Genomic DNA, 281,391 nt, shown 5'->3' with positions numbered 1-281,391 from the left:
TTTAGATACTAACAGCAAGAAGAAGGTTTTAGAACATTTTTAAATGCAGCACTTAGAAAAAGTAAATTAATTATTATTGCTTAAGGCATGTTGACAATAGAATTAAGGTAAGTCTAAATCTTCTAGAAGTTGGCAGGAATGAACAAATGACTAGAAACTCGCTGAAAAGTAAGTGAAAATAGGTAAAAGCCTTCAGTCAGAGTAAAGAGAGACACATTAACAGTATCAAAACTAATCAAAAGCTAGTAGAAGAATTTTATGGTATGCAAATTTTACCTCAGTATGTTTATGAAAACAGTCTCCCATGTGTCTGAGTAAGTACTCATGATTCACCTACCTTCAGTATTTACTGCTCTTCATGGACAAAATGTCTGGATCCAGTTCACTAGAGAAGACATGTACATGACTCACAGGCACATGAGAAAAAAAAAACCAAAACCTCCATTTCTCTTATCATTAGAGAAATGTAAGTTAAAATCACAGTGACACACCACTTCACACTTGTGAGAATAGCCAACATCAAAAAGTATGGAAACAACAAGCATTGACAAGGATGCAGAGGAAAAGGTGCTCTGGAGGGACACTGCCAGTGAGATCGCACACTGGTGGTATGTACAGCACAGTCCTGAAGCAAATAAAGATGGATCTGCCTTACAATCCAGTAATACCACTGCCAGGCATATATCCACATGAAAACATTAACTTGAAAGGATGTACATTCCCCTATGTTCAGAGCTGCACTACTTACAACAGCCAAAATATGGAGTTAATAAATGTCCACTGAGAGACTAAGTAAGAGCTTAAAGGATATGTTTCTTTGACCCCCCCACCCCCCCCTCTCCATATGTATATCCTTTCCCTCTCCACTCTCAATTTCTCTCTGTTCTATCAAGTAACAGAAAGGAAAAAAAAATAGAAAGACACTCTAAAATTAATAGTAAAATAAAAATGTGTTGGGCAGCGTCCTAGCTGAGCATTGCCCTTGAGTTCTCTCTCCCTCCCCCCTCCCGCTTCCACTATGTCACCCCCTTTCCTCTCTGTATCTCTGTATTCCTCTCTGTATTTCTCCTCTGTATTCAAAATTTTTAAAATAAAAATATTTATAAATAAAAAAATAAATAAGTAAGTAAAAAGGACTCGGGATATATACTCAGTCTATGCAATTTAAAATGATCATTCATGACAAAATGAATGAAACTGATGATTGTGCCAAATGAAAGAAATTTTTAAAAAGGTGAAAAAACAGCTATAAAATGGTTTCGCTCATATGAGGAACACAGATAACTAAAGCAAACAAATTTGAGGGGAAAAACAAAACAGTAGCTATCTCTTGGGCTTTGTGCAAACTCTGGTGGTTACCAGAGGGCGGGGGGAAGCAGAAGAGCTCTGGTGGTGGCACAGTGAGTCCCACACACATACAAGTATAGGTGCAAAACTGTACCCCTGAAGCCTTATAGTCTTACAAGCCAGTATTAAATCACTAGTAGTAAATTGTTTTAATTTTAATATTTATCGCTTTCGAATTTACACTAAATGAATGGAAATGAACATAAGATATAAACGAATAAAAATACTCATGAGACATTTTCCCATTCCTGAATTTCATGAAAGTGCAGTGCAAATACAATTTGTCAGTGATTATTCCCCAGCATGCTCTTTACAGATCTTGACTATCTAGCTCAGAGGTGGGTTATAGATTTTGCTTTACCCTGGGAACAATATACCATAGTAAGATTCAAGATGAGCGGAAGGGATAGTTTTCTTTCATAAAATGTGAAGAGTAAGATGTAAAAGGACTAAAATACAATTTCTACTACAGAGAAGCTCATGGGCAGATCAATTTTACAAACGAGGTATGAACAAACTGAGCAGCTGATAGAAATTACCTTCAAATTATTCATACACACGTATCACTTACAAAGTCAAAATTTACCCCCAGAGAGTGCCCACTCCAGTGGAAGAATAACTTTACAAAATATAAACTGTAGGAATGCAGAGACCTGGCATGGTGTTTTGGTTTTGGGTTTTTGTTGTCATTGTTTGTGTTGAGTATTTTCTGTTTACCTCCTGAGATGTACTCTCCACCCTCCTCTGTCCCACTTGGTGGACTCCATTTCTCTTGGGCTTTGGGATGGGCTCAGTATACAGGAAGCACCTGCAAAGGATCAAAGGAAGAAAGAGGAGTGAGTACTGGTCGCTGATTTCTGTGCATGTTCCTTCACACCGTATCCTCCTCCATGTATAGTCAACCTCTCTCCAGTTTCCAGTCCCGTCCTTATATAGTAGCAATATGATTAATATTGCCAATGTTTTTGTAAATACAATTCACATCTAATATAATCTGATGGGTTCTCTATTTCCTATAGACTTTGGAAATATTCGACAAATTTTGTTGAATGAATACATGAATCCCCACCTATTCAAGTTCTCCTCTTATCAGCAATGCCACAAGAGCTTCTTAACTGATCTCCTGGACTCTATTCTATTCCACCCATTTTCCACACTAAGCTAAGGGGATTTTTTAAAAGTACAGATCTGGGGTTAGAGAGGTTGCTAAGGGGGCCTGGGGAAGCACAGCAGGTTAATTTGCACATGGTGCAAATTTCTCTCTGTCCTATCCAGCAACAATGACAACAATAATAATAACAACAAGGGCAACAAAAGAGGGGGGAAAGGAGAGGCTGCTAAATGATAGGCAATGCCTTTCTTTCTTTTTTGTTTTATTTTATTTTGCCTTCAGGGTTATCCCTGGAGCTGTGTGCCAGCACTATGAATCCACTGCTCCTGGAAGCCACTTTTTTTTCCATTTTATTGGACATGAGAAAGAGAAATTGAGAAGAGAGGGGAAGCTAGAGAGAAGAGAAAGACAGATACCTGCAGACCTGCTTCAACACTTGGGAAGTGACTACCCTGCAGGTAGGGAGCCGAGAGCTCAAACCAGGATCTGCATGGGTCCTTGTGCTTCTTATTATGTTCACTTAACCCAGAGCGACATCGATATCGCTAGGCCCCCAACAATGCCTTTCTTTCAGGCATAAGGTTCTCAGATCACACCATATGAGAGCAACAAAGACAGAGTGAAATTCCACGGATGGTAGGAAGGTTCTCTCCCTCCCCCCCCCCCCGCTCATTATTTCCTAGTTAAGCTAAATAATGGCTTGCAAGATTGCAAGATTTCAAGGTCTAGTTCCATACAGTACCCACTACCAAAGTTCTGTACTCCCACTTTCCCAAAGATAGCCACCATATTTCTCACAAAGTCCTAGAGACAGTTGGTTTACTCCTGAGTTTTGTTTTGGTTTGGTTTTTGGAGGGGGTGTTTGTATATCTGTTTTGCCAGTTCATGTGTTCTCTAGATCCCACATATGAATGAAGCTATCCAGTAATTGTCATCTCTTTACTTTTTACACTAAGCATCCCCTCCAGTCTGATCCATTTTGTCCCAAAGGACACAATATTATCTTTTTTACTTCAGAGTAGCATTCCATAGAGGATATATCTCATAACTTGTTTAGTCAGTCATCTGTCAATTGGCATTTAAGCTGCTTCTTCTACTCTTTGGCTATTGTGAATCATACTGCTATAAACATAAGGATGTATATGTCACTTCAATCAGTGTTTTCATGTCCTTTGGATAGATGCCTAAGAGTGATATTGCTGGATCATAAGGTAATTCCAGTTTTTCTTTGTTTAAGGACAGTTTTCCAAAGAAGCTGCACCACCAGTAATGGGAGTTTCCACAACCTCTCCAAAGCTTATCATTTCCTGTTTTGTTAATGCAGGCCATTCTCATAGGTCTCAGATGTAGTTCTAATTTTCAGTTCTCTAATGATAAGTGGAGCATTTCTTCATATGTCTGTGGATCATGTGGATATCTTCTTTAGAAAACTGTTCAGTTCTTTGACCCACTTTTATATTAGATACACACACACACACACACACACACACACACACACACACATCAGGGGCCAGATGATGGTGCACCCGGTTAAGTGTACACATTACAGTGCACAAGAACCCAGGTTCAAGCCATCTTGATGGTCCGCATCTGCAGGGGGAAAGCTTCATGAGTGGTGAAGCAGGGATGCAGGTGTTTCTCTGTCTGTCTCCCTGTCTCTCCCTCCCTTCTCAATTACTGTCTCTAATAATAAATAAGTAAACAGCTTTTTAAAAAATAGAGTCAGAAATCAAGAGGGAAAATGGAGATAGAGAGGGAGAGAGACAGAGAGACACATCCAGCCCTACTTCACCACTCACAAAGCTTTCCTGGGGTCTTGAGCCTGGGTCCTTGTGCATTGTCATATGTGTGTTCAACCAGGCATACCATCACTCAGCCTCCTTTCTAAAATGTATACTTTTGTTATCTCTGTCTTGTCTGATTACAATACCCCCCTTTTACTGTTTAAGTCATAAGAAGACTGTAAAAAGAAAGAAAGAAAGAAAATTTGACCACAGAATTAGCTCAGTATTAAAGTTCATGCATAAACCTCTGCTTTTGATCTCCAGCACTGAATTTTAAAAAGATACAAAGTTAGTCTTGTCATTCTTCTACTTAAAAACACCCAAGTGGGGTTAAGTGCACGTGGCACAAAGCTAAAGATCCCAGTTTGAGCCGCCCGGCTCCCCACCTGCAGGGAAGTCGCTTCACAAGCAGTGAAGCAGTGAAGCAGGTCTGCAGGTGTCTATCTTTCTTTTCCCCTTTATGTCTTCCCCTCCTCTCTCCATTTCTCTCTGTCCTATCCAACAACGACGACAACAATAAAAACTACAATAATAAAACAAGGGCAATGAAAGGGAATAAAATAAATAAATAAATATTTTTAAAGAACACTGACATGACTATTTATTGTATTTTACAATGGACCTACAATGGTTAGAATGATTTGTGGCCATGCGCAATCTGACCTTTCACTCCAGCCTCCAGGCTTTCTGCATTCTATCAACACTTTTTCTCTCCAGCCACAACTTTCTCCATCCAGAAAGCCCCTGTGCTCTTCGCAAATCTTCAAATATGTCATTTCTCTCTCTTAAAACACTTCCTCTGGGAGTTGGGCTATAGCGCAGTGGGTTAAGCGCTGGTGGTGTAAAGCGCAAGGATCAGCATAAGGATCCCAGTTTGAGCCCCCAGCTCCCCACCTGCAGGGGAGTCACTTCACAAGCAGTGAAGCAGATCTTCAGGTGTCTTTCTTCCTCTCCCCCTCTCTGTCTTCCCCTCCTCTCTCCATTTCTCTCTGTCCTATCCAACAGCAATGACAATAAGAATAACTACAACAATAAAATAACAAGGGCAACAAAAGGGAATAAATAAATATTTTTAAAAGGTTAAAATAAAACACTTCCTCTGTTTCTTCATCTAGGTAACTAACTCCTATTACTCTTCAGGATACAACTATCAGAGAAACCTGCCCTGATCTAAAAAAAATCAGTTTGAACTTCTCCCATTGCAGTTTCCCACGTAAACCCATTTTGTCACTGTCTAAGATTGTAAACACACTTCTACATGTTTGCTTAATGTTTACGTCTTCACTAGACTATATGCCTTATATGGACAGCTATCCTGTGAGTCCCCAGTGCCTGGCCTAATGCTTGGTGTACATGAAATTTTCACATATGCTAATCAAATAAAGGGATGGGAAGGTGATTACTACTAAGATATTTTGGGATGCAAATGTAGTTTTCCTCTTTCTAACAACAGAGTGTTTGTTTTTTTTTTCAAAAGGAGGCTTTCTGAATTTCCTCATCTGCACAATACATCTAATGTCCTTAACTTGTGGGTTACAGGCATCAAGGGGTCCACGAACAAACTTCAGGGGATCCAAGAACCTGGATGTACACAGAGAGAAAAAATGCCTTTATTTTCACTGGCCTCTTACTTCTGTTTATTCTACCTTGTAAATGTATGGTACTTATTAAACCTACCAAAAAAATCTTATTGCTTAACGTACTATTCTAAAAGCACATTTTATAATGTCACCATATAGGAGAGTTTTTCAAATAGCATAATGTGTTCCCGTATAATTTGTTTCCTTTATAATCTATTTTACACATCTAAAAATACTACTGTTAAAAAACTTTTTTTTTAATCAATATTGTCAGTCTTGTCCAATTAGCACAAAAAAAGGTTAAAAACCTTTGGACTGATTATCAATATGGCTCCTTTCAAATGGGTCTAATGTGTAGCTACTGTTTCCTCTAATATGTCTATTGTTTAACTTTTATTTGGTTCTGGGGTACGGAGAGAATAAACGGAAGAACTACTTCCTCGTGTTGAAGAGAGAGGTCAGCTAAGGTCAAAGAACTCAAAGCAAAAATGAATCAGTGACAGCCTGGTGATGACGCACCTAGTTAAGTACACATAATACTAAGGACAAGGATCTGGGTTCGAGCCCCTGGCAGCAGGGACGCTTCACAAGCTGCAAAGCAGGTCTGCAGGTGTCTGACTTACTCTCTCCCTCTCTACCTCCCCCCTCCTCTCTCAATTTCTCTCTGCCTTATCCAATAAAATGAGAAACACGGCCACCAGGAGTAGTGGATTCCTAGTGGTAGCACTGACCCTCAGTGATAACCCTGGATGCAAAAAAAAAAGTAAATCAGATACTTCGTAAACAACATAGTCACTGATGTGTCTATGTTCTAGTTTATAAGGCAAAGTGAGTTGGAGAAGTTTTTTTAATTATTTAGACTCAGTAGCATCAGGTGACAGAGAAAGAGCTGTACTGTTCAGTGATACAGTTAAGAAGACATTGGATGCTGAACTGTGATGCAAATTAGCCAACAAAGTGATATGCCTAGTCACACAGTAAATTCTCTTTTCTTTTTTTTAATTTCTTTATTGGGAGATTAATGTTTTACATTCGACAGTAAATACAATAGTTTGTACACACATAACATTTCTCAGTTTTCCACATAACAATACAACCCCCACTAGGTCCTCTGTCATCATTTTTGGACCTGTACTCTCCCCCCACCCACCCCAGAGTCTTTTACTTTGGTGCGATACGCCAACTCCAGTTCAAGTTCCACTTGTGTTTTCTCTACACACAGTAAATTTTCAACAAACAGCTCTAAAATGAAGAAGAGGGAAAGTCTGTTATTCTAATTTATGGTAAAAGTCATCAACAGGATCAATAGACACAGTTAAAACAACAACAACAACAAAAAACCTTCTTGGGCTGATAATTCACCTGTGAGGATTTTTGCTTTGACATGCACATGACCCATGTTCAAGCCCAGCTCCCACTACATTAGAAGAAATTTCAATGCTGCGGTCTCAGTCTCTCCCGCCACCCCTCCTTCTCAAAAATACTGGCTGGAGTAGCATAGATCCAGCAATGAAAACCAAATTTAAAAAATAATAATCATCAAGCATTTTATGAAATAACTGTAATGAAACAATTAGGGTTGGGGAGCATAATATTATGTTGGGGGTGGAAGAAAGAAGAGATGGGATATAGGAGTCAGAGTCTTTCTCTGACCTTGAGGATCTTAGAATCTCAGCAGCAGGCAGTGGTCACAAATAAGACAAGGAAAAAGAAGCAAGGAGGAGAAAGGACACCACATCAACTAGTCACCATCTCCAGGAGGGAACATCACCATAGAGGGTTATACTGACTTTCACCCAAGTATACAGAAGACTTAAGTAACAGTTAGTTAAATCGCAGGGTTTTAAAATTGTGTGAAAAAAGTTAGTAATTAAAAACCAAAATATAAGAAAATTAAGATAGAAAAAAAAAAACATACTTTAAAGGCTAACAAGAAATGATACCCTGGCATTGCCAAAATAATAAAGGAAGTGCCAGGAAAATTACTGACTTGAATAGTGTGCTGCCCTGCCAAGTGTGTAAACCAGGCTTGTGCCCTACCCCCAATTAACAGAAGAAAGCTTCAGTGCTCTGGACTCCTTCACTCTGTGCTTTTCTGTCTCTACCCAAAAAAATATTAATAGTAATACACAATGTTTAATGCTATACATTTTCTTTTAATTTTTTTTCCACCAGGGTTACCTCTGGCGCTAGACGTCTGCACAACAAATTCACTGCTCCCAGTGACCATTTCCCCCCCTTTATTTTGTTGATAGAAATTGAGAAAGACACCAAAGTAAAAGACTCTTTGGAGGATGGAGGGGGGTGGGGTAGTTCAGGTCCTAAAACAGGATGGCAGAGGACCAAGTGGAGGTTGTATTGTTATGTGGAAAACTAGAAATGTTATGCATGTACAAACCATTGTATTTACTGTCGGCTATAAAACATTAATCCCCTAATAGAGAAATAATTAAAAAAAGAAAGAATGAATGAGAGAAATTGAGAAGGAAAAGGAAGAGAGAAAGAGATACCTGTAGCACTGCTTCACTGTTCATGAAGCTTTCCTCCTCCCCTGCAGGTGGGAAGATTCTATATGCATTTTCACCAAAAAGACAATCCTTCTTATGTAATAAATAGGTCAAGTAATGTCCATGTTCATTTTATCTTACTTTTACAAGCAAGAAAACCTTTAGCAATATAAAGCGTTTACCAGAGAGTTGTTTTTAAGGATGAGATTCTGCTCAATTTACCACTGGTCGATGACACTGTAGAATTTCAGGAGTGCCCTTAGATAGCCTTTTGAATTAGTGTTTCCCTTTGAGTAAATGCATAGGAATGGTACTGCTGGATCACATAGTCTTTTGCATTTTTATTTATTTAAGGAATCTCTAAAATGTTTTCCTTAGAGCTGCACCAAATTACATTCTGCCAATATTGTGCCAGACTTCCATTCTTGTTGCCATATATATGAGACTTATGTGTATCACGTATGTATATTTCTCATCAATGTAAGCTTCCCAACAGCTTTTACCAACCGAAATTAATGATAAACTTTCTGATGATAATATCTGAGTGAAATTTTCAACTGCACAAATAAAAACTATAAGTACTGATCCCAAAGGAGCAAGACAGAACAATATTTTAATTTTTATAATTTATTCAGAGGTGTGATTTGCAGGAAATCTCTATCAGTATAGCTATATGTTTAAGACCTTTCCTGATTATTTGTATATCTGTTTCTTTAAATACAAGAAACTCCTCAATATTAAAGTGAGCAAGAAGCACTCACTCCCAAATCATCTATAAACAAAGACAGAGACAAATCTAAGTAGGCACTCATTGAACCTGAATATGAAGAGGAGTTTCATTTCCCCTTGCCTTTTTTTTTTTTTTTTTTTTTGGCCTCCAAGGTTATCTCTGCGGTTTAGTGCTGACACTAAGAATCTACTGCTCCCAACAATAATGACAGCAATAACAGCAATAATAATAACAACAACAAGAATCTACTGCTCCTAGAGGCCATTTTCCCCATTTTATTGGATAAGAGAAATAGAAATCGAGATGGGGAAGATAAAGAGAGAGAGAAAGAGAAAGAAATAAAGGCCCTTGAGGACATACTTCACAGTTCATGAAGCATCAGCCCTGCAGGTGGGAGCTGGCAGTTCAAACCTGGGTCTTTGCACAGGTCTTTGCACTTAGTACTATGTGTGCTTAACCAGGTGCACCACTGCCTGGCCCCCAAGAGGAGTTTCATTTCCTAAGCCCTCTGCAAAAAAAAAAAAAAAAAAAGTGTACAAACTAAGCAAACAAAATAAATATTTTATTTCATAGTTCTGAAGGCTAGTAGTCTAAAATCAGTGTGTCAGTTGGGCCATGTATTGTCTGAAAGAAGTAGGAAAGAGTGTTCCAAATCTTGCTCTTCACACCCATAGTTTCATAAAATCCTCACAGATCCTTGACTTAAAACTGCAGAACTATGATCTCAAATGTCTTTATCATATGGTGACCCTGTGTGCTTCTCTCTTCATGTGATTGTCTTGAGTTAGTGTGTCAGACTCCACATGTTTTCTTCTCTTTTCTTTAAATTTATTTCTATAGCAAGGAGAGAGACCAGAGTATCACTCAACTCTGGCATGTGTAGTGTCAGAGGTTGAACTGGGGACCTGACTCATACAAGTCCTGTGATCCACTCAGGTTTATCAAACATGTTTTCTTTTTATAAAGACAGCACTTATCTTTTAGACATTCTTCTACTCCAGAACTTCATTAATCATGTCTGCAATGACCCTGTATCCAAATAAGGTCACATTTGGCGGTGTGGTGCCAGAACTTTGATGGGGTTGGGGAAGCATAGGTAGTACTTATCTTTTGGGGGAGATGGAAAGTGGCTCATCCAGTAAAGCACATTGATTTGCCTCTTGTTATTGTTTTATTTGATATCTTATCTATTATGGATAGAGAAAATTTGAGAGGGAAAAGGGAGATAGATGGGAAAGAGAGCAAGAGCTGCAGCCCTGTTTCACCACTCAGGAAGCTTCTATCATGAGAATGGGGACCAGGAGTTTGAACCCTGCTCCTAGCTCACTATAGTATGTGCATTCACCTAGGTGTGCCTAGCCCACTATTTACCATGCGGGAGCACTGTGTCTCATACCCCCAGCCACTGTATGGAAACACCACACAAAAGGGGAAGATTCCCAAGCAGTGAAGCAGTGCTGTGGTGTCTTTCCCCCTTCTGTCTCTGTCTCTGTCTCTGTCAGGCTCCTTCTCTCCCTCTCTGCTTTCTGCCCTGTATCTGGGGGTGTGGGCAGGGAGCCCTCTGGGAGTCATAGAATCAAGCATATACAAAGCCCTCTTGCAGCACTGGAACAAGAGATCTAATATGGGGAAGGGAGAACAAAACTCCACCCATAATAAGCAATGTTTTTAAAGTACTGTGAATTTTCAGAGTCCAACTTCCAAAACAGAAACTATTCTGTTGGGGTCAGGTGGGGGCAGAACACACACATTACAATAAACTATACTGTTAGTGTAGATTAAAATATAAATGTGCTGGGGGCCAGGCGGCAGCGCAGCAGGTTAAGTGCACATGGCGCAAAGCGCAAGGATCAGTGTAAGGATCCCTGTTGGAGGCCCAGGTTCCCCACCTGCAGGGGGGTCCTTTTAAGCGATAAAGCAGGTCTGCAGGTGTCTATCTTTCTCTCCCCCTCTGTCTTCCCCTACTCTATTTCTCTCTGTCCTATCCAACAATGACAACAATAACAACAACAACAATAACCACAACAACAGACAACAAAAGCAACAAAAGGAGAAAAATGGCCTCCAGGAGCAGTGGATTTGTAACGCAGGCACCGAGCCCAGCAATAACCCTGGAGGCACACACACACACACACAAAAAAAAAAACACATATAAATGTGCTGCTAAGTTTTCTTCCTTTAAAAAAATTAACTATCGCACCAAAGTAAAAGACTCTGGGGTGGGTGGGTAGGTGGGGAGAATACAGGTCCAAGAAGGATGACAGAGGACCTAGTGGGGGTTGTATTGTTATATGGGAAACTGGGGAATGTTATGCATGTACAAACTATCGTACTTACTGTTGAATGTAAAACATTAATTCCCCAATAAATAAATAATAAACTAGAAAGTGCTGATTTACTACATTCCTGAGTGCTATAATTATCATTAATTTTGTTCCCAGTTATCACTGGGGGTTCCTGCCTGCATCACTCCACATTTCCAGTGGTCATTTTTTTCCTTTTTTTTTTTCTCTCTCTCTCTTCTATTTTGAAAGAAGGTGAGAGACAGAGATCTGTAGCACTGGTATCACAAGTTTCCCCTCCCTTTCAAGTGGGGGTGAAGCTTGAATCCCGGTCCTTTTGGATGGTACCCTGTGCACTCTGCAGGTGAGCCACTGCCCAGTCTGTCCTTCAAAACTGTAGTATCATGTATGTGGGCGTACAGTTGTCACCAGGGTGAATACTGGGGCTGGGTGCTTCCACAACAAATCCACTGCTCCTGAGACCATTTTTTCTTCTTTTTATGTTATTTTTTTTATATGTAGTTATTTTCCTTTTTGTTGCTCCTGTCGTTATTGTTGCTGTAGTTATTATTGTTGTTATTGATGTTGTCGTTGTTATATAGGACAGAGAGAAATCGAGAGAGGAGGGGGAGAGAATGACACCTGCAGACCTGCTTCACCGCTTGTAAAACGACCCCCCTGCAGGTGGGGAGCAGGGGGCTTGAACTAGAATCCTTCCGCAGGTCCTTGGGCTTTGCGCCACATGCGTTTAACCCGCTGCGCTACTGCCCAACTCCCTCTTCTTTCTTTCTTGAAGTCTTTTTTCCCAGAGGGATGAACCTCTGGTTTCTGGTGAAACTGGGATTTAAACCTGAAGCTCTGTTGTTTCCAGCATGAGGGCCTTTGTGCAGAGCCACTACACTGGGTCAGCAGTCTGCTTGCTCTTCTCTCTCTCTCTCTCTCTCTCTCTCTCTCATTGGATAGTGAGAGGACAAGATAAAAGGGGAGACACCTGCAGGTGGAGACGAGGGCCATGGGGGTGGGGGGGTGTTGAATCCGGGTCCTTAATGAAGGCGATGTGAACGCTCAATCAAGGTGCTATAATTTATAATGGCAAAGACTGTACGCATTTCAATAAAAGAAATATTTCACTAACTGCATTTCTTAAACTGTCTCTTACACTTTGTGATCACTACGGTAGTTACTGGGGTGCACTGAAACTCTGGAGGTGGGAGCCCTGAAACCTCACAATTATATAAACCACTTTTCGATCACCGGCCATCCCAACTGTTTGTTTCACCACTTTTTTTTAACCAGAGCACTGCTCAGCTCTGGTTTATGACGGTGCAGGGGAACTGAACCTGGAATTTTGGAGCCTCAGGCATGAGGATCTCTTTTGCATAACCATTATGCTATTTTACCCTGCCCCCGCCCGTTTCACTTTTTTTTGTTTAAAAAGCCTGGCTTCGGTGTCCTTCCCCTACAGGGGGAAGAGAGCTGCTGGCTGGGACTGTTCCTCAGTCCCCTCCCTCGAGGTTCCAGACTGACTCCTACGGAAGAATCCAGACAGTCATGTTTCAGGGAGATGAGCATTTATTGGGAGAAAGTAAGGACAGAAAAGGAGAAGGGCGGGGCGGACAGCATGGCGGTTATGCACTCAAGCCTGCGGCTCCAAGTCCCAGGTTCAATCTCCCGCACTACCACACACCAAAACTGAACAGTGCGGGGGGGGGGGGTTTAAATAATAACAATAATAATTAAAAAGGAGAAGGTCAAGCCACATAAGCATGTAGACGCCGAGAGAGAAAGGAAGGCCCGGGGCCGCCCCAGCTTTACGGACCCCTGAGGGAGGGCAGTCTCCCGGCTCCGCCTCCACCTGCACAATCCGGGCTTTGCAGATGGGGGGGGGGGCGGACTCTGCGCTTCCTCCGGCCCTGGCAGGGGCAGGGGCAGGGGCGGGGCGGGGCGGGGCGGGGGCGCTGCTTCCCCTAAGCGGCCCTCCAGCGCCTCCCTCCCGGCCTCCTCTGAGAAGCGTGTGCAGGGCGGCGAGGCCCTCGCAGAGTCACCCACGGGCCAATCCTTCAGGACATGGCGACCCGGCGGAGGGATCCCGGGCCGCTTCCCTCGGGGATTCACTTTCCCAACAAGCTCCGCAGAGCCCGTCGCCAGAGGAAGACACCGCCCTGCAGAAGCCGCCAGCCAGTTCGTCGGACACTAGAGGGCGCCTGGCTCCCGGCGGACAGGGAGCGTCGCAGCTGCCCGAGCCCGGCCGGCCCACTCCCGCATGACGTCAACGCCGTCTCTCCGCCCGCCCCCAGGTGCCAACGAGGCAGCTCTCGCGCGCATGCGTAAACACGTCCGCCACGCTCCGAGCTAAGCGCATGCGTCCTCTCCACTCCGCCCTTCGGCCCAGACTCCAGTCGAGTTTCCAGTTGTGGCCTCACGGGGGCGGGAGACGCGGCCAACATGAGGTTGTCGGTGGCAGCCGCCATCTCCCATGGCCGCGTCTTCCGCCGCATGGGCCTCGGTCCCGAGTCCCGTATCCATCTGCTGCGGAACCTGCTGACGGGCCTGGTGCGCCATGAACGCATCGAGGCATCGTGGGCGCGCGTGGACGAATTAAGGGGCTACGCTGAGAAGGTGAGGGCGGGCCGGGGACACTAACGCTGGCACCCTCGGTGCTGCCCGAAGCCCGGATCCATCTCACCCCGAGGGGAGCCCTAGGCGCCGCAGACGGAAGCGCGATTAGGGCAGCGGGTTTGGGCGGAATGAGAGGGGCGCGTTGCTGAGCTTGAGTGAGCCGCGCGCCATCCGAGCCGGAAGCGGGGCGCCCGGTTTCCGGTCCCAAGTGACCTTACGTCCCGTGTGACTTCACAGCTCATTGACTACGGGAAGCTCGGAGACACCAACGAACGGGCCATGCGCATGGCGGATTTCTGGCTCACGGTGAGTGCGGTCCGGCGGCCTCCCTGGTCTGCTCTTGACGCCCGGAGGCAGGGGGGCGGGGAGGAAGCTTTGCACTCCGCGTGGAGCTGAGCTGCGCTCCGAGTGAACCCGCGGCCGCGGCTCCTCTGCGTAGCTGTGATTGGGCCGCTGGAGGGCGTGGGCAGGCCTGCGTGTGTGTGATTGGATGCTGCTTCGGGGAGGGCCTGCCTTCACTGCTCTCCGGGATGGGCTCCTCCCCTCTAGGAGAAAGATCTGATTCCCAAGCTGTTTCAAGTCCTGGCCCCTCGCTACAAAGATCAGAATGGGGGCTACACGAGAATGCTCAGGATCCCAAATTCAAGGGAGCAGGACCGGGCCAAGATGGCAGTGATCGAGTACAAGAGGAACTGCCTCCCACCCCTGCCCCTGCCCCAGAGAGACAGCAACCTCACGCTCCTGAACCAGCTGCTGAAGGGTCTGTGGCAGGACCAGCCAGCGCGCACCCGCAGCTCCCACACAGCTCCCACACCGGGCGCTTAGCCTGGAGCCAGATGACATCTGACCACCACCCACCCCATCAGTGCCCTTGACTTCAGGCCTTTGGAGCACTTTCAGTCTTCAAAAGAGCTGGCTTAGACTTGTAAAATAGACAAGTATTATAGTGGAGCCCGGGAACTTCAAAAAAAAAAGCCAGATGACTTTCACTTTGGACAATAGGTAAAATTCCTTGAATGAATACGTATAAACCTCTCTCTTTCCCCATCCCCCCTTCATTCTCTCCCCCCCTGTCCCAGGGATTTGTTAAGAATAAGAATTGGTACCCATATGTTCACGATACCTAGAAAAATAAATTCACTGAATATGTTTCTGCCTTAGATCTGACTTGTGTTTGGTTAATACACTTTTTTTTTAAGAGGTTTCTTACTTATTAAGAGACAAGTGCACTATCAGCTCTGGCATATGTACATAGTCCTGAGTTCAAACTTGAGATGCCACCTCCTTCACTGTGTATCACTAAGCTAATTTCTTAGCATCAGTTGTTTTTCTTAGTGCCAGTTTATGTGGGGAATGTATCCTATAACTCTACATTAGTCCCAAAATGCAGTTGAGTTTTGACATCTAGCATACAGTCTGAGTTCCTGGGATCTGCTAAGGAAAGGCCTTGGAGCTCCAGTGGCTCAATCGGTTAGCTTGCAGTACTTATATAGGAAAAGCCTTGAAGTGATCCTTCTAGAGTAATCTGGTGCTTCAGGAACTTCAGAGAACACTACAACCATACCTGCTTTACCTGCTTTTAAACTGCATTATGTATGACCCTCAATGCTCACCTCCTGCCCTGAATGGCCTCAGATGAATCACCATCTAAGGGGAGGCATTCAACAGAGGATGTTGGATTACAGGATAAACTTTTCCTCTATGGTGGGAGAGGGGTCAAGATAAAGGAGAGGGTTGAATTGAAAGGATTAGGGAGTTGAAACTGCTGAGAATTTCCTGGAAGTTTTTGTCAAATCTGGGAACTTGGAAAAAGGAAATCCGACTTCAAAACTGCCCATTCCTTAGAAGTCTGACTCATCTGGTACTCTTGAGAATAGTTGGAGCTACCATTCCTGGTCATACCATGTCCCTGCTAGCAAGACCTGACAGTTCTTACGTGCCTGGTACAGCAGTAAGAAGAGATGCATCCAGGGCTAGACCTTCAGAGAAGTGTATTAAGCCCACTGAAGCAGTCCACTACCTGAAATACTAAGAGGCATCATTAGCTAGAAGAGGGATAATAGCTCAGATATTCTGATGCTGTTACGCCACAGCTATCATTTTATGATAATTACCTCCCTCCAGGTTTCTCCATCTCTTTCCCTCTATACAATTTGTACCCTATACTATTGATAGAAAGCTCTGATAGTTTTTAGACAGACAAAATATTGTCTAAACTTTTAGATCTAAGTACTTCTCAAAAAAAAAAGTCGGGAGTCGTCCTGTAGCGCAGCGGGTTAAGCGCAGGTGGCGCAAAGCACAAGGACCTGCATAAGGATCCCGGTTCAAACCCTGGCTCCCCACCTGCAGGGGAGTCGCTTCACAGGTGGTGAAGCAGGTCTGCAGGTGTCTATCTCTCTCCTCCTCTCTGTCTTCCCCTCCTCTCTCCATTTCTCTCTGTCCTATCCAACAATGACAACAATAATAACTACAACAATAAAACAAGGGCAACAAAAGGGAATAAATAAAATAAATATTTTTAAAAAATTTTTTTAATCACCTGTCTTGTACATTGTAACACAAACATTCACCTCTGCTAGATATCTTGGCCTCATCCCCGACTCCTAGAGAAACTCTTAAGATTAAATATTGGCTAACAGATGGATAATGGCTGAACTCCTCCTATACCTCTGCCTTTCCTCTTATTCTTCAAAAGTATATGTCCCTTTGGACTTTTCCCTAAGAACTTATTAACTATCTGCTACTACTCAGCATTTTAGACACTCGGGATACAGTATCAAGTGTTCGTCATGTGGCAGGCACTAGACTGTGTACTAGTAACCTAGCAAAGAGAAGAAAACATCTTTGCCATAAAGATGGTCACAAACTATAAGGGTCACTCCCAATCAAAACTGCCTTAAGAGACTGATCCCTTTAGTTCAAGGTCCAAATGAGAGTAATGAAAATTTAGAACATTTATTAAAATGCTCATGGGTAACACTGAAAATATGTAACATATCTGCTTTACTGATCTGGCCAGTAAGTGTAAACTCATTTCAATTAGTGGACTATGCTTAGAAATCCATCTAAACACCTCATTCATAAATTCTAAGCCAACATAAGAGCCAAGATAAACTCACTTTCAAGGTTTTTTTTGTCTCCAACTTCCAAGCTTTACTATAAGGTTGACAGTTATGTGTACTCTTGAAAAGAAATCAAACTTAGTGTCTTGGTAACAGATCACTCACACAGTGTAAACCTAATGACCATAGAAAATACAAACTAAGGACTTTCCATACACTAATCTACTTAGTCAACTTAAGTCATGTTGATTTTTTTCCCCCCTTAAACAGAACACAGCTCAGCTATTAAATGGTGTTACTCATCTTGTAGGTATCAGAAATTGAACCTGGCACCTTTGGTGCCTCAGACAGGAAAGTTTGTTGTGTAAATTGCTGTGCTATCTCCCCTGCCCTAAAATATCTTGATCTTATTTCCATAATGTTTATCAAGCTGCAGTCACCTGTTAGCCTCCAGTGAAATGCAAGACTATTTTGGATTTCTGTAGCAGTTTACTAACTGGCCCTCTTCCACACTGGCCATGCTAATAGGATATGATAGACTAAATTTCAGCTTGGTCTCCAGTGGCTTCTTCTTTTCCATAAGAGTCCAAATTCTTTTTCCTCACTCTCTTTGGCCCTAGACATCTCCCCATTACTCTAGCTACTTCCTTGGCCTCAAGTTTTATCCTCCAGAAACCTGGATATCTTTCCTAAGCACAGGTCATTTACTACCTTTTATTCACTTAGTCTTCACCTCCCGGAGAATATACCTCTACCTAAATTATACTCTAAACTGACATTTCCTGGGTTGTTCTATGACCATCCCACTGCATCTGAGTTCATTTCTTTGTGAGCCCAGATGCCACTATAATATTTTCAGGATTCAGTGAATTTACCACATTATATTCCCAATGGTGGATTTGTTCCCAAACATCCACCCCAGTTAGTCTAAAGCATCCCTTTAGTGTTGATGGGTCCAGATTTGAACTGAACAATTAACTTGAGGCAGTGAGAATCCAGACCACACTGCTGGACAGAATGAAGGTAGCATGTTATTCTGAGTGACAGTGAGTAACTAGCTTTAGGATGGATCAGAATGATGAAAAGAAACTACATAGATTACAATGATTATTCCCATTCAAGCCTAACTTTTCTGTTAATAGCTACCAAAACTAATTAACATATTAATTTGTCATATTAGACTTTTAGTGCCTCAAATGTTTTACTATGACCAAAATACATAGTTATTTCCATCCACTTATAACTGAAACAAAAGCATCATTAAACATTTACCTTGACAAATATGAGGCATGCTAACATCTACTTTGCTAGTTTCATTTTCTTACATTGGCTCCAATTCACCGAATTCATTTCACAACTCTGGAGATTGCAAGTTGCTCTGGAAAGAACTGATGACAGCCACCATCACATTAACTTCACCATTTCCCCTTGCTGACATAACACGAGGCTTTCTACGGCCCAGTCTAAGCTGCCTCTTTAGCCTGCCCTGTCTCAGGTTTCCTTCTAGCTGACATTTAAATCTCTGCTCTGGTGGAGAAAGATCATATAGTGATTATGTAAAGAGACCATGCCTGATGCTCTAAAGCACCAGATTCAATGCCTCCACCACCATTAACCAAAGAGGAGCAATGTTTGGGGGGGGGGGGTCACTCAGAAGTCACTTTTGTTTTCATAACTTCTCCAAACTACAGTACTCTCCAAGGGGCTCATTCCCTTCCTTTGTATAGCTGACATTCTTGGGGCATAGAGCTATCAAAGGACTCATCATTTTATCACTGGGTGTATTTTAGTTACGGAGAGGTTCTAGTTAAATGAGGTGTCTTACCTGCATATGATACACTGATCTCAGCCTTACAGAACAACAGACATAGTATGCTATGCAATGACAATGCTCATCTACTGAGTATACCAAAGCAAACAAAATGAATTCCTTCCTCTCCAAAGATTAAGTGTTCCTAACTGTCAAGAGTGTAAATGTGTCTAATTCATTTTCCACACAATATATTCCAATTTCTCAAAATATTCTTAACCAACTTACAGAGTAGCAGCACCTATACATCTTCCAAGAATACATCTTTTGGTAAGTATTCACTGGATTCTTTAAGAAAAAATGTATGGGGAGTCAGGCGGTGGAGCAGCGGGTTAAGTACATGTGGCGCAAAGTGCAAGGACCGCTTTAAGGATCCCGGTTCGAGCCCCCGGCTCCCCACCTGCAGGAGAGTCACCTCACAAGCAGTGAAGCAGGTCTGCAGGTATCTTTCTTTCCCCCCTCTCTGTCTTCCCTTCCTCTCTCCATTTCTCTCTGTCCTATCCAACAACAAAATCAATAACAACAACAATAATAACCACAACAATGTTAAACAACAAGGGCAACAAAAGGAAAAATAAATGTTAAAAAATTAAAAAAAAAAAAAAAAAAGATGTGGGCTGGGCAGATAAAAATGACTATGCAATAAGACTCCCATGCTTGAGGTCCTGATACCCCAGGTTCAATCCCTAGCCCCACCATAAACTAGAGCTGAACAGTGCTCAGCTTAAAATTGTAAAAAACTAGGGATACCAGGAGGTGAAACCCAGAATGGTGAAGCAAGTCTGCAGCTGTCTCCCTCTCTATCTACCCCTCCCCTCTCAATTTCTTTCTGTTCTGTCAATTACAAAGAAAAAGAAAATGGCTGCCAGGAACAGTGGATTCATACTGCTGGCATCAAGTCTCAGTGATAACCCTAATGGCAATTTTTTAAAAAATTGTTAAAGTAAGGAGTAAATAGCATAATGGTTATGCAAAAGACTCAAGCCTGAGGTTCCAAAAAGTCCTACTTTATCCCACACCACCATAAACTAGAACTGAGCAGTACTCTGGTAAAAAAAAAAAAAAAAAAAAAAAAACCCTAAGCAATGTGACCAATACCGTCTTGGCATGTTACACTTCAGACTGTATCCAGGGACATCAGGCATGGAATGTCAACCCTTCAGCTTCATTACTCTGCTGAAACCTTTCCTAGCTCACAGGACTCCTTAATTCCATTTCTAGACTTCTTTTTTTTTTCTTAATATTTATTATTTATTCCCTTTTGTTGCCCTTGTTTTTCTTATTGTTGTAGTTATGATTGATGTTGTTGCTGGATAGGACAGAGAGAAATGGAGAGAGGATGGAAAGACAGAGAGGAGAGAGAAAGATAGACACCTGCAGACCTGCTTCACCGCTTATGGAGCAACTCCTGGGCAGGTGGGGAGCTGGGGGCTCGAACCGGTATCCTTATGGCCCATTTCTAGACTTCTTAGCAAAACCTCAAAACCTAGATATAGACCAAGGCCCATGAGATAGGGCATATGTGCATGTATCCATAAGTTAGGGAAAAATATATACCTTGATGCAAAAGTGCACAATAGTTTGTGTGAGTCAATAAATGAAGCGAGTAGACCTAAAAAGACACCTTAAAGTACTTAACAGTTTCTACTTAGACCTAGATACCCTCCTCACCTACCTCCTATTACACGTCCCTCAATCACTCCAAAACTAACCTTGTCAGACAAAGTAAGGACTACAAAAGCTGAGTAAGAGCAGAAGACTGGCAGAGTCTTCTAATGAAGACTAAAGAGTCATCATTAGGCACTACCAGGCCACCCTAGGCCCTAGTCGGGAGTCCTGGGATTCCCACACAGACATGATGGGCCTAGACCTCTAGCAGATCCCTCTTTCCACTGTCACTGATCATCTCCATCAGGAACAATATAATGGAGCCCTTTGGGGGGCCCTATAGGACCTTGCCTTCAATGTGGATCAACAATGGTAGGGAATGTTCCATTCTCCAAAGGGAGGTTGAACAACATACTCTACCTACTACCTGGGGAAGATGGGTCCTGAAATAAGTGCAGCCTGGTATATTCTTAGCCATGACCACACAATGTGAGCTCAGACCTACAGGGATGCAGAGGTTATATAGGCTCCTGTGTGGAACATGGGCCCCAGATCAAATTGATGGGGTTTACAGTTAACAATATTTATATACTTTTCCCATATTTGGGAGCTACTCTGCCCTGATCCAGCTTTCTGGCCCTTTTTCCAACTATGACACCATCTCCCCAGACAATAACCTAGGTCCACCTGCATATTAGATGACAGACTCAGGCAAAAACTAATAAAGTCATGGGCCCTTTGGAATATACCTAAAATAGACCTAATAGCTTTTTCCAAAATGGAGACCCCAAATCTTCATCTGCAATATTCTTGCCTTTAGGTTCATGATTAGTCAGCAATTTGTTCTGCTTTATATCTTAACTCTTTTTCAGACACCAGGTTCCAGATGATACCATGATGCCAACCTGACCATGCTGGAGCCCTGCCTCTCCAGACCCCTGCCCCACTAGGGAAAGAGAGAGACAGGCTGGGAGTATGGATTGACTTGCCAACACTCATGTTCAGCTGAGAAGCAGTTACAGAAGCCAGACCTTCCACCTTCTGCACCGCATACGATCCTTGGCCCATACTCCCAGAGGGATAAAGAACAGGGAATCTGGGAGTCGGGCAGTAGCGTAGCGGGTTAAGTGCATGTGGCGAGAAGCACAAGGACTGGGGTAAGGATTTCAGTTCGAGCCCCCTGGTTCCCCACCTGCAGGGGAGTCGCTTTACAAGCAGTGAAGCAGGTCTGCAGGTGTCTATCTTTCTCTCCCCCGTCTGTCTTCCCCTCCTCTCTCGATTTCTTTCTGTCCTATCTAACAATGATGACATCAATAACAACAACAATAATAAGTACTGCCGGGATAGCCTGAGGGTGCTTCTTCCCGAGCTAGTGCTCTCTGGGTTGGAGAGAACTCAACTGGAGCCGATCTAGGCTGCTGCGTGGGAGAGGGATCAGGAACTCGTGTTGCACTAACTTCACAGGAGATACACTCTGGAACCCTTGGAGCCGGAAAGCAATTTCCAAGTGTCTTTAATCAGAAGAGCAGCTGTTTTTATACTCTCCAAGTAGGGTGGAAACAGGATGTGACATAGAGAGGGTGGAGCGAAAGGTGACTGGTGGAAGATCAGGGCGCGAGGAATAACATCATTGCAAGACTGGCCAGCTCCTCATGGGGCGCGAGCGCTTCCACACTACGATCATCATCTCTGGCATTATGCTATTCCACTGCAGAATACTGTGCCCCAGTATGGTTCCGTAGCCCCCATGTCCACTTGGTCAATTCCAAATTATACTCCTCCATGAGGATAATTTCTGGAACCATCCGTTCCACCCCGGTTCCATGGCTGCCAGTTCTTAGCAACATCGCCCCGCCAGATATTCGTCGGGATGCGGCATCATCTAAGTTCATTTCCCACGTCTATGCTCGACCGGACCTGCCAATATACGCGGATATCTTCGCCCACCCTGTCCAACGCTTGACATCTCGTCACCCAATCTGGTCCCCTACGCCTACACTGAACTTGTCTGTTCCAGACTCTTGGAAACAGAGCTGGCAGTCAGCTGAGGTCAAGAACAAACACCTCATCAGAGACCCCTGCAAGCGTCAACCCGGCTTTGACCTAGCACGTTATGATCGGGCCCTCCTCAATCGCTATCGAACAGGCCATGGTCGGTGCGCCGCTATGTTCCATCGCTGGGGAGCCAGAGACGACTTGAACTGCCCCTGTGGCTCCAGACAGACTATGACCCACATAGTCAACGACTGCCACCTCTCCAGATTCAAAGGAGGTCTCGAAACTTTACATCAGGCTCAACCTGACGGTGTTGACTGGCTGCGGAAGAAGGGCAAACGCTAGAAGAAGAAGGAGGGTGTGACAAGGAGAGGATCAGGGTGTGACAAGGAGAGGGGGCGGAGCAGGTGAGAATTTTACCACTAAACCACTAATGCCCTGGAGGGAGTGTGGTGCTTTATGTAAATGTAAAAGTGATTTATGTAAATAGATCGCTGCTTTGAATGGGATCAAATTAATCTCATAAAGACATACTGGTGTTTAAGAAGGGGGGGGCTGGCATACTATCCAACAAGTACAACAGCAATAAAAAACAAGGGCAACAAAAGGGAAAATAAATTTTTAAAAATAAAAAAAGAATACGAAATAGGGACACTATCAAGGGAGGGGATTGCATATGGAGTTCTGGAGGTTGGAATTGTGTGGAATTGTACCCCTCCTATATTCCTGTCAATATTTCCATTTTATAAATAAAAATTTAAAATATATATACATAATTTTTCACTTTAGTAATTTATTTTTTCTTTTTTTAGATAGAGGGTGAGAAACAGACGTGGGTAGGTAATACCATAGATAAATAGACAGACACAGAAATGCAGCAGCACTGCCCTACCACTTGTGAAGCTACCCACCTGCAGGTGGGCACTGAAAGCTTGAATTTGGGTTTTGGCAGATGATAACGTGCACTCTACTGGGTGCACTATTGCTTGGTCCCTTAAACTTCATTATTATTATTTTTTTAAACCAGATCACTGCTCATCTCTAGCTTATGTTAGTTCAGAGGACTGAACCTGAAACCTCAGAGCCTCAGGCATGAGGGTGTCTTTGCTTAACCATTATGCTATCTCCTCCCACTCAAGTCCCTTTTTTAAAAAAAGAAAAGAACGAAAAGGGAGTCAGGCAGTAGCCCAGCAGATTAAGCTCAGCTGGCGTAAAGTGCAAAGGACCAGTGTGAGGACCCGGGGTTCGAACTCCTGGCTCCCCACGTGCAGGGGAGTCCCTTCACAGGTGATGAAGCAGGTCTGCAGGTGTCTTTCTCTCCCCCTCTCTGTCTTCCCCTCCTCTCTCCATTTCCCTCTGTCCTATCCAACAACAATAATAACTACAACAATAAAACAACAAGAGCAACTAAAAGGGAATAAATAAATATTTAAAAGAAAAAAAGAAAAGAGGGAGTCAGGTGGTAGTGCAACGGGTTAAGCGCAGGTGGCGCAAAGCTCAAGGGCCAGCGTAAGGATCCTGGTTCAAGCCCCTGGCTCCCCAACAGCAGGGGAGTCACTTCACAAGCAAGTCTGCAGGCGTCTTATCTTTCTCTCCCCCTTTCTGTCTTCCCCTCCTCTCTCCATTTCTCTCTGTCCTATCCAACAACAATGACAACAATAACTACAACAATAAAAAAGGGCAACAAAAGGGAATAAATAAATAAATATTAAAATTTTTGAAAAAAGAAAGAAAAGAAAAAGAAAAGCTTTTCCAGTGGTCCAATTTCTCACTGCATAGCCTTCATGGTAGCAATGACACACATATATTTCTCGGTAAACTTTGCTAGACAGTAAGTTCCTTGAGGGTAAAGGACATAACTGATTCACTCTTGTGCCACCAGCAGAGAGCATGAGATGAAACAGCATATTTAAATGTCTATTGACTGAATCAATGTGTTTTACTTTTAAACAAGTATTTATTTATTCTATTTTGTTGCCCTTGTATTGTTGTAGTTATTAATGTTGTTATTGATGTCACTGTTGTTGAATAGGACAGAGAGAAATGGAGAGGGGAGGGGAAGACAGAGAGGGAGGGAGAGAAAAGTAGACACCTGCAGACCTGCTTCAGTGTTTGTGAAGCGACTCCCTGCAGGTGGGGAGCTGGGGGCTGGAACCAGGAGCCTTACACAGGTCCTTGCACTTTGCGCCACCTAGCCACCTACGCTTAGCCCGATGCACTACCGCCCGACTCCCTCAATGTGTTTTACCAGGTTCTCTGCCCTCGCTTTGCATTTTGGTCTAACTCCTCCCTTCCCCGGTTTCCTCCTACTTCATCTGTGAACTTCCTGCAAAGCTGATTACCCATTGTTCACTATTGGGTAACTTCTGTGCCCTTAATCAAGGCTTTCCTCCCCATACCCTTAAGCTCATGAGGACATTGTAGCTCTCCTCTAATTCTCCAACATGAATTTTATAATTAAACTTGAGATGCCTTAATAAAATAAATACGGTGTTTAATGGTTCTAGGAAAAGAATTTAAACGTTTCTGACAAACTCTAGAATATATCTGTTTAATCTAAACATAATGGTTTTAGTTCTTACATACTAAATATTGCACATGCATAAATACATTTCTGCCGAGGCCAGGGGTAGTGCAGCTGGTAGAGCGCACAAGTTACAATGTGTGAGGACCCAGGTTCAAGCCCCTGGCCCTGCAGAAGGAAGCTTCATGAGTGCTAGAGCAAGCTGCAGGTACCTCTCTCTCCCCGCCCCTCCCTTCCATCTCTTGCTCAGTTTTTCTGTCTCTATCATAATTTAGAAAAGAAGAAAAAAAGGAAAACCACACTCCTACCGATACTAATACTCAAGAAATAAAGATGAGTCTTGTTGGCATTGTGGCTTCACATAAACCTTGGCACACTAGTGTGTAGACTGTCATAAAGCACACTATAAGAGTTAGTACTAGTTAGTCACTTCAAGAAGATGGAGATGCAAAGCTGTATGTAGGGAAGTCACTGGAATCTTAATGCCAGTATCCTGACTTAATTCCTTAGTACATTTCCTTAAGTTGGTCTCAGGCTTTCCTTTATTTTACTTCTTTTACCCCAGAAGGAATAAAGGAAAAATAGTTCTATTTTATATGTGATAATTTTGAGATGCCAAGGGACATCTGGAGTTTGGGAAAGAATTCTTTGCTAAGAGAACAGATTTGGGAGTTGACAGCAATTAACACTAAGGAAATGGATAGGGTGACTCAGTGGGTATGCAGATGGAAAGGACACTAATGTCAAATATTAGGGGACAAACAGGATACAGAATCTTTTTTAAAGAGGCTGAGAAGTTGCTTTTGAGAGAGTTTGAAAAAATTATCACAATAACTAGTAGAGTGCCTCCCTTGTGTATAGGAGGCACTCAATTTTCTTTTGTTGTTGTTTGTTTGTTTTGTTTTGTTTTTACCATACCAGTCCTTAGCTCTGGCTTTGGGGGTATGGAAAACTGAACCTGGGAATTTGGAGCCTCAGATATGAAAGTCTTTTTACATAACCATTATGCTATCTCCACCACCTTATCAAATTAATTTAGTGAGCATATTTTTTCTCCACTCAAAGCACGATGCTAGTTTAGAGACTACAGGGATGATTCCTCAAGAGCCTAAAAGGCCAACTGAAGAGACAGGTCATTAGCAAATAAAGTGCAGCAGAGTAAGGCAGGTACTATGAAAGCAGTACACAAGGAATACTGGAGTCTGACGAAAGACAGTCAAGGGGGCTGGGTAGTGGTGCACCCAGGTGAATGCACATTACCATGCACAAGGATCTGGATTCAACCTCTCGGTCCCCAGCTGTAGTGGGAAAGTTGCATGAGCAATGAAGCAGTGCTGCATTTCTTTTTCTCTATTCCTCTCTACCTCCCTTTCCCTCTCAATTTCTCTCTGTCGTATCAAATAAATAAAAAGAGAAAGAAATAAGTGAGTAAATGAAAGGAAGAAAAAGAAAGAAGGAAAGGAAGAAAGTCAATGAGGAACTTTTCAGAGGAGAAACGATGGTAGACCTGAATCCAGAAGAATGAGTAGGTATTCAAAACACAGGAGAGAAGTCAGCTGGGAGAGCTTTCCAGGCAGCAAGATCTGCAGGTATAAATGGACTGAATTATAAACAGTTTGGAGTGGCTGAGGAATTCCAGGGAAGTAATTTGGTACAGCTGGGATTTCATATTTGAGGAAGAAGTGGAGGAAATGAAGCAGGAAAGCCACGCAATATCAGGTTACAAAAGGCCCTGTAAGACATGATAAAGTGCTTGGATTTTATCCCAAAGACTAGGGGAGCTATTGAAAGAGTTTTGAATGGAAAAGAAAAGGGGGAAGATCAGAATTACTTTCCAGAACGATCATTCTTACATCAGACAGGAAGATGGGTTAGAGGGGCAAGACTAGAAGCAAGGAAGCCAAATATCAAGTTACTTAATGGACAAGGGGAGTTGAATATAAGGGAGTCTTCATTTGACAAGGCCAGTGGTGTAGGAGTGGAAAGAAGGTAACAAAGCAGACACTTAAAAAGGAGACAGAATAGACTTGGCACTGTGTGTGAATACAGGTAGAAGAGTTGAGGGCAGGTAGCAAGAGATAGCTCATTTGGTAGGACAGGCACCTGACCATGCAAAGAGGCCCCCAGGTCCAAGTTCTGGCACCACATGGGAGCACGATGGTTCCAGGGAACTCTGCCACTCCATGGATTGTAGAGAAGTGCTGTAGTGTCTTTTCCTCATTTTTATTTTATTTAGTTGTCATTGGATAGAGACAGAGATAAAGAGACAGGAGGGGAAAATAGAGAGGGAGAGAGACAGAGAAATACCTGAAGCCCAGGGAGTCGGGCGGTAGCAGAGCAGATTAAACGCAGGTGGTACAAAGCACAAGGACCGGCATTAAGGATCCCAGTTTGAGCCCCCGGCTCCCCACCTGCACAGGAGTCACTTCACAGGCGGTGAAACAGGTCTGCAGGTGTCTATCTTTCTCTCCCCCTCTATTTTCCCCTCCTCTCTCCATTTCTCTCTGTCCTATCCAACAAGGATGACATCAATAACAACAATAATAACTACAACAATAAAAAGGGCAACAAAAAGAGAATAAATATTTAAATAAATAAATCAAAAGAAATACCTGAAGCCCTGATTCACCACTCATGAAGCTTTCCTCCTGCAGGTGGGGACTGGGGGCTTGAACCTGTGTCTTTGCACACTATAGTATGAGTGCTTAACCAGGTGCACCACTGCCTGGCCCTGTGTCTTTTCCTCTCTGTGTCTCTTTTCCTCCCACTATGTCTCTGTCTGATTTGTTTTTTAAATATCAGCTTAAGATAAGTGGAATCCACTTGTGTAAGGCCCCTCCCTACATAACCATCCCCCAAAGATTCAAACATGACACTAAGTTTCTATTTGCACCACTGGGTGAAGGAATTCAATTCACAGAGATTGAGGATAGCAAGAGGAACAGATCTGAAAGTACTGTGATGAACTTTGTGGTGGATATATTCATATAGAAGAGCTATCTTATAAACAGTTCTTCTGGAGCTCAGAGGATATCTGTCAACTAGCAATACAGATGTGAGAGTCACACAATTCCATGTTTATGGAATTAAAGCACTAGATTAAGTGAGATTTCCCAAACAAAAAAATATATATAGTAAGAGAATGAGGAGACAGACTAAGATAGAGCCAGACATTCAAAGGCTACATGGAGAAAGAATTAGAGCTGTACTTGAAGGAGGTTGAAAGGACTACAGAAGCTAGATAAGGACAGGAGTTTGGCACACTTTAATGATGGCTCTTTTGGTCACTACCAGGCCACCCCATCATCTGGGGCCCTACTCAAGGAATCCTGGGATTCCCACACAGACATGATGAGCCTAGAGATCCCTCTCTCTACCATCGCTGGTCATCTCCATCAGGAACAGCATCATGGACCCTCTTGTGGGCCTCTACAGGAATTTACCCTCAATGTGGAACAACAATGGTAGGAACCGCCCCACTCTCCAAAGGGAGACTGAGTCAACATACTCTGCCCCTCAAGGAAGACAGGTGCTGCAATGAGTGATGCCTAGAATGTTTCTACCTATAACCACAGAATGTAAGCTCAGATCCACAGGGATGCAGAAGTTACATAGGATCCTGTGCTGAATATGGGCCCCAGATCATACTGATGGGGTTTACAGTTAATGGTATTTATATACTCTTTCCATATTTGGGAGCTACTCTCTTCCCAGATCCAGCTTCCTTTCTTTCTTTCTTTCTTTCTTTCTTTCTTTCTTTCTAAGATTTTATTTATTTATTCATGAGAAAGATAGGAGGAGAAAGAGAGAGAAAGAACCAGACATCACTCTGGTACATGTGCTGCCAGGGACTGAACTCGGGACTGCATGCTTGAGAGTCTAATACTTTATCTACTATACCACCTCCCGAACGACCTGACCCAGCATTCTATCCTGCTTCCAGCACTGACACCGTATCTCCAGACAAGACCTTTATCCCACCTGCATGTTAGCTGTCAAGCTCAGGCAAAAATTAGTAAAGTCATGGGCCCCTTGGGATAGGCCTAAAATAAACTTCCTGGCTTTTTTCCAAAATGGGAGGCCCCAAGTCTCATCTGCTATACTCTTACCTTTAGGTTCCTGATTATTAAACAGTTTGCTCTGCTTTATATCTTACTGCTTTTCAGCCACCAAGCTGCAGATGCTACCATGACGCCAACCTGGCTTCCCTGGGCAGACGACCTCACCAATGTGTCCTGGAATCCCACCTCTCCAGAGCCCTGTGCCACTAGGGAAAGAGAGAGACAGGCTGGGAGTATGGATCAACCTGCCAATGAGCATGTCCAGCAGAGAAGCAATTACAGAAGCCAGACCTTCCACCTTCTGCATCCCATTATGATCCTGGGTCCACACTCCCAGAGGGACGAAGAACAGGAAAGCTTCCAATGGATGGAATAGGATGAGGAACTCTGGTGGTGGGAACTATGCAAATTATACCCCTCTTACCCTACGTTCAATCATTACTAAAGCAATTAAAAAAAAAAGATGGGGGCCAGGCAGTAGCACACCAGGTTAAACACACATAGTATAGTACAAAGAGCAAGGGCTGGGAGTCAGGCGGTAGCACAGCGGGTTAAGCACATGTGGCGCAAAGCACAAGGACCGAAGTAAGGATCCCAGTTCAAGCCCCTGGATCCCTACCTGCAGGGGAGTCGCTTCACAAGCAGTGAAGCAGGTCTGCAGGTGTCTATCTTATATATAGATTCTCTTTTGTTGCCTTGTTTTATTGTTGTAGTTATTATTGTTGTTATTGATGTCGTCGTTGTTGGATAGGACGGAAAGAAATGGAGAGAGGAGGGGAAGACATAGGGGGGAGAGAAAGATAGACACCTGCAAAGGACCGGCATAAGGATCCCAGTTCGAGCCCCCGGCTTCCCACCTGCAGGGGAGTCGCTTCATAGGTGGACTTCAGACCTGCAGACTTGCTTCACCGCTTCCTGTCCAACAACAACGACATCAATAACAACAACAATAATAATAACTACAACAATTTAAAAAAAAAGATCAAGGGCTAGCATAAGGATCCCAGTTCAAACCTACGATCACTACCTGCAGGAGAGTCACTTCATAAGTGGTGAAGTAGGTCTGCAGCTGTCTCTCTTCCTCTCTACTTCCCCCTCCCCTCTCAATTTCTCTCTGTCCTATCCAAAAAAAAAAAAAAGAAAATTGAAAAAAAAAAAAAAAAGGCCACAGGAGCTGTGGATTCGTAGTGCAGTCGCTGAACACCAGTGATAACCCTGGAGGAAAATAAATAAATAAATGCTATAACTAGGACACTGGTATCTCAAAAATCCAGAACTGTGTCTCAAAGAGATTTATTGCTTCCCTCAGAAAACTATGATTTATGAGAAAGGTTTTTTTTTAATCTTTTTTTTATTTTTTTTAATTTTATTTATTTATTCCCTTTTGTTGCCCTTGTTTTTTGTTGTTGTTGTTGTTGTAGTTATTGTTGTTGTCGTTGTTGGATAGGACAGAGAGAAATGGAGAGAGGAGGGAAAGACAGAGAGGAGAGAAAGATAAGACACCTGCAGACCTGCTTCACCGCCTGTGAAGCGACTCCCCTGCAGGTGGGGAGCCGGGGTTTGAACCGGGATCCTTATGCCGGTCCTTGTGCTTTGCGCCACCTGCGCTTAACCCGCTGCGCTACAGCCCGACTCCCAATTTATGAGAAAGTTTTATATTCTCAGAATCTAATGTTGACCAGGCTCCAGAGTTTTGGATTAATGAATATTGTTGGTTAGTGGACTTGAAAATCAAGGTATTCACTGCTGACCTGTGAGTGAACAGTCTCTTTAAGAAGGGCAAAAGATGGGGCTGGATAATAGCAGACCCAGTTGAGTGCACATGTTACCAAGAGCAAAATCAGGGTTCAAGCCCTCAGCCCCCACCTGCAGAGGGAAGCTTCAGGAGCAGTAAAGCAGGTCTGCAGTTGTCTTTTGTTTTCTCTCCCTCCCTTATTTTTTCTCCCTATCAAATGGGGGGGAGGAAAAACTGTCCATTAGAAGCAGTGGATTTGTGGTACAGGCACCAAGTCTCAGCTATAACACTGGTGACCTTAAAAAGGGGATGAGGAGGAGCCAGGCAGTGGCGCACCTGATTAAGTACACACATTACAGTGCGCAAGGATGCAGGCAGGTTCAAGCTTCTGGTCCCCATCTGTGGGGGGAGAACTTCACCAGTGGTGAAGCAGGACTGCCAGTGTCTCTCCTTCTCTCTTCCTATCTCCCTCTCCCCTCTCAATTTCTTTCTGTCTCTACCCAATAATAAATAAATAAATAATGTTAAAGGGGTTGGGGCAGAAAATATAAAGACAACTAAAGAAGTTTGACAGTGCTACAAAGGGTAGATAGGACAGAGAAATGATAGTAACTTGAGAAGAAAACAGATTCAGAAAGTGAATTTTGAATATGAATGTATTCATTTTTGTGTCACCTAAATGTCCTGGTACCTCCCTAATTCAAAAACTGAAATCCTGATAACTGATGTGATGGAGCTAGACGGCTGAGCTCTCAGGAGGTGCTTAGGTCACAAGAGGGAGCCCTCATGAATGAAGCTTTGTTCTTTTGAAAAATAGCCCACTGGGTTGAGGAGACAGCATAATGTTTATGGGGAGACAGCATAATGGTTATGCAGAAAAATTTTCATTCCTCAGGCACCAAATGTCCCAAGTTTAATCCCCTGAGCCACCATAAACCAGAGCTGAGCATTGCCCTGGCAAAAAAAAAAAAAAAAATATATATATATATATATATATATATATACATATATATATATATATGTATATATATATATATATATTAAATTCTCATTTTAAAAAAAGCCAGGGGTAGGGAGTCTGGCAGTAGCGCAGTGGATTAAGTGCAAGTGGCACAAAGCACAAGGACCGCTGTAAGGATCCCAGCTCAAGCCCCCGGCTCCCCACCTGCAGGGAAGTCACTTTACAAGCAGGTCTGCAGGTGTCTATCTTTCTCTCCTCCTCTCTGTCTTCCCCTCCTCTCTCCATTTCTCTCTGTCCTATCCAACAACAACGATAATAATAACTACAACAATAAAACAAGGGCAACAGAAGGGAATAAATAAATAAATACTTTTTTTAAAAAGCCAGGGGTCAACAAGTTGAACACACAAGGATCTGAGTTCAAGTCCCTGGTATCCACGTGCGGGGGGAAGTTTCACAGGAGGGGAAGCAGAATTGTGGGTGTCTCTCTCTCTCCCCTTCTATTTCCCTTCCTCTCTCAATTTCTCTTTGTTCTATCAAAAGAATAAGAAAAGATTTTTTAAAATGGCCACTAGGAACAGTGGATTCATCATGCAGCCACCAAGCACCAGCAATAAAACTGGTGGCAATAAAAAATGAAAATAAAATTTTAAAAGCCAGAACTGAGCAGTGCTCTGGGTAAAATAATAATCAGTAAGTAAAAAATAAATAAGGTTCTTGAAAAAATAATAAGCCTAAATAAATGATAGCCCAGAGATCCCTTGCTCCTTCCACTTTGTGAGGACATGGTAAGATGGTGCCAGCTATGTACCAAGACTGGAGTACACCGTCATAGGTCTTGGATTTTTCCAGCCTCTATAACTACAAGAAATAGATTTCTGTTGTTTATAGCTACCCAGTTATGGTTTTCAATTACATCGGCTCAAACAATGTTATAATGAGTACTTTTCCAGGCCTTAGTGGTGTATGGGTACATACAGGTTATACATACTTGAGAACACATTTAGGTTGAGGGAAAAGTTCAAAGCATTTTTTGTGGGTAAAGGATGAGGAAGAAGAGCTATTTCATTGCCCATGTGGCTTCTCTGGTGCCTACACCTGTATGTGAAGTCCCTTCATATTTAGAACTCAGGGCTTCAGTTGTTCCATCTTCTCTTGATGGCTTGGTCTTAGCTGCTAAGGGAGGCCTAGAGCACATTTTGGCCTAACCCACAGGAAGTCAATTGGCAAGCTTACAGTTTCAGCCTTTGAGGAGAATCCATGTACAGTATATATAGCCCAGAGCAGACAGAATGAATCATTAAATCCAGTCTAAGAAAGACCTGACTGAATGGGTAAGAGCAGACAGAAAGTATTATGAATTCAAAACATAACCGAGGGGAAGAAAAAAAAAAAAAAGCTAAGAGAGACAGAAGCAAATACAGGAAGAGCAAAAGCCTTTTTGGAGGAGGTTAGATAGACATTGAAAGTCAGCTCTCACATACACACTTTTTAAAACACTTTTTAAGACTAGACCAGTCAAGCTAGACTGATAAAGGACTGAGGAAGACAGTCCTTTTTTTAAGGAAGACAGCTTCTGATAACTCACACATTCAACTCAGTTTTGGTCTGCAGTCTGGTGCACCATCCCAGAGCTGTTACCATCCCAAACATGGGATGTCCTGTCCAATTCTAGCCACACAGTGCTTGTTGGCCTCTCTTTCTGTAACTCAGTCAGCCAGCACACTATTAACAGACCTGCAACCATTTAGTGATAGAATTACTTTACCTGTGAAATCTGAACTTCTAGAACTGTGTGACTCTTAACCCAGTTTCTTCCCTCCCAATATCTCATCCCCTTGCAGAGAGATCCAAATTTCATCCTTTGGGAACTCAGGACCTTGGAACTCACTCTTGTTTCCCTGTATGCATCAGTTTTTTTCTTTCCAGTCCATCCTACAGGTTCTGGTGCTAGTTTTAACCTCTTGTTTTCCTCTCCCAACCACACTGCTAATCACCAGATTTCTCTACTACTGTGGATCAGCACAAAGAGCTATGACTACAGATGTAAAATTTCTCAAATATTTTTAGATGTTAAATGTGTAACTATATACCAATAATTCTGTTGAGGGACAAATGCAGGACACAGGGGGGTCCTGGGTTCGCACACATGGAACTGGGATGCATACTAACACATTTCTGTTTTCACTGGGTTTGCACACGTGGAACTGAGACTCACTTGGTGAAGGGTTCTTTTTTTTTTTTTTCTGCATTGTATAAAGAGGGAAGGAGTTTGCTTCATTGGGCCAATGAAAAGTGGGCCCTGGTGTGATGTAAGAAGTGTATAAAAGGAAGGGACATGGGGGCCAGAGGTAGCACAGCAGGTTAAGTGCACATGGCTCGAAGCACAAGGACCAACAGAGGATTCTGTTTAGAGCCCCCAGCTAACCACCTGCAGAGGGGTTGCTTCACAGGTGGTGAAGCAATTCTTGTAGGTATCTCTCTCTCCCCCTTTCTGTCTTCCCCTCCTCTCTTTTGATTTCTCTCTGTCCAAACCAACAACAACAACAATAACTACAAGGGCACAATAAGGGCAACAAAAATGGGAAAAATAGTCTCCCGGAGCAGTGGATTCATACTGCAGACACCAAGCCCCAGGGATAACTCTGGAGGCAAAAAAAAAAAAGGGGGGGAGGAGCTTGTACAGGTCTTGGTCTTGCCATTTTGGACCAGGTCCAGAGACCCTCGAGGAACCTGTTCCCCAAGCTTTTATTCAAACTTTACTTTTGCACAACTGTAATAAAAGACAAATTTAGAAACTATATATCTGTCATGCGTGTTCTCTTGAAATTCCTTTTGACCAAAGCCGCGTTGAACCCCAGGAGGAAATTTTTCCTCTTTCCCTTCTATAATTCTATTCCTTAATATAACCCCAAATTAAGTTCAAAAGTACATACTCAAAAGCTTTTATACAAATGTTCACAGGCAAATTCTTTATAATAATCAAAAAGTGGAAATAGGGACTGACGGTAGTGCAGTGGGTTAAGCACACATAGCGCAAAGCGCAAGGACCAGTGTAAGGATCCTGGTTCAAGCCTCCAGCTCTCCACCTGCAAGGGGGTCACTTTGCAAGCAGTGAAGCAAGTCTGCAGGTGTCTATCTTTCTCTCCTCCTCTCTTCTTCCCCTCCCCTCTCCATTTCTCTCTGTCCTGTCCAACAATAATTACAATAACAACCACAACAAGGGCAACAAAATGGGAAAAATGCCTCTAGGAGCAGTGGATTCGTAGTGCTGGCACTGAGTCCCAGCGATGATCCTGGAAGCAAAAAAAAAAAAATAGGGGAGATAGCATAATGGCTATGCAAAGAGACTCTCATGCCTAAGGCATGTAGATCCCATACCACATAAACCAGACTTGAGCAGTGCTCTGGTAAAAAAGAAGACAACAATTAAAAAAAAAAAAAACGAAAGAAAAAGAAAACGTGGAAATGATCAAAATGCCCATCAACTAATGACTTAGTAAGCAAAGTATGACATATTCATACAATGGAATGATGTTTGATGTATATTACAACACAGATGATCCTCAAAAACACACTAAGTGGGGAGCTGGGTGGTAGCGCAGCGGGTTAAACGCACATGGAGGAAAGCACAAGGATCTGCATCAGGATCCCGGGTTCGAGCCCCCAGCTCCCCACCTACAAGGAGTTCACTTCACAGGCAGTGAAGCAGGTCTGCAGGTGTCTATCTTTCTCTTCCCCTCTCTGTCTCTCCCTCCTCTCTCCATTTCTCTCTGTCCTATCCAACAACAGCAGCAATAACAACAACCATGATAAACAACAAAGGACAACAAAAGGGAAAAAAAAAAACACTAAGTGAATGAAGTCAGATACAAGGGTCACATATTCAATGATTCCACTTATACAAAATATCCTGAAGAGGCAAATCCACAGAAACAGAAGAGTATTTGTTGCCCGGGACTGAGGAGAGAAGAGAATAGGTAATAACTGCTCAAGCACGTAGAGTTTCTGAGAATGGCAAAGCAGGGCCTGTCTTGCTTTCCATTTCTATAAAAAATGACCACTGGGAGCAGTGGAGTCATTGTGTAGGCACTGAGCCCTAGTGATAATCTTAGTAGAAGAGGGGGGGAGGGGAGGAGGGAGGGAGAGGGAGTGTTCTGGGAGGTGGTACAGTGGATAAAGCATTGGATTCTCAAGCATGAGGTCCCAAATTAAATCCTGGGCAGCACATGTACCAGAGTGATGTCTGGTTCTTTCTCTCTCTTCCTATTTTTCTCATAAATAAGTAAATAAATTCTTTAAAGAGAGAGAGAAGAAGGATTCAATCTGTTAGAGCACCAGTTTGCATGCCTGAAACCCAGAAATTGCAAATTCAATCCCAGCACTCCCTTAATGCCACAGCTCTGATTCTCCCTCTCTTCCTCCTCTCCTAGTCTCTTTTTCATAATAACAAATAAATCTGTTTTAAAAAGATGACCCGTGGGAACAAGACCATCTTGCTGCAGCCACCCACTAACACTGGCTGTGAGGGCAAGGCCACAGGCTTTACTTCCCACATGGCCATCCTGGGCTCCCAGAACTTTGAGTCCGGCCGGCATTTCTGGGTAGTGAAAATCTCGGGCAAGGGCACCTGGGCCTTGGGAGTGTGGAGGGCCTCCTTCCCCAGACAGGCCCTACAGCCCCCGTCCCCACGTCTGGGCTGCTGCCACCTGGAGCAGCACGTTGACTCGGGCCCAGACTCCGCTCACAGCCACGCTGACCACGACTGGGACAGCGACAGCCTGCACATCGGGGTCTTCCTGGACTATGAGCTCGGCGAGCTCTCCCTCTACCACATGCAGCACAGAGCCCTCATCGCCACCATCCACGACACCTTCTCCGACAGCCTGCAGCCCTACTTCTCTGCTAGGCCCGAGTCCCCGACCCTCTCCATGAAGATTATCACCCAGAAAGCCTGAAGCCCATGGACGCTAAACTTTCTCTGACTCTACCCTTTTGTGTTCCTACAGTCTCTTGGACATCAAGCAAATGCAGAGAGCACTGTGATTCCAAACACCTTAAAACAGACACTTTCCTCCTGTGCTGCTGGTGGAAATGTACCTTCATCCAACCTCTGTGGAGAACCTTCTGGAGAACTCTCAGAAATCTAGAAATGGACCTACACACGCTATGATCCTGCAATTCCTCACCGGAGAACCCAACATACACTTCCAAAAACATCTATGTACACATCTGTTCTTAACAGCACAATCTGTAATAGAGAAAACCTCCAAACAACCCTTGTGGGGCTATGTGTAAGCTTGATAGAGCTTAGGGAGAACTCCCCCCATCCTTGGATTGGAGGTCTGAGAAGATACCCTCTTGTTAGTCTCTCTCAACCCAGGCGAGCAAAGGGGAGAAACCGTCTCTCAGACTAAGTTCTTCCCTTCTTGACTCTCAAGCCCACAGAAACCTCAATACTTCTCTCCATTAACTGCAGGCCACATGGCCGCCTACTTTAAGATTCACTTACTCACAGTTCACCTCACCTTCTGATCACAGAGGAGAACACACCTTATCACAAACTCTATCATACACTTTAGACCCCAGACAAGAGAAATTCCAATTTATATGGCCTTTTGATATCCATCTTCTCTCTGTCTCACCCTACTGGGTTAACCCCTATGCTTCTCTCAAATACCCTTGGATAATTAAGTTGCTTGTGTTATGGAGAATAACTGTCTTGTATCTCATCAATTCCTATCATACCAGCTTCCTACCATAGGGGCAAGCTGACCTTTAAGAAACCTGTAATTTCTGACATGTTTGAAATATGTAATTTGTTGGTTTTCTATTGAAACTTTTGCCCACCTGCTAATAAACGAGATCTGAGCATGAAAAAATGAAAAAAAAAAAAAAAAAGATGACCCAAAGGCCAGGCAGCATCAAGTAGAGCATACACATCACAGTGCACAAGCATCTAGGTTCAATCCCCTGGTCTCTTCCTACAGCAGGGAAACTTCACAAGTAGTGAAACAGGGTTGCAGGTGTCACACTCTCCCTCTCCATCTCCCCCTTCCCTCTTAATTTCTCTGTCTTGATCCAAAATAAATAAATAAAACATAAAAAATAAAGCATGTCCCTTGTAGCATATTAATTATATCTCAGTAGGGGCCGAGCAGTAGTGCAGCGGGTTAAGTGCACATGGCGTGAAGCACACTGACCAGCATAAGGATCCCAGTTCGAGCCCCCCGGTTCCCCACCTGCAAGGGGGATCACTTCACAAGCGGTTAAGCAGGTCTGCAGGTGTCTATCTTTCTCTCCCCCTCTGTCTTCCCCTCCTCTCCAATTTCTCTCTGCTCTATCCAACAACAACAATAATAATAACAACAACAATGGGAAAAAGATAGTCTCCATGAACAGTAGATTCATAGTGTAGGCACCACACCCCAGTGATAACCTTGGAGACAAAAATAAAATTAAAAAATAATAATAAAATAAAAATAAAGAATTCTAAAAAAAATTAGTTACCTAAATTATAAAATATATCTCAATAAAATTGTTATTTTTTTCTTTATTGGTAGATTAATGGTTTACAGTAAAATCCAATAGTTTGTACTTGTGTAACATTCCCAGTTTTCTACATAACAATTCAACCCCCACTAGGAACCTCCTCTGCCATCATGTTTCTGGACATGAAACCTCCCAGCCAGCGCAGAGTCTTTTGCTTTGGTGCAATATGTTATTTAATTTTAACAATCTGATTTTATTTATTTACTAATGTGAGACAGAGAGCCAGAACATTACTCAGGCATATGCAATGTTGGGATCAAAGTCAGGACCTCATGCTTGCAAGTCTCACACTGTACCCACTGCACCACCTCCTGGGCTGTTAAAATTATTATTTGAACAAATTAAAGTAAAAGCTGAACTATTTAAAAGTAGTGATTATATATCCAAGAATAACAGTCTTCTTAGGACAGCAATAGAACTGGCAAAAATTCTGCAAGTGATTCTTAGATATTACTATGGCAGGAGACCCATTTAATAATGGTCATCATTATATCTTAAAACAATGATCCTGAAAAAAAAAGATCCTGAATGAATGAGTTTGTATAAAGATTTATATAATTAGTATTATCACTTATTATAATAACTATTAGTATCACTTACCAACCAGCATGAAAAAGACAGTCTTTTTTTTTTTTTTTTTTGATACAGCCCATGTCTGTATCTATAAAAACTACAACATGCAGGAGGAGTCCAGCGGTAGTGCAGGGGGTTAGGCACATGTGGCACAATGAGCAAGGACTGGAGTTAAGGATCCTGGTTTAAGCCCCCAGCTCCCCACCTGCAGAAGAGTCACAAGCAGTGAAGCAGTGAAGCAGGTCTGCAGGTGTCTATCTTTCTCTCCCCCTCTGTCTTCCCCTCCTCTCTCCATTTCTCTCTGTCCTATCCAACAATGAAGACATCAATAACAACAATAACTACAACAATAAAACAATAAGGGCAACAAAAGGGAATAAATAAAAGAATATTTTAAAAAATATAAATAAATTTAAAAACTACAAAATGCACAAAAAGTGCTAAAGCTCACTTCTGCAGAGCCCTACCCTAGTAGGGAAAGATAGAGACAAGGCTGGGGTATGGATCAGCCAGTCACTGTCCATACCCAATGGAGCTGCATTTACAGAACCCAGAACTCCTTCCTTCTGCACACCTCCTCCCTGATTTTTTTGGTCCATACTCCCAGAGGGGGTAAATGTTAAGGAAAAATTATCAGAGGGCTCTGAACCTCTGAACTCAGAATCCATATGAACAGAAATAAATATAATCACTGAGAAGGAAGAGAATCTGGAAAACATCTGAGGAAACTAGACACCGTTTCTCTTATCAGAGAGGGAAGAAGAAAAAGGAAAAGAGCGCAAATTAGTGCTAGGTATAGGTATAGGTGTAGCTTAGAAAGGAAGTGAAGACAGGGCCACAGAAGTGAATAAAAATGGGGGGAAACACTCACACACTCACACACACTCACACACACACACACACACACACACACACACACACACTCACACACACACACACTCACACACACACACACACACACACACACACACTCCATATCTGTGACCTTGGGAGAACCATAGCAGTTTCTGTTGGAGGGGTGGGAAGCACAGAACTCTGGCAGTGGGAATGGTGTACAATTATACCCTATTATAATTCTGTAAATCATTATTAATTCACTAATAAAACTTAAATAAAAGTGTTAAAGAAAAATGCAAACTATTAAACTGGAAATATTTTTTAATTTTTTTTATTATCTTTATTTATTTATTGGATAGAAAAAGCCAGAAGTCGAGAGGAAGGGCGAGACAGAGAGAGAGACAGAGAGACACCCGCAGCTCTGCTTCATCACTTGCAAAGCTTTCCCCCTGCAGGTGGGGTCAGGGGGCTCAAACCTGAGTCCTTGAGCATTGTAATGTGTGCTCAACCAGGTGTGCTACCACCCAGCCCCTGAAAATATTTTTTAAAAAAGCACTTCCAGGAGTCGGGTGGTAGGTAGTGTTATGCCCAGACTCCAGGTCCCGACCCTGTAGAGAGGAAGCCAGAAACTTTAAGAGAACCCCCTCCCTATTCACCCCCTTGACAACAGGGACTTGCAGGCCCTCCCCTTGACCCCTTGAGTCCTCCACATACTCGCCAGTGGACTCATAGAGTTCTTGCCCCCGACCTGGGAACTGTAGCCCTCCCCCTACGAGCTCTAGGCCCCCCTGATGAGGATGGTAACCAGGTTATGCAGTATTGGCCCTTTTCCACTAGTGATCTTTACAATTGGAAACTGCAGAATCCTAAATTTTCTGAGAAACCCACCACTCTCATCGATTTATTAGACTCTGTGATTTTCACCATCAGCCTACTGGGGATGACTGCCAACAGCTGTTACAGATCCTTTTTTCTACAGAGGAAAGGGAACGTATCCTGACCGAGGCTCGGAAATTGGTTCCTGTCCAGGATGGTCATCCCATCAATCCATCCCTTGTAGACCAGGGTTTCCCCCTTGTCTGAACTGCTTGGAATTTCAACATGCCAGAAGGTAAGGAGAGGCTTGGAGTGTACCACCAAACTCTAATGGGAGGTCTCAGGGTGGTGGCTCGCCGACCCACCAATCCAAGGTGGGTTAGTAGTGTACAAGTGGGTACAAGGTGGGTTAGTAGTGGCCAAGGTTAGTAGTGTACAACAGGGTCAGAGTGAGTCACCAGCGGTGTTCTTAGAGAGAGTCATGGAAGCATATCTCATGTTTACTCCGTTAGATCCAGAGGCCCCTGAAAACAAATCAGCCATAATTATGGCTTTTGTTAATCAGGTGGCCCCTGATATCAGATGGAAACATGAAAAGATAGATAGGCTGGCAGACAAGTCGTTGCAGGAACTTTTGGCAGCAGCCGAAAGAGTCTTCAACAACCGAGAAACTCTGGAAGAAAAACAACTGCGAACTATGACAGCAGTAACTGAACGGAAGACCTGCAACCTCACTAAGATACTCATGACAGCCACTGCTGACCACTCATGGCAGAAGAACCCTGCCCCCAGGTACGAGAAAACTGGTAATGGGTCCCCGAAGGGAGGGAGAAAACTTACGTAGGATCATTGTGCATATTGCAAAGAGATGGACCATTGGGCCCGCGAGTGCTCCCCAAAACAGAAGAAGGACAGGAACGGGGACACAGCCAAGTAAAAGTTACTAGACATGGCAGGGGTCCTTGAGGTCGATGAATATTCAGAATAGGGTCATAGGGGTTTGAGCCCCCTCCCCGCAGGGTAACTTTGAAGATAGAGGGGAAACCAGTTGACTTTTTAGTTGACACTGGAGCACAGCACTCAGTGCTGACCAGGCCTTTAGGGAAAATATTGGGGGAAAAGATTTGGGTATGGGGGCAACTGGAATGTAACAATATACATGGAATACCCAAAGAACCATAGATCTTGAAAAGGGGCAAGTCTCATATTCCTTTATGTACATCCCTGACTGTCCCTATCCCCTCCTGGGGAGAGACCTCCTCACCAAATTAGGGGCCACCATAACCTTTCAACCCCAAGAAACTACAGTCTCAATGAATGGGCAGCCCATTTCGGTATTAACTTTGACCCTCGAAGATGAATACTGGCTCTTCCAGTCACCAATCATGACGACAAACGTGAGACTGTGGGTAAAAGAAATTCCCCTCGCATGGGCCAAGACGGGAGGAATGGGGTTGGCAAAACACAGACCTACAGTGTGGGTAGACCTTATACCAGAAGCAAAACCTGTGCAGGTCTGGCAATATCCTCTGCCCATCGAGGCCCACAAAGGCATAGCCCCACACTTAAAGAGACTTAAAGACTTGGGCATCCTGGTGCCTTGCCACTCACCTTGGAACACCCCACTCTTCCCGGTAAGAAAACCTAACTCTACTGATTACAGGCCAGTCCAAGACTTGAGAGAGGTTAACAAAAGGACCTAGGACATATACCCCATGGTGCCCAACCCATACACTCTTCTGAGTTCCCTTGAGCCAAACCAGACCTGGTATTCTGTCCTAGATCTAAAAGATGCCTTTTATAGCCTTCCACTAGCCCCAAAGGTTCAACCCATCTTCACTTTTGAGTGGCAAGATCCAGAAGAAAGCTTCAGTGGACAGCTGACCTGGACCAGGATGCCTCAGGGCTTTAAGAACTCTCCCACCATCTTTGATGAAGCCCTGCATGAAGACCTGAGTGAGTACCGGCGGGAACATCCCAACACCTAACTAACTCCTGCAGTATGTAGATGGTCTAGTGGTCACCGCAGAAACAGAAGAAGACTGCCGCAGCACTACCAGAGACCTCTTATGAGTCCCAGGCAATCTAGGATACTGAGCCTCAGCCACAAAGGGCCAGTTGTGCCAAAAAGAGGTGACGTACCTGGGGTGTGTTCTCAAAGATGGACAGAGGTGGCTCACAGAAGCCAGCAAAGAGACGGAATTAAAAATCGCCACTCCCACTAGCTGTCGAGCTGTGAAAGAGTTTCTGGGATCATCAGGCTTCTGTAGACTCTGGATCCCCAACTTTTCTGAGATCACTAGGCCCCTATATGAAGCCACCAGGAAGGGCAACCTTTTCAGTGGACTGAGATCCATCAGGACAAATTTGACCAGCTAAAGATTGCCTTGCTGTCTGCCCCAGCACTAGGATTGCCTGATGTGACCAAACCCTTCCAGCTCTACATAGACAAGAAAAGGAGGATAGCTAAGGGAGTCCTCACCCAGAAAATAGGTCCTTGGAACAGGCCGGTTGCCTATCTTTCAAAAAAATTAGACCTGGTGGCATCTGGATGGCCCCCGTGCCTCAGGATCATTGCCACCATGGCCACTCTGGCTAAACATGCCCAAAAGTTGACCCTGGGCAAAGGGCTGATCATAACTACACCCCATGCCATTGAAGGGGTCCTTAATCAACCCCCTGACAGATGGATCAGCAATGCTTGGTTGACCCATTACCAGAGCCTACTCTTAAATCCTCCTCGCATCCAGTTCCTACCAAGTGCTGCCCTCAACCCAGCTACCTTACTGCCTGACCCTGACTTGGACGCTCCTCTACATGAGTGTTTGGAGGTATTGAGCACCACCTCCAGCCTCAGGGAAGATCTGAAAGATTGCCCGCTCACCAGAGCTGATGACACCTGGTTCACAGATGGCAGCAGCTACATAAAGGACGGTCACCGAGTCACCGGAGCAGCAGTAACCACAGAACGGGAGATACTCTGCATGGCTGCCCTGCCAGCTGACACTTCAGCCCAGAAAGCCGAGCTAGTGGCCCTGACTAAGGCACTCACCTTGGGAAAAGGTAAGAAGATAAACATTTATACTGACAGCAGGTATGCCTTTGTCACAGCCCACATACATGGGGCCATTTACAGAGAGAGGGGAGTGTTGACGGCAGGGTGAAAGAACACAAAAAATCAACAAGAAATACTTGACCTATTACAAACCATATGGGCACCGGCTGAGGTAGCTATTATACACTGCCCTGGACATCAGAAAGGAGACTCCTCAGTGGCTCAGGGAAACCGGCTAGCCAACTTAACTGCAAAACAGGCAGCCCTAGAAAAGATTGATAATTTGGCTTTACATTTCCCAGATCCTGAAGACCCAAGCCTACCAGATACCCCTGAGTACTCGCCAGAAGACCTGGCTAAAATACAAAAATTGCGGGCAGCCTGAAAACACTTAGATTGGTGGGTCACCCCAGAACATGAACTGATCTTATTCCAGGCGGATGTAAAGCGGCTCGTGACCCATATTCATAAGACTACTCACCTGGGTAGACGAAAGATTGAAGAATTGATTCAAGAGGCAAGCTTAAAGATTTTCAATCAGAAAGAACTAATAGAAAAAGTGGTCTCCAGCTGTCCAACTTGCTGAGTCACTAGTGCCAGCAACCGACCAACCAGCACAGGATCTAGAGAAAGGGGGAGCAAGCCAGGAACGTATTGGGAATTAGATTTCACTGAAGTAAAGCCAGGAAAATATAAATATCGGTATCTTTTGGTTTTAGTAGATAGCTTTTCAGGATGGACTGAGGCCTTTCCTACCAGGAAAGAAACTGCTCAAACTGTGATTAAAATTGTGTTAGAAGAAATTTTTCCAAGGTATGGCATGACTGTTCAGTTAAGTTCTGACAACGGGCCGGCCTTCGCCGCACAGGTAACCCAGACTCTGTTAAGTGCTCTTGGGGCCAAATGGAAATTACATTGTGGCTATAGGCCACAGAGCTCAGGGCAAGTTGAGAGAATGAATAGGACCTTAAAAGAGACCTTAACTAAATTAATCCTGGAGACTGGCAGGGACTGGGTGTCTCTCCTCCCCTTTGCTCTATACTGTGCCTGTAATACCCCTTATGTCCTGAAGTTGACCCCCTTTGAGATCATGTTTGGAAGACCCTCACCCCTGATTCCAGCCCTTAGATCGGAATTAATTGCTGATTTTTCTGATCAGAACTTGCTAACCTCCCTCCAGACCCTAGCCCGAGTGCAACAGAAGGTGTGGCCCAGGCTGAGAGCTATCTATTAGGCCGCACCTCCCCCTACCCCTCATCCCTTCCAGCTGGGTGGCCAAGTCCTGACCAAGTGACACCACTGAGAAACGCTTGAGCCTTGGTGGAAAGGACCGTATTCGGTGATCCTAAGAACCCCAACCACCCTGAAGGTGGACGGGATTGGACCTTGGATACATCATTCCCATGCTCATGCTGCCAAACCAGAGGAGCAACAAAGTCGCTGGAGAGTCCTTCTGGGTGGAGAGAACCCGCTGAAGCTTAAGTTATGCTGCAACTCCTAATGCTGCTGTAGCTTCTTATACTAGTTCCCGCTGGGACAGTATCCCCGCACAACCCCCGAGAACAGACCTGGACTATTCTGAATACCGCCATTGGTGAAGTTGTAAACTCCACTGCCTCGGCCTCCCACCCCTCTGGTACCTGGTTTCCAGACTTGATCTTTGATTTGTGCAAGTTGGTGTCCAGGCTGCTGGAGGATGGGGCAGTGGTTGGTTAGGCTGCAGAGACATCAAATGACCTATCCCAGCTATTGCTGGAGAAAGGTACGCCCCTTCTTACTACTGTGTCTGCCTGGGTCACCTTAATACTAAAACCTGTGGGGGGCCTGGCGCTTACTTCTGTGGTAGCTGAAGCTGTGTCTCCACTGGATTCATTTATTGGAACCCCCCCACTAAGGGTGACCTTATCACCCTGACCCAATTGCAGGGCTCTAATAACGGGGGCAACTGGCCCAGTGGTAAACATTTGGCCATTGTTAAATTCACAAATCAGGGCAAAGTACAGAAAGGGACCCCGTGGTGGACTGGAAAAACCTGGGGATTGAGGTCTTATGTCTCTGGAGCAGACCCGGGGGTGCTCCTCACTATAAGGCTAACTGATCAACCCATACGCCAGGCACAGCAGGTGGCAGTGGGCCCAAACCCAATCTTGCACCAGCCCGACCTAGCACAACCCCATCAGTGACCACCTCACTACCTCCCCATCTCCATATCCTGAGCCCCCCCCCACCCCCCGGCAAGGCCGATCGTCAGCCTCTACTCAGGTTAGTCGAGACAGTTTTCAGTGTGCTTAACTCTACCCAAGAAAACCTGACGCAGGCTTGTTGGCTATGCCTTGGGACCAGACCACCTTTCTACAAGAGGGTGGTCATAGTAGGGAATATTTTAACAACTAAGGCATCCCAGTGTTTGGGCCACCCAAAGGGAAGAATCACCCTTCAACAGGTCACAGGCACTGGCTCTTGTCTGGTGGCAACTACCTTAAAGTTTCAGGACCCCCAAGGTCTCTGTAACCAGTCACAGATTGTCAACAATAGCACTTATTATAACACCTCCAAGGGATGGTGGGCCTGTTCTACGGGACTCATCTCTTGTGTATATGCAACGGTCCTCAATCAGGAAGGAGGCTATTGTATCATGGTAAGACTCTTCCCTAAGGTAACATACTGCGATGAATTCCAGATGGAACAGGTGCTTTACCAGAGCCATGTCCCAAAAGGGCGATAGGTGTGGCTGCTATTTTACTTTCATCCTTGATCAGGTTAGGAATTGCCAGAGCCACAGGGGTAGGAACATCAGCCCTAATCCTCCAAGACAGGAATTACCACACCTTACAGACTGCTATTGATGCAGACCTGACTGACCTTTCCAACCCCAACTCACAATTAGAAGAGTCCCTAAACTCATTAGCTGAGGTAGCCTTACAAAACATGTGTGGTATAGACTTAATGTACATGCAACAGGGAGGTCTCTGTGTAGCATTGGGAGAAGACTTGTTTCTATGCTAACCACTCTGGGGTTATCAGAGACTCCCTGTCCCTCCTCAGAAAGAGGCTTAGAGAGAGGGAACAGGCTGGGTAAAACTCACAAGGGTGGTATGAAAAGATCTTTAATTGGTCACCCTGGCTAACCACCCTCATATCTGGCTTGGTGGGTCCCCTGGCACTCCTCCTTTTGAGCCTCACCTTTGTTAACAAAACCATAGGGTAGGAAGGGTACAATTCCACACAATTCCCACCACCCAATCTCCATTTCCCATCCCCTCCCCTGATAGCTTTCCCATTCTCCATCCCTCTGGGAGCATGGACCCAGGGTCATTGTGGGTTGCAGAAGGTAGAAGGTCTGGCTTCTGTAATTGCTTCCCCGCTGAACATGGGCGTTGACTGGTCAGTCCATACTCCCAGTCTGCCTCTCTCTTTCCCTAGTAGGGTGGGTCTCTGGGGAAGCGGAGCTCCAGGACACATTGGTGGGGTCTTCAGTCTAGGGAAGTCTGGCCGGCATCCTAATGACATCTGGAACCTGGTGACTGAAAAGAGTTAACATACGAAGCCAAACAAATTGTTGAGCAATCATGGACCCAAAGCTTGGAATAGTGGAGAGGAAATGTTAGGGGGGTACTCACTGCAAACTCTAGTGCACTTCTGCTTTCAGGCATATATTTTGCAGTAGTTTATGGATACATGTGAACATATGCTCTCTCTCACAGAAACTGGTGTATATCTAGGTTTTGTGACTTTGTTAGAAAGTGAACCACCTGAGATGAAATTAGAGTATACTATGAAAGGAAAGGTCTCACCCAAGTAATGAAGTTGAAGGGTTGTCATTCCACACATGACGTCTCTGGACACAGTCTGAAGTGAAGCATGTTGAGGTGGCAATCGTTGCATTGGTTAGGTTGTGATTGGCAGATGCAATATTATTTGATATGGATTGGGAGAGGCATATGGGAAAGTGGGCCCTATCCAAGGGTTCCAGGACTGGGGGAAGTAGAGGCTCTATAGTGGAGATGTGAGGTTCCTGCTGTCTTAGGGTTCAAAAAGACAATCAATAGTTAATGTTATCATCACATTGTTTGGTAATTGGGTTAACTTTGAAAAGTCCTTTTGTTAGGGTTTGCTGTACAGTACCCAATATCTTGTATATAGCTGTGCTATTGGATGCTTCTGATCTACTTGGTCTAGGCTTTTGAGAGAGTCTACATATACATTGAAAAGATTCAGTTTGTGTTTTGAAAAACTTTGAGACATACAATTAATTTTCCCCCTCTCGTATTAATTAACTACTGATTTATATGACTACATTTTACTAGGAGTGTACATAAACACCATTCCCACCACCAAAAGACTGTGACCCATCCCTCCCACCCACTCCCACCCTCCACTGTCCCAGGAAGCTGCATGTCTACTACTCACCACAGGGCTTTTACTTTGGTGCCCTACTTACAATTTGGTCAGGTCCTGCTTTTAGTTTCCCTTTCAGATCTTCTAAGTCAGCTTCTGTTGATGAGTGGGATCATCCCATACTCATCTTTATCTTTCTGACTTAGCTCACTTAACATAATTCCTTCTAGCTCTGTCCAAGATGGGTCAGAGAAGGTGGGTTCATTGTTCTTGATAGCTGCATAGTATTCCATTGTGTATATATACCACAGCTTTCTCAGCCACTCATCTGTTGTTGGGCACCTGGGTTGCTTCCAGGTTTTAGCTATTATGAATTGTGCTGCTATGAACATAGGAGTACACACCTCTTTTTGGTTGGGTGTTATGGAGTCCTTGGGGTATAACCCCAGGAGAGGAATTACTGGATCATATGGAAGGTCCATGTCTAGCCTTCTGAGAGTTTTCCAGACTGCTCTCCACAGAGGCTGGACCAATTTACATTCCCACCAGCAATGTAAAAGGATTCCTCTGTCCCCACAACCTCTCCAGCATTTGTTGCTGCTGTCCTTTTTTGATGTATGCCATTCTTACAGGAGTGAGGTGGTATCTTAGTGTTGTCTTAATTTGCATTTCTCTGACAATCAGTGACCTAGAGCAGTTTTTCATGTTTGTTAGCCTTTTGGATCTCCTCTGAGGTGAATGTTTTGTTCATATCCTCTGCCCATTTTTGGATGGAGTAACCCCATCTTGTGTAATAAGTTAGATTGCCATTTTCTGTAAAAGCCGCAGCAAACAGTTAACTGCCAGGAAACTGTATACCTAAATCTCGCCCAACCGTCAGGAAACTGTATGTGAAAAACAATTTTGAACTCTGTAATCCCCTCTGTACTTCCCTAAAAAAAGTAGTATAAATACCCAAACTCCCCTTCTGCTCAGGGCCCACAAGCCACTATTGGGAAGTGTTTGTGGCCCAGGCTTAAGCTTGCATCAGTAAAGGCTCTTGTGTTTTGCATGTGAGTCTGGCTTCCTCTCTACAGGATTGGAACCTGGAGTCTGGGCATAACAAGTGCAGTGGGTTAAGCACAAGGACCAGCATAAGGATCCCGGTTTGAGCTCCCAGCTAGTCTAACAACTACAACATTAATAATAACTACAACAGGGAGTTGGGCGGTAGCACAGCGGATTAAGCACACATCGCACAAAGCGCAAGGATCAGTGTAAGAATCCCAGCTCAAGCCCCCGGCTTCCCACGTGCAAGAAAGTTGCTTCACAGGCAGTAGGTGAAGCAGGTCTGCAGGTGTCCATCTTTCTCTCCCCCTCTGTCTTCCCCTCCTCTCTCCACTTCTCTCTGTCCTATCTAACAATGACAACAAAAATAATAACTACAACAATGATAAAAAAAGGGCAACAAAAGGGAAAATAAATACAATTTTAAAAATACTACAACAATAAAAAAAAACAAGGGCAACAAAAGAGAAATAAATATAAAAAAGCACCTCCATGATTTTTTTTAAAAATTTATTTATTCATAGGAGAGAGAAAGAACCAGACATCACTCTGATACACGTCCTGCCGGGGACTGAACTCAGGACCTCATGACTGAAAATTCAGTGCTTTATCCACTGAGCCACCTCCTGGACCACCACTTCCATGATTATTTATAAAGTTTTTCACATTTGAGCCATTGCACAACACTTGTAGAGCCTAATATACAAGAAATTTTCATTCTCAAAAGTCCCAGATTCAAAGTAAGGAAAAACTTAGAATACAGTGAATTGTGGCCAGCTATGGCAAAATGACTTCACTGGAACATCTGTTAATAAATTAAACCAAATCTAAACTGAACAAACCTTCAGATTAGTCAACTAACACTTTGAAAAAATATCTGAAAGTAGTCAAAAGTTGCCTAACAATGCAATCTGTTGTAACCTTTATACATAATTTATAATTTATAAACAAACAAACAAAAAAACCCTTGCTAATTGAAAGAGTTGGTTAATTTCAACAAGCCCATCACTCTGTGACTGGTGTTCCATCCTCTCATCCCACAGGATAAGAGCCCCTCCTCTTTCCTCCACTAATCCTGCCACCTGCGTTCTAGATTCTAACCCCTTCTGCTTTCTCTGGCTCTTGCTCTGTGGGAGAGAATCAGGAGCTTCCTTTCTTCCTTCCCAGAATCTCTACAGGGAATTGAAGTCCTTCAGAGCCTGGAAAACACACTTGCTCTTGGAAGATCCCAATTCAAACAGTGCTGGACTCGGGCCACTTTTTAATACTCTTGCTCATTTTCTCCAGGGCTGGGCTCTACTGCAAAGCTGTAATGGCTGTGGCTTCTCGTACACATTTAAACAGAGGGCTGAGCTTTGGACCATTCTGAAATCAAGCAGACACAACCCTGTGCCTTTTTCTGCATTAAGAAACAACAACTGAACCTCAGAGTCACTAAAATTATCAGTTGTCCCCCAGGACCACTGATGAAAAGGCAGGTCTTCTGGGTCACCTTTCCTTTTCATTTGCTCCCCTCCCTCCAAGATTCTGACCTTCCTTTCCCCTAAGTAGATTACATTAACTTTTTTTTTTTTGCCCCCAGGGTTATTGCTGGGACTTGGTGCCTGCACCACGAATCCACTGCTCCTGGAGCCCATTTTTCCCCTTTTGTTGCCCTTGTTGTTCCATCATTGTTGTGGTTATTATTGTTGTTGTTGTTGTTGTTGCTGTCATTGGATAGGACAGAGAGAAATCGACAGAGGAGGGGAAGACAGAGAGGGAGAGAAAGATAGACACCTGCAGACCTGCTTCACTGCCAGGGGCTTGAGCTGGGATCCTTATGCCAGTCCTTGCACTTCGCGTAAGTTTTTTTTTTTATTGCCACCAGAGTTATTGCTGGGGCTCGGTGCCTACTCTATGCATCCACCACTCCCAGTGGTCATCTTTTCCTTCTTATTTGGCTTACTTGATAGGACAGAGATAAACTGAGATATGGAGGGAGAGGTAGAGAGGAAGAGAAAGAGCAAGAGCGTTACATGCAGGCCTACTTCCAGGCTCCTAAAGCTTCCCCCTGCAGGTGAGGAGGAGAGGGATCTTGAACCAGATCCTTGTGCGTGGTAATATGTGTACTCAGCCAGGCGGGCCACTGCCCAGCCCCATGACAGAACCTTATGACCTGAAGTCTTTACTATCAAGGGCCCACCTGCCAATCTTTCTATCCTGAAATTTTCATTCATGTTAACAGCCCTCGAAATATGCAAGCCTTTTCATCCCTCAGACCTCTACTTCCATGTAACAGAGTGAGGTTGGCTTAATGATTCACTTATGCACGTTCATCCATCTGTCTATGGAAGAAAGGGAAGGAATCTCCACTCCTGGGGTCCCACAGGGCATAAACACAGGCAAGTACTTCTCTACATACATACTGCTTTTTCTCTTTTTGTAGAGTTGATTCTTTATTTTTTCCTTTAAATATTTTTATTTTACTTTATTTATTCTGGATAGAGACAGAGAGGATTTGAGAAGGGAGGGGGATAGAGAGGGGAAGAGACAGAGAGACACTTGCAGACCTGCTTCACCGCTTGTGAAGCAACTCCCCTGCAGGTGGGGAGCCAGGGGCTCAAACCAAGATACTTATGCCGGTCCTTGCGCTTTGTGCCACGTGCATTTAACCCGCTGCACTACCGCCCAACTCCCTATATATATACTATTTTTATACAGACCTTAGTGTTGCCAGGAAGTGACTACATCTCATTAAAAAAAGAAACATTTGGGAGTCAGGCGATAGCACAGTGGGTTAAGCACAGGTGGCTCAAAGCGCAAGGACCAGCGTAAGGATCTCGGTTAGGGCCCCAGGCTCCTCACCTGCAGGGGAGTCACTTCACAAGCAGTGAAGCAGGTCTGCAGGTGTCTTTCTCTCCTCCTGTCTTCCCCTCCTCTCTCCATTTCTCTCTGTCCTATCCAACAATAACAACATCAATAATAACTACAACAATAAAACAACAAGGACAACAAAAGGGAATAAATAAATGAATATAAAAAAATTTTTTAAAGAAACTATTTATTAATGAGAGGGAAGAGAGAAATAGCACATCACTCTGGCATATGTGATACCAGGTACTGAACTTGGGACCTCGTGTCTAAGAGTCCAATCAATTCCTTATCTATACATTGTGTCACCTCCTGGGTCATGACTACACCTCTTTTTTTTTTTTTTTAAATATTTTGTTAACCTTTATTTATTTATTTTGAATAGAGACAGAGAGAAATTGTGAAGAAAGGGGGAAATAGAGTAGGAGAGAGACAGAGAGACACCTGCAGCCCTGCTTCACCACTTGTGAAGCTTTCCCCCTGCAGGTGGGGACCAGGGGCTTGAACCCGGATACTTGTGCACTGTAATGTGTGCACTTAACCAGGTGTGCTACCGCCTGACCCCTGACTACACCTCTTTTTCACTAAAAATTTTGTGGGGCTGAACAGTGAACTCACCAGGTAGGGTATGTGCTTTGTCCAATGCATGGTCCAGGTCTGAGCCCAAATTTCTTTCCATACAGAATGAGATCAATAGGCATGACTTCCCCAAACTCCTATCCTATTCACCTTCCTTCTCACTGTCATCAAACTCTCACCCAACACTTATCTCTGCCCCCACAAAAGAGTGATTTCAGTCTTGAAGGAGGAAGTAAACTTTTTTCTTGCTTAAAGACCACTTCCCTCTTGTAGTTATGGTTCATTCTTCATTTTGTTTTCTTTCTTCTGCAATCCTGCTCTGCTAGCAATGACCTCTCCTTACCGATGACTTAAACATGACCCTACTGCTTTTTTCCTTCCCTTTCCCCATCCTATCTTGTCCTTCCTGCCTCCTGGGAGCTCCCCTCTATTTCCTTAAAGCCCTCCCTGAGCAGTGGTCCTTGATTCTGCTGTCTTGGTCATATCATTTCTTTAATTCTGAAAAATCATCCCCATTATGTTAGTCATCCACGTAGTAAATACGGACTGAACTTGAATTCAGTACAACCACACTACACTCAAGCTAAAACAGTGAATGAATCCTGTGTGCCATTTAGTGGAATATAGAGAAATTAATGAATTATTTACACACATCAGAAATGTACAACAGGGACAAACCACTACACAGAAACCCTAGACACTATGAGAAACCACCAAACTGAGATTAGACCTACTTAGAGAAGTAAGGGGAAATGTGTGATGGAATGATGGAGCTTCAGGTGAGAACTGGAGGTTCAACAAGAGGTCAGTTAACTGAGGAAGGAACCAAAGTAGGCCTTGGGCAAAAAGAACACAATTATGCCAATTTTTTTGCATCACTAGGGTTCCATGCCCATACATGACTCCACCGCTCCTGGTAGCCACTTCTGTCTGTTTGTTCATTTGTAATTATAGAGACAGAGAGAGATGGGGTGAGAAACAGGAGTGGGGAAGATTCCTACAGCACAGCTCCACTGCCCATGAAGCATCCCCCTTGCATGTGGAGACCAGGGGCTTGAATTCAAGTCCTCACACATGGAGATGTGTATTCTACCATATGAAACCTTATTCTCCCTCTCCTTCTTTCTTTTTTTTTTTACAATCTTTTTTATTATCTTTAATAATATTTATCTTTATTGGATAGAGAGTCAGAAATTGAGAGGGGAGGTAAGATAGAGAGGGAGAGAGAAGGGGTTGGGCGGTAACACAGTGGGTTAAGTGCACGTGGCACAAAGCACAAGGACCGGCGTAAGGATTCCAGTTCGAGCCCCCGGCTCCCCATCTGCTGGGGAATCGCTTCACAGGTGGTGAAGCAGGTCTGCAGGTGTCTATCTTTCTCTCCCCCTCTCTCTCTGTCCTATCCAACAACAAGATCAATGGCAAAAATAACAATAAGAACAACAAGAGCAACAAGGGCAACAACAAGGAAAAAAAAATGGCCTAATTAAAAAAAGACAGAGGAAGGGAGAGAGACAGAGACACACCTGCAACACTGCTTCACACATGCAAAGCTTTCCCCCTTGCAGGTGGGGACTGGGGGCTCCAAACTGGATCCTTGTGCACTGTAACTAGTGCGCTAAACCAAGTGCACCACTGCACCAGCCCCTCCCTCTTCCGTTTTAGTGGAACTGGAACCTTTTCCATGTGCAATCTCATCACTGCAGGTCACTTTCTATTTAGAGAAAGAGAGCTTCCTCCCTCGCCATAGCACTTTCCATGCAAAGCCAGGGGTCAGATTTTGGCTGAACGCACAACAACACAGCCACCTTATCCAATGAGTTCTCTCTCTAGCCCAAAATGCCATCTGCTTAAGTGATTGTCTTCTCTGCTCTCAAGACTGAACAGGCTGAGCACCCAAGTTCAGCAATGCCATCTAGAGTCTATCTTCAATAGTTCTAAATCTGTTAATGTTCTTCTAAGGCCTGTGTAACTACTTTTTTCTTTTTAACTAAGTACATATATATAACATTAAAGTAATTTTACTACATCAGGAATCATAAGAAGAGATAAACTTTCCCCTAAAATTCCAAACAATACACCACATGTTGTATTATAATATACATCATATGTGCCTTCTCATTTTATTTTATTTTAGTTTTAACCAGAGCACTGATCAGCTCTTTTAGTGGTATGTAGGATTGAAAAAGGGAGTTTGCAGCCTCAGGCATGAGAGTTTTTTGCATAACCATCATGCTACCTAACACTCCCATACCCTCTCTCTCTCTTTTTTTTTTATAATTTTTAAAATTATTTATTCCCTTTTGTTGCTCTTGTAGTTTTATTATTGTAGTTATGATTGATGTCATCATTGTTGGATAGGACAGAGAGAAATGGAGAGAGGAAGGGAAGACAGAGGGGGAGAGAAAGACACCTGCAGACCTGCTTCACTGCTTGTGAAGCGACTCCCCTGCAAGTGGGGAGCCGGGGGCTCAAACCGGGATCCTTATGCCATCCTTGTGCTTTGTGCCACCTGCGCTTAACCCACTGCGCTACCGCTTGACTCCCTACCCTCTCTTTTTAAAAAATAATTTATTTTAGTAAAAGAGACATAGAGGGAAAGATTAGATAGACAGACAGACCAGAGCAGAGATTGGCTCTGGGTTATGGTGATACTGGGCACTGAACCTGGGACCTCAGAGTCTCAGGCATGAAAGTCTTACATAATCATTATGCCATCTCCCCAGCCCTGTACCCTCTCTTTTAAGGAGGTGGAGTTTAATCTTCCCTTCCTGCAAATGGAACTTAATAACTCATTTGTCTTTTTAAAAATTTTTATTTATTTATTTATTCCCTTTTGTTGCCCTTGTTGTTTTACTGTTGTAGTTATTATTGTTGTCATCATTGTTGGATAGGACAAAGGGAAATCGAGAGAGGAAGGGAAGACAGAGAGGGGAGAGAAAGATAGACACCTGCAGACCTGCTTCACTGCTTGTGAAGTGACTCCTCTGCAGGAGAGAGGCGAGGGCTTGAACCGGGATCCTTAGGCGGGTCCTTGCGCTTTGTGCCACCTGTGCTTATCCCACTGTGCTACCGCTCTACTCCCCATTTTTCTTTTTTTTTAAACATTTAAAAAAATTTTTTATTTATTGATTCATGAGAAATGATAGGAGAGAGAGAAAGAACCAGACATCACTCTGGTACATGTGCTGCCAGGGATTGAACTCAGGACCTCATGCTTGAGAGTCCAATGCCTTATCCACTGCACCACCTCCTGGACCACAGTAACTCATTTTTTAAAGACCAGAATATGGCAAGGAAAAAAGAAGTATTTGCCCAGTGGAAACTTAGCAGAGACAAACTTAACCAACTGATCCAAGTAAACACCACGAGGGATAATTCAATAGATAACACGTATCCAAACGCAATGTATAATGTGCTTCACCTCTGCACCACTCCCTCATTCCAATCTAACCATGAGGAAAGCTGAGAAGCATTCTGTGAATGTTTCACCAGTATTTGCAAAATTCTTCTTCTTCTAGCGTTTGCCCTTCTTCCGTAGCCAGTCAACAGCATCAGGTTGAGCCTGATGTAAAGTTTCGAGACCTCCTAATGATAAAGACCATCAAAAGCATGGAAAGACAAACTGCCACAGATCAGTGGAAACTTACTAAAAAGAATGCTAAATGCAATAGAGTATCCTGGACCAAATCCTGGGAAGTAGCAGAAAATAAAAGGGACAATAGGAATCTGGTGGAATATAAAAAGGGGGGGTAGTCACATATTAAGTGCACATATTACCAAGTGTAAGGATCTGGGTTCAAACCTCCACTTCCCACCTGCAGGGCGTCCGATTTATGAGCGATGAAACATGTCTGCAGGTGTCTGTCTACCTTTCTCTCCCTCTCTCTATTTCCCTGTCCTCTCACAATTTCTCTCTGTCCTAGCTGGTAAAAATTAGAAAAAGGAAGAAAAATGGCTGCCAGGGTCAGTGAATTCGTACTGCCAGCACGGAGCCCCAGCACTAACTCTCTTGGTAATACAAAAATAAATAAATTAGGGAGTTGGGTGGTAGCTCAGCGGGTTAACCACAGGTGGTGCAAAGCGCAAGGACCAGCATAAGGATCCTGGTTCGAGCCTCCAGCTCCCCACCTGCAGGGGAGTCACTTCACAAGCAGTGAAGTAGGTCTGCAAGTGTCTATCTTTCTCTCCCCCTCTCTGTCTTCCCCTCCTCTCTCCATTTCTCTCTGTCTTATCCAACAACGACTACAACAATAAAACAACAAGGGCAACAAAAGGAAATAAATAAATATTTAAAAATTAATTAATTAATAATAAAACAGGGGCTAGGCAGTGGCATACTCATGTTACAATGTGCAAGGGCCTGGGTTCAAACCCCCCACTTCCCTATCACTACACTAATTTAGATTCTCATAGTAAACTGAACAATGAAACTGAGTTCTACTCCTCCCCATTGATCCTTAGTATGTAGCCATAAAAATGTTTATTCATACAACCCAAGCATTTTACTTCTCTCATTCAATAAGCTAGCCAATGGCTCGTTAGTGACTGGACCCTTTGCATGGCATATAATATCCTCCATGATTTGGCCCCATTTGTCTTTCTTGCTTTCTCCTTTCATGCTAGCTCATGTGTCCTACACTTCAGAACCTATACACCACCCTCTATAGACAGCAACTATTTTCTGTCATGTCCTTGTGATTTTTTTTTTGGCATTTCCTGGGATTAAATTTTATTAGTAGTTATTTTTCACTCTTTTCCGCATTTTACCTGAGAACCAACCAGGTACCTTTCCATTCCCAGTTCATAGTGAGGGTGCCCCCCCAAGGAGAAATATAAACAGATGTACTGCTACTAGGTTACCCACCTGCTTGAATGAGCAGGGGGGGTCCTTGTGATTTTGAGTGTGGTGCTGCTAAGTTCTTTTTTAAGGTCTAAGTTCTTTTTCCAACTCCTTTCTCTGAAACACTCCTACCTATCTAGTTCCAGGGACCAGGCAGTGATGCATCTGGTAGAGTGCACACGGTACAATGCACAGGTACTTCAATTCAAGCCCCTGGCCCCCACCTGTAGGGGAACTTCATGAACAGTGAAGTAGAGAGAGAGTAGAGAGAGGGGGCCTCTCCCTCTCTCCCATCATATATATTTGGGACAGAGACAGAAATTGAGAGAGGAGGGATATCCCTTTCTCAATTTCTGTCTCTGTCCCAAATAAATTTTTAAAAATTTTAAGAGATCTAGTTCCTATGCCATCTTTATGACACCCAGTTGCTAACATTCAACCCCTTGAACTGATTAGCGATTCTTTTTATGCCCACAATGCCACAATCTCCCGTATCATTATGTTTCCCGTTGTCAATCTGTATATCTGTCTATACAACTTATTGTGAGTTTAGATGCTGTCATATCTAAACTATGCATCTTAAATATAAAGCTAACACAGAGTGGGTACTTACAATAAATGAAGGGAGCAAGAAAACACATCTAAATTTTGCAAAAGCCTTTGGTCTCCACATGTCTGTGTTCTCCCTCTGCTAGGGATCTCTCCCTCACTCAGGCAAACCTCTTTAAAGAACAGACGCTGTCCCAAGTCTTCAGCAGTTCACTGATCACTCCTTTACTGGATGCTGACTACTTTCCACCACTATCACTCCAGTGTCCTCAAGTCACCAGGTGGCCTCCCTCTGACCAAATCCAATGGATACTTTCCAGTCCTTTCCTCCCTGCCCCACTTTGTGCCCTTCAGCCTCAGTAAGTCGTCTCCTCCCTGGCCTGCTTTGTGGCTTCCTTTTGATCTTGTCCTTTGCTTCAGTGGTACCACACAGTTCTCTTGCTTTCTTTTCCCTCTTTGTTACTCCTTCTCACTTTCCCATATGGCTGTACTTCTCTCCTGAGTTTTTAATGTTGAAACATCTCAGGGTCTATTCTAGATCTCCTCTTCCCAATGTATGTGCTATTCCTGAGCAACCTTGTTCATTACCTTAACTTCACTTACCACTTACCACTAGCATTTAAGTCAGGCGAACCTAAGGCAATTCCTCATTTTCCCAATGAAGAAATCAAAAAGTTCTTCTGAACAGCCTGCAATTGATATGGATACTTTTAGAGATGAGGATGAAATATCAAAATCCAATTTCTTTTAAGTAATGAATTTTATCATAAATATACACACTTCCTAAGAATATACTGATTCATAAACATCACTGTTTTTCTAGTGTCATGATTCTGTAAACAGGTTTACATATACTCAACATGCATCTAACAAATGAATAACTGATTATCAGGGTTATTATATCAACAGTTTCATATGCTTTCCCAGAACAGATGACTTTCTCTTCAGTCTAAGTTAGTAGACAGGACACAGCACAATTTGAACCCATATTATGATGCAGTGATTTGGAAACTTTATCCCAGGTCACAAGTTCCATTTACACCATACTAGCACTGTTAGTTTGGGGCACGCATCCTGCAAGAGTATAGTTATGATCTCTAACATCACTGAACATGCTGTCTTCTAAAGTATGTTCACCCTATCCCCCAAAATAATTTTAATTATTTATTTTTTACTCAAACATAAAATTCACAGAGAAAAGGACACAGAATCATATGTGTTTGGCTCAGTGAACTGCCACAAAGCGAAACACCCTTATAATGTCACTTGGGTCAAGAAATAGAATAGATCCAGCATTCCAGAAACCCCTCCCAAGTCCTACTTTTTACAGCAATCATTGAAAGGCATATTTAGAGATGTCCAGCACATGCAGCTGTGACAGCATACCACTAGGAATAGTTACCAGATCTGGGTTAAAGTTCTTTGACTATGGATTCCGTGATGAGTGACCTATACAGGAATTCAAGGCCACATTGCTGAGGACATTTCAGGTTCATGGGTTTTGTCCAAATAGTACAAACAGTCAGCACCATGGCCTAGGAGGTAGTGCAGTTAGTGGATTGCCTGAATGACAAGCATGAGGTCAATCCTTGGCACCCTACATGCCAGAGTGATGCTGCAGTTCCCTCTCTACCCTCTGTGTCTCTGTCTCTCTCTTCTTTTCTTTGATTACTAAAGGAATAAATAAATTTTTTTTAAAAAAAAACAGTGTTTACTGAGCACTAGATATATGCCAGGTGCATATTATTGAATCCTCAGCTCCACATTGTGGAGAAGGAGGCAGAATTAGAGGTAGGCTCAGTAACTTTCCAATTGCCACACAGCTCACAAATGGCTGTCTGGACCCCAAGCCAAGCAGTCTGGCTCCAGAGTCCACAAACTTAGTCACCATACCATACTGCCCTATCCAGTGGTTTGTTGTTCAAAATAAAGTAAATGAGAGCAAACCCTGTAATATGAGAGACTTTATAAGGACTCAAATGTAAGGTTACTCCCTTTTTCCTGAGGGATGAGTTTGGAAAAACAAAAAAGCAAAAACCTCACCCTATATTCAAACTTATACGGTATTTGCAGATGAGTTCCAAATATTTATATCCACCCCAGACCACTCTTCTTCTATGCTGCAGATCTATCTACCCAACACTTCAAAGTCAGCAGCCCAAATCAAAAGTGATCTTCCTCTTCCTACACCAACCCCCTGCCAAGCTACTCCTGCTCCTTTTTCAAGCACAGTGAATGCTGCCACCATCCACCCAACTCATAAACCCAACGCTATCCAGGACTCCAGACTCTTCATCCCTCTTCCCTTTCAATATCGTTTATGTTTTAATTGAAATCTTGTTTGCCCAGAAGTTCCTGATTTCTTTGTATCATTTGCAGAAGTCCATAATACATGTGAATTCACAGCCTACTTACAGTTGTAAAAGACAGAGAGAGAGAGAGGAGGCAAAACTCTTCTATAGTTTTCTAAAACTCCTCTGATTTCACTTCCCATTTCTTTCCCAAGTTGGCGCCTTCCATGCACATCCCTGCCCAGTTTCCAAGTCACTTTCTTTCTCTAGGCTGTATCCTAGAGTTAGATTACCGTCCCCAAATCTACCTTCTAAGCTCAAGTCTTGAATTTGGGGTGACAGGAGAAGCCAGGTAAAGACAAGAAGGAGATGAAGAAGAGGAAAGGGAGAAAGAACACAAGATAAACAGAAGTAACTAGGAGGAGGAACTGGAGAAAGTAAAGAGGAAGAAGAGGATGGGGCTAGTGGGGCAAGAAGGTGAGAGGAAAGGGGGTGATGAGGGAGGGCATGGAAAAGAGAACAGAGGAGAGCAAAGACAGGGCGGGCAGAAGCGCACAGAGTAGAGCAGAGAAAGGAGATAGAGAGACATACTGACGAGGAGTCTGGGGACAGAGGACAGAGAGAAGGCATGGGGAGAAGAGGGTGCAGAGGAAGGAAAGGCTGGGAAGAAGCTGGGCGAAGGGGATGGGGAGAATGGGAGAAGAGAAGGGAGAGGAGAATGTTGGGAGGGAGAAGCAGGGGTGATGGGGGGGCAGAGGGTGGGAAAGAAGACGGAAGAGGACGTAAAGGAGAGGGGACTGGAAAGAGGCAGGGAGAAGGGGCTGGGAGCAGGGGGCGGTGACGGCGCCCGGAGGAGGGAAGGGAGAGGGGTTGCGGGCCGAGATCCGGCGCCAGGACTGGGGCCGGGAAGTCGAGGGGCGGGGGGACGGCTGCGGGGCGGGGGGCGGAGGCTCCAGGGCCCGGAGCGGGGGGCGGGGGCTCGGATTACCGCGCGGAGGGCGGGGGAGGGGCGGGGAGGGGGCGCGGGGCCGCGGCGGCGGAGCTCGCATCCTCCGCGGGCGGCAGTGCTGGAGGCTGTGGCGGCGGACCGATCGACCGACGGCTGGGGCGCGCGGACAGACAGCCGGCAGCCCGGGGCTGGTCGCGGGCCCGGAGCCCACGACGGTGGACGATGCACGGCCCCAGGCCCCGCGCGGGCGGGCGCTGCCCGGGAGGCTGCCCGTGGCTGGACGGCTCCCGGGACCGGACGAGGGAGCCTGCGCCCCGTGGAGGTCAGTGCCCGCCGGCCGCCTGCCCCGTCCGGCCGCTCCCGCCGGTGCCCGGTCTCCCCCGTGCGGCCGAGTCGGTGGCGGAGCCGGGGGCTTTGTTCTGAGCTGGAGACAATGGTGGGGGGGGGGGCGGGCCTGCGGGACGAGGCAGCGCGAGCGTGAGCGTGGGGGCAGGGCCTGGGGGCCTTTGTGTGCGGGTGTCAGCCGTCGAGGTGTGTGGCACGTGAGTGTGTGCCGGGGGCAAGGGGTGCGGGCAGGGTGTGTGCTCTCTTACCAGCGCACAGTCCCCAGTGTGAGGAATTGGGGTCACAGGGAGGTTGTGTGTCCTGTGTGCATCTGTCTGGCTGTGTATGTGCGTGTCACAACGATGGATCAGAATGAGTGTGTGTCCCAGTGAGAGAGTCCTTTGTGAGGCTGTGTGTGTATGTGTGTGTGTGTGTGTGTGTGTGTGTGTGTGTGTATGTGGGTGCCCGCGCGTGCGCGTGCTCGTGTTGCCTGCTTCTGTGGGAGCCATGTGTCAGAATGTGGAGGATGGGTGTGTGACAGAGACAAACTAAGGCAAAGAGACAAAGAAACGCAGGAAAGAGAAGTCAAGAGAAGCAGAGGAGAGGCAGGCCAAGGCTGAAGGGGCCATCCATCACCTACAGGAGTGTTCTGAGTTGGTGTCCAGGATGCCCAGATTGGAATTCTATGCAGGGGACTCAGGGAGGCTGACCAGGCCTGGTCCCACGCAGAGGGGGAGGGGGAGTGAGGTCCTGAAGCACAATGAACTCAGTGTGGCGTGGGCTGGGCCCACAGCCACAGGGTCATAGGCCAGAAAAATATTGTTGCTTATGTCAACTCCTCAGATATTCACAGGGGACACAGGCATAGTCCTACTCAGTCCACAGGGGACAGAGCCCTGGGCAACACACATCCATAAGAGATGCCTTCACAGCCAGTATGCACCTCAGAAGATGCTACTGAACCGACACCTTTGAGCCTACAAAGGTGCTTTCCAGACAACAGACACCCAGGACAGAAAAGATGCAGTCAACACACACTGCAGGCAGCCTTGTCAAGAGAGACACTGCTACTATTAGCACCTCTCAGGAGACATTGTCAGAGCAATACAGAAACACTGTCATAGCCAAGCTGTGACCCCTAGCTGCTGCTTGATTAGAGCTGCCTATACTTAGCAGGTGTCCAGAGACTTGATGGTAAAAAGAGGCTAAGCTGCAGTCGCTCGTACCACATAGCCACACACAATCCACAGGATACACACTTAAGTGCCATGCACACACCACAAAATGAACTGCCCCACCTGTTAAAATTAAAAAAAAAAAAAAAAAACTTCCCATTTACTTGTGCTTATTTCATTACTCTTTCTTATCCACAGACCTTCCAGGCTTTTCTGCTGGTTGGCCTGAAAACTTGGGGACTGACTCAGTCTTCCCTTCACTCTATACCCTGCATAGTTCTCAGTGTTTCTTCAATACCCAACATCACAGTTTCTGAGCTCCTTGCTCCTGTTACCTTCTCCCCTCCAGTGCCACTATGTAGGCTGGTGCATCTCTAAACTTCTAAACTCCTGTGCCCCATTCTCTGCCAACAGCCTCCAGTGTCCTTCCCTCTCTTGGATGCCCTCACTTCTATGACATTTACTCTTCATTTCAAAATGACCTGTTGCATTCCTTTAATCTGCCTGGATTTGTATGCTCCGTCTAGCTTATAAACTACGGGCCACCCCTTCAACCTCTCATGGTTACTTTTGGTTCCATTGTCCTTGACCCAACCTGCCCTATAATGTCCCAGCCCCAGACAGAATGATTTCTCACCCGCACTGAGTGGTGCTTCTATAAATCCCACCCTCGATTCATCCTTCCATAAATAAAAACAGATGGAATTTTTTCCTATTTTTCTTCACACCCTTCATCAACCTCATACCCCTTGTCCCACTGCTTTCAACGGATTAGTCGAACCTCCACTAGTCTGTTCTTTCAGTAGGCAAATGATACCCACCTGTTCTATACCAGGCATTGAAAAGGCCTGGCCCTACAAAGGTGAACAGAATGGGTCTGGTCCTTGCCCTAGAGTGTGAGCGCTGTAACAGGGCAGTACATTACAGAGAAATCTAATCAGTGAAGGGGGATCAGAAGAGGCACTCAGGAGAAAGTATTGCTTAAGCTTAAAGTTCACGGTTAGAGTGCCAAACCAAGCAAAGGAGAGGTGGTGGTAAGGTGGAGTGGGTGGAGAATATTTCAAACACGGCAAAGCCCACGTGCTAGAAAATACTGCATGCTTGAGGGGTAAAGCAATCCAGTAAGCCTGGCACTGACAGCATGGCGTGAGACAAGGTGAGCCTGAGCAAGGAAGGTGGACGGTTAGTTTATGTTGCTCTTGTAGGTCACACAAAAAAAACTTATCTAACCCAAGAATCATGGAAAATCGCCAAATCACTTGAAGTGGTGCAGCAGTATAATCCGATCTGACAGTGTTGTGGAGACTGCAGAGAGGAGTCTAAAAAAGGAAGTTGACTACTGTGGTAACCTACAAGGGGCTAAGACCAAACTGAGCTGAGTAAAGACTAGAGAGAAGAAAAAGGTCAGTTTCTTGGGGACTGGGCGGAAGTGCAGCGGGTTAAGCGCACATGGCACAAAGTGCAACGACCCTCCCGAGGATCCCAGTTCAAGTTCCTCCCAAGGCTCTCTCCACCTGCAGAGGGGTCACTTGACAAGTGGTGAAGCAGGTCTGTGGGTTTCTATCTTTTTCTCCCCCTCTCTGTCTTTCCCTCCTCTCTCCATTTCTCTCTGTCCTATCCAACAACGATAATAACAAGGATAAACAACAAGGGCAACAAAAGGGAAAAAATAGCCTCAAGGAGCAATGGATTTGTAGTGTGGGCACTGAGCACCAGCGATAACCCTGGAAACAAACAAACAAACAAAAAAGTCAAGTTCTTTCAGCAGTGGAATGGGGTCAGCATGGCTCAGTGTGGATGTTGAAGAAGAGGGAGGTATTCAGTAGATGACTTGGCCTACTTCCTCACTGGGAAAATTAGACCATTTCATTTGAGTTCCTAAGTTCCACCTTTCTACCTCAAATTGTACTTCAATCTTTTCTCCTTATTTCCCGCTATCATGAAGAGGTGTCCCTTCCCTGTGGTATGCATCTCTACCCTTCTGTCTCCATGGGGAGGGATCTCACAGACTGACCAATTCATGTTTCCACTCTCCCCCTCTATAGCCAATGTTTGTGAACACACTAAGAACATCCAGGGCTCCTGCTGTCCTTGATCCTACATCACCTAGTTATCTTCCACACAGAGCCAGCTGTGTGCGCATATGTATATGTCTGTGGATCTGAGGCTTCATGCCTGCATGGTTGTACTATTTGGGATTCCTTGGGCATTCAGAGAGACAGAGAGGGTGAAACCCTATAGCACTGAAGCTTCCTCCCATGTGTTGCGAGGTCTGAACTTGGGCCATGCATGGCAAGGAACACATACTACCCAGTAAGACGTCTCTCTGGCTTGAGCCACCATTTTATTCTCTCAATATTTAATGAGTTAATGTGCCCGACCAACCCTGCTGCTTTAAGATACTGTTTCTATATTCACCAAGTCTAAACCTCACTGGGGGAGGGAGACAGCAGACAAGGAAATGATTACACTGTGGTAGCAACTTCTGTATCTCCTCCCAGAACTATATATATATATATATATATATATATGTGTGTGTGTGTGTGTGTATATATATATATATATATATATATATATATATATATATATATATATACACTTTTTTGAGTGGGATAAATAGTTTACAGTTGACAATAAAAAAATACAGTAATTGGTACATATGTAACATTTCTTACTATTCCACATAACACCTAGGACCTCCTCTACCATCATGTTCTAGGCAGGACCTGACCCCTACCTGACCCCCCCCCAAAGTCCTTTACTTTGGTGCAGTACACCAAATCCAGTCCAAGTTCTGCTTTGTGTTTTCCCTTCTGTTCTTATTTTTCAACTTCTGTCCTTTAGTGGGAAAATCCCATATTCATCCTTTTCTTTCTGGCTTATCTCACTTAACATAGTTACTTCAAGCACCATCCAAGATGAGATGAAGAAGGTGAATTCACCATTCTTATTATCTGAGTAGTATTCCATTGTGTATATATACCACAACTTATTCAGCCACTCACCTGTTGTTCGACACCTAGGCTGCTTCAAGGTGTTGACTATTACAAATTGTGCTGCTATTTCTTTAGATGGGTATGCTTGGTTCCTCAGGATATATCCCCAAGAGAAGAACTGTAGGGTCATAGGGTAGGTCCACTTCTAGCCTTCTGAGAGTTCTCCAGACTGCTCTCCATAGGGGTTGGGCCAATTGACATTCCTACCAGCAAGGCAGGAGGTTCCATTGTTCCCACAACCTCTCTAGCATTTGTTGTTGCTATGCTGTGTGTATGACATTCTCACAGGAGTGAAGTGGTATCTCATTGTTGTCTTTATTTGCATTTTTCTGACAATCAATGACTTTGAACACTTTTTCGCTTGTTTTTTTGAGCTCTTGGATCTCTTCTTTGGTGAATATTTTGTTCATATCCTCTCTCTGTTTTTGGATAGGGTCATTTGTTTTTTGTTGCTTAGTTTTGTGAGCTCTTTATATATATATTGGTTATTAGCCTCTTGTCTTAGTTTAGGTGGTGGTTTCTTTTTGCTGTGCAGAAGTTTTTTAATTTGATGTAGTCAAGTTGGTTTATTTTTCCCAGAACGTCTAACTGTTCCTTCTAAGTCTGCTTTGGGGGCTCCTTTGTGCGTCCCTAAGTATTACCGTTCTTTCTATTTTTCCTTTCTATTATACTTAATAGGACAAAAAGAAATTGAGAGGGGAAGGAAGACAGAAAGGGAAAGTGATAAATAGACATTTGCAGGCTTGCTTCACCACTAGTGGAGTGCCATACTGCAGGTGGGAAGAGGAATTTCAAACCCGGGGCCTTGTTCATGGTAATATATGTGCTTAGCCAAGTGCACCTCCTCCTGGTTATTGTTACTGTTAAATGTTATTGTTCTTTAGGGTTGTGTATTGGACCTTCTCATCAGGTCACTGTGTGAACCAATCTGGATAAGCCATCTTATTCCTGTCCAGGACCTTGATTATCACCTTTATAAGCAGATAAAGTCTAAATACTTACTCCTCCAGACTTCTCTACCGACCTCTACACTTGCATTTCTGCTTCCTACCAGACCTCTACAGTTCACAAGTTCCTTACCCTGTGTAAGCCTGAACCTCCCATTCCTTCCTCCCCCAAACCACCATCATCACTCAGTTATCAAACTAGAAGTCCAGAAATTGGCTGCAGTGGATGGCGAAGCATCCAACTAATCCCCAGGTTCTATAACCTAGAAAGAGAGAATCAACTCTCCATCTTTCTGATATGCCATCTACTCCCTCCATAGTCTCTGCTGCTAAGCTCACCCATCTTTTCATATGAATTACCGTAGGGACCTCCTATCTTTTCTTTGTAGACTTCTACTCTTCCCCCTTACGATCCCTTCTCAGTGCAATAAGAAGAAGCTGTTTAAAGTGCAAATTCAGATCTGCCATTCCCTGTTCATCATTCTTCAGTGTCCTTCCACTGTTTTGATTAAAATCTACTGATCTGACCCCTCCCCAACAACTTCCAGCCTCACCTACCCATCCCATTTCCATAGCTCCCTCACATTGCCAGGTCCAGTCATACTGCATTCACTGTGTGTGTGTACACACACACACACACACACACACACAGAGCATTCTTTTTTTTAATGTTTTATTTATTTATTATTGTATAGAGACAGAGAGAAATTGAGAGGAGAAGATAAAGAGGGAGAGGGACAGAGAGACACCTGCAGCCCTGCTTCACCACTCGTAAAGCTTTCCCCCTGTAGTTGGGGACTAGGGGCTTGAACCTGGATCCTTGAGCACTGTAATATACTCGCTTAATCAAGTGTGCGCCTGGCCCCCACACACTGCATTCTTCCATGCCACCTCTGGTCCTTTGCATATTGTGTTCTCTAACTTCCTCTTAGATTATCTCTTAGATAATTATCTCTTAGATAATCCCACCGGTACTCTGATCTGGTCTCCAGCCTGCCTCTTCCCCATTCTGTCTTTCTACCTGGCATGAGACCTCCTGGGTGGCAAGATTGCATAATATTCATCTTCACATCACCCGCACCCCACTTCAAATACTTGGCAGTGATCAAAGGGATGAATAAGTGAGGCACCTCACAGCTTATCCCTTACCCATATTCACTCCTCACAGGACGAACATCTGGTCTCAGCTGCACACACAACTGAGGCACTCCTGCTGTTCCCACTGTTTCCCTTGAAGACATTTCCCCTCCCTCACAACTCCTCCTTCTCAGTTGATCCTTTCAGCTCTTTTCCTTCTTCTGACATGCCAGCGGGCCGTACTGCACTATAATGCTTCACTATCCACTGTACTGTCCCCGACCTCCTTCCCTGGAGGTGCCACAGGCTGCTCCTTCTTCTACTACTCCTCACAGCCACCAAACTGGCTCCTCCAAGCTCTTGTATCATGGTTCCTGCTCCTCCCCAAATCATATTCCCAGATACTTTCTTCCTCAAGTCTTTTCCCTGTCAGTGGTGACAGAAGCAAGATTGCACTCTTCCTTCGGGTGCCTAAAGCAAAAGCCCCTCCCAGGGGGTTATGTCTCAGATTCCTGTCTTTTTTCTGATTTCCCACTGCTGCCCCAACCTTCAGCTTATCCAGTGTTCAGGTATTTTCAACTTCTGCCTCTTGGGAAGGACTTCACAGTTCTGTGTCCCCCAAGCTCATTCACCTACCTTCCCTAGCCCGGCCCAGATCTCCCTACGTGGCATCAGGCAAGGTCTCCATATGTTCAGGTCCCTGCTTTATCTCCTAGCCTGTTGTCTGTCACATGTAACTCTTCAGAAGACTTTTTGAGAAAATATTTTAATGAATCATTTCACATGTATGTCCTGGGCCTTCTGCCCATGTTCCTTTGTCTCCTGGAGACTAAGTATTCTCTAGTCCATTCCCTGATCTCAGCACTTGAACTCATGCTCTCCCTGTCCCTCTACCTGGACTTACAGCTGTCTCATCAACGATCTCCTTAAACCTACTTTGTGCATGCCACCCAAACTCTTCTCCTAAAGCAGAACGTAGCTCATTCTTCTCTAGTCTGTTGTTTGGCCCATTATCAGAACATGCCAAGGCTTCACCAGGGAAGCAGTACAACATAAGAGAAAGCACTTACTTTGGAATCTGTCAGAGCTGTATGCCAGGTATCTTTCTTCTGCCTTCTCTGAGCTCCCTAGTTTCTTCATCTGTGGAAAAAAAAAAAGGCCCATATTTATTTTGTGACTGTCAAAGGGAACAATCATAGCCATCATTTACTAAGCCTTCAGTGTATGTCAGACACCCACTGAACAGAGTTTCTTGTAACATTCTTTATATAATATATATATATATTCCCCTTTTTGTTGCCCTTGTTTTTTTATTGTTCTTGTTATTGCTGTTGTTGTTGTTGGATAACACAGAGAGAAATGGAAAGAGAAGGGGAAGATAGAGAGAGGGAGAGAAAGACACCTGCACCTGCACCTGTGAAGCAGCTCCCCTGCAGGTGGGGAGCTGAGGGCGCTAACCAGGATCCTTATGCCCGTTCTTACGCTTTGCACTTGCACTTAACCCACTGCACTACTGACCGACTCCCTCTTGTAATATTCTTTAACATGTGTATCAGTCATATAAAAGATTAATCCCGGAGAGTCGGACCGTAGTGCAGCAGGTTAAGCGCACATGGTACAAAGTGCAAGGGCCGGTGTAAGGATCCCAGTTAGAGCCCCCAGCTCCCCACCTGCTGGGGAGTGGCTTCACAGGTGGTGAAGCAGGCCTACAGGTGTCTGTCTTTCTCTCCCCCTCTATGTCTTCCCTCCTCTCTCCATTTCTCTCTGACCTAACAACGACATCAACAACAATAATAACTACAACAACAATGAAAAACAAGAGCAACAAAAAGGGAAAATAAATAAACATAAAATTTTTTAAAATTAAAAGATTAATCCCGGGCTGGGGAGACAGCATAATGTTTATGCAAAAAGACTTTGGGAGGAAGTAGATAATATAATGGTTATGCAAAGAGACTCTCGTGCCTGAGGCTCTAAAGTTCCAGGTTCAGTCCCCAACACCATCATAAGCCAGAACTGATCAGTGCTCTGGTATTTAAAACAAACAAACAAACAAAAAAACTTTCATGCCTGAGGGTCCAAGGTCCCAGGTTTGATCTCCAGCACCAGCACCACCAAAAGCCAGAGTTGTGCAATGCACTGGTGTGTCTGTCTCTGTCTCTTTCCATCTCTCTCTGTATGTGTATGTATCTTTTTCTCTTTATATCTCTCTCATATAAAATGAATGTATAAATATTTTTAAAAGATTAATTCCTATCTACAGTAGAAGAAACTGAGGTCTAGAAAAGTTAAACCACATGGCCAAGGTTACATTGTAAGTGGAAGAGTTCAGGTTTGAATGCAAGTTTGTCTGACAGCAGAGTCCATCTCTTAACCACTGATAACTGTGCCACACACCATCCTCACTATAAACACTACTGTGTTATAACTGTCTCCATTTTTCTTTCTCTATGTTCTTACTTCATAAAAGATGTGTTTATTTTTTTCATGAGAGAGACTAGAGCACTGCTTAGATCTAGCAGATGGTAGTTCTGGGGATTGAACCTGGAACCTCTGGGATCTCAGGCATGCAAGTCTGGTGTGCAGGCTCCCTCGTACCTCTTCCTACTTTCTTAACAAGGAAATGGAAAACACTGGAAAATGGAAAATAAGTGACTTGCCCAAGGTCACACAGCTATTAACTAAAGTTGGGAAGGTGCTTTGGTTCCAGAAGCCATGTCTTTACACCACTTTGCCATCATGCCTCACTGAGCTATATTCTCTCTCTGGTCTAGTAATACAGTAAGCATGAGCTGATAAATGAATCTATCTGGTCCACATCTAGTCCACAGCTAGCTGTTAGTCAATTCATTCTCTTTAAGTTCCTACTTCAGTGACTTGCACCCTTATGATACTCTGGAAACTATTCTCCCCAGATCACAGGAGACCTTCTTATTACTAAAATTAGTAGTCATAGTTGGGGAAGTGGCATAGTGGATAATGCATTGGACTCTCAAGCATGAGGTCCTGAGTTAAATCCCCAGCAGCACATGTACCAAAGTGATGTCTGGCTCTTTTCTCCTCTTATCTTTCTCATTAGTAAATAAACAAAGTCCTTTAAAAAACAAAATGAAATTAATAGTCATATCTTGGCCTTTGTCTTACTCTCACACACTATAGCACTAAACACTATTAATCCCTTCTTTCTTGTTGACTTTTTTTTCTCTCATCTGTGATACTGTCTCCTTCTCTTTCTCTTCTAATAAAGGTCTCCTCAAACTCTTACTGTAATGGTTTCTCAGGCTTCTGCTGTATACTTTTTTCTCACTAATCACATTCTCTGTGATGAGTCACCACATCCACAGCTCTTAGCTATCCCTGGGTTTGTCCAAATCTGTATCTTTTTTTTTTTTTTTTTGCCACCAGGGTTATTGCCAGGGCTCAGTGCCTGCACCACAAATCCACTGCTCCTGGAGGCTATTTTTTTCCTTTTGTTACCCTGGTTGTTTCACTATTGTTGTGGTTATTATTATTATTATTTTAAATTTTATTTATTTTCCCTTTTGTTGCCCTTGTTTTTATTATTATCATTGCTGTTGTCGTCATTGTTGGATAGGACAGAGAGAAATGAAGAGAGGAGGGGAAGACAGAGAGGGGGAGAGAAAGATAGACACCTGCAGACCTGCTTCACTACCTGTGAAGGGACTCCCCTGCAGGTGGGGAGCCAGGGACTGGAACCAGGATCCTTATGCTGGTCCTTATGCTTTGCACCACGTGCCTTTAACCCGCTGTGCTACCACCAGACTCCCTGTTGTGGTTATTATTATCATTGTTACTGATGTCGTTGGATAGGACAGAGAGAAATGGTGAGGAAGGGAAGACAGAGAGGGGGAGAGAAAGACACCTGCAAACCTGCTTTACCACCTGTGAAACGACTTCCCTGCAAGGTGGGGAACCGGGGGCTCAAACCGGGATCCTTCTGCCTGTTAAATCTGTATCTTAGACTCTTTCCTAGACCTCAGACCTGAAAATCCATCTGTGCCTGGAACATCCCCATGTCCCAAGACACCCCAAAATGGCTTTTTCTCTATAGTGTCTTAATGATGCCTCTTTGGGTCCCCCCCATTTATTTATTTATTTATTTATTTATTTATTTATTTATTTATTTTTATACCAGAGCACTGCTCAGCCCTGACTTATGGTGATACTGGTGACTGAACCTGGAACCTTTGGAGCCTCAGGCACGAAAGCTTTTTGCATAATCACTATGCTTTCTCTCCAGCCCACGACCTCTCTTTGGTAATCAGACCAGAACCCTCCTTAAAAAGTCAGCAGCCAGGGGTCAGTTGGGAGGAGACACACTGGGTTAAGTGCACATAGTACAAAGTGCCAAAGACCAGCACACGGATCCCAGTTGGAGCCCCCGGCTCCCCACTTGCAGGGAGGTCGCTTCACAGGCTATGAAGCATGTCTGCAAGTGTCTTTCTCTCCCCCTCTGTCTCCCCCTTCTCTCTCAATTTCTCTCTGTCCTATCCAACAACAACAGTGGAAGAAAGATGGCCACCAGGAGCAGTGGATTTGTAGTGCTGAGCCTCAGTGATAACCCTGGAGGCAAAAAAAAAAAAAAAGTCAGTAGCCAAGGCTGGTGGTGCACTAGGTTGACAAGGACTCGGGTTCAAGCCCCCAGATGCCCCCTGCAGGGGGAAGTTTCACAAGTGGTGGACCAGTGCTGCAGATATCTTTCTCTGTCTCTCTTCCCCCTTCAATTTCTCTCTCCATATATATAAAGAGTCAGGAGTCAGGTGGTGGAGCGTGCACTTGAGCCCACACATTAGCATGTGGGCTCAAAGACCAGGGCTCAAGCTCCCACTCCCCACCTACAGGTAGGATGCTTCACAAGTGGTGAAGAAAACCTGCATGTGTCTATCTCTCTCCCTGTCTGTCTCCCCCTTCCATCTCAATTTCTTTCTGTCCTATTGAATAAAATAGGAAGGAAGGAAGGAAGGAAGGAAGGAAGGAAGGAAGGAAGGAAGGAAGGAAGGAAGGAAGGCAAAAAAAGGAAAAAACAGCCGTCGGAAACAGTAGATTGGTAGTGTCAGGACCAAGCTCCAGTGATAACCCTGGTGGAAATTAAAAATAAATAACTATAATGTACTGCACCAAAGTAAAGGACTCTTCAGGAGGGGCGGTGTCTTTCATGTCCTAGTGCAAGATGGCAGAGGAGGACCTAGGCTGGAGGTGAGAGTGCTTTCAAGAAAACTGATATTATCCACATGTACCAACAACTGTACTTACTTTAAACCATTACTCCCTCCAATAAAGTATTTAAAAATAAATAAAACAAGCCAAGTAAGGGCAGATCTACTAAAAACAAAAACAAACAAACAAACAAAAAAAAAACCACACACAGATATCTAAATTGTTTAGCGGACATGTGATTTTGAACTTTAGTTCTATTTTATTTGTTTGTTTGCTCTTCTCAGTCCCCAGATCACTACAGCTAATACTGACTCTAGATAATCAGAGTATTTAGCTACTGGGTATATTTATTGATTGTTCTCATATTTTTGTATGTGACTACCAATCAGAATTTATTTTCCATAAGGTCCATACAATATGCATTCTTTATTGAACGAATTTTAATTTGTATTAAAGAAAAAAAAGTCATAGCCAAGTCTTAGTGAAGTTCACATCCTGTCATCTTTCTTACTGGTTGCCTCTCTGTCCCACTACTATTTGCTGACTTGGGCAATTACTCCTGAACGCTCTCTTCTTCAGGACTCCAATGTCTCCTCCAAACTATCCCCTTAACTAACTCCCTGTAACATCTTCCCCTCTTCATCTTCCCCTTCTCCTTGAAGTCCAGGCAGCATGGAGTGAGTACATTCTCCTGGAATTAAACAGAGGCTGAGATAACCAAGAAAGCTGTTTCACTGTGGGCCTCAATTTTCTCAATGGAAGGTGGGACATTCTCCTCACAGGATTATGATGATTGAGATACTGTCTGTGAATTGCCTGGCACAGGGCCCGGCACACAATAGAAGCTCAGAAAATAGGCTTTTCCTCTGCCACCTCAGTTTACATCCGCCCCCAGCCTCTCCCTGGAGTATCTCCTAGGGGCCCCGTCATTGGGAGGGACAGAGCCAGGCCCCAGGCACATCCTTGGCCATCTCTCCCAGGATTTCCAGGGAAGCTAGTTTATCAGCTCTCCTCCCTTCCCCTCTTCCTCCAGCTCCAGCTGCAGCCCCCACCTCTGTCTACCTCCCCCATCTCCAGTCTAACTGTTCCTGGCGCTGAGTTACCTTCCTTTTCCCCTCTCCAGCTCACTCTTGCTCTCTGCCATGTCCCCCAATGAACTCTTGCCTCTGTTCCTTATTCTCTGCCTCATATTTCCACCTCCCTTTGTTCACAGAGGCTACTCTCTACTTCTTCCAAGATTCTGTGACAATCTGCCTTTCATAGCCCCCACCTCCTGTCTTTTGAGTCCCTGCTCCTCCCAGGCCATAAGACAGGAAGTTAAGGGAGGAGGCCTGGGTGGTACCAGCCCCCCAAGCGTGCACTCCCCTCTGCACCTTGGGCCACTCCTCTATACGGTCTTCCTTTCCTCCTCCCGCAATCCATCTCTTTTCTCTCCTGTTTTCCCCCCCTGTCCCCAGATCCTATAGAGGGGGGTGGGGTGGAGGGAGGAGAATTGACATCACATTTCAGGCCCCAATGAACAGTCTTGCCCCTCCCCCTCCTAATGAGAACCAGCTGTGGTTCCAGAGGCCCAGATGTGGGACTAAAGGGGGAGAGGAGGATGGAGCCAGAGGACAAAGTAACAGAAACGGGACAGTGTGGGGGCATATAGCAAGGCCAACCTGAGTGAGGAAAGAGAAGTGACCTGTCCTGGAGGAAGAAAAAGGACTGGTCTGGACAGACAGGACAGACAGGACAGACTGGGAAGAGAGACAAAATGGATGGCTTAAGTTAGATCTGGGGGAAGGAATGGGACAGACCTGGACAAGGAAAGAGACAGGAACAGGGAGGAGGAGCAAGTCCTGGGGAAGAAACAGTGAGAAACACTGGACAGATGGAGAGATGGTGCCGAGGAAAGCTGGAGGATGAGACAGTCTCTGGAGAGAGTCTGGAGTTCAAGTTTGGAACTGGAAGCCCTGTAGCAGGAAGTGATGAGGCACAGTCCAGACAGAGGCCCCAGGGACCAAGAGGTCACAGTTGCAGCCACAGAGCTGACCACGGCAGCATGTGTGAGAGCCTGCCTGCGTGTGGGTGGGTCTGCAAGTGTGCGTGTGTGTGCTTGCCCGTGGGAGTCTGCAGACATGAAGTGGCACTGTCTGTGTAAACAGGAGTATGTGTATGTGTGTTTCTGTGGGTATGAATGTGACTGTCTACATAAAGCCTGGGAGAAAATCTATATGTATTCCTGCATGTGTGTGTGATGGGGAGATTTCCATGTGAACACGTGCCTATCTGTGCATGTGAAAACAAGCTTCTCTGTACTTATGAGCAGGTGTGTGTGTGTTGGCTGTGTGTCTGTTAGAGGGGTCATCTGCATGTTTGTGTGTGTGTGAGTCCATGTTAAGTGTGCCTGTCTGTGCTGTGAGTCTGTGACTGCTATAAGGGCTGTCCTAAGCCCAAAGGTCAGTGAAGGTGATTAACATGCAGGTTGTAACACAGCTTCTATTTGCCCTGAGGGTAAACTCAGAATCCTCAGTGTAGCTATTGAGTCTCTGCTCTATTTCATACCCTCTTCCCTGACCACTATACACCTCACACACAGTGCCCCAAACTGACCTTTAAACTCTAGCCCTGTCTAGCCTCTCCACATGCTGCTCTTTTCCCCCCCTTTTTGTTGCCCTTATTGTTGTATCCTCATTGTGGTTATTATTACTATTGTTATTGTTGATGCCATTCGTTGTTGGATAGTACAGAGAGAAATGGGGAGAGGAGGGGGAGAGAAAGAGAGGCAGTGAAGCAACTCCCCAGCAGGTGGGGATCCTAGGGCTTGAACCGGGATCCTTATGCTGGCCCTCAGGCTTTGCGCCATGTGCGGTTATTTAACCCACTATACTACCGCCTGACCCCCCCCTCCCCCCCCCCCCCCCCCCCCCCCCCCGCTGCTAACTCTTTTAAATACTCTTCACTCCTCTCTGATTCCCTTTCTTTGTTTAGCTAACACCTACTCATTAACTAGGATTTGAATGCCACTTCCTCAGAGAAGACCTCCCTGATTCCCGGACTATATTTAGTCCCTTTTATCTACCCTCATCACTCCCTGGACTTCTTCACAGTTCTTATCAATTTATAACTGCTTGTTCAATGCTTGGACTGTAAGCACCAGGTGCCAGGACTGTCTCCTTTATTCAATTGCACCCAATGCCTCCACATAGTGGGCATTCAATCTTTTGTTGAGTGGAGAGGAGAGGAAACTGGAGCTAAGGAATCACATAAGAGTGTTTTGAGCCTGTTTAAATGCTGCTGGGAAGCTCCAGCAGAGAGATGGTTGATAGTTCAGGTGTGGTTACCATGCACGTTGTTACTCAGGTGAATATTAGTCCTGAGTGAGAACAGTGAGAAAGGATTAGCTGTGTTTTCAAGTCTGGAGATGGAAGGAAGGGAGTCTGGGGCATTCCAATCAGAACAATAGAAAGCAAAACAATCTGCTGAAGGGAGTAGGGACCTGCCAGAAAAAACTACAGGAGTCCTCAGGAGTCCTGAGCTGGGTACAGGGCAGCACAGGGCCTTGCTTAGGGCTAAGCAGGCCTGGGTCTGGCTGTAGTCTAGACCCTAGGACTATTGGTTTCCTGCCCCCCCTCCCCCGATTGTGACCTTTTTCTTTCTGTTCTCCTCCCAGGTCAGAGAGGCTGAGCTGGGGCCTGATCCCAAGTTGGACCTGATCCAAAGTCTGACATCAGGCTGGGCACAGACCCTGGCCTGGAGCTAGAGCCCAAACCACGAGTGGACTGCCCCTGTCATGCAGAAGGAGCCAGGCGTTGCGTCTTCCTGTGCTGCTGGCATGCTGAGCCCCCGGCCCCTCCCTGTGCTGCCACTGCTGCTGCTGCTGCTGGGGGTCGGGATGCCAGGTGCATGGGGCAAGGCTGGGAGTCTGGACCTGCAGATAGATGAGGAGCAGCCAGCAGGCACCGTAATCGGGGACATCAGTGCTGGGCTTCCGGCAGGCACATTACCACCTCCCATGTACTTCATCTCTGCCCAGGAGGGCAGCGGTGTGGGCACAGACCTGGCCATCGACGAGCACAGTGGGGTGGTCCGGACGGCCCGTGTCCTGGATCGAGAGCGGCGGGACCACTACCGCTTCACTGCAGTCACTCCTGACGGCACCACTGTGGAAGTGACTGTGCGAGTAGTTGACATCAACGACCATGTTCCTGCCTTCCCAAAGGCTCAGGCTACCCTGCAGATACCTGAGCACACAGCTCTGGGGACCCGCTATCCACTGGAGCCTGCTCAGGACGCAGACGCCGGCCGCCTAGGAACCCAGGGCTATGCACTGTCTGGTGATGGGGCTGGGGAGACCTTCCGGCTAGAGACGCGTCCTGGTCCGGATGGGACCCCAGTGCCTGAGTTAGTAGTGGCTGGGGAGCTGGACCGAGAGAACCGCTCACACTACATGTTGCAACTAGAGGCCTATGATGGTGGTTCGCCCCCCAGGCGGGCCCAGGCCCTACTGGATGTGAGCCTGCTGGATATCAATGACCATGCCCCCACTTTCAATCAGAGCCGCTATCACGCTGTAGTGTCTGAAAGCCTTCCTCCTGGGAGTCCTGTCGTGCAGCTGTATGCATCTGATGCCGATGCTGGTGCCAATGGGGCTGTGACATATGAGATCAACCGGAGGCAGAGTGAGGGTGATGGACCTTTTTCCATCGACGCCCACACCGGGCTGCTGCGGCTAGAGCGGCCCCTGGACTTCGAGCAACGACGGGTTCATGAGCTGGTTGTGCAGGCCCGTGATAGCGGGGCTCACCCTGAGCTGGGCTCGGCCTTTGTAACTGTGCACGTTCGAGATGCCAATGACAACCAGCCCTCTATGACTGTCATCTTCCTGAGTGCTGATGGCTCCCCTCGAGTGTCCGAGGCTGCCCCACCTGGCCAGCTAGTGGCTCGCATCTCTGTGTCAGACCCAGATGATGGTGATTTTGCCCATGTCAATGTCTCTCTGGAGGGTGGAGAGGGTCACTTTGCCCTGAGCACCCAAGACAGTGTCATCTATCTGGTGTGTGTGGCTCGGCGGCTGGATCGGGAGGAGCGAGATGCCTATAACTTGCGGGTCACTGCCACAGACTCAGGCTCGCCCCCTCTGCGGGCAGAGGCTGCCTTTGTGCTGCATGTCACTGATGTCAATGACAACGCACCTGCCTTTGATCGCCAGCTTTACCGACCTGAGCCCTTGCCTGAGGTTGCACTGCCTGGCAGCTTTGTGGTCCGAGTGGTGGCCAGGGATCCTGATCAAGGCACTAATGGTCAAGTCACCTACAGCCTGGCCCCTAGCGCCCACACTCGCTGGTTCTCCATTGACCCCACCTCAGGCATCATCACCACAGCTGGCTCGCTGGACTACGAGGTAGAACCTCAGCCACAGCTGATTGTGGTGGCCACGGATGGGGGCGTGCCCCCTCTCACCTCCTCCACCACAGTTAGTGTGGCCCTGCAAGATGTGAATGATAATGAGCCCCAGTTCCAGAAGACTTTCTACAATGCCTCACTACTGGAGAGCACTCTGCCTGGAACTTGCTTCCTCCAGGTGGGTAAACCCTGCCAATGGTGGGCTACTGCTGTAGGCAGGAAGGGTCCCTAAGGGTGCAGGGGGCCTGAGAGCAGGAACCAAGCTTTGCAGGTGCATCTGTTAATGATGACGTATACTACAGAGTTCTGTCCTATCCTACGAGTTCAGAAATCTGTGCAGAGGGTGATGAGAAAGTCAGAAAGAAATTATATGAGCCAGACTGAGTAGTCCTGGCAGTTGAAAAAGATTGTATCTAGAGAAAGTGTCTTGTGTTGTCAGAAAGTAAGAGGGACTTTCACTGAAGTCTCCAAACTATTCTGCAAAGCTACAGAGTTCACACATCTGTGTGGCTCCAGTTCCCCTTGGGAGATGCCAGCATTTTTTTTTTTTTTTGGCTCCAGGGTTATAGATGGAGCTCAGTGCCTGCACTATGAATCCACTGCTCCTGGAAGCCACTTTCTCCATTTTATTGCCCTTGTTGTTGTGTTTCCGTTGTTGTTGGACAAGACAGAGAAATTGAGAGAGGAGGGGAAGACAGAGAGAGGGAGAGAAAGATAGACACCTGCAGACCTGCTTCACTGCTTGTGAAGCAACCCCCCTGCAGGTGGGGAGCCTGGAACTGGGATCCTTGCATCTGTCCTTGTACTTCTCACCATGTGTGCTTAACCCAGTGCACTACCACCTGACCCCCAAGATGCCAGCATTTACAGAGCCCTCCCACACAGTGCTGGGCTACACTGGAAGAAACTTCCTGAGAACTGAGCCTTTATGGAACACTTGGACTTAGGCAAAAAAAGAAGGAGGAGGAGGGGGAGAGATAACAGGAACTACCCAGTGAGATTTCAATGTCCATAGTTGGATGGCTTCTCAGAGGAAAAGGCAGAAGCTCAGGACAGACTCTAGGAACCACAGACAGTCTGCAAGTCAGGCCAAGAGAAGGCAGAGGGAGCATGAAACTGGAAAGGCAGACTAAGGCCAGATGGCAGAGGTGCTTGGGTACCAAGCAGTGAGGGATTAGGAGTTTACTTAGAAGGCAAAGAACATCACTGAACTTTGAGCCAATAAAAGGGTACGATTAGACTGTTTTATTTTGGTTTAAATATTTTATGTTTGGGGAATAATTTCAGATTCACAGTAAGACTAATGGAAGCTACAGAGATTTTCATAACTCTCATGCCCTATTCACACATAACTTCCCCCACCATCAACATGCCTACCAGAGGAGTGTATTTATTACAATTCATTACTTAACAGCCAGGCATCATTATCACCCAGAGTCCACAGTTTACATTATCGCTCACTCCTGGTGTTGTACACTCTGTGAGTTTGGACATGTATAGTAAGATGTATAGTGTGCATGTACAATGGACATCTATAATGGCATGCATTAAAGAATTGTAGAGTATTTTCTATATTCATTTATTTATTAATTTATTTTCCCTTTTGTTGTCCTTGTTTTTTATTGTTGTTGTAGTTATTATTGATGTCATCGTTGTTGGATAGGACAGAGAGAAATGGAGCGAGGAGGGGAAGACAGAGAGGGGGAGAGAAAGATAGACACCTGCAGACCTGCTTCACCGCCTGTGAAGTGACTCCCCTGCCGGTGGAGAGCCGACTCCCAAGAATTGTAGAGTATTTTCACTGCCTTGAAAATCCTCTGTGGTCCACCTCTTTATCCTTTCATCTCTAAAGATGTTTTATTTTTTAAAAAATATTTCATTTATTTATTAACATGAAGTTGTGGAAAGGGGAATACCAGAGCATCGCTGAGGCACATGAGATACCAGGGATCAAACTTGAGACCTCATGCTTCAAAGTACATCATCTAATTCACTGCCTCACTTCCTGGGCCTGCCAATTTATTCATTTATTTATTTATTTATTTATTTATTTATTTATTTAATTTGCCTCCAGGGTTATTATCACTGAGGCTCAGTGTTAGTCATTATGAATCTACCGCTCCTGGGGGCCATTTTTTTCCATTTTAATGGTAGGACAGAGAGGCATTGAGAGAGGAAGGGTAGACAGAGGAGACAGAGAGAAACCTGCAGACCTGCTTCACTGCTAATGAATCATTTCCCCTACAGGTGGGGTACTGGGCGCTCTAACCTGGATCCTTGTGTAGGTCCTTGCACTTAGTACTATGTGGGCTTAACCAGGTTCACCACTGACCAATCCCCTCGATTGTTTTATTTTAAAGAGAATTTGCTTTAGAGGTGAAGAAAGTAAGTGATGCATACAAGAATTAATTCACCCACTATGAACCTGGTACTAGGTTGGGTCCTGGGAGCAAAGAAAGGAGAGAATCTCGTTCCCAGGCAGATTCCAGTCTGGACAGAGAAACGTATTGGTAACTGGTGCTACAGCAGGAAGCCCAGATGGGCCTTTGAAGAAACAATGAGACTTTGCCAAGTGGAAAATGTAAGCTGTATAGATGGGGACTCCAGACTTGCAGAAAGAGCTGCAGAACACCACAGTGTGTACAGAGGGGGAAACTCCTCAGGTTGGCTTTAGTAGTGCTGAAGAGAAGGCTGGGTAGAGAAGAGGCAAGGTAGGAGGAAAAGACCAAATTACAAGTTCTGAACTTATCTTTAAAATCACTGGGAGCAGGGGCCAGGTGGTAGAACCTGGTTGCGTGCATATTTTACAGTGCGCAAGGACCAAGGTTCAAGCCCCCAGTTCCCACTTGCAGGAGGAAAGCTCTGCAAGTGGTGAAGCAGGGCTGCAGGGGTCTCTCTGTCTCTCTTCCTCACTTTCTTCCCCATTCCTCTTGATTTCTCTGTCTCTTCAATAAATATTAAAAAAATAAAATCAGGGAACCAATGAGGGGCTCTAGGCAAATCTGATATGTCTTTATAGAAAAGTGCCGGAGGGTGCAAGCTTCCTACCTGTAATGGGGGCGCTTCAAGAGCAGTGAAGGAGATCTGTAGATGTCTGTCTTTCTCTTTCCCTCTCCACCCACCCCTCAATTTCTTTCTGTCCTATTGAATAAAGTAGAGAAGAAAAAAGAAGATGTTCTTTGGGCACAAAGGGAAGTGGTTCAGCAGTAGAGCACAGAACTTGCATGAAGTAGCATCCCAAGTTTCAGTCCCAGCACTGTATAAACTGAAGTGATGCACTGGTTCACTCATCTATACACAATTTTTAAAAATTGTATAATCTTTATTTATTTATTTATTGGATAGAGACAGCCAGAAATTGAGAGAGATGGGGGAAGTAGGGAGAGAGACAGAGACACATCTGCAGCCTTGCTTCACCACTAGTGAAGCTTTCCTCCTGCAGGTGGGGACTGGGAACTCAAACCCAGGTCCTTGGGCATTGTAACACGTATGTTCAACCAGGTGCGCCACCACCTGGTCCCTAAACAAACAAATATTTTAAAAGGAAGATTGCTTTGGCTGCACCATGAAACACTCATACAAGAGAGGAAAGTAGACGTAGGGAAGACTCTTAGAAGACTTGGGCAAGTCAATTATTTTCCATTTCCTTGTTAAGAAAGTAGGGAGAAGGAGTCGGGGGTGGTAGTGCAGCAGGTCAAGCGCACGCGGCGCGAAGCCCAAGAGCCGGTGTAAGGATCCCGGTTCAAGCCTCTGGCTCTCCACCTATAGGGGAGTTGCTTCACAGGCAGTGAAGCAGGTCTGCAGGTGTTTGTCTTTCTCTCTCCCTCTGTCTTCCCGTACTCTCTCGATTTCTCTCTGTCCTATACAACAACGACATCAATAACAATGATAATAACTACAACGATAAAACAACAAGGGCAACAAAAGGGGGGGGCAGCCTTGAGGAGTAGTGGATTCATGGTGCAGGCACCGAGCCCCAGCAGTAACACTGGAGGCAAAAAAAAAAAAAAAAAAAAAAAAGACTTGGACTTGAAGTCTTTATAGCTCAGCAGCCCACCGCATGTCCCTGGATATCTTTTAGAGTTGGCCTGCTGACCTGCAGTTAAGACCAGTGTTTTATCCTGCCTGATCCCTATCTTGTGGCTCGAGTCTGGACCTTTGTCAACCACTTGCTGTCCAGCTCCCACCCACTCTTCCATGTGTTTACTCTCCCGCCTGGCTCAGGACCAGTGAATTCTGACTTTCAAACTAGTTCCTCCCTACTAGTACCTGAAGCAAGATGGCAGCTCTCCAGGTAATTTCCTGGGCTTCCATTAGTCATCACAAAGAAACTAAGGTGGCAATGCTATAAATATATATACTTTTTTTTTAACAGATAGATGGTACAAATATTTCCCAAAGGAAGTGATCCTTGATCTGTAACTTAAATAACGATCAGGAATTTGTTCAGGGACCAGGCAGGCAAGGGTTCCAAGCAGAAGAGGCATGCATAGGGGATTGGGAAATCCTGTCTTGTTTAAAGGCCTACACATGTGACTCTATCTCTGGAGTTTAAGCTGTGAGAGGGGAAAGCGGGAGATGAAACTGTGCACGTAGGCTGGGGCATGCAGAGCTGAACCAAGTCGAGGAGTTTGAGCTTTTCTGTCGGAGACATTGAAGACTTCTGAGTTGAGGAATAATATGGTCATGTCTTCTCAAAAGATGCTTTTGGTAGATGCTTCTTGGGTTGTCAGAAAAGTCATGACCTATTTTGCTAACACAGTGTATCAGTAATTTATGACTGGGGGTGATACTTCCCTCTAAAAGGGATCTCAGGTAATATCAAGAGACTTCTTTTTACTGCCACAACTGGTGAGGTTCTACTGGTATTGAGTGGGTAGACAATAAGGGATGCTGCCAATATCCTATAGTGTACATGGCAGTACCACAACAAAGAATTATCAGATCAAAAACAAATGCTAGCTGTGCTGTAATTGAGAAGTCCTGGTGCAGAGGACAGTCTGGAGTACCAAACGTCTCCAAAAGGGAACTAGAATAGCTGAGGGGAACAGTAACTCAGGCCTAAATCAGGACAGTGATGATGGTCATGGGGAGGAACAGACAAATAGGAGAGATAATGAGAATTTTCTTGGTCCTTGTTTGATTGATATACCAGGAAAAGGGAAGAAAATATTTCTGGCTTGAGCAGTTGTATAAATGGAAGAGTCATTAGAGTGGGGTTTGGAATGATCATGGGTTTTGTTTTGGACAGGTTGGATTTAAGGTGCCTATGGGATAGCCAAGTAAAGACGTGGAGCAGGCCTGTGGATGTACAAATCTGGAGTTCAGAAGTGTCTGGGTCAAAGTACAGATGACAGTTGAAACCACAGAAGTGGAAGAGAAGTCCCTGAGAGAGTGCACAGAGTGAGAAAGAGCCAGAGAGAGATTCCAAGGAACTACCATGATTAGGAAGGAGCAGAGGAAGGCTGGGGGTTGGGGGAACAGTGGGAGGAGAAACAGGAGAGCCTAGCGTCTGGAAGTCAAAGCTGGGGAGACACCTGGTGAGGGGGTCTAGATGGGGCGGATGTGGTAGGTTTGTGGTCTGGTAGAAATTTTAGAGAGTTCACTGAGTTATTCTCTCCTTGAAAAAGTGCATCTAATGAGAACTAGAAGTGGGGTGGGGTGGGAACAAGATGGAGACAGATGAAGCTAGTTATAGCTTTGGGGCAGAGTGGGACAGGGAGTTGACCGAGGTTGAACTGTAAAGCTGGGCTGAGGGCCTGCTGAAATGGAAGTGTAGGCACTCACTGTGGAACCTTTGAGCTGGGGTAGCACAGGCTGGGAAAGTTACCTCACCTTGGTCATTTCCAGTTAGTGGCCTCTCTGCCTTTTAGGGTCACTTCCCGACAACTTCCCTCTGACCACTATTTATTACTCTTTTCCTGTAGCAAGTCAGAGGGCAAAGGTCTTTAACAGCTTCTGGAGATGGTGTCGCAGCTGTGAAGCAGCCGGCTCGCATGGATGCAGGGGGAAGTTTGTCTCCTGGGATATCCGGGCCCACAGCCACATAAAGAGTTGGAGCAGGAACTGTTTGCAAGGTTCAGCCACAGCGGGGTCTTAGTGTCTCTCCAGAGGGTAAACAATGACACAAATCATTTCTGTCAAGGGCCTGGGCAACAACTAGAAGTCTCTGGCCTGCCTTCTCTCTAAGCAACATTTTCTGGCTCTGAAAGGAGAACTCTCCAGGTTCCTCTTACAGCATATTGTGACCCCAAGACCTAGTGTCCACAAAGAGCACTTTGTCACAGGCTACAGTGGTTAGCACCAGCTTGCCCACTATTGAAAGCCTAATATGCACCCTGTGCATACAACTTAGTGTGAAAGAGCTTTTTTGTTGTGGCCTAGAAGGTGGTTCAGCACAAAGAGCACAGGATTTGCATGTATGAGGCCAAATACCACACATGCCAGGCAGAGCAGAGCTCTGCTGTCTCTCTCTCACACACACACACACAGAGAATTAATAAATAAACAGTTTTCTTTCAAAGGAAGAGATTTTTGTTGTAGCTCAGATTAATGAGAATGTCCATTTACATAATGAACAAATATACCCAGAATTCCTACTGCATGCTTGGCCCTGACCTTGGCTTGACACCTCTCAGAATGGTATCTCCTGCTGACCTGGCTCTGAAATGTTCAGAGCCCTGCCAGTGATGCCCTTTCTTTCAACTTAACCTAAGCCAGTCTGGTAAGTGCCTAAGAATTAATCCGGAAAGCTTTCCCTATGTCTTATTTTGGGGGATTCCCCAGTGAGTCTGTGACTTTAATATTGTCCCATACACTTGCAGTTCTCTCACACAAGGCTGACCTGAGAGGTGAAGGTTGCTAATAGTGAGTGCATGAGCTGTGTCCATAAATGGACAGAGCAAGGCCCTAGTCACTCTGGTGATGAGATCCCACTTTGTGAAGACCAAACTCAGTGAAGAGAGAGCCTGTAACATCGGTCTTTGAATTCTGTTAGCCAGTTTTCTGCTTGGTGTGATTATGCAACTTCATGGTACTGACTCCCTGTAGTCCACCTGAAATTCAGTCACAGCCATTTGCATTCTTCTTTGTCAATACAGTTTGAAGATTCTGCATTTGTGAATTCATTGACTCCTAAAATTTATATGTAACCCCTAGATCAGTCCTCACTGAACTTTCACCATCATTTTGGCAGACATTTGATGAAAAGTCCATGTTACCATTCCCAGTTGAGGCTAAACAAGGCAGTGCTTGCCTTTGTGTTTCAGCTTTGTAGACTGTAAACTGGAGTCCATTTTGAAGCCTCTCTCTTCTTCTGTTTTTAATTTTTTTGCTTTTGTTGCCCTTGTTTATCATCATTGTTATTATTAATACTGTTGTTGTTATTGCTGTCGTTGTTGTTGGATAGGACAGAGAGAAATTGAGAGAGATGGGGAAGACAGGGGGAGAGAAAGATAGACACCGGCAGACCTGCTTCACTGCTTGTGAAGCGACCCCCCTGCAGGTGGGGAGCCGGGGGCTTGAACCAGGACCTTGGTACCGGTCCATGCGCTTTCAGCCATGTGCACTTAACCCGCTGCACCACCGCCCAGCTCCCTGAATTCTCTCTTTTTTAACTTTTTAAAAAAAATTTTTAATCTTTATTTATTGGATAGAGGCAGCTAGAAATCAAGAGGGAAGGGGGTGATAGAGGAGAGAGACAGAGAGACACCTGCAGCACTGCTTCACTACTTATAAAGCTTTCCCCCTGCAGGTGGTGGGGACCAGAGGCTAGAACCCAGGTCCTTGCACACTGTAATACCTTGCACACTGTTAAACCTGGTGCACCACAACCCAGCCCCTGAAGTCTCTTTAAAAAAAAAAATTACCTTTAATGAGAGAGGAATTGAGAGAGACAGCCACACACACCAGATCACTGCTCAACTCTGACTTATGGCTGGGGATTAATTCTAGAACTTCAGGCATGAGAGTCTTTTGCAAAGTCATTACACTATCTTCCCAGCCCCTTGAAGTCCCTTTAGTAGTTTTTCACACTTCTGTGTTTTCTCTTGATTTTTCTGTTCAAAATGGTTCCTAGAGCCTGGGAGGGAGCTCAGCAGATAAAGTGTTGGCTCTCAAGCATTAGGTCCTGAGTTCAATTCTTAGCAAGTGATTTTCTGGGAGTTCCCCCCCCTTTCATAAATATTTTTTAATCAAAAGTAAATAAAACAGTCCCCAAATATAGGGATGAAATGCTTTCTGATGTCAGCAAACAAGCTGAAGACAACTGTGATGTGCCTTATAAAGAAAGCCATGTGTTAGGTAAACTTCATTCAGATGAGTCACAGTGCTGTGAGTCCAATGTTAATGAATCAACAGTAAATATTAAATAAGACATGTTTTGACAGAAATACACATAAAACAAGGTTATGGGTTGACTAGTTCACAAAAATGCTGTGGCCAGACACTCACAAACTCCTAATCCAGGTGGTGAGATCTGGACTGTGGTTGGATTTTGGCCCATATCCTATTTGCCTCTGTGTATTCACCAGCCAGAGACTGGGCACCAGCAGGGATAAAGTCTTCTAATTGCTTTTTAGTTCTGGCGGGGTTTTTTTGGCCAAAATATGGGGCATCACTCACCCCAGCTTCTCCTCAGGTGACAGCCACAGATGAAGACAGTGGTCCATTTGGCCTCCTGTCCTATTCCTTGGGTGCCGGACTTGGGTCTTCAGGGTCTCCTCCATTCCGTATCGATGCCCAAAGTGGTGACGTGTGCACAACCAGGACCTTGGACCATGACCAGGGGCCCTCAAGTTTCGACTTCACAGTGACAGCTGTGGATGGGGTGAGTGGGCAGACCCTGGGCAGGTTGGGATGAAGGGGTAGGAAGTCACTAGGGTCAGAGAAGGCCCCTCTGACTTCTGGCTGTTTCATCAGGGAGGCCTCAAATCCATGGTATATGTGAAGGTGTTCGTGTCAGATGAGAATGACAACCCACCTTATTTTTACCCACGGGAGTATGCTGCCAGTCTCAGCGCCCAGAGTACACCAGGCACAGCAGTGCTGAGGGTTTGTGCTCATGACCCTGACCAGGGGTCCCATGGGCGACTCTCCTACCACATCCTGGCTGGCAACAGCCCCCCACTATTTGCCTTGGATGAACACTCAGGTGAGGACCCTCACATTCCCAGGGCCTGCCCCCAGACCCTCTCCCCACCTGCCTAGATGATGTACTGCCCCTTCCTCCCATAGTCCTCCCAGCTCTACTCTGTGTCCTTATATGTCTCTGCTTCTGTTCTTCCTCCCAGGGCTGTTGACAGTAGCCTGGCCCTTGGCCAGACGAGCCAATTCTGTGGTGCAGCTGGAGATCGGAGCACAGGATGGAGGTGGCCTACAGGCAGAGCCCAGTGCCCGAGTCAACATTAGCATTGTGCCTGGAACCCCTACGCCCCCCATATTTGAACAACTGCAGTATGTCTTTTCTGTACCAGAGGATGTGGCACCAGGCACCAGTGTGGGAACAGTGCAGGCACACAACCCACCAGGTATCACTGGGCATTATACTTAGCGCCATACCAGGTACCCCACCGTAACCCCTGAGCCTCGTCTCTGAGTACCCTGCAGATAGCCCCAATACGAAGCACCCTGCAGGCATGACACAGGCACTCTGCTTCGCCTGGTGCCACCCAGTCTCTCTGCCGGCACCGGCATGCCCTGCAACCCCACACTAATGACTGTGAAAGGCACATCACAGGGGTGTCACTGCCAAGCCCTTCTTGGGATGAGAGTCTTGCTTCCAAATCAGAAAGTGACCCTGTCCCTTTCTCGACCCCTCTCTTCCTCCCTAGGTCGCTTGGGGCCTGTGACTCTTGCTCTATCAGGTGGGGATCCCCGAGGTCTCTTCTCGATAGATGGGGCCTCAGGGCTGTTACAGACACTTCGCCCTCTGGACCGAGAGCTCTTGGGACCAGTGCTGGAGCTGGAGGTGCGGGCTGGCAGTGGGGTACCCCCAGCTTTCACTGTAGCTCGGGTGCGTGTGCTGCTGGATGATGTCAACGACAATTCCCCTGCCTTCCCTGCTCCTGAAGACACTGTGTTACTGCCACCAAGCACGGCCCCGGGGACCCTCATCTATACACTTCGGGCTCTGGATGCTGACTCAGGCATTAACAGTCGAGTCACCTTCACACTGCTTTCTGGAGGTGATGGAGCCTTCACCGTTGACCCTTCAGCAGGCTTCATAAGGCTTATAGGACCTCTGAGTCCCCCAGGGGAATCAGCCTATGAGCTGGAGCTGCAAGCCCAGGATGGGGGCTCTCCACCCCGCACCAGCAACTTCCGATTGCGGGTAGTCGTACAGGACTTGGGGGCCCCAGGACTGGCTCCCCACTTCAGCAGCCCTATCTACCGTGTGGACCTACCCTCAGGCACCATCCCTGGAACTCAGGTCCTGCAAGTGCAGGCTCGAGCACCTGACGGGGGACCTGTCACGTATCACCTCGCAGCAGATGGGTCAAGTAGCCCCTTTGGCCTAGAGCCACAGAGTGGGTGGCTGTGGGTACGGGCGGCACTGGAACAGGAACTGTACACGCTGAAGGTAATGGCAGTGTCTAGCTCCAAGGCTGAACTAGGACAGCAGACAGGCACAGCCACCGTGAGGGTAAGCATCCTCAGCCAGAATGAACACAGCCCCCGACTGTCTGAGGAGCCCACCTTCCTAGCTGTGGCTGAGAACCAGCCCCCAGGGACCAGTGTGGGCCGGGTCTTTGCTACTGACCGAGACTCAGGATCCAATGGGCGTCTGACCTACAGCCTGCGGCAGCTGTCAAAAGACATCAAGGCCTTCCACATCCATCCCCAGACTGGTGAGCACTGGGACCTGAATTCTGAGACTTCCCCATGACCTCATCCCCAGACTGGTCAACACCTAGGTAGGCCCCATGTTTGAGGACCAGGACTGAACCTGGAATATCACCCTGGCATTCCCTCCCACACCCCCAAACCCTTGCCTCTCAGCCATAAGCTTCAGACACAGCATCCCTAGCTACCACGTACATGATCGCTTTCTTATATTCCCAGGAGAGGTGACCACACTCCAGAGCCTGGACCGCGAGCGGCAGAGCAGCTACCAGCTGCTAGTGCTGGTGCAGGACGGGGGGAGCCCACCCCGAAGCGCCACAGGCACAGTGCACATCGCTGTGCTCGACCTCAACGATCACAGCCCCACCTTCCTGCAGGTTTCAGGAGCTGCCAGTGGCGGCCTAACCATACAGGTAAGTAAAATGGGGAGAGCCCCTGCTCTGATGAAGTGGGGGAGGGGGAAGAGACAGAGATCTCCCCAAACAGGTAATTAAAACGGGGAAAGACCCTGCTCTGATTAAGTGGGGGAGAGAGAGAGAGAAAGAAAGATCTCCTTAGAGAGTTGCAGGTGTAGATAAGAAAGGCTGCCTCTTGGAGGAGGCCAGCAGTGGTGCACTCCGTTAAGCGCACATAGTACAAAGCACAAGGACCTGCTCAAGGATCCAGGCTTCAGTCCCTACTCCCCACTTGCAGGGGCAGCGCTTCACAAGCAGGGAAACAGGTATGCAGGTGTCTCTCTTGCTCTCTCCCACTCTATCTCTCCCTCCCCTCTCAATTTCTCTCTGTGTCTATCCAATAAAATGGGGAGGGCGTGGCCGCTAGGTGCAGTGGATCTGTAGAGCCAGCACAGAGTCCCAGTGATAACCCTGGTGGGGAAGAAAGAAAGAAAGAGAGGGAGAGAGAGAGAGAGAGAGAGAGAGAGAGGGAGAGAAAGAAAGAAAGAAAGAAAGAAAGAAGGAAGGAAAGAAAGAAGACCTCTTAGATCAGCCAAAAAGGGGGACGGAGGTTTGCCGGCACACGTGAGAAGTCGTCACTCCTAAGCTGTGTCAAGAACAGGAAAAAGGCGACTCTAGGCAAGTTGTTTCTTCCCACAGGTGCCTGATCGTGCGCCTCCAGGAACACTGGTGACGACTCTGCAGGCGAAAGACCCAGATGAGGGGGAGAACGGGACCGTACTGTACACTCTGACCGGTACCCGGTGGGGAGGAGGATGTGACACGTGGGCGGTGGCTGGCCTGGGCGACCCGCAGGGCCCTGGCGTCCGCGCCCTCACCCCGTGCCGTGCCGTCTTGCTTCCAGGCCCCGGCGCGGAGCTCTTCTCTCTGCACCCTCACTCGGGGGAGCTGCTCACGGCCGCGCCCCTGATCCGAGCAGAGCGCCCCCACTATTCTCTGAGCCTGAGCGCTCACGACCAAGGCACCCCCCCTCGGAGCTCCAGCCTTCAGCTGCTGGTGCAGGTAGGACGGGCCTTCCCCGCCGCCGGCCGGTGTGACGGGAGCCCCCCCAGGTCCGCCATGACAGGTCCCTTTCTGGCCTGGCCGGCACGTCCAGCTCCCCTTTTAAGCGATTCCACCTGACCGCCCCTCCCCCCCTCCCCGTGCACGCCAGGTGCTCCCTGCAGCCCGCTCTGCGGAAACGCCGCCGCCGGGGCCTTCAGAGGCGGACGGTGACGCCGCCGCCGCCGCCACGGTGCCGCCCGTGGTGCTGACGGTGACGGCGGCGGAAGGGCTGCAGCCCGGCTCGCTGCTGGGCTCGGTGGCGCTGCCAGAACCGGCGGCGGCGGCGGCGGCGGCGGACCCACTCACCTACACGCTGGTGGGCGGCGTCGACCCCGAAGGCACCTTCGCGCTGGACTCGGCCTCGGGGCGCCTGTACCTGGCGCGGCCGCTGGACTTCGAGGCGGGCCCGGTGTGGCGCGCGCTCACGGTGCGCGCGGAGGGTCCGGGCGGCGCGGGCGCGCGGCTGCTGCGCGTGCAGGTGCGCGTGCAGGACGAGAACGAGCACGCGCCGGCCTTCGCGCGAGACCCGCTGGCATTGGCCCTGCCCGAGAACCCCGAGCCGGGCGCCGCGCTCTACACGTTCCGCGCGTCAGACGCCGACGGCCCGGGTCCCAACAGCGACGTGCGCTACCGCCTGCTGCGTCAGGAGCCGCCGGCGCCTGCGCTCCGCCTGGACGCGCGCACGGGGGCGCTGAGCGCACCCGGGGGGCTGGACCGCGAGACCACGCCCGCGCTCTTGCTGCTCGTGGAGGCCGCCGACCGGCCCACCAATGCCAGTCGGCGGCGCGCGGCCCGCGTCTCGGCGCGCGTCTTCGTCACCGACGAGAACGACAACGCGCCGGTCTTCGCGTCACCCTCGCGCGTGCGCCTCCCTGAGGACCAGCCGCCCGGGCGCGCGGCGCTGCACGTGGTCGCGCGAGACCCCGACGTGGGCGAGGCTGCGCGCGTGAGCTACCGCCTGGCGGCGGGCGGGGACGGCCACTTTCGGCTGCACGCCAGCTCCGGTGAGGGGCTGTCGGGGCGCGGGCGGGCGGGCGGGCGGGCGGGGGCTGGCATGGAGGTCCGCGGGTGTGCGCGGGGGGCGGGGGGCGGGGGTCCCGTCCAAACAGCCCTGCTGCGCACCCAGGAGCGCTGTCCGTGGTGCGGCCCCTGGACCGCGAGCAGCGAGCCGAGCACCTGCTGACCGTGGTGGCCTCGGACCACGGGTCCCCGCCGCGCTCGGCCACCCAGCTCCTGACGGTCAGCGTGGCGGATGTCAACGACGAGGCGCCCGCCTTCCAGCAGCAAGAGTACAGCGTCCTCCTGCGAGAGAACAGCCCGCCCGGCACGTCTCTGCTCACGCTTCAGGCCACCGATGCCGACCTGGGTAAGACCTGCGGCCGTGGCGCTGCGGGCAGGACAGGTTTCATTCACCGAGATGCGAGATGCGAGATGCGAGAGCGCTGCCCTTGCCGGGCCAGGAAACAGCTCACCCGGGTGGTGCGTGCGCTGCCGGGGTTTGAGCGCCGCGCCCACTGCGCACCGAGGAAGCCCGGTGCATGTTGTGCACTTAGCCCGTGCTGTGGAGTCTCTGTCTTTAAAAAGGCCAAAAAAAGAAGAAAAATACTCATTTGCACTTAACCTCTGCTGTCCCTCTCTGCCCAGGGGCCAGCGGGCAAGTAACTTACGGGGGCGTCACTGGTGAAAGCTTCTCTCTGGACCCAGACACCGGAGTTCTCACAACCCTTCAGGCCCTGGATCGGGAAGAGCAGGAAGAGATCAACCTGACAGGTGCACATTAACAGGAACTCGAAAGCCTGAAGTGTTGTAAATACCATAGTTTCACTGCACAACTCCCGTCTTACACACACATTTATATATGTAATGGTTTTAATGACAGATAGATAGATAGAAAAGTTTTTGTTTGTCTTGCTACCAGAGTTATCGCAGGTGCTCCCTGCAAGCATAACAAATCTACTGCTCCTGGCAGCAATTTCTCTTTCATTTTTTTCTTTGCCTCCAGGGTTATCTTTGGGGTTCAGTGGCTGCACTATGAATCCACTGTTCCTGTGGCCATTCCCCCCCCTTTTGGGGGGGGGATAGAACAGAAATTGAGAGGGGAGGGGAAGATAAGAACAAAGAAAGAAAGAAAGTGGTGAAATAGGTGTGAAGCCACACACACACACACACACACACACACACACACCCCGCAGGTGGGGAGCTGTGGCTCTAACTGGGTTCCTTGCACGGGTGCTTGCGTAGTCCCCAGCAATCTTTTTTCTTTTTCTTTCTTTTCCCTCTATTTTATTGGCTAGGACAGAGAAATTGAGAGACAGGAGGGGAGAGAGAGAAAGGCACCTGCAGACCTGCTTCACCAGTCATGAAGCATCCCCCTGCAGGTGGATAGCAGGGGCTCAAATGCAGGTCCTCGTGCTTGGTAGTGTGGGCTCAAGAAAGTGCACCACGGGGAGGGGGGGGCGCACAACGGGGTCAAGCGCACTTGGCTTAAGGATCCCGGAAAATAAATATAATTTTTTTTAAATCTATTAAAAAAAAGGGCACCACTGCCTGCCAGCCCCCGCATTACCTTCTGATACCTCCCACCTATTACCACATACTTTATCATTTTTTTTATTCATTGGGGATCCAGTAGGGTTTGGCAAAGTGTAATAGTGGCAAAAACTTTTAAATGTGTAACACACATTTCACTCAGATTATACTTTAGCCATTTCACAGAACCCCTTATTGATAGTATAGGCCAAAAAAATGAAGTGGAATATTCAAAGTAACACATGTTCGAAGTGGCAGAGCTCGGACCTCATTTAGTGTTTTTTCTGACACATCACACAAATCTACTATTTGTATGAGCCAAACATAGAAGGTGAGAAGAAAACACATCTTCTGACATATGCACATTTGTGTGTGTTTATGGGGTGTGGCAAGATGAACCTTTTCTGCTTTGTGACCCGGTGAATGTGTGAGAACACCCAGTGGGATGGGTCTCTCCAGAGCAGGGGGACAGGCGACACGTGTTTTATCATACTTCTCTGTTTTGCTTTCCCACAGTGTATGCCCGAGATAGGGGCTCACCCCCACTCTTAACCCATGTCACAGTGCGAGTGGCTGTAGAGGATGAGAATGATCACGCCCCAACTTTTGGGAGTACCCACCTCTCCTTGGAGGTTCCTGAGGGCCAAGACCCCCAGATGCTTACTACACTTCGAGCCTCTGACCCAGATGTAGGAGCCAATGGGCAGCTACAGTACCGAATCCTGGGTAAGACCTCTTTGCCCGTTTACTTGCCCAGAACTTATACCTTGTTGACTTCTAGCAAATGTTTCGGGTCTGTTTTCCCCCCTTTTATTTTCCCCACTTGCTCTCACGCATTTATGTCTGTGTCTCTGAGTGTCTCTTTGTGAACCTTCCCAGCCCCCTGTACTCCTGTTTTCTTCTCCTTATTCTTTTTCATATCTCCATATAGAGATAAACTCGTCCTAAAACTTTTTGGTCCCAGGCTTTCTTAGCACTTGTAGTTTTTAGAACCCTTAAGTCTTTCTTTACACATTCAGTGTTTGATATAGCATGTAACACAATAGCATTATCGCGCTTAAACTTTATTTTTTATTTGATAGAACAGGGGGAAATTGAGAGGAGGGTGAGGGGAGTGAGAAACAGAGAATCAGAGAGACACCTGCAGCACTGCTTCACCACTTGTGAAGCTTTCCCTCTGCAGTTAGGGACCAGTGACTTGAACCCAGGTCCTTGTGCATGGTAATAAGTGCACTTAACTAGATACACCACCACCTGGCCCCAATATGCCAGTATTTATTGTGTTAGATATTATAGATGATAAAAGCTAAAACATCATTGCAAACCATACAATTGCAATATATACTGTACAAAAAAATAAGTAATTGCTTACCATATTCCTGTATAAGCACAGCAGAATGCTAGAATTCCAAATCATTATAGAATAGTGAAGTTGCAAAGATTGTAAGATAGTGGTCCGGGAGGTGGCACAGTGGATAAAGCATTAGTCTCTCAAACAGGAGGTCCTGAGTTCAATCCCCGGCAGTACATGTACTGGAGTGATGTCTGATTCTTTCTCTCTCTCTCCTCCTCCTCTCTTTCTCATTAATTAAAAAAAAAAAAAAAAAGATTGTGGGAGTTGGACATTAACGCAGAGGGTTAAGTGCAGGTGGTGCAAAGCACAAGGACTGGCATAAGGATCCTGGTTCGAGCCCCCAGCTCCCCACCTGCAGGGGAGTCGCTTCACAAGCGGTGAAGCGAGTTTGCAAGTGTCTAGCTTTCTCTCCCCCTCTGTCTTCCTCTGCTCTCTCCATTTCTGTCCTATCTAACAATGACGACATCAACAACAACAATAAAACAAGGGCAACAAAAGGGAGTAAATAATATTAAAAAAAAACTTAAAAAAAAAACAAAGATTGTAAGATACAAAGGTGAGTCAGTGTAAACAATCTCTGCAGATACATGTATATGTCCTCAGCTGTCTACCTATATTTTAGAAAGTATAAGTACACAAGTTTACGTTCCATTAACCGTCCAAGTGACCAGACAATATAGTTATGAAATAATGAGAATGTAAAGAGCAATTAACGCTTTAGTGTTGCCATAAAGTCAGAACTGATCTTATGTGTTCTCTCAATGGCTTTTGGGGAATTCCTTAGAATTCCTCACACCATACTGAGAACAAGTTGCTTCACAGAACCCTTCTTTACCTCCTCTTTTCCTGCACTTCTCCCACTTTCTCCTCCCCTCCAGCCCCACTCTTTGTTGTTTCCTATAAGACATCCCACTCGCCTGGGCTGACGTGTGTATCTTCTCTACAGATGGGGACCCGTCAGGAGCATTTGTTCTGGATCTAGTTTCTGGGGAATTTGGCACCATGAGGCCACTAGACCGAGAGGTGGAGCCAGCATTCCAGCTGCAAATAGAGGCCCGAGATGGAGGTCAGCCAGCTCTCAGTGCCACTCTGCTTGTGACGGTGGCAGTCCTGGATGCCAATGACCATGCCCCAGCCTTTCCTGTGCCTGCCTACTCTGTGGAAGTGCCTGAGGACGTGCCTGCAGGGACACTGCTGCTACAGCTCCAAGCTCATGACCCCGATGCTGGGGCCAACGGCCGTGTGACCTACTACCTGGGTGCAGGTGCAGGAGGAGCCTTCCTGCTGGAGCCCAGCTCTGGCGAGTTGCGCACAGCCACTGTCCTAGACAGAGAGCAGTGTCCCAGCTATGCCTTTCCTGTGAGTGCAGTGGACGGGGCGGCTGCCGGGCCTCTGAGCTCCACAGTGCCTGTCACCATCACAGTGCGTGATGTCAATGACAACGCTCCCATCTTCCCCACCAGTCCCCTGCGACTGCGCCTGCCCCGCACAGTTCCTAGTTTTAGCAGGCCAATCCTGCCTCTGGCCACTCTGCGAGCCGAAGACCGTGATGCTGGTGCCAACGCCTCCATCCTGTACCGTCTGGCAGGCACACCCCCCCCTGGCACCACTGTGGACTCTTACACAGGAGAAATCCGTATGACCCGCTCCCCTGTAGCTCTAGCCCCCCAGGATCGTATCCTCTTCATCGTGGCCACAGACCTCGGCCGTCCAGCTCGCTCTTCCACCGGTGTGATAATTGTTGGGCTGCAGGGAGAAGCAGAGCGTGGACCTCGCTTTCCCCGGACTAGTAGTGAAACTGTGCTTCGTGAGAATGCACCCCCAGGTGCGTCCTCAACCATGTCTTGGAGCTTTGTATCCCTCAGTGGATATGGGCTACTCAATACAATGATCTCTCTGCTTCTCCCAGTCCAGTAGTCACAGTCTAACCAATACTGACCTCTTTGCAGGAACTCCTGTTGTCTCCCCTAAGGCTGTCCATGCCGGGGGCTCAAATGGACCAATCACTTACAGCATCCTCAGTGGGAACGAGAAAGGGACATTCTCCATCCAGCCTAGTACAGGTAAGAGGCAGAAATAGAGGACTCTGGAAAGGGACAGACTCCTGGGGGAGAGATTGGGTGTCGGGGGGCTGCCCCTGAGTAAAGAACTTCAGAGAGAAAGAGTGTCAGTGACATCTCTGGCCTCTATCCCTCCCCCTAGGTGCCATCACAGTTCACTCGGCAGAGGGGCTGGACTTTGAAGCAGGCCCCCGACTGAGGCTGGTGCTGCAGGCTGAGAGTGCAGGAGCCTTCGCCTTCTCTGTGCTGACCCTAACCCTGCAAGATGCCAACGACAATGTGCCTCGCTTCCTGCAGCCCCACTATGTTGCTTTCCTGCCTGAGTCCAGGCCCTTGGAGGGGCCTCTGCTGCAGGTGTGTGTGTGTGGGGGGGGGGGGGGTGATGAGAAGTGGGGTTCAGGAGCTGGTCAAACTTTGCTGTGGCCAAGTCAGTACCAGCAGCCGCTTCCTCTCCCCAGGTGGAAGCCGACGACCTGGATCAGGGCCCCAGTGGGCATATCTCCTATAGTCTAACTGCATCCCAACCAGCAAGGGGACTGTTCCATGTAGACCCATCCACAGGCATGATCACCACCACAGCCATCCTGGACCGAGAGATCTGGGCTGAAACACGGTGAGACCTAGCTCTAGAGATCCCCCTCCCAAGACCTCATCCTGGGTCCATACAGTTTCAACCCCCTTAACCCCCTTTCCTCCCTCTAGCACACCTCAAGCCCCTCTGATCATCAGGCTATCTTTCCTAGCCCTGCCCAGGGCTCTCCCGTATCCCCAGAACCCATACCCTGATTATGCTTTGTGTCCAGGCTGGTCCTGATGGCCACAGATAGAGGAAACCCAGCCCTGATAGGCTCGGCAACCCTGATGGTGATGGTCATCGACACCAATGACAATCGCCCCACCATCCCCCAGCCCTGGGAGCTCCGAGTGACCGAAGGTGAGGGATGAGTTAAGTGAGACGTACAAGAGGCTTGTGGGTAATTCTGTTCCCCAAACTGGGGCTTCCAGGGTGTCTGGGACCCTGCCAGACACTCTTGTCCCGTGTATTACAGATGCACTCTTGGGCTCAGAAATTGCACAGGTGACAGGCAATGATGTAGACTCAGGACCAGTGCTGTGGTATGTGCTGAACCCCTCTGGTCCCCAGGACCCCTTCAGTATAGGCCGCTATGGAGGCCGCCTCTCCCTCACTGGCCCTCTGGACTTTGAGCAGCATGACCGCTATGAGTTGCAGCTGCTGGCACATGACGGGCCTCATCAAGGGCATGCCAACCTCACAGTGCTGGTGGAGGACGTCAATGACAATGCACCCATCTTCTCACAGAGCCTCTACCAGGTACCAGTGCCCCTGGATGACTCGACACCTGGGCCCAGGGTTGTTCCCATTAAAAAGAAGTGGCAAGGCTAGAAGTTCATGAAATAGGCTGGCTATTGGATCTGGCCTGAGGATGGAGTTCTGGGAACAAGAGGGTCCCAACTCAAACCAGCCTCTCAAGTCCTAGGAACTGTATCTGTGTTCTATATCCTGTGGCCGAAAATGGAGGGAAGTGGGAAATTCAAATTCTAATGAGTATAAGCTGTAAGTAGGAGCTAAGCAGGTCTCCTGCGACCAATCCCTAGAACCTGGGCTGAGCCAGCAGCTAAGAAACTTAGCTGTAAATATTTGTCCTCAAACCTCAGGTGACGCTGCTGGAGCATACACCCCCAGGCAGTGCCATTCTCTCTGTCTCTGCCACTGACCGGGACTCAGGTGCCAACGGCCACATCTCCTACCACCTGGCTTCCCCTGTTGAAGGATTCAGTGTTGACCCCAACAATGGTATGTCCTTCCTGGGATCTGATTCCATTTCTGTGTTGGGCTTTATTCTAATTTCATTCCTAGGATTTCTTCCTTTTTTTTGCCAGAGCACTGCTCAGCTGTGGTTTATGGTGTTGTGCAGGTTTGAACCTGGAACTTTAGAGCCTCAGGCTTGAGAATCTCTTTGCATAACCATGATGCAGTCTACCTCCATCCCATTCCTAGGGTTTCTTGTCTGAACTCTTTTTAACTCCTGGATCCCTGAGACAGCCCTCCCCCATCTTTTTTTTAATCCTTGTTATGACTGTCTGGAAACCATTCCCAGAGCCCTGGAGAGCAGCCCTAATCCCCCAGTACGCAGGCCGTCCTCTAAAATCTTCATTCTCAAGTAGTTTCCTGGGCCACTTGAATGCTCACTCCTTGGTCTCCACTGAAAACACGTTTCTCTCTGACCTCATCTCAGGAACCTTGTTCACGACAATGGACGCTGAGGCCTTAAGCCAGGAGGGGCCAGGAGTGGTGGATGTGGTGCTGGAAGCTCGAGATCAGGGGATACCGGGCCGGGCAGCACGGGCCACTGTGCACGTGCAGCTGCAGGACCAGAACGACCATGCCCCGAGCTTCACCTTGCCACACTACCGTGTGTCCGTGGCTGAGGACTTGCCCCCTGGTTCTACTCTTCTCACCCTGGAAGCCACAGATGCAGACGGGAGCCGCACTCACGCCACTGTGGACTACAGCATCGTCAGTGGCAACCGAGGCCGAGTCTTCCACCTGGAACCCCGGCTGGCTGAAGCTGGGGAGGGTGATGGGCTAGGCCCTCGGGCCCTGGGCTGCCTGGTACTGCTTGAACCTCTGGACTTTGAAATCCTAACTCAGTACAACTTAACCGTGGCTGCAGCTGACCGGGGGCAGCCTCCTCGAAGCTCAGCCGTACCAGTCACAGTCACTGTGCTGGATGTCAATGACAACCCACCTGTCTTCACCCAAGCAGCCTACCATGTGGTGATACCTGAGGACACGCCTGTGGGAGCCGAGCTGCTGCACGTGGAGGCCTCTGACGCTGACCTGGACCCTCATGGCCTCATTCACTTCACACTTAGCTCAGGTGACCCTGCAGGACTCTTTGAGCTGAACGAGAGTTCAGGCGCCCTGCGGCTAGTCCGACCTTTGGACTGTGAGACCCAGGCTCGACATCGGCTTGTAGTGCAGGCTGCCGACCCTGCAGGGGCACACTTTACTCTAGCCCCAGTGACAATCGAAGTCCAGGATGTGAATGACCATGGCCCAGCCTTCCCGCTAAGCTTGCTCAGCACCAGCCTGGCAGAGAACCAGCCTCCGGGCACTCTTGTGACCACGCTGCACGCAATTGACAGGGATGCTGGGGCTTTTGGGAGACTCCGCTACAGCCTGTTGGAGGCAGGACTGGGGCCTGACGGCCGGGAGGCATTTGCACTCAACAGTTCAACAGGAGAGTTGCGGGCTCGAGTGTCCTTTGACTATGAGCACACAGGAAGCTTCCAGCTACTGGTCGGTGCTGCTGATGCTGGGAATCTCTCAGCCTCCGTCACCGTGTCAGTGCTCGTGATTGGTGAGGACGAGTATGACCCAGTGTTCCTGGCTCCAGCTTTCCACTTCCAGGTGCCAGAAGGTGCCCGACGTGGCCATAGTCTGGGTCATGTGCAGGCCACAGATGAGGATAGTGGGGCTGACGGCCTGGTGCTCTACTCCCTTGCCACTTCTTCCCCCTATTTTGGGATCAACCAGACTACAGGTGCCATATACCTGCGGGTGGACAGCCAGGCACCAGGCAGTGGAACAGGCACCTCAGAAGGTGGGGGCCGGACCCGGCGTGAGGCACCACGGGAGCTGAAACTGGAGGTGGTGGCAAGGGGGCCTCTGCCTGGTTCCCGAAGTGCCACAGTGCCTGTGACTGTGGATATCACCCACACGGCGCTAGGCCTGGCACCTGACCTTAACCTGCTACTAGTGGGAGCTGTGGCAGCCTCCCTGGGAGTTGTGGTGGTGCTTGCACTGGCAGCCCTGGTCCTTGGGCTGGTGCGGGCTCGCAGCCGCAAGGCTGAAGCAGCACCTGGCCCAATGTCACAGGCTGCACCCCTGGCCAGTGGAACCCTACAGAAGCTGGGCCGAGAGCCACCCAGCCCACCACCCTCTGAGCACCTGTATCACCAGACTCTCCCCAGCTATGGCGGGCCAGGAGCTGGAGGACCCTACCCCCGTGGTGGCTCCCTGGACCCTTCCCACTCAAGTGGCCGAGGCTCAGCAGAGGCTGCTGAGGACGATGAGATACGTATGATCAACGAATTCCCCCGTGTGGCCAGCGTGGCCTCCTCTCTGACTGCCCGTGGTCCCGATTCAGGCATCCAGCAGGATGCAGACGGACTGAGTGACACATCCTGTGAGCCGCCTGCCCCTGACACCTGGTATAAGGGCCGCAAGACGGGGCTGCTGCTGCCAGGTGCGGGAGCCACTCTGTACCGAGAAGAAGGCCCCCCAGCCACGGCCACAGCCTTCCTAGGGGGCTGTGGCCTGAGCCCCGCACCGGCTGGGGACTATGGCTTCCCAGCAGATGGCAAGCCGTGCGTGGCAGGTGCGTTGACAGCCATTGTGGCAGGTGAGGAGGAGCTCCGAGGCAGCTATAACTGGGACTACCTTCTGAGCTGGTGCCCTCAGTTCCAGCCACTGGCCAGCGTCTTCACAGAGATCGCCCGGCTCAAAGATGAAGCTCGGCCGTGCCCCCCGGCTCCCCGTATCGACCCACCACCCCTCATCACTGCCGTGGCCCACCCAGGAGCCAAGTCTGTGCCCCCTAAGCCAGCAAGCACAGCTATCACCCGGGCCATTTTCCCACCAGCTTCTCACCGCTCCCCCATCAGCCATGAAGGCTCCCTGTCCTCGGCTGCCATGTCCCCCAGCTTCTCGCCCTCATTGTCTCCTCTGGCCGCTCGATCTCCTGTTGTCTCACCATTCGGGGTGGCCCAAGGCCCCTCAGCCTCAGCACTCAGTGCAGAGTCCGGCCTAGAGCCACCTGATGACACAGAGCTGCACATCTAGCTGTGGCCCAGGCTGGGCCCCGACCTGGGATGCTCTCAGCGTCCCCAACGCAGGTCCTGTCTGAGCCTGCACTGGGCAGCCTCGGACTACGACCGGCCAAACTCCTTCAGTGGGGGCAGGTCCCATGTCTCACCCTGGCCCCTCAGAGCACCAGCACCGACTGCAGAGGTCCTATTGGGCCCTGAGCTGTGGTTAGGTCCTATGTGAGGAGAAGTATGAAGAAGGTGGTAGCCTGGGTCCTCCCCAGAGCTTCTCACCCTGTGCCAGCACCCGGAGATGAAGCGGAGACTTTATTTATTGGGGGTAGGAGGATGGGGGAGGTCCCTCCCACCTGTTTGGGCCCAGCTCCTTTGGGTTCCTTTGACACTCCTGCCTCTGCCCAGAACCAAGTGCCAATTCTCACTCTGGAGCCTTAATAAACTGCAGTTTGTATCCAGTGTCCAGCTGTTTTGGGGGGTGTAAGGATGGGGGTATGATTGGTGGCACAGGGGCCTCTGCCTGATTCCTGGAGTGCCACAGTGCCCATGGCCATGGATATACCCACACTGCACCTTGGTGGGTGCTTGACTAGGGCACTGAGGGTGGGAATGGTATTGTCGGTTAGCCTGAGGTCATCAGTCTCTCAACAGCTGGCCAGGGAGGAGGTGACCACTGGCAGCCAATGAGGGATAGGCTGGGCAGGGAGACATACTGGGGGTAGACCAGGGTCTTAACAGCAAGTGGGAGTGAGAACAAGAGCAGCCAAAGCGGTTCTTTAATTGCCTTGGGGCCTCTGTATGTTCACATTTTAAAGACTTTATGATTGGATAAAGACTGAGAAAATGAGAAGGGAGGGGGAAATAGGGAAAGAGATAGGGAGGCACCTGCAGCCCTGCTTCACCACTTGTGAAGCTTACACCACCACCCCCATTGCAGGTGGGAACCAGGGGCTTGAACCCTGGTCCTTGTGTGTGCTTAACCAGGTGTACCACCTCCTGGTCCCTATACCCACATTGTAATAAAGATTTACACCCGTTAAGTATTTGCTACATCGTGTTCTCTTAGCATAAGTTTTCCCTCTTTATCCCTGTAAATGTTCAGCGGGGCCAGGCAGGGGATGGGCAGTGGTGCACTCATTCAAGCGCACATAGTACGAAGCGCAGGGCCCCACACAAGGGTCCCAGTTCAAGCTTCTGGTTCCCCACCTGCAGGGGGATCGATTCCCAAGAGGTGAAGCAGTTCTGCAGGTGTCTCTTTCTCTCTCCTGCTCTATTTCCTTCTCCCCTCTCAATTTCTCTCTGTCCTAGCCAGTAAAATAAATAGGTATTCATGCCAATCCCTGAGGAAAACCACTTGTCTTTTATTTATTTATTTTAATTTTTTAAATTTTCCCTCTTGTTGCCCTTTTTTATTGTTGTAGTTATTATTGTTATTGCTGTCATTGTTGTTAGATAGGACGGAGTAATGGAAAGGAGAGGAGGGGAAGACAGAGAAGGGGAGAGAAAAACACCTGCAGACCTGCTTCACCACTTGTGAAGCAAACCCCCTGCAGGTGGCGAGCCCGGGGCTCGAACCGGGATCCTTATGCCAGTCCTTGAGCTTCGCAATTAGCCTGCTGCGCTACTGCCTGACTCCTGTCTTTTATTTTTTTAACCTGCCTCAAGACAGAGCACCAAGGCAGAGTGAATAAAATAAGTCTCCAAGGCTGAGGAGAGAGCACAATGATTATGCAAAAAAAAAAAAAAAATTCATATGTTAGGCTTCAAGGTCCCAGGTTCAATTCTGGGCACCACCATAAGTCAGAGCTGAGTAGTAATGTGGTAAAAGATAAATAACAATAAAATAAAAATGGATTCAATATTCTGCATGAAGAAACTGATATCAAAAAGGTTTACTGACTTCTCTGACATCACGAAACAGGGAAGACCCTGAGTCTGTGGGCCTCCAGACCCTTACCACCCCCGCTCCCCCCACACACACACCTTTTTAAAACAAATGTATTTATTAATAAGAGAAATGGAAAACCACCACAACAAGGTTACAACAACAAGGGCAAATAAAGGGGGGGGGGAATGGCCTCCAGGAGGAGTGGATTCATGGTGCAGGCACTGAGCCCCAGCAATAACGCTGAAGGCAAAAAGAGGAGAGAGAAAGAGAGAGAGAGAGAGAGAGAGAAAGAAATGGAAAACCAGAGCATTCCTCTGGCATACCCAGGGCTGGGGATCAAGTTCAGGACCTCCCTCTTGTTAAGTCCTGTGCTCTGTTCTGTGCCACCTCCCTGACCCTCCAGCCCCCCCCCCCCCTTTGCCTCTAGGCTTATGGCTGGGGCTCAGTGCTGGCACTGCAAATCCACTGCTCCTAGTGGCCATTTTTTCCATTATTATTGGATAGGACATAGAGAAATTGAGAGACGAGAGGAAGATAGGGAGAGAGAAAGACTTGCTTCACCACTCGTTAAGGGTTCCCCCCTGGAGGTGGGCAGAGCTCTCTCTGAAGCATAGCTTACACCCTGTGGTGACCTGGCTGGACTCGTTGGCAGCCCTGGGTTTACCCAATCTCTGACCTACCACAGAGGGAGAATCCTAATTGCAGATTTCCCTGCACTTAGTACCAAGCCTGGGGGTGGGGGAGGAGCCAGTACTAGGAGGTTGAGCAGGAGCAGAAAGGCACTCTAGAGAGAGCTCATGTGATCTATCACATGACAGTCTAGCTGCAGAAAGGCGGAATGGGACTCCGAGAGTGGTGAGAAATTAGGGGGCCCTGGGAGAAGGGGGTCACCCTGAAGGGAATACATGTTGGAGGGTGGGAACACAATGACATTCCAGCATCTGCTGAAACCCACCGCTGCCCCTGCAGCCTTCTAGGGCTTGCTGCCCTCACTGTCGCCAGCAAATGCAGTTACAGCCCTGAGCCCGACCAGCAGCGAACGTGAGTTGACTTAACACCACTTCCCTCCCCTGTGCCCTGTCCATATCCCATCCTGGTCCTGTCCTTTCTCACCCCCTTATCAGCTCCTGGTATCCACTCACCCCTCCGAGTTTCAGACTTAATCATCCACCTTCTGTAAACTGTTTGCTTCTAGAATCCTACCTGAGTTCTCTTTCCCTGACCTTTGTCTTTCTGTGGCTGGTTTTTCCTACCCCTATCCTAACAAATGTTCTTCCTGACCCCTGACCCTGCAGACTGCCCCCAGGATGGGTGTCCCTGGGCCGTGCAGACCCCGAGGAAGAGCTGAGTCTCACCTTTGCCTTGAGACAGCAGAACCTGGAGAGACTCTTGGAGCTGGTGCAGACTGTGTCGGATCCTGGCTCCCCTCGCTATGGTGCTTTTGGGGGCTGGAGGGGGCTGGGGGGCGGGGTGTGAAATGCAATGGAGGAACATAGACATACAAGTAATACCAGGATTTCGGTGCCCTTGCAGAGTGGGGCTCAGTGCAGTAAAGAGTGAGTAAAAAAGCGAACTGAAACCTGTCCAGATCAACACATATTCTCTAACCCCTAGAATGTTCCATATTAGTTCATTTAGCTAGAGACCTACAAGTGTTTGTGGTTAGGAGCACAGGCTGGGCTGGAGGGTAAACTGTACAAGTTACAGTGCCGCTCAAGCCCCTCCCCCTTATCCCCACCTGCAGTGAAAGTTCTGATAGCAGTGAAGCAGGCTGCAGTTTGTTCTCTCTCGCTCTCTCTCTCTCTCTCTCTCTCTTCCTTTTGTATCTCAGAGATAATAACAATAATAAGAATAATAGCTGACGAAATAGCTCTCTTGGATAGTGTGCTGCTTTGCCATGTGCCTGACCCAGATTGGAGCCCAATGGTCAATGTATTGAAGAAAGCTGGGGGGAGGGGGAAGGGGGCTGGGGTAGTGACACAACCAGTTAAGCACTCATAGTACTAAGCACAAGGACCCAAGCAGGTATCAGGGTTAAGCCCTCAGCGGGGATACTTCACAAGCAGTGAAGCAAGTCTGCAGGTGTCTTTTTCTTTCCCTCTCTCTCTCTCCCTCCTATCTCAATTTTTCTTGGTCATTTACAGTAACAAAAAGAAAGAAAAAGGAAGAAGAAAAAGAAAGGAAAGCTTCAGTGCTGTGGTCTCTTTCACTCATTCTCTTTTCTCTTTCTCTCTCTACCAATCTAAAAATAATGAAAATAAACAAGTAAAGAGAATAGACGAGGGGCCAGGTGTTGGCAAACCAACTTAAGTGCATACAGCGCTCAAGTAGCTCTGCTTTGGAGCCCCACTCCCCACCTGCAGCAGGTATGCCTCACAAGCAGTGTAGCAGTGTAGCGGGTCTGCAGTTGTCTATCTTTCTCTCTCCCTCTCTATTTCATCCTCCCCTCTCAATTTCTCTCTGTCTTATCAAATAAAATAGAAGAGGAAAAAATGGCAAAGAGGAGCAGTGGATTCATAGTGCCGGCACTGAGCCCCAGCAATAACTTTGGAGGCAAAAAAAAAAAAAAAAAAAAGAATGGTCACCACTCAGGGTGCATTTTTTGTGCAGGCAAAAATTGCACGTGCTGGAATATATATATGTCTATATATAGATATAGATATATTTATATGCCTTGCGATCAAATCTAGTTTTCTTTCCTGTCTCTTCTGCTTGCCAGTCACCAGACAAATGTAGTGCTGCCTAGACCATATAGGAACTCACCAACTAAAAACCCTCTTTCACTCTCAGATCAGCTCCCATTTCATCCTCTGTACAGACACTAACATTTGTGGTTATAAATCCAGAATAACCTTTGGAGTAGGCCATCCCCTGTTGCTACCAACTTAAGTGCTTATTCTTTCACCTGGCCTGATGTCCAAACCCCTGGCTGGTCTGCAGTCTCTTTCTTCCACATCACTCCACAGTCAGTGTAAAACAACATTTGGCTCCAACAGTCAAGCTAAAGAGGCCTCTCTACTGCTTGAAGCCCATCATGGGGGGCAGTATGGAAAAGTGGTGTGTGCATGAGGGTTGTTGGTCCCAGATTCACCCAGGGGGCAAGTGTACATGGCCCCATCCAAACATTCATGCTGCTAAGGAAGCTTAAATTCAACAAGTAGAAAGACCTGAGTGAATTTCGATTTTTTAAAAAGATTTTATTTATTTATTAATGAGAAAGATAGGAGGAGAGAGAGAGAGAGAAAGAGCCAGACATCATTCTAGTACATGTGCTGCCAGGGATTGAACTTGAGACCTCCTGCTTGAGAGTCCAGTGCTTTATCCTTTGTGCCACCTCCTGGACCACAAATTTAGATTTTTTAAATTAATTAATTTTATTTATTCCTTTTTGTTTCACTTGTTTTATTGTTGTAGTTATTATTGTTGTTGGATAGGACAGAGAGAAATGGAGAGAGAAGGAGAAGACAGGGGGAGAGAAAGATAGTCACCTGCAGACCTGCTTCACCACTTGTGAAGTGACTCCCCTGCAGGTGGGGAGCTGGGGGCTCGAACCAGGATCCTTACACCGATCCTTGTGCTTCGCACCATGTGCGCTTAACCCAGCCCGCTGCGTTACAGCCCAACTCCCATGAATTTAGATTTTACCATCTAAGTGGCTCTTGGAGTTTTGAAAACTTAGTGGAGATATATTCAAAATGGGAAACTTTAGTTGATTAAACTTAACTGTCCACCCCCCACCCCTACACACACACAATCATGGCAATGCATGCTGTGGTGCAGCATTTGCAACCTACTGGTCTTAAGGGTTAATCCACATCAGTCTCTCCACTCCTCCCGACCCTCAGGTATAGCCTGCACCTTCATAGCGCAACTTTTTGCTAGAAAGTTCCTACTCATTCCTGAAGACCCTCTCTGATCCATGTTCCCTGGGCAGTTTCATTGTGTCCTGGTTGAGGTTCAAAAAGGGGGAATTTGGGAAAGCAGTGAATGAAGGTAAGAAACTCCTCAATTCCTGCAGGAAAATACCTAACACTAGAGGAGGTGGCTGAGCTGGTGCGGCCATCATCACTGACCCTCCACACGGTCCAAAAATGGCTCCTGGCAGCTGGAGCCCGGAGCTGCCACTCAGTGACCACACAGGACTTCCTAACTTGCTGGCTAAGTGTGCGGTGAGCAGGAATGACTTCCTTGTGGAAAAGGGGCCACCCCAGTGGGAGGGGGTGGAGAGCTTTTGGGGGGCTTGTGCTTGAGTGCTAATGCCTGGTGAGATGCTAGCTAACCACCGAGTGAGGTTCACCAGCCTGCTCTGGTCTGGTCGATGCTTTCTGACCTCTGTTCTCTAACTTCCAGACAGGCAGAGCTGCTACTTTCTGGGGCTGAGTTTCATCGCTATGTGGGAGGACCTTCCAAGACCCGTGTCCTACGGTCCCCTCATCCCTACCGGCTTCCAAAGGCTTTGGCCCCCCATGTGGACTTTGGTAACATCCATGGGAGAGTTGGCAGGGTGGAGGTCAGTGCAAAGAGAGCTGGGGAATGGACGAGTTTATATGGCATGGTGGGGGAAGAGAACGGGCCAGTGCTAACGTGCAGGTTGGAGTCTAAAAGCTCTCCTCCTCAAGATTAACCCCTCCCCACAGTTGGGGGGCTGCACCGCTTCCCCCCCATTTCATCATCCCTGAAACAACGGCCTAAGCCACAGGCGGTAGGCCCTGTTGGCCTGCATCTGGGAGTGACCCCATTCGTGATCCGAAAGCGATACAACTTGACAGCACAAGATGTGGGCTCCGGCACCACCAACAACAGCCAAGCCTGTGCACAGGTAAGCCACTCAGGGAGAGTCTCAGGGTCCTCACAGTCTCCCCAAGGCATGTGAAGCCTGGGGCTTGCTCTCTTGACGAGCCCTGGGATTTCACCCCCTAGCCTATGATGATAGTCCCTGCCCTGGCCCTTGACACTGCGACAGTTGATTCATGAAATCTGCTCTGCTTCTCTCTGCAGTTCCTGGAACAGTATTTCCATGACTCAGACCTGGCCAAGTTTATGCGCATCTTTGGGCAGAGTTTTCCTCACCAGGCTTCGGTAGCCCGAGTGGTCGGGAAGCAGGGCCGGGGTCACGCCGGGATTGAGGCCAGTCTGGATGTGGAGTACCTGATGAGCGCAGGCGCCAACATTTCTACCTGGGTTTACAGCAGTTCCGGTACTGCCAAGGGGCTGACTGGCAGGGAGACGGCTGGGAGCTGTTCACCTCTACTTTCTCTGGGGAATCCCTAGGCAGGCAGGAGATGCTGAATACCCCCTCACATGACAGCCTTGTGTCCCCTCTCATAACAATCCAGGCCGGCACGAGTCACAGGAGCCCTTCCTACAGTGGCTCCTGCTGCTCAGTAACCAGTCAGTGCTGCCACACGTGCACACCATCAGCTATGGAGATGACGAGGACTCTCTCAGCAGCACCTACATCCAGCGGGTCAACACTGAGCTCATGAAGGCCGCCACGCGGGGCCTCACCCTGCTCTTTGCCTCAGGTACTTACAACTTAGACCACCCCTTACCCCCTGTAGCTTTTTTAAATGTTAGTAATTTTTATTATTATAGATTTAGCATCAGTTTACGACATCACAAGATTTCAGGGGTTGGGGTTGGGTTTGGGCAGTGGCTCTCCCAGTTCACTGTACACAGTATCATATGCAATGGCCTGGGTTCAAGTCCCTGCAGTTCCATGAATCATGGCTGCGGGTGCCTATGTATCTATCTCTTTTTTTTTATTTTTTAAATTAATCTTTATATTTGTTGGATAGAGACAGTCAGAAATTGAGAGGGTCAGGGGAAATAGGGAGAAGAGACATCTCTAGCACTGCTTCATCACTCACAAAGCTTTCCCCCTGCAGGTGGGGACTGGGGGCTTGAACCTGAGTTCTTGCACGTTGTAACATGTGCACTCAACTAGGTGCACCACCACCCAACCCCAACCACTTTGCTTATTTTTTTGTATATTTTTAATTTATTTTCCCTTTTTTGTTGCCCTTGTTTATTGTTAGTTGTTTTTACTGATGTCATCGTTGTTGGATAGGACAGAGAAAAGTGGAGAGAGGAGGGGAAGACAGAGAGGAGGAGAGAAAGATAGACACCTGCAGACCTGCTTCACCGCCTGTGAAGCGACTCCCCTGCAGGTGGGGAGCCGGGGTTCGAACCGGGATCCTTATGCCGCCGGTTCTTGTGCTTTGCGCCACCTGCGCTTAACCCGCTGTGCTACAGCCCGACTCCTGGCTTTTTTTTTTTTAAGTTAGATTACCTTATAAATTATCTGTATTCTACATATGTATTAAAACATCTGGTCTTTCAACTCTTACTTCACTTAGCATAACCACTTCCAGTTTCATCCATTTTACTCAAATGATACAGTAATGACTTTTTAAAATTATCTTTATTTATTTATGGAGACAGCCAAGAATCAAGAGGAACAGGGAGATAGAGAGGAAAAGAAAGAGAGAGACACCAGAAGAACTGCTTTACCACTCACAAAGCTTTCCTCCTGCAGGTGGGGATTAAAGGCTTAATCTGGGTCCTTGAGCATTGTAAGGTGTGTTCAACTAGGTGCACCACCACCCAGCCCCGTAACATCTTTTTAGTTGTACAGTATTATCCCATTGAATATTGTTCCTAGGGCATCTTAGTTCAGCCATCTGTCCATGAGTATTTAAGTTGATTCTATTATTTTCAGCCTGGGAGCTTTGACCCCACAGTGACCCCTGAACCTGACTTGAGGACTAAGTCATTAGGAAGGAGGCAGGAATGCATTTCACCTATAATCTAAACTCAACAGGGAACATTGGCCTGACCACTAAATTCTGACCTTTTGCTATTAGATGAACTCTTGAATTTTCTCTCTGACATTCAGACCTCAGACTCTGACTGGTTAATGTCAGTTTTTGCTTTTTTGTTTTTTTAATATTTATTCCCTTTTGTTGCCCTTGTTGTTTTATTGTTATAGCTATTATTGTTGTCATTGTTGAATAAGACAGAGAGAAATAGAGAGAGGAGGGGTAGACAGAGAGGGAGAATGACAAGACACCTGCAGACCTGCTTCACCACCTGTGAAGCGACCCCCCTGCAGGTGGGGAGCCAGGGGCTCGAACTGGGATCCTTAAGCCGGTCCTTGCGCTTTGTGCCACCTGCACTTAACCCCCTGCACTACCGCCTGACTCCCAGTTTTGCTTTGTTTTAAATCGTTTTTATTCATTTTAATTATATACAAAGTTAAAGAGGGGAGACCAGAGCACTGCTCAGCTCTGGCCTATAGTGATGCTGGGGGTCTATCCTGGGACCTTAGAGACTCAGGTGTGAAAGTCATTTTGCATAACCACTATGCTACCTCCCCAGCCTAGTTCATCTCAATTTTACTCTTGGCCTCTCTCCTAGGTGATAGTGGGGCTGGGTGTTGGTCTGTCTCTGGAAGCCACCAGTTCCGTCCCAGCTTCCCTGCCTCCAGGTAAGTACCCTCCACCCCCACTTACCTGTGACTCTCAACTTCTCATCCGAAACCTCATGATCTGGGAGCTCTGCCTTAACCATAATAGGTGTGCCTGCCCTGTCCTGATCACTGCACTCCCTTCTTCTTTCTGTGGTTCAGACCCCAAGTCTGAGGAGGACGCAGCTCCCACTGTTCCTCTTCCTCAGTCTCCAGACATTTTGATGAAAGACCTAGGTGGGTGTCCTGTATGGGAAAGTCTGCACAACTACCTTGGGCTGTCCCAAGGGCTCAATACCTTCCAGTCACCCCTAATATCAGATTCCACATACAGTCCAGCTACTCCAGCAAGACCTAGATCATACCCGGCCATCTCCCTAGATCACCTACAATCTGAGTGTTGTCTTCTGCCTTTAGCCCTTACGTCACCACTGTGGGAGGCACATCCTTCCAGAACCCATTCCGCATCACGAATGAGGTTGTTGACTATATCAGTGGTGGCGGCTTCAGCAATGTGTTCCCACGGCCTTCATACCAGGTATGTCTGTATCTGTGGGGCTCGAGTGGGAGTGTAAGTTTCTAGATGGGCCACAAGCTAATACCCAACTCAACGATACTTTTCAGGAGAAAGCAGTAACCCAGTTTCTGAGTTCCAGTCCCCACTTGCCACCATCCAGTTACTTCAATGCCAGTGGCCGCGCTTATCCAGATTTAGCAGCCCTTTCTGATGGCTACTGGGTGGTCAGCAACGGTATGCCCATTCCATGGGTATCCGGCACTTCGGTGAGAACTAGCCTGGCTCCAAACTTCCACACGGGAACTACCCTGACCCTCTGTCTCCAAGATCTCGTAGTCCAAATCCCTGTCTCTTCAGAGACTTCTGATCCTTTTAATCTAATCACTCTGAATCCCTAACCTCTACTTACAGGCCTCAACTCCAGTGTTTGGGGGGATCCTGTCCCTGATAAATGAACACAGAATCCTCAGTGGCCGTCCCCCTCTGGGTTTCCTTAACCCAAGGCTTTACCAGCAGCGTGGGGCAGGACTCTTTGACGTGAGTGTGAACAGGAGGGGTGTGGACCATTGCCAAAGAATATGAGAGTGCTAAATTAAACTTCAGAACAATTCCATTTCGGTGGGATAGCCTCTGGTGGGATGTGAATACAGGGCTAGAGCATGCAGCCTACCTGTACTGGTACCAACAGGCAGTGCCCACCTTCTCCCTAGGTAACCCGTGGCTGCCACGCATCCTGTCTGAATGAAGAGGTGCAAGGCGAAGGTTTCTGCTCTGGCCCTGGGTGGGATCCTGTGACTGGCTGGGGAACACCCAACTTTCCAGCGCTGTTGAAGACACTGATCAACCCCTGACTGGGCTGGTAGTTTGGTCCGTTATTTTGCACTGTTGGAAGCCCTGCTGAACCCTTAACTGTTAACTGCTTCAGACAGTTTATCTCCCCAAGCCTGAAATGCTGTGTGCTTGACTCCCCACCCCACCCTGCCTCAACATACTCAGGTCTCCCAGGTCCCGCCTCATGTTCCTCTGTGGATACTATAATAACCAGTACTGTTTCGGAGCCCTGCTCGCCAGCCCTAGTCCCTCACCACTCCTCCTTTTCAACCAAGCTTTCCCAAAGGGCTGTCCACACTGTCTTGTGTACACAAGACACGTGTCCTGTATATTTTTTCCTTAGTGTAGTGCAGTGATATCTCTGCTCTTGATTTTATCCCCTACCCTGACACTAAGAAACAAAGGTCTCTGTGTTACTTTAAGGTTTCTGCATATAGCTGCTATCTCTCTCTCCTTTCTTAGCTTCCACGGCTTAACTTCTTTTGACATTCTTTCTTCCTCCTTCCTTCCCCCTATATCATCTTTCTCTGCTTCCTCAATGAATTAGAACACCCACTGTTCTAATCTTGCTCTTCTCACTTTACCTGTTATTCCTGAAACAAAGCAATCACTGCCATCCATTTCATCACCACTTCACTAGTTCAGGCCTATCCAACAGTGATTGATAATTCAAATGCAAGATATGATGATGTAAGGTCTCCTTCCGTTTCAGTCCCAAAGGTATTTTTTTTCCCTGTCGTTGGTTACATAATTAGAAGATTACAATGTATAGTTCCATACTATACCCACTACCAAAGTTCCAAGAGCTTGGGAGTAAGTGATAGGTGATACTTGCTAAGTGATACAAGGCTTCTTCCAGCCAAGCCCAAAATGAAAGTGTTATCCTAGACTCCCCAATCTTCCGTTGACACCTGCTTTACTTCTTAGATATAACTTTATCCAACACAAGTTCTGTCAGTTATATTCCTCAAGTATCTCTAGAACTCAACTTTTCTTCATCACTGTTAGCTACCATATTAGAACCATATTCTCTCTCTTCTGAAGTGTAAGTGGTCCTTGCAAAAAGTATCCTTATTTCCTACCCCCACTTTCCTAAACTATCAGAGTAAAACACAAATCGTTAGGTCATTTCTTTGACTAAGGTCCTTCAAAGATAACTGGACTTTCTAGCATGGCTCACAAATCTGATCCCTTTCTTGCTATTAGTTCCTGAGTAATAAACTACCCTTTCCTCTGTGTCCCTCCTTTTTCCTTTTGTTCAAAATGTTAGATACCCTTAAACCCTACCGAGTTATTATGGTGTACTCTTACCACAATTACCCCCTTACCTCTTTGGCCTGGCTGATTTCCAGTGTTAAGGTAATAATTTCAGAATCTCCCGCTCTCTTGTGAAACCTTTTGACTCCCTGAAGCTCGCTGATCTTGGTATGGCAAAGAAATCAGAATTTTGGCACTAAGCCTGTTGGTTCTTAGTCCAAATATAGAACTGGAGAGTCTGGGCAAGTGTGGTGATCGCTCTGGTCCACTCCCTCATCTGTTCAGTTGGGGATATTGAAACTTGCCTCTTACAGTAACCAGGGAATAATTTAAATGGAATCAGATTGCTAGAGTACTTGACACAATGAAGTAGGCAGCAGATGTTTTTCTTCCTCACTTGTATCTGCACAGTCCTGCCTGCCTATATATAGCTTTGTAACTCCCACACAGTATTGAAATGGCTAGTGTACCTGTTTACTTCCTTTCCCCAAACCATCAGTGCCTAGGGACTGAAAGCCTTGTCCTACTTAACTTTGTAGTCTTACCCAGCTCAGGATTGGCAAGTGAGAATAAAATATTTGCTGCCTTGTGTTGTGTTTTGCGTGTGTTGTTTACTCGGGCTGGTGTGACACCCTCCCTGCTACAGCAGCGCCGAGTGAGCTCTCAGGCTGCAACCTGGTCTCCTGGGAGCTCACAGTAAGGGGGTGCTTGCCAGCTCCACTACAGACACTCAAAAAGTTGAATAAAGTTACCAGAGGGGGCAGGTGTTGCACGTCACAACGCACAAGGACCTGGGTTCAAGCCCCCGGTCTCCACCTGCCAGGGAAAAGCTTTCCAAGTGGTGAAGCAGTGTCGTAGGTGTCCTTCTGTCTCCCTATCACCCTCTTCCCTCTTGATTTCTAGCTGTCTCTATCCAATAAGTAAATAAATAAATAACTATAAAGGGCGGGGAAGATAGCATAATACTTATGCAAAGAGACTCTCACACCCCAGGCTTCTAAGTCCCAGGTTCAACAGCCGGCATCACCATAAGCTAGAGCTGAGCAGTGCTCTGGTGTTTCTCTGCATCTCACACAAAACTAAAATACTTAAAAAATAAAAAAGTTAAGTTACCAGAGACGATGCAGCCTGACGGGCAACCCGGGGCAGCGGGTTAGCTAAGGCTGATGAAACCCCAGACGTGGGGCTGAATGGGAGCTCTACACCCGCAGAAGGGTCCTCGATACACGAAGACCCCCCGTCCGGTAGAACAGCCTCGGAGCCACGTGGGGTGGGAGGCGGCGCCCCCGCGGCCCCCGCGCTTGCCCCGGGCTAAAACCGCGCCCTTCATCAGCCACTTGCGGGGGCGGGAGGGGGAGAACCGCCGAGAGGAGACGCGAGCCCCGAGGGCAGGAGCCAGACTGGTGGGGGCGGGGCGGGCGCGTGACGTCGCCCCGGCGTCTGCGTAACGTGAGCGGAAGCGGAAGTGGCTCTGTTCGCCGCGGCCTCTCCCACCGGCCTGATGAGCTGCAGCGGCTCTGGCGCGGACCCCGAGGCGGCGCCGGCCTCTGCCGTCTCGGCCCCAGGCCCGGCGCCCGCGGTCTCGACTCCCGCCGCACTGCCTGCAGGCACCGCTGCAGAGAACAAGGCCAGCCCCGCGGGGACAGCCGGGGGGCCCGGGACCGGAGCCGCGGCGGGGGGCGCGGGACCTGTGGCGGCGCGGGCCGGGGAGCCTGCGGAGCGGCGCGGGGCGGGTGAGGACGGGGCCGCGAGAGGCCGACGGCAGCGCCCGGGGCCGGGCGATCTAGCCGGGGCGGGGTGGGGGGCCCTGCGCCTCTCACCCCCGTGACTGTTGGCCGACTCTCCCCCAGCTCCGGTGTCTGCGGGCGGCGCGGCGCCCCCCGAGGGGGCCTTGTCTAATGGCGTCTACGTGCTGCCGAGCGCGGCCAACGGCGACGTGAAGCCGGTGGTGTCCAGCACGCCGCTGGTGGACTTCTTGATGCAGCTGGAGGACTACACGCCTACGGTGGGCTTCCCGATTTCCAGCGCCCTCTCTGGGGTTCTGCTTCCCTCCCAGCTCTTGGCCTCTGTCCTTTCTGCCCATTCAAACCGTTAGCTTCCCGATGACTTCATCTCTGCCCTCCCCCGCCCCCCACCTTCCCCGCCGCCCAGCGGTGCGCAGATCTCACACTGACAGGCCTCTGACTGACTGACTGACTCCTCAGATCCCAGATGCAGTGACTGGCTACTACTTGAACCGCGCAGGCTTTGAGGCTTCAGACCCACGCATGTAAGTAAACGTAGGTTAGAGCTTGGGTCAAGGTTGGGCATCTCATGTGGTGACTGTTCATCCCTCTCTCTAATTCCAGTTCTCTTTTTCTAGAATACGGCTCATCTCCCTAGCTGCCCAGAAATTCATCTCAGATATTGCCAATGATGCCCTTCAGCACTGCAAAATGAAGGGCACAGCCTCTGGCAGCTCCCGAAGCAAAAGCAAGGTGTGAAGGGGAGGCTCCTTGAGTCAGTAATTCTCTCTCACCACAACAGAGAATTTATCCTCAAACCCCTTTGGGGAAAACTAAGCCTTGGGGAGGTTGAAAACATGACTTCCTGTGCTCAGCTGCTGCTCTTCCCTCTTCCCTCAGGACCGCAAGTACACTCTAACCATGGAGGACTTGACCCCTGCCCTCAGCGAGTATGGGATCAATGTGAAGAAGCCGCACTACTTCACCTGAGCCACCCAGTCAAAATGTACTTATCTGTCCCCTTGTCCCAACACCAGCCTGTTTTCATAATAAACTTTATTGTGACAGGCAGGGCTGATCCCTCCCATGTTGGGAGACACCATGTGGCAAGTGACAAAGCTCTGAGCTCAACCCCTTTTGGGGCCACAGTGGTCGGGATGGGAGCAGGGAATGGGCCCCATGGCTGGGGTAGTACCATGACTGGAGGCAAGGGAGGCGACGAGGTGGCCTGCTGTCTGGGGGAAGCATACTCCCCTATAACTGTGTCCTGACACCTCGAATTTAGACAGTGACTTGTCTACTTGTCCTGCATCTTCTCCAGGATAGGCACAATCATGTCAAACTTGGGTCGCTTTGCAGGGTCTTCATTCATGCAGATCTTCATGAGTTTACACACGTGAGGGGAAATGCCTGGTGGGATGGTAGGCCGAAGGCCCTCCAGTGCCACCTGCAAACACAAGGGGAAAGAAGGTGGGCCTCAAGAACCTGAGTTTCATGTTGGGAGAGGCCTCTAGCCCTCAGGACAGGGGTACTGTGTATGAATAAGTGAACTAAGAGTCCGGTCCTGTCACACCGTCCCCACCATCGTCAGTCCCTCAACTTAAGTGTACACAGTTGTGCTCTCACCTTCATTCCAATCTCCATGTTGGAGAGGTCAGCAAAGGGGACCTCCCGTGTCACCAGTTCCCACAGAAGCACGGCAAAACTCCACATATCTGCTGAACGTCTGTTTGTATCTTCAGGCTTCTTCTGCAGAGCTAAAGGGACAGGACTTAACTGTTCCAGTTACCTGTCCTGTCTCTGCCCCCTTCCATTGCCAATGTTCTGGCACTTCTCTACCTCCCCCCACGTTTGCCCTCACCTTCAGGGGCTACCCAGGCAGGTGCATACATGCGCCCAGGGCACTGGAAAGAGAACTTGACATCAGCCATACTGATTCGAGCGGTCATGTCTTCATCAATCTGAGGAAGACAGATGTGAAAGGAGGTAAGTTCAGTTCCAGATAGGACTTAAAGAGACCTGGGCCAGGTGTGGAGCTGTGACCTCACCATCACACTACGGCTGTTGAGCGCATGTCGCGGGATGAGAGGTTCTAACGTGTGTAGGAAGGCCATGCCCCTTGCCATGTCTAGGGCAAACTTCACAGCCTGGCTCTGGTCCACAACAAAATCTGAGGGGGCAAGAGTCAAAACGAGTTTGCAGAGGCTCACGCTCTATCCCAAGAGTGCCCACTGGCATCTGGCATTCCCCACTCACTGGTGCCTTCGTGTAGCACATTGTACAGGGATCCATATGGCATCCAGTGTGTGATGAGGGTGGGGTGAGGAGCAGGTGGAGACTGGCAGGCACCTAGCACTGGGAGCACATTGGGATGCGAGAAAATCCTGGGAAAGGGAGAGAGTATCCCTGGCTGAAAACATAAAAAGATTTCCCCTCCGTTTGCTAGCCTGGGGTGCTTTTAAGCCCAGCAGGTTTTAGTTTAGGCCTTGCCCCACCTGAGTCGGGGACACTCCTCATTGAAGTCCCTGCTCTTCCTTGTACTCCAGTCTCGAACCTTCAGCACCTTCACAACGATGTCATTGCCCTGCCAGCGGCCCTTCCATAGCTATGGGGCAAGTACAGATAAGGAAGGTTTATGTCTATCACTTTCTTGCCACTAACTGAAGAGAAAGGAAGGTTTATGTCTGTCACTTTCTTGCCACTAACTGAAGAGATTTAAAACAGCTGTTGTAGCAAATACATGGTTGGGTGCGTGGGGCATGAAGGGCTAGGGTCACCTCTCCAGAGTGATTCTCGTTGAGTTTTGCCAAGAAGTTGAGCTGTTTGAAGTCAATGCCGGAGTGTTTGTTCAGAGTGCCATTTCCTGAGAGCAAGTGCGGGCAGGTCAGGTACCCAGCCATAGGAGCCCGGGATACTTATACTCCCAACTACCACCCATCCCTTATAACTGACTCACGGGGCCTGGTGCGAGTGGTCCCTTTCCAGAATGTGTCCTTGTATGGAATACGGTTGAGATTCTGACCCATCTTCTCTGCCCGCTCTAAAGAAAGACAAGATAGATGGTCTTGGCCTGAGCAGCGGTGTGGAGAGTGGAGGATAGGTACAAGACAGAGCAGGCTGGGGGACAGACCTCGGAGAAGCTCTCTCAGGGGTGGCTTGGCTTTATCTACAGGCATCTCTCCATACTTGTTACAGATGCTGACGAGAGCCCCATTAGCCACCAGGTCCTAGAATCAAAAGGTGGTTGGTTGTAAGGAGGTCTCTGCAGCCTCCTTGGCAGTTAATCAGAAACAGAGAACAGACCTTGTGTCACACAGCAGTACTCATAGGGTGAGCTGAGAGTTCTAAAATCTCCCACTCCAGGCTCAGACTTTGCTTCCCACCCATCCCAGGGCTGGGAGCCCAAATATTCACCTCTGCCACCTGATCTTGACCCCAGAAACAGGCATAGTGTAGGGGCACATTGCCATGTTCATTCACTGCATTGATGTCAGCTTTGTACTGCAGCAGCTGGTTCCCGTGGTCAAACACGCAGAAGGCACAGTTCCAAATGAAAGGGGTCAAAGTCACAGAAGAAGGGAGAAAAGAGCACTTAACTTTAGTCTACAGTATGTCATAGTGCCTTCAGCCTTATCTCTGGGCATGTACGTGATGCAGGAGGGGGAGATTATACATACCTTCTGCACAATATCACGGTGTCCATGACTGGCTGCCAGGTGCAGGGGAGTGTCATCCCCACGGTTCATCACATTGATCCGTGCCCCCCGCATAATCAGCATCTCAACCACAGCAGAGCGGCCCTCTCGACAGGCCCAGTGCAAGGGGGAAAAGCCATGATCATCCCTTTGAAAAAGGGGTAATGGTTACTGAGCTAGAGGTGGGATGAGGCCGTCTTTGATGCACAGCAAATCTGATCAATTTCATGCCTTTCCTGGGAAACTTTACCTCTGCAGGAAGCTGACTCTCACTCATGCCAGCAACTCCTTAAAGTCGTCCAATTTAGACCTGCTCCTCAACTTCAAATCCAGCCAACCCAGTTAGCTGAAACCCCAAGTCCATATGGTTCATGTCTTTACCATCTCCCATCAGCTTTTCTTCCCCAGTCAGTCATTAAATAGCAGCATCCTTTATCTGGTTGCCTCTCTGTCCCTCTTGCAGCATCTGTCAATCCTTTCTTTTTTTACATGCCGAAGTGGTACTGGTTGCATTGATTGTGTTGAATCTTTTCTCTTTTTAGGACATCTTGTACCTGTCACTTGGACTGCAAAAAAATCTTTATAATCTAGAGTGTACTGAAAGTAGGTGCTTGGAGCAGGCAGTGGTGCACCCAGTTAAACACACATATTACCAATGTATGAGGACTGCAGTTCAAACCCCACTCCCCACCTCCAGGGAAGAAGCCTCACGAGTAGTGAAGCAGGTCTCTGTGTGTCTATTTCCCCCTCCCCTCTCTGAGGGGGAGCAGGGTGGTGGCACACCGGGTTGAATGCACATTACGATGCATAAGGACCTGGGATCGAGCCCCCGGTCCCCACCTGCAGGGAGAAAGCTTTACGAGTGATGAAGCAGGGCTGCAGGTGTCTGTCTCTCTCCCTCTCTTATATCACCTCTTCCCTCTTGACTTCTGGCTGTCTCTGTCCAATAAATAAAAATTTTTAAAAAAAATGGCTGCTAGGAGGAGTGGATTTTTCATGTAAAAACAGTGGGCGCCAGCCATACTCTGGTAGTAATAAAACTTTTTTAAAAAAAGTAGATGCTCAAGGTATGTGTGTAGGGGAGGGGAAGGTGTCTAGAAGGAAATCACAACACATGAGGGAAAGCTCCAGCACTAAAACTAAGATCTAAAAATGGAATGGAACTGAAGTGTTTGGGAAGGGTTTACAATTATAAGAAAACTCTTTGTAAGTCATAACTGTTGAGGTGCTGACAACAAACTCCTTAAAATTAAAACTTCATAAATACTTCAGAATTCCCTCTTCACAGCACAGAGCACACAAGAAGATGAGAATGGCTACCTTCACAAGAACACTACCTTTTTCTTCCCTCTGGGACATGTGTCTTCTAAGGTAAAAGCATGTACAAGAGGGTTGAGTGGAAGCTGGGCTTGCCAGGCAGCCTGGGGCCTTAAAAGGAAATTCCCTCCAGTTCAAGGCTGCAGATCCAGGGGGCGGAGCTGGTGGAGGCAGTCTGTGGTCTGCTGCAGCCTCCAGATGCCTAAGTGCTGTGGTCACTTCCCGTGGGGGGTTCTAGGCGGAGCCAGGATCTCATCAGGAGTGTGGTCACTGCAGGCCACCCAGATATTCCCAGAGCAGATGATAGTGGGGGTGTGTGGTCTTAATGACTTCCCTCCACTGCTCACACACAGATAGCCAAGTCTTCCTGGAGGTGGGTATCCCCTTCCCTTGCTTATCAGTCAGTTTTGCTAGCCACTCTTACCCACTCTTAAAAGTTGTGGTCTGACTTACCAGCCTCTCACTTTCAGTGACCTCAGAGCAAGCTAGAGCCTAATGGCAGAATTAAAGGTATAAAGTTGGGAGTTGGGCGGTAGCACGGGTTAAGTACACGTGGCATAAATTTTGTGCAAGGACTGGCAATAAGGACCCCGGTTCCAGCCCCCAGCTCCCCACCTGCAGGGGAGTCGCTTCACAGGTGGTAAAGCAGGTCTGCAGGTGTCTATCTTTCTCTCTTCCTCTCTGTCTTCCCCTCCTCTCTCCATTTCTCTCTGTCCTATCTAACAACGAATGACATCAACAACAACAATAATAACCACAACAAGGCTACAACAACAAGGGCAACAAAAGGGGGGGGGAGGCCTCCAGGAGCAGTGGATTCATAGTGCAGGCACTGAGCCCCAGCAATAACCCTGGAGGCAAAAAAATATATATATAAAGTTTTACTTGGGTCAGGCTGCCTGTCATTTCTATGTCTAGACTTTATTCCCAAAAAGGCCTACAGGCAATTCACCCCCCCCCCATCTCATACCCATTCAGCTCCCAGCCCCAAAACCTATTCCCTCAAATGGTACCAAAAATCTTCCAGCTTCCCTACTGCCACCCTTCACTTTTCAGTCGAGGGAATTTTCCTAAATGCCAGGTCCATTGGACAACACTGCTTAGGCCTTTGTCACACCATCAGCAAAAACAGTGATAGTGTTTGTTATTTAGTAGAGCTTCCTAAAGAATTATATGAAAAACTGGAAGAAGTGATGGTGAACTCTAAGGAAGAAATTGTGTACAGTTTATATGGGAACCCATGATCTGGATAAAAAAGACAAGTGATCCTTCTCTCAAGAATGAAAGCTAAATGTCCGGTCTTTTCCTGACTCCATCTCCCTACTGCTATTCCTGCCTTTCTATCTCAGTCAACCTTAAAGAACTGGTCTACATTCACTTTCTCCATTTCCTCATCTCCCATTCAGTCTGACACAACTCTGCTGCCTGAGGTCAGATACTCTGATTCTGGGTCTCTAGTTCCCTTGACAGGAAGTATTTAATATAGTTCCTTAAATGAAAGAATCTAATGCAGTCTAGCTTCTTCATCTGTTTTCTTCTGGAAGCACCCTCACAGAAGTCACTGTGATGGGGCCAGGCAGTGGTGCACTTGGTTAAGCACTCACATTACAGTGCTCAAGGACCTGAGTTCAAGCCCCTGGTCCCCACCTACAGGGGGAAAGCTTCACAAGTGGTGAAGGGCTGCAGGTATCTCTCTATCTCCCCCTCTCCTCTCCATTTCTCTCTGTGTCTATCCAATAATAAATATCTTTATATATTTATATAAATAAATTTATTTATATATATTTATATATAAATAAATATTCTATCTGAAAGATAAACAAATTTTTAAAAGTCACTAGATCTATCCTTAATTGTAAATTCAACGGTAACTTCAAATGCTCAAGTTCTTTGACCCCTCTACAGCCTATATACTACTGTTGAACACCCATCCCTCATTAAAGCACTCACTTCCTTGAGTTTTACTGTTTCCTACTTCTTCAACCATCTCTTGTATGGAGGCCTCTCATCCTCTCCCCTTCCCTTGTCTTTCAGTCTCTTTAAGTTTCCTTTACATGTGTATCTTCAGATTTCATTTATGTGCTACTATCTCTCCAACTCAGAGCTCTCTCTGGAAATAAAAATCTGCCTAATCAACCACCTACCCAACATCTTCCTCTGACTGCATGGCCGCTTTCACATGTTCTGAGTGGAGCTCAGATGCTTGTCCATCTCAGTAAAAGGAACCACAATCTATCTAGATTGTGAACCCGGATCAGAACACTGATTCCCTTTGACTTCCTTCACTTGCCACACCAAGACTCCCCAATTCTTCATCCGGATGATTTCTGCGCTCTGAGCACTTCTTTCATTTTCACCTGCTTCTATTTGGTCCAAGACATGGCCATTTCTAGGATGAACTTGACAACTGCCTAACTTTACCTGCTCTTCACAAAGCACCCAAGGTAACACCAATTGGGCAACCTCATCTCACTATATAACTTTAATCCCTGTTCTGAGACTAAAGATTATAGTGTAGCCTAATTATCCTTGCACTATGAGGCTGACTGCATGGCACAGATCTCCAGTCTCATCTCCTGCTTTCTCCACTTGTATCCAAGGGCTTCAGCTCACAGAAACCTCCTCTCTTCCAGCCATATGGGTCTCTGGATCATTTCCAGGCACTCTCCATTCATGTCTAGCCTATGCAGCTCCCTGGGCATGGAAAGCTCCCTGCAACTCTGCCTGTGAAACTCTCTTAACTCAAGACGTAGCTCACACACAGCTTCCTGGGTGCAGACCCTCTGCCCTGCGCAGGCTGTGGGGAGGCTGCACTCATCACACGCGGTAGGAAAGCCAGCCACCCCGCACGCCCCCACACAGCAGAAAGGGAGCTTGTGGACACCCCTGTGCTCACCCACCGCCACCTCACCCCTGGTTGAGGTCGTTCTCCGTGTTGTCCAGCCACAGGCGAACGGCAACCGCATTGCCCTCCCGGCACTGGGTGAAAATGTCGTCCATAGCGGCGTCCCGGCTTGGAGTCCCCTAGAGCAAGGGGGCGGGGGGGGGGAGCCTGCGGACTGTCGAGGGATCCCGGGAAGTGGGGCGGGGGGTCCCCTGCAGGAGAGAAGTGTTTCTGTTGGAATGGGGGCTCTGGACGCTGCCTCCGGCTAGTCTGGGAAGGAATTCGGGACAAGGGGATGAGCCTCCCGGCCGTGTCCCGAGGAACTGCGGGTGAGGGAAGTCTGCAGAAAGGATGTCAGACCCGGAGGGAGCTCCAGCCCGCGAGCAGGGCCGGGGGAGGGGAAAGTTCACGCGCGGCGCCCCGGAGGAGGTGAGCGGGGGGCCATCGCCCCGGGGTGGGGGTGGGGGGCCTCGCTCCCTACTTGGAACTCGGGCGAGGGGGTGAGGGTGGGCAGGGCTGGAGTCTTGGGGAGGGGGCGCGGGTGCTCCTGCACTCACCGGGACTCGGGCTGGAAGCGACTTCTCCGGGGAACTCCCGTCCGGCCGCGCCCGCTGCCGGCCCCGCCCCTGGCCCGAGCGGGATAGCCTCGGGCGCCTCCGCTCCCTCCTCCCCCCCCCCACGCCCTTCTAGCCCGCCAGTGTGTAGACTCGGTGGTTGTCGGCACTGCCCCGGCCGCTCTAGCCGCCGGGGCCTCCGCTCGCTGGTTTCCGGCTGGGTCTCGGAGGCTGGCGCCGGGGGGACTAGAAGACGCCGGGGCACGTGGAGAGCTGCTGGGGGCCCCCGCCCCGGTCCTCCCGCCCGGCATGTTCGAGGAGCCAGACTGGACCGAGGAGGCCCCGGTGGCTGGGATCGTTGGGCCTGTAGCCTCACGGCCTCGACCCGGGGCAGCACCGCAGACCAAGGTGAGTGACCCGCAGGGGATCTGAGATGCTGCTCTGTGTTTGCCGGGAGGGGAAGGTGCCGCGACCGACTGGAGGGCAGGGAACCCCGGCGCAGAAGTGACTGGAGGGCTGGCGGAATAACTCACTGGGATAATGTCTGCCACCCAGGTTCGAGCCCAGCCTCCACCAAGTTGAAGGAAGCTTTGGTGCTGTGGTCTCCTCTTTAACTCTTTCTCTCTGCTTCTATTATTATCATCATCATCATCATTATTTGGATAGAGACTAGGAGAAATTGAGAGGGGAGGGGGAGATAAGGAGGGAGAGAGACACAGAGACACCTGCAGCTCTACTTCACCTGCGGGTGCGGACCAGGGGCTTGAACCTGAGCCATTGCACACTGTATAGTGTCTGTGCTTCACCAGTGCGAAACCGTCTGGTCCCTCTGCCTGTGTCTTTAACAAAAGAGAAAGTTGGTTGGTAGAAGTTCGTGAAAAAAAAAAAGGATTTTTTTTTTCTTGGAGAGAAAAGGCTGTGATTGGAACGCTGAGAAGAGAAGGTGTGGCTTTGAATTTGGAGAGGCAGGATAGGAGTTTTCTCCTATTTTGAGAGTGGGCAGGAACCAGGGAAGTGGCACCCGAGCAAAAATATTATTCAGATTTGCATTTCGAAAAGGCTTTGACAGGTCAGGGAGGGAGATGACTGAGTGGGTAGAGTTCAAGACTTAGAAGCAGGAAGGCCAGTTTCTATTCCTTTAGCGCCACAAATGACAGAGTGGTGGAGGCATTTAGTTATATTGCAAGAAATTAGATTGGAGTCAGAATAATGATGAAGGGTTGTCTGTATACCTCTCCAAGAGAGGTTGTTGGGGAGAGGATACTGAGGCCCTCCAGGCTGAGTGCCAACCAGTTAGCCAGCCCTAAAGGCCTCCCTCCCCAGCCTCCCTTTACTCCTTTGCTGCTGTGAGGGCTGCTTATTTCCTCAGACTCTTCCTACTATTCAGTCAATCTCCCAGTATATTGCCTGCCTGCTTTATCCTTCTCTTTATTCCCTCAACCCAGTGCTACAGTTTCAGCTACTGGCCTTACTATAGCTTCTTCTTTTCAGTTTGTTCTCCACTCTGCAGCTAGAGGCATTTTTTTCCCCTTTTGTTGCCATTATTGTTTTATCATTGTTGTGGCTATTGCTGTTGTTGGATAGGACAGAGAGAAGTCAATAGAGGAGGGAAAGACAGTGAGGGGGGAGAGAAAGAGAGACAACCTGCAGACCTGCTTGTGAGGTGACACCCCCCCCCCCCCGCAGGTAGGGAGCTGGGGGCTCGAACCAGGATCCTTATGCCAGTCTTTGTGCTTCACTCCATGTGCGCTTAACCTGCTGCGCTACCTCCCGACCCTCAGCTAGAGGCATTTTTAATTCACAGGTGTGATCCTGTCACTTCCATGTCCAGAAACCTTCCTCCTTTGTATAGAAAGATATCAACCAGCTGGAAGCAAAAACCTGAGACTTGGGGGGAAGGGTAAATAGCATAATAGCTATGCAAAGAGACTTTCCTGTCTGAGGCCCCAAAGTCCTAGGTTCAATCCCCCACACCACCATAAGCCAGAGCTGAGCAGTGCTCTGATCTCTTTGTGTAACTTTCTCTCTATATATTTTAAAATAATTTTTATTTTACTTTTTATTTATCTTAGAGAGAGAGAGAGAGAGAGAGACAAAGCACTGCTCATCTCTGGCTTTAGGTAGTGCTGGAGCTTGAAGTGGGATCTTAGAGCCTTAGTTATGAAAGCCTTTTGCATAAAAGTGGGGATGCATGGTTTCTCTCAGAGGTTGGGATGGTGACTTGAAATTTCTTCAGGTTTCATGACAAGCTACTCGGAATAATGCAGCATCTCTGGCAGCAGTGGAACCAGGCCCCTGCCTTTTGTTATATTCCAGGCCCTGTCCGTTCTCCTCAGCTCCATTCGCATCCTTTGTGTTCCCTCCAGGGCTCCAAGCGTCGAAAGCTCTTGGCTACCTTACGGGCCTTGGAAGCAGCATCTGTGCCCCGGCAACCCCAGAGCCTGCCCGGCAGTGATTCTGAAGAGGAGGGGGAAGTGGAAATAGAAAAGAAGAGGAAACGTCCGAAAAAAGCCTCATCTGCCAGTAGTGCTACTAAAGTCAAGGAGAAACGGAAGAAGAAACACCAAAACCAGGGCTCACCCGGTAGTGACTCTGAGGATGAGGAACAGGGATGGAAGAAGTGTCACAAAGGTGCTCTAATCAGCAGTGACTCCGCTGAGGAGAAAAGAAAGAGGAAGTCCCAGAAACAGACCCCTTCAAACCTAGCCCAGCACTTGGCCAATACTGAACAAACAGGTACTAGTGGTATGTATAGCGGTGTGTGTGTATGTGGGGAGGGTGGTGCTGTTCATTGTGCATATGGCCGAGGTTACTTGGTATCATTAGGTTTGGAGCTAGGCAATAAAAAGCACTTTCATACAGCATGACTTGCTAAGTCTAAATCCAAAGGATCTTAACCCAAATATACCTTCCCGCTTCCCTCCCTGCAGGACCCTTCGTTTGGAAGAGTAATGCTACAAATGATACATCCAAACCGGGCCCCGAGGCCACACCCCCCAAGCCCCCCCATACCTTGACTCGCAAGCAGTGGCGGAACCGGCAGAAGAACAAGCGTAGACACAAAAACAAGTTTCGACCACTTCAGCCACCGGGCCAGACTCCAGCTACACAGACGCCTGCCCCCACAGAGGAGACAGAGGTGCCTCCTGCCCTCAGTCCAGACAGCCAGGAGGCACGAGCAGGGGCCCTACGAGCCCGCATGGCCCAGCGACTGGACGGTGCTCGATTTCGATACCTCAACGAGCAGCTGTATTCAGGGCCCAGCAGTGCTGCACAACGCCTCTTCCAGGAAGACCCTGAAGCCTTTCTCCTCTACCACCGAGGCTTTCAGAACCAAGTCAAAAAGTGGCCACTGCATCCTGTGGACCGCATCGCAAAGGATCTTCGGCAGCGGTGAATGGGGATTCGGTGCTTTGAGAAGTATTTCAGTATTTAAGTACAGGGGACCAGGTGGTGGCCATCTGATTAAGCACACAGAGTACTCAGTGCAAAGACCCACACAAGGATCCTGGTTCAAGTCTGCAGGTGTCTTTCTATCTCCCTATCTTCCACTTCTCTCTCAACTTCTCTCTGTCCTATCCAACAAAATGGAAAAAAATGGCCGCCAGGAGGCAAAAAAAAAAAAGTGTTTGGGTTACCCATGGTTCAGAACAGACCAGAAAATGATCCCCACCTTCTGCTCCCAGGCCTGCATCCCTGGTGGTGGCTGACTTTGGCTGCGGGGACTGCCGCCTGGCTTCAAGTATCCGGAATCCTGTACACTGCTTTGACTTGGCCTCCTTGGATCCCCGAGTCACAGTATGTGACATGGCTCAGGTAAACCTCTCTCTCTCTCTCTCTCTCTCTCTCTCTCTAGTCTTATGTATGTGGCCTATACTGTAGGCTCAGCCTCTGCATGTTAACCTCTGATACTGTCTTCTCCCTCTCCACCCCATCCTGGCATCCACCCCTAGCACTCAGTGCTGGGAGAAATCCTATACTCTGTGCTTCTTCCAACATTCCCCCTCTCCACAGGTACCTCTGGAGGATGAGTCTGTAGATGTGGTTGTGTTCTGCCTTTCACTGATGGGAACCAACATCAGGGACTTCCTTGAAGAGGCAAATCGAGTGCTGAAGCCAGGGTAGGAGCTCCAGGGAAACAGGTACGTGTATGCGTGCATGTGCGTGTGCCAGTCACTGACAGAGAACTTTCCACCCTTAGGGGTCTCCTAAAAGTGGCGGAAGTCAGCAGCCGCTTTGAAGATATTCGGACCTTTCTGGGAGCTGTGAGCAAATTGGGCTTCAAGGTCATCTTCAAGGTGAGGGCCCCAAGAAATCTATTTTTGCCACATGTGTGGCCCTTTCCAGGTAATGGTGTTTAGGTGATGATTGGAATGAGCACAGACATTTGTTCTGGAAAGGCACAGTTTGTGGGAGAACCCTGGACAGTTCTGAGCAGGACTTAGATGGAGCTGGGACAAAGATTTAGAGCTCATTTGTACTTTTCTGCCCCTTAGGACCTGAACAACAGTCACTTCTTCTTGTTTGACTTTGAGAAGACTGGACCCCCTCGGGTCGGGCCCAAGACTCAGCTCTCGGGCCTGAAGCTTCAGCCATGCCTCTACAAGCGCAGGTGACCTCTGGACATCCCCCTCCCTTTGAAAAGGGAGGCAAGTCTCAAACTCTGAATCTGAGCCTGAATATTGGATCCAGGCAGACTGTGAATTAACCTGGGATAACCTTCCATCCCAAGAATAATGATAAAACCTCTGGCTCAGCCCTGCTCGGTTGTTAAAGGTTCTCGATGGCTGTACAGAAGGTTTCTTGGTTCAGGCTGGGGGCTGGGTGGTGGTGCACCTGCTTGAGTGCACATGTTATAATGTGCAAGGACCTGAGCTTCCATCCCCACCTGCAGGGGGAAAGCTTTGCAAGTGGTGAAGCAATGCTGCAGGTGTCTCTTTTGTTTCTCTCTTTCCCCTCGATTTCTGGCTATCTCTCAAAAATTAATTTTTTTGCACTTGGTAATAGGTGCACTTAACATGGTACACTACCGCCCGGCCCCTGTCATTTTGTTTTCTTACCAGAGTACTCCACAGCTCTCCTTTACAGTGGAGCGGTTGATTGAAGCTATGACTTGAGAGCTTCAGTTATGCACGTCTTATACATAGCCACTATGCTCTCTCCCCCACCTATATATGCTCTTCTTTCTCCGGAAGGCTTATCTGACTTCTTCTTCTTCTAGCGTTTGCCCTTCTTCCGTAGCCAGTCGACAGCGTCAGGTTGAGCCTGATGTAAAGTTTCGAGACCTCCTTTGAATCTTATCTGACTGGCAGAGCCTTACTCATCACATTGTAGTCGTTCCGTACTCCATAGCTCCTATAACAGAAAATTCTCAAAGCACTGTACGGTGAGTGCAAATCCATGCCAACCATTTAAATACTGCATGGTGCTGTGGGACAGGGACAGCAGGTAGAGTACATACCTTTCATATGTGAAATAGGACTGCGGGTGTCTCTCTGTTTCTTTCCCTCTCTATTTCCCCCTCCCTTCTTAATTTCTGTCTGTCTCTTTCTAATAAATCCATAATAGAGAATATATAAAAATAGGGCTGGGGAGATAGCGTAATGGTTATGTGAAAAAGACTTGCATTTCTAAGGTATCAAAGTCCCCCGGTTCATATATAGGTTAATATGAGATTCATATATATATATTCATATATAGGTTAATCTACGAGATTCTTCATTTAACCCCCCAGCATCATTATAAGCCAGGGCTGAGCAGTACTCTGGTAAAATAAATAAGGATTTTTAAAATTATTTATTCATTTATTTATTGGATAGAGACAGAAGTTGATGGGGAAGGAGAAGCTAGAGAGGGTGGGAGAGATAGCATAATAGTTATACAAAGAGACCCATGTCTGAGGCTTTGAAGAACCAGGTTCAGTCCCTCACACTACCATACGCCAGAGCTGAGTAGTGCTCTGTTTAAGAGAGAAAAGAAACAGATACCTGTAGCACTTTGTTGCTTACAAAGCTTTCCCCCTGAAGATGGAAATGAGGGGCTTGAATCCAAGCCCTGTGCACTGTAACATGTGCACTCAATTGGGTGCAGTTGTTTAAAAACAGGGGGAGGGGGATATGCAAGATACCCAGAGTTATGTAAGAAAAAAAAAAAGACTCAGAACTTAAAAGGTAAAATAGTTGGGAAAAGGAAAATAAAAAAACCAGATGGGGAGTTGGGCCATGGTGCAGTGGGTTAAGCGCACATGGTGTGAAGCGCAAGGACTGGAATAAGGATCCCGGTTCAAGCCCCTGGCTCCCCACCTGCAAGGGAGTCACTTCACAGCTGGTGAAGCAGGTCTACAGGTGTCTCTCTTTCTCTCCCCCTCCCTGCCTTCCCCATCTCTCTCCATTTCTCTCTGTTCTATCCAACAACGATGACATCAGTAACAATAACAGTAATAACTACAACAATTAAAAAAAACAAGGGCAACAAAAGGGAAAGTAAATTATATATAAAATAAAAATAAACCAGATGAGAAGGTGAAAAGATTGGGCCAGAGATGGAGAAGTAAAACTATCAGAATGATAAAAAAAAAAAAAAAAAGAAGAAGAAGAAAGAATATATATATAATGAGATTCTTAGCTATCAGGTATCCTTCAGAGCCAGGCTCCCCCTAACTCAGCCCAGCTCTTACCAGCAGTACCTCAATCACTCCAATTCTGGAAACTTTCAGGACTAGCTTTCTTTAAGCCCATACCTTAACTTCAGGTGTCCAGTGCTGAGAGCCTCGAAAACATGATCTCCTGAGGAACTAAGAACATGCTGGTTGTTTAAGTACGGTCCATTTTATGGAACAAAGTGCGTGTGGACTGTGAAAGCTGAGGTTCTCAAGCTTGAGGGTGTAAAAACTTGTTACACTAGGTTTGTCAAGCTCTCCCCCAATTTCTTTTTTTTTTTTGCCTCCAGGGTTATTGCTGGGACTCGGTGCCTGCACTACGAAGCCTCTGCTCCTGGAGGCTGTTTTTTCCCTTTTGTTGCCCTTGTTTATTGTTGTTGTTATTGCTATCATTGTTGGATAGAACAGAGAGAAATTGAGAGAGAAGGGGAAGACAGAGAGGGGGTCTCTCTTGCTCTTTGTCTTCCCCTCCTCTCTCAACTTCTGTCCTAGCCAGTAAAAAGTAGAAAAAATGGTCTTCAGGAGCAGTGGGCTCATAGTGCCAGCATGAAGCCCCAGAGATGACCCTCAAGACAGAAAAAAAAAAAAAAAAAAGGACTTAACTGGGCAGGGGTAGACAGCATGGTAATGCAAAGACTCCTGCCTGAGGCTCTGAAGTCCCAGGTTCAGTCCCCCCACACCACCAGAGCTGAGCAGTGCTCTGGTAAGAGAAGGGGGGAGAGAGAGACTATTAACTAAGAATGAGCTGAAAAATCAGACTTGCAGCTTTTCTTTACTGCAAGACAGGGTACTCAGAAAGTACCCTTTTCCAGGGGTGGTAAGAACAGAATCATTGTTGGGTCTGGATAGCAGTCTGGCTTATGCTTGCTCAGCATCCTTTTTAGAGGTTCAGTGCCTCTGCAGTTACTGGTGCGCTCCAATTTTTTTTTTTTTTTTCTGGAACACAGTCCTAAGGGTACACGGCTCCAAAAAGAAACAGTGTGATCTTGGCAGAGACACAGCTGAGCTCCACACACTCAGCATTTACATAATTGCACAAAGCCCTATACAGCTTTGCGTAGAGGAGTGGCCCATAATTAGAGCTGGTTATTCCCAGGTCATGCTACCCAGGTGACTTCTGAGATTGGCCACCTGGTTCTTTATATTCAGCTACTGCAATAATTATTTTACTGGTCTAATTGCTTCCTCTCCTGCCTGTAAAGCAATTTATTTTCCTCACAGCCAAGTGCTCTTATTAAAATGTAAATCAGACATGTCACTTCTGTTTAGAATCCTCCAATGGTTCCTCAATGCTCTTGAGAACAAAAGACAAAACGTGTTCCCAGGACCCCTGATCTTATGCAGACCTCTCCCTCCAACTGTATGTTAACCTGCTCCTTCTTAGGAAGCACACAAACTTCCTAGAAAATTCACAGGCATTCTTTTTATTCCTTAAGCATCCCAGACCATTTCTCTTTCAGCTGTCCACACTAGCACCACCCTTGTTGTTGTTTAAGAAACTGAGTAGATATTCACCAAAATGTCCTCTTCCTGGACATGCAGTTCCATTGTACTCCCCAGATCCTGGCATCAGTAAAGGTCTGAGTAAGCAGTACTCACCCATAGAAAGTAAATAGGAGAGCTGAGTGGTGGCACACCTGGTTAAGTGTACATAGTACTAAGCACAAAGACGCATGCCAGAATCCTGGTTTAAGCCCCTGCTCCCCATCTTCGGGGGGGGGGGGCAGGATTTCACAATCGGTAAAGCAGGTGTGCAGGAGTCTTATCTTTCTCCCTCTCTTACCCCCCACGTCTCAATTTCTCTTTTGTCCAAGAAAATGGCCACCAGTAGCGGATTTGTAGTGCTGGCACCAAGCCCCAGCAATAACCCTGGAAGAATCAAGTGCAGGTACTATAATAATATGAATTGACCTTGGGGCCAGGCAGTGGCTTACCTAGCTAAGTGCTCATCTTACAGTGCACAAGGACCCAGGTTCACACCCTGGTCCCCAACTGCAAGGGGAAATCTTCACAAGTGGTGAAGCAGGGCTGCAGGTGTCTCTGTCTCCCTCTTTATCTCCCCCTTCTCTCTCAATTTCTGGCTGTCCCTATCTAATAATTAAGTAGATAATATAAAAGAAAAATTAAATAATGTTGTTATATCATGAAACTCTAAATAGTAATTTATACTCTTGGGTCTGGGAGATAGCATACTGGTTTTGCATGCAGACTTTCACACCTGAGGCCCTGAGGTCCCAGGTTCAGTCCTTGGCAAAGCTTGTAAGCCAAAGCTGAACCATGCTCTGGCGAAAAAAGTTATATATATATATATATGTATATATGTATATATATAAACATAGAAAAGAATAGTGATTATGAACAAATTGTTAACACAGTGACAACATCTTTCTGGAGTGAAAAGGAAATTTGGTGTTATCAGTTGGAGGAAAATAGAATTAGATGCTAATAGAGTTAGCCTGACAGTGATTAAAACAAGTCCTCCACAATCTACCTAGTTGCTTAAACCAAGAGTCATCATCCTAGATTTGTTTGTCCTTTTTCTCTGTTCTTCACATCAGTCCACAACAATCACTCTGTTTTTTGTCTCCAGATCATTTCCTAGATCCATTAATTCTCCATCTTTGCTGCCATGGCACTGGTTCAGATTAATTATCTCACCCACATCACTTCAGTAGCCTCTAAACAAACCCTTACTCAGAATTTTCTTCCAGCTATCCACCACTATAAGAGTCAGAATGATCTTTGAAAACTGTGAAGAAGGGCTGGGCTATCTCATCTGACTCAATAAGACAAACACAGACTCAAAATGAAAGGATGGAAAACTATCATACAAGCTAATGGACCACAAAAAAAGAAGAGAAAAAAATGGCAGGAACAGCTATTCTCATATCTGACACAATAGGCTTTAAAATAAATAACATAATCAAAGATAGGGATGGGCATTACACAATGCTCAGAGGATCAGTCAACCAAGAGGACTTAATTATTATTATTTTGCCTCCAGGACTACTGCTGGGGCTCGGTGCCTGCACTGTGAATCCACTGCTCCTGAAGGCTATTTTTCCCATTTTGTTGCCCTTGTTGTGCTTATTGTAGTTGTTATTGCTGTCATAGCTGCTGTTGTTGGATAGGACAGAGGAGGAAAGACAGACACCTGTAGACCTGCTTCACCGCTTATGAAGTGACCTGCAGGTGGGGAGCTGGGGGCTCGAACCGGGATCCTTATGTCGGCCCTTGCACTTTGCACCATGTGCACTTAACCTGCTGTGCTATCACCCGACTCCCGAGGACTTTACTATACCTCTTTTCACACTGTGCTTTTCCCTCAGCCCTCAGCGGGGCTGCCACATGCATATATATTTTTTTTTTTTTTTTTAATATTTATTTATTTATTTTTATTGTTGTTGTTGGATAGGACAGAGAGAAATAGAGAGAGGAGGGGAAGATAGAGAGGGGGAGAGAAAGACACCTGCAGACCTGCTTCACTGCTTGTGAAGCGACTCCCCTGCAGGTGGGGGCTCAAACCGGGATCTTTAAGCCGGTCCTTGTGCTTTGCGCCATGTGCACTTAACCCGCTGAGCTACTGCCCGACTCCCCTATTTATTTTATTTTTAAGAGACAAACATCAGAGCACTGCTCAGCTCTGGTTTATGGTGGTGCAGGGGATTGAATCTGGGACTTTAAAGCCTCTGGCATGAGAGTCTCTGCATAACCATTATACTATCTCCCCCGCCCTTTTTTTAATTACATCTTTTTTTTTTTGAACCAATAGTTGGCCTTTTGTGTGTGTGTGGGGGGGGATTGAACCTAGGACTATGGAGCCTCAGCCTCAGGCTTGAGAGTCTCTTTGCATAACCATTATGCTATCTAACCCCCACCATCACATTCTCCCTGTGCACACACCCTACATCCCTTCCACATCACAGAACTTTTGTCTTGAAGCTACACCAGCTTTATTGCACTCTGAGGGCTCAGAGCAGAGGTGGGCTGCACGCATAGACTCTTCGCTGGATACAAGCGTCGAGGCTGAGCTTGGTAGGCAGTGGCAGGTACGTCAGGATGTTCCAGCTGTGTAGCCTGGTGGTCCCCAGTGGCCCTTCCAGGTACACTGGACAGGAATACATAGTCAAGCCGGCAGGGTTTGGCAGGTCGCTGGCGCCCCGGGCCATAACGGTGACGCTGACTGGAGGCAGAGGGCTGGGCTGGCTGGCGGGACCATCCTGCAGAGCGCCAGTCATTGGGTCCCACTCAGCGTTGCGGAGCTGCAGCCCAATCAACAGCAGCCCTCTCTCCGGAACCGTAGGATTCGAGTCATTCACCACCTGAGGGCGCCCAGAGCTGGTCAGGCCAAAAGAGGAGGCTTGGGGGGGTTGCGGTAGGGCGGGATCAGAGACAGGAGTAGATGGGCGATCACCAAGAGACTGGGTGGGAGGGGGCAGCATGAAGACAGATAAAGATACCTGAAGGTGCAGCCGGTTGCTGTTCAGTTCTTGAGATCTATGGGAGAACTGTATCTGGCAGCCAGGAAGGTTGAAGCCGGGCGCACACTGATCCTGGAAGCCCTTGGCAAAGGCAGCCTCCCGGCGCAGCGACAGCAGCAGGCGGCGCGGGTTGCCAAAGGCCGACAGGTGAAAGATGCGCTCGGGCTCTTCGGTGCCCGTGCCCAGGTAGCGAACCAACAAGTGGCCGCGACGTGACAGCTGTCGCAGCCAGTGCCAGGGCGGCTGCGCGCAGGCGGGCACGTGGGGTCGCCAAGGTGGGGGCAGGCGGCCAGCCCAGAGGGCCTGAGCCACCGCGGCGCAGCGCAGGGAAGCGCAGGGGGGCGCGCCCTTCACCTGCTGCCACAGACAGTCCAGGTCCAGCCGCAGGCAGCTCACCAGCCGGCTCAGGTCCAGCACCTCGGCTCGGAGGAAGTCTTCCAGAGGCCGCGGCCCGTTGTGGCTCGGCACCATCCCCTCGGTGCTGGACTCCTCTGGGCGAGTGACCTCGCTGAGCAGAGTCTGCAGCGACTCCAGCCTCCGCCTGGCCTGCATCAGGCGCTGCTGCAGCCGCCTCTCCTCGCGCTGGGAGCCCCTCCGCGCTGCAGGGACCCAAACTGCTGAACCCCGCTGCAACGCGCTCAGGAGGGCGCGACTCTGGCGGCACAGCAGCCAGGCCTGGGTGCCGGCGCTCAGTCCGCAGACTTGAGGTTCAGGTGGTGTGGGCAGTAGCTGTATTTGGGCCTTGCATTCTGCCACAGCATCCAGGTCCTTAAGATCTTTGTGGGAGACGCGAGGGGTGAAAGGCAAGATCGTCTCTCCCTGCCCCACACCCCAGGGAGGAGACCTTTCATGGATACTTGAAACCATCAACAACTGGGCGAATGCGTCCCCTCACACTCACACCTCTTACCCCATTATTGGTGCCACTCTTGACAGGCCTGTTAGGGAGACGTTGCAGTTCTCCGTCCCCTACCCCAGACCCCTACCTGGATGGAGTTTACCTGTGCTAGGCATCAGGGTGGCCAGCAGGTACTGGGGTGTGTGTGGTTCGGCCCCACTCTGGCTGCTAGGGTTCAGGCAGGCTTGTGTGAGGCTGTGCAGGGTCTCCCTGTCCTTGTTGTCTCCCACAGGCCCTCCATAGAAAATGGAAGCTAAAAGCCAAGTCAGAGTCTCTCAGTTGCAGCCATTCCTAAATCCAAATTAAGTTATGCCCACTCAGCCACCAAGCCGCAGATGTTATCATGATTCCATCCTGATTTCCTTGGGCTGATGACCTCACCAATGTGTCCTGGGATCTCACCTCTCCAGAGCCCTGCCCCAATAGGGAGAGACTGAAACAGGCTGGGGGTATGGATTGACCTGCCAATGCCCATGTCCATCAGAGAAGCAATTATAGAAGCCAGGACTTCCAACTTCTGCACCCCAAAAAGAGCTTTGGTCCATACTCCCAGAGGGGAAGATGACCAGAGTGCTCTCAACTCCAACTCCATCAGGACCCAGAGAGAGAAGAGGAAAAAGGGAGGGACATTTGGGTGTAGTAATAGGTGCATGTGTGACTTGGAAGGGAAGAGAAGGTGGGACCATACGGGAAGACAAGGGGGGAGGGATATATACAAATATAGACAGTTGTAGAAATAATGGTTAACTCATATCTGCAACCTTAAGAGAATTGCTGTAGCTTACAGTGGAGGGATTGGAGATTCAGAATTCCAGTGATGGGAACAATGTGGAGTTGTACCCATTATCTTGTATTTTTGTAAATCAATATTAAATCACTAATAAAAAATTTTAAGAAGTATGCCCACTGCCGCCCCTCTCTGTCTGGGCTGATGGGGTGATCTGGAATACAATAAGGCTACTACCGGCCAGTTCCTCCATGGCAGCGCTGGGGTTGCTCAGGCTGTCCCACAGCTGAACTTGGATCTGAAGGGCCCGAGTCAGGGTCACTTTGCTCCTGGGGGAGAGGAACAGGAACCAGGCATATACTAAGGACACATACGTTTCTCTTCAGCTCCTACTTCTTTCCTGAGCTCCAGGTTCATGAGGGCTCACTTACTAGTTACTGCCAGTGCCCCTACTCCATACAACTTGCTTTCCACTGAACTCATAACCTCCCACATCAGCCTCTCAATTATCTAAGAGAAATCTGAGCACCATTCTTGACCCCTACTTCTTCCTTACAAACTACCCGCTTCCGTGTCCATATCAGCCATCCCATGTCCTACTCCCTTGAGACTGCCAGAGCCTTTGAAAACTCTCCAGTCCACCCCCCACCCCAAGCCATTCTCTGTTTTCTCTTCATCCTCACCATCTTTTCCAGCTCAATGCTCTCCCATAGTTCCTTTCCATCTCCAGGAGCAAATCAAGTCTCCTGCCATGATCTGAAAGGCTTTTTACCCACAAACCACAAAGGGAGAGCCTAGAGCTCTTCGAGAAGCCTTCCTTGATTTCTTCTTATCCTCAAACTTTGGAACTCCCTAGAGATTAGTTCATAATTTATTTCTTGTTGCCAGGGCTACACTGGGGCTTTGTATCTACTGCTCCCAGTGGACTCTTTCTTTTTTTTCCAGACAGAGAAGGTGAGAGAAGAAAAAACAAAGCACTGCTCCCCCTTTGCTGGGGGCTCAAACCCAGGTCCTCACACTTGGTACCAGATGCTCTACCTCCTGGTCTCTGAGGTTAATTCATCTTATAAAAAAATATTTTCTTTATTTGGATAGAGATAGAGAAATTGATAGAGGAGTGGGGAGAGAGGAAGAGAGACAAAGAGACACCTTCACCCCTTGTGAAGCTTCCTCACCCCCTGCAGGTAGGGACTGGGGGCTTGAACTCAGGTCCTTGAGCATTGTAGCATGTGTGCTCAATTGGATGTGCCACCCTGAGTTAATTCATCTTCACACATCCCAGAGTATGGAAAACACTCTTCTCACTGACTGAGCGGGCTGGGTGTAGTTCCTCACCACAGTCCCCTATGTGCCTGGAGTTTCATGCCGTAGAGCTGCCTGTGGAGCAGGACACCGTGCAGGAGGAGCAGAGGCAGCACCCTGGCAGGCGGTTGCATGTAATGCCCTTTTTGGACTAGCTCCACACTGTCCAGCAAGACATGACCAAGCTGCAAGGACTGGTCCCAGAAAATAGGCATGGAGTAGTGAGTCAGTACAGCTGGGGAGAAAGGTGAGAGCTGAATCAGCACAAAGCAGTTTCTGCTGCCTCCAATCAGAGAGCCTAGCGGGGAAGCTCCTCACCTGGTAAGGAGGCAATTGCCTCTGAGGACACAATAAGCCAAAGACGGAAATCTCTGTGGACAAGGGTCATATCCATATTTTCAGACTGTGTTGAAAGTTGTTCTAACTCCTCATCAGAGACAACTAGGGGTCAGACAAGAGAGTGAGGCAAGTTGCAGGGCAAAGCTCAGCTTTTCCTTTCTTCTTTTCTTTTTTTTTCCCAGAGCACTGCTCAGCTCTGGTTTAAGTCTCGCGCGGGGGATTGAATTTGGAACCTTTGGTGCCTCAGGCATGAAAAGCTTTTTTTTATTATTATTTTTTATGCTATCTCCTCAGCCCTAAAGCTAGACTTACTTACTTTTAACATTCTTCGTTTACTATTGGATACAGAGAGAAATTGAAGGGGAGGGAGAGGGAGAAGGAGGAGGAGAGAGAGACCTGCAGCTCTACTTCACCACTTATGAAGCTTCCCCCTGCAGGTGAAAGCCAGGGGCTTGAAGCTGGTTCCTTGTGGACTGTAATGCGTGAGCTTAACCAGGTGCACCACTGCCTGGCCCATTAAGCTAGATTCTTAATAATCAGACTTGAGGCCAGGAGGTCAGGAATCAAATCTAAGGGGACAGCCTTGGAGCTAGGGAACCAACTATTTGGAAATGAGAGTTCAAGCTTAGGTCAGCATGTAGGATGGGCTCCTGGAAGCCATCATTAGACAGCAAACCCACCCTTGGCTCCATCCAACAGCTTCAGCAAAGGATGTAGCAGTTGTTTTGGCCAGTGAGGCATCAGATGGCAGTTCTCCAGGACAAGCCAGTGCCCTTTGTTTATAGCCTGACACAGAGTGCTGATGATACTTGACACTGGGTCCCAGGCTAGAGAACCCAGAGCTATCACCTCCAGATGCTTCTGCCCCTGGAGACAAACAACGATGTCAGAGTAACTTAAAGTCATCCCAGGGTGGTCCTAGAAACCCAGTGTAATGCCACAGGGATGCCCCAAATCCAGAAAGGTTCATGAAAGTGCTGGGAGGGGGCCCCCACCAGCCCATGGGAGTCCAGTCATTCTGTGACCAGAAGACCGCAATCAAACCTGCTCATGATTGGCAGCCAGTTCCTGGATGGCTGTCAGGGGATGCAAGGTAGCCATGGGCTGACCCGGTGTTGGAAACAAGATCAGCATGGGCTGAGTAGCTTTACTGCGTTCCAAGGATATAGTGGGGGCCCCCAGGTTTTCATCCAGGGGCCGGCCCAGAAGGCTGGTAGTGAAGTCTGCCAGGGCACCTGCCAGGCACTCGGGCCGGAGCACACGCCACAAGATCAGCTTCTGGAGAAGATTGAGGGGGTCGGGCCCAGGCCCGGGTCCTGGTGCAGGACCCAGCACTGTGGACGATAGTGATAGGTAAGCCTGCCAAACATCAGGGTGGCTTGCCAGGGATGCACGCAGCCCAACAAATGGGGGCAGCATCTCTAAGATCCCACATTCGTGCCAGGCTCTCAGCCCTAACCAGGCTGGTCGAACCATACCTGGAACTGACTTGCCAGGTTGTATGCTGGGAGAGGCTGCCAGTCCAGGGCAGAGTGCCAGCCTCTCCAGCTCTGGTGCCTTTGTTGTTGTGTACAACAGAGCCAAAGTACTCAGGGCACCCACCAGAGGCACTTGGGTCAGGCCCAGTGTGGCCACGGTGCTACTCAGGAAGTGGCGGGTCAGCTGTGCTTTCAGTTGTAACAGATGGCTGGGGAGGTCCTCCCCACGGGAAATGTCGTCATGCTTCAGGTTGTTCAGAACCTGCCTGGTGGCTGCCAGCCAGTCCTCCGGGTGCATACGGAAAGGTGGCACCAGATTCTGGAGTAGGCTAATAGCCTTTATAACGGTCATTCCATACCAGACCACACGCTTGTAGGGTGCCCATGACGCTATCTCCTGCAGCTTCAGTTCTTCTAGTTCCTCATAATTAGCCCGATGCTTAATCATTTCCGCCTGGGCCCTCACCATGGCACGTAGGAACTTGGCTTGTTTCTGATGCGTTGACTTCTGGACCAGCATCAGGAGCAGCACCTTCTCCTGCACACGGTTACACAAGGCTTAGACCTGACCCTTCCCCACACAGTCCCCGATCATCTCCACTCCTGTAGCTGGGCCCTTCCACAACTCATCCCATCCCATAGTCGGAGCCCGCAAGCACCTCAGCAGCCTCCACAGTTTTGTGGGTGTCCAATGTTTTGGTCTGTAGGTCCTGCCAATGAGTGAGCAGTTCAGGACGTTCCGCTTTCATGACTTCGTGCAGTATCTGTTCTTCCAGGATTTCCGGGTTGAAGCTCAGATCCAACACATTGAGCCTCTTCAGCTGTTCATAGTCTAGCACTTGGGGGACACACAGGAGACATTCAGCCCCTTTCCCTGGGCTGTGGCAGGGGGTGAGGTATATATCAGAGGGCTCCCCACCAACGTTTTAAGCTGGCTCTGAGCTGTACTGAGTGAAGCTGTGAACGTAGTGTGTCCACAAGCTCTGCAGGTAACTTTCTCCCCAGATCTCACCTTGTCTCAAGGCACTGAGTGGGAGGGTGGTGCTCAGGTAGAGACAGAAGCCAGACTGCGCCTGCGGGGGACTCAGCTGCTCCTGCTGAAGTAGCCGTTGTAGTTCTGGGCACTCAAGGCCTAGTTCCATGTGGGTTAGTAGCACCGGCAGGCCTGTGAGGAGAAGGCAGGGACAGCTTGCCCACCACGGCGGCACCTAGGGTCCCACCCTGTGCACAGGATCTAACAGATGGGGTGCGACTAGGGAGGGAGGGAGGTCTGTGAGGTCCCAGAATGGGGGAAGCCCTGTTCTCACCATCTGCTGCTGCCTCCTTCAGCTTAACCCCCAGCTCTGGGTCAGCACCTGAGAGCACACAGAGGCAGGGGCCAGGCGGAGGCTGTGTCTCGGGGGCTGGCTTTGACTCCTCAGACTTGGTCTCCTTCGCTTGCTTCTCCTCCTGTTTCTGTTTGGTGTGCTTCTTCCTACTTTTCTCCTCCTCCATCACCTCTTTTTCCTCGTCAAAATCACTTTCCTCTGTCTTCTCTTTTGACACGCTCCCAGTCTTATCACTTTCTTCACTATCGTCATCTTCATCATCCTCATCTTTTTCTTCATTTCCCATATCCTTCCCTGTGGCAGAATGAGGCATAGGAATTCTTAGGGGTGGGGCTGGGGGTGGTGGGAACCAGATGCCCGGAGAGTATCATTCCCTCCACTTTATGAGGGAAATTCTTCACAAAGACACCTTGGAAAAGTCGTAAAACTCAGTTATCGGGAGTCGGGCGGTAGCGCAGCGGGTTAAGCACAAGTGGCGCAAAGCGCAAGGACCGGCGTAAGGATCCCGGTTCGAGCCCCCGGCTCCCCACCTGCAGGGGAGTCGCTTCACAGGTGGTGAAGCAGGTCTGCAGGTGTCTGTCTTTCTCTCTCCCTCTCTCTCCATTTCTCTCTGTCCTATCCAACAATGACGACATCAATAACAACAAAAATATAAGTACAACAGCAAAACAAGGGCAACAAAAAGGGAATTAACAAAGAAACTCTGTTATTAATTACTTCCCTTATGTGCAAAATGGGGTGGTATTAGTAACTCACAGGATTACTATTGTAAATATAATAATGGAAGGCACTTAGTGTCTAGTAAGCACTCAATTGCTAGCTTCTAGTCATCTCTTCCTTGTCTCCTGTGACTCTATAACTCCATTACCTGTCTCCATCATCTTCATATAGCCTTCCATTTTTTTCAAATATTTATTTATTTCCTTTTGTTGCCCATGTTGTTTTATTGTTATAGTTATTATTGATGTTGCTGTTGTTGGATAGGACAGAGAGAAATGAAGAGAGGAGGGGAAGACAGAGAGGGGGAGAGAAAGACACCTGCAGACCTGCTTCACCGTCTGTGAGGCGACTCCCCTGCAGGTGGGGAGCTGGGGGCTTGAACCGGATCCTTACACTGGTCTTGTGCTTTGCGCCAACTGCACTTAACCCACTGCACTACCGCCCGACTCCCTAGCCTTCCATTTTTGTACTGATGTCTTTTCTCTCCTTTTCTTTTTTCTTTCTCTTCCTTTCTTTTCTTCTTTTTGTTTTTTGTACCAGAGCATTTCTCAGCTGTGGCTTACAGTGGTGCTGGGGACTGAACCCTAACCTCAGAGACTCAGGTATGTTTTTATTTTCCGTAACCACTGTAGTATTTCCCTATTTTTGGGGGGGAGGTGCGGGGGGCTCTTATAAACACACTTGTAGTTGGATTTAGGACCAAGCCAAATAATCTAGGATGGTCTCATTCAAGATCTTTTTAAAAAGTTTTTTTAATTTACATTTATTTATTTATTTACTTGATAGAGTATATGGAGAGAAATGGAGAGGGGCGGGAAAGCTAGAGCAGGAGAGAGAAAGAGAGGCACCTGCAGCATTGCTTCACCATTCATGAAGTGTTTCTCCTGCAGGTGGGGACCAGGGAGTGGGGGGCTTGAGCCCAGGTCCTTGTGCATGATAACCTGTGCACTCTACTGGGTGTGCCACCACCCAGTCCCTCATTTAAGGTCTTTAACTTGATACATCTGCAAAGACTCTTTTTCCAAAATAAAGCCACCTCCATAGGAATTAGGATACAGATGTGTCTTTTTAGGCTCACCATTAAACCCACTACAATATGATAAACCAACATCTTAAGGATTGCTGAGCAAAAAGACGGAAGAATCTGGGCCTTTGAAGGCAACACCAAAGCTCTGCATCTGCTTATCTCAATATTTATGAGATGAACTCTTCCCCCACCCCGTCTCTCTCAAAGTCATGGTAAGTTGTGTTTTTGTTACTGGTAGCTAAGAGCATTTCTGGGGCCAGTTAGTGGTATACCCAGAAGAGTGTATGTTACCATGGTGAGGATCTGGGTTCAAGCCTCCAGGCCCTGCCTAGAGGAGGAAGCTTCACAAGCAAGGGAGCAGTGCTGCAGGTACCTCATTCTCTCTGTCTCTATCAGGAAAGAAAGGGACCAATGACCACCAGTGGAGAGCGGTGGAATTGTTATGCAGGCACTGAGCACCAGCGATAACCCTGGTGATTAAAAAAAAAAAAGTATTTCTGATACAGTCAGTTGGGGTGGGAGGCAGTGAAAGGTTTTATTTTTTTCCCTCTGGGAATGTGGCTAGGCAATCCAGTGAGTAAAAAGTTATGTGTCATGAGACTTGGACCTTGTCCCCCACCACTCAACTGTGTGGTTTCAGGACAAAATATTAGAACATGCTGGCTACTTATATTCCTATATGACAGAAACACAAGCACTTTTAGACCACAGCTGACAAATACTTAAGACACTTTCCTGCTTTGTAATAATACTGCCTCACCCCATGCTGTATTGAATAGGAAATAATTGGTTATTGAGGAATATAGAAAAATCAAGGAGGAAAGCCCAATTCTTCAGGTTTATCCCAAGCTCTTCTCTTTATGCATTTCCTTTCTGACAAAAATAACAGTCTCCAGGGAGGCTAGATAGCATAATAATGGTTAAGCAAACAGACTCTCATGCCTGAGGCTCCAAAGTCCCAGGTTCAATCCCCACACCACCATAAGCCAATACTACTCCAACTATTTCTCACTACAGCCCTGAGGGGACAATCAAGATTTAGATGGATGGAAATTACATTAAGGCTCAGAGGAATTGATGGAGCCTCCAGAACTGATATCTCTCAGGAGACATACTTTAGGTTCAAGAAAGTAAATGTACCAAAATTTCTGTCATTAATAGGAGAGTCTTTTAAAAAATATTTATTTATTTATTTATTTAATTTATTCCCTTTTGTTGCCCATGTTGTTTTATTGTTGTAGTTATTATTGTTGTTGTTATTGATGTCGTCGTTGTTGGATAGGACAGAAAGAAATGGAGAGAGGAGGGGAAGACAGAGAGGGGGAGAGAAAGACAGACACCTGCAGACCTGCTTCACCACTTGTGAAGCGACCTCCTGCAGGTGGGGAGCCGGTGACTCAAACTGGGATCCTTATGCCAGTCCTTGCATTTTGCGCCACATGCACTTAATCCGCTGCGCTTCTGCCCAACTCCCTAATAGGTGAGTCTTTATGAGATTTGTAGGATGAAGATGAGGGACTTAAAGGTACAGAACTTTGGTGGCAAGTGTGGTATGGATCTATACCCCTATTATCTTAATATGCTGTGAGTCACTAATAAAAATTAAAAAGAAAATTCAATGTCTGCATAGTTATCTCACTTCTTTAAAAGTATATTTCTTATTTACTTTGATGAACTAAATGAAGACACACAGAGGGAAAGGCCAGAGTACCACTCAGTTCTGAATTATGTTGGTGATGGAGATGGAACCTGGGACTTTGGAGCCTCAGGCATGAAAGTCTTTTAGCAGCTCTCCTACCCATCATAGTTATCTCTCTGTGAATAACTTTATTGCCACTTAAAACAATTTTTAAAAATTTATTTATTTTCCCTTTTGTTGCCCTTGTTTTTCATTGTTGTTGTAGTTACTGTTGTTATTGATGTTGTTGTTACATAGGACAGAGAGAAATGGAGAGAGGAGGGGAAGACAGAGGGAGAGAAAGACAGACACCTGCAGACCTGCTTCACCACCTGTGAAGCGACTCCCATGCAGGTGGGGAGCCGGGGGCTTGAACCGGGATCCTTATGCTGGTCCTTGCACTTCGCGCCATAAGAGCTATTGCCACTTTTTAAATATCCAAAGCATAGTCTATGTGTCTGATTTTATAATAGCACTACTCTGCACACAATCTCTCTCCCATTCTTTCTATCTCATGAAATAAAATAAATATTTTTAAAAGTAATTCCTGAGGGTTGGGGAGATAGCATAATGGTTATGCAAAGAGAATTTCATGGGGGGGGGGCAGGTGGTAGCACAGCAGGTTAAGCACACATGGCTTAAGCGCAAGGACCACCTCAAGGATCCTGGTTCGAGCCCCCAGCTTCCCACCTGCAGGGGTGTCGCTTTACAAATGGTGAAACAGGTCTGCAGGTGTCTATCTTTCTCACCCCTATCTGTCGTCTCCTCCTCTCTCTGTCCTATCCAACAACAACAACAGAAATAACAATAACAACAATAGCAACAAAGTGGAAAAAGATGGCTGCCAGGAGCAGTGGATTTATAGTGCAGGCACCAAGCCCCAGTGATAATCCTAGAGGCAAAAAAAAAAAAAAAAAAATTCATGCCTGAGGCTCTGAGCTCCCAGCTCTCCTCTCTCTCCCATATGTGTGTGTGTGCACATATAGTTATAGTTATATATACACACACACACACACACACACACACACGCACACATATAATTAAACAATCAGTAAATATAAAGAAAAGGAATTCCTGAACTTGGTGCTGAGTAGATTGGGGAAGCAGAAATTTGTGGACTGCTCAGCCTTGCAGATTCATAAGAATTGTACTATGGGTCAAAAAGATGAATGTGATGTAATTTGTTTATATCATAGGCTGGTAGAGTCTATCCACAAAAATTTAGTATCTTCTTCCTGAAAATGAAGATAACATGTGACTGAGAGCATCAGACACTTCAGGCTCCTTGACAGAAGTTTATCCCTAACTTTACCTTTGCTTTCAGTGGGACTCGGAACCAAGGTTGTAGTCTCTTTCAGAGGCAGTGGGTTCAGCCAGATGAGAGCCTGGTCTCCAGGGTCAAGCAGCAGAGGCCAACGGCAGCTGTGGTAGAGGGAACAGCTTCGCACAAGGAGGCCTGCTAGGCGGGCTGACTTTGCCTGGGGCTTCAGGTCTCGGTCCCACTGGAACTGTTCGGACTCAGAGCTCAGCAAGCAAAGAAGACTGAAGGGGGAGCATGTGGACAGTAGGGGGTACTTTGGCGGCACGGCAGGTTTCTGTTTTTGCTTCAGCGCCTGTGCCACATCATCGGGGTCCAGAGGCTCCTGAAAGCCCTTACACAGAGCCAGCCATTTATCCAGTAGCTCATGACGCCGCTGTGGTGAGAAGGGACCCAGGTAGACGACTGAAGCTGAACACAGGACGGCATCCCCGAACACAGTCATGCTCTGCCCCTTCAACTTCTGGTGGGAAAGGGGAGACCGGAGGGCATGTATGACAGTGATGAGGGTGTGGATGGGGGGAGAGGGGTGGTCTGGCAGGGAGGAGAGGATGGGAGTGGGACAAAGGGAGAGATGCGGGCCTAGGAAGCACCAGAGGAGTGGGGGAGTGTACAGAGAGAACTTCAGAGGTAAATCTGGAAGATGCTGGTTACCTGTAGCTCTGATGTCCAGGAGTGGATGGGTGTGAGCAGTGCAGCCTTTATGGGCCACTTGTGATACTGGCCAAACTGAGCCCAGCCGAGATCTTCTGCCGCATTGTTGTGGGAAGCCTGGGCAGTATGAAGCTTCTTGATCAGAGATGAAATTTGATCTACTGACTCCTGGGCCTGGAACTGGGAGTGGCCCAGGTGGGCCTGCTCCCGAGCCACTGTTTCCTCGACCTGCTGCAGCAGTAGGTTAGTGGGCATTCCCCGGCGCAGTGCTAACCCGTACTGCAGAATGGCCCGGAGCCAGGTCACCAGGCTTGCTGCAGGCATGCTTATTGTCCGCAGAGCATCCTGGCTCATCCCTGGTGCCTGCAGAGCTAGCTTTAACTTGATCAGCTCTGAGTCTGTCATCTTCTCTTTGGGGAAGAACACCAACTCCTGGAAGAGGGTATTAAGAAGGGTGGGGGAAGACAGAGAGGCTCTCCATTGCCAAAAACAGTCGCAGACTGTGTCTCCCCTTTATTCCTCCCTTCTCCTCATTGTACCCCACCTTGCCTACCTGATAAAAATTCTCAGTGCTTAACAACTGTTTGGCACTGGCCCAACCTGTTTCACGGTGGAACAGCTCACACAGTGCATCAGTCACTTGGACCACGGATTCTGGGGGTGCTCGATAGCTCCGTAACTCCTCAAAATCGACCACCTTCAGCTGCTTCAGGGGCTCCAGAAATGCCATGCCCATCTATCCCAGGAGAGAGAGACTTGAAGAGAGTTCCTAAGTGTTTCTCTTCCTCTGAGATGTTGAAGAAAGAAGGGATCATCTCTTGATAGAACTCCGAGAGAGGGACCATTCCTCTAATCATCTGATTACCTCTCCCCCCCACCCCCAGGAAGACTCCAGAACAAAGCACTTCCTCCTCTTCTCTGGGAAACGTGAGGGGTTGTCCCCTCCCAAGAGAGAAGCAGTGAGAGGCAGGCAGCAGGAAGACCAACCTGTGTCAGGAAAGCTTCATGTTGAGCCTTCAGGGCATCTCGCTGCTTGGTCAAGTTCTCAATAAGGTGCTCCTGCTGCTTACACTCCATCTGCTGCTGCCGATACTGAGCCCTGAGTTTATCCAGCTGCTGATGCAATGCACTGAGGCTCTGTGAATAGAGTCGGACTGTGCAGCTCCAGGTTTGGGACTGGGTGAGGAGACCTCAAGTGAAAATTCCATAGGCATGGGACTCCAGCCTGCTCCTCACTTGACAGTGAAGGTTACCAGGTTGAACTTCAAATAGGACTCAGGCCTACACTGTGCTATGGAACTGTGACCTATTGGCCTAGCCTCTGCATTATGACAGCTCTGAGTAGAAAATTATTTCTATTTGCCTCACATATAGGTCTAAGGCATCTGAATCCAAAGCTCGCATGTTTTTTTTTTTTTAAATATTTCCTTTTTGTTGCCCTTTTGTTGTTGTTGTTGTTGCCCTTGTTTTTATTGTTGTTGTGGTTATTATTGTTGTTGATATCGTCATTGTTGGCTAGGACAGAGAGAAATGGAGAGAGGAGGGGAAGACAGAGAGGGGGAGAGAAAGAGAGACACCTACAGACCTGCTTCACCGCCTGTGAAGTGACTCCCCTGCAGGTTGTGAGCCGGTGGAACCGGGATCCTTCCGCCAGTCCTTGCACTTTGTGCCACGTGCGCTTAACCTGCTGCGCTACCGCCCGACTCCCTTTTTTTTTCCTAAAGACGTTATTTATTTATTTATTTATTTATTTATTTATTTATTTATGAGAACGATAGGAGGAGAGAGAAAGAACCAGACATCACTCTGGCACATGTGCTGCTGGGGATTGAACTCAGTCCAATGTTTTATCACTGCGCCACCTCCCGGACCACAACTAGCATGTTTTTATTGTTTGCATTTTAAGTGCATTTATTTATTAATTGCCACCAAGGCTATTGCTGGAATTTGGTGGCTGGACTATTCTACTGTTCCTGGTGGCCACTGTTACTACTACTACTATTATTTTTTTAAGATAGAAGGATGGGGCAGCGAGGGGGAAAAAGGGAGGAGGGAGGGAGGGAGAGAGAGAGAGAAGGAGAGAGAAAGAGAGACAAGTATTATTCTGCCACTTATGAAGCTCTCCTGTGTAGTAACTGGGGGTTCTGACCTGTGCCTCACACATGATGACATCTGTGCTCTTCCAGTGAGCCACTTCCTGACTCTCAAATCCTGCGTGTTTCACCATCAAGTTACATTCTATTTCACTTGACCCATCGGCAGCATTTACCCCAGAAGACAGTTCCTTCCCTCTTGTTCTCCTCTTCTAGCTTTCATGATACCATTTTCTTTAGACTTGCTCCAACTTCCATGACTGTCTTTTCTTCATCTCTTTTTCTGTCACTCATAAATGTTTCACAGCAATTTTTCAGAATTCCCTTTGTATCCCACTCTGCACTTTTTTTAAAAAAATACATTTCCATTTTTTAAATTTATTTTATTTACTGTATTTTAAAGGAGGAGACAGAGAGAGATTGAAAGAGACAAGAGCACTGCTCAGTTCTGGCTTAAGGTGATGCTGGGGATTGAATTTGGGATCTCAGAGCCTCAGGCATGATAGCCTATTGCATAACCATTATGCTGTCTCCCCAGCCATCTAAATATTTGTGAGCTAATTCTATGGCTTTGACAATTACTTATAGTTTAACAACTCCAAGTCTGTTTCTAACCAGTTTTCTCTCTCACCTATGTATCCATCTGCTTTACAGGACTATTCCAACTCAGTGTCTCACAACATGCCCCACCTGGATTTACATATCTAAAAACAAACATATCAGCTATGCTTCCTTAGGTCTCTTACAATCTTACTCATTTCCTCAGGTGTTCTTTCTCTCAGAACTGGTAAAATATACCATAATCCAGAGCTGAGCAATGCTCTGGTATTTCTCTCTCTCTTTCTCTCTGTACCTCTCTTATGAAAATAAAATGCATTTTGAATGGGTAGATAGTGTAATGGTTATGCAAAGAGACTCTAATGCCTGAGGCTCTAGAGTCCCAGGTTCAGCTCCCCCCCTAACCGCCCCCTCCATACCACCATAAACCAGAGCTGAGCAGTGCTCTGGTAGTAATAATAAATAAATTATCAATAATAAAAGTTTTAAACATTTTTTTTTTCCTCCTCCAGGGTTATTGCTGGGCTTGGTGCCTGCACCATGAATCCACCGCTCCTGGAGGCCATTTTTCCCCCCTTTTGTTGCCCTTGTTGTAGCTTTGTTGTGGTTATTATTATTGCCCTTGTTGACGCAATTCGTTGTTGGATAGGACAGAGAGAAATGGAGAGAGGAGGGGAAGACAGAGAAGGGGAGAGAAAGATAGACACCTGCAGACCTGCTTCACCGCCTGTGAAGCGACTCCCCTGCAGGTGGGGAGCTGGGGGCTCCAACCGGGATCCTTACGCCGGTCCTTGCGCTTTGCGCCACATGCGCTTAACCCACTGCACCACCGCCCGACCCCCTTAAACACATTTTTAAAAGATCAATTTATTTTAAAGATTGTGGCAAGGGTTCCGTTTATCTATAAACACTGACAAACATTAGTGAGACCTATGTAGGGAGCGCTAAAGGACAAGTGGGCGACTAAATGACATTGTAAAACAGGTATTGGGGGTCTGGGAGGAAAAGGCATGGCTGAGAAACTTTGGGAAATAATGTCTAGTATACTATTTAAATATTTAAACACTGGTTTTGTGCTTGAATGGAATTGCCCCTATCCATTCTCATTTTCCCACTGATGCAATGTCCTTGTATATTTGCTACTTCTGTGAGAGGAAGTGAGATAGGAACAAAGAAATATGAGAGAAGCCAATAGCTAGCTACCTGAGGCGTGTCACCTAGCCATCATGAAGATCAGAGGAGGAGGAGGTAGATGGCATAATGGCTATGCAAAAAGACTCTTATGTCTGAGGCTCCAAAGTCTCAGGTTCAAGCCCCCAACCAACAGAAGAAGAGGAATAAGAAGAAGAAAAAGAAGGAGAAGAAGGAGGAGGAGGAGGAAGTAAGAGGTGACTATGAGAATGTAATTCCTGTCCTATATCCCCTGACAGAAATCTATAGCAGTCTTGGGGTGCATCCTGAGCTTCACATAGTCAAGATACTCAGGATTCAACCAAAAGCAAACACCCAAGTTCCTTGCACATAGATAGAAGAATCAACCGGTCTCAGCTGTGCCATGGGGAACCTGCATCCTTGTTCACTGTAATGTGTGCTTAACCAGGTGCACTTTAAGGCTGGTGTACAATGGAGGAAGCAGCAAGGATTCGAGAACTCCTGAGGGAAAAGGGTTTCTCCATCAACAAGAAATCAAATTTTGTCTGGTCGGTTTCCCCGGTCCCATTTTTCTCCCCTTTACCTTGCGAGAGCTCATCAGCCTCTGCTCCAAGTTGAAGACCATATTGGTATAGGCATTGTGCTTATCTATCACTGTTCTCAGATTCTCCAGGGCATTCTTGATCCTGGAGAAACAATATGCCAGCAAGTGAACCTGTGGGAGCCGGAGGGGTACAGGACAGGAAAGCGGGGGACACTTACTGTCGGGTCTTGTTCTCGATCTTCAAGGTCATCTGTCGTTGCAACAGCAGGAAGGTATCCAGGAAGTCTAGGAAGGTCTTGGGAGTGACAAGTGGCAATTCAGGACACAGGTATTTGTAGTAGCTGGCTGCCGAAAGGTGGATAAGAGCCATGACTTTGGCCAAACTGGGAATTGAGGACTGGAGGTCTGGGCACACCGGAGACCCTGTAATAAACATGGCTTTAGTCCAGCCCTGTAAGTTTGCAAGGGAAAGGGAATTTTTCCTGGCTCAGGAAGGAAGGCAGAAATGGTGAAGGAAGCCCATTAGGATGTAGGGAGGGAGAGGCTGACCGAGGAAAAATCCTCCTGAGAACCTGGTTGATATGAATGGCAGAGGCTAGTTAAAAACAGCTCACCGCCATCAGGGGGTCGAAGCTGAGCTCCTTCCAGGTGGTGCTGTACCACACTGACCAGAGAACCTTGGTCCCAAGCTTCATAGTGGTCAATGCTGGCAATGGTCAGTTGTAGGAGCCTCAGTAAAAGAGTGGACGGTAGCTGCTTGTGGACTTGGTCATCACTGAGCAGGAAGAACATATGCAGGTGGCTGCATACTTGCTGGTAGAACCTGTAGGCCAGGGGTTTAGATACTAGCTTCTGTTTACCCATCCAGGACCCAGTCTCTGCCCTGACCCCTAGCCCTGACTTTCTGAGCCCTTACAGACAAAACAGAACCACGGTGATATGGGGGTTCCTGACCTCACCTATGCAACAGCATTTCCTTCTTGAAGTTCTGCTTGATGCTAAGGTTCTCCCTGGGAAGATGATCTTCAATTCTTTGCAGATCTACCTCTGAGTACTGGTCCGGAAAACTGCCTGAGGTTGCCAGGGCCAGCAGGCGATGAAGGGTGATAACATTTGCACTGCTGGGCACCAGAAGGGCTACTGGCTGGCCTAATACACCAGCGTGCCAGCTGGCATCCCGTAGACACTTTTCAATGGCCGCCTCTGACTCAGAAGGTAGATGGAAGAGGCGGGCCTGACAAATAGCAGCTGCCAGCGTGATAGCAGTATGACGCCCAGTGCCTAGAGCCCCCGAGAGCAGGAGGCTGTGCTGTCGAGGTCTGGAAAGCACCCGGACCAGGCGGGCCACATGCTTGGCCATGAAGTGGCACCGGGCAAGGCTGGGATTCAGCTTCATCTGAGCAGCGGTGGTGGCTAGCTGCAACTCCAGGTTCCCCCACTGTCGTTCTAGGTACAGACTGGGACTCTCAGAGCTGGACGCCAGTATCAGCTCATGACTGAAGACAAGGTCTAAGGGCTTTTCCTGGGGCCGAAGTATTAGCACGGGTAGCAACAGGGGTGATGGCAGATCTAGATGCAATGTCCTCTGCCACCGACTCCTGCATTTTCTTGAGTATTTAGAACTGGAGACCTTCTTATCTTCTCCCTGGTATATCTCTTCAAACATGGTCTCTATGTCCTCTCTCTTTATGGGTACTATAGAGGACAGTAGGCTTGAATCACTGGATGGTATGCCTGTGGTGGTCTGAAAGCCATAAAGTTCCTCTTCTGTCTCACTGCTACTATTGCTTAAGTCCTCACACTGGGCCAACTCTCCTTCAGATTCCACTTCAGGTACCTTCTCTTCATCCCCCCCTTCCTCCTCCTCATCCTCCTCCAGCCCCTTTTCCAGGTTCTGGGGTACCAATACAGAGCAGAAGACATTCTGAGCTACTTTTAGGAGCAGCCTGGCACAGTAAGAGCGCTCTCTAGGGCTGTCCAGCCGGTCACAGAAGGTTCTCTGTGCCTCGTGCAGCCAGAGACGCACCATGTTGCGCATAGCTATCATGACTGCTAGGCGGCTGCCACGCAAGCCAGACACCCGGGACAGGTGCTCCTGTTGGCTAGGAGAGTCCACAAAGCCTCGGGAGCCTGTTCGGGTTGGCAACAACTGCAGACTGCTCAGTATCTGGCCCACAGAGTGCAGGGAGAAGCGGTAGTGTGGGTGGAAGGGAGAAGGCATAAAGCAGTTGGTCACAGCGTCAAATGCCTCCATGGAGGCCCGGACTAGGGCTCTTGCTAGAGGCCCCTCTCGTTCCACAGAAGGGAAACGCTCCAGCCACGCCTGGATGCTGGGCACATGCCTGCTCAGCAGCATGTTCTGAGTCACGTTGCCAAAGGCCAGCACTGTGAAGAGTCGGAAGAGGCGTGGGCATAGTGGGCGCTCACAGAAGCCTGGCACTGTGGCTGTAGCAAGAAAATTGACGATAGGTTGCAGTGTCTGCAGCTCCAAGGTGCTGTGGGCATATATAGTGCCATCCATGGCCTGACGCAAAGTTTCCAGCACTGGCTGACAGCTCTTCTCTGCATCTGTGGGACATGAAGAAAAATAGTGGGGATATGACAGTGTCACCCTATTCCTCTTAGCCTTGTGGCACTGGGGCTGTTTCCAGTAGAAATAGAATTCTATTGGATTTTTTTTTTTTTTTTAAGAAAGAAGCTTTCTCCCCTGCAGGTGGGAACCAGGGACTTGAACCTGCATCCTTGTGCACTGTAATATGTGTGCTTAACCAGGTGCAGCACCGCCTGACCCCCATACAGACATTCCCTTTGTTCTTGTCTCCTAAATCCTATCTCCATAACCAATCATTAATTTACTCAAAGTTAATGAACAGGATTTGGGAGGTGAGACAAGTGGAAAGGGAATCTGACCACAACTGTGACAGTAGGAAAAATGAAGTTTTATCACAATCACACTTTCAAAAGCTAGCTTTATTGATATGATATATACAAAGTAAAACATACACATTTAAGTATATTGTCCAATAAGTCTGGGCAAACGTGTGTAGCTATGTAACCACCACAACTATATATAGATTTTCATCACCCAGAAATTTCTCATGCTCATTTGTAGTCAAGCCTCCACTACACAGGAATATCTATATCTGATTTCTTTCTTTTTAAAAAATATTTATTTATTTATTTTCCCTTTTGTTGCCCTTTTTTATGGTTGTTGTAGTTATTATTGTTATTATTGATGTCGTTGTTGTTGGATAGGACAGAGAGAAATGGAGAGAGGAGGGAAAGACAAAGAAGGGGAGAGAAAGATAGACACCTGCAGACCTGCTTCACCACTTATGAAGTGACTCCCCTGCAGGTGGGGAGCCGGGGACTCGAAGCGGCATCCTTAGGCCTTGCACTTCATGCCACATGCACTTAACCCACTGCACTACCACCCAACCACCATCTGATTTCTATAATAATGTCTATCTGGGGGGCTGGGTGGTGGCAGAGCCAGTTAGTCCAGCACACATGTTACAGTGTGCAAGGACCCAGGTTCAAGCCCTTGGTCCCAACCTGCAGAGGAAAAGTTTTGCAAGTGAAGAAACAGAGCTTCAGGTATCTCTCTGTTCTTCTTTATCCCCCTCCCTTCTTGATTTTGTTGTAATAATAAATGTTTAAAAACTTTTTTTTTAAAGGATGTCTATCTGGGGCTGGCAAAATAGCTTATTGGCTAGTGCATTGCTTTGCCGTATGCATAACTCAGGTTTGAGTCCAGACTCCACAGCACTGAAGAGAGCTTTAGTGCTGTGGTCTCTTCACTACCTGCCTCACTAGCTTAAAAAAAAAAAAAAGTCTTTGTATTTACTGTTGAATGTAAAACATTAATTCCCCAATAAAGAAATAAATTTTTTTAAAAAGCTAGAACTCTAAAAAAAGGAATAATTTCTTTTTTACAATTGAAAATAACAGATGCTGGGGCCGGACGATGGCACCTTTAATTGAATACACACATTACGGTGTATAGCCATTCAGGTTCAAGCCCCCAATCCCAGCCCCACCTGCGGCAGGGATGTTTCATTTGTGAGTCTCTCTCTCCTTTTATTATCTCCTCCCTCCTTTCTCAATTTCTGTCTCTATCCAAATTAAAAAATAGATAAATAAAATTTTTAAAAAAGAACATATGCTCAGAGAGTGACTTTTGGTATGTCAAAAACCTTATTTCTAGAAATAAAAATCTTGATTTTCCAATACAGTTTTTTTTTTACTTTATTATTTATTTGATAGGACAGAGATAAATTGAGGGGGGAGAGATAACACACACACCGAGAGAGAGAGACAGAGACCGAGAAGAGACCTGCAGTACTGTTTCCTCCTTGCAGGTAGGGATAGGGGCTGGAACCTAAGTCCTAGTGCAAAATACTCTGTGCTCTGCCAGATGTGCCAACACCTGGCTCCCAGCTTATGAGTTTTATAGTGTAAGATGATATGAATAATTTACTGTTTTCATCCTTGATGTAAGGGGAAGAGGGTAAAGTGTTTCTTTGCCTTCTGCTAAATAAAACTTTGAACTTTATAAAATAGAGGAAAATGAAACTAGAAGTATTGCATAATTATATATTACTGAGGAAAAAAAAGTCTATGTGGGCCTAACAAGATAGCTCACTAGAAGAGTGTGCTTACCACCCAGATTCTAACCTAGCCCCCACCACACTGAGGGAATCTGTCTCTGTCTTTCTGGAAAAAGGGATGCCTATTGATTTCTACCACTTTATCTATTCTAGAACTTCATGTAAAGTGAATGATGCAGTCGAAATTTTACCACCTCTGGTTTCAAGTTTTCCACACTCAAAAAGGAGTTTCAGGACCTAACTGGACAATTCATCTAGAACTTTAGCACAGTGACTTCCTAACTTTAACCATCTATACACAGTCTTCATTTTTCCCAATGCCCAGGACATATTCTGAAGGCATGATACTTTAGATATTTTAAATTTATTTTTTTAAAGATTTTATTTATTTATTCATGAGAATATAGGAGTAGAGAAAAAGAACCAGACATCACTCTGGCACATGTGCTGCCGGGGATTGAACTCAGGGTCTCATGCTTGAGAGTCCAAAGCCTCATCACTGCACCACCTCCCAGACCACTAGATATTTTAAATTTCTATATTCCACAATTTCATCACTTTTTCTCTCCTTTCTTTTCTCCTGCAGATTTTAAATGAACACTTAATTCTTGTTGGAAATATCAAAGGGAAAAGTACAAGTCCTTGTTTTCATGAAGCCAAGGGTAATGAAAAGGAGAGACAAACACACAAGAATAGAACTAAGGTGTTTACAACCTTTTGTACAGAGCACAGGATGATATTGAACCCAGCTGGGAGGCTCATGCTTCCTGGAGGAGATAATGCCTGAGATTTTTTTTTTTTTTTTTTGGCAAATAATAAGAGGAAGTGACCCAGAGAAACATAGGCAAGAAAGCAGAGAGGACAACAGTCTCAGAGAGTACAGAAAACCTGAGTGAAAGCAGCTAGAGAAAAAGCCTCATCAGAATTTTGTGAATGAAAAAGAGAAACAAGAGAAGGAGGCCAAGCTGTGGTGAAGCTGGTTAAGTACACACATCACAGTACTTATGGACCTGGGTTCTTTCCGTAGTGTAGTGGTTATCACGTTTGCCTCACACATGTGGACCTGGGTTCAAGCCCTTGGTCCCCACCTGCAGGAGGAAAGCTTCATAAGTGGTGAAGCAGGGCTGCAGATGTCTCTCTTCCTCTCTATCTCTCCCTCTCCTCTCAATTTCTTTTTCTTTCTTTCTTTCTTTCTTTCTTTCTCTCTTTCTCTCTCTTCTTTCTTTCTTTCTTTCTTTCTTTCTTTCTTTCTTTCTTTCTTTCTTGCCTCCATGGTTATTGCTGGGGCTCAGTGCCTGCACCACAAATCCACTGCTCCTGGAGAAATGGGATGAAAGCATAATGACTTCTGGAGAACTCTCAGAAGGCTAGAAATGGACCTACCCTATGATCCTGCAATTCCTCTCCTGGGGATATATCCTAAGGAACCCAACACATCCATCCAAAAAGATCTGTGTACACATATGTTCTTGGCAGCACAATTTTAATAGCCAAAACCTGGAAGCAACCCAGGTGTCCAACAACAAATGAGTGGCTGAGCAAGTTGTGGTATATATATGCAATGACATACTACTCAGCTGTAAAAAACGGTGACTTCACCGTTTTCAGCCGATCTTGGATGGACCTTGAAAAAATCATGTTGAGTGAAATAAGTCAGAAACAGAAGGATGACTATGGGATGATCTCACTCTCAGGCCGAAGTTGAAAAACAAGATCAGAAAAAAACAAAACAAAAAAACCCCACACAAGTAGAACCTGAACTGGAATTGGCGTATTGCACCAAAGTAAAAGACACTGGGGTGGGGGTGGGTGGGTGGGGAGAATACAGGTCCAAGAAGGATGACAGAGGACCTAGTGGGGGTTGTATTGTTATATGGGAAACTGGGAAATGTTATGCATGTACAAACTATTGTATTTACTGTTGAATGTAAAACATTAATTCTCCAATAAAGAAATAAAAAATAGAAAAAAAAAAAAAAGAAAGCATAATGACTGTGCAAAATGACTCGTGGCTGAAGTTCCAAGGTACCAGATTCAATTCCCAGCACTGTTATATGCACAGCTAAGCACTACTCTGGTGAGACAAAGAAAGAAAGAAAGAAAGAAAGAAAGAAAGAAAGAAAGAAAGAAAAAGAGAGAAAGATAATTTTGTAAATGTATTTGCCAAAGTTCTAGGTTATAACTGTGTAAACTAGATAACAGAGAAATAAGTGGAAAGATTTGAGAAATAATTTAGAAGCAAAATTGAGAGACTGGGTATTGGTGTGAGAGGAGGTAAATGTCAAAAAGATTCCTGGCTGAAATGAGTGGTTGGATAAGTGGTACCAGTTACTAAGAAGACACACAGGAATAGGTTGAGAGAGAGAAAGATGACTAGTTTAGGATTGGATCTGAGATGTCAGTGGGATATTACGGTTGAGATATATAATAGATAGTTGGATAAATAGGTATAGTGCTTAAAAGAAATCCAGTTGGAAATAAAGATTTATCAAAGTAGAGATGGTAGGTGAGCCATAGAGAGAAGAGAAAGTTCAGGAAGCAGATGTCCAATGATATGCCATTAAGAATGGAAGGCTCTGAAGCTAATTATGGGCCCCAGATGACATCAAATCGATGGGGTTTACAGTCAACAATATTTATACCCCTTTCCCATATTAGGGAGCTACTCTCTTCCCTGATCCAGCTTTCTGGTCCTTTTCCCAGCCATGACATCATCTCCCCAGACAGTAACTTGGATCCACCTGCATATCAGATTTCAGGTTCAGGCAAACAAAACAAAACAAAACACTAGTATAGCTACAGGCCCTTTGAAATATAACTAAACTATGCCTACTAGCTATCTATAAAATGGAGGACCCCCCCCCCCAACACTTCATCTGCACTATTCCAGCCTTTAAGTCCATGACTGTTCAACAATTTGTTTGGCTTTGTATGTTAACTCTCTTTTCAGCCACCAGGTTCCCAGATGCTAGCAGGATGCGACTAGACTTCCCTGGGCAGACAACGCCACCAAAGTGTCTGCTTCTCCAGAGCCCTTCCCCACTAGGGAAAGAGAGAGACAGGTTGGGAGTAAGGATCGACTGTCAACGCCCATGTTCAGCGGGGAAGCAATTACAGAAACCAGACCTTCAATCTTCTGCATCCCACAATGATCCATACTCTCAGACGGTTAAAGAGTAGGAAAGCTATCAGGGGAGGGGATGGGATACGGAGGTCTGGTGGTAGGAATTGTGCGAAGATGTACAATCATTAAAATAAAAAAAAAAAGAATGGTATGTCAGGCGGTGGCGGACCTGGTAAAGTGCATTTCTTACCAAGCACAAGGCCCCGGGTTCAAACCCCCACTACCCACCTGCAGGGGGGTCCATTTCACAGCTGTGAAGCTGGTCTACAAATATCTATCTTACTCTTCTCTCTCTAGCTCCCCTCCCCTCTCATTTCCTCTCTATCCTATCTAATAAAAAATGAGAAAGAAAAAAAAAAACGAGAAAAAATGAGAGAAAGAAAAAAAAAGAAAGAAAAAACTGGCTGTTAGGAACAGTAGATTCATAGTGTCAGCATCAAGCCCCAGCAATAACCCTGGTGGCCATTAAAAAAAAAAGAAGAAAGAAAGAAAGAAAGAAAGAAAGAAAGAGAGAAAGAAAGAAGGAATGAGAGAAAGAAAGAAAAAAGTAAGAAAGAGAGAAAGAAAGAAAAAAAAGTAAGAAACAAAGAGAGAAAGAAAGGCTGGACAGTTGTGCACCTGCCTGAATACACATATTACCATGCATATGGATCTGGGTTCAAGCCCCTGCTCCCCACCTGCAGGAGGTAAGCTTCATGAGTTATGAAACAGGTCTTCAGTTGTCTATCTTCCTCTCCCTTTTTACCTTCCCCTCCATTTCTTTCTGTCCTATCAAATAAAACAGAAAGGGGGGGGGGGAAAGAAGAAGAGAGAGGATAACATTCCCACTGGGAGCAGTGGATTCACAGTGCTAGTACTGAGCTCCAGCGATAACTCTAGAGCGGAAAAAAAAAAGTGGAATACTGAGGTTTAATCTGCAAGTGTACATCTGGGAGAGATTTCAATGCCTCAAAAAAGGATCACGTTTCCTTCTTTCCCTCTTCCCAACTTCTTACCAGAAGCTGCCAGGTGCAGGTCCTCCAGCAGGAAAAGGAGGGACCCTTTCGAATCCTGGTGGCGCCCAGGTCCCAGGCTGGATTGCGCTTGGCCTTGGACCCCTCTGCTCAGCAGAAGTCGGAGGTGGGTGGTAGTGAAGGCAGGGTGGATGGCACTGTATGTGTACGGGTGATAGGGCTCCACCAGAGCCTCCACAAAGGTTGACTTTCCTGATGCTGCTTCTCCAGCCAGCAGCACTGGATATCCTGCCGACAGAAGTAGGTCTACCACATATAAGAGTCGTTCAGACTGCAAGACAGGAGCAGGAAGCTCCAGTTTAGGAGAGTAACTGAGCTGAAAATAAAGGCCTGCGGGTCTTGTCTTCTAGCACAATACGCCATGTATTTTCCTTTTTCTTCTTCTTTTTTTAAAAAAATATTTATTTATTTATTTATTTATTCCCTTTTGTTGCCCTTGTTTCTTATTGTAGTTATTATTGTTGTTGTTACTGATGTCATCATTGTTGGATAGGACAGAGAGAAATGGAGAGAGGAGGGGAAGACAGAGAGGGGGAGAGAAAGAGAGACACCTGCAGACCTGCTTCACCGCTTGTGAAGTGAGCCCCCTGCAGGTGGGGAGATGGGGGCTCAAACCGGGATCCTTCAGCAGTCCTTGCACTTCGTGCCACATGCGCTTAACCTGCTGCATTACAGCCCTGATTTTCCTTTTTGTCTTTTTTTGTTTAGAGACAGAGAGAAATTGAGAATGGATAGAGACAGAGGAAAAGACAGAGAGACACCTGCAGCCCTACTTCACCACTCATGAAGCTTTCCTCCGTGCAGGTGGGGACCAGGGACTTGAACCTAGGTCTTTGTACACTGTAATGTGTGATCTTAATTAGGTGTACCACTGCCTGGCCCCATGTCATATATTTTGATTGTGAAAATATTTTTTTTTCCCTCCAGGGTTATTGCTGGGCTCAGTGCCTGCACCATGAATCCACCGCCCCTGGAGGCCATTTTTCCCCCTTTTTGTTGCCCTTGTTGTTGTAGCCTCGTTGTGGTTATTATTATTGCCATTGTTGATGTTGTTCGTTGTTGGATAGGACAGAGAAAAATGGAGAGAGGAGGGGAAGACAGAGAGGGGGAGAGAAAGATAGACACCTGCAGACCTGCTTCACCGCCTGTGAAGTGACTCCCCTGCAGGTGGAAAGCCGGGGGCTCAAACAGGGATCCTTACGCCGGTCCCTGCGCTTTGTGCCACATGCGCTTAACCCACTGCGCCACCGCCCGACCCCCGAAAATAAATTTTTTTTAAAAAAGGGAGCAGGTGGGCTTCAGCTGGACCTAAAACAGGTTACCCCTGGATATCTCCTTGAGTCCCAACCCCAGCTACTGCCCACTGTCCTCATACCTGGGTAGAAGGGTTGAAAATGCCTGGGGTTCCCTTGATGTGGCTGCTTAGGTACTGGCCAGTGAAGGGGATCAGTGTCCCACTTTCAGGACATACATGCAGATCAAACACCAACGCTGAGTGTGGTAGTTCAGGGTAGTTGGAAAGGAAGCTAATGGAACTTCTCAGGAACGTATCAAAGGAGGACCAGAGCCTGCTCAGATGGACAGACAGAAAAACAACAACAACAAAACATGCACCACAACAGTTTGTGACACACTCATACACACCATCCTCCTGCCTCCAACAGTGATGTCACCTGGATTTTGACTCTCCAAGGCTAGTCCTTCTCAGCCCTCTCCATCCACTCCCCTCCCCCAGCCCTGTGGCTACCTGGAAGGAAGATGGGCTCCAAAGCTCCAGATCAAAGCAAAAAGAAAGCTGCTGATAGCCAGCAAGTGCTCCCTGCACTTAGTAGTCGTACTGTCCACATCAACCTGGGACCGGTTCAGAGAGTTTTTTGAAGGCTTGAAGCTTTGGGCAGCAGGATCATTATAGTTGGCATTCTCTGCTGACGTCACCGTGGCCAGAACAGGAGCCCCAGATGAAAAAATTGGGCAGGAGGTGGGTGAGGAAAGGTTGTTGCAATACTTCACTTTCAATCCCCAGGCCCAAGTCCCCCTCCGCCCGAGAACTCATGCCAAAGGCTCTCTCTCTCTCAGACCAGTCCTTCTTTCCCTCACCTGGGCTGAGTGTCTTCTTCTCATCTATGTACAGATGGGTGTCAAGCAGACATCGCAAGATTCGGATCAAGCTGGTGACTTCAGCCACGCCTGGACAAACAGCCTGCTGCCCGTGCACATGCAACAGACAGCTGGCACCCTGGCGGTTGAGGAACCGGAAGGTGGCAGGCACCAACATTTCAGCTAGGCGGTTGAACTCAGTGACTGTCTGGTGCTGCAGGTGGTACTCATGGGGCAGGGCGGCCATTAGGACACTAAGCATACTCTGCCAAGTCTGCTCCCCACCACACCAGACGAGGGCACACTGGCCCACCACTGTAGGGGACATGCCTGTGGCATCTCCTACCTCCAGCAAGAGGAAAGTGCCCAGAGGTCTTGTTATCTGGTGACCGTTGGGAAGGGTGAGCTGGGGGGGGTTATTCAGGAGGCAAGTGATAGAGTCCAGCCAAACAGCACTGGAGGCCCCATCACATATTATCCAGTGCTGAATCCCCGTAGAAGCCTGGCTCTGCCTCATAAGGTTCGAAGTCTTACACTGACTGGCCTCACGAAGCAACCTGGGGAAGACACCATGGTGCCAGGACGAGCCCTCCAGCCATCCCTGGAACTCCTGGGAGCTGAGAACACTGGGATACAGGTGAGTCATTTCCACAGGCTGGTAGAATTTGCTGGCGGTGTCACTCATGACAGCCAGCTGGTTTTGAATCTTAAACAAGCTATGCCAACAAGTGGTCTTGCCACTGCCTGCAGGACCCAGGAACAAAATGCCAGAGGCCCGGTCTAGGGCCTGGCTCAGCTGTTCCAAGGAATCCAAAAGATCAGAGCTGGGATTCAGGCCTACCTGTCGCAATTTCTCTGTCAGCAGTGACTTTGTCAGCTTGTGGGTCACAGGCTCCGCTAGCAGCTGGCTGGCACTCGGGAAGAGCCCACACAGCAGTTCTTGGAGGCTGTGCCGACGGGTTGCATTGAAAATGTTGAACATCTGTGACTTTAGCAGGGCACGAAGTAGGGTGGCCTCCTCAATGGAAGCGAGACTGCGGGACTTTTGGGACTTGGGTTCTTCCTTGGGTACATTTAGTGCCTGCAGCATATCTTCCAGAATCTGCTTGAGTACTGGCAAGCGGCAGGGCAGAGGCCCAGGTATCAGTTCCCTCTCCAGGAGGAAGAATCTGAAGAGGCGAGTAGCCACACGGGAGGCATCCCGCGCCCCTGCGCCCAGCAGAGTCAGCTCTGCCACCTGCTGCAGGTCAGGCAGTTTCAGTGACACGGGCCGCAGCAGCACGTGCAGGTTGGCAGGCAGAAAAGAGCCCAGGGTGGGAAGTGTCAGGAGACAACCATAGCCAAAGCGCATGGGCACGTGATGCTTCTCAAAGATGCCGGTGCCAAGGAGCCTGAGGTGGGTGGGGTCAACGGTGCTGGGGTTCCGGGAAGCCTCCTGGTACAGTGGGGCATAGAGGCGGCGCAGTTCAGCCAGTCGCTGGCCGAGTGCAGAGAGCAAGCCAAGGGGCAGGTGCTGAACTGCTTTCAACAGCAGCCAGGCTCCAGCTTGCAGGGCACCGTTCAGGTAGTTGCTCAGACTCTGGGCCTCTATCTGAGGCAAGCATGGCATTATCACCAACAGGCGGCCCAGGGCCCGAGTGAGACTTTTTACCATAGTTGTCCTGCCCACACCACTAGGACCTAATAGGGTCCCACAGGCCACCTCCTCCAGGGCCAGCAAAAGCACCAGGGCTGGCCGCTCAGGCAGCAGGCTGGGTAGAGATTCCAGCCTGGGTCCCAGGTACTCATAGTTGTACAGGAAGGAGCGGCCCAGTACTTCCACCCAGCATGCAGCTGGTGACAGGGAGTTCTCAGCACATGCAACAGTTCTGAGACTTTGCAGGGGGCTTTGAGGGATGGTGTGAGGTGACCCTAGGTGGTACTTGAGCTGACGGGACCAGTGGAAATCTGTCAGCTCCCTGACCTGCTGCTGCTGCAGCAGCTGTGCGACATCCCGGTGAGCCACTGTCATGACCAGCAGGGCACTGAGCAGGCTGGTCTGGCGGGCAGAGAACAGGAGCCTCCCACCCTGGGAGGCCCTCTGGGCTCGCACAAAGTGAGCCAGCGCCTCAACTTTGCTCACGTGCCTAGGGACCAAAGCCTGGGTTTTATGCTCAAGCAGAGTCTCTTCCATCTCGGCCCGCCATACCACCTCCTCTGCCACCAGCACACACTGCCACGGGAAAGCCTCAACTAAATCCAGCCAGTGGTAGACATAGTGCTGCATAGACAAAGTCAGGGAAACCTGACTTTGTTGGGGCAGCTGCTTGATTTCCTCCTCAAGGGATGAGCACAGAGCAAGACGGGCTGCTACACAGTCCTGCAGCCTGTGCACCAGTGTCTGACGCAGGCATTTCTCAAGAGAAGCCAGCCACTTGGGGAGATCGGAGTGTAAAGGGAGAGAGCCTTGTAGCTTCACCTCCTCTCCACCTGCCCCCACCACTGCAAGTGCTTCCACCTGAGCCTGTGCAATTTGGCTTGGATGTAAGGATGACTCCCAGTCATTCTTGTTTTTCTTATTGGCTGAAGTCAGCATGAAGCTCACAGCATGCACGTGAGGAAAGCAGCGACGAACCCAAAGCTGGGCCTCCGATGTCTCCAGCGGGGAAGCCAGCAGGGCCACCAGTTCATTATCACTTAGGAAGAAGAGGCGGGGGAAATGGGCACATACCCCATAAAGCACACTCTCCAGAGTCATAATGATGTTCTCCAGCTCCACCGAGCCTGCCTGCAACAGCTGTTGCAGCTGCTGGCCTTGAAAGCTAGGGTTCCGCCTGACACTGGGCACTATAAGTGACAGAACTGAGGGGTCAGCTACAGACATCTGCATCAGGGTCCGATACTGATCATCCATGGGCTTGAAACGAGACTTCTGTGGTGGGGAAGGGGGTAAAAGCAATGGTAGACATGACATGGCAGCTCCCCGCTCCCCGTCTAAGCCCACACATCCAGGAGTCCTTATCCACTCTATGCCGCCCCCCCTCCACTCCTTACCAAGTCAGCAGTAGGAAATGGGACCTTCATCTCATACATAACTTTATTGAGAAAAATCCACTTCTGCTGGAAAGTCACCCATACCTCCAGCAGGGCACCTGTGTGGGCAACCAGAGAGACATTGGGAGGAGACTTAGGAGTTGAGTCTCCACAAGATGGGCCAGCCTGCTTCTGTCCTCAGAAGGTGCCCTCCCCCCCCAACCCAGCCAGAATACTCTGCTCAGCAGGACCCAGGGATATTGCTTGGAGGAGAGAAAACTGCACAAGGGGATAAAAACTGGTAACCTTACCACAACAACAATAAAACAGCCAGGACAACAAGAAAGGAAAAAAAAAAAGCCTCCAAGAGCAGTGGATTCATGGTGCAGACACCAAGCCCTAATAATAACCCTGGAGGCAAAAAAACAAAACAAAACAAAAAAACACCTCAAACAAACAACGAGAACAAAAAACAAAAAACTGGTAACCTTGTCCATACTCCCAGAGGGATAAAGAATAGGGAAGCTTTCAATGAAGGGGATGAGACCTGGAGGTCTGATGGTGGGAACTGTGTAGAATTATACCTCTGTTATTTTATAATCTTGTTAATCATTATTAAAACACTATTAAATATTTTTTAAAAGCTCTGATAACCTCAGCCCAAGAAATAGTCTTTTTTTTTTTTTTTGCCTCTAGAGTTATTGCTGGGGCTCAGTGCCTGTACTACAGATCCTTTTTTTTGCATTTTTTGTTGTTATTATTATTGCTGTTGTTGGATAGGACAGAGAGAAATTGAGAGAGGAGAGGAAGATAGAGAGGAGAGAAATATATATACCTACAGACCTGCTTCACCTCTTGTGAAGCAACCCCCCTGCAGGTGGGGAGCCGGGGGCTCAAACGGGGATCCTTATGCCGGTCCTTGGACTTCGTGCCATGTGCACATAACCAGGTGTGCTACCACCTGGTCCCCAAGAAGTAGTCTTTAAGGTAGCCCTCATTCTGTCTTTCAGATTTTTTTTTTTTTAAGATTTCATTTATTTATGAGAAAAACAGGAGGAGAGAGAAAGAACCAGACATCACTCTGGCACATGTGCTGCCGGGGATCAAAGTCGGGACATCATGCTTGAGAGTTCAAAGCCTCATCACTGCGCCACTTCCCAGACCACTGTCTTTCAGATCTTAATCCCACCCCACCCCATTTCTCTGAGTTATTCTGCTCTCAGCTTCTACCCACCAGCCCAGCCAGAGATGTACACTCACTCAGGCTATGCATGATGGTCACCCACTCTAAAGCTGTCCTGTGTAAGTCTCCTGACTTTTGGGTGGCCAAGATCTTGAACAGCACTTGAAGACTTTCCTGGATAGAATCCTGCAAGCTGCCATAATCTAGGAAAGAGTGAGTTGCAGCTGAGCTGGGCTAGCAGTCACACAGAACAAGTTTTTAATTTATTTCTTGTGTTTTAAAATTAACTAATTTACTATTGGATAGAGACAGAAAGAAATTGACAAGGGAGGAGGAGGTAGAGAGGGAAAGAGACAGAGAGACACCTGCAGCACTGCTTCTCCCCCTATGAAGCTTTCCCCGCTGCAGGTGGGAAGCAGGGGCTTGAGCCTGGGTCCTTGCACACTGTAATGTGTGCACTTAACCAGGTGTGCTACCATCCAGCCCCTCAAATGATAAATTGTCATTAATTGCCACAGGAAGTCTTTCCTTAAAGGACCATTACCAAAGAGGCCAGTCATTGGGCAGGAAAGTGGGAGAGAGAGCACTCCTGAGATTAAGATAGTAAGAGAGAGAGCTGCTTGGAAGACATTGTTTCAGGACGAATGGATGTCTCTGGTTGAGGCCATCTAGTAAGAACAAAGCCCTGGATAAAGAAGCCAGACCTGCAGGATGGGGTGTATGTACTAGATGACTATGGTACTCTGCGAGGGGGGGGGGTCACTTATAAGAGCTGGATCTCACCTGAAAGGATGAAGGTGCCACTATCCATCTCCACTACCTCCCACTGGGGGCTGCGGAGCCTCTTGGAACGTTCTAAGGGAGGGGGTTCATAGGGTACATGCATGATAAAGTTGAACAGTCGCAGCTGGCGCGTTTCCCAGGTCCGCTGCAGATGCCGAAGGGACTCTTGGGCTTGAATTCGTTCGTTTTCACCTTGCCAGATCTGAAACAACTGGATCTCAGTAACTACTTCAGGACTGGGTGATGGCTGGGGGAGGGGGTAGTCTGGGATCTGGGATCCAAGTCTGAACTCAGAGTGGAAATTTCAGAGATGATGGCAGAGGGTAGATAGCATAATGGTTATGCAAAGAGACCCTCGTGCCTGAGGCTCCAAAGTTCCAGGTTCAATCCCCGGCACCACTATAAGCCAGAACTGAGCTCTGGTAAAAAAAGAAAGAAAGAAAGAAAGAAAGAAAGAAAGAAAGAAAGAAAGAAAGAAAGAAAGAAAGAAATTTAAGAGATGAAGGGAAAGTAGGATGACTGGGTTTTAAAGATAGGTCCTCTGCCAATGCCCATGTCTAGCAGAGAAGCAATTACCTCCAGACCTCCCACCTTCTGCACCCCCTAATGATCCCAGGTCATACTCCCAAAGGGATAAAGAATAGGAAAGCTTCCAATGGAGGGATGGAATAGGGTACTCTGGTAGTGGGAACTGTATGGAATTGTACTCCTCTTATCCCCCGATTTTGTCAATCATTATTAAATCACTAAAAAAGAAAAACAGAAAAAAGAAAAAATAAGAAATAAAGGCAGGTCCTCAGCAGCATACTGTGACCAAGGCCTTTTTCTTTGAAACACAACCTTTGTAAGACTCCAGCTGAGAAGATAGTACCTCAACAAACTCATGCTCTTTTGGGAAAGGGTAAGCATTGGGAGACTTTCTCCATCTTATGTAACCACTAATTCAGGCATGCTATCCACTTCCTTTCCCTGGAAACATAATCTCAATCATAAAGGCAGGAACAACCTACCAGACCTCCATCTCAAAGTGAAGTATAGAGTCAAGAACCCAGAACCAACCACCCATGAAGCCTTAAGTAGAATGTTCATCCCTTCTACACAGGCCAGTCATTTCAAAACTTCACCCACCCACTCCAGATCATCCACTGCTCCCAAGCAACTGGACCTTACCGGCTCTATTAGAGCTAGGCAAACTGATATGGGACTTAGACCACCACCCTTCCTCCTGTACATATACCTGATTGATTCGATCTGCAAACTCCAGCAGTGGACAAGAGAGCAGCTGGCCCAGTGTTAGGAGTTCTATGTTGTGGTGAGTACCCAAGCCTAAGGCTACAGATAGAGTAACAACAGATCAGTGCAACTCTCAGTATTTGGTATAGCACAGCCCAGTCCGTCCAAAAGCCCAGATCCTGGACCCAGCGCCCAGCCCAAAGCAGACCCCAGATGGCAGATCTGGAAACCCAACACAGAGCCAGGAATTCATACTTCAGTTCCAGAGCACAGTGCTGAGCCCAGAGCCAGGACTCCAGCTTGAACCCAACCCTGGGCAGATAAGAGGCCCACATGCTAATGAAGGGAGCAACCCAGGAAGGAAATATTTTGCAACAGGAGCAGCAGAGAACTGAGTAGTTGTTCTTCCTGGAAAGATTTTGCAACAGGTGCAGCAGAGAACTGAGTAGTTGTTTTCTCCTGACCTCTATGTCCTTGCCTATCCAAATAAACACACCTCTCAGGAGGGCTTGGTAACTGGTATTCTGTATAGAGAAGCTGACCAGCTTGGTAAGCAGAGGCAGGTAGCCGCGAAACTCCTCCAGTATTCGCATGCAGCGATGCAAAACTGGGCTGTGCAGGCCCAGGATTGCACTCATCCGAGCTGCCTCTGTCAGCCAGTTTTCTGTTTTCTCCTTGGCCGTAGCCAGGTTAAACTGTAAGGTAAAGGGTGCCTTATCAGTGGGAGATCCTTTTCCACTCCCACCCTCACAGACTGCCCGATTCCAGGCAGGAGCTCTGAGGAAGACCATGCAGTACCTTGGCAAAAGCCATGCACTTCCACTCGCTGATGTTCTCAGAGATGACTCGGTACAGATGCCAGATGCGCTGCTGCTGCACAATAGGTCGGGTCCCACATACAGGCAAGGCCACAGGACTCTCGTCCCCTGTGGGACAAGGCTGGATGAAGCCTAGGTCACGTGTGACCGGGAAGGGGAGCAGCATGGGGGACAGGAGGAGTCCACAGCCCACAATGACAGAGAGAGGGGTCTGAAAGTGCCGGAGTGGGTAGGTGCAAACATGCTCAGTACAAAGAGGTGGGGGGACGATTATTCTAAGGAAAGCAGAGCTGGGGGACAAATGTGATGACAATTTAAGGGATGGGTCCCTATTCTATTTCTCTTCATCTCACTGACTCCATCCTGGCCACACCAAAGTCTTTTTTAATTAAAAAAAAAATTTCTTTCTTTAAAAAAAATATTATTTATTTATTTATTATTGGATATAGACAGAGAGAAATTGTGAGGGGAAGGGGAGATAGAGAGGGAGAGAGAGAGAGACAGAGAGACACCTGTAGCCTTGCTTCAACACTCATGAAGTGCTTCACCACCCCCTGCATGTGGCGACCAAGGGCTATATACAGATACACAAGACATGCTCCCACCTTCTGAGGGTCCTTTGCTTGGCAGATTGTTATTATTTTAATTTTATTAGTGTGATTTAATATTGATTTACAAAATTACATGTTAACAGGTATAAATACACTCCATTCCCACCACCAGGGTCCTGAATTTAAAACTAAGATCCGGGACAACATGACTCCTTGATATTAGAGTGTCTTTGCTTCTTGGCCTCTTCAGTAGATACAACTAGAATATATGTATCTATGTAGTGCACATTTGTGTGCACATACGTACAATATGTCAACATGTTCATTTTAAAATGCAATGTGAATTACAGAGTAGGTACAACAGAAAATGGAAACTTATGAGGCAAACCCGTGACATTTCCTTAGAAAGAAAGAAAAAGTGATGGAGAAAAGATATGAAGGAGATATTCAGTAACCTAACGTATAAATAAGAATTCTAAAATCAGAGCTAATATAAGAACCATTACCAAGTAACTGGTAAACAGATTACCTACAAAGGAAAACAAAATCAGATTGGTATCCGCTTTGTCCACAAGGCTAGATGTCAGAAGACAATGGTACAGTATCTAAGAGACTTGCTTAGAACCACATGGGACACTACACCGAGTCCCAACCCTTGCCTCAGTTGGAAGGGCGACTACAGGTGGTGATGGGGATGGAATTCTTGGTACCTGTGAAGGTGGAGTAGGCATGGTGCAGCTCATTGAGGTGGTTGGCTGTGTTCTGGAACTGACGCTCCAGAGAGATGAGCTGGCGCTCAGTGCTCCTCTGCTCTTGCATTGGGTCCATGAAGGGACCAGACAGGGCCTTCTCAACCAGCCCTTCCAGTTCTGTCAGTGCTGCTGCTATCAGCTGTTGTAGCTTGGGCACAATGGCATGTCGTTTGCTGAGCAGGAGCTCTGAGGCCTGGCTCTTCTCAAACTGAAATGCCTCCCACACATCCAGAAGCTGTGGGAAGAGAAGGAGGAAGAGGGAGAGGAGGTCATATAGACGGGGTTGTGTATGCGTGTGGAGGGGTGGTGGGGTGGTGGTGATGGTGAATGGGAAGGGTGACATCCAGAATCGCCCTCTTACCGAGATGTCTAGTGCCTCATTCTCAGTACTGAAGAAGCCAAAGTGGTTGCGAATGAGTTCGTGGAGTGACCGTACATAGTCCACTCGCTCCTCCAGATCCAAGTACTGCTCGTTGGCTTCATTCAGCTGCAGGGGCTACAGTATGAGACAAGCCCCGACCGCCCCTCCCCCCCCCCCCCCGCAATCCTGTGCACCACTCTGGATCCACTCCTGAGGGGCACTCCCAGCTTCCAGACCCCTGCAGGTACTTTTAACTAGCTGGGGTCATACCCCATTTGACCCAGATCTGTGTAGGCAGGACAAATGTCCTCCCTTCTGCCCCCATTTATAATTCGGATGGCAGGATGTAGCTCTGTATCTGACTGCCACAGATAACAGAACTTTGCAAACAAGATTGAGTCTCTCTTATGACATCAAGGTATTTCCCTGCCACAAGGAAACTAAGGACTTTGTGAACATGGGAAGAATTATCAAGGGAAGATATGGTTATGAGTATAGTTTGAGAGCATCAAGACCCACTTAGAGCTCAGATGAGACCTAATGAAAGTGTGTGGAGCATTGGAGGAGGACAAACCCAGGAAAAGCTGAGAGGGAAGGAGGAGGAAAGCCCACCTTCTGGGAGCACTGTGCAATGGTGTAAATGTCTGAATTGATGGTTTGGAAGGCCTCCATGAAATTCGAGAGCTCTGCTATTAGTTGCTGGCAGCGAGTCCTGCATTCATTCTGCACCTGCTCAAGAATGTCCTTTCTGAGGCCTTCCAGCTTGGCTTCTGATGACAGAATAGGGTTAGAAGTTAGAGGATAGGTGAAGAAGCGGAGCTTGGGTAAGGTGGTTAGGAGTAGAAGTGGATTATAGGAGAACGCAGGCCATGAATTCATCCCCTTACTTACCTGACACTTCCCTGAGCCTCTGCTTAGTGTTCACTCAGCTGCTCAGAGTGGAGCCCATGTTGGGCTCTGGTAGACAAGAGTGAGTGAATGAGGCAGAAAGGATCCCAACCTCAGAAGTTCACAAAATGGTGGCAGAGACAAATGTGTGGTAAATACCTATTCCTCAGAAGTGGTAGAATACAATTTGAGAGTAATAACTGAATCACAGGGAATATGCTATTTGTGAAGTTGTAGACAAGTAACCAAGAGGACCAGACAGCAAGAGCTGAAACTGAAAACCAAGGGAGAGCAAACCCATCATGGGCTATGGGAGGTGAACAGGATATAAGGATGGGAATTCATCTTCTTCTAAGCTAGTGTATGAGGGCAGCTAGGTCACTGCAGTGGTGTGTGGCTTTGGAGCCAGGATCTTCACGTTGGTGAGGGGGGAGAGGAGCTCTACAGTGACACTGTGTGGTGGAAAGGAGAAATGGACTGTTAAAACACCAGAGCTGCTCTCATGTGGGACCAAGGATCAAACCTGAGGGTCCGTGGGTGGAGGCATGTTCTTGATCACTGAGTCACTTTCTTGGCCCTTGTTATTTTCTATCAATCCTTTTGGGTATCATCAGTTATACAGTAGCAATTAAGTAACAGGTTTGGGGTGCAAAATTCAGAGGTGGATAGAAGAACAGATCTGAGATAAGGAGAGGGAAGAATGGAAATGTTCTGGCAACTGGCTGGATGTGTGGAGCTCAAGGAGAGGGAAGGAAAAGATAAGCTCAAGATTATAATGAGTTCACTTCACCAAAGGGGTGAATCCACTGTTTAAGGGAGTTCAGGTAGAAGAACATAGTTGATGGTTAAGAAAAAATATATATAGGGACCAGGCGGTGGCACACCTGGTTAAGCACACACATTACAGTGTGCAAGGATCCGTGTTCAAGCCCCTGGTCCCCACCTGCAGGGGGAAATCTTCACGAGTGGTGAAACAGGGCTGCAGATGTCTCTCTGTCTCTCTTCTGCACTATCTCCCCCTCCCCTCACAATTTCTCTCTGTCTCTATTCAAAATAAATAAAGATTAAAAAAAAACTTGAAAAAAAAGGAAAAATATAGGGGTGGGAGAGATACCATAATGGTTATGCAGAGACTCCCAAGCCTGAGGTTCCAAAGTCCCAAATTCAATCCTCCAGCATAAGCCAGAGCTGAGCAGAGTTTTGAGCTCTGTAGCTTTTTCTCTGTGTATCTCTCTCATTAAAATAAAATATAAAAAAAAAGAAAAGGAAGAAATAATATCTCAGCAAGAAGGATGAAGTAGACAGGAGGAAACATGGCCAAATGAAAAAAAAAATAAGCATCTACTGCATACCATACTCAATGTTAGGAGTATTGCAAATAATATTTCATTTAATCCTTCCAACCCCAAACCCTGTGCGTGACTGCATTTTATGTTCATGCTATAAATAAGATGAAGTTCAGTGACATGAGGTCACATAACGCAGTGAGAAGCAGAGCCAGGATTCTGAACCCTGTGCCTTTTCTTTCCAGATTCCTTTCTTGAAATGGTTGGTTGATCCCAGGAGTAAGGACCAAGAAGCTAGCAACAGTGGAGCAACTCTTGCTCTAAACAGTTAGGAAAAGGCAGATCAGGTGGGAGAGTTAGCATAATGGTTATGCAAATGTGCTCTCATGCTGGAGGCCCTGATGCCCCAGGTTCAATCCTCATACCACCATAAACCAGAATTGAGCAGTGCTCCAGTAAACAAACAAACCATAACTGTTTCCCATTCCTGACTTGACAATATCAACCCCCTTGTATTTTTTTAAAATATTTATTTTATTTACTTATTCCCTTTTGTTGCCCTTGTTGTTTTATTGTTGTAGTTATTATTGTTGTTGTCGTCGTTGTTGGATAGGACAGAGAGAAATGGAGAGAGGAGGGGAAGACAGAGAGGGGGAGAGAAAGATAGACACCTGCAGACCTGCTTCACCGCTTGTGAAGCGACCCCCCAGCAGGTGGGGAGCTGGGGGCTCAAACCAGGATCCTTACACTGGTCCTTGCGCCTTGTGCCACTTGCACTTAACCCGCTGCACTACCACCCGACTCCCGATAGGAGAATCTTAATGTTTTTCATTTATCATTGTAAAACCAAGGAAAATTTCATAACTTTTTTTGTATGTAGCTGTTACATGTAGAGCAATCTGTCTTTAAATAGGAGTAAATTACTCTAAAAGAAATGAATCCTATATACTACCCAAACCAAGAGACCCCTCACAAAATGGGAGAAGATCTTTACATGCCATACATCAGACAAGAGGCTGATAACCAGAATATATAAAGAACTTGCAAATCTCAACAACAAAACAACAAATAACCCCATCCAAAAATGGGGGGGAAGACAATGGACAGAATATTCACCACAGAAGAGATCCAGAAGGCCAAGAAACACATGAAAAAATGCTCCAAGTCTCTGAATCTCAGAGAAATGCAAATAAAGACAACAACGAGATACCACTTCACTCCTGTGAGAATGTCATACATCAGAAAAGGTAACAGCAGCAAATGCTGGAGAGGTTGTGGGGTCAAAGGAACCCTCCTACACTGCTGGTGGGAATGTCAATGGGTCCAACCTCTGTGGAGAACAGTCTGGAGAACTCTCAGAAGGCTAGAAATGGACCTACCCTATGATCCCTATATAACCCTCTATACCCTATATAACCCTCTCCTGGGGTTATATCCTAAAGAACCCAACACAGGGATTAGAGTTGAGTAGTAGTTCTTAAGTCTGGCTGCATGGTAGAATCACATGAGACTTCTTTCTTTCTCTTTCTTTCTTTCTTTCTTTCTCTCTCTCTCTCTCTCTCTCTCTCTCTTTTTATTTATAAAAAGGAAACATTGACTAAACCATAGGATAAGAGGGGTACAACTCGACACAGTTCCCACCACCAGAACTCCGTATCCCATCCCCTCCCCTGATAGCTTCCCTATTCTCTATCCCTCTGGGAGCATGGACCCAGGGTCATTGTGGGATGCAGAAGGTGGAAGGTCTGGCTTCTGTAATTGCTTCCCCGCTGAACATGGGCATTGACAGGTCGATCCATGCTCCCAGCCTGTCTTTCTCTTTCCTTAGTGGGGAAGGGCTCTGGGGAAGCAGAGCTCCAGGACACATTGTGACCTTGGGTCCATACTCCCAGAGGGTTAAAGAACAGGAAAGCTATCAGGGGAGGGGATGGGATACAGAGTTCTGGTGGTGGGAACTGTGTGGAGTTGTACCCCTTTTATCCTATGGTTTAGTTAATGTTTCCTTTTTATAAATAAAAAATTTAAAAAAGTTAAAATATAATACAATAATATTCTTCATACAAATAAAGAAGAAGAAATAAAAACAAGCAGAAATAAACAATGAATTGACCAAAAAAAAAAAAAATCCCAAACAAGACTGAATGAAACCCAAAGTGACCACTTAGCAGGTGAAGGAAGGAAGATAAGGAAGGCGGGAAGAAGGTCAAGCACTGAGTAAGTAGCACTCACCCATTTCTGCCTGTATGTCCCGGCAACTCAGCAGCAACAACTTGCCTTTCGTAATCAATTCAGTGGGTATCTTAGAGATGCGGGCCTGCCAAAGACTGACACAGCTCATCAACTTCTCATAGTTTTTGATAGGACAGCCTCTCAGAGATTCCAGCTTCTCAGGCCCCCAGCTTTGCAGAAACTCATATATGTCCGTCATCCAGTGGTATTCCCCACAGAATTCCTGCACCTCCCAGAGCATGCCCTATGGGGAACACAGTGATTATTAGCACAGAGGTGGGCAACTCTGATGGGAACGGGTGGAGACCAGCACACCTCCTTCAGCCTCTGTTTTCACCTTTAGCAGATCCTGTTGTATCCTCAGTGCCTGCTGGATTTTCTGATTGCTGTCCAGGTCATCTTGCAGCTGTTTATAATTGGGGGGCAGGTACTGACCCCGTAGCCGGTGACCACAGACCTCTAGGGCTTCAGTAATCACACCAGACTTCCAGGGTAATACCAGTCCTATATTTGGGCCACAGAAGATTTTCACAGCATCGCTTGGATGGCCATGAAGCTTGAGCAGCGGGAACTCCTCATTTGAGTTTGAGTCCTCTTCGTTTTCTTCTGGTAAGGTACAGACCAGAATTATCTATGAGTGACTTACACTCAACTCCTCTCTCTCTTTCTCTACCCTGAGTATATATACACCACACACACACACACCTCATGCATAGCTTTGTACATACATACACCTATCACAAAAACAGTACACCAGACTCACTCAGGGAATTTATTAGTCTGGGGACAGGATTTACTCATTCCATACTGAATAGTGGATTGCTGGTAGTTAGAAGAGCTGACCAACAAAACTATTTGGCGGCTGGGTGGTGGTGAGCCCAGTTAAGTGCACGCAGTACTGAGAGCAAGGAACAGTGCCAGGACCCGGGCTCGAGCTCCTGCTCCCCACTTGAAGCAGGGATGCTTCACAAGTGGTGAAGCAAGTCTGCAAGTGTTTCTCTTTCTTTTGCCCTTTTTGTCTCCTCCCCCTCAATTTCTCTCTGTCCTATTGAATAAAAAATGGAAAGGGTGAAAAAAGGGAAAAAATGGCCATCAGTGACAGGAGGAAAAACAAAACAAAGCAAAACAAAAAAGCCACTCTAGGATAAGCACTTAGAAAATCAGAATTTTGCTGCCACAGCACATTGCCTGTATTATGACACCAAAACCAGAACAGGCCTTATATCTCCAACCTTCTTTCCCACTTAATCCAATTCTGAATTGAAGACTGAATTGAAGTCTCATGTAGATCTGAGTTATTTGTGACATCTTCTGGGTGCTAGTATTTTTTGGGGAAGTGTAGTTAATAGCACTCAAGTCTGTAGAACAGAGGAGGAGGCAGAAAGGGTATGTGTATGCCAGTCTATAGCATCTGCTATAAGAAGCACCATTGAACCTGATCTCCCTTTTTAATTAACTGGGAACATAGCTTTAATATCTGTGTTAAAACTTTGTACAAAAGAGGACCATCAAAATGCTAGGAATTAGATCCACACACATTACCAGCTCCAAACAGTAAAGTGCCCCAGATCCACACACATTACCAGCTCCAAACAGTAAAGTGCCCCCAAGGTTAAGTCTTTAGATCTTAGTTCTTCTCCATTTGTATTCCTTTTCTAAGCAAATTAAGACATTTTTTCCCCTGTGGGGTTATCACTGGGGCTCAGTGCCAGCACTACAGATTCACTGCTCCTGGTGGCTATTTTATTGGATAGGACAGAGAGAAATTGGGGGGGGGGGGAGTAGAGAGGGAGAGAGAAAAAAGAGACACCTGAAGACCTGCTTCACCACTTGTGAAGTGACCTCCCTGCAGGTGGTGATCCAGTGGCTCAAGCCAGGATCCTTGCATGGGTCCTTGCACTTATTACTATGTGCACCTAGCCAGGTGTGCCACCACCCAAGTCCCCCCACACTCTTCATACAATCCTTACTACATTCTGGTTGCAGGCACACACATATAAAAACACACAAGTGAGTATATCCCCTCAGCACAAATGTGTGATATCCAGGCTAGAACTGCCCCATTTACCCCCAAGGCCTGACTCTATGACTGTGCCATTAGCATAGCATATACCCTTTCCCCTCCTTGCATTCTTCCAAACCCTTGCCAAGGTCCCCTTCAATACCTTCAGAATCCAAGGGAGTTTTCAGGTCTGCAGATTGCATTAACTTCATGCCAAGAAGTAGAGAAAAGGTAGGAATAGAAAACAATACGGTTTCAAACCAGGGTGAGAGCTTCTGATTACGAAGAGGATCTGAAGTGGGAAATCCAGCAGCCCACCCTCTACCCAACCCCAAATACCTGTAGGGCAGAGACCATGACAGACTGTAGCCCCCCAGTTAGAATGTGGATTATATTTTCAACACTGGGCTCATGAGACAGCTGGCCAGAACTGTCAAAGACCAGCTGTGCTAAAAGCAAGGGATTCTGCCTAGGTGCCTATAAAAGAAAAAAGAAAAGAAAAGAGGCAGAAGTCATGGGGCTGATGTCACTATCTATCTGCTCCCCACCAAGTAAGCCTTGACTGCATGCCCACTTCTTCACATACCACCCACAGCCTTACTTGTAGGATGAGGGCCACAAAAGAAGTTATTTCCTTCTCTATGATGGACACAAGGGTCTGGCAAATCATGTAGTTGACCAGACGGGCCAACAGTCCCAGCTGCAGCAACCAGGTCTCTGTCTGCTCCAGCTTCTTCTTCAGCTGCTGGCACTGTAACCTCTGAAGGTATATGGAGCCTTGGCCTGCCCTGATCTTCTTGCAGTTTCTCACACGCTCCTGCAGGCCCTGTTGCATGTGATATGTATCCTCATGAACCTGTGAGCATGAAGAGTGAAAATTTCACTGAGGAAGAGAGGAGGGGGGTTGCAGAAGGCAAACCGGTTACTCACTACTCAGTGTAAAACTTTCAGCTCTTGAAACCTAAACTTTAGAATCTATGTAAAGGGAGAAAAAAAAAGGTTTCTTTTTCGTAGATAGTAACCTCGGAAATCTTTAAATGAGCAGAGAAGCTGTGAAATGAAGAATACACATCGAGAGGTCACAATGTGCTGATTCCAAAGACCAGGGTTGTTTCCCTGAGCCCCTCCACCAGTGAACTCAGAATGTGCATGCGCAAACAGAAAGGTTCACAATGCACAAAGGAGACAGAGCAAAAGACAAACTGAGTAAGTTCAACTCAGCATTGATTCCGGGACATGGACTCCAATCAGTAAGCCTGGTGACACGGTCTGCTGATTAGCATAGCATTGCCTTAAGTTACAGCATAAGCTGTCTCCAGGTAGTGACAGAAGACTTTGTACTAGGGGATAGGGAATGTGAAATAAAAGTCTGGGGGGGGGGGGCAGAGGTAGATAGCATAATGGTGATGCAAAAAAATTCTCATGACTGAGGCTTCTGAAGTCCCAGGTTCCATCCCCCCCCCACACCACCATAAGCCAGAGCTAATTAGTGTTCTGGTAAAAAAAAAAAAGAAAGAAAGAAAGTTAGAAAAAAAAAAAGAAAGGAAGAGAGAAAGAGAGAAAGAAAGAAAGAAAGAAAGGAAGGAAGGAAGGAAGGAAGGAAGGAAGAAAGAAAGAAAGAAAGAAAGAAAGAAAGGGAGAAAAAAGTCTGGGAACCTTCTTCTGCATTTGGACCAAGTTATAGTGTTGTGGTGTCTATCTGGAAAAAAGGGGGAGGGAATGGAAGATAGAATCAGTGCTTATGCAAAAAGACTTTTGTGTCTGAGCCACCAGAGGTTCCACGGTCAAGCTCTAGCCCCACTAGAAGCCAGACTTCAGCAGTATATGGTAAAGGGGAGCCAGGTGGTAGCGCAGTGGGTTAAGAGCACATGGCGTGAAGCACAAGGAACGGCTCAAGGATCCTGGGTCAAGCCCCGGCTCCCCACGTGCAGGAGGGTTGCTTCAGAGGCAGTGAAGCAGGTCTGCAGGTGTCTATATTTCTCTCCCCCTCTCTGTCTTCCCCTCCTCTCTAGATTTCTCTCTGTCCTATCCAACAACAACAACAGCAATGGCAACAACAAAGGCAACAAAATGGGGGAAATGGCCTCCAGGAGCAGTGGATTCATAGTGCAGGCACCGAGCCCATCGATAACCCTGGAGGCAAAAGATAAAAAATAAAGAAAGAAAAAAATGAATTAAATAAGTCTGGAGGCCTCTACATGGGTCCTTCTCAGATTTGAGAGATCGCTCTGTCTAAAAAGTTTTTGAATTGGCGTATCGCACCAAAGTAAAAGACTCTGGAGTGGGTGGGTGGGGAGAATACAGGTCCAAGAAGGATTCAGAGGACCTAATGGGGGTTGTATTGTTATATGGAAAACTGGGAAATGTTATGCATGTACAAACTATTGTATTTACTGTCGAATATAAAACATTAATTTGCCAATGAAGAAATAAAAATAAAAAGTCTTCGAGTCCTCTCTGATTTAACCTGATGAAGACCAATGAAGACACAAGGACAACTGGACTTTTATCCTTGCTCTTCTGACTTTTCTGATGCTCAACAGAGCTTGTGGTTAGAGTTCATTGATGTCTGTGAATTGTGTTCCCGCTAACCCTGAGCCCAAGGTCCAGTCTTCAGAGAGCCAGACTAAGATCGTTAAAGCCTTAGTTAGGCATAGCACACATTACCATGCCCTTAGGCATGGTGAGATACCCTCGTCCATGCTTGAGCAATACTCCCAATACCTAGTGCTTTCCACTCCATACTTTTTAGTCCAGAGCATCATTATGTCATTACTTGTATGGCTCATTATCCTCTAAACAGCTTGAGAAGGAGGCTTCTGTTACACCTTATTTCATTCTTTCATTGTTATACAGTAAATGCTTGAAAACAAGAAATCATCTGCTGAAATAGGCAAGGATTTAAAAGGGAGAAGCAAAAGAGGGGTTGTGAGAGTCTCAGTGCCCTATGATGGAGGGAAATGATACTTTGGTATGGATAAGGTACTCCTACACCAATTTTGGGGGGAAGTGAAACAGTACTTATGTGACAAGTCTTATAAAACAACATTTCCTCAAAAAAAAAAAAAACAACTCACACTGAAATGGTCTATGAAGTGTCAACTAGAATAAAACAGTAATAGTAAGTGTTATGACGTAGTATATTTCCTTGATACCTTTCTCTCTCTCTCTCTCTCTTTCTTTCTTTCTTTCTGAGAGGCAGGCAGTGGCACACCCAGTTAGTTAGGCATATAGTACAAAGTTAATTAGCACATATAGTACAAAGTACAAGGACTCACGCAAGGATCTGGGTTCAAGCCCCTGATCCCCACCTGCAGGGGGGATGCAAGTGGTGAAGCAAGTTTAAAGGTGTCTTTGTCTCTCCCTTTCTATCTCCTCCTCCTCTCTCAATTTCTCTCTGTCCTATGCAATAAAAAAAAAGTTTTTAAGAAAGGCCTTTGGGAGTTGTGCGGTAGTGCAGCAGGTTAAACGTACATGGTGCAAAGCCCAAGGACTGGCATAAGGATCTCAGTTCGAGCTCCCAGCTCCCTATCTGCAGGGGGGTTGCTTCACAGGCGGTGAAACAGGTCTACAGGTGTCTATCTATCTCTTCCCCTCTGTCTTCCCCTCCTCTCTCCATTTCTCTCTGTCCTATCCAACAACGACGACATCAATAACAACAATAATAACTACAACAATAAAACAATAAGGGCAATAAAAGGAAATAAATAAATAAATAAAAAAATAAATATTAAAACAGAATATTCACCACAGAAGAGATCCAAAAGGCTGAGAAACACATGAAAAAATGCTCCAAGTCTCTGATTCTCAGAGAAATGCAAATCAAGACAACAATGAGATATCACTTCACTCCTGTAAGAATGTCATACATCAGAAAAGGTAACAGCAGCAAATGCTGGAGAGGGTGTGGGGTCAAAGGAACCCTCCTGCACTGCTGGTGGGAATGTCAATTGGTCCAACCTCTGTGGAGAACAGTCTGGAGAACTCTCAGAAGGCTAGAAATGGACCTACCCTATGATCCTGTAATTCCTCTCCTGGGGATATATCCTAAGGAACCCAACACATCCATCCAAAAAGATCTGTGTACACATCTGTTCTTGGCAGCACAATTTGCAATAGCCGAAACCTAGAAGCAACCCAGGTGTCTAACAACAGATAAGTGGCTGAGCAAGTTGTGGTATATATACACAATGGAATACTACTCAGCTGTAAAAAATGGTGACTTCACCGTTTTCAGCCGATCTTGGATGGACCTTGAAAAAATCATGTTGAGTGAAATAAGTCAGAAACAGAAGGATCAATATGGGATGATCTCACTCTCAGGCCGAAGTTGAAAAACAAGATTAGAAAAGAAAACACAAGTAGAACCTGAAATGGAATTGGAGTATTGCACCAAAGTAAAAGACTCTGGGGTAGGTGGGTGGGTGGGGAGAATACAGGTCCATGAAAGATGATGAATGACATAGTGGGGGTTGTATTGTTAAATGGGAATATGGGGAATGTTATGCATGTAAAAACTATTGTATTTACTGTTGAATGTAAAACATTAATTCTCCAATAAAGAAATAAATTATTTTAAAAAATGGTAAAACAGTGCTGCATGTCTCTCTCTGTCTCTATCCCTCTCTATCTCCCCTATTCCATCTTGGTTTATCCCTGTCTTTATCTGATAAATGACTAAGTAATATATATATATATATATATATATATATATATATATATATATATATATATGGCATGGGAAGTAGCATAATAGGTAAACAAATGAGATTCTCATTCCAAAGTGTCAGATTCAATCCTCTGCCCACCATAAATGAGAGCTGAGCAGTGCTCTGGAATCAAAATAAATAGATGAATAAATTAAACAGCTACACCTGCTGAACAAGTGTATAGAAGTCTTATATATGTGTTCAGCTGCAAGTAAGCGAGAACAACAACAACAAAGTGTGGCTTCAGTAAGTAGAGGGTTTATTTAATGCAAAAAAAGTCCCCATGACTTAAAACTATCAATTAGCACAAAACTCCTTCTAGCTTCCTCTGCTTCCTCCTTTTTTAAAAAAGATTTTATTTATTTATTTTAAATTAGTTAATTAATTTATTTTTACCAGAGCACTGCTCAGCTCTGGCTTATGGTGGTGCTAGGGATTGAACCTGGGACCTCAGAGCCTCAGGCATTAGAGTCTTTTGCATAATCATTATGCTGTCTCCCCAGCCCCCAGATTTTATTTATTTATTAATGAGAAAGACAGATAGGAAGAGATAGAAAAAAGAACCACATATCACTCTGGTATATGTGCTGCAGGGGATTGAACTCAGGACCTCTTGCCTAAGAGTCCGATGCTTTATCCACTGTGCCACCTCCTGGACCACTGCCTCTTTCTTTAAGATACTTTTCACCCTTCTCACAGTTAATAAGTTTTCTCCTCATCAGAAATTTCATCCAGGGGGCCGGGTGGTGGCGTACCTGGTTGAGCGCACATGTTGCAATGCACAGAAATTTCATCCAAGCCCAGGAAGTAAAGCAGGTTACTTTTATGTGGGTGTTGATGAGAAGGGTATCAAAGTGATTGCTGGGATGCTAGAAATGTTCTCTGTATAGCTGTTGTGGAAAATTTAAGATCCCAGCAAAGAACTAAGAGAACAAACAAGACAAAATGAAGTCACCAATTCCTCCAGGGAAAAGAAATTCCTTACGGTCAAGGCCATCTTTGAGACTATGGAGTTCTGTCTCTAATGATTAACCCTCTCTAATGAAGTTTACAGTAATTATTTGGAACTCAAAACTTGGTTCACACCAGGCTAGGTGGGTCTCCTTTATATAACTTGTCTTTTTGACAAACTGGGGTAGAGAAGTCTTTGGACTTTGGAACTGGACAGTCTTTAGGTAGTTATTAGAGAACTGTACGAACATCAAGTTCCACTTGGCATTTAACAAACTATGATAGCTGGTCATGGGCATGAGGCCTCTCCGAGCCCTAGAGAGGTGGTGTGTACCAGCTAAAAATAGGCATACTTAGGAAGGACCCCAATACTGGAGACTTGGGTTCAAAATAGATTCAAAGATAAGCAAAGTAGCATGGAAGATGAGGATTTCAAATCTCAGATTTTTAATGCCTATGGCACATATGACTAAAAAAAAAAAAATGATGCTATATGTTCCTTCTCTTCCTTGCTCAAGGCCAGGTCTAACACTTAAAGAAAGTTGGATCCATCCTCAGAATCACCATAAGCCAGAGCTAAGCAGCGCTCTGATAAAATGAATGAATGAATGAATCATGCCTTATTTCTAAAAAATAAAAATGAGTCCAAGGGACTGGTAGAATAGCTCACTTGGATAGTGCACTGCTTCACCCTGTGTGCAGCCTAAGTTTGATTCCAGCCCCCATCACTTTGAAGGAAGTTTCAGTACTGTGGTTTCTTTCATTCCCTCTGTCGCTTAAAAAAAAAAAAAAAAAGGGGAGTTGGGTGGTAGTGCAGTGGGTTAAGTGCAGGTGGCACAAAGCGCCAGGACCAGCAGAAGGATCCAGGTTCAAGCCCCCAGCTCCCCACCTGCAGGGGAGTTGCTTTACCAGGTGGTGAAGCAGGTCTGCAGGTGTCTTTCTCTCTCCCTCTCTGTCTTCCCCTCCTCTCTCCATTTCTCTCTGTCTTATCCAACAACCACAACATCAGCAACAATAATAACCACAACAATAAAAGAACAAGGGCAACAAAAGGGAAAATAAATAATAATAATTAAAAAAAAATAGTCCAAGTCCTGATTTGTTCACTCCAGAGTAGAGACTACTGATGCCAGGCCAGGCAATGGCTGTGAGTCAATAAAGAGTCTAGGCCATACAGAAACTTTAAGAGGAGACTGGAACTCTAGTGAGCTGGAGGCGGAGGGAAGGTTTACAGTAAACTGGGGCATCTTACCAACTGCAGAATGGACATGCAGAAGTACAGGCCTCGGTGGAGCACCCGGAGAGCATTGCGTTTCTCCCTGGCTAGAGCTCGCTGCAGCTCTGGCAGGTCATAACTCCAATCTGGCTCCATGGGGAGCCAGGACACAGAGTGAAGTTCCTGCAGAAGCCTGTAATCAAGGGCTACAGGTTTACACCAAGTGACCTTTTTTGTCCAAAGAGAGAGTCAAATAGATCCCACCGAAAGACTGACAAGGAGAGCCTGAAGAAGGAATAAGGAAAGTCACGGGCCCTCAAAGTCCAAATGAAGGGCTGAGTTGTAAGATCAAGCTGATGTTGTTACTTGAGGTAAATTAATTAAAAAAAAAATTTTCCCCCACTATCACTAAGTAGCCTGGGTGACCATTCAGTGGCTTATATGTTGGATTTAGAAGCATGAGGTCCTGAGCTCCATCCTGATCTTATTAATAAATAAATAAAATTTTAGCATAAAAAATCACCATGGGGGGGCAGCTGGTGGCACACCTGGTTGAGTGCAATGTACACAGACCCAGACTTGAGCCTCCTGAACACACCCGCAGGGGGAGAGCTTTGTGAGTGGTGAAGCAAGTGTCTCTTTGTCTCTTTCCCTCACTATCTCCTCCTCCCCTCTCAATTTCTGGCTGTCTCTAGCCAATAAATAAAGATAAAAAAAAAAACCCAAAACTGCCACCTTTTGAAGACCTCACCGGTTAACGTGAAGCAGTCCAGCTCCAAAGTGGGGCACAGCAGAGAGCAGATGCTTCTCCAAGAACCCGCGGCACCGGTCTAGGCCCAGCAACTTCACAGTCTTCTTCCAACTATAAAGCAGGGGGCAGCATAGGTGGCTTCTCTGCAAGATTAACACCCCCCACCCCAGTTTCATATTCATAGTTACACACCATGCCAAAGTCTTTCGTAAGAGGCAATTCTTGAAGAAGGGGATGAACTGAAGCTGTTGCCAGAGGATGGAGTGGCGATGCCAGGTGCCCAGAGACATCACCTCAGTCCCTTCTATGGGATGTATATGCAGGATCCCGAAGGGAGAGAAGATGTAGTGCTCAGGATTCACCTTCTTTGGCGGCACCACCACGAGGCTGTAGGGCCTTTAAAAAAAAGCTCTGAATGGTTGGAGGTCTGAGAACTGTGCTGGCAGGCAGGGGAGATAGATAATGTAAAGGTTATGCAAAGAGACTCTCATGACTGAAGCTCTGAAGTCCCAGGTCCAGTCTTTCACACCACCACAAGCTAGAGCTGATTAATGCTCTGGGGAGGGGGAGAGGGGGAGAGGGAGAGGGAGAGGGAGAGGGGAAGAGGGAGAGGGAGAGGGAGAGGGAGAGGGAGGGAGGGGGAGGGGAGGGAGGGAGAGGGAGGGAGGGGAGGGGGAGGGAGAGGGGGGAGGGGGAGAGGGAGGGGGAGGGGAGGGGAGGGGAGAGGGAGGGGAGAGAGGGAGGGGGAGAGAGGGAGAGGGAGAGGGGGGAGGGGGAGGGGAGGGGGAGGGGGAGAGGGAGAGGGAGAGGGAGGGGGAGAGGGAGAGGGAGAGGGAGGGGGAGAGGGAGAGGGAGAGGGAGAGAGGGAGAGGGAGAGGGAGAGGGGAGAGGGGGGAGGGGGAGGGGGAGGGGGAGAGGGAGAGAGGGAGGGGAGAGGGAGGGAGAGGGAGAGAGGGAGAGGGAGGGAGGGAGGGGGAGGGGGAGAGGGAGAGACTTGTGTTGGCTTTAGGAAGGGGGAAAGAAAAGAAAAGGGAAAGAAAGCAGCAGCAACAGCAAAACAAAAAAAAGTGGGAAAAGTGAGAAGAGACCAGAGTGAGCTCTAAACAAAATAATAATAATAATAATAATAATGGAGTCGGGCGGTAGCGCAGCAGGTTAAGCGCAGGTGGCGCAAAGTGCAAGGACCGGTGTAAGGATCCCAGTTCGAGCCCCGGCTCCCCACCTGCAGGGGAGTCGCTTCACAAGTGGTGAAGCAGGTCTGCAGGTGTCTCTTTCTCTCCCCCTCTCTCCATTTCTCTTTATCCTATCCAACACCAACTACATCAATAACAACAACAATAATTACTACAACAATAAAATAACAAGGACAACAAAAGGAAATAAATATTAAAAAATAAATAAAACAAATATTATCAAAAAGAAATGGAGTGTGGTCCGGTAGGTGGCACAGTGGATAAAGCACTGGATTCTCAACCGTGAGGCACTGAGTTGAATGCCCAGCAGCACATGTACCAGAGTGAGGCCTGGTTTTCTCTCCTCCTATCTTTCTCATGAATAAGTAAATTCTTATTAAAAAAAAAAAAAGAAAGAAAGAAGTGGACACATTGACTGAGAAATTGAAGTTTGGTAAGTTACTGTATTAAGAGTCCTATGTTATACCTAGCAGGTTCCCCCAGAAATATTACAACTTGAATGTTACAGCATTTATTCTGTTATTCAGCCTTCAGAACTGTAGGTTCAAGTTCTCCAGAAGAGAGAGATGGTTACATAGGCAAAAAGGTGAGGTCAGGGTGGGGGTATAGCATAATGGTTATGCAAAGAGACTTTCATGCCTGAGGCTCTCAAGTCCCAGATTCAATCCCTCACACCTCCATAAACCAGAGCTAAGTAGTGCTCTGGTAAAAAAAAAAAAAAAAAAAAAAAGTGAGGTCAACCCGTTCATGTCTAGTTTATGCAAATGAGGTCATCAGTCAGTGCAGCTCTAATTGGTGGGGAGCTATTAAACAGTGATTGGTAGCATTTCAATGCTAGCTGGCCTTGGCCTTGTGATTTTCTTCACAGTAATGAATGGGTCTGGGCATGCAAGGTAAGCCTCCATGTGCCAGACAACTCACCCTTAACAGCCTCCCAGCTGCTTTTTACCCAGACTCAAGAGAAAAAAGAAAAAAAGCCATGTTTATTCATTTTCTATGTTATTTATAAATGGTAAGAATGGATGAGGGCGATAGCATAATGGTTATGCAAACAAACTATCATGTCTGAGGCTCTGAGGGTCTAGGTTCAATTCCCCTCATCACCATAAGCCAAGCTGAGCTAATTATTTATTTGGTAAGCTAAATAATAAGATGAAAGTATATTTATCTAGTTCTAAGAAACTTGAATTTCCAGAACCAGATCTTACAGCCTTAATGAGCAAGCACTAGTAACTCCATATTGCTCTCCATACACATGCTTCTCTTTTTTTAATATTTATTTATTTTCCCTTTTGTTGCCCTTGTTGTTTTATTGTTGTAGTTATTATTGTTGTTGTTATTGATGTTGTCGTTGTTGGATAGGACAGAGAAAAATGGAGAGAGGAGGGGAAGACAGAGGGGGAGAGAAAGACAGACACCTGCAGACCTGCTTCACCACCTGTGAAGAGACTCCTCTGCAGGTGGAGAGCCGGGGGCTCAAACCAGGATCCTTACTCCAGTCCTTGCACTTTGTGCCATGTGCATTTAACCTGCTACACTACCCGCCTGACTCCCCATATGCTTCTTTTTAAAATAAGTCTTTAAGGGGCCAGGTGGTGGCACATCTGGTTAAACACACATTACAGTGTGCACTGACCCAGGTTCAAGCCCCTGGTCCCCATGTGAAGGGGTAAAGATTCACAAGAGGTGAAGCAGGGCTGCAGGTGTCTCTCTGTCTCTTTCCCTCTCTATCTTGCCCTCTCAACTTCTCTCTGTCTCTCTCCAATAATAAGTAAATAAAAACATTTTTTAAAAAAATCTTTAAATTATTTATTTACTTATGTATGCGGGAGAGGAGTAGAGAACCAGAGCATCACTCTGGCATATGTGATGCTGAGGGCTGAATTTGGGACCTCATGTTTGAGAGTCCAATGTTTTATCCACTGTACCACCTCCCAGGACACCATATATATACTTCTCATATCCTGTTCCTTTGCCTTGTGTCCTATTGTCTCCTGAGGAACACGAAAGCAGGACCCTGTCATATTAATCTCTGGGAAAAGGTATTACTTCATGATGCCATCCTCAAGTTTTACAAGGGATAGACCACCATCTATTAAATTAATTAAATTGATTAATTAAAGCACTGGTGCCACGGTCCTTCTCTATATTACTAGTCTTTATTTTTTTAAATATCTATTTATTTCCTTTTGTTGCCCTTGTTGTTTTATTGTTGTAGTTATTGATGTCGTTGTTGGATGGGACAGGGAGAAATGGTGAGAGGAGGGGAAGACAGAGAGGGGGAGAGACAGATAGATACCTGCAGACCTGCTTCACCGCCTGTGAAGTGAGTCCCTTGCAGGTGGAGAGCCGGGGCTCAAACCTGGATCCACACGCTGGTCCTTGCACTTTGCGCCACCTGCGCTTAACCTGCTGAGCTACTACCCGCCTCTATTACTAGTCTTTACTTCCTCAAACAGACCTGGATAGACTCGGAGCCCCACAATGAAATCATGATTTTTCCCCCCCATCACAAGTCTGCCAAATTCTCAGGTTTCTGGCACTTGAAGAAACTTTTTTCTTGATTGAGAAAACCTCTGTCACTCAGTTAATTTGTCTCTGAGTGCCCTGAAATTCAAATCTTGGATTCAGTGACACCATTAAATCTGTCATCAACTGTGAACTATAGCATTATTTTGAACTACTAAAAAATGCTGCTGGTGTAATTCATCGATATGCATACCAACTGATAAAGAGGAAAGTTGCAATCTAGTGAGCCAGACAAGAACACCCAGTCAAAAAAGTTCTAATTTCTCTTACTTCAGTGAAATGCACCCTGAATTAAATACAATTTATATGCAGTGATGTATCTATTGACAGTTGCTGTAGACTAGCTAGCTATGCTTAAGCACATTTAATAGCATTTATTAAATTTTATTTTGCAATTTTATTTCAGTCACATTTTTAAGCATCCAATACATTTTTTATTTAAAGTTCATGTATTTAAAGCTGTATGTCCTAGGATCTATGCCTAGAATGCCCTCTCCTCATCTCTTACCTTTCTCAACTTTATAGAATAGATGTTTAAAATTTGTATTTGTTCATTAATTTTATTCGATAGGAGAGAAATTGAGAGGGGAAGGAGACATAAAGAGGAAAAAAGAGAGACATCTATATCACTGCTTCACTGCTAGTGAAGCTTCCTCCCTGCTGGTGGGGACTGGGGGTTTGACCTTGGGGACTTGTGCATTATAACATGTGCATTCAACCAGGTGTGCCACCACCCAGCCTCTATATAATACACTGTGAAGCAACTGATTTGAACTTTTTAAGCCATATAAACACTTCATCTCATTTCTGGAAAAAGTGAATAGGTCTTCACAAACCCTCTATTATTCCTAAATTACAGATCTCAAAACTGTAACAAAAACAGATTATACCTCTGTCCAAGGCAGCTAGAGAAAAAAATAATAAGGAGCCGGGTGGTGGTGCACCTGGTTGAGTGCACATGTTACAATACACAAAGACCCAGGTTTGAGTCCCCGGTCCCCACCTGCAGGGGGAAAGCTTCACAAGTGGTGAAGCAGTGTTGCAGGTGTCTCTCTGTCTCTCTCTCTCTCTACCCCACCCTTCCCTCTCGATTTCTGGCTGTCTCTATCCAGTAAATAAATTAAGATAATAAAAAACAGAAATGCAGGGGGAATGCTTTCCAAGTGTTGCAGGTGTCTGTCTCGTGGTCTCTATCACCCCCTTCCCTCTCAATTTCTGGCTGTCTTTATCCAGTAAATAAAGATAAAAAAACAAAAATAATTCACTTCATAAATGTCTACTCAAGTCTTTGTGTTTTTATGGGGGCCGGGTGGTAGAACAGTGGGTTAAGTGCACATGGCGCAAAGCTCAAGGACCTGCAGGGCGGTTGCTTCACAAGTGGTGAAGCAGGTCTGCAGATGTCTATCTTTCTCTTCCCCTTCTGTCTTCCCCTCCTCTCTCTCTTGCTCTCTGTCCTATTCAACAACAACGACAGCAATGATAACAACAACAATGATAAACAACAAAGGCAACAAAAAGGGGGAAAATGGCCTCCAGGAGCAATGGATTCATAGTGCAGGCACTGAGCCCCAGCAATAGCCCTGGAAATTCCTCTCAATTTCTGGCTGTCTCTATCAAATAAAGATAATAATAATAATAATTTTAAAAGGTTTTTATGTATTTATTAATGAGAAAGAGACAGAGACAGAGAGAAGCCAGACTATGATTGGTGATGAAAACATAAATGTGATTATAATCGTCAAAGGGCCCAAATGGATTGGTATATTATATGATACTAAAAGGTAACTGGGTCAAAGCAAGACCTTCCAGAGTACCAGACCCATCTATTAAATTGCTTCTAAGACATCTTAAGCACAGTGTATTGCAGGAACCTGAAAAACATCTACTTTTATACTGAATACTTCATCTACCCCTCATCTACAAATCTGTTCCCAGCCTGGGACAGAGTTATTTATTCATCCATTCGACTAAATGCTACTCAGTTTCTATTTTTTAAAATATTTTTTATTTATTTATAATTGGATAGAGTCAACCAGAAATTGAGGGGGAAAGGGGAGATAAGAGGGAGAGAGAGACAGAGAGATGCCTGAAGCCCTGCTTCACCCCTCATAAAACTTTTTCTTCTCCCCTGCAGGTGGGAACCAGGGGCTTGAACCTGGGTCCTTGAGCACTGTCATGTGAGTGCTTAACCAGGTGCGCCACCACCTGGCCCCAGTTTCTACTTTATGCTAAACTATTTCAATCCCTAAAGTAACATCCCTAAACATAACAAACAAAAATCTCTGTGGGGGAGGGGGCAGGTGGTGGCACTACCAGTTAAGCGCATGTGTCACCATGTGCAAGGACCTGCATTCAATCCCCTGCTCCCTATCTGCAGGGGGAAGCTTCAAGAGTGATGAAGCAGGTCTACAGATGTCTATCCTTTTCTACCTCCCCTCCTCTCTCAATTTCTCTTTGTCCTGTCAAATAAAAATAGAAAGAAAAAAATATGAGGGGTCTGGGCAGTAGTGCAGTGGGTTAAGCGCACATGGCACAAAGCTGAGGACTGACATAAGGATCCTGGTTCGAACCCCAGCTCTCCACCTGCAAGGGGGGGGGTCACTTCACAGGTGGTGAAGCAGGCCTGCAGGTGTCTATCTTTTTCTCTCCCTTTCTATCTTCCCCCTCCTCTCTCAATTTCTCTCTGTCCTATCAAACAACAACAATAGTGGCAACAGCAACAATAAACAACAAGGGCAACAAAGGGGAAAAAAATGGCCTCCAGGAGCAAAGGATTCATAGTGCAGGCACTGTGCCCCAGCGATAACATTGGAAGCAAAAAAACCAAAAAAAACAGGGAGTTGGGCAGTAGCACAGCGGGTTAAGCGCACCTGGTGCAAAGCACAAGGACGGGCATAAGGATCCCGGTTCGAGCCGCCGGCTCCCCACCACCTGCAGGGGAGTCGCTTAACCAGTTGCACCACTGCCTGGCCCCTCCAATTTCTTTCTAACATCCTCCACTAATGAAATCTAAGAGGAGGCCAGTTGAAAAAGGAGAAATGAAATTTGCAGAGTCTCAGCCCCTGTACCACAATGCAGAAATAATAGAACTAGGATCAAAAGAGAAACTTAATAGCTGGCACATTACTCCCAATGGACAGTTAGTAAATGATAAGTGACACAGATCATTAGTGTTTCCTAAATTCAGGAGAGAGAGACCAGCGTACTGCTCAGCTCTGGCTTACGGTGTTGTAGGGGATTGAACCTGGCACTCAGAGCCTCAGGCATGACAGTATTTTGCATAACCATTATGCTATCTCCTTTGCCCAAGAGCGTGATTTTTTTTTTAATATTTATTTCCTTTTGTTGCCCTTGTTGTTTTATTGTTGTAGTTATTCTTGTTGTCGTTGTTGGATAGGACAGAGACAAATGGAGAGAGGAGGGGAAGACAGAGAGGGGCAGTGAAAGATAGACACCTGCAGACCTGCTTCACTGCCTGTGAAGCGACTCCCATGCAGGTGGGGCTTACTTCTTATTAGTACCTACCAAGCAGGTGAGAATCAAGGAAATACCACACATCAATGTTTATTAGCACAGTACCTGACATGTACTAAAGCTTGATTAATAGAAGCTTTTATTATTATTTCTGGGAAGAGATAGAACTTGGATAAGGCTTTCAAAAATAGCTGAGACTTATGCTAGGGAGATGGTTCAGCAGTAGAATACAGGACTTGCATGTGTGAGGTCCAAAGTTTGAACCCTGGTGTTGCACAAGCCAGAACTAAGCAGTCCTCTGGTGTTTCCTTTTTCTCTCATTAAATGAATGAATTCATTATAAAAATATATTTTTAAAACTAAATAATAAAAAAAGAATACTTCTCAAGTCATGTGGAAACAGAAGACAGACTTAGCTTTAGACTCCTAGACATAAAACTAGGACTGAGAAACAGAAATTAAAAGAGAACAGGTTTTGATTCAGTGTAAAGAACAGCAAGCCTTGGGAAACAAAACTCCCTTGACACTGTAACTATCTCTCATTCATGCATTGGAGTTGAAAGAAATTACCATTGAATTCTCTACTGGGGTTATGGCCAAATGTTTCTTTCTATTTATTTATTTTTATTAGTGATTTAATATTGATTTACAAAATTACAAGATAACACTCTACACCATTCCAGAGTTCTGGATCCCCAATCCGTTCATTGGAAGCTATGGTAGTTCTCTTAAGATTGCAGATATGGGTCAATTATTATTTCTACAACAGTCTATCTATAATTGTGTATATTTGATGGCCAAATGTTTCTATTATTTTAGGATGGCATAAAGAAGATAGAACAAGAAAGTCAGGAAGGATGACTAATACTGATGGATGGACTAGGAGAACACAGGGTGGAGAGACAGAGGCTGAGAGGATGGACCAAGGGAGAAAGACTGAAAAGCAAAGAAATGAGAAGCAAGAGGAGTCAACATGGAAAAGGAGAAAGGGGGAGAGAGCCGATGAAGAAATCAGGGAGGAGTGGGAGGAGGAGGGGGAGAAGGGGCTGGACATAAGTCCTTACCTGAAGTGCCGGCTGGGAGCCACATTGAGATAGAAGAAGCGGATCTTCTTCAGGTATCTTTCTGTGTTCAGAATGGCCATCATCTGACTACCACGCGGTGAAAACTGAGGTACAAAGGTAGGGATTCTCTTTTGGAAGGTCTTCTCCTCAGGAACTTCCTGGTCAAACTGAGTCCTGTGTGATAAATGCCAGGAGAGAAAGGGGCAACACAAAGAAACCAGTTTTCCACTGACCGGCAAAGAGCACTAGGTCAAATGTATGAGAGGGTACCATGTGACATGATGCATCAGAACCTGCCTGCAATCTGTACTCAAGGGTGAGCAAGTACAGTTTATCGTGTATTGTCAGATAACTACACTCACACAGGTATGTGCATGAACAGCCAGGCTCTTCCCTTCTGATAGGGGGACACTCATTCTGGACTGACTGTGGTTCCTGTGAAGTCAGTATTATGTAATGCAGTGCAAAAGTCACGGAAGCCTGTGTTGTCTCAACCTGGCAATTTCTTCTCATTGGCAACTTTAACCTTACAGATCTACTTTTGTTCTCATTAGAACTGGTTTTTCAACAATCCCTAACATCTAGTGGTTCTTGCTCTGTAGTATCTAACTATCAAACCAATAGTACTTAGCTGATAATACTTATGGATTAAATGGATTCCTAGGTTAGTCTTAGTAAAAACATTCATGAAAAAAGTTTTTTTATTATCTTTATTTATTGGATAGCCAGAAATTAAGAGGGAACAGAGGGAGAGAGACAGAGAGAGACAGAGCGACATGCTTCACTACTAACAAAGCTTTCCCCTTGCAGGCGGGGACCAAGAACTCAACCTGGGTCCTTGTGAATTGTAACAAGTTCAACATTCATGAAAATTAAGCCACATTAGTTAGGGCTCAGAGATTTATCATCAGATCCACAAAGAGGACTGAGAAGTTGGCCCTCTTCAATATCTTAGCTTATTCTCACTTCAGTTAAGTTTCCAGTGAAGGAAACTTGGGGCACAGACCAAGTCTCTGAAAGAGGAAAAAATTGGGGAGTCGGGCTGTAGCGCAGCGGGCTAAGCGCAGGTGGCGCAAAGCACAAGGACCGGCATAAGGATCCCGGTTCGAACCCCGGCTCCCCACCTGCAGGGGAGTCGCTTCACAGGCGGTGAAGCAGGTCTGCAGGTGTCTATCTTTCTCTCCTCCTCTCTGTCTTCCCCTCCTCTCTCCATTTCTCTCTGTCCTATCCAACAACGACAACAACAATAATAACTACAACAATAAAAAACAACAAGGGCAACAAAAGGGAATAAATAAATAAAATAAATATTAAAAAAAAAGAAAGAGGAAAAAATCTTCTGGAGTTATTGATAGTATAAATAGTTTCACTGCTACATTCCACCAGGACCCCAGGAGCCCTGCCTATCTGTTTATACCAGTGCTCTGAAGCTTTAGGAAAAATCTGACTCAGTTGTAAACTCTGTAAAAAACTGAAGAACCCAAATTTAAAGTAAAACTACCCTTCCTGCCCAGATAGATCAGCTGCAAACATTTAATACAATCAGGTCAGAGAATGGGGATACATTTTAAGACTATATATATATATATATATATATATATATATAATCATATGTGAAAAGGAAATCAGAGCCAGGTTGGGATAAACATCATCATTAAGGGAACAGGATCTCTGCAAAGTCAATGCAGGAAGATGACTCTGGGAGGATCAGATTTAAGGTCCTATTTGGCATTGTTGATAATTCTCATCTGCAGGGGCTGGGCAGTGGCATGTCTGATTAAGCTCACATATTACCAAAGGCAAAGACCCACAGGGGGTCTGCTTCACGAGAGGTGAAGCCGGTCTGGAGGTGTCTATTTTTCTCTTCCTCTCTCTGTGTCCCTGTCCTCTCTGTCCTATCTAGTAAATATCAATCAGTCAATCTATCAATAAATGCCATTGGGATTCATAGTGCCAGCACCAAACCCCGGCGATAATCCTGATGGCAATTAGAAAAATGATTGTTTCAAACTGCAGTAGAGCTGGGTTAGCTTTAATGGACTGCCGGGATAGCTTGAGGGTGCTTCTTCCCGAGCACGTGCTCTCTGGGTTGGAGAGCTGCTGCGTGGGAGCAGGATCAGGAACTCGTGTCGGGCTAGTGTAGCAGGAGAGAGACTCTGGACTTGCAGAGCTAGAAGGCAATCCAATGTTTAATCAGAAAAGAATCTGTATTTATACTTGCCAAGAAGGAAATAGTAGGGTGGAAAACAGGAAGAGAAAAAACAGGAAAAAACGAAGAGAGGGTGGAGCAAAAAGAGTGCAAACCAATGGGGCTTAAAAGGTGGAAAACAGGGTGTGACTAGGAGAGGGAGCAGAGCGAAAAGAGAGTGCAAACCAGTGGGATTAAAACAGTGCCCTGCAGGCAGAGCAGGTCTCAGGTAAAATAGTGATTATGCACATTTTTTAGGAGAATAGAACAAATGCTACAAATGTTTATCTGGAACCAGAAAAGACCTAGAATTGTCAAAACAATCTTGAGAAAAAAGAACAGAACCGGAGGCATCACACTGCCAGATCTCAAACTGTATTATAGAGCCATTGTCATCAAAACTGCTTGGTACTGGAACATGAACAGACACACTGACCAGTGGAATAGAATTGAGAGCCCAGAAATGAGGCCCCACACGTATGGACATCTAATCTTTGACAAAGGGGCCCAGACTATTATATGGGAAAAGCAGAGTCTCTTCAACAAATGGTGTTGGAAACAATGGGTTGAAACATGCAGAAGAGTGAAACTGAATCACTGTATTTCACCAAATACAAAAGTAAATTCCAAGTGGATCAAGGACTTGGATGTTAGACCAGAAACTATCAGATACTTAGAGGAAAATATTGGCAGAACTTTTTTCCGCATAAATTTTAAAGACATTTTCAATGAAACGAATCCAATTACAAGGAAGAATAAGGCAAGTATAAACCTATGGGACTACATCAAATTAAAAAGCTTCTTCACAGCAAAAGAAACCACTACCCAAATCAAGAGACCCCTCACAGAATGGGAGAAGATCTTTACATGCCATACATCAGATAAGAGTTTAATAACCAACGTATATAAAGAGCTTGCCAGACTCAACAACAAGACAACAAATAACCCCATCCAAAAATGGGGGGAGGACTTGGACAGAATATTCACCACAGAAGAAATCCAAAAGGCCGAGAAACACATGAAAAAATGCTCCAAGTCTCTGATTGTCAGAGAAATGCAAATCAAGACAACAATGAGATATCACTTCACTCCTGTGAGAATGTCATACATCAGAAAAGTCACCGGGTTCCAGATGCCATCAGGATGCCGGCCAGGCTTCCCTGGATTGAAGACCCCACCAATGTGTCCTGGAGCTCAGCTTCCCCAGAGACCCACCCTACTAGGGAAAGAGAGAGACAGACTGGGAGTATGGACCGACCAGTCAACACCCATGTTCAGCGGGGAAGCAATTACAGAAGCCAGACCTTCTACCTTCTGCAACCCACAATGACCCTGGGTCCATGCTCCCAGAGGGATAGAGAATGGGAAAGCTACTGGGGAGGGGATGGGATATGGAGATTGGGTGGTGGGAATAAAAAATAAAAAAAATTAAAAAAGCCAGATCTGAGTAGTGCTCTGGTAAAAAAAAAAATATATATATATATTAATATATTTAATATATAAATATATATTTATATATTAAATTTATATAAATTTATATAAATAAATAAAATCAAAACAGAAAAAAAAAAAGAAAGGAGAATGGGAAGGATTCCTTGTGTTTTATCACAGTCCTACCTTGACTCAACCATATCCTATTCCTACTCTGCTGTACTCCTCCTGAGGGTGATTTTGTGGATTAGTCTTCTTCTAGAACACTAGTACTTTCTCTTTTAACAGTCTCCAGTAATGAGTTAAAAGAATGTGAGGAAGAAAATGCCCTTAAATTTGTTCTTTACATATTTGTTATTTTTGCAACATGCAGGAAAAAATTCTGAATAATCATTTCACCTCCCTTCTAATCGCTTCTAGTATCTCACAAATGCAATAAAAGTACAATGCTATACAATTTCACTGGCATATATTAAAAAAAAATAGTGATTATGCAAATAGACCACAGCGTTAAGCAGGGGGGAGCTGGCGTACTTCCCAACAATGGACATATGTGGAATGGCTACTCAGACAAGTAGGCTTGTCTAGGTAGGAACAGTCTTAGAGGAAGATGCTGTACCCAACACCTAGCATCCAACACTAGGTAGGTCCAGAGCTGAGACTGAGAGATTATGAATGAATCAGAATCAGAATTACAAAGGCCTTTAGAGCCATGAAAAAAGAAGTCTGGAAACTCAAAAGTTGTTTTCCAAAGCTTGAATTTCCAATAATTTAAAAAATATATTTATTTTTTCCCCTTTTATTGCCCTTGTTGTTTTTTGTTGTTGTTGTAGTTATTATTGTTGTTGTTACTGATGTAGTCATTGTTAGATAGGACAGAGAGAAATGGAGAGAGGATGGGAAGATGTGGGGGGGAGAAAGACACCTGCAGACCTGCTTCACCACCTGTGAAGCGACTCCCCTGCAGGTGGGGAGCTGGGGGCTGGAACCGGGATCCTTATGCCGGTCCTTGCGCTTTGTGCCAATGTGCGCTTAACCCTATGCGCTACTGCCTGACTCCCGAATTTCAAAATTCTATGAAATGACTCATTTCCACATGTTGAATGATCACTGGGTTGATTTTTTTAAATTATTCTACTTATTTATTTATTAATAACAGGGCTAGGAGGGGAAGGGGGGGCACCAGACATCCCATGTGCTGATGGGGACTGAATTTAGGACCTCATGCTTGAGAGTCCAATGCTTTATCCACTGCGCCACCTCCTGGACTACAATGGGTTGATTCTGTAGACAGAAAAAGGAGCAGCCTCACATTAGATGGGCTTGGGTAAGGCTAATCCTTAAACTTAACAAGGGAGGAAGCTGATCTTAAGATACTCAGTGACCTTAGAGGTATGCCAAAACAGACTCCTCCCCCCTCTGCTCAAAGCCCCAGGCTGTATCCCGTCCCCCACTTACTTAGTTTTTCTTCCACCAGGTTTCTCTGCTGTACTGTCAGGATCCCCGCTGTCATACTGTATAGGGATGTCAGTCGCCAGTGCCAAGGGCAGGAGGTTAAGGCCATCCAGCCACCAGTTCTCTTCCAGGGCTACCTCAGCACCAACAATACCCAGGCAATACTGTAGCTCAGAAAGTGTCAGTGGTCGCAGCCATGTAGCCAACTCCTCACTGACTTGCTGCCTACCCCATCTGGCCTGCACGAGAGGACAGACCTGGGGAGCGGGCCCAGGATGGAACCTCTGCTTCTGGGGATAGCAGTCAACATGGGAGGCACTCTTTAGCAAAGAGGTATCTGGGGGAAAGGCCTTATCTATGGCATCAAGCAGGTCCAGTTGGAGCTGGGATTGGACCCATGGAGCCCAGCGGTACAGCTGCTCCAGGAAGGGCAGCAGGTCATGGTGACTGGTTAATAGTGCACGATACGGAGGCAGCAGACCTAGAACTGCATGCAGGTAGTGCCACGCTGCAGGACTGCAATCCTGCAGCACCGCTGAGAACAGAGTTTTAAGCTCAGCTATCAGGAGCATCAACACTGTCGGCTGCTCAGGCTGAGTAACTGCCTTCAAAGCTGGCTTCTGTCTGCTCTGACTGTCCTGGGGCTGTACTTCTTTGTCTAGGATAATGCGTTTGGAGTGCAGAAACTCCAGGGCACCAGATGATGCGTCTCTGGGAGTTAAGCCTATCCTCATCTTCGAGACCAAAAGGAGTTGGGCATTCAACTGCTGTCGTATTGAACTCGCCCATTGCTCAGGCTCCAACTGCCAGTTCCAGGATGCTGTCTGCTGGCCCTCACCTGTTAGATCCAGACCAGGAAAGGGACAAGAGAGAAGGTTTCAGAAGGGTGGTCAGCGTCAAAAGGACTGGGGGTGGAGTGGGGGAGAAGGGAGGGACTTAGGATAAGGAATGGATGGACTTTCAGGACCCAGCCAGGCCAGAAGAAGGCCTTTCCTAAGACCATCAAACTCCCTACAACATCACCAAAGGTTCTGGTGAGAGGCCAAGCCCCAGGGTGGTTGTGGGGAATCTCCCAGCACAAGATGTCCCTCTCACCTGGCCTAAGAGGTTTAGGAGGCAAGGGAATGGGAGAGGGAGAGATCTGATGACGAGGCTTCATGTGAAGTGCCTGATGAGAAACAGATGAATTTAGACTGGAGTCCCAGGCATAGGCTCATTCTAATCACAGATACCCACATGCACAGACTGGTGTACACACACACACCCTCTGATCACTTGCACAGGTGAGGACACACCCCAAAAGGACTCTCAGAGAACCTCAGTAACAGCAAATAACTGTCACTGGAAGTGGAGCCTGGACACTGACTGAAGAACAGGCGATGGATCACGTGGAGGTGGCAAAGCCCAGTTCCATCATTCAAGGCCAACGGGGATTGTGAGGACAGAAAGTTAGTTGGTCAGGACCTACTAGGTCTGGAAGGGCTGAGGAGAGCAAGCAGATGAAAAAGTGGCAAAGGACTGGACCAGATGAAGGACAGAGGTTAAGCAAGAGGCAGAAGTTCAGTGAGAGCGGAGCGAGGGAGGAGAAAACTTCTGTGGTCTCAGGGGAAGAAGCAAGTTCATCTGCATCCCAGAGACCCACACTCAGCTCCACCCCTTCCCATCGGTTAGATCGCTGATGTATCCCTTGAGGCTAGCCGGAACCACAAAGGGGAGGGGCCTAAAGAAGACTGGAGAGTGGCAGGGGGCAAATGGGGGGGGGGGCGGGCCAGTGCAGGTAAGAGCCCCGCCCAAGCCAAACTTGTTGACTGTCAGCAGACCTGGGATAAGGGATCTGAAAAAAAAAACGATTAGGGAAAATAACAGTCCTGAGGACATCATGGGGGAAGTAGTTATCCATGTATCTATTTGCTCATTCACTGAGTGTTTAATTACCAGACACCAATTAACTTCATATCCACACACATATCTGTCAACTCCACCTCAATCCTTTCTCCACCGCAATAAGCCAAAATACAACAGCTTAAGCATGACAGTTCTTTCACATAACTGTTCACGTATAAGTACTACAGGGCTAAATAATACTGTATTACAGCTAGTCTGTCCTTTTCAAGGAGGTGGTCCTGGAGTTCAAAGTCCAAGAGAGTTCACCAGTATGTCTTTTAGGTCCAAAACCAATTAGTGAGATGGGGGGGGGGGAGGAATACAAGGTCTAGCTGTCCATCCCCCCTCATTTCAAGTTAGCTCAAAAAGATCTTAGTAGCAATTTCTACAATCCTTCATTATAAAACAGCAACATTTTCCACTTTCTTACCTGGAATTATTTTTACTCCTCAGCACTTAGCATTGAGGAATCTTTGGTATTGTGGTCTGTCTCCATCTAAAAAAAAAACAATTATTTTTCTCTACTTCTTGTTATTGGTAGCTTTGAATAGTAACTTTTTTCTTCCTGGGAGGTCAAAGGTACCTAAGCATGTAATTCTTTTTTTTTTTTTAATTATCTTTATTTATTGGATAGAGACAGTCAGAAATGAGAGGGTAGGGGGAGATAGAGAGGGAGAGAGACGGAGAGACACCTGCAGCCCTACTTTACCACTCGCAAAGCTTTCCCCCTGCAGGTGGAGACTGGGGGCTCGAACCCGGGTCCTTGCACATTGTGTGTGCTCAACTAGGTGTGACACCACCTGGTCCCCTAAGCATAAAATTCGAAATGTGAAAATAGAGAACAGAATCAGGCACTGGTAATTTTTCCATTTTCATTTGTGAGTGAATATTTAGTATAAATATGGGGACATAAAGCATTAAAAAGAATCAAAATGTTTCAGTGAACAAGTTTTAGCAATTCAAATTTATAACAATTGTAAATAAACCTGTTAAATTCTTCTGGTCAATTCCAGCATTTGAGTTTTTAAAAAACAAGTGTATTTCTTCTTGATGGCAACTCCATAGTATTTGTAGCATTTTTTAAATTCCCTTTTGTTGCCCTTGTTGTTTTATTGTTGTAGTTATTATTGTTGTTGTTATTGATGTCATTGTTGTTGGATATAACAGAGAGAAATGGAGAGAGGGGAAGACAGGGAGAGGGAGAGAAAGACAGACACCTGCAGACCTGCTTCACCAGCTGTGAAGTGACTCCCTTGCAGGTGGGGAGCTGGGGGCTCAGACCCAGATCCTTACGTTGGTCCTTATGCTTTGCTCCATGTGCACTCAACCCTCTGCACTACCGCCCGACTCCTGGCATTTGTAGCATTTTTATCATATAGGTTACAGGCATCTACTATACTTTTGAGTTGGCCTACATACAGGTACATATTTTATTTTACTTTATTTTATTTTACATTTGCTTCTAGGGTTATTCCTAGGGTTCAGTGCCTGCACCATGAATCCACTGCTCCTGGAGGCTATTTTTTTCCCTTTTGTTGTCCCCCCCTTTTAAAAATCACTTTTGTGGCTATTATTGCTGTTATTGATGTCATTGTTGTTGGATAGCACAGAGAAGGGGAACACAGAGAGGGGTAGAGAAAGATAAGACACCTGCAGACCTGCTTCACCGCTTGTGAAGTGACCCCCCTGTGCTTTTTTTTTTACATTATTTATTTATTTATTCCCTTTTGTTGCCCTTGTTGTTTTATTATTGTAGCTATTATTGATGTTGTCATTATTGGATAGGACAGAGAGAAATGGAGAGAGGAGGGGAAGGCGGGGGGGGAGAGAAAGATAGACACCTGCAGACCTGCTTCACTGCCTGTGAAGCGACCCCCTGCAGGTGGGGAGCAAGGGGCTCGAATTGGGCCTGCAATGTATTTTAATAACACACTTAATAGAAACAGCACAGAAGATTGACATTTAAAATACGTACTTGGGGAGCTAGGGGCTCAAACCGGGATTTTTTTTTTTAATTTTTATTTATTCCTTTTATTGTTGTCGTTGGGATGCATTGGATCGACCTTCTCGAGGTGCATCCCGTGAGTACCCATTTATTGGGGAAACTGACGATCCTTCCTAGCCGACTGAATCCACATGGATCCCAGTCACTTTCAAAGCCAGCAACAAGCAGACATCAGGTTCAACGTGATGCTGTTGACTGGCTACGGAAGAAGGGCAAACGCTAGAAGAAGAATTGTTGTCGTTGTTGTTGGATAGGACAGAGAGAAATGGAGAGAGGAGGGGAAGACAGAGGGGGGAGAGAAAGACAGACACCTGCAGACCTGCTTCACCACCTGTGAAGCAACTCCCCTGCAGGTGGGGAGTCGGAGGCTTGAACTGGGATCCTTCCGCTGGTCCTTGTGCTTAGCGCCACCTGTGCTTAATCCACTGCACTACTGCCTGACTCCCCCAAACCGGGATTCTTACACTGGTCCCTGTGCTTTGTGTCGTGTGCGCTTAACCCGCTGCGCTACTGCCCAGGCCCCCAAGTATGTATTTTAAATATCTATCTTCTGTGCTGTTTCTATTAATTTTGCTATTAAAATACATTAAACTGCAAGAACAATTTATCCTGGAGCTAAGTGGTGGTGAACTCACTTGAGCATTACCATTACCGTACGCAAGGATCCAGGTTCAAGCCTCCACTTGTAGGGGAAGCTTCACAAGCAGTGAAATAGGGCTGCAAGGGTCTCTCTCCCCATCTCCCCTTCCCTCTCAATTTCTCTGTTCTATCAAATAGTAAGTATTAAAAAAAAAAAAAAAAGACAAATAGGGGTAAATAGGGCAGGGGTAAATAGCATAATGGTTATGCAAATAGCCCCTCATGCCTGAGGCTCCAAAGTCCCAGGTTCAATCCTCCCCCCACCCCACCACCACCACAAGCCACAGCTGAGTAGTGCCCTGAGGAAAAAAAATGTGTCCTTCAGACCTCCCTTAAAAATTACTCCTTCAGTGGTCTCGGAGGTGGCGCAGTGATAAAGCTTTGGATTCTCAAGCATGAGGACCCTAGTTTGATCCCTGGCAGCACATGTGCCAGAACGATGTCTGGTTCTTTCTCTCTCTTCCTATCTTTCTTATAAATAAATAAAATCTTTTTTTTTTTTTTTTTGCCTCCAGGGTTATTGCTGGGGCTCAGTGCCTGCACCATGAATCCACTGCTCCTGGAGTCCATCCCCCCCCCCCTTTTGCCGCCCTTGTTGTTGTAGCCTTGTTGTGATTATTACTGTTATTATTGATGTCGTTCATTGTTGGATAGGACAGAGAGAAATGGAGAGGAGGGGAAGACAAAGAAGGGGAGAGATAGACACCTGCAGACCTGCTTCACTGGTGCTTGAACCGGGATCTTTATACCTGTCCTTACGCTTTGCGCCACGTGCGCTTAACCCACTGCCTGACCCCCTAAATAAAATCTTTAAAAAAAAATCACTCCCTCAAGCTGATGAGACAGCAAAACCAAATTTCATAGTTTCTCAGGTGCCAGGTTTAATCCCCAGCACCACTATAAACCAGAGCTGAGCAGTGCTTTGCTTTCTTTCTCTTTGTATCTTCATTAAAATAAATATTTTAAAAAATATGACAAGGGACCAGGTGGTGGCACACATGGTTGGTTGCACATGTTACAGTGCACATGGACCCACGTTCAAGCCCATGGTCCCCACCTGCAGGGGGAAAGCTTCACTAGTGGTGTCTCTCTGTCTCTCTTCTTATTTATTGGGGAATTACTGCTTTACATTCAACAGTAAATACAATAGTTTGTACGTGCACAACATTCCCCAGTTCTGTCTCTCTTCTATCTCTCATTTCCCTCTCAATTTCTGGGCGCCTCTACCCAATAAATAAAAGATAGTAATAAGAAAATATGACAAAAGCATATTTAAAAATTTAATTAAGTTCTCCTTCATTTCACATGTAGGTACGTTTGCATTACTATACATTCCCATGACACTCTTCCTTCCCTTATTTTCCCTTCCACCATGGCTATTGCTGAGGCAGGGGCCACATTTTCTTTCTTTTTTTTTTTGGGTAGGGCTGAGAGAAACTGAGAGGGAAGGAGGAGATAGAAAGGGAGAGAGATACCTGCAGATCTACGTGACCACTCATGAAGCAGCCTCCCTTAAGGTGGGGAAGCGGGGGCTCAAACTCAGGTCCTTCCGTACATGTGAGCTTAGCCTTGTGGTCCACCACCCAGCCCCCCACGCACATTTCTTTTAAAAAAAATACTTATGGGTATGAAAATAAATCATCCTGTCCCCCTTTAGGTTCTTCAAAGGTTGGACAAATAAGCAAGAGACAGATGGGTAGGAAATAGAGAAAATTTTATTAACAACATGTACAATTACACAGGTTTCTTCCCCTACTAATCCAAGAGGAAAGAGGGTTTATGACTTATGTGTCCAAAATGAAGGGGAACTGAGGGAGTGGAGAGCTCATGAAGCAGGTCTGCAGTTGTCTCTCTGTCTCTCCCTATCTGCCCCTCCTCTCTCAGACAGAAAGGGGGTTTGGAGTATAACGGTCATTCCCCTCTCCATGTGAAAAAGGTAATGACTTATGAGTGGTGCTCACTTTGTCAAAACCTTTATTTACTGGATAGAGACAGCCAGAAATTAAGAGGGAAAGGGGATATAAAGAAAGAGAGAGACACCTGCAACACTGTGTCACCACTTGTGAAGCTTTACCCCTGCAGGTGGGGACCAGGGGCTTGAACCTGGGACTTTGCTCACTGTAGTTGTGTGTGTGTCTGTGTGTGTGCACTCAACCAGGTGTGCGACCGCCTGGCCCCATAAGTAACTTCTATTTTGAATCTAATTCATGTACTTTAGGTAAATCCTAACTAATCAAGAGTTCAGACTCAAGAAACTGTTAGGTGATCGTAATCTTTATAAGGACAGTATGGTTCCGTAGCCCCCATGTCCACTTGGTCGATTCCAAATTATATTTCTCCATGAGGATAATTTCTGGAACCATCCGTTCCACCCCGGTTCCATGGCTGTCAGTTCTTAGCAACATCGCCCCGCCAGATATTCGTCAGGATGCGGCATCATCTAAATTCATTTCCCACATCTACGCTCGACAGGACCTGCCAATATACGCGGATATCTTCACCCACCCTGTTCAACGCTTGACGTGTCGTCACCCAATCTGGTCCCCTACGCCTACACTGAACTTCTCTGTTCCAGACTCTTGGAAACAGAGCTGGCAGTCAGCTGAGGTAAAGAACAAAAACCTCATCACAGACCCCTGCAAGCGTCAACCCGGCTTTGACCTAGCACGTTATCATTGGGCCCTCCTCAATCGCTATCGAACAGGCCATGGCCGGTGCGCCGCTATGTTCCATCGCTGGGGAGCCAGAGACGACCCGAACTGCCCCTGTGGCTACAGACAGATTATGACCCACATAGTCAAGGACTGCTACCTCTCCAGATTCAAAGGAGGTCTCAAAACTTTACATCAGGCTCAACCTGAAGCTGTTGACTGGCTACAGAAGAAGGACAAACGCTAGAAGAAGAATAAGGACTGATGAGTTTGATTAAGGCAGATACAATAGAGAATGGGGATAAAAGAGATTAAGGGAAAGGGTTAAAGAGATATTTAAAGGGCCAGGAGATAGCTCTCCCTGTAAAGGGCAGACCTTACTTTATGCAAGGCCCAGGATTTAAGCCCGGGTACCATATGGGAAGACCACAGACAGTCAAGTAACAGCAATAGGCAAAAACCCTACTCTATATTACATATATAGTAATATATAACAGGTTAAAGCAACTTAAAGTTACTATGGTGAGAACACAGAGAGGAAGTGTAAAATGATTCAACTAGGGGGTCAGGCAGCGGAGCACTGGGTTAAGCACATAGTACAAAGCGCAAGGACATGTGCAAGAATCGGATTCAAGCCCCTGGTTCTTTACTTGCAGGGACCGGAGGGCACTTCACAAGCAGTGAAGCAGGTCTGCAGGTGTCTCTCTGTCTCTCTCCCTATTTTCCCCTCCTCTCTGTGTTTCTCTCTGTCCTATCCAATAAAAATGAAAAAATGAAGCAGTGGATTCACTGCTGGCACCGAGCCTCAGTGATAATCCTTGAGGAAAATAAAATAAAGTGATTCAACTAAATTTATCTCAGTAAATAATACTGTCAATGATAAAATAGAGCTGAGGCAAGGAGAGGCTGGCTAATGCAGGGCTTTGAAGGTCATGTGTAAATATCACTTATTATTTTTTCAAATCTTAAGAATGGGAATATAGGGGGAGTTGGGCGTAGTGCAGTGGGTTAAGTGCAGGTGGCGCAAAGCGCAAGAACTGGTGCAAGGATCCCAGTTCGAGCTCCTGAGCCCCAGCTCCCCACCTGCAGGGAAGTCGCTTCACAGGAGGTGAAGCAGGTCTGCAGGTGTTTCTCTTTCTCTGCCCCTCTCTGTCTACCCAACAACAGTGACAGCAATAACAATGATAAACAACAAGTGCAGCAAAAGGGAAAATAAATATATATATATAAAAAAGGAAATATAACATGGTGCTTATCCAAGACTTTTATGACTAAGGCTCCAAGGTCCCAAATTCAATTCCCAGCACCACCACAAACTAAAGTTGACCAGTGCTCTAGAAAACAATTATTCTAAGACTGTAAGCATCCGTATTTTCTGGCAGATAAATGGAAGGTAGATTTGCAGGTGGATACAGGAAAATTGCAATGATCTAGAGGGAGATTGTTAAAATGGAAAGAAGCAGACAGAATCAAAGGATATTCAGAAATGTAAACTAATGAAGGATTTGGCAATTTGAGTGAGGGGACCAAGGTAACTGGATAAATATTAAGCACAGGAGGAAATCTCCGGAAGAAAATACCGAGTTTGGGGTGTTTTTGCGATAATTCAGGGCAGATCAGTCAAGTTATCTTGGAGTTACTGGTATCCAAAAAGCTCAAAGGGGGCAGGCAGTGGCATACTCAGGCCCAACCTGCAGGAGAGAGGCTTCATAAGGGATCTCTCTTTCCTTAGATCTCCCCCTCCTCTTTCATTATCTCTATCCCACCAAATAAAAACACTATATATAAACCCCCTCAAAGCAGATATAAAACAATTCCAGAAAAATTTAGACAAAAAAATAAAACAGGACTCAAAAGAAACCTGTAGGTTTGAGGGTGGAGGCAGATGAGTCTGAAAAGGTGATAAACTGAAGTAACGTAAGTCAAAACCTGGGAAATGACTCTGAATTCAGGAACATTAAGATCACTAAGTAAACCAAGGTAACTTCAGTACTAACTCGATAATGGTTACTGTCTTGGTGAAGGAGCAGGCAGTAAGTTCTGAAGCCACAACTGCAGGAACACTAATTCTGTCCAATAAGTGTATTAAAAAAAAATGTTTTATTATTTTTATTTATTGAATAGAGACAGCCAGAAATTGAAGGTAAGGGGAGACAGAGAGACACCTGCAGCACTGCTTCACCACCTGCAAAGAATTCCCCTTGCAGGTAGGGACGGGGGACTCGAACCTGGGTCCTTGAGCATTGTAAGGTGTACTCAAACAGATGTGCCACCACCAGGCCCCCAATGTGTGTATTTTCAGCAAAAGCATAAAGCTTCGTCAATGTTTATTCTTGAACTCAAAATATTTCTTTGCTCTCATATGGAAATGGTTTTATGACAAGACTTGGAGTAAGTCTTGAGTGAGATATGAGGGACTTGAGTGAGATTTCAGTGACTCTGGAAGACGCGTGATAGTAATAGGGTTCTTTTCCTGATTAAGGAACATAAATATAAACAGAGATAACAGAAGAGATTGGAAATTTAATGAAGCTGGATGGTAGCATACACAGTTGAGCATGTCACAATGTGAAAGACTCAGGTTTAAGCCCCTGGTCCCCGTTTGCAGGAGGAAAGCTTCAAGAATGAATAAGCAGCTGTGTCTTTCTCAATTTTCCTGTCTCTATCCAATAAGTAAATAAATTAAAACAAAATCAGAGGAAAAAAAATTATTAATGGGTCAGATTGTGGGACATTTGGTTAACCATACCTAGGGACAGTCCTTATAAGTATAGACAAGTAAGCAAATTTAAGCTATCAAGGTCTAAGAATCCAGGCTTTATGGTTAGATGTATTTCTAGCCTTTCTTGAAAATTACTCACTATGCAATAGAGACATGGGTAATTCACATTGAAAGATTATTTTTTTATTTTTAGAAGATTTTATTAATGAGAAAAGAACCTGATAGCACTCTGGTACATGCGCTGCTGGGGATTGAACTCAGGGCTTCAAACTGGAGTGTTCAATATTCTATCCACTGCACCACCTCCTAGACCACAACACTGAAAGTTTATTCCAAGTATGCAGACATATACTGATGTGGAAGGCTCCTCTTACCCACAGTACTATATGCCATGTTCCCATTCCCAACTCTGGAATTTAAGAAGTTCACAAGCTGTTTAACTTCCAAGGAGAGATTCTTTCTCTCTCTCTCTCTCTCTTTTTTTTTTTTTTTAATTTATGCAATGCCAGGGATCAAGCTAGGGACCTCAAGCTTGAGAGTCCAACTTTTTATCTATCGTGTCACCTCCAAAGTCCCAGGTTTAAGTAAAAAAACCACTTTTTTTTTTTTTAAGATTTATTTATTTATGAGAGAGAGAAGAACCAGATAACTACTCTAGCACATGTGATGTTGGAGAATGAATTTTGGACCTCATGCATTAAGTCCAACACTTTATTAACTGTCATCTCCTTGGATACTGAAGTTTTTTTTTTTTTTACTTTGTCCTTTTCTTTTTTTTTAATAACCGCCAATATCTACTTCTCCTTTGGGTTTCTCACACTCAAGTTTGACTAGTTTGCAGAGTATGGTTCCCCAAGTTTTCCCCCTTTCTAACTGCCAATGAAGACAAGCAAAGAGATCTTTTTTTGTTTAAAAGCTTTTACTGCTCATCTTGAGAAGAGACAATAGTACGAAAGTAACAGCCTGGGGAAATGGATTAAGTTCCAGAATACTTACAAATTTCACCTCTGTTCTGGGAACGACATCTTAGGAGGTACGCTTTTCCAAAGCTCAACAGTTTCTTGATCTCTTGTATTTAGTTTATTACGTCCTCTCCCGAAATGTAGCAGAAGGCCTTCTTGTAACACAACTTACACACACATACAAATTTACATCTGTGTATGTTGCTTACGACGAGCGACTTCAGTCACAGATCTATGGACAGGCAGACACAGTGCCATTTCCTGTCACGTGGGCAGGAATCAAACTTCCTGTTGCTATCCAACCTTGAAAGTGGTACCAAAACTGTACTCACAGACCCTGCTCCCTGTTTCAATCAGAGGACTGTGAGTCTACTTGGAGAAAGCCATTTCTCAATTGCCAGGGCTGAAGCCGGCAGATCTGCACCGAGTGACAAAAGATCTTGTCAGGGGAGCAAGTAATGTGTCCCCAAGCAGCATATACACCAACCAGAGTTTAAAAAAAAAAAAAAAAAAAAGCGGGTTTATTATCCCCTGTAGGAGCAACGGGACCTACCCCCAAGTCTCAAGCAGCCCCTGATTCTATACAGGCAGCACTCGGCCCGTGGCCCGCACCTGCACCTCGAGTCCCAGGTTCCACTGTGCCCTTTCCCGGGGCCGGGGCCGGGGCCGGCTAGCTGCCGGGCGGCGAGGTTCCCGGCTGTTGAGCGGCAACTGCTGGCACCGCGGCGGCAGCCTCGTAGTCCGCGATGCGGCGCTGCACCAGGGCGGGCATGAGCTGCACGTAGGCGGCCATGAGGCGGTGGTTGGAATGGATCAGCTTGCCGGCGCAGCTGTGTAGACAGGCCTCCTGGAGGGAAGACGGGGCGGAAGTGGAGGCCAAAGGTGTCCGGTCCGGCCCGTCCCCCCCCCCTCCCGGTCAGTTCCGGGGGGGCCGGGACAGTGGGGTGGAAGAAAACGGGTCGTGGTTAAATTAAAAGGAACCCGGGGGCCCCAGGTGAACTCTGCCGCTCGGTTCCCCACCTCCTCGGCGTCCAGAGCTCGGTGGTGCAGGCTGGGCACGCAGCGCTGGAAGCAGAGCTCCGTCATCCGATTGTAGACCAACAGGAAGTCCCGCAACTGGGGGAGGAAGGGGACCCGAACTCGTGGTCAGAGTGCGCGCCTCCAGTTAAGGTCGCGCGCGCCACACCCGGATATCCCTAACCCTCGAATCCCCCGTTTCCTGAGGCTCCCAGTAGGCGAATGGGGAGCTCAACGAACCACACGGACACGTCTTAGCTCCTACTCACGTTCCTCAGCTGCTGCTGTTGCTGCTGCTCCATCACGACACCGGCGTAGACCTACGTCAATTGCGTCCCGGCGTCTGGGTAACGCCCCGGAAGTAATCTCTCCTGGTTCCTCAGGGACTGAAGAGGAGTGGATTCAAGTACCGCCCTCGCCCCGCCCCTACTACGTCACGTCCGCCCTTAAAATCTGCGACGTGGCCGGCTTCTTCTGCCCGGGGGGGGGACGTCACTTCCGCCCGAGTCCCTGACCTGCTGCTAAGATCGCGACGGGAATTGGAGCCAGAGGTCCCCGCGCAGCCCGGGCCTGGCGCCCTGAGGGGACTAGCTGCCCGGCCCGAGGTGAGAGGGACAAACCTGGGGGCGGAGGAATTGAATGCATGAACCTGTCCTAAGGGCAAGACGTCTCAGAGCCCTGGGGAAAGATGAGGACACACCTGATGCCCAGGTGTATGGGGGAGGGGCCGGGACTCCCACCTGGAAAGACATAACTGACTTTGGAAGGGATCACCTATGTCCTAGGAAAAGGAGACTTTTCCCAGGGGCCGGGAACATACAGCCACTGATTCACCTAAGGCCTGGTGGGGAGGGCCCGAGGAAGAAGAGGTGCATGAGATGGAGGAGCAGGAGATCACCTGAAGGAAAGGGGAAGAAACACTAAAGGAGTGTAAAAGGCCAAGCAATGGAGGACAAAACTGGATGGGGGCTAGTAGGCACCTGAGCCTTGGAAAGGGGTTCATCTGATGGGGGCGGCAGGGGGGGCCATACCTGCATGGGGATACTCTCCAAGAATACAGACTTTCTCTTGTTCCTTGCTGCATTTCCATTGCCTCAAATAATGCATGACTCATGGACATTAAATGTCAGTTGAATGCATGAACGATCACCAGTTCTGGCGGGGTCATGAGGAGACACCTAAGGGTGTGCATGTGTAAAAGTATGCACCTTGGAGGGGAGAAATACAAAAACCTGAGGGAAGTGTTCTGAGCCGTCAGAACACTCGTGCCCTGGAGCACCCTCTCAAAGCTCAGAAGCGGGAGGGGAGACCTAGAGCACTGGCCAGTTTCCAAACCTGTCTGTGTTGGGATTTGCAGGGCACTGGGGTGGAGACCTTGACTCCAGTCCCTTCCCTAGCCATGACGGACGGGATCCTAGGGAAGGCAGCCACAATGGAGATCCCCATCCATGGGAACGGCGAGGCTGGGCAGCTTCCTGAGGACGACGGGCTGGAGCAGGTGCTTCTGTTTGATTCTTCTCCATATTGTTTCAGCTTAGGAACCCCGCACCTCAGGAATTCAAAAAGCTTTCGCCATTATTTCAGTAGCTTCCTCCTGATTTCCCTAACTCCCTTCAATCTCTTTACAAATCTTCATTCTGATTCTGTGCAGACTTTCCTTGTGTGCTCTCTCTAAGATGCTTCAGTTCAAGCTTGTACTCACCCCCCAAATGCTCCAGCTGCCCCTATGTTCCTGAAGCCCCCCTCTTCTCTGGCCTATAGGACCTCCAGCAGGTGATGGTGTCAGGACCCAACCTCAATGAAACCAGCATTGTGTCTGGTGGCTATGGGGGCTCTGGTGATGGACTCATCCCCACAGGTATGAATGACCAGATAGGACAGGATGTTTGAGTGGAAAGTGGGAGAGGAATGGTTTTAGGGAGCTTAGGATATGTCTAAGGGAACTCGAATTACTTCTTGGGACCTTCTCCTAGAATGACCCCTGTGAACTTTTCTGACTTATCTGTCCCTGCTTGCCATTTGGCCCCTGAAATGCACTGGTCCGGAACTCAGACTTGTCAGAGTTTCATTTTAGACTATAGCAGACACCCCTGACTGTCGTACTAAGATTCCATATTGGAATGCTGACTATTTTTCTTGTCATACAGGCCTGTCATCCTTGACTGGCCCCTATTTCCCATTTCACCCCCTCCTCTGCCACCCCCCCCCCCCATACACATACATTTTCTTTTGTTTCCTATACCCAATAATTCCCTCTTCACATCCTCATCTTCACCTCAGAACAAGGTCTGATGTAGATGGGATTTGGGTCTCAGGGTATAGGCATGAATAGTCATGTCCATATGTTGGGAGGGAAGTATTGGTGGAGCCACCAAGATGTCTGTCTGTATCTGAGAGAGGCTGGTGTCAGAGAACTTGGTCCTTTAGGGTCTGGCCGCCATCCATCTCACAGTGCCACTCCTGCTGGCCCCGGGGATGAGGTGGCTCGGGGCATCGCTGGAGAGAAGTTTGATATCGTCAAGAAATGGGGCATCAACACATATAAGGTGGGCTTTAAGCACCTCTCCCTTAAAACTCTCCCTGTTGATCTTTTCCCTTTCTCTCCCCAATCCTCGTACCCCATATATGACGGAGATACGGCGCCTGGGGATGCTTAGATAGATACCTGTTGGGAAGGTAGGGTGCTCAAGTCTGACCTGTTCCCCACTTCCCAATCAGTGCACAAAACAGCTGTTATCAGAGCGATTTGGCCGAGGCTCCCGGACTGTGGACCTAGAGTTAGAGCTACAGATTGAGTTACTGCGTGAGACGAAGCGCAAGTATGAGAGTGTCCTGCAGTTAGGCCGGGCACTGACGGCCCACCTCTACAGCCTGCTACAGACCCAGCATGCACTGGGTGACGCCTTTGCTGACCTCAGCCAGAAGTCCCCAGAGCTTCAGGTGCCTAAGGGAGAAGGGGAGGTTGCACTGGGAGGGGGGTTTAGTCCCAGGTCCTCCCAGGCAGTCAGCCTTCAGCCTTCCTCCCTCCCTCCTGCAGCCTAGAGGGAGAACCCCTGCAGGGTGAGCCCAGCTCTGCCCCCAGCAGAACTTACCTGTGAAGGCAACCTAAGGGTTTGTACAGAGATCCAGAAGGTGGGGTAGGGGGGAGACACACCAGGTGCCTCACGAATAACCCTTCTCTGCCTTGGTGAAAAGTGCCTTAGATGCTCAGCCTAATCAGAGCCCCTCTTTTGCCTGCTGCGCTGGCTTTCCCTGTTCTAGTCTTCTGACCTTATCCGAGAACCCCACCTCCACATTCTACCCTAGGCATTTCCAGGGTGACCCCACTAACAATCTGGAATGACGGGCCCCACAACTTCAGTCAGGTAGGAACGCTTATTGCCCAAGGTCTGTCCCTCCCTTCTTGCAGGAGGAATTTGGCTACAATGCAGAGACGCAGAAGCTGCTGTGTAAGAATGGAGAGACACTTCTAGGGGCTGTGAACTTCTTTGTTTCTAGCATCAACACATTGGTCACCAAGACCATGGAAGACACACTCATGACTGTCAAACAGTATGAAGCTGCCAGGTGTGAGCTTTGGTAGGGCCTAGGGGTTTGGGAGTTGGTTGGCATGGGTGGAAGTTTGAGCATTGGGGGCCCAAGAATTCCGAAAGAAGAATGTGAAGGACGGAGGGGGTGGAGACAGCCTCTCTCACCCCCTTCCCCAGGCTGGAATACGATGCCTACCGGACAGACTTAGAGGAGCTGAGCCTAGGCCCCCGGGATGCAGGGATGCGCGGTCGACTCGAGAGTGCCCAGGCCTCTTTCCAGGCCCATCGGGACAAATATGAGAAGCTGCGGGGAGATGTGGCCATCAAGCTCAAGTTCCTGGAAGAAAATAAGGTGCTAACCCCATCCCTTTGACCCCAGCCCCCCTCCCCTTCTACAGCACTAACTAAGCTTTCTCTAATCCCCTCAACCCCTGGGCCTCTTCAGACCACTCTCCCCTTGATCTCTGACTCTTTTCTTTGAGAGGAAGACTATCAGTCCCAGGAACATAACTGGGAAAAAAAACATCGACCCATCACCCCGAGCTAGGGTACCAGAACCCAGGCCTAGCAAATTAAGTGACATTCCTCCCCTCAGATTAACCCCTCACTTGACTCCATTGGTGGAGTTTATCCCCTCCCCTCCCCCCCCTCCCAAATCACCTTTGGAGCAAGAATCCACGCACCCTTGGTTTGGGCTTCGGCTCATAGCCCCCCAAGAAGGGCATGAGTCCAGCCTCAGATGCCCTGCTGGACCCCCAGATCAAGGTGATGCACAAGCAGCTGCTACTCTTTCACAATGCCGTGTCCGCCTACTTCGCCGGGAACCAGAAACAGTTGGAGCAGACCCTACAGCAGTTCAACATCAAGCTGCGGCCTCCAGGAGCTGAGAAGCCCTCCTGGCTAGAGGAGCAGTGAGCTGCTCCCAGTCCAACCCTCTATCAAGGACAATGGGAGAGGCAGACCCAGGGTGGGGAAGATTGGACACGGGACATCCCTTGCCACCTGCCCTCTGGCTTGGGCTCCCTTTCTCTGGCTGGGGCCCGACACCAGTTCTGTCCACCCTGTTGTGGGTAGGGAAGGGCCTGCAGATCTAGCAGCTGCTGCCCTGTTGTTTATCTTCCTGCCCACTGGGCTTCATTCCCAGATATTTACCTTTCACTCCACAGCCAAAGGCTATGACAGAATCACTCCCTGGCCAATGGCACCACTCCTCAGGCCTATCCCCAGCTTCTGGGGGTGTGCACCCTGATCAATGGCAGAGTCTCAAAAGGCCCTGTCAGCCAATGGCAGCTCTTCGTGGGCTCTGCTGGGCCAGTTATGCTGCCTCCACTACCCTTTGACCCTCCTCTATGCGTGTCCATTGCAGAGAAGGGGACTGGGACCAAAGGGGTAGGGATAATTGGGGAGCTCCGTTTCTGGCTCAGCATCCAAATGGGCCTCTCCTCACCTTCCCACCCAGTTGAATTGTGCGTAGAGTCCTGGCAGATGGGAACCTAGCACTAGGAATAAACCTTTCATAAAAGCAGGCCCAGTGAGGTCAATTTGTGGGGGGACTCTAGGAGGGTGGGCTGGGCAGAGAAGTAAATGCTCAGTGTAATCACACATCAAAATCCTATGAAATCAGAAGAGCTGGGACCAGAGAGCTCAAGTCACTGGTTTTGGGATAATTCTGACTACCTACACTCTTTCTCACCTAGGCTGGAACCAAAGCTTACTTACCCCATTAAGCTAGGGATGGTGAAGAAGATGAATAGAGTGGTGAAGCTTAAGGCCACAGGGCCTAAAGGGGGGTTGGGATGGTGATGTTCATGTACTCATTCATTCATATAGCAAATATTATTGAGTGCTTTGCTAGGTAGTGTGTTAGACCCTAGGGAAACATCAGTGAATAAAACACAGTCCCTTGCCCACAGTGCTGATGGCCTAGTGAGGGATTGAGACAAGTAACCAGGCAACAACAACAGTGATAAGTACTAGGATACAGAAGTACGGGGAGCTATGGGAGCACAGAGGAGGGACAGCTCACTTGGGCTGGGGTGGAGGTGGGGATGTCAGCACGAAAGCTGAGAACTGAAGGGTGAAAAGACAAGCAGAGGAGAAGTAAAGAGTATCCAAGGTAGAGACCAATATATGTGCAAGCCTTGAGTAGGAATTGGGGAGAATCAGGGCCAGGTGTAGTGCACCTAGTTGAGTGCACAAGGACCAGGGTTCAAGCCCCTGCTCCCCATCTACGGGGTAGGGGGGGGAACTTCATGAGTGGTGAAGCGAAAAAGGAATTGGGAAGAATCCCTATCCGACTAAAAAGAGAAATGGAGGCTGGGGAGATAGCATAATGGTTATGCAAAAAGCCTTTGATGTCTGAGACACCGTAGGTCCCAGGTTCTATCCCCAGCACCACTGTAAGCCAAAGCTGAACAGTGCTTTGATTTAAAAAAAAAAAAAAAGTGGGGAGGGGGGTTGAAGAATGCTGTAGAGGCCATGATCACACTAGGCTTCTTAGGTTAGGAACTTTTGCCCTTTGAGAAAGAGCTGTGAAATCTTAACTGTCTTGACCTCAGATTGGGAGCCATAGCCAGAAACTCCAGAGCAAGTACAAACCGTGTCTGAGGCTCATTGATAAGCACAGAAGCACCTGTGCTGACCCAAATGGGCAGACAAAAGGCTCTGGTGGTTCCCAGGGCCCCCTAGTGCATACAGGTGTTGAAGCCCAAAAATGAAACCAGAAAGTGCCCTGATAGGTAAACCACCACCCTCCTGCTCCTTGACTGGAGGACACAATGTGTCAACATTCTCCCCTCTCTGGCATGTTGGGGAAGGGGAGGGGCAGCCCATTCGCCAGGTTCTCCTTGAAGCCCAGTTTTGCTCTTTTGTCACAGATAACTGCAACTTGCCTGGGCTTTGATCAACCTACAGTCATCTCACTGGAGTTCATTATTAGATGGCATTTGTCGAGGTATAACCCCCCTCCCCCATGAAAGGTACTGGATTTTCAGGTGATTGAAGGCAGGACCTAAAAGTAGGACTCAAACCCTGATTACATCACTTTCTAGCTGAGTGATCTCAGTTTAGGTTAACGTCTGGGGAGTCAGCCCTCAGCTCCTTTCCTGGGGTAATAAAAGAAGCTACCTATTAAGGTTACAAGTATTAAACGGGATAATAAACGTGAAGTGATCAGCTATGTGTCTGGCACGTAATACGCACTCAGTCCCTGCAGTTATTATAATTTTCATTATTTTCCACCGGGGCTGCTTTTCCACAGAGCGATGAATCTGGAAATTGCTCTGGCTTTTTGGAGTGAGGGCGTCACTGGATGGTCTGAACCATAATTACCTCGGGAGAGGGTTCCTGAGGGAAAGACAGACACCTAGAGCCAAATCACACACCCCCCTCCTTCTTTCTATCCTGTGAGCCCCTTCTCCGAGCTCGGGGTACTGGCCTTTTACCTTGGAGCCTCTCCACAGCCCAGAGATCCGTGCCGAGGTACTGCTGATCCCTGCTCCCCCCGCTCAACAGACCCCCAAGCGGCACGTTTGTACAGAAGTGCCCACGCCCCGCAGGCCACCTGGGGCACCTCCAGAGGGCAGCCGGGCTAGCTCCACAGTCCGAAACCCCTGCTGCCCAGCGGCCCTTTTTTCTTGCCGGAGTCTCCTCCCAGTCCCCGCCCTTCCCTGGAGCTGTCGGGAGCGGAGACCAAGGATCCGGGATCCGGTTCTCGGACTCTTCAGCCTGGCGGCGGCGGAGGCCACCCCAACCAGCGCCCTCGGAGGGGGGGGAGGGGTAAGGGGGTGGGGGGCAGTGCGGGTGGGGTGGGGCGGTGCAGGCGGGGCCTCCGCAGGGCGGGCGGGGCGTGGGTGGGTCTTGGGGCCTCGAGCCGCCCCCTCCCCCGGCGGGCCCGCAGCCCCGCCCCAGCCCGGCCCCTCCCTCCGGCCTGTGCGGCGGGTCCGGCGGCGGCGCGGGTGCGGGGCGGCACCGCGGGCAGTGCGGGGCGGTAGGGCGCTGGCAGCCAGGGGAGCGCGGCGGTGCTCCGAGCGGCCGCAGCCGGGCCTCGGCCCTCGGCCCTCGGCCCTCCCATCCTGCTCCTGCCGCGGTGAGTGCGACGGGCGGCACATCGGGTGCGTCCCTGTGTCTGTCCGCCCGGCTCCGGGTGCGGGTGGGAGCGGCGGTGTGTCCGTCCGAGGGTCTGTGCGTGGGAGCTCAGATGCCTTTCTGAGGCCATGCCTGTCTCTCTCCACGTGAGGCGTGTCCGCGGGAGCAGTGGGGGGATTCTTCGGGCTGTGGCTGTTCACGTGAGGTCCATGTTTGGGGGGAGACGGTGGATGGATGGGTGATGATGGTTGCGGGGGGCGCGGGGTTTGGGAGCTTGTGTGTCTTGGCGGAGGTGGTGGGGGGGGGCGGGTGGGGTTGCTGAGTGGGACTCTGGAATCTCGTGGCCCGGCTTTGCAGAAGGCTCCTTTCTCCCTGCTGCAGACACCACCACCCCATCTGCCCCCCTCCATCCTTCCCGCACCCTAATAGCCCCCAGCCAGGATGAAGGACACACTTTTCCTTCTCCAGCACTGCTTTCTGGACAGGAAACCTCACTCGAAGGTGGTTCCTTGCAGGATTCCCCTTATATTCTGGGTTCTTCCTGGAGGACCCCAGACCCCTCCCTAATCCTGGTCTCCCCCCTTCTGGACTTGGCTGCAGATCCTGGGCTGCAAACCTGCAGGGACAGATGGTTGCAGGTTGGAGGGGCAGGCTGCACCCCAGAGAGGTCAGCTGGACTGAAGACAGGCCAGGAGCTTCTGACGTGAGGGATCTTTGAGACTGGTCCTTGGTCTGTAGGAAGATCTGGGAGGCTGCAGCAGGTGCAGAGCCCTTTTTCACAGGGCTCCCCCTGTCCCTCTGTCCCGCTCATCAGGGCCCATTCATCCTCTAGCAGAATCTGCTGCAGAATTAGAATCAGAGCTGCAGACCTGACAAGTGCCCTGCCCCTCTTGGCTTGCATGCTTTCAGTGACACTGCACTTACTACCTTCTGCTGCAGGAAATACCTTAACCTGAGGCCTTTTTTCCTTGGAACTTTGTTCATATGTCTTATTCATGGCTCAGTCTGGCTAGAGGGAACTGCTGTGATTGGAATCCTGTCACCAACATATATTGAGCACCCTATGGGTCAGGTGCTGTCTCAACCACATAGAGGTCAATGACATTCTTGCTGAGAGATGAGCTTAAGCAAAAACTCATGGTTGGGGTAGTATATAACCTGTTCCCTGAAAAACAGAATAAAGCCATGTAGAGGGGGTCCCATGGGTTTCCTAAACTCAGCAAAACCTTTATTTGGGAAGGAGATAGAGGCAGCTGTGACCATCTTGAACACCTTCTGGTCATCCCAATCAACTCAAAGTAGTACAACACAGAATTTAGTCAAAAGACCATGTTACAGTCTATAAGGACTTTTGGCTGCAAAGAGAACCTTGGAAATCCTAGATTCGGGGAATGGAAAGACCCTCCTCAATTTACAAGGAGAGGAACCTCACATGTGTAGGATTAGTGACAGTCAGGATTAGATCCCACATCTCCTGGTCTTCTGATCTAGGTGCAATTCAGAGACACAATCAAGGTTATATAGTCAAAGCTTGTATCTGAAAGGTGAAAGAAGAGAAGGAGTTGATAAGACTTCCAGGATTGGTATAGCAAGGTGGATGGTGATACCTTTTATTGAGATGGGAAGCACAGCAGGGAAAGTCAATTAGGGAAAAACGTTCTGTTTTGGACTAATCCCTGCGTCATCCACATAGAGACATGCAAGCTATAGTTGGATATATAAGTCTAGGGTTCAAGAGAGTTTTGGGGGAGCTAAGACTCTGGGAGTCATGAGCAACTGAATGGTAATTGAAGCCCTAGTAGATGATGAGATTACTCAAGCAGATTATGAAAAATGAGGACATTTGAACTAAGTTTGATAGAGCTAGATAATCAAGGGCCAGGTGGTGGTGCACCTGGGTAAGCGCTCACATTACAGTGCACAAGGACGAAGGTTCAAGCCCTTGGTCCCCACCTGCAGGGGGAAAGCTTCATGAGTGGTGAAGCAGGGCTGCAGGTGTCTTTCTATTTCTCTTCCTCTCTGACTCTCCCTCCCCTCTCAAATTTTCTCTGTCTCTATCCAATAATAAATAAATAAATAAATAATATATTTTTAAAATTTTTTTAAATATTTATTTTATTTATTTATTTATTCCCTTTTGTTGCCCTTGTTGTTTTATTGTTGTAGTTATTATTGTTGTTGTCGTTGTTGGATAGGACAGAGAGAAATGGAGAGAGGAAGGGGAAGACAGAGAGGAGGAGAGAAAGATAGACACCTGCAGACCTGCTTCACCGCCTGTGAAGCGACTCCCCTGCAGGTGGGGAGCCGGGGTTCGAACCGGGATCCTTATGCCGGTCCTTGTGCTTTGCGCCACCTGCGCTTAGCCCGATGCACTACAGCCCGACTCCCCATAAATAATATTTTTAAAAGAACTAGATAATTAAAGAACGGGTGGTGAAAGCAGCTAGAGGAGCGAGGACACATCTGAGTGGGTCATAAAGACATCAGATACTGCGTACCGTTTTGAGCCTTGCCTTCTTGCCAAACTGGTTCATGTTTCTTTATTTTCATTTTCTGTACTTTTATTCACTATTTTTCTCAATGTATCTATCTAACTCCTATTTGTCCCTCAAGAGACACCTGAAATATCCCTATCTCTGGCAGCCTTTTTATTCTTTCCACCTTTAGATATTTCCTCCTCTTTGCTGGCATAGCAGTTTGAATATGTCAATATCGTGACACCTGTCACACTGTAGTTTTGTATTTCCATGTGTCTGCTTCCCACGCTAGTGGGAAGAGCTTGTGAAGGACTGGTGGGGGGAGTAGCTGATTCATCTTGGTGACTCCAGTTCCCATTGAAGGACCTGGGCAAGAGAGCGCCCAGGGAGGTTCGTTTGAACGGGTGACCAGCTGCTTAAATGGTTCATTCACCTACTCAGTTTGGCGGTATGGATTTGGGGAGATGTTACTATGAATTTCATCATTTTCCTTCCCTGCCCATATTATGGAAAGGCTTGGTTTTTGATGACTTCACCTTCTCTAGCTACCCTGTTCCAAAGAAGCCCCAAAGAGTGTAGCTTGCAGTGATCTGCCATTTGGCTGAGGCCACAAATGATCATATACTCTCAGAGGCTTGTGAGCAGGAGTGAGTCATTTTAGGAAGCAAGTGAGCCTGGCTACCCTCTTGCATCCACTTTTGAACAATGCCTTGGTTTGCCACCACTCACAGCTGTGTACATTGTGTCTGCTGAAATCTCATGAGGTTGTAGGAGGAAGTCATGGAGGAAATTAGATGCTGTTTGAGAATCTGGAAAAATCAAAAAGCTTTGAAACACATCCTTTGCAGATGTCACAGATCTAGTGAAGTTGATGCTGGCTGTTTTCATTTGCTCATATTCAGCTTCCTCCTCAGCCCTGTGGATCTGGCTTCCTTTTCTCCAGGCACTATAAACTACACTTCAGGAAGTTAGTGACAGCTTCTTAGTTTTAGAGCACGAGGACTCTGCCGCATTTCACAGTGGAAATCCTCTCTTTAACCATGAAGCTCTCGTCCCAACTGACCTTGATGATATCTTCTTCTTCTCCTCTTTTTTTTTTTTTTTTTTCCTGCTTCTCTTGCCTTTCTGGCCATACCTTCTCAATTCTTTCGATTCTTTACTTTCTGATCCATTTTTACTTTTCCTAACCTAGCCCTTCAGTGTTGAGATTGTTGGGGGACAAAGACTCTTCTTTCTCACCTTTGCTCTCTCTGGTGATGCCACCCACGTCTTTGACTTCAGATACCCTCTGACTTTTTAAAAATACATTTTTAAATTTATTCTTAATAGTATGTTACAAGATCATAAGGTTATAATGTAGTTTCATACCACACCCAGAACCAAAGCTCTGTATCCCCACCCTTCTACCTCCCAGAGATAACCACCATAGTTCTTTTTGTTTATTTTATTTTTATTTTTTATTTTTTTTGCCTCCAGGGTTATTGCTGCGGCTTGGTGCCTCCTACACCACGAATCCACGGCTGCCGGAGGCTATTTTTTCCCCTTTTGTTGCCCTTTTTTTTTTTTTTAATCATTCTTGTGGTTATTATTGTTGTTATTGATGTTGTCATTGTTGGATAGGACAGAGAGAAATGGAGAGAGGAAGGTAAGACAGAGAGGGGGAGAGAAAGATAGACACCTGAAGACCTGCTTCACCGCTTGTGAAGTGACTCCCCTGCAGGGGGGTATCCAGGGGCTCAAACTGGGATCCTTACTCCGGTCCTTGTGCATCGCACCATGTGCACTTAACCTGCTGTGCTACCGCCCAACCCCCAATAGTTATTTTTTTTTTAAGAATTTATTTATTTATGAGAAAGATAGGAGAGAAAGAACCAGACATCACTCTGGTACATGTGCTGCCAGGGATTGAACTTGGGATCCGTGGTTGAGAGTCCAATGCTTTATCCACTGTGCTATCTCCCAGACCACACCACCATAGTTCTTTATTATTACTATTATTATTTTTATTTTTCCCTTTTGTTGCTCTTGTTTATTGTTGTTGTTGCTGGATAGGACAGAGAGATACTGAGAGAGGAGGGGAAGACAGGGAGAGAGAAAGAGAGACACCTGCAAACCTGCTTCACCACTTGTAAAGCGCCCCCCCTGCAGGTGGGGAGCCAGGGCTCGAACTGGGATCCTGATGCTGGTCCGTGCGCTTTGTGCCATGTGCACTTATCCCGCTGCGCCACCACCTGGCTCCCACCACCATAGTTCTTTTTTTTTTAATTTTTGAAAATTATTTTTATTCCCTTTGTTGCCCTTGTTTTATTGTTGTAGTTATTATTATTGTTGTTATTGATATCATTGTTGTTGGACAGGACAGAGAGAAATGGAGAGAGGAGGGGAAGACAGAGGGGGAGAGAAAGATAGACATTGCAGACCTGCTTCACTACTTTTGAAGTGACTCCCCTGCAGGTGGGGAGCTGGGGGCTCCAACCGGGATCCTTATGCTGGTCCTTGCACTTTGCACCACCTGTGCTTAACCTGTTGCGCTGCTGCCCAACTCTCACCACCATAGTTCTTACAAGTCTTTTAAACAATTTTCTTGCTTCTGTTTCATTGTTGTTGTTGTTTTTTGTCAAGTTCATGTAAGATCTCTAGATTCCACATATGAGTGAAATCATCTAATAGTTATCTTTCATCTCTTTACTTTTTTTGCTAAGTTCCATCCATTTTGTCCCAAAGGACACAATATCAGCTTTTGGATTGCAGAGTAATATTCCACGGAATATATGTCCCATAACTTCTTTAGCCAGTCATCTGTGATGGGCATTTAGGCTGCTTTCCCTCTTTGGCTATTATGAATAATGCAGCTATGAACATAGGAATGTATAGATTCCTTTGAACTAGTGTTTGAGTGTACATCTCATTACTAAATGACCCCCAACTCCTTTCTTTCTTTCTTTCTTTCTTTCTTTCTCTCTCTTTCTTTCTTTTTTTCCTTCCTTCCTTCCTTCCTTCCTTCCTTCCTTCCTTCCTTCATCTCTTTCTTACTTTCTCTCTTTCTTTCCACCAGAGCACCGCTCAGCTCTAATTTAACGTGGCAGGACAGGTACGGGGGACTGAATCTGGGACATGAGGGTCTTTTTGCATAACCATGCTGCTATCTCTCCAACTCTTATCTCCGGGCCAGACCTCTTTTCTAGGCCCCTTTCTCTATGTCTTATTGTATTTTTCTTATATTTGATAGGAGAGAGAGGAAATGGAAGTGGAGAGACAGATATCTGCAGCACTACTTCATCATTCCTGAAGCATGCCCCTTGTAGGTGGGGACCGAGGGCTTGAACCGTGGTCCTTATGCATGATAGTATGTATGCTCTATCAATTGCACCACCACCTAGCTCCTCTCTAAGTATTTTCCAACTGCTGGGCCTTTCCACTCATGTGCCCCATAGGTACCTCAGACTTATCTTAACACTAATAGTATCACCACCAATTTTTTTCCCCCCACAGTTTCCAGGACAGAAAACTAAGCATTATCTCTCATTCTTTCTCTTCTTTCTACTTTTCACATTAAACCAAGCAGCCACTTAATTCTATTGACTTATCCTTATGAAATTAGTCAAGGCCACCATCATCTCTCCTCTGGGGGAATATTATAGCAGTCTCTTAACTCTCTACTTGTCACCTGTCCAAATGAATATCCATTCAGGAGTCCAAAGTTTATTCTTGTCACTCTGTACTTAAACCCTCCTCATTCTCTCCTCCTTCCTTCAAAGCTTCCCTTTACTATTTGGATAAAGAGTTAATCCTCTAACTGGGAAGGGTAAAATCTAAACTCCTAAAGCCAGAAAACCTTGTTGTGACATGGCTCCTACTTTCCTCTCCATCTCTTCTTTTTTTCTTTATTAAAAAATTTTTTAAAAAATATTTATTCCCTTGTGTTGCCCTTGTTGTTTGTTGTTTTATTGTTGTAGTTATTATTGTTGTTGTTATTGATGTCGTCGTTGTTGGATAGGACAGAGAGAAAGGGAGAGAGGAAGGGGTGACGGGGGGGGGGGGGGGCGGGGAAGTGACCCCCCTGCAGGTGGGGAACCACGGGCTCGAACCGGGATCCTTGAGTGGGTCCTTGTGCTTCATACTATGTGTGCTTAACTCACTGCACCACTATCCCAAGATATTTGCTTCTAATGATATATATTATGGCATCTGTATAAATGTGATGTCTATAGTCCAAATATATACCTATACACACACAGCCGTAGGTCAGGTGACCTGTGCTCCCCAAAGCCCACTTTACTACCCCAATCACAGCCCTCACCATTTCATATTGCAGCTATCTGTTTATTAACTTGTGGAACTGATCGAGACTGAGCTGCACCTTTTTTTTTTTTTTTCCTTTTCTTTGTAGCCTAGCAGTGATGTTGAATGAATGTGGAATTAGTCCTAGAAGATAAGTGGGATAAAGGATGCAGGGATGGCAGGAGGCAGTCTGAGAAAGAAAGGCAAAATTCTCACAATCCTGAGTGCAAGATCTTCGAGATAGCCGCCGTGATCAAACAGCTCACTTAAACCATCACGCCATGGTCTAGAGGAGTGTGGGGGCAGATCTCTAGGGTGCTGTGGGGTAGAGAGTTGAGAGTAGCAGCCCAGGAGAAGAAAGGAATTTTAGTGATTTAGGTTGGGGTCTAGTCTCAGTGGCTTCGTGCCCAGCAAGCTTGGGTGGGGAACTGAAGCAGGAAGGGGAAGGGAGGGAGGAGCTGTCCATCCTTGGATAGAATCCAATCCCCGCCTTCGCCTATAACAGGCTGGGCGAGCCCCTTGGGCTCCGAGAGAGGCGGAGCCTGACACCCAGCTGCCCTGCAGGGCCCAGTATACCTCTCCTTTTCCCCTGTAGCCCTCCCCTTCAGCAGGCTGAAGCTTCTGTTTGGCTCAGGCCTCCTGTTTCTTCCGCCAACCTTCAATCTGTCCTCCCTCCTTGTTGTCCTGGTATTAAGTCTCCAGATTCAGTCTTCTAGATTACATCTGGAGAGAGAACCTCAGAATTCTAATGCCCACATCAGAAGAGAATGCACTTAGACAGTCTGTTCCTACGCTACCCCTGTCCACTTCTTACAGATGTAAGTCACTTCACAAGCAGTGAAGCAGGTCTGCAGGTATCTATCTTTCTCTCTCCCTCTCTGTCTTCCCCTCCTCTCTCCATTTCTCTCTGTCCTACCCAACAACAATGACAGCAATAACAGCAACAATAACAACAATGACAATAAACAACAAGGGCAACAAAAAGGGGGGGAAATATATAAATAAATAAATAACGAACTGCAGTAGTTCAACTGGTCTCCCTACTTCCACTGTGGCTCCTCTTAAATACTTAACACTACTAGAGTAGCTTTATATATTTTAATAAATTACACCATTTCTCTGTCGATTTAGGATAAAACCTAAACTCTTAATTTCCAGATCCTTGGTGATGTCCTTGCAGTATACTTTTCCAAACTCACCTCTTACCTTTCATTTACTTTGCTCTTACCATATAGCCGAACCAAAGTTCTCTCTCTCCCCACCTTTTTTTTTTTTTTATACCAGAGCACTACTTAACTTTGGTTTATGGTGGTGGTGTGGGGGGATTGAACCTGGGACCTTGGAGCCTCAGGCATGAGAGTTTGCTTGCATAAGCAGTATGCTATCTCCCCTGCCCTCCTAACCAAAGTTCTCAATGATTTTTCTGACCAGACTTTCAGTCCTGCCAGTCCTGATTCCCTGTCTCCACCCTCTTGTGCCCCCACCCCTGTCTGTCTCCTTCTTCCTTTCATCTCTCAGCTCTGTTTAAAAGTTACCTGCTTGGAGAAGATAGGTCACCCAATCAGAAATATGTTCTTTCTGAAAGTATCCTTTTCTTCTTTATACTATGCCCATCTCCCAATTTATAATTATGTATTTGCTTATCTACTTTGAAATTTTCTTTTGCAACCATTCACCATAAGGACAGTGACCATCTATTTCATTTATCACTTTACCTCCTGCACCTGTACAGAGTAGGCAGTTAATAAATATTTGTTGAATTACTAAATTAATTTAATAACTATAGATTGATTCTTACATCAGGCTCTGTGATAAGTGCTAGGAATGAAAACGTGAAGGGTAACTCCATCTCTTAAGAACTCCACACACTATGAAGGAAGTAGAGAACTGCCAAGAAAATTATAATGTAGCAGATAAGAGTCAGAATGGAGGAAATTCAAGAGACAGAGGGATACAGAAGTAGATCCTTTAGTGGGAAAGTCAAGAAAGACCTTCCAGAGGAAAGAAGCTTCTGGAGACTTGAAAGATAAATGGAAGGTAGAGCCAGACTTGGAAAAGAATTTCAGGCACAGAACATATAACTACCCAGCAAGAAAGAAAGCAAGGATTTTCCCAGAAACTGAAATGACTGAATCTAGAATCAGGAGGCATGAAGTTGCAGAGAAAGGGAGACCAGGGCCAGACAAAGCTAAGCCTTGTTGGTCAGTTGAAGGAGTTTAGACTTTGTCCTTTGGACAATGGAGAACTATTGAAGGAATTTAAATAGGGAGTGAGTGACAAGATGGAATGTGTTTTAGAAGCTTCGTGCAGGCTGAGAGGGGGTGGGGTGAGTGAGCAGGTACAGACAGAGACATGATATCAGTTAGGAGAGACTTGGTGACTTGGGTTGGGAGCAGTAGCTATGTTGTTAGTGGGGGGGGGGGAGTAGAGGATAGGACATTTGGGAAGCAGAATTCACAAGATCTGGATATTGATCAGATATTGGAAAAAGTGTGGCCCTGAGCTATTATAGAGAGTGGTGGATCTGAGCAGAAGTAGAATGGCTGCAGGATGGCCCATTGGAGGCAGTTTTGGGGGATGCAAGGGAGATCCAGACTTGGGTGTGCCCGTGTCAGCGGACATCCCTGCGATCAGACACGCAACACAGACCACATACCACATTCTCATTGTCGTATGCAGTCGGTCTTTCCACAACTGTAAATGAAGAAACTGAGGTTCAGAGAGGTTATATGACTTGCCCAAGGTTACAGAGCTAGTATTAAGGCTGAGCTGGGATTGCAACCCAATCTAACCTTAAGTCTGTATTCCTAACCTGTTCCTAGGGGTTGTCTCAACCCAGCCTCTTCTTTCTAATATTTGTCCTCAACTGGGTGCACCACCGCCCAGCCCCAACCCTACTTCTTTCTAGATTACTGCCTCGTATGCCCCAGCTAGGGGGAGAGAGGGGCCTGGTCTTTTGCAGAGGACTTGAGTGGTGGGGATCAGGTGGGAAAGGGAATGACGGTTTCCCTCTTGCTGACACCTCTCTTTATACAGGCTGCTGTGAGTGACAAGAGCCATCCATAAACACCATGGCAAAGAGGGAGGACAGCCCTGGCCCAGAGGTCCCACCAATGGACAAGCAGTTCCTGGTGTGCAGCATCTGCCTGGATCGATACCGGTGCCCCAAGGTTCTGCCTTGCTTGCATACCTTCTGTGAGAGGTGAGGGGACATGTGGGTCAGGGAGGGTTGAGGAACTTGGGGAATGGCACACTGCAACAATAAAATATATGTGTGTCCATGAAGGGAGCAGTTAAACTTGAGTCTGCAGATTAAGGTTTGGTATAAGAATCCCTTCCCTTCGTTCAGAAGCTTCTGACACCGGAGCATGGTCCCTCCTCAGAGCTGAGCCTTCTGTACCCCTCCCCAAGCCCCAAGACATCTTTCTACCACCACAGAGCAGACAGTACCAAGGACTTAATCCAGCTCTGGCACCAGAAGAGTTTGTGCCCAGTTAGAGGAGATTTGATGCAAGGTCTGTCCCCTGCCGGTCGCCATTGTTGTCCTGAGGCTTTGGGGGAGGAACAGTCCCTCTCAACCTCTAGGTTCCTACCCATTAGGTAGGAGCCGGTCCCTGCGCTTTGCACCACATGCGCTTAACCCATTGCGCCACCGCCCGACGCCCAACCAGGATTATTTTTAAAAAAATTTTATTTATTGGGAGTTGGGCTATAGCTCAGCAGGTTAAGCGCAGATGGCTCAAAGTGCAAGGACCGGCATAAGGATCCTAGTTCAAGCCCCCAGCTTCCCACCTGCAGGGGAGTTGCTTCACAAGTGGTGAAGCAGGTCTGCAGGTGTCTTGTCTTTCTCTCCCCCTCTCTGTCTTCCCCTTCTCTCTCCATTTCTCTCTGTCCTATCCAACAACGATGACATCAATAACTACAACAATAAAACAACAAGGGCAACATAAAAGAATAAATGAATAAATAAAAAAATATTTTTCCCTTTTGTTGCCCTTGTTTATCATTGTTGTTATTGTTGTCATAGCCGTTGCTGTTGTTGGATAGGGCAAAGAGAAATGGAGAGAGGAGGGGAAGACAGAGAGGGGAGAGAAAGATAGACACCTGCAGACCTGCTTCACAGCCTGAGTCCCCTGCAGGTGGGGAGCCGGGGTTCGAACCGGGATCCTTATGCCGGTCCTGTGCTTCGCACCACGTGCACTTAACCTGCTGCGCTACCGCCCGACTGCCTGTAATTGTTTTCTATGCAAAAACATGTCAGCACTTTTCTGACAGACCAATACGTCTGCCAAGTCCTGTGTTTATATCATTGTGTCGCCTCTTTGCCTGCAATAAATATTTATTTATTTTGAGCAACTCCTGTGTGCCAGGATGACCCCAGGCATGGCGAGGCAATGATGAGAAAACACCATTGCTCTTTAAGAATCGAGCCATTAATGACGAGAAAGAGAGCAATCAAGTAATTATACAGCCCAACTATAGGTAAATGTGCTATTGCTGTCTTAATGTCTGCTGCCAGTAGAAGGATGAACTGTAAGTGCTTAGATGTTATCAGGAAAGGCTTCGTTGAAGTCCAATCTGGAAGCTGAATAGGGACTAAATAAATGACACTGGAGTGGTCCAGGCCTCCTGGGCAGAAAGAAAAACAATGAGAGAAGGCCATGTGGCATGTGGGAAAGTGTTGGATAAGAAAGAAGCCTGGGGGGGAGTTGGGCTATAGCACAGCGGGTTAAGCGCAGTTGGCACAAAGCACAAGGACCGGCATAAGGATCCTGGTTCGAACCCCGGCTCCCCACCTGCAGGGGAGTCGCTTCACAGGCGGTGAAGCAGATCTGCAGGTGTCTGTCTTTCTCTCCCCCTCTGTCTTCCCCTCCTCTCTCCGTTTCTCTCTGTCCTATCCAACAACGACAACAACAACAATAATAACTACAACAATAAAACAACAAGGGCAACAAAAGGGAATAAATAAATAAAATAAAATATTTAAAAAAAAAAAAGAAAGAAGCCTGGGGATTGGGCGGTAGCACAGCGGGTTAAGTGCACATGGCGTGAAACACAAGGACCCAGTGTAAGGATTCCAATTCGAGCCCCCGGCTCCCTACCTGCAAGGGGGGGTCGCTTAACAAGCAGTGAAGCAGGTCTGCAGGTGTGTCTATCTTTTTCTCCCCTTCTGTCTTCCTCTCTTCTCCCTATTTCTCTCTGTCCTAACAACAACAACAACAGCAATAACAATAACAACGGCAACAAAATGGGAAAAATGGCCTCCAGGAGCAGTGGATTTATAGTGCAGACACCGAGCCCCAGTGATAACCCTGGAAGCAAAAAAAAAAAAAAAATAGATCTCACTCTCAGGCAGAAGTTGAAAAACAAAATCAGAAGGAAAAAAAAAAAAAAACACAAGTAGAACCTGAAATGGAATTGGCGTATCGCACCAAAGTAAAAGACTCTGGGGTGGGGGTGGGTGGGGAGAATACAGGTCCAAGAAGGATGACAGAGGACCTAGTGGGGGTTGTATTGTTATATGGGAAACTGGGTAATATTATGCATGTACAAACTATTGTATTTACTATTATGAATGTGAAACATTAATTCCCCAATAAAGAAATTAAAATAAAAAAAAAAATAGAAGCCCAGGAGAAGCCTGGTGCTACTGAAACAGAGAGTGTGATGGAGACTCGTTTGGCAGCCAGGCCCTATGGCCTGTCAAGGGAGCCATATACAGTGTTCACAAGGTGTTTTTTTATTATATTTTTATTTATTTATTATTGAATAGAGACAGAAAAATTGAGAGGGGAGGAGGAGGTAGAGAAGCAAAGAGACAGAGAGACACCACCGCCTGGCCTCACAGTCTTCACAAAGTTTTATGCGTAATCACACCTGTATTTTGACTGTGATCTCTCTCTGGCCCTCACCCCTCATTGCTTGCTGTCTTGAGTGGCGTGGTCCCCAGGTCCTCTCACCATTGCCTGAGCTGCCTGTACGTAGGCCTTCCTACGTACAGGCAGCTGCCTCCTGCTGTCAGTGAACCCTGGGTCTGCCCGAGGGGCACTGCTGTACTTCCAGCATTTCTCCTCTCCTTCCTTCATCAGCTGGAGACAATCTGAGTCTTTTTGCACATTGCAGGTTCTTTTGTCAGTATAAGCAAATTAACTACACATTAATGCCTCTTGGTTTGTGCCTCTTTCTCCAGGGCTGTTCCCCATGCCACCTCAGCCATACTTTTTCTGAGTTACACCCGGACTTTGCCATCACCCATGATAGCGCTATTTCTGTGGCCATAGACTCCAATCTCCCATTTCTGGCTCCCTCTGTCACCCTCTCACATATGGGCATCCAGTCCCCTCGACTCCCTACTTCTCCCAGCTACTTGCTCTATCCCAACCTCCCTCTCCTTCCTCTGCATTCTGGTGGCAGTGGAGACCATGCTTCCCTCATGCTTAGGTCTTTGTTCTTTCTTCCTTTTTAATAGTTCTCTTATTTTTAAAAATGTTTATTTATCTATTTATGAGAGAGAAAATCATATGCAGTGCCAGGGATCAAACTTGGGTCCTCATGCGTAGGAATTCATTGCTGTATCCACTATGCCACCTGCAGGGCCTCTGTTTTTTCAAAACCCACATGGCAGTTGCTCAGTTCTGGATCAGAGCTCTGCATCTTTCCCTCTGTCCAGATCACTGACTACCCCTGGAGAAAATCAGTACCTGAGAAACTCTAATAGTAGCAGCTATCACATATTGATTGCTCAGTATTTTCCAACAACTGGTTATGTGATTTACATGGATTGATCTACTTGATACTCATAAAAGAAACTTTATTATTCACATTTCAAGAGGAAGAAGCTGAGCTCAGAGACATTATGTCAGACACAAGAGGTTCCCCTTATGCAAAAGTGTTTTGTGACAAGTAAGTGATGGAGATTGGGCCAGGAGCCAGTCTACAGAGAGTCATCAGGGAGGGCTTCTCTGAAGAGATAGTATTAGACTGAGTCCTGAGAACAAGGACACAGACTCGTACAGATAAGGGAGAAAAAACCACCATCACTGGGAGTCAGGCGGTAGTGCAGCGGGTTAAGCGCAAGGGCCAGCATAAGGATCCCGGTTCAAGCCCCTGGCTCCCCACCTGCAGGGGAGTTGCTTCACAGGTGGTGAAGCAGGTCTGCAGGTGTCTGTCTTTCTCTATACCTCTTTGTCTTCCCCTCCTCTCTCCATTTCTCTCTGTCCTATCCAACAACAACGACAACACCAACAATAATAACTACAACAATAAAACAAGGGCAACAAAAGGGAATAAATAAATAAAGTTGTGAATATGTATATATACACACATGTAAAACCACCATCGCCACCACAGAAAAACCATGCAGGGACCTTATGAGTAAATAGGCCAAAAGAAGCCTGGGTGGCTGAGTGAGGAATAGTGAAATGAAAGAGACCAGGAAGAGTCAAGATAGTTCATGGAAAAGCTTGGTGTTCTAGGAACAGTATTTGGAATCTCCTCTAAAGGCTGTAGGAAACCACCTATAGTTGCTTCTTTTTTCTTTTCTTTTCTCTTCTTTTCTTCTTTCTTTTTTTTTTGTGATTTAATAATGATTGACAAGATTGTGGGATAAGAGGGGGACAATTCCACACAATTTCCACCACCAAAGTTTCACATCCCATCTCTTCCATTGGAAGCTTTCCTATTCTTTATCCCTCTGGGAGTCTGGACCAAAGATCTTTATGGAGTGCAGAAGGTGGGAGGTTTGGCTTCTGGAATTAGTTCTCTGCTAAACATGGACATTGGCAGGTCGATCCGTACCCCCAGCCTGTTTCTCTCTCTCTCTCTCTCCCTCTTTCTTTCTTTCTTCCTTCCTTTCTTTCTTCCCTTCCCTTTCTTCCCTTTCTTTCTCTCTTCCTTCCTTTCTTTCTTTTTTTATCTTTATTTATTGGATAGAGACAACCAGAAATTGAGAGGGAAAGGGGTGATAGGGAGAGAGACACCTGCAGCTCTGCTTCAACACTTATGAAGCTTTCCCCCTGCAAGTGGGGACTAGGGGCTTGAACCTGGGTCCTTGTACACTGTAATTTGTGCACTCAACCAGCTACATCACCACCCATCCCTTACCCTCAGCTCATTGCTGTCTTTCCCTAGTGGGGTAGGGCTCTGGGGAGGTAGGGTTCTAGGACATATCGGTAAGGTCATCTGCCCAGGGAAGTCAGGATGGTGTCATGGTAGCATCTGCAATTTAGTGGCTGAGAAGCGTTAAGATATAAAGCAGAACAAATTGTTTAGTAAACAGGAACTTAGAGGTAATATAGCACATCAGGGGGCTGGGTGGTGGTGCACCTGGTTTAGTGCACATGTTATAGTGCACAAAGACCCAGGTTCGAGCCCCTGGTCCCCAACTGCAGGAGGAAAGCTTTGCAAGTGGTGAAGCAGTGCTGCAGGTGTCTCTCTTCCTCTCTGTTTCCCCTCCCCTCTCAATTTCTGACAGTCTCTATCCAATAAGGATAGTAAAATTTAAAAAAATATATAAAAGACCATAGCAGATGAGATTTGGGGTCTTCATGGTGGAAGAAGCTAGAAAGTCAACTTTAGGCCTATCCCAAGGTGTCCATGACTTTACTGATTTTTGCGTGAGCCCGACAGCTAACATGCAGGTGGGCTGAAAGAATTATCTAGGAAGATGGTGTCAGAGTTGGAAATAGGCCTAGAAAGCTGGATCAGGGCAGATAGTATAGCTCCCAAATAATGGGATGGAGAGTCATTTCTAACCAGGGAAATAACGTGTCACTGCATAGAATTTTCAGAGCTCGCCCTGGCTACTGTGTAGAGATGGATAACCAGGTAGTAGGAGTGGAAATAGGGAACCCTAGGGAGTTATTGTAAATCAGGAATGTTCAACAGATGGCAAGGAAGTTTGGGTGAGTTTGCAGGGACTTTGTAGAGAAGCCCCGTGTCCTGTCCTGTGAGCTGGAGAGGGTGTCAGGAATGTAGTGAAAGGTTGAAAGATTTCAGATACTGCATTGATAGATGAATAGATATGGGGAGTGGTAAGCATGGTAGTGGATAGCTGAGGTGGAGTGGAGGAAGAGATGACTGGGTATGAGGAGGGCGAGGAACTATGAAATCCTGATGGTGAGTGTGTTACCTTATGGCTGGCAGATCCATTGAGTGAGCAGGGGAACAGGAGGATGAGAGACAGAAGCTGAGAGTGAGCCGGAAGACAGTCTGCACCGAATGGGGAAGCAGCCCTTCGGCGAATCAGTAACAGAGAGAGGTGGTGTAGACAAGAGGGCGCTGACTTCCAAGGAGCTGAACAATTATTTAGCAGTGTTCCAGCTGGGGCTAGGGAGGATTCAACCCCACCTTCTGGCCCTAAGGAATGCAGAGTATGAGAAAAGCCTCTCTGCACTCCAGAGGACCTGTGGCAAAAACTAGGTCACAATAAATCAGTTAATATTTATGAAGCACTTAGAATTGTGGCTGGCACACGGTATTTGTTAAATAAATAAAAGTTAGTTAATTCAGATCAAGAAGTATACAGACCATTTAGAGGAGAGGTTGAGGCTATGGAAATTTTGCACAACAAACATCTTCCCTCCATAAACTTTAACCGTCATCAGCCCGTTTCTAGTAAGTTTCCTCTCCTCCTCTTATTTGAGTTATTAATCTTGCCCCTCCTTACTCTCAGCTGCTGCTCATTCTGCCTGAGGCAGTTCAGTTAAGCATCATCCTTTCCGATTTCTCCCTCCATGTTCCCATTCTTTTCCTTTCCCTCCTTTCAGAGGAGGGAATCCACACCTCTGTTTTTTATTTTATATGTATTTATTTATTGCCACCAGGGTTATTGCTGGGGCTCAGTGCTGGTATGATGAATCCACTGCTCCCAGTGGCCATTTTTCTCCTCCTGTTTTATTTTATAGGACAGAGAGAAATTGAGAGGGGAGGGGAGTAGTCTGGGAGGAGATGCAGTGGATAAGGTGCTAGACTCTCAAGCATGAGGTCCTGAGTTCAATCCCCGGCAGCACATATACCAGAATGGTATCGGGTTCTTTCTCTCTCTCTTATCCCTCTCATTATATAAATAAATAAAATGTTTTAAAAGAGATAGAGATACAGAGAGAGAGAGAAGGGAGAGTGGAAGTAGAGCGGGAGAGAGAAAGACACTTGCAGACTACTTAACTGCTCTTAAAGTTTCCCTGCTGTTTGTGGGGAGAAGGGGTTAGAACCCGGGTCCTTGTGCATAGTACTATGTATGCTTATCTGGGTCTGCCACCGCCTGGCCCCTGAATCCACACCTCTTTAGGCCAGCCTTTATCACTCCCTCCTCCCCAAGATCTTGTCCCATTCCTCCTAGTCTCTTCCACCTCTCCTTCCCTCCTGACTTCTCATTTATAGACCAGCTCAGAGGCTCCCACTACAAACAGGTAAGAGCTCTTGTTTGTTCCTTTGTTTCCCCATCAGCTGGTATCCAATCCCTCACTCCTGTTCTCATCAAAACTTCCATTTTACACTCACTTTTCAGCTTACAACAGCCATGCTCATTAAGCCCAACTACTCCATTTACACTCTTTATAAAAGGTTATGCCTTTATTATTGAATTCATTATATATATATATGGAGAGAGAGAGAATGGGAGAGAGAGAGAGAGAAGCAGAGCAACTCTCTGGCACATGCAATGCTGGGGATCCAACTCAGGACCTCATGCTAGAGAATCCAACACTTTATCCACTGTGCCACCTCCCCAGTCACTATTCCACTCACTCTTTAAAAAAATTTTTTTTATTATCTTTATTTATTGGATAGAGATAGCAAGATATCAAGAGGGGAGGGAATGATAGAGAGGGAGAGAGACACCTGTATCCCTGCTTTACCACTCATAAAGCTTTCCTCCTACACGTGGGGCCTGGGGGCTTGAACCCAGGTCCTTGTGCATTGTAACATGTGAGAGGCAGTCACTGTGCTTTATCTTTGTACGCTCAGAGCTTGGCAAAAATCTAGCAAGCATAGGCAGTCCGTAAAGGTTTATTGAGCTAATAAAAGGTGTGTGTGTGTGTGTGTGTGTTTGCTTGCATATTTTCTTTGAGAAACATGTGTAAACACCTGTGGAAAGTGAACCTGGGTCCATGTGCACTGTAAGGAATGCTCTTGTGTCTGCTTTCCAGAGAGGCGGCAAGGTTATCTTTTTCCCCTACAGGGTTATCGATGGGGCTCAGTGCTGGCACTATAAATCCCTACTCTTGGTGGCCATTTTTTCCATTTTTACTTTGACAAGACAGAGAGAAATTGAGAGGGGAAGGGGAGGGAGGGAGAGAAACAGAGAGATACCTGTAACCCTGTTTTGCCTCTTTTAAAACTTCTCCCCTGCAGGTCGGGAGCAGGGGCTCAAACCCTGGTCTTTCTGCAGGTCCTTGCACTTAGTACTATGTGGGCTTGACTGGGTGCATCACCGCCCTCACACCCTACCCCCCCCCCCCTCGCAAGGGTATCTTTGTACTCAGTAATGAGTCAGGGCTCTTTAAACCTGCTGGCAGGGCAAGATTTGGGTGCCAGGCAGAAAGGTTTAGCATGGAGTACGACAGTACGCCTGTGAGGCAAAAGCTTGGCACCCATGGGTGATGTGAGGAGGTGCCTGGATGCTACTCCACCCTTGACTCTCCCTCCTTCCTTGACAGATGTCTCCAGAACTACATCCCTGCCCAGAGCTTGACACTGTCCTGTCCAGTGTGTCGACAGACATCCATCCTCCCGGAGCAGGGTGTGTCAGCACTGCAAAACAACTTCTTCATCAGCAGCCTCATGGAGGCCATGCAGCAGGCACCTGATGGGGCCCACGACCCCGAGGACCCCCACCCCCTCAGCGCAGTGGCTGGCCGCCCCCTCTCCTGCCCCAACCATGAAGGCAAGGTGGGCCCAAGCAGGCCCAGTGAGGCCAGGACTTGGGGAGGCGGAGGAGGAGGAATGGTTGGGGTGTGGGGGCCGAGTGGCTGTGGGTGAGAGGAAGTTTCTCTGGTGAAGTAGTTCAGGAAGTGAGTTTCTCTGGATAAGTAGTCCGGTAAATGGTACACCTAGAAGGTGATGGGCAGGGAGGGCAGACTAGGAGATGAATGGGCAAAGAGGGGCCAGGTGGTGGCGCACGTAATTGAGCCCACATGTTACAGTGCACAAGGACCTGGGTTCAAGCCCCCAGTCCCTTCCTGCAGGGGGAAAGCTTCACAAGTGGTGAAATAGTGCTGCAGGTGATTGTCTCTCTCCTTCTCTACTCAACCCCCCCCCCCGCCACTCCTCTAAATTTCTGGCTGTCTCTATCCAATAAATAAATAAATATAATAAAAAATTTAAAAAGAAGAAGAAGAAAGGGCAAAGAAGGCGGGTATCTTGTCACTGCCTGACTGGGGTCCTTCTGTCACCAGACGATGGAGTTTTACTGTGAGGCCTGTGAGACGGCCATGTGTGGCGAGTGCCGTGCGGGGGAGCATCGTGAGCACGGCACAGTGCTGCTGCGGGACGTGGTGGAGCAGCACAAGGCAGCTCTGCAGCGCCAGCTCGAGGCTGTGCGAGGCAGGTAGGCACCTGGTGGGAGCAAGGCTGGTGGTGAAGAGATGGCGTAGCCACAGGGGGGCCCCAGGGAGGATCAAGAATGCGGGAGGGGCCGGGAGGTGGCACACCTGACTGGGCACACACATCATAGTGTACAAGCACCTCGGTTCAAGCCCCTGATCCCCACCTGCTGAAGGGAAGCTTCTCAAGCAATGAAGTTGTGCAGCTGTTGTCTCTTTCTTCCTCTCCCTCTATATTCCCCTTTCTGCACAATTTCTGTCTCTATCCAAAATAAATTAAAAAAAAATGTGGGAGTAGCTGGATGATGCTCCCAATTGAGCAGTTGAATGCTCAGGCTAACATATGCAAGGGGGGTTCAAACCCTGGTCCCTACCTGCCGGGGGGAAGGAAAGCTTTATGAGCTCCTTTTCTATTTTCCCCCTCTCAATTTCTCTCTGTCCCTGCAAATAAAAAGAAAGAAAAAGAAGGGGGGTGGTGCTGAGGGGTATGGCCACCAAGGAGCAATGGATCATCAAGCCCCAGCATTAATGCTGGTGGCAATAAAAAAAAATCTGTGAGTCGGGCAGTAGTGCAGCAGGCTAAGCACACATGGTGCCGAAGCGCAAGGACCGGCTTAAGGATCCTCGTTCGAGCCCCCGGCTCCCCACCTGCAGGAAAGTCGCTTCACAAGCCGTGAAGCAGGTCTGCAGTTGTCTGTCTTTGTCTTCCCCCTCTCTGTCTTCCCCTCCTCTCTCCATTTCTCTGTCCTGTCAAACAATGATGACATCAATAATAACAACAATAATAAGCTACAACAATAAAAAAGAAAGGCAACAGAAGTGAAAATAAATAAATAAATATAAAAATATAAATATAAGAAAAACAAAACTCTGTGGAGGGCATGGATAAAAGTCCTTAGAGAGGGCATGGAAGGTTCCATAGGTTGTTACCCGAGGGTGGCAGTAGGGTCCTAAGAGAAGGACCCCTTTGGTGAGGACTCTGCTTCAAGCACCCTAGCTCTGAGATGTTTTTCCTTCCCAGATTGCCTCAGCTGTCAGCAGCTATCGCCTTAGTGGGGGGCATCAGCCAGCAGCTGCAAGAGCGCAAGGCAGAGGCCCTGGTCCAGATCAGTGCAGCCTTTGAGGACCTGGAACTAGCCCTGCAGCAGCGCAAGCAGGCTCTGGTCAGCGACCTGGAGGCCATCTGTGGGGCCAAGCAGAAGGTGCATCTGTCTCCCCTTCCCCGGTCTGTCTGTTGGAGGCGGTCCTCTTGCCTCCGTGTGACCCCTGCTTCCCATGCCTGCGCACCCCTTTTCCTAGTTCAGACCCTCTCCCTCCTGGCATGGCCATCCAATAGGCACTGCAGATTGATCGGGAGTCCCAGAGACAGCTCCCGCCAGTCTGCTCACCCAGCCCACTCCTATCCTCCTGCCAGGTTTTGCAGACCCAGCTAGACACCTTGCGTCAGGGCCAGGAGCACATCGGCAGCAGCTGCAGCTTCGCAGAGCAGGCGCTGCGCCTGGGCTCGGCCCCGGAAGTGTTGCTGGTGCGCAAGCACATGCGAGAACGGCTGGCCGGGCTGGCAGCGCAGGCCTTCCCGGAGCGGCCCCACGAGAATGCTCAGCTGGAACTGGTCCTCGAGGTGGACGGTCTGCGGCGATCGGTGCTCAATCTGGGCGCGCTGCTCACCACGAGCGCCACAGCACACGAGACGGTGGCCACGGGAGAGGGCCTGCGCCAGGCGCTGGTGGGGCAGCCCGCCTCACTCACCGTCACCACCAAAGACAAGGACGGGCGGCTGGTGCGTACGGGCAGCGCCGAGCTTCGTGCAGAGATCACCGGCCCCGATGGCACGCGCCTGCCGGTGCCCGTGGTGGACCACAAGAATGGCACCTACGAGCTGGTGTACACCGCGCGCTCCGAGGGCGAGCTGCTCCTCTCCGTGCTGCTCTACGGACAGCCCGTGCGCGGCAGCCCTTTCCGCGTGCGTGCCCTGAGGCCCGGGGACCTGCCACCTTCCCCCGACGATGTCAAGCGTCGCGTCAAGTCCCCGGGCGGCCCCGGCAGCCACGTACGGCAGAAGGCGGTGCGCAGGCCCAGCTCCATGTACAGCACAGGCGGCAAACGCAAAGACAACCCCATTGAGGACGAGCTCGTGTTCCGCGTTGGTACAGATGGGCCCTGGGGGAACCAGTTAGTGGAGTGGGCTCTGGCATGGGCCGGGAGGGGACAGAGGGAGGGCCTGGAGGCTCCAAATGAATGTAGTGAATTCTCTTTCTTTTCTCTCCCCTTCCCATTCTTTATTTTACTTATTAGTGAAAGATATAGAGAAAAAGTTACAGAGAGGCCAGAGCTTAAACTCTGGCTTATGGTGGTTCTGGGGATTGAACCTGAGACCTCAGAGCCTCAGGCATGAAAATTGTTTGCATAATCACGCTGCCTCCCTACAGGCAGTCGAGGACGAGAGAAGGGCGAGTTCACCAATTTACAGGGGGTGTCTGCAGCAAGCAGTGGCCGAATAGTGGTAGCCGACAGCAACAACCAATGTATCCAGGTATGTGTCTTTGTGCTGCTCTTCCCCATCACTAAAATCAAGGCTCTTAACTACACAGCTTCCTGAAGAAATAGATGGGTCCCTTAACTAAAAGATGAAACCCTGTAGATAGTACCTTTCCTTAAAGAACAGTGAGTCATCTAACTGTGCCCGACTGGCCTCAACAGTAAGCTGCATCTTCACAGTTAGACGCCATATTTACCGTGCCTGCAGCTTCTGGGTCCTGACTCAGGCTGGACGGGCTCTGGAACCTCAAAGACCTGCCTCACACTTCCATCCCCTCTGCTGTCACTTGGACCTCTGCCCGGCTGACTTGCTTTTTTCCCTTTGCACCACATGGTCAGCCTCCAGGCTCTCTTCTTCCAGCTATCTTCCAACATACCTTCCTGGCTCCAGATTATGTCACATCTGCACTGCTCTAGTTGACCCATAGTCAGTTGGGGTCACCAGTAAAAAGGGGTGCTTTTCAGTGGCTAGACTATAGTGCAGGCTCACAGGCAGTCCTATACCTTCCAGTAGCTACTCCATCTGATAAAAGCATCCACCCCACAAATGAACTTGGCCTCTGCTGTACTTTCCACTCCACCCCCCCTTTTTTTTTTATTGACACCAGGGTTATTGCTGGGGCTTGGTGCCGGTACTACAAATCCACTGCTCGGGGCAGGACGGTGGTGCACTGGGTTAAGTGGACATAGTATGAATCTACTGCTCCTGGTGGCCATTTTGTTCCTCCCCCCTTTTTTATTTGATAGGACAGAGAAAAATTGAGAAGGGAGGGAGAGATAGGGAGAGAGAAAGACACCTGCAGACCTGCATCACCACTTGTGAAGGAAGCATCTCCCCTGCAGGTGGGGAGCAGGAGCAGGAGCTTGAGCCCTAGCCCTTGCACACTTAATTGGGTGTGCCACTGTCCAGCTCCCTGCTTTCCACTTTTTAAAATCACAAAACTCTCTCTCTAACCCTTGCCGTGAAGCTGGAGCCTAGGATTAAGTGAGCAGTTCAAGCTCAGCCTTTGAAATGAGACACCTAGGCTTAAATCCCAGCTCTGCCAGTTACTAACAAGTCATGTGACTGCTCTGTGCTAACTCATGTGTATAATTTGGAAAAGAGTACTTCATAGGGTTGCTGGGAGCATTAAGTGACATCATACCATGCACCATGCCCAGCACCTAGTGAACCTTCTAATGTTAGCTATTGTTAAAAATATCAGTGTCCAGGTGGAGGCTGTAAACAAAGACCAGGAGGTGGGAAGTGCTGGAGGGGCTTTTTCAGGGAACTAGAAGGATCCCTGCAGGGCTAGAGGTAAATTTCTATTAAGACTAGAGCAGCTAAGGCCATACTGAAAATGGTTTTGTAGAGGATGCTGTCGGTTAGCTTTTGATTTTAGCCAGTAAAGGGTTTCTAACCTTTATATACTTCCAGTTCTTGGCAACATTTTATCAAGTAGCCACACATTTTCTTGAATACCCTTCTTAGCACCTATAAATTTATATTTATTTCTGACTCTGTCAGTGTCCCCTGTCACAGGTCCAGCTCTGGCAAAGGTCTGTCATCTGTCAGCTCCTCCCTGGCCCCTGCATTCCATCTCGCAGGCTGAAGGGACCAGAAACTCTTCCATGGCAATATTCACAGTCTCATGCTGTCACCTGTATTCCTTTTTTTTTTTTTAAAGAAATTTCTTATTTTTTTATTATCTTTATTTATTTATTGGATAGAGACAGCCAGAAATTGAGAAGACAGGGGAAGTAGAGAGGGAGAGAAGCAGAGAGACACCTGCAGCATTGCTTCCCCACTTCCAGACCTTTCCCCTGCAGGTGGGGATTGGGGGCTCAAACCTGGGTCCTTGTGCATTGTAACATGTGTGTTCAACCAGATGTGCCACCACCTGGCCCCCTCAACTGTATTCCTTCTAAGAGCAGAGGAATGAAGAAGCCCAGATCAGTACAGAGAGATATTTTTAAGGTATAGTCTGCATAGCAAGGAGCTGGATCGGGGTGATTATGAGAGAGACAGTCACACTGTCCACGCTCCAGCCTGTCTCCTACTCTAATACCACAGATGTTTCTTGGCACAAAAGAGTTTTGGGAAATCTTCTGTGGTGTGCACACACATTGGTGCTCACGTACATATTGAAATGTGTACTACTCTGTTTTCCTGATGAGGGGCAATGCATTGTTTTTGGGGTGGGAACTTGAAAGAGGAGAAGGAAGTTGATGCTTCCACAGCAATCCTTGTTCCTTCTCCCACCTGCACCCCAGACTTCAAAATTGCTGGGAACTTAACACAGATTTCAAAGCTGAGTTTCGTGGCCCAGGAGGTGGTTCAGTGGAGAAGGCTTTGGACTTTGAAGCGTGAGGTCCCGAGTTCAATCCCCGGCAGCACGTGTGCGAGAGTGATGTCTGGTTTTTTCTCTCCTATCATTTCTCATGAATAAATAAATAAAATCTTTAAAAAAAAAAAAAAAGGAATTAAAAAGAAAAAAGCTGAGTTTCCAGTTCTCTTATTCTGGGCACTCTGACCTACTAAATGCCAGGCTTCCAGATGAACTGTAATGACCCTGCTTGCTCCCCTTCAAAATTCATGGTGGTTGAGATCCTTGTAAACCTTTCTTCTTTGGAACCCACCTGTGGTAGCCTATCTGATGAAAGAGAAAAGGCATTTTGTCATTCTGAATGAAAAAATTTAATTTGTGCATATTGTACCTTTCTAAAATTTTTTTTACATTTATTTATTTTCCCTTTTGTTGTCTTTTTTTTTTTTTTTGATGTTGTAGTTATTGCTGTTATTGATGTCGTCATTGTTGTATAGGCCAGAGAGAAATGGAGAGAGATGGGGAAGACAGAGAGGAGGAGAGAAAGATAGACACCTGCAGACCTGCTTCACCACCTGTGAAATGAGTCCTCTGCAGGTGGGGAACTGGGGACTTGAACTGGGATCCTCATGCTGGTCCTTGCGCTTTGCACCATGTGCGCTTAACCCGCTGCATTACTGCCCGACTTCCACATATTGTACCTTGTGTAAGTGTCCTAATCTAGAAATGTTACCAGCTCTTTTGTGAAACTTTACTATTCCTCAAGGTAGAATATTAATTACATTCTTCTCTGAGTTTCTTCAGCTTTTTGCTTTGGGATATTTTTAATGCTGTGTTGGAATTACTGGGTGGTTTCAGTCTCTCCCATCTCACCTCATTCAGATCTTAACGTTATTTAATGCTATAGTCATAAAGGAGAGAACTGTTACAGACTAAGCTGAAATACCAGCAGATTCTAGAGCTGTTTGGGGAGCAGAAATACCAGGTTTTATTGAACTGTCATGTCAGAGGGAAGAGAGATATGAAATAGACAAGACCACATAAGTGGTGTTGCTATTCAGGAACAGGGAGGGCATATGCTAGTAACATCTTTTTGGCACATGTTGACTTTAAGGTAGCTTACGTGGCATCCAACAGGACATGTCCAATTCTGTTCTGAGATCGAACTTAGGAATTTGTCTGTGGAATGTCTACTGTACGTACACCTATTGCTAAACACTACTGCAAATGCAACAACAAACTAAACAAGCACAGTTCTTTCGTTTGTTTGTTTGTTTTTAATGTATTTACTTTTGATGAGAGATTGAGAAGAGGGGAGAAAACCAGAATATCACTCTGGCACACGTGATGCTGGCAGTTGAACTCAGTCATTCCAATTTGTAAATCTGGGACTCTGGCCACTGCATTATCTCCCTGACTGCAGATACTGACAGTGCTTTGAAAAGAGATTTTATTTATTAATGGAGCTGGGGGAGAAGGAGAGAAAACCAGAGCCTCACTCTGGTCCATGTGCTACTCAGGACCCCACACTTGAGAGTCGAGTGCTTTATCCACTGTGTTACCTCCTGGGCCACCACAAACACAGCTCTTAGTCCATGTAGGTAGGGCTTACATCCTCAGAAGGGGGCAAAGACATTTCATAGTTATTTAACTGCAGAAGTGAGTTTATGAAGAGAACTAGAAAATGTATATTGTGGAGACCTTGCTTTCTGTGCATTTATTGGTGCAAGGGGATGGAGCTGATCACTGAAGATTTCTCTGAAGATGTGACCTGGACATTCTGAGCCTCAGTTTGAGCAGTTGACCAGGTATAAGGGGTAGGAGAGGATGGAATGGAGGGAACAAGATCCTGCCCGTCCCTAAAACTCCTCAGTGTTGAGCTGGAAATGGAACTGCTCAGACAGGAGGTGACAGACACATTCTGTGACTGCTGACCTGGTTCTTTCTTTCGCCCTTTCTTTCTTTCTTTCTTTCTTTCTTTCTTTCTTTCTTTCTTTCTCTCTTCTTTTTTTTTTTTTTCTGGTTGAAAAAAAGAGAGAGACCATACTGCCCAGCCAGCTGAGGGCATGAGGAAAGTTCACATCATTAAGGGCAGAGGTAGATGGCATAATGATTATACAAAGAGACTCTCATGCCTGAGGCTCCAGTGTCCTAGGTTCAATCCCCCACACCACCATAAGTCAGAGCTAAGCAGTGCTCTGGTAAAATAATAATAATAAAAGAATAGAAAGTTCACATCAAGAGGAAGTTACATCCTTAGGTACCACCAGTTTAAAAAGCCCTGAAAGCTTAAGTAATGGGGATTGAATAGGACCATTAGGTCCAGCCCACTAAGAATGAAGCAGGTCTGGGTTCAAGAGCAAGACTAAGACCCAGACTGAGTTCTGTGAGGCTACATCTGGCTCTGACTCACCTTCCATCCCTGGAGAAATGACATCATGGTGAGACTTATGAAGAGATGATATCTTAACTGTGAAAAAGGAACAAGAAGACTGAAGCATGAAGGTGCATTGGAAGAGGTCCTCTTGAGGTAGAGACACAGAGTGTGTGTTGGTCAGCTAAAGTAAAGGACGTAGGAGAGGGAGAGAGGGAGGGGGAGAGAGAGAGAGCATAAGAAACATTCATTTTTCTTCCAGAGGGAGGTCATCTTCTCAGCCAAGTAACCTAGATGGACTCATTCTGGTTTATTTCCACCTGGGCTGCTCATAGTCCTTTCTTGCCTGCTATAGATTTTTTTTTTTTTTTAAAGATTTAGTTTTATTTACTTCATATGAAAGAGAGAGAGGCCGGAGCACCACTCTGGTACATATGGCACTGGGCATCGAACTGGGAACGTTGGGTATACAGGTTCAGTATTCTACTAGTTAAGGTATTTCCCCAGCTTCTGATACTACATTTTGTTGACTCTTAACTCCTGTATGTCTCTCGAGTTCACTTGTTTCCCTCCAGCAAGTACCCTGGTCCAAACCATCATCATTTCTCACCTAAATGACCACAGCAGTTAACTTCCAGTCTAGATTCCTCCCTGCACCCAGTGTGTTTTTATTCAGAGCACCGATGTTTTGTTTGTTTGTTTCTGATACTACCAAGCAGTTTTCCAATTCTCAGAAAGCATAGACTAGGGAAAATTTGTCCTACCCATTTAACTTAATTCTGACACTCTCTTCTAGTGCTAGTGTCATATTTCATGGGCTAAGAACTCAGTCCCCAAACTATCCCCTCTTCAGATGCCACTTGAGTCCAGTTTGTTATGTGTCCTTCCAACTGACCAGCTGTAAATTGGAGAGTCTAGTGAGTGAACGCCCTCCTTAGGTTGATTTGATTTACTAGGTGGTAGTTCAAAGAACTCACATAAGGAGCCGGGTGGAGGCACACCTGGTTGAGCGCACATGTTACAATGCTCAACGACCCAGGTTTGCGCCCCCGACCCCCACCTATAGGGGGAAAGCTTCATGATTGGTGAAACAGGTCTGCAGGTGTCTCTGTCTCCCTGTCAACCTCCACTCTCGATTTCTGGCTGTCTCTGTCCAATCAATAAGTAAGGACAATAAAAAAACAACAAAGAACTCACATAGATATTTCACTGCACTGACCAGTTTATGATATAGACTATTAGGAAGTGTGTAAATGAACAAGCAGGTGAAAGGTAAGATGGCGTGAGGTCTGGATGAGTTCCTAGTGGGGAAGCTTTAGTTGCTGTGGAAACACCACTCTCTGGCACCAACCCAGAAGTTCATGATATCTTGCTGTTCAGGAGTTTGGTTTATTATTATTATTATTGCCTCCAGGGTTATTGCTGGGGCTCAGTGCTTGCACCATGAACCCACTGCTCCTGGAGGCCTTTTTTCCCCCCATTTTGTTGCCCTTGTGGTTATTATTGTTATTGTTGATGTCGTTCATTGTTGGATAGGACAGAGAAATGGAGAGAGATGGTGAAGACAGAGAGGAGGAGAGGAAGATAGACACCTGCAGACCTGCTTCACCGCCTGTGAGGCGACTCCACTGCAGGTCGGGAGCCGAAGCTCGAACCGGGATCCTTACGCAGGTCCTTGCACTTTACGCCACGTGCGCTTAACCCGCTGCACTACCGCCCAACCCCCAGTTTCTTGTTTTTTTTAAGGTTTATTTATTAATGAGAGACAGTGAGGGGAGGAGAGAGAAAACCAAAAAAATGACTGGCATGATACTGGGCATCTACATCAGAGTACCTGAGAGTCCAATTCCCTGTCTCCCCTGCACCACCTCCTGGGCTGCACTGTTCTGGAGTTCTAAATATTAATCTGTGCTTCACTCCCCACCTGAGTCTGACTAGGGTCCCCATGCTAAGCCACCTCATCAACTTAACTCAGGTGTGTTCAAAGACACTCCTTATAAATGATAAAAGACACTCTTATCAGGAATCCCCAAGGGTTCAAGAAGCTGTGTGGTGGGAACTGGACTCAAAGACCAGGTATATTTTTTAAATTATGAGAACAAATCTCATCTTTCTTGTAAGTAAGGTTTTTTTAAAAAAATTATCTTTATTTACTGAATAGAGACAGCCAGAAATCGAGAGTGGGGGAGAGATAGGGAGAGAAACAGAGAGACACCTGCAGACCTGCTTCACCACTTGTAAAGCTTTCCCCCCCTGCAGGTGGGGACCTGAGGCTTGAACCTGAGTCCTTGCGCATTGTAATGTGTGTGCTAAGCCAGGTGCGCCACCGCCTGACCCCAGCAAATCTCATCTTGTTACTTTCCTGCCATGAATTTTTTTTGTGCGCCATCCGTATAATCCTTTTGTTCCTAGGAGTGTTTCCTTGGTCCAGTCACATTGGACTGGTCCTCAGGCTCTGCGCCTACTGTGCCTTTTGCATGCTGCTCACTCTGTTTAAACTTTACTGTCCCACTTTGCTCCATTACCTGGCATCCTTAGTAGGCTATTAGCCTCAGGTATCCCTTAACTTGGGAGACTTTTCTGACTGCACCCTCTTGCCTCTTTTATATTCTTTCTTAAAATTGATTAATTAATTGGGGAGTCGGGCTGTAGCGCAGCGGGTTAAGCGCAGGTGGCGCAAAGCACAAGGACCGGCATAAGGATCCCGGTTCGAACCCCGGCTCCCCACCTGCAGGGGAGTTGCTTCACAGGCGGTGAAGCAGGTCTGCAGGTGTCTATCTTTCTCTCCTCCTCTCTGTCTTTCCCTCCTCTCTCCATTTCTCTCTGTCCTATCCAACAACGACAACAACAATAATAACTACAACAATAAAACAACAAGGGCAACAAAAGGGAATAAATAAATAAAATAATTTTTTTTAAAAAATTAATTAATTAACTAACTTATTTATTTGTTAGCTAGAGACAGAGGAGGGATAGAAAGGGAAAGAGACAGAGAGAAACACCTGCAGGGAGGTGGCACAGTGGATAAAGCATTGAATTGTCTACCATGAGGTCCCAAGTTCAATCCCCAGCAGCACATGTACCAGAGTGATATCTGGTTCTTTCTCTGCTATTCTTTCTCATGAATGAATAAATAAATTTTTGAGGGATAGATAGATAAACCTGCAGTCCTGCTTCACCACTCGTGAAGCTTTGCCCCTGCATAAGGGGGACCAGGGGCCTGAACCTGGGTCCTTGCACAATGTAATGTGTGCGCTTAACTAGGTATGCCACTGCCTACCCCCTTTTATATTCTTAAAAAAGATACTTTAGTATTAGTATTAGTATTAGTATTAACAAGAGGAGAAGGAGAAAGAAGTAGAACTTCACTTGGGCACATCCAATGCCAGGGATCAAACTTGGGGCCTCATGCTTCCAAGCTAAAATTTTAGTCACTATACAATCTCCTAGGACTTCTCCCTTTTATATCTCCCCCCATGCTACTTCATTGAGAAAATACTGATTTATAGGACTTTTGTGGTCACACGAGTCCATTTCCACTTTTCCCCAAGAGCCTCCTTTTATATTCTTACATCACTCACGTCTCTGCTACAGGAATCTGAAGTCCACCTGTCATGCCTTCCTGTCCTCTGTACCTCAACAAGGTGTCGGGAATTGCTAGCTGAATGTCAGAATGAATGGAGGGTCTCTTCCCTCAGGATCCTGCTCTCTTTCCTCTGTGCCCACAGTCTTTCCCATCCTCCCCACTTCCTCCCTTGACCCTCTGCTCCAGGTTTTCTCCAACGAAGGCCAGTTCAAGTTTCGCTTTGGCGTCCGAGGGCGCTCACCTGGGCAGCTACAACGTCCCACAGGTGTGGCAGTGGACACCAATGGAGATATTATCGTGGCAGATTATGACAACCGTTGGGTCAGCATCTTCTCACCAGAGGGCAAGTTCAAGGTGAGATGTCTGTCAGCAATGTGCTCTGTGTCCCTGGTAGCCAGCTGAAGTGACCATTCTGGTACCAGCAGATGGTGAGGGCTGACACTGGTTCATCTCCAGCCCAAGCTTCTGCATAAGGGCCAGACTTGGACTATCCTCCCATCAGATGGGATAAGGTCCCCTATGGATGGATATCTCTCTCTGTTTTTTAATGTCTTTTAATTTCTTTAGTTCTTTTAATTTTTTAATTGGGGAATTAATGGTTTACAGTCAACAGCAAAATAAAATACAGTAGTTTGTACATGTGTAACATTTCTTAATTTTCCACTAACAGTTCAACCCCCACTAGGTTCTCCTCTGTCTTCCAGAGCTTGAGCCCTCCCCTTCACCCCAGAGTTTTTCACTTTGGTGCAGTACACCAACTCCAGTTCAAGTTCTGCTTTGTGTTTTCCCTTCTGTTCTTATTTTTCAACTTCTATGAGTGAGATCATCCCATATTCATTCTTCTTTTTCTGGCTGATCTCACTTAACGTGATTCATTCCAGCTCCATCTAAGATGAGGTGAAGAAAGTGAATTCATCATTTTTAATAGCTGAGTAGTATTCCATTGTGTAAATAGACCACAACTTACTCAGCCACCCATCTGTTGTTAGATACCTAGGTTGCTTCCAGGTTCTGGCTATTACAAATTGTGCTGCTATGAACATAGGTATACACAGATCTTTTTGGTTGGTTGTTTTTGGTTCCTTGGGATGATGGATATCTTCTTCTTGTAGACCAAGATTGGGGCTGGCCGCCTCATGGGTCCCAAGGGAGTGGCCGTAGACCGGAATGGACACATCATTGTGGTTGACAATAAATCTTGCTGCGTCTTCACCTTCCAGCCCAATGGCAAGCTGGTTGGCCGTTTTGGGGGCCGTGGAGCCACTGACCGCCATTTTGCAGGTATTGGGGGACTATCCGTAGTTCTCTTTTGAGACTGACGGCCTAATCCCAGAGACTCTCCTGACTCTCCATAGTTCCACACCACACCCACCACCAAAGTCCTATATCCCCACTTTCCCATCTGCCAAAAGAGAATCACCATAGTTTTCATAAGTTTTACCAGTTTGCTTGTTTCTGTTTTGTTTAGATTTTTTTTTGTTTTTGGCAAGTTCATATAAATCAGATCTCCAGATTCCACATATTAGTGAAATCATCTGTCTTTCAGCTCCTTACTTATTTCACTAAACATAATCACCTCCAGTTCCATCCATTTTGTTCCAAAGGACACAATATCATCTTTTTGATTGCAGAGTAGTATTCCAGAGAATATATATCCCATAACTTCTTTAGCCAGTCATCTGATGGTGGGCACCTAGGCTGCTTCCACTCTTTGGCTATTGTGAATAATGTAGCTATGAACATAGGTGTCCTGTGCCTTTATCACCGCAATTATTCTTCCTCATCCCACTCAGCTTTCCAGCTAGTTGCTCTAGAGACCACTTTGTATTTTCAGGACCCCATTTTGTGGCTGTGAACAACAAGAATGAAATTGTAGTGACGGATTTCCATAACCACTCCGTGAAGGTCAGTGTCTCCCCTCGCCTCATTTTTGTGCCGCCCACCCCACCCCTGCCCGTCATTCACCTGAATAATAGACATTGATGGCATGGCTACTTTGTTCCAGGTACTATGCTAGATGTTGGGGACCCAGTAATGAGTGAATCAGATAGGTTCCCTGTATAACTAACTGCTTATGTTCCAGCAGGAGAGAGAGAAGGCAGCCAGGATATTATAGTATGATGTGAGAGGGAAGTGCAGGGAGCACAGGAGGCCATTAGCAGAAGCATCTGACTGACTGAGAGTGAAAGGCTGTAGTGCAGAGGCCAGGTGGTGGCGCTCCTGGTCACGTGCACACGCTACAGTGCACAAGGACCCAGGTTCAAGCCCTTGATCCCCACCTGTAGGGGGAAAGCTTCACGAGTGGTGAAGCGGGGCTGCAGGTGTCTCTGTCTCTCTCCCTATCTCCCCCCTCAATTTCTCTCTGTCTCTATCCAATAATAAATAAATAAAAGTAAAAGAGTAAAAAAAGAAAAAATGATGGGGGTCGGGCGGTAGCGCAGCGGGTTAAGTGCAGGTGGCGCAAAGTGCAAGGACCGGCGTAAGGATCCCGGTTCGAGCCCCCGGCTCCCCACCTGCAGGGGAGTCGCTTCACAGGCGGTGAAGCAGGTCTGCAGGTGTCTGTCTTTCTCTCCCCCTCTCTCTCTGTCTTCCCCTCCCTCTCTCCATTTCTCTCTGTCCTATCCAACAATGACATCAGTAACAACAATAACTACTACAACAATGAAAAACAACAAAGGCAAAAAAAGAAAAGGGAAAATAAATTTTAAAAAAAGAGTAAAAAAATAAAGAAAAGAAAAAGCTGTAGTACACAAGTGGGAGTTACTCCTAAGGCAAAGAGGGAGAGGGGATTTGAGGCGGGGCGGCTGTGGGATCTAAGAAGGAGAGGTGAGAACCCTCACAATTGAAGAAATAAGTAATTCTTACTTGAAGAAGGCAGTGGAGCAAGTATGTGAGAAGCTGTGTGTGCAGTGCAGGGCCTGCTCCCTTCCTAAGGTTTCTGGGGGAGTCTCTGAAGGATTGCAGGGCAGGACAGGTTTGCAATCCTGCATGTGAAATGGAAGGTCACTCTGCTGGGGAACGACTGTACAGGCAGGAAGATCGATCTTTTGCAGTAACCTGGATGAGAAATGATAAGGACTGGGGCCGGGTGGTGGCGCGCCTGGTTGAGCGCATGTGTTACAATGCACAAGGACCCAGGTTCGAGCTCCCTGGTTCCTATCTGCAGGGGGGGAAGGTTTTTGAGTGGTGAAACAGTGCTGCTGGTGTCTTTCTTTCTTTCTTCCTATCTCTCCTTACCCTCTCGATTTCTGTCTCTATCCAATAAATAAAAATAATAAAAAAATTTAAAAAACAAAAAGAAAAAGAGGAGTTATAAGGATCACTGCAGTGGCAATACAGTCACCCTTGAGTAATACAAGGGATGAAGCATTCACCTTCCCCATAGTGAAAAAGCCCCATAAAATTTAGCCTCTGTTTATATAAGTGAGTTCCACAGCTGTATTCAGCCAACAGACATCTGCAGTTGAGTGAATTCATGAAGGCAGAATTCACTGATAGAAAATCCACATATAGGTGGAGCGACACAGTGCAAACCTATTTTTATTTATTTAAAGGGGGAAAATGAGAAAGGAGAGAGAGAACCTTAGCACTACTCAGCTCTGGCCTGAGGTGGTGCAAGAGCTTGAACTCCTGGCTTCTGGGGCCTCAGGCATGTAAACTCAACAGGGTGAGCTATCTTTCTGGCCAAACCGGTTTTTTTTTTTAAAAATATCTATTTATTCCCTTTTGTTGCCCTTTTTTTTTTTTTTTTAAATGGTTGTAGTCATTACTGTTGTTATTGATGTCATCATAGGACAGAGAGAAATGGAGAGAGGAGAAGAGACAGAGAGGGGGAGAGAAAGATACCTGCAGACCTGCTTCACCGCCTGTGAAGTGATCCTCCCTGCAGGTGGGGATCCAGGGGCTTGAACCAGGATCCTTATATCAATCCTTGAGCTTTGAGCCACCTGCACTTAACCTGCTGAGCTATACCGCTGGACTCCCACCAAACCTGTTTTGTTCAGGATCCACGGCATGCACTTAGGGTTCAGATCTGAGATAAATTCAGTGGGTTGTGTTTCATTCGTTGACTGTCAAGCAAAGGAGAAGGTGGAATTGAGAATGACTCATGTCAAATAGACATTTCCAATCACTGAGAGAGAGGTCAGGGGTTGGGGGTAATAGAATAATGGTTATACAAAGAGACTTTCATGCCTGAGGCTCCAAGGAGCCCCAGATTCAATTATCTGCACCATCATAAACCAGAGCTGAGCAGTGCTTGGGGGAGGGAGGGAGGGAGGGAAAGAGAGAGAGAAAAGAAGAACTGCTTTCCCAGAGAAGATGGGCTATTAGATTTGATACATCTGAGGAACAACAACAACCGGAAGTATCTACAACCAGTGAGATGCATGGGTGTGAAATCTGGGAAGAACTGGGGGTACTTAGCCCCGGGGCCTCACTTCATCTTTCTCCGAGGCCCTACTCCTTGCCTGAGGCCAGGTCCCCAGTCCCCAGCCCTTTCCCCTCCAGGTCTACAGTGCGGATGGAGAGTTCCTCTTCAAGTTTGGCTCCCACGGCGAGGGCAACGGACAGTTCAACGCCCCCACTGGAGTAGCCGTGGACTCTAATGGGAACATCATTGTGGCTGACTGGGGCAACAGCCGCATCCAGGTAGTGGGGTCCAGGGATGGCATGTGGGTGAGGATGCCTGCTGTGCCCCATGCCCACCCCTCCCACTAGAAAATCTCTCGGCTGTGTCATCTCGTCTCTCACTCCATTTTCCACCCCTTCTCCAGGTATTTGACAGCTCTGGCTCCTTCCTGTCCTACATCAACACATCTGCAGAGCCACTGTATGGGCCACAAGGCCTAGCACTGACCTCCGACGGCCACGTGGTGGTGGCTGATGCTGGCAACCACTGCTTTAAGGCCTACCGCTACCTCCAGTAGCTGCACAAGGGGCCTGTCTGGCTCATGGAGGGACAGACATAGGGGTGATTGGACAAGAGGGTCTGGCCGGGTGGTGGACCAGATCTGGCAGCACTGAATGTGGGCTGTGGGCGTGGGTGCGCCCAGTGCCCTCCCTCTTCCCGTTTCCCAACCCCATGGTTGCACTTTATTTATTCGGTTCTTGCTTTGGTGATTGGGTGGGCCTGGACTGTGGTCCTAAGGATGTGTGCAGAGCTTCACCCTACCCCCTTTTCCCTGACACCTACCCTGTCCCCTCAGTCTGCTCCCCACCCTCCAGCCTGGGGCCACAACAGCCTCTTACTCCAGGACAGAAGTCCCTCTGGTTGTCTCCCTACCACCCCATACACACTGACAGAGACAGCAATACCCCACCCTATATTAAATGTGTTCTCCAAGGTGGTTTTGTTGGTTTCTTATGAAGTAGGGCTGGGCGATGGGAGGGGGTGCTGACTTTAGACTGAAAGGCAGGCAAAAGGCAGGTAGGGAACAGATTCCCAGACAAGCCCCGATCTATAGAAGCTTCAGAAGTGAGGAACAAGAAGGTGAATGAACTCCTGGGAACCCAGTCACCTGTCAAAAACAAAACAAAACAAAACAAAAAAACCAGTCCTGCATCTCCAGCAGAAATAGTAGAACCTCAGAAGAAGCCTGGGGAAAGTCACTTTGGCAGTAATGCTGGACTCCTTTGGGCAAGGAGTTCCTAGCAGATTCCCTCTAAGTCGGAATAGGCTGTTGGCCTTGCTTTTTTTTTCATAAGTACCTGACTAGGCACATGAGGTTATGCAGAAGATGTGTTAAGACCAGAAAGAAAAGACTCACCGTCATCACCCCAGACCTGATTGAGGCTGGTCTTTCTTTCCAGTACAGCCCTTAGAAATGGTGCCTAGCAGGTGAGACTATTCCTTGACTTAGTTATCATAAATATCAAGTGATCTTAAGTTCGCAGCAGAACTCCTGCTGGGACTGATGTTCCTTCAAGTTCCATCCAAGATATAGCAAAAGAGATTCCATCATATTTTAACAGTCAGGTAGTGTTCTGTTATGTGTACATACACCACGAGGCTGTTACAAATAGTGCGTCTATGAACATAGGTGCACATAGATAAATGTTTCCGTGTTTTTTGGATAGATACTTGGAGGAATCATGTTAAGTGAGATAAGCCGGGAGGACAGATACTAGGTCACCTCACTCAGAGGTGAGACTGAAAAAGCAAAGAGTGAACACACAAGATGAAAGGCAGACTAGCTGTTCTGCTGCAGCAGGTTCACGGACTCTTAACGGGTGGAGGTGGGAGACAATACGAAGGGATGTGGGGACCCACCGTCCTATGGTGGAGGAAGATGTCAGGTGGCGGTGGATGCGTGCAGACAACTATCACTAGAAGGTAAACTCTGCACGTAAGGAAAACAGTCTTGTAAATCGTTTCTCCCCAAAGGTGATTGAAAAAAAGACTCACTTTGCAGTACTGCAAAGGATCAGACCTTGCACAACATGTATCTTGGTCTGGTGATCAGATTAATAGCCCTGTGGTTATGAGTGACTTGAAGGTTCATTGATTAACAAGTACTATCAGTTTCACAAAATGGTGAGTCCTAGGGAAACAGTTGGCAGTTGGCAGTTCAACAAATAGGTACAAGACAAGTATGTGTGATCATGGTATGTGTTAAAGCTGCAAAGGAGATTAACTGGGTAGCCTGAGAGGTGGAGCATAGTATAAACTGCAAAGCTTGCAGGTGGGGCTTGGGAGCACTGGTCTCAAGTTTGGTCTCCAGTGCCTCATGTGCCGAAGTGATGTTCTGGTTCTCTCTGTCATAAAGAGATTACATCAAGAAATTAATTATATTCAATAAATAAAATGGTGTAGTATTGGGGGTCGGGCGGTGGCACAGTGGGTTAAGTGCATGTGGCGCAATGCGCAGGGACCAGTGTAAGGATCCCGGTTCGAGCCCCCGGCTCCCCACCTGCAGGGGAGTCGCTTCACAGGCGGTGAAGCAGGTCTGCAGGTGTCTATCTTTCTCTCCCCCTCTCTCTCTGTCTTCCCCTCCTCTCTCCATTTCTCTCTGTCCTATCCAACAACAAAGCAACGTCAACAGTGGCAATAATAACCGCAACGAGGGCAACAAAAGGGGAAAAATGGCCTCCAGGAGCGGTGGATTCATGGTGCAGGCACCGAGCCCAGCAATAACCCTGGAGGGAAAAAAAAAAGTGTAGTATTACTGAGGGTGAGTAAGGAAGGCTTCTTTGAGTAGTGATTGAAGTTTGGTGAGTATGGAGCCAGTTGTGTTTTTTAAACAAATAATTTTAAGTGGGTCAGAAGGTGGTGCAGTGGATAAAGTGCAGGACTCTCAAACATAAGGCCTCGAGTTTGATTCCCAACAGCTCATGCACCAGAATGATAACCTGCTTTTCTTTCTCTCCTATCTCTTAATAAATGTAATGTTAAAAATAATAATTTGGGAGCCGGGCGGTAGTGCAGCGGGTTAAGCATCAACAGCGGAAAGCGCACTGACCAGCATCAGCATTCCAGTTCAAGCCCCTGGCTCCCCACCTGCAGGGGGTTCACTTCATAGGAGGTGAAGCAGGTGTCTGTTTCTCTCCCCCTCTGTCTTCCCCTCCTCTCTCCATTTCTCTCTGTCCTATCCAATAACGATGACAACAATAAAAACAATAATGATAATAATCAAGGACAAGAAAAGGGGGAAAATAAAGTTTAAAGATAATAATTTAGGGGGTTGGGTGGTAGCACAGTGGGTTGAGCACACTATTATTATTTAGTGGTCTGGGAGGTGGCACAGTGGAGAAAGCATTAGACTCTGAAGCATGAGGTCCTGAGTTTGATCCCCGGCAGCACATATACCAGAGTGATGTCTTTTTTTCTCCTATCTTTCTCATAAATAAAATCTTTTAAAAATAATTTAAAATTTTATTTGTTAATGAGAGAGAGCCAGAACATTAATCTGGCATGGGTAATTCTGGAGAAAGCCTCATGCTTGAGGATCTAACACCTTATCTGCTGTGCTACCTGCTAGGTCACCAGAACCAGCCTTGTTAAGAAGAGGAACTAGAGGATTCCAGACAAGGGGCAGATTGACAGATGGGGATGGGTGGAGTGGGATGTATAGTAAGACGCTGGTAGGGGCTGGGCAGTGGTGCACCCTGTAAAACTCGCATATTACCAAATGCAAGGACCTGGATTTGAACCCCCTCACTCCTGCCTCCTGCCCCCCACCTGCAGGAGGACACTTCACGAGTGGTGAAGCAGACCTGCTGGTGTCTATCTCCCCCCTTCCCGCTCAATTTCTCTCTGTCCTATCCAATAAAATGGAAAATAAATTAATGGCCACCAGGAGCAGTGAGATTGTAACACTGAGCTCCAACAATAACCCTAGAAAACAAACAAACAAAACAAAAGCCTTTGTATGCTGGAGGGTCTAAAAGAAACCAGAGTGATTGGAGAGGAAGGAAGTAGAAGGGGAAAAGGAATACATTTGGAGAATCAGCCTTAAGCTGATCATTTCACTTAGCTAAAGAGTTAAATTTGATTGGGAGTATAATAGCCACTAAAAAGTTTAAGTGATAGAACTGAAAGGAATGTCTTATAGAATGAACTGGCAGCAGGACAGTGATTGTAAGGAATGTGAAGAGAAGTGAGAATAGTATGTAAGAAATAGAAGAAAATCCAGCATCTCTACTTCTTGAAGATCTTAAAATCATCTAAAGTTTTCTCCAGTTTGGGGAGTGTTCTAAGAAGATAGTAGGGCAAATGCACAGAAATGTGAACACACCATTATTTTTATTTATCACAGAAGAAAAAATACCATTTAAATCTTCATAAGAAAATTTTTACTTAAAAAAAGGTGAAATTATCCCTGAAAAGCCCTACCTGTTTATCAGCAGGGAATAGTTACTAAAGTTTTACTTAAATATATAATTGAATTATATGCACCCTTTAAGAAGGCTGATGTTTTAGATGGCACTGTCAAGAGAAAATATTTTATAAAAATCATTCTTGCTTTTAGAAGGATGTAAGGGGCGCAGGTGGTGGTGCACCTGGTGGAACACATGTTATCATGCCCAAGGACCCAGGTTCAGGCCCCCCACTCCCACCTGTGTGTGTGTGTGTGGGCTTCACAAGCACTGAAGCAGGTCTGCAGATTCCTCTCTCCCTCTTTCTTTCCCCTTCTCCCTCTCTCCTTTCCCTTCTCCCTCTATTTTCTCCATTTCCCTTCTGAAAAAAATTTTAAAATGGCCTCCAGGAGCAGTGAATTTTTTTTTTAGGCATTGAACACCAGCAGTTACCCTTGTCGGGCTTAATGTCCAACAACCCTGGTGGTAATAATAATAATAATATAAAAGGATCTAAGAATAGAAAAGACTAGAATAAATGTTAATAGTGGAGTTATTCAAACACTAGTAGAATTAAAACTGATTTTGATCTGAATACAGTATTTTCAGGTGCTGTTCTAGGTGCTGAAAACAGCAGTGAATAAAGCTGATGAAATACCTTGTTCATGATGGCAGTATGGTGGTTGGGCTACTGGAACTGGTTTACATCGGCTCACAAGAGCTCACTGTCAGATTTTCAGGGATTTTGACACCTGATTGTTAAAACCTAGTTATTACTGAAGATTAAATTAGCTAAGCCTGAAATTAAATATATTCCATTAAAATCAAGGACAATAATTACTCAACTCAGAGCAAATCACTTTCTATTGTAGTGCATATTCTGCTGTTATCTGTGCTCTTAAGATGCTTTTCATATATTGTAGATACATGGTGGAAATACTAGATATGGTAGTCAGTTACTGCTCATTTCCAATTTCATGTTAGTGATGTCTTGCTAGTAACTTGAAGATGGTTATGGTGGGGTGTGTAAACCACAGAAATCAGGAGATGCTACAAAATCGGGCTTTTTCCCCCCACCCTGTTTTGATATTAAACATTTATGAGCTCACTTCTTGACAGGGTAAGGAACACATCCTGAGCAATTAGGAAGACACAGCTTAACAACTCGATTATGAGTCTACCACTTGATAGCAACAGGATTTGTCTAAAATAACCAATACTAGGTGTGGGGTGGGGGGTGGAGGTTGGGTGGTGGCATATCCAGTTCTTTTCTATCACTGTCCCTAAAAATAAAATCAAAGAAAAGTAAAACACCCAATGCTATTTTTTTTAATTTATTTTTTATTTAAGAAAGGATAAATTAACAAAACCATAGGGTAGGAGAGGTACAGCTACACACAATTCCCACCACCCAATCTCCATATCCCCTCCCCTCCCCTGATAGCTTTCCCGTTCTCTATCCCTCTGGGAGCATGGACCCAGGGTCCTTGTGGGTTGCAGAAGGTGGAAGGTCGGGCTTCTGTAAATAATGTGGTAACATTAACTATCCATTGTCTTTTTGAACCCTAAGACAGCAGGAACCTCACATCTCCACTATAAAGCCTATATTTCCCCCAGTCCTGGAACCTTAGGATAGGGCCCACTTTCCCGCATGCCTCTCCCAATCCATATCAAATAATATTGCATCAGCCGATCGCAATCTAATCAACGCAACGATTGCCACCTCAACATACTATTTCTTCTTGTGTTAATTAGGACTAATTGTTTCCCATATCTAGTGTATATGATTTAATGAGGTGATCCCTGTTAGTACTTACTAGCACAGTGCTAGGCACATACATTTGCCCAGTAGCTAGTAATTAATACAAGTAAATCACTATTATAGTTGTTCATAGAGCAACATGGACAGACAATGTGAAAGGTTTATTATAGCCAGAGCAAGAGGAAAATGTGCTTCTCTTTCTCTTACTCTCTTTGGCGGAATCAGTGGGGAGCAGAAAGTTCTTTTTGGCTGCCTGGAACTTTATCCCTAAGTCTTCAAAGCTTAAAGAAAGGAAGAATAGGTCCGGGTGGTGGCTCACCCAGTTAAGTGCACATATTACCAACTGCAAGGTTCAAGCCCCTGTTCTCCACCTGCAAGGGGGAGGCTTCATGAGTGGTGAAACAGGTCTGCAGGTATCTTGTCTTAATATCTTCCTCTCTATCTTCCCTTCCCTCTCAATTTTTCTCTGTCCTATCAAAAATGAAATAGGAGAGAGACGGGGAAAAAAGGGGGGGGGGAGGAGGTGATGGCTGCCAGGAGCACTGGATTTGTAGCGCTGGCACTGAGCCCCAGTGATAACCCTGGTAACAAAAAACAAAACAAAACTAAACAAAAAGCCACATATTACCAAGAAAGGGAGAATTTAGCCTCTGCTTCCCGGAGCTCATAACCACAGGCAGTACTCAGTGAACCCCAGGGGAGTGGAGGGAAGACAACTCAGGCCAGTGGCAGGCAGGCTAGACATAACCAAGGAATAACCAAGGTCAGTGTTCAGCTTGAATGTGGCCCCTGGTCAAATGCAAGAGGATCTCTGCTCATGAAGACATTTCTGAGTGCACACTCAGTTCCCTTTAAAGGGAAGCCAGAAAGCAGCTGCTTAGAATGAGAAGACTACTTGGAAAATGGAAATAGTTGGATTTTTCTGGACTTGAATCTTCTAGGAAGCAGAGGGCTGCAGAAGGAGGGGACATGTCGCTCGGCTCCACAGCCAGCATGAGTGAGGAAGGCTACAGATAGCTGGTGTGAGGGAGGAAGGGCTCCTGGCCTGTGGTCAAGTGTGTGAGGGAACACACTGTATCTGTGGCCTCTAGGGGGTGCCCATGGACAAAGACTTCCCCCTCAGCCCAGCACAGCAGACTGGGAATGGCCAGGGATGGACAGAAAGATTTACCTGGCCACCAGGCAGCTAAAGTCTCCCAGCATAGCGTATGCCAGAGGTATGCTATGCTCTTTCATCAATCAATCAATCAATCAATCAATCAATCTATCTATCTCTTAAAACCATAATAATAAAGGAAGGTCTGTTTCAAGTAAAAAGAGAAGTAAAAGCTGTATTTTATTCCCCTGAAAAGAATTGCCTTGGGTCTTGGGCTCAGTACCGCAGGGTTCCCAAATAGACAGTCTCTCAGAGCTCCTGTATCACTGCCTGCTCAGCATAAAACTGCATCTCCCCCAATCCCTGGGGGAGTAGGGGTTAGGGAAGGGTGGAAAGAAGATGGAAGAGAAGCGTTCCAACAATAATAGTATCTAAATCATCTTAGAGTAGACTTGTAAATTGGAAAACGAGTAAGCTGTTGGAGAAATGGCTCAGTGGGGTTGAGCTCAGGACTTGCATGCCTGAGGGCTCAGTTTTGGCCACCTTTCAGTATGACTTTGTTCTCTCTTGGCTGGGAGTATGGATCGACCAGTCAACACTCATGTTCAGCGGGGAAGCAATTACAGAAGCCAGACCTTCTACCTTCTGAACCCCACAATGACCTTGGGTCCATGCTCCCAGAAGAATAAAGAATAGGAAAGCTATCAGGGGAGGGGATGGGATATAGAGATCGGGTGGTGGGAATTGTGTGGAGTTGTACCCCTCCTATCCTATGGTTTTGTTAATGTCTTCTTTTTTAAATAAATAAATAAATAAAATGTAAAAAAAAGATGTTTTTGAAAAATAAAACAAGTGGCCCAGGAGATGGTACAATGACTACAGTGCTTGATTTGCAGGTATGAAGTCCTGAGTTTGATCCCTGACATTGCATATACCAGAGTGATGCTCTGTTTCTCTCATAAACAAATCTTTTAAAAGAGAGAATAAATAAATTTAGGTATGAATAAGTAAATCATAAAACTTTGGCTAATGTTGGGAACATGGTGCATGGGAGTGGCATAGGAAATATGAAGTCCCAAGTTTGGTACCCAGGGAGCTGGGTGGTGGTGCACCTAGTTAAGCGCACATGTTATAATGCACAGGAACCCGGGTTCAAGCCCCCCACTCCCACCTGCAGGGGGAAAGCTTGCGAGTGGTGAAGCAGTGCTGTCTCTGACCCTTTCAATTTCTGACCCTTTCAATTTCTGACCCTTTCAATTTCTGACCCTTTCAATTTCTGGCTGTCTCTATCCAATAAATAAAGATAATAAAAAAAAGTTTGGTCCCTAGCACTACATATGCCTAGTTCTTTTTTATTTTATTTTTTATAATTTATTTTAAAAAGGAGACATTAACAAAACCATAGAATAGGAGAGGTACAACTCCACACAATTCCCACCACCAGATCTCCATGTCCCATCCCCTCCCCTGATAGCTTTCCTATTCTTTATCCCTCTAGGAGTATGGACCCAAGGTCATTGTGGTTTTCAGAAGGTGGAAGGTCTGGCTTCTGTAATTGCTTCCCAGCTGAACATGGGTGTTGACTGGTCGGTCCATACTCCCAGTCTGCCTCTCTCTTCCCCTAGTAGGGTGGGTCTCTGGGGAAGTGGAGCTCCAGGACACATTGGTGGGGTTGTCTGTCCAAGGAAGTCTGGTTGGCATCATGCTGGTATCTGGAACCTGGTGGCCGAGTAATGAAGCTGAAGGGTTGTCATTCCACACCTGAAATAGCCTAGTTCTCATCACTATCATGTTAATAAATATTTTAATTAAATTAGTTAAACACTACTACTATTGTTACATTTATGCCACGAGAGTTACATTGGGACTTGGTGCCTACATAATGAATCCACCACTTTCAGCAACCACTTCCCCCCTTTTTTAAAAGGATTGTATGTATGTATGTATGTATATTATCTTTATTGTAGATAGCCAGAAATTGAGAGGCAAGGGGGAGATAGAGACAGAAAGACACCTGCAGCCCTGCCTTACCACTTGCAAAGCTTTCCCCCTGCAGATGGAGACCTGGGGCTTGAACCCAGATCCTTAAACATTGTAACATGTGTGTTCAACCAGGTGTGCCACCACCTGCCCCCCTGTTTATCAGAGCACTGCTTAGCTCTTATTTATGGTGGTGTGGGGGGTTGAACCTGGGACTTTGGAGCCTCAGGTATGAGAGTTTATTTGCATAACCGTTATGCTATCTATCCCCGCCCTCTTCCTTTATTTTAAATTCAATAGGACAGAGAAAAATTAAGAGTAAGGGAGAGGCAGAGAGGGAAAGAGAGAGACACCTGCAGCAAGGCTTCACTGTTTGTGAAACTTACCCCCGGAGATGGGGAGAGGGGGCTTGTATATTTTAATATGTGTGCTAATAGGGTTTACCACCACCCAGCTCCATTAGTGACGTAATTAATTAATACTGTATATTAATATATACAAATATATTAAATATTTATTTAAATGAATTTAATTTATTTAATTTTTAGCAACCAGGGTTATCACTGAGGCTTGGTGCCAGCATGATGAATCTATGGCTCCCAGCAGCAAAATGTTTCCTTTTTCCCTTTTCTTTTTTCTTTGATAGGACAGAGAGCAATTAAGAGGGCAGGGAGACAGAGAGAGACCTGTAGTACTTGCTACATCAGTCATGAAGCTTCTCCCCTGCAGGTGGGAAGTGGAGACTTAAATTTAGGTCATTTAGGCTATTTAGGTCATTGCACATGGTAATGTGTGTGCTAATCAAGTGCACCACCATTCAGCCCCCCAAATATATATATATATATATATATATATATATATATATATATTTAAAGTGAGAGGGCCACTCTTTTTTTTTTTGCCTCCTTGGTTATCACTCTGACTTGGTGCCAGCACTATGAATCCACTGTCCTGGAGGCTATTTTTTTTTCCATTTTATTGGATAGGACAGAGAGAAATTGAGAGGGAAGGAGAAGCTAAAGGGTGGGAGAGAAAGATAAACACCTGCAGACCTGCTTCACTGCTTGTGAAGTGACTCCCGAGAGGCCCACTCTTCTGGGTCAGATAGATTCAGATCTGTGAAGAGGAGCAGAGCTGTGTGGGAAAGGAGAAACCAAACTGAAAACTATCATCCAGTATTACGAGCTGAATCCCCACAAACAGCCTACAGGCCAGCATATTCACCTGGGCCCTCACTGAGGTGTTTTTTTTTATTATTATTATTTTTAGGTGAGGGTGATGTTCATGTCTGGGTGTGAGTGAAAGTATCCATCTCCCCAGACAGATTCAGTGAAACCTTAGGATATGTAGACTTAATGCTGAGCAAGAGACAGCTGTTGAAAGTATTGCTAATCAAAAGCCACTAAGTGTGGAGACGGAGAATCCCAGAAAGGTTGTATCATGTTAAGGCTCTAAGAGGAAAAGCAGGTGCCAGAAGGACATCTAGTGACCACTGCCAGGGCTCAGTAACTGGTGGAGCAAGTCCCTCCAGAGGAGAAGATAGATGTCAGGCACCTGCTGTTGGAGCCCTGGCTTCGTTCCTGCTGCCAAGGAGAGTCCAGCTTGGCCCACTAACTGTGGGGGAAGAATGCTATTCAACAGGTACAATTCACTTGTAAATCAGATGCCCTAGTGGCACAGATCCTGTAATTGGTCTGAAGGTCCTGGAAATCATTTCCTTGTTCAAAAGAAACTTTCCACAGAAGAAAGAGGTTCTGAGACCCCCTTGAAGGGTTGACTAGAGGGGGTGTTGGGAGCCTGGAGCCATGGGATAGGAATAGAGTCCTTCTGGTCCTGGAACCTCAGTCTGGCCCATGGCCGACAGCCCATATTTGCCGTCTGTCTCAGACAGAAATAGGGCAAGCTTTGGGAGTGATCCCAACATGGAACAAAGGGAAAATACAGGGTGAAACATTAATTAGCTAGGATCTATTGCAGAAGATCCAATGACTCTAGAGGGTGGAAGTAGGAGGGGGCTTGGAAGGGGGGTGAGGACACAGTGTCCCTTGAGGGAGGAAGATAAATTGGTGGAAGTCAACACCTATCATGGAGAGATCAGGAACTGTCCAGTTGTGACAGTAACTGTCCTGTAATCATTTCCCCCCTAATAAAGTGATTTTTAAAAAAGATGTACTAGTATTAAAGATAGCAGGTGAGATCTCAGGGCTACATGACGAGGTTATGAGACTGGGATGCTGGAGAGAGAAACATGACCATACAGTAAAGGGAAGTGACAAAAGGGTATGTGACCTCTCAGTTACAACATGCCTCCCATCATGACATGCCCCCAGCTCCTACTGTCTCCCCTACCTATGAAGGAAGAAAGTATTTTTATTTTATTTATTTACTTATTTTGGATAGAGAGAAATTGAGAAGAACTGTTTCAACACTGATGAAGTTCCCACTCTGCAGGTGGGAACCAGGGTCTTGAACCTGGATCCTTGCACACTGTGTGTGTGTGTGTGTGTGTTTGCGCGCCACTGCTTGGCCCTTATGAAAGTTTTTTTTTTTAATATATAAAGAACTCACCAAACTTTTTTTTGAATATTTTTATTTATTTATCATTAGATAGAGAGAGAGAAATTGAGAGGGGAGGGGAGATAGAGAGGGCGAGAGAGAGAGACACCTGCAGCTCTGCTTCGCCACTCGTGAAGCTTTCCCCCTGCAGGAGGGGACCAGGGGCTCAAACCTGGGTCCCTGCGCACTGTGATGTGAGTGCTTAACCAAGTGTGCCACCTCCTGGCCCCCTTTTTTTGCCTCCAGGGTTGTTGTTGGGGTTTGGTGCCTGCACTATGAATCTACTGCTCCTGGAGGCCATTTCCCCCACCCCCCCATTTTTCCCTTGTTGTTGTTGAATAGGACAGAGAGAAATTGAGAGAAGAAGGGAAGACAGAGAGGGGGAGATAAAGACAGACACCTGCAGACCTGCTTCATTGCTTGTGAAGTGACCCTACTGCAGGAGGGGAGCTGGGGCTCGAACAGGAATCGTTACGCTGGTCCGTATGCTTTGCACCATGTGCGCTTAATCCACTGCGCTAGCTCCCAGGCCCCTAAGGAAGTATTTTTGACTGCAACACTAGTCAGTACTTGAAGCTCACTTTGTTTCATTCAACAACTATTTATTGAGCTTCTGTTGTCTACCAGAGAAACTAGAAAGGCAAAAGAAAGCAAAGAGGAAAAAAGCAACACACAAGTGAAATGATTTTAAGGTAACTTTATTTATTTTATTTTACTAGAGCATTGCTCAGTTATGGCTTATAGTGATGCTAGGGACTGAACCTGGCACCTCAGAGCCTCAGGTATAAGATTCTTTTGCAAGGGGTGGGAGCTGGGTGGTGGTGCACCTGGTTGAATGCACACGTTACAATGCACAAGGACCCAGGCTCAAGCCCCAGGTCCCCACTTGCGGGGGGAATCTTTGCAATTGGTGAAGCAGTGCTGCAGGTGCCTCTCTGTCTCCCTATCTCCCCCTTCCTTCTCAATTTCAGACTGTCTCTATCAAATAAATAAAGATAATTAGAAATATTAAAAATAATTCTTTTGTATAGTCACAGTGCTATTTCCCCAGCCCCACAATTTTAAGTTTTAAATGGTGATGTAGAACTGAGCATTGGTACATTCAGTTGAGCACACATATTACAATGCACAAGGATCCAAGTTCATGCCCCTGGTCTGCACCTGCAGGAGGAAGCTTTAGGAGCAGTGAAGCAGGGTTGTAGTGTTGCAGGTGTCTCTTTGTCTCTCTCTCTCTCTCTCTCCCTCTCTATCTTCTCATTCCTTTTACATTTCTTTCTGTCTATCCTAAATAAATTAATAATTTAAAAAAAGTGACATAAAAGAAGGTGGTCAAGAAATCTGTCACTGAGAAGACAGGATTTAAGTAAGAATGAGTAGTGAACACTGTGAGTCCCCAGTTACAATGTCATTTATTAATTTAATTAATTAATTAATTTATGAGAAAGGAGGAGGAGGTGAAAGAAAGAACCAGAGCATCATTCTAGCACATGTGATGCCGGGGACTAAACTTGGAACCTCATTGTTGAGAGTCCTTGCTTTATAGCCACTGCACCACCTCCTAGGCCACTATTTTTTTACTTACATAATTAATGAATTAATTTCACCCAAGCACTCTTCAGCTCTAGCTTATGGTGGTATGAAGAACCTGGGAACTTTGATCCCTCAAATGTGAAAATCTGTTGCATTCCCCCATACCTACAGACAACTAATTTTTTACAAGGGGGCTGAAAATATTAAAGAGATAGAAGTTTTTTCTTTTACTTTTTAAATATTTACTTATTCCCTTTTGTTGCCCTTGTTGTAGTTATTATTGTTGTTATTGATATTGTCATTGTTGGATAGGACAGAGAGAAATGGAGAGAGGAAGGGAAGACAGAGAGGGGGAGAGAAAGACACTTGCAGACCTGCTTCACCGCCTGTGAAGTAAGTCCCCTACAGGTGGGGAGTTGGGGGCTCGAACAGGGATCCTTACACTGGTCCTTGTGCTTTGCAACAAGAGTTTTTTCAAAAAATAGTTTTTGGAAAATTGAGTTGAAATGTACAAATGACAAAGGATCACCACATATCATCTCGCACAAAAGCCAACGCCAGATGGAGCAGAGATGGACATTAGACTAGAAACCATCAAATACACATAGAAGAAAACTGGTAGAATACTCCATGATCTATGCTTCAGAAAAGTCTTTGAATACTTGAGGCCAACAGCAAGGAAAACAAAAACAAAAATAAACCAATGTTACTACATCCAACAAAAAAGTTTCTGCACCGCAAAGGTAGTCATTACCAAAATAGAAAGACACACTACAAAAAGAAAGAAAGGAAGAAAGAAAGAAAGAAAGAAAGAAAGAAAGAAAGAAAAAGGAAAGAAAGAAAGAAAGAAAGAAAGGAGGGAGGGAAAAGAAAGAAAGAAAGACACTCTACAGAATGAGAGACCTTTATACTCCATATACCTGATAAAGGGCTAGTAACCAAAATATACAAAGATCTCACTAAACTCAGAAGAAAAATTAAAGAATGGGGAGAGGACATGGACAGATTCTTCACCAAAGAAGAGATACAGAGGGCCAACAGACAATAAAGAAAAATGATCAAAGTTATTATCAGACAAATGCAAATAAAGACATTGAAGTATCACTTTATACCTGTGAGAATATCAAATATCATACATTAGTTTTTGGGGTTTTTTTCAGAGCATTGCTCAGCTCTGGCTGATGATGGTGCTGGGAATTAAGCCTAGGATTTTGGAGTCTCAGGCATAAAAGACTTTTTTTTTTCTTTTGCATAACTATTATGCTATCTCCCCAGCCCAAGAGTATCATACATTAGAAAGGACAGAAACAACAAATGTTGGCAAGGGTGTAGGAGAAAAAGGAACTCTCTACCCTGCTGGTGGAATCATAAACTGGGTCAACTCCTGTGGAAAACAGTCTGAGTATTCTTCAGAACACTAGAAATAGATCTACCCTATGATCCAGCAAATTTTCTCCTGGGGATTTATTCAAAGGCAACAAAAACACCTTTAAAGGGATCTATGTACACCTATGTTCATAGCACCATTTGTAACAGCCCAAACTTGGGAGCAACCCAGATGCCCAGTGACAAATGAGTGGCTAAGAAAGTTGTTATCAAGGGCGGGCAAAGATTCTCATGCAAAGATTCTCATGCCTGAGTCCCAGATTCAATCCCCTGTACCACCATAAACCAGAGTTGAGTGGTGCTCTGGTAAAAAAAAAAAAAAAAGTTGTTATTATCTATCTCAGTTGTCAACTATAATGAAGACATCTCCTTTGCTTCATCTTGGATGAATTTGAAATAATCATGTTATGTTATGTGAGATAAGCCAAAAAGAGAAGAACAAATATTGGATGAGCTCACTTACAGGTGAAATTAAGAAACGAAAACAGAAAGGGAAAACACAAAGTGAAATTTGAACTGAGTGTGGTGCACTGCATCAAAACAAAGGGCTTTGGGGAAAGAAGAGACGGGAGTGGATGGAGAAAGTGTCTGGGTCCTGGTACCTGCTGATGGAGAAGGACCTAAGTTGGGGAGGGCCGTGTTTTGCCCATCATGGGGAGAGGAGAAATTGTACCCATGTGTCAACAAGTGTAAACCATTAACCATCCAATAAAATGATAAAAAACCAGAAACTTTATTTTGCTCTCTGGCCTACCTGTTTATTTTGTAATAGGTAAATAAAACATTCCCCTTCAGGTAGAAATTTTCAGAGAAGACAATTTACTATTTGTCCTCTCTGGTAGAAACACACCTCTTCCAGCCCCTTTCCTATAAGCCCTTCCCTCCCAGGTGATTTCTACTAAGTTCTTTGTCTGTAGGTTTAGGATTAGTAGTCGGACTTGGACATTTGGAAATTGTGACATATTATTGACCCAACACAAACAAAGCTGAGGAGTGGCTTAGGAACGCCCCAGAATTGTGCTTAGTGGAGCCTGGAAGAAACTGTTCTGCCTCTTCTCTCTCTCTCTCTCTCTCTCTTCACTGGAGTTTCACCACTCCAGGAAGATTTTTTCAGATAGCAAGACAGAGAGATGTCATAATTGTTATGCAAAGAGACCCCATGTCTGAGGCCTTTAAGTCCCAGGTTAAATTCCCCACACCACCATAAACCAAAGCTGAGTAGTGCTTTAATAACAACAACAACAACAAAGATAAAGACACCACAGCACCAAAACTTCCCTCAATGTAGTGGGGGACCAGGCTCAAACCTGAGTTGAATTCACGACAAAGCAAGCTCTGTCCAAGTGAGCTATCTTGTCAATCCCAGTATTTCTAAGTGTGTGTCCGTGTTACTAATTTTCAGTGTCTCTAGATGTCTTAGAGTGAGACTTGACAGTTAATTTCTACTGCTTCTCTCCTTCCCCATTGGAGAGGTGACTCCCACCTCAGGAAGGGGATCTCTTTATCAATCTACCCTCCCCTTCCCTGATCTTCTGGGCTCCTAGCCCATTACAGCATGGACTAAACACTGCCTGAAAATCTATGAAGGGGGATGGGGCTCTTTGCCGGGAAGAGTTAGTTCTAGACTCAACTTTCTGTCCAGACCTGACCTTATCTGCAGTGATGTAATCGGCTAATATTGGCATTGTGCTGATAGGCAGTTGGTTCGAAGGTGGGGGGTAGTGTTAGCTGTCATCTCTATATAGGGTTCAGCCAGGTGCCCAGAGCTGTCTTGTGCCCTCCTCTAGCTCAGCATGGCCTGGATAGCTCAAGCACCGCTTGTACTCGGGTTGTTGGGCCTGTGGTGGTTTCCGGCGATTGCCCACCCACTTTCTCCGTGAGTAAAGCTGGGAACAGAGGCCACTGACAAGGGTCTGGGCTGCAGTGGGGTAGTTGCCAGGTCTGGAGAAATGTTTGGCTTCAGGAGCTAAAGGAGAAGAGTTGGGCTCAGTTATTCCACACAGTCTTATTTATTTATTTATTTCTTGATTGTTATTTTTTAGTGCTGGTGTCCCTGGGAACAAAGCTGAAGGCAGAAATGAGACCCAACTAAACCCAGACTTGATTGGTGAGGCCCTGACTCCCTGAGTCTTCTGTCTGTCTCTGCATTTTTATCGTCTTACTGATCTTTTGCTTTGTCGCATCCCTACCTCCATGCCAGAAATGTGCTCAGATGGCTGGAGCTTTGATGCTACCACCCTGGATGACACGGGGGCCATGCTGTTCTTTAAAGGTAAAAGGGCCAAGGGTGGGAGCACCTGCAGTTTCAGTTGGGTCCCCTTCACCAAGAGTACTGCCCATAGCTCCTCTGATTTTCCTCAGCTGGCCAAAGTTTGTTCTGGGTCCCTCAATAAGTCTGCGTGCATTTTTCAGGGGAGCATGTGTGGAAGAGTCACAGCTGGACCCAGGAGTTAATCTCAGAGAGGTGGAAGAATTCCACCAGCACTGTGGATGCTGCATTCCGTCGTGGTCATGACACTCTCTTCCTGATCAAGGTACTGCCGGGCCAAGGTCAGAGCTGGTTAGGAAGTGCTGGACTTAGTACCAGGGACTTTCTCTCCCCCCACCCCCAAGTGACTCTGGCATAGAACCCTTAATACCAGGTGCCAGGTTTCCTTCCAGACATGTAGTCCTGGCAGTCACAACATCTAATTTGTATGTATGTATGCATATATGTAAATGATTTCTTTCTATATAAATAAGTCCTTTTATTTTGAATTTCATTTTGATAGGACAGAGAGATTGAGAGGGGGAAAGGAAGAGAGAGAGAGAGTTACACCTGTAGCTCTGCTTTACCATTTGTAAAGCTTCCTCACTGCAAGTGGAAACCGGGGTCTTGAGCCTGGGTCTTTGCATTTAGTAACAGATGTGCTCAATCAGGTGCACCACCACCTGCCCCCATCCCTTTAAAAATTTTTAACTTAGTGGTCCGGGAGGTGGCACAGTGGATAGAACATTGGTCTCTCAGGCATGAGGTCCTGAGTTCAATCCCTGGCAGCACATGTACCAGAGTGATGTCTGGTTCTTTCTCTTCTATCCCTCTCATTAATAAATAAATAAAATATTTAAAAAAATTTAACTTAGTTTTTAAAATATTTATTTATTTATTCATTTATTTATTTATTACCAGAGCACTGATCAGCTCTGGCTGATGGTGGTGCAGGGGATTGAACCTGGGACTTCAAAGCCTCAGGCATAAGAGTCTCTTTGCATAACCATTATTCTATTTACCTCTATTTATTTTGAATAGAGACAGAGAGAAATTGAGAGGGAGAGAGATGCCTGCAGCACTGTTTCACTTCTCTTTCTCTTTGTTGTTGTTGTTTTTATTTTTACTGCCTCCAGAGTAATTGCTGAGGCTCAGTGTCTGTGCTATGAATCCAGTACTCCTGGTGGCCGTTTTTTCCTTTTTATTTATTTATTTTTGTTTGGACAGGACAGAGAGAAATTGGGGGGAGAGATAGAGAGGAAGAGACACCTACAGGCCTGCTTCAGTGCTCTTGAAGTGCTCGAATCTGGCTCTTTTCACATGGTAGTATGTATTCTTAACTGTGCTATTGCCTGGCCACCTCCCCCCCATTTTAAAATTATTTATTTATTTATTTATTTATTTTGACCAGAGCACTGCTCAGCTCTGGCTTATGGTGGTACAGGGGATTGAACCTGGAACCCCAGAACCTCAAGCATGAGAGTCTGTTTGCATAACCATTATGCTATTTCCCCTGCCCTTGTTTCACTTCTCTTGAAACTTCCCCCAAGTGGGAGGTGGGGGCTTGAACCTGGGTCCTTGCACACTGTAATGTGTGTACTCAACCAGGTGTGCCCCTTATTATTTCTTTATTTTATTTTTTTTATTGCTTTCAGGGTTATTGCTGGTGGTTGGGTCAGTGCCTACATGATGCATCCACTACTTCTGGCAGTAATTTTTCCTGATTTACTTGATAGGACAGAGATAAACTGAGAGGGGAAGGGTGAGGTACAGAGGGAGAGAGACACACCTGCAACCCTGCTTCACCATTTGTAAAGCTTCCCCCATAGGTGGGGACGAGGGGTTTGAACCCAGGTCTTTGTACATGGTAATGTGTGTACCCAATAGAGGTGTTACCACCAGGCCCCACAACATCCAATTTTATTTATTTATTTATTTATTTATTTTTGCCAGAACGCTGCTCAGCTTTGGTTTATGGTGATGCTGAGGTCGCAGAGCCTCAGGCCTGAAAGTCTTATTTGCATAACCATTATGCTATCTCCTTCTGGCTAACATCCAATTTAAATTTTTATCTGGACCTCACACTGCTGGCCATTCTTCCCTTCCCTTGGCTTGTGACCCTGCATCAGGGCCTCTTTACACATAGCCAGCCTGTTCTCATACAATGGCCCACCGCTCTCACAATGCTCTGTGCCCTGGCTCTCTCTGCTCAGCACACTTTCTCCTGACTTGTCAGCACCAAGAAGCTGTATGGCTTGTGTGATCTTGGTTGGTACTATTTCCCCTCTGCCTCTTTCTCTGTCCTTCTCATTCTCAGCCACTCCCTGAGTGTTGCTTGTGGACCTGCCCAGCCCAGTTCTTTCCTCACTCCCTGTCATGGATCAGAGTGTCTCACTCTGTGGACACCAGATTGGCATCTCTCCTTGCAGCTCCAGCCATCTCCTTCCAATTTCCTGACCAAGTCACACTTCTGACATAGGTCTTCCCACCTTGCCCCCCCAGCAGAACTTACTATCTTTCCTACATAACCACCCCTTCTCCTGTGTTCCTTATATCACTACCACATGGCAGCTGCCATAAGCCAGGAGTGCCTGGGTCTTTTTTTTTTTTTTTAATTTTTATTTATAAAAAGGAAACACTGACAAAAACTGTAGGATAAGAGGGGTCCAACTCCACACAATTCCCACCACCAGAACTCCACATCCCATCCCTTGATAGGTTTCTTATTCTTTTTTTTTAAAAAAAAGATTTTATTTATTTATTCATGAAGATAGAAGGAGAGAAAGAGAGAGAGGAAGGGAGAGAGAGAGAGAAAGAAAGAACCAGACATCACTCTGGCACATATGCTGCCAGGGATTGAACTCAGGACCTCATGATTGGGAATCCAACACTTTATCCATTGCACCACCTCCTGGACCACAAGCTTCCCTATTCTTTATCCCTCTGGGAGTATGGACCCAGGCTCGTTATGGCATGCAGAATGTGGAAGGTCTGGCTTCTGTAATTGCTTCCCTGCAGAACATGGGCGTTGGCAGGTCAATCCACACTCCCGGCCTGTCTCTCTCTTTCCCTAGTGGGGCAGGGCTCTGGGGAAGCGGGGCTCCAGGACACATCGGTGGGGTCTTGGTGCTTGATGGTCTTTCCTGTTGTGTGTCCTCCACTGTCACATTATTGTGTGCTGGTCACATAAGCTCTCTGAGAGTGTTCGGTGTATGCTGCTCCCTCCGCTAGTAACACCTTTCCCACACTTACTAATAGGGAAAAGTTCTTCTTGGCTTTCAGCTCTTGGCCCAAGTGTATCCTCCTCAGTGAGGCCTTCCAGGAATTCTCTGGGGGAGAGGTAGTCACTCCCCACTGTACTCCCAATATGCTTTGACCTTGGTGCTGGCACGGCTAGGGCTTTAAGGATTCTTCATACTTTTGTGCAGTGAGCAGAGACAAAGTCTTGTCATCCCTTTGCCCCCAGTATGTCTCACAATACCTGACATGTAGTAGTCATTCAGTAACTGTTTCTTGAATGAATGAATGAGTATGCACGAGTGGGTGGGTGACTGCAGGATGACTATTTGTGAAGGTGTTGACCAAGGCTCATGGTGTTGCAGGCTGTGGTGGGAATGTCTGATTATATGTATCCAGACACACGTGTTAATATAATAGTGATGAGATTTGCACTGTCCAGCTGAGAGCAGGTGTTTGAACAGGGGCAACACATTGTTCAGAGTGTGTGGGTATGCAGGACACTGTAGAAGTACAACGGATTAAAGGTATTGTCTGGGGGCCGGGCGGTAGCACAGCCGGTTAAGTGCACATGGCCTGAAGCACAACGACAGGCATAAGGATTCTGGTTTGAGCCCCTGGCTCCCCACTTACAGGAGGGGGGTCACTTCACAAGTGGTGAAGCAGGTCTGCAGATGTCTGTCTCTCCCCCTCTCTGTCTTTCCCTCCTCTCTCGATTTCCATCTGTTATATCCAAAAACAACAACAATAATAATAACAACAATAAACAACAAGGGCAACAAAAAGGGGAAAAATGGCCTCCAGGAGCAGTGGATTTGTAATGTAGGCACTGAGCTCCAGCAATAACCCTGGAGGCAAAAAAAAAAAAAGTGGGAGTCGGGCAGTAGTGCAGTGGTTAAGCGCAGGTGGTGCAAAGCACAAGGACCGGTGTAAGGATCCCGGTTCGAGTCCCCAGCTCCCCACCTGCAGAGGAGTCACTTCACAAGCGGTGAAGCAGGTCTGCAGGTGTCTATCTTTCTCTCCCCCTCTCTGTCTTCCCCTTCTCTCTCCGTTTCTCTCTGTCCTATCCAATAACGAAGACATCAATAACAACAACAACAATAACCACAACAGTAAAACAAGGGCAACAAAAAGGGAAAATGAATAAATAAATATTTTAAAAAAGTATTGTCTGTGGAAGCAGGGCAGCAGTGGGTGTGGCAATTATTAAAAAAAAGAGTGCTTGTGTATACAGGGGGACAAAGTCTGGGTGTACTCTCCTGAGAAGAAGGAAAAAAGCTATCCCAAGCTGCTTCAAGATGAGTTTCCTGGAATCCCGACCCCACTGGACGCGGCTGTAGAGTGCCACCGGGGAGAATGCCAGGAAGAGGGCATCTTCTTCTTCCAAGGTCAGTCAGCCTGAGTCAGCTTACAAGACCCTAGGGCAGCGTTGGGTTGGGTTGATGGTGGTGGTGGCGTGGTGGAATAATTGAGGTGGTGGGGCTAAGGGCAGTGGCTTCCCAGGGATGGGAAGAATTAGAGAAGCAGGTCAGAGGGGGAAGGACAGAAAAGTCACTCTTCAGAAGATGATTGGATGAAATTTTCCCAAAAGTCCTTCATTGTCCCACCATGCTCTGTGCCCGTTCGACTTACATATCAGGCTTCCCACTACTAGGCTCCTACTGGTCTTCCAGACTGACTCTCCTGCTCTTCTTGAATACTGGGCTGCTCCTTGCACACCCAATTTGCTTTCAACTGCAGACTTGCTCTCAAATTCTCAGTCCCCTTCTTGTCTGGCTTTTACCTCGTAACACCTACTTCAGAGTTCAGTTTATTTATTAAAATGGTTTTATTATCTTTGTTTATTGGATACAGACAGCCAGAAATCAAGAGGGAAGAGGGAGATAGGGAGGAAGAGAGACAGAGAGGCACCTGCAGCCCTGCTTCACCACTCATGAAGCTTTGCCTCTGCAGGTGGTGAATGGGGGCTTGAACGCGGGTCCTTGTGAATTGTAACATGTGTGCTCAACCAGGTGCGCCACCACAGGGCCGCTCAGAGTTCAATTTAATTGTTAGCTCCTCTAGGAAGTTTTCCCTGGTTCTCTTTCCATTGCCCTTGCTGAGATCATCATGAGTCTTCTGCTATTGATTTTTATTATAAAAATCACTCTTGTCAACTGCCTCTCTGCTGCTGTGAGCCATGTGTGCCCACAGCCACATCTGGCCCATCCTGAGTCCTGAGTAAGCACAAAGTAGGATGAAACTGGGCTTCACCGGTGCTTGTTGATTGGTTGGACAAAGGTAACCGCACGTGGTTCTGGGACGTGGCTACCAGGACCAAGAAGGAACGTTTCTGGCCATCTGTTGGGAATTGCTCTTCTGCCATGCGATGGCTCAGCCGCTACTACTGCTTCCGGGGAAATCAGTTCCTGCGTTTCGACCCTGTCACGGGAGAGGTGCTCCCCAAGTACCCTCTGGATGTCCGAGACTACTTCCTAAACTGCCCTGGCAGAGGTGAGGAAAATCCAGTCCCTGGAACCTACTGGAATTGATTCACCTGCCCTGAGTTTGCAGACCCTGTACGCTTAGTTCCCAGCTATGTAGTTGTAACACCTTGAACTCTAGCTTAGCCTCACGCCTATTTTGACCCTTTCCCATTGTTCTCAGATGGAGGAAGCCCACGCACCCACTGCCACAGTCTGTGTCTTCCACCTCAGACCTTACCCTGACCTCTAGCCACCCTCTGTGTTCCTCCTTGCCTATCTCTCCTTCCAGGGCATGGACGCAGGACTGAGAATGGTACCCACAGTGGCCGTGTGGATATGCGCTGTAGCCCAGATCTAGTCTTGTCTGCTCTGCTGTCTGACAACCATGGTGCCACCTATGCCTTCAGTGGTGAGAAATGACTCCCCCCCATGCCCTTTCTGTTTTCCAAGCCCTGGCTCTTTCATCCTGACACATTACCTCCATCTTCATAACAATATTCCTTCTCTTGCCCCGTCACCCCCCTCCTTAACATGCTCTTTTGCATTCCTCGTTCACTTTGATGTATATTGTTTTTATTTGCTTGTTTGTTCTTTTTTTTTTTTTGTCTCCAGGGTTATCATTGGGGCTCAGTGCCTACAATACAAATCCACTGCTCCTGAAGGCTTTTTTCCCCATTTTTGTTGCCCTTGCTGTTGTAGTTATTGTTATTGTAGTCATTGTTGTTGTTGTTGGATAGGACAGAGAGAAATCAAGACAGGAGGAGAAGAAAGAGAGAGGGAGAGAAAGACAGATACTTGCAGACCTACTTCACCACCTGTGAAGCAACTCCCTTGCAGGTGGGGAGCTGGGGGCTTGAACCAGGGTTCTTACGCTGGTCCTTGTGCTTTGCGCCACGTGCACTTAACCCGCTGTGCTACCGCCTGACTCCCCTCCTTTTTTTTGAGGGGGGGTGTCATTACTAGGGTTTCACCACTCTGGGCTGACTTTTTCAAATAGATACATAGATAGATAGATAGATAGATAGATAGATAGATAGATAGATAGATAGATAGATAGATAGATAAATAGATAAAGAGGGAGGGGGAGAAACTGTAGCATGAAGCTACCCCCACAGGGCACCAGGGGCTCAAACTTGGGTCCTGCCCATGGTGAAGCAGATGCCACCCTACTGGTCTCTGTGCTTGTTATTCTGTTAGGTCCCTACTGACTCCAGTTCCAGTCAGGTCACAATGCCCAACGCTGCCCATCAAGTCTGGCTCCATTTTTCCTTCTCATCTGGTTCCTTCTATCTTGGCCTCAGATGCAGTTTCTCTTCCCTCTCTGGAGTCATTCCTGTCTCTGTCGTTCACCAGTTCACTCACTGCCTGACCTTTTGCCATCACACCAGAGGTACCTCTGACACCACCACCCCCCCACACACACAGGGTCTCACTACTGGCGCCTGGACAGTAGCCGGGATGGCTGGCACAGCTGGCCCATTGCCCACCAGTGGCCTGTAGGTTCTTCAGTGAGCCCAATTCAGCAAGTGGATGCTGCCTTTTCCTGGGAGGACAAACTCTATTTGATTCAGGTGTGTGTTGGGAAGGCATCTCGAGGTGGAGACCAGGAGAATATCGAGCTCTATACTGATCATCATCCTTTGTCCCCCAGGGCACTCAGGTCTATATATTCCTGACAAAGGCAGGCTATACTCTTGTTGATGGTTATCCAAAGCGGCTGGAGAAAGAACTTGGGAGCCCTCATGGAATCAGCCTTTCATCTGTGGATGCAGCCTTTGTCTGCCCTGGGTCTTCCCGGCTCCATGTCATGACAGGTGAGGGGGTTCTCGGTGCTAAGAGGTGGCTTATTCTGCTACCTCTCCATGGCATAGGCCCTTACTAGGGCACAAGGGCTAAGTCAGGATTCCCATGTCTTCTTCTCAGGACGGCAGCTGTGGTGGCTGGACCTGAAGTTAGGAAGTCAAGCCACATGGACAGAACTTTCGTGGCCTCACAAGAAGGTGGACGGGGCCCTGTGTATTGAAAAGTCCCTTGGCCCCAACTCATGTTCTGCCAGTGGTCGTGGCCTGTACATCGTCAGTGGCCCCCATTTGTACTGCTACAGTGACGTGGAGAAACTGAACTCGGCCAAGGCTCTCCCTCAGCCCCAGAGGGTGACAGATCTCCTGGGATGCAGACACTAAGCGGGCTCCTGGCCTGGAACCTTCTCTGCACGTTCCTTACAATAAAGCTGTGGTGCCGCTTTGCTTGAGTCAAGCGATTCAGTTGTAGAACAGCCTCACTTCTTTTTTTAAACCGAGGAGTTAGTTTGTAACATCTCTTTAGAGGCTCTCTAGAGCAAATGAGGTTGTGGCAGACGAGACAAGGGAGGGTCGAGAAACAAAGCTTGTTTATGTACAGGTGACTCCTTAAGAAAGATCATAAACTAGCTTCTTCTAGACTCTCTACACACACAGAATAAACAAAAAAGGGGGGAGGACTGCAGTGTTCACATCTAGTACGAGGCAGAACAGGACTCTGACTTGGCCTGGTGCCTGACCAGAGAGTGGTTCCAAGGCCTCAGGAAAATGGGGCATCTGTGTCCATGCACAGTGGATTGACCTGGAGTTCATAGTTATGCCCCAAAAGTATTTTGAGCTTTCTCCTTCATTCCTGCTATCTGGATGGTTCTCCTCACGGGATTGACTGCCCTCCTCCAGTTTGAGAGGTGAGGGTCTCAACCAGAGTTGAGATGTGGCGCTTATTCAATTTATGTGCTCCACCTCAAGCCATCACAACTTCTAGTTGGGGAGACAAAAGGTGATTAAGCAGCTACCTAGCAAATTTGGTACTCAAAGTTAATTTTCTCCTGTCTCTCAAAGAAGGATGACTTAAGTCTTCTGTCAGGTCTGTTTTGATGCAGTAAAGACTCTAGCTTATCTCTAAGAATTTCCCAGAAGAAAATCCAACTTTTTTTTTTCTCACCAGAGCACTGCTCAGCTCTGTCTTATGGTGGTGCAAGGGATTGAACCAGGGACCTCGGACCAGCTTGTTTCTCTTATTTTGCACCTGCTATGTGCCAAGTTGTGTGGCAGGCGAAGGTACTAAGGGGATGAATCACAGTCCCTACCCTCAAGAACCTGCTACTGTATTCTGGTCAGGAGAGGAACACAGATAAGGCAGCAGACAGAAGTAATAAAGTGAGATAGATATTAAGAGAGAAGAGTATATACACAAGGAGAGTAAATTCAGAGATCTCTGAGGTGATTCCCATCTGAACCACACATGTAGGGTGGGGAGGACATGGATGTCTTCAAAGAAAACTAATGTATCCAAAATGTAAGAAACCATACAACAATAACAACAACAAGAAACTCAATAAAAAAACGTGTGCAAAAGATCTGAATCAAACACTTCTCTAAAGAAGACATACAGATAGCTCAGAGGCCCATAAAAATGTTCAACGTCATTTTTTTTTTCAACCAGGACATTGCTCAGCTCTGGCTTATGGTGGTGTGACTGATTGAATCCGAGACCTCAGGCAGGAGAATCTTTTTACATAACCACCATGTTATCTCCCTGGGCCTCAACATCACTAAAAAAAAATATTTATTTTCCCTTTTGTTGCCCTTGTTTTTTTATTGTTGTTGTAATTATTATTGTTGTTGTTATTGATGTTGTCGTTGTTAGATATGACAGAGAGAAACGGAGAAAGGATGGAAAGACAGAGGGGGGAGAGAAAGAGAGACACCTGCAGACCTGCTTCACCACCTCTGAAGCGACTCCCCTGCAGGCAGGGAGCCGGGAGCTCGAACCAGGATCCTTAACTTTGGTCCTTGAGCTTTGCACCACGTACACTTAACTCGCTGTTAAAAAAATTTTAAATTAGGGAAATGGAAATATAAATATCAATGAAATATTACCACATACTGGTAAGAAAGGCCTACATCATACATCAGATAGATTGGAAACAACAAGTGCTGGTGAAGACGTAGAGAAAAAGGAATTCTGCTAGTGTGTTGGTAGAAATGCAAACTGGTTTTAGGTTGTATGGAAAACAGTATGGAGAGCTCTAAAGAAATGGAAATGGAAGGCAGTGAGATATTGGGTTGTTGAAAAGTCTTTTTTTTTCCTCCAGGGTTATCAATGGGATTTGGTGTCTGCACTAAGAATCCACTGCTCCTGGCGGCCATCTTTCTTTTCCTTTGTTGTTGCTTTTGTTGCTGTTATTGTTGTTGTTGGATAGGACAGAGAGAAATTGAGAGAGGAAGGGAAGACAGAGAAGGGGAGAGAAAGACAGACACCTGCAGACCTGCTTCACCGTTCGTGAAGCAACCCCCCTGCAGGTGAGGAGCCGGGGGCTCCAACCTGGATCCTTGTGAGGGTCCTTGAGCTTTGTACTACGTGTGCTTCACCTGGTGCACTACTGCCCACCCACTCCCATGCCTTTTAAAAAAATTTTATGCAAAAATTCATTATAAGGGAGTCGGGCAGTGGTACAGCAGGTTAAGTACACATGGCGTAAAGCGCAAGGTCCAGTTAGAAGGATCCTGGTTTGAGTCCCCGGCCGCCCACCTGCAGGGGAGTCGCTTCACAAGCGGTGAAGCAGGTCTGCAGGTGTCTATCTTTCTCTCCCCCTCTCTGTCTTCCCCTCCTCTCTCCATTTCTTTTTGTCCTATCCAACAACAATGATATCAATAACAACAACAACAATAATAACTACAACAATAAAACAAGGGCAACAAAAGGGAATAAATAAATATTTTTTTAAAAATTAAAAATGCATCATGATTTTTCTGACAACCCAACAGTTCACCCAAGAATGTACCTACGTTGGCATGCATGTGACTCAAATTTGAGTCTCTGACCCTTATAGCACTGGAGGAAGATTCCATGTTATGATCTCTTTTCTCTCTTTCTCTTTCTCTCTGTGTGTCTCTCTGCCTCTAGGATTATCTCTGGGTCTTGGTGCCAGCACTAATCCACTGCTACTGGTGGCCACTCCCCTTCTCCACACACTTTATTGGATAAGATAGAGAGAAATTGAGAGAGGAGGGGGAGATAGAGAGGAAGAGAGAAAGACACCTGCAGACTTGCTTGCTTCACCACTTGGGAAGTGGACCCCCTTCAGGTGGGGAGTGGGAAGCTTGAACCAGAGTCCTTTCGTGGGTCCTTGCACTTAGAACTCTGTGTGCTTCACTGGGTATGCCACCACCTGGCTGAGTGTCTTTCCCTCTCTATCTGAAGAAAAGTGGCCTGGAGCAGTAAAGAATACCTCTTATGATCTTCTAAAACCACCCCCAGACATTTACCTGAAGGATACAAAAACACTAGTTTGAAGGGATATATGCACTCCTACGATCATAGCAACATCACTTAGGCTAGTCTAACTACTGAATCAAACTAAATGGCCATTAACAGAAGAATGAATAAAGAAATTGCAGGGCACCTTGAGAGATCTCAGAATGAGGAAGTGACTGTTACATCTCCTGGCCTCTCCTGCAGCTTCAGTCACAGCCCTTGGAATGAGGAATTAGCCTTTATAGCCACTATAGCTCCAAACAAAACAAGATATGACTGAGTCACAACAGCAAGATGGCCTGTTGCTCAACCCAACCTCCCAACCTTCTAGCTGCACAAACCCTCCCTGTGCCACCCCCCTAACCCCAGCATCAGCCTGGACTCTTGTCCACTGATCCTAGTCTGACTGGTCACTCTCAGTTTTCCTTCCAATAAACCTGTGTTGGCTCTCAGAGATGCATGTCTCGCTGTCTCTCTGTTCATTTTCTTCTTGACCTCCCAGTACTTTTTTCTATCATATATATTTAATAGAATATTACTCTGCCATTAAAAAGGATGACTGGGGGGGTTGGGCGGTAGCACAGCAGGTTAAGTGCACATGGCGCAAAGCGCAAGGACCGGAGTAAGGATCCCGGTTGGAGTCCCTGGCTCCCTGGTGCAGGGGAGTCGCTTTATAGGAGGTGAAGCAGGTCTGCAGGTGTCTATCTTTTTCTCCCCCTCTCTGTCTTCCTCTTCTCTCTCCATTTCTCTCTGTCCTATCCAACAACAACACAAAAACAACAAGGGCAACAAAAGGGAAAATAGCCTCCAGCAGGAGCAGTGGATTCATAGTGCAGGCACTGAGCCCCAGCAATAACCCTGGTGGCAAAAAAAAGAAAAAGGATGACTTTGTGCCTTTAGAGATGAAATGGATAATTTCAAGATGATTATACTAAGTGAAATAAGGGAAATACAATTTGTAGTGCTCTCACTCATGTGGAAGATGAATAAGTTTGCAAAAAAAGAAAAAGAAAATTAATGTGTTATTACCAACAGAAGAATAAGGGTTGTGGGACTGATAACAATCATAAAGTCAAGATCAAGATGCCTGATGACTCCACCACTCCAGATGTTTTTTTTTTTTTCCCCTCATTTTTCTTTTGGTTGAGGATGAGTCAGAGAGGGAGAGACTCTTGCAGCACTGTTACACAACTTGTGAAGCTTTCTGCCCCCTCCCTGGAGGTGGGGACCAGGGTCTTGAACCCAGGCACTCATGCATAATAACATGTGCACTCTACTGGGTGTACCACCACCCAGGCCTAAAACACATTTGTTCTAGGCAACTCTTGGTCATTTTTAAGGACCAAAATCCCATTTTATCTTCTCTGGGCTGTGTTAAAGTCAAATTTGATTCCTTTTTGGATCTGTAGATTCTAACTTGGGACATGGCACACCATGATACACAGCTCACATATCATAGAGGCTTGCCAAATTACAATAAACTCTTACGGCGGGAACTGGTAATTGTGGTTTATTATATTGTCCTGTTATATTTGGAATATATTTGAAAACTTTTATAATTAAAATGAAGGGTGGGGGTAGATAGCATAATGGTTATGCAGAAAGACTTTCGTGCCTGAGGCTCCAAAGTCACAGGTTCAATCCTCTCACCACCATAATCCAGAGCTGAGCAGTGCTCTGGTAAAATAAATAAATAAATGAATAAATAAAATAATAAAAATGTAGGGGCCAGGTGGTGGCACACCTGGTTGAGTGCACATGTTGCAATGCTCAAGGACCCAGGTTCGGGCCCCCAGTCCCCATCTGCAGGGGGAAAGCTTTGCGAGTGGTGAAGCAGGATTGCAGGTGTCTCTCTGTCTCTCTCCCTCTCTATCTCCCCCTTCCTCTTGCTTTCTGACTGTCCCTATCCATTAAATAAATAAAGATAATAAAAAATAATTAAAATGGACACATTTATATTCACTTTGAGTCAAGTCAATGATAATCTTGAGGCTCTTAACTTGAAGAAGTCAGCAGATGGTAGTGCCATTCCTTGGGATGGATAAAGTGTAGTTGTATCCCCCTCTCTCTGCTTTCCTTATTACCTCCCTGCTATTTCTTTTTTTTTTTTTTAATATTTATTTATTTATTTATTTATTCCCTTTTGTTGCCCTTGTTTTTTTATTGTTGTAGTTAGTATTGTTGTTGTCGTTGTTGGATAGGACAGAGAGAAATGGAGAGAGGAGGGGAAGACAGAGAGAGGGAGAGAAAGAT

General features: G+C 46.7%; 11 protein-coding genes and 1 long non-coding RNA gene across 22 annotated transcripts; 9 read left to right on the top strand and 3 right to left on the bottom strand.

Moving 5' to 3' along the window:
* The first annotated feature begins 13,272 nt into the window (after nt 1-13,272).
* Nucleotides 13,273-15,120, top strand: MRPL17 (mitochondrial ribosomal protein L17). Its single transcript, XM_007527812.3, has 3 exons — nt 13,273-13,960; nt 14,198-14,266; nt 14,510-15,120. Exons 1-3 carry the CDS (start codon nt 13,787-13,789, stop codon nt 14,783-14,785), a joined length of 519 nt encoding a protein of 172 aa, XP_007527874.1. The 5' UTR covers nt 13,273-13,786; the 3' UTR covers nt 14,786-15,120.
* Nucleotides 15,121-27,172: 12,052 nt separating this feature from the next.
* On the top strand, nt 27,173-31,740 carry LOC132533894 (uncharacterized). The gene is made up of 3 exons (XR_009545650.1): nt 27,173-28,423; nt 29,126-30,351; nt 30,672-31,740. It is a non-coding gene; the product is annotated as an uncharacterized LOC132533894 (long non-coding RNA).
* A 29,299-nt stretch (nt 31,741-61,039) lies between these two features.
* Nucleotides 61,040-101,663, top strand: DCHS1 (dachsous cadherin-related 1). Its single transcript, XM_060176963.1, has 21 exons — nt 61,040-61,314; nt 76,345-78,255; nt 86,716-86,904; nt 86,997-87,228; nt 87,368-87,604; nt 87,908-88,924; nt 89,139-89,332; nt 90,014-90,110; nt 90,219-90,376; nt 90,528-91,422; nt 91,545-91,784; nt 92,063-92,188; nt 93,464-93,673; nt 95,248-96,126; nt 96,251-96,364; nt 96,504-96,715; nt 96,820-96,974; nt 97,165-97,295; nt 97,411-97,694; nt 98,039-98,177; nt 98,620-101,663. The coding sequence occupies exons 2-21, from the start codon at nt 76,465-76,467 to the stop codon at nt 101,229-101,231; spliced, it is 9,912 nt and encodes a 3,303-aa protein (XP_060032946.1). The 5' UTR covers nt 61,040-61,314; nt 76,345-76,464; the 3' UTR covers nt 101,232-101,663.
* Nucleotides 101,664-103,853: 2,190 nt separating this feature from the next.
* Nucleotides 103,854-113,151, top strand: TPP1 (tripeptidyl peptidase 1). The gene is made up of 13 exons (XM_007527745.3): nt 103,854-103,952; nt 104,067-104,138; nt 104,393-104,532; nt 107,116-107,266; nt 107,448-107,575; nt 107,735-107,916; nt 108,096-108,294; nt 108,434-108,622; nt 110,517-110,586; nt 110,983-111,103; nt 111,190-111,348; nt 111,494-111,619; nt 111,793-113,151. The coding sequence occupies exons 1-13, from the start codon at nt 103,936-103,938 to the stop codon at nt 111,931-111,933; spliced, it is 1,695 nt and encodes a 564-aa protein (XP_007527807.1). The 5' UTR covers nt 103,854-103,935; the 3' UTR covers nt 111,934-113,151.
* Nucleotides 113,152-114,635: 1,484 nt separating this feature from the next.
* On the top strand, nt 114,636-115,965 carry TAF10 (TATA-box binding protein associated factor 10). The gene is made up of 5 exons (XM_060176962.1): nt 114,636-114,903; nt 115,021-115,175; nt 115,375-115,439; nt 115,533-115,647; nt 115,795-115,965. The coding sequence occupies exons 1-5, from the start codon at nt 114,672-114,674 to the stop codon at nt 115,882-115,884; spliced, it is 657 nt and encodes a 218-aa protein (XP_060032945.1). The 5' UTR covers nt 114,636-114,671; the 3' UTR covers nt 115,885-115,965.
* Nucleotides 115,934-123,222, bottom strand: ILK (integrin linked kinase). 3 transcript variants are annotated; one of them, XM_060176960.1, is made up of 13 exons: nt 122,818-122,933; nt 120,360-120,398; nt 118,572-118,737; nt 118,309-118,404; nt 118,025-118,121; nt 117,851-117,934; nt 117,672-117,757; nt 117,390-117,499; nt 117,151-117,278; nt 116,943-117,064; nt 116,756-116,855; nt 116,521-116,651; nt 115,934-116,341 (listed from the first exon to the last, which is right to left on the bottom strand). In XM_060176960.1, the coding sequence occupies exons 3-13, from the start codon at nt 118,671-118,673 to the stop codon at nt 116,192-116,194; spliced, it is 1,206 nt and encodes a 401-aa protein (XP_060032943.1). In that variant the 5' UTR covers nt 118,674-118,737; nt 120,360-120,398; nt 122,818-122,933; the 3' UTR covers nt 115,934-116,191. The 3 variants fall into 3 exon arrangements, with proteins under 3 accessions (XP_060032943.1, XP_007527810.1, XP_007527811.1); XM_007527748.3 differs by lacking the exon at nt 120,360-120,398 and having other exon boundaries at nt 122,818-123,215; XM_007527749.3 differs by lacking the exons at nt 117,672-117,757; nt 118,025-118,121; nt 120,360-120,398 and having other exon boundaries at nt 122,818-123,222.
* A 280-nt stretch (nt 123,223-123,502) lies between these two features.
* On the top strand, nt 123,503-129,139 carry RRP8 (ribosomal RNA processing 8). Of its 2 annotated transcripts, none has more exons than XM_060176959.1 (7): nt 123,503-123,752; nt 125,711-126,089; nt 126,275-126,737; nt 127,031-127,160; nt 127,359-127,465; nt 127,546-127,642; nt 127,841-129,139. In XM_060176959.1, the coding sequence occupies exons 1-7, from the start codon at nt 123,654-123,656 to the stop codon at nt 127,958-127,960; spliced, it is 1,395 nt and encodes a 464-aa protein (XP_060032942.1). In that variant the 5' UTR covers nt 123,503-123,653; the 3' UTR covers nt 127,961-129,139. The 2 variants fall into 2 exon arrangements, with proteins under 2 accessions (XP_060032942.1, XP_007527809.1); XM_007527747.3 differs by having other exon boundaries at nt 123,509-123,752; nt 125,711-126,080.
* Nucleotides 129,140-133,931: 4,792 nt separating this feature from the next.
* Nucleotides 133,932-198,545, bottom strand: DNHD1 (dynein heavy chain domain 1). Its single transcript, XM_060176958.1, has 44 exons — nt 198,467-198,545; nt 198,298-198,370; nt 197,206-198,040; nt 192,129-192,302; nt 184,061-184,264; nt 183,869-183,979; nt 183,154-183,310; nt 176,843-177,097; nt 176,581-176,718; nt 176,405-176,447; nt 174,577-174,842; nt 174,240-174,483; nt 170,449-170,606; nt 169,837-169,962; nt 169,434-169,710; nt 168,153-168,280; nt 167,851-168,049; nt 167,359-167,453; nt 166,122-166,323; nt 165,416-165,541; nt 164,177-164,274; nt 161,144-164,054; nt 160,794-160,968; nt 160,422-160,614; nt 159,029-159,317; nt 151,259-152,867; nt 150,914-151,122; nt 150,518-150,722; nt 150,339-150,441; nt 146,940-147,089; nt 146,506-146,688; nt 145,953-146,384; nt 145,293-145,761; nt 140,535-140,849; nt 140,240-140,392; nt 139,887-140,065; nt 138,794-139,765; nt 138,430-138,616; nt 137,729-137,851; nt 137,444-137,645; nt 136,346-136,437; nt 135,485-135,634; nt 134,463-135,259; nt 133,932-134,324 (listed from the first exon to the last, which is right to left on the bottom strand). The coding sequence occupies exons 2-44, from the start codon at nt 198,359-198,361 to the stop codon at nt 133,974-133,976; spliced, it is 14,349 nt and encodes a 4,782-aa protein (XP_060032941.1). The 5' UTR covers nt 198,362-198,370; nt 198,467-198,545; the 3' UTR covers nt 133,932-133,973.
* A 9,458-nt stretch (nt 198,546-208,003) lies between these two features.
* On the bottom strand, nt 208,004-209,501 carry TIMM10B (translocase of inner mitochondrial membrane 10B). Of its 2 annotated transcripts, XM_016190266.2 has the most exons (3): nt 209,352-209,500; nt 209,086-209,181; nt 208,004-208,912 (listed from the first exon to the last, which is right to left on the bottom strand). In XM_016190266.2, the coding sequence occupies exons 1-3, from the start codon at nt 209,382-209,384 to the stop codon at nt 208,736-208,738; spliced, it is 306 nt and encodes a 101-aa protein (XP_016045752.1). In that variant the 5' UTR covers nt 209,385-209,500; the 3' UTR covers nt 208,004-208,735. The 2 variants fall into 2 exon arrangements, with proteins under 2 accessions (XP_016045752.1, XP_016045751.1); XM_016190265.2 differs by having other exon boundaries at nt 208,776-209,181; nt 209,352-209,501.
* Nucleotides 209,502-209,542: 41 nt separating this feature from the next.
* ARFIP2 (ADP ribosylation factor interacting protein 2) lies at nt 209,543-214,138 on the top strand. Of its 4 annotated transcripts, XM_016190264.2 has the most exons (9): nt 209,573-209,687; nt 209,868-210,054; nt 210,440-210,580; nt 210,844-210,940; nt 211,510-211,628; nt 211,801-212,022; nt 212,492-212,649; nt 212,790-212,964; nt 213,372-214,138. In XM_016190264.2, exons 2-9 carry the CDS (start codon nt 210,028-210,030, stop codon nt 213,525-213,527), a joined length of 1,095 nt encoding a protein of 364 aa, XP_016045750.1. In that variant the 5' UTR covers nt 209,573-209,687; nt 209,868-210,027; the 3' UTR covers nt 213,528-214,138. The 4 variants fall into 4 exon arrangements, with proteins under 4 accessions (XP_060032938.1, XP_016045750.1, XP_060032939.1 ...); XM_060176955.1 differs by lacking the exon at nt 209,868-210,054 and having other exon boundaries at nt 209,543-209,687; XM_060176956.1 differs by lacking the exons at nt 209,573-209,687; nt 209,868-210,054 and having other exon boundaries at nt 210,447-210,580; nt 210,734-210,940.
* A 2,282-nt stretch (nt 214,139-216,420) lies between these two features.
* Nucleotides 216,421-252,150, top strand: TRIM3 (tripartite motif containing 3). 4 transcript variants are annotated; one of them, XM_060176951.1, is made up of 12 exons: nt 216,427-216,699; nt 226,493-226,658; nt 235,114-235,345; nt 235,852-236,003; nt 237,020-237,200; nt 237,413-238,145; nt 238,428-238,531; nt 246,989-247,156; nt 247,915-248,083; nt 248,637-248,707; nt 251,312-251,452; nt 251,578-252,150. In XM_060176951.1, exons 2-12 carry the CDS (start codon nt 226,528-226,530, stop codon nt 251,728-251,730), a joined length of 2,235 nt encoding a protein of 744 aa, XP_060032934.1. In that variant the 5' UTR covers nt 216,427-216,699; nt 226,493-226,527; the 3' UTR covers nt 251,731-252,150. The 4 variants fall into 4 exon arrangements, with proteins under 4 accessions (XP_060032935.1, XP_060032934.1, XP_007527818.1 ...); XM_060176952.1 differs by lacking the exon at nt 226,493-226,658 and having other exon boundaries at nt 216,421-216,699; XM_007527756.2 differs by lacking the exon at nt 216,427-216,699 and having other exon boundaries at nt 226,491-226,658.
* A 15,495-nt stretch (nt 252,151-267,645) lies between these two features.
* HPX (hemopexin) lies at nt 267,646-276,118 on the top strand. The gene is made up of 10 exons (XM_007527815.3): nt 267,646-267,784; nt 267,951-268,015; nt 268,109-268,180; nt 268,321-268,442; nt 272,628-272,781; nt 273,674-273,886; nt 274,148-274,267; nt 275,284-275,429; nt 275,510-275,672; nt 275,782-276,118. The coding sequence occupies exons 1-10, from the start codon at nt 267,702-267,704 to the stop codon at nt 276,039-276,041; spliced, it is 1,398 nt and encodes a 465-aa protein (XP_007527877.1). The 5' UTR covers nt 267,646-267,701; the 3' UTR covers nt 276,042-276,118.
* Nucleotides 276,119-281,391: the final 5,273 nt, after the last annotated feature.

Source organism: Erinaceus europaeus, chromosome 17 (assembly GCF_950295315.1).
Source record: "Erinaceus europaeus chromosome 17, mEriEur2.1, whole genome shotgun sequence".
NCBI lineage: Eukaryota > Metazoa > Chordata > Mammalia > Eulipotyphla > Erinaceidae > Erinaceus > Erinaceus europaeus.
Note: the sequence above shows the minus strand (reverse complement) of the source record. Positions and strands in the feature narration are given on the sequence as shown.

What these genes read in the sequence shown, in the direction of transcription:
- TIMM10B (XM_016190265.2), bottom strand. Translation starts at nt 209,384, where the DNA reads ATGGAGCAGCAGCAACAGCAGCAGCTGAGGAAC. An exon ending in AACAGCAGCAGCTGAGGAAC is followed by an intron (nt 209,182 to 209,351) that starts GTGAGTAGGAGC and finishes TTCCTCCCCCAG; the next exon opens with TTGCGGGACTTCCTGTTGGT.
- TRIM3 (XM_060176951.1), top strand. Translation starts at nt 226,528, where the DNA reads ATGGCAAAGAGGGAGGACAGCCCTGGCCCAGAGGTCCCACCAATGGAC. An exon ending in CTCGAGGCTGTGCGAGGCAG is followed by an intron (nt 236,004 to 237,019) that starts GTAGGCACCTGG and finishes TTTCCTTCCCAG; the next exon opens with ATTGCCTCAGCTGTCAGCAG. An exon ending in GGGGCAACAGCCGCATCCAG is followed by an intron (nt 251,453 to 251,577) that starts GTAGTGGGGTCC and finishes CCCCTTCTCCAG; the next exon opens with GTATTTGACAGCTCTGGCTC.
- HPX (XM_007527815.3), top strand. Translation starts at nt 267,702, where the DNA reads ATGGCCTGGATAGCTCAAGCACCGCTTGTACTCGGGTTGTTGGGCCTG. An exon ending in ATTGCCCACCCACTTTCTCC is followed by an intron (nt 267,785 to 267,950) that starts GTGAGTAAAGCT and finishes GTTATTTTTTAG; the next exon opens with TGCTGGTGTCCCTGGGAACA. An exon ending in CCGGCTCCATGTCATGACAG is followed by an intron (nt 275,673 to 275,781) that starts GTGAGGGGGTTC and finishes TCTTCTTCTCAG; the next exon opens with GACGGCAGCTGTGGTGGCTG.
- TPP1 (XM_007527745.3), top strand. An exon ending in TCCTGGCTCCCCTCGCTATG is followed by an intron (nt 104,533 to 107,115) that starts GTGCTTTTGGGG and finishes CAATTCCTGCAG; the next exon opens with GAAAATACCTAACACTAGAG. An exon ending in CTGGGTTTACAGCAGTTCCG is followed by an intron (nt 108,295 to 108,433) that starts GTACTGCCAAGG and finishes ATAACAATCCAG; the next exon opens with GCCGGCACGAGTCACAGGAG.
- DNHD1 (XM_060176958.1), bottom strand. Translation starts at nt 198,361, where the DNA reads ATGAAGCCTCGTCATCAGATCTCTCCCTCTCCCATTCCCTTGCCTCCT. An exon ending in TTGTGGCCCTCATCCTACAA is followed by an intron (nt 176,719 to 176,842) that starts GTAAGGCTGTGG and finishes TTTCTTTTATAG; the next exon opens with GCACCTAGGCAGAATCCCTT. An exon ending in AAGGAAATGCTGTTGCATAG is followed by an intron (nt 151,123 to 151,258) that starts GTGAGGTCAGGA and finishes CCTGGCCTACAG; the next exon opens with GTTCTACCAGCAAGTATGCA.
- RRP8 (XM_060176959.1), top strand. Translation starts at nt 123,654, where the DNA reads ATGTTCGAGGAGCCAGACTGGACCGAGGAGGCCCCGGTGGCTGGGATC. An exon ending in GCAAAGGATCTTCGGCAGCG is followed by an intron (nt 126,738 to 127,030) that starts GTGAATGGGGAT and finishes TTCTGCTCCCAG; the next exon opens with GCCTGCATCCCTGGTGGTGG. An exon ending in CAGTATGTGACATGGCTCAG is followed by an intron (nt 127,161 to 127,358) that starts GTAAACCTCTCT and finishes CCCTCTCCACAG; the next exon opens with GTACCTCTGGAGGATGAGTC.
- TAF10 (XM_060176962.1), top strand. Translation starts at nt 114,672, where the DNA reads ATGAGCTGCAGCGGCTCTGGCGCGGACCCCGAGGCGGCGCCGGCCTCT. An exon ending in TGCGGAGCGGCGCGGGGCGG is followed by an intron (nt 114,904 to 115,020) that starts GTGAGGACGGGG and finishes ACTCTCCCCCAG; the next exon opens with CTCCGGTGTCTGCGGGCGGC. An exon ending in GAGGCTTCAGACCCACGCAT is followed by an intron (nt 115,440 to 115,532) that starts GTAAGTAAACGT and finishes CTCTTTTTCTAG; the next exon opens with AATACGGCTCATCTCCCTAG.
- ILK (XM_007527748.3), bottom strand. Translation starts at nt 122,906, where the DNA reads ATGGACGACATTTTCACCCAGTGCCGGGAGGGCAATGCGGTTGCCGTT. An exon ending in GAGAACGACCTCAACCAGGG is followed by an intron (nt 118,738 to 122,817) that starts GTGAGGTGGCGG and finishes CCTTTTTCAAAG; the next exon opens with GGATGATCATGGCTTTTCCC. An exon ending in ACGAGAATCACTCTGGAGAG is followed by an intron (nt 117,500 to 117,671) that starts GTGACCCTAGCC and finishes CTTGCCCCATAG; the next exon opens with CTATGGAAGGGCCGCTGGCA.
- MRPL17 (XM_007527812.3), top strand. Translation starts at nt 13,787, where the DNA reads ATGAGGTTGTCGGTGGCAGCCGCCATCTCCCATGGCCGCGTCTTCCGC. An exon ending in TAAGGGGCTACGCTGAGAAG is followed by an intron (nt 13,961 to 14,197) that starts GTGAGGGCGGGC and finishes GTGACTTCACAG; the next exon opens with CTCATTGACTACGGGAAGCT. An exon ending in TGGCGGATTTCTGGCTCACG is followed by an intron (nt 14,267 to 14,509) that starts GTGAGTGCGGTC and finishes CCTCCCCTCTAG; the next exon opens with GAGAAAGATCTGATTCCCAA.
- ARFIP2 (XM_016190264.2), top strand. Translation starts at nt 210,028, where the DNA reads ATGGAGGACAAAACTGGATGGGGGCTA. An exon ending in GGGGCATCAACACATATAAG is followed by an intron (nt 211,629 to 211,800) that starts GTGGGCTTTAAG and finishes CTTCCCAATCAG; the next exon opens with TGCACAAAACAGCTGTTATC. An exon ending in AAACAGTATGAAGCTGCCAG is followed by an intron (nt 212,650 to 212,789) that starts GTGTGAGCTTTG and finishes CCCCTTCCCCAG; the next exon opens with GCTGGAATACGATGCCTACC.
- DCHS1 (XM_060176963.1), top strand. Translation starts at nt 76,465, where the DNA reads ATGCAGAAGGAGCCAGGCGTTGCGTCTTCCTGTGCTGCTGGCATGCTG. An exon ending in GGAAGAGATCAACCTGACAG is followed by an intron (nt 92,189 to 93,463) that starts GTGCACATTAAC and finishes GCTTTCCCACAG; the next exon opens with TGTATGCCCGAGATAGGGGC. An exon ending in GAGATCTGGGCTGAAACACG is followed by an intron (nt 96,975 to 97,164) that starts GTGAGACCTAGC and finishes CTTTGTGTCCAG; the next exon opens with GCTGGTCCTGATGGCCACAG.